General features: G+C 30.4%; 10 protein-coding genes and 1 long non-coding RNA gene across 24 annotated transcripts; 7 read left to right on the forward strand and 4 right to left on the reverse strand.

Moving 5' to 3' along the window:
* Nucleotides 1-228: 228 nt before the first annotated feature.
* On the reverse strand, nt 229-61,936 carry LOC129908204 (arfGAP with SH3 domain, ANK repeat and PH domain-containing protein). Of its 4 annotated transcripts, XM_055984574.1 has the most exons (17): nt 61,879-61,936; nt 60,540-60,787; nt 20,926-20,998; nt 20,677-20,822; nt 20,302-20,556; nt 20,137-20,222; nt 19,622-20,052; nt 19,389-19,548; nt 9,097-9,372; nt 8,550-9,030; nt 8,373-8,492; nt 8,013-8,310; nt 7,467-7,946; nt 7,337-7,413; nt 6,006-6,053; nt 5,527-5,688; nt 229-1,826 (listed from the first exon to the last, which is right to left on the reverse strand). In XM_055984574.1, exons 2-17 carry the CDS (start codon nt 60,663-60,665, stop codon nt 1,629-1,631), a joined length of 3,417 nt encoding a protein of 1,138 aa, XP_055840549.1. In that variant the 5' UTR covers nt 60,666-60,787; nt 61,879-61,936; the 3' UTR covers nt 229-1,628. The 4 variants fall into 4 exon arrangements, with proteins under 4 accessions (XP_055840549.1, XP_055840542.1, XP_055840556.1 ...); XM_055984567.1 differs by lacking the exon at nt 61,879-61,936 and having other exon boundaries at nt 60,540-61,386; XM_055984581.1 differs by lacking the exons at nt 6,006-6,053; nt 61,879-61,936 and having other exon boundaries at nt 60,540-61,385.
* LOC129908229 (uncharacterized) lies at nt 59,861-60,691 on the forward strand. The gene is made up of 2 exons (XR_008771240.1): nt 59,861-60,453; nt 60,527-60,691. It is a non-coding gene; the product is annotated as an uncharacterized LOC129908229 (long non-coding RNA).
* A 2,769-nt stretch (nt 61,937-64,705) lies between the features above and the next one.
* On the forward strand, nt 64,706-75,681 carry LOC129921527 (E3 ubiquitin-protein ligase ZNF598). Its single transcript, XM_056003390.1, has 8 exons — nt 64,706-65,214; nt 70,681-70,826; nt 70,891-71,202; nt 71,262-71,516; nt 71,579-71,811; nt 71,878-72,926; nt 75,165-75,362; nt 75,429-75,681. The coding sequence occupies exons 1-8, from the start codon at nt 65,008-65,010 to the stop codon at nt 75,639-75,641; spliced, it is 2,613 nt and encodes an 870-aa protein (XP_055859365.1). The 5' UTR covers nt 64,706-65,007; the 3' UTR covers nt 75,642-75,681.
* Nucleotides 75,682-78,011: 2,330 nt separating this feature from the next.
* LOC129906332 (transcription factor grauzone-like) lies at nt 78,012-86,701 on the forward strand. The gene is made up of 6 exons (XM_055982059.1): nt 78,012-78,234; nt 78,301-78,565; nt 84,755-85,133; nt 85,197-85,403; nt 85,459-85,834; nt 85,897-86,701. The coding sequence occupies exons 1-6, from the start codon at nt 78,112-78,114 to the stop codon at nt 86,050-86,052; spliced, it is 1,506 nt and encodes a 501-aa protein (XP_055838034.1). The 5' UTR covers nt 78,012-78,111; the 3' UTR covers nt 86,053-86,701.
* A 2,494-nt stretch (nt 86,702-89,195) lies between these two features.
* On the forward strand, nt 89,196-94,910 carry LOC129905696 (probable ATP-dependent RNA helicase DDX43). Its single transcript, XM_055981236.1, has 8 exons — nt 89,196-90,090; nt 92,894-93,142; nt 93,200-93,456; nt 93,512-93,902; nt 93,969-94,109; nt 94,183-94,283; nt 94,342-94,692; nt 94,756-94,910. Exons 1-8 carry the CDS (start codon nt 89,329-89,331, stop codon nt 94,760-94,762), a joined length of 2,259 nt encoding a protein of 752 aa, XP_055837211.1. The 5' UTR covers nt 89,196-89,328; the 3' UTR covers nt 94,763-94,910.
* Nucleotides 94,911-98,860: 3,950 nt separating this feature from the next.
* LOC129920990 (afadin) lies at nt 98,861-105,593 on the reverse strand. The gene is made up of 2 exons (XM_056002583.1): nt 105,386-105,593; nt 98,861-105,082 (listed from the first exon to the last, which is right to left on the reverse strand). Exon 2 carries the CDS (start codon nt 104,876-104,878, stop codon nt 98,978-98,980), a length of 5,901 nt encoding a protein of 1,966 aa, XP_055858558.1. The 5' UTR covers nt 104,879-105,082; nt 105,386-105,593; the 3' UTR covers nt 98,861-98,977.
* A 6,559-nt stretch (nt 105,594-112,152) lies between these two features.
* On the forward strand, nt 112,153-218,701 carry LOC129906170 (kinase D-interacting substrate of 220 kDa). Of its 6 annotated transcripts, none has more exons than XM_055981844.1 (13): nt 112,153-112,501; nt 202,274-202,408; nt 202,473-202,670; nt 204,857-206,815; nt 206,872-207,508; nt 207,574-207,739; nt 207,799-207,977; nt 208,037-208,278; nt 208,418-208,588; nt 208,654-208,857; nt 211,425-211,533; nt 218,200-218,439; nt 218,510-218,701. In XM_055981844.1, the coding sequence occupies exons 2-13, from the start codon at nt 202,298-202,300 to the stop codon at nt 218,674-218,676; spliced, it is 4,383 nt and encodes a 1,460-aa protein (XP_055837819.1). In that variant the 5' UTR covers nt 112,153-112,501; nt 202,274-202,297; the 3' UTR covers nt 218,677-218,701. The 6 variants fall into 6 exon arrangements, with proteins under 6 accessions (XP_055837819.1, XP_055837817.1, XP_055837814.1 ...); XM_055981842.1 differs by lacking the exon at nt 112,153-112,501 and adding an exon at nt 118,988-119,446; XM_055981839.1 differs by lacking the exon at nt 112,153-112,501 and adding an exon at nt 140,578-141,266.
* A 14,815-nt stretch (nt 218,702-233,516) lies between these two features.
* LOC129906169 (glycogen debranching enzyme) lies at nt 233,517-256,515 on the forward strand. Of its 6 annotated transcripts, none has more exons than XM_055981836.1 (11): nt 233,517-233,779; nt 250,173-250,341; nt 250,406-250,580; nt 250,690-251,038; nt 251,097-252,503; nt 252,798-253,653; nt 253,714-253,891; nt 253,960-254,801; nt 254,860-255,331; nt 255,409-255,544; nt 256,017-256,515. In XM_055981836.1, exons 2-11 carry the CDS (start codon nt 250,185-250,187, stop codon nt 256,056-256,058), a joined length of 4,614 nt encoding a protein of 1,537 aa, XP_055837811.1. In that variant the 5' UTR covers nt 233,517-233,779; nt 250,173-250,184; the 3' UTR covers nt 256,059-256,515. The 6 variants fall into 6 exon arrangements, with proteins under 6 accessions (XP_055837811.1, XP_055837808.1, XP_055837810.1 ...); XM_055981833.1 differs by lacking the exon at nt 233,517-233,779 and adding an exon at nt 245,610-245,929; XM_055981835.1 differs by lacking the exon at nt 233,517-233,779 and adding an exon at nt 246,066-246,137.
* Nucleotides 256,516-256,526: 11 nt separating this feature from the next.
* On the reverse strand, nt 256,527-257,073 carry LOC129906174 (uncharacterized). The gene is made up of 3 exons (XM_055981849.1): nt 256,945-257,073; nt 256,838-256,888; nt 256,527-256,767 (listed from the first exon to the last, which is right to left on the reverse strand). Exons 1-3 carry the CDS (start codon nt 256,957-256,959, stop codon nt 256,546-256,548), a joined length of 288 nt encoding a protein of 95 aa, XP_055837824.1. The 5' UTR covers nt 256,960-257,073; the 3' UTR covers nt 256,527-256,545.
* Nucleotides 257,074-258,684: 1,611 nt separating this feature from the next.
* LOC129906171 (putative sodium-coupled neutral amino acid transporter 10) lies at nt 258,685-271,687 on the reverse strand. The gene is made up of 8 exons (XM_055981845.1): nt 271,568-271,687; nt 271,267-271,407; nt 271,089-271,201; nt 270,919-271,036; nt 263,679-264,081; nt 260,663-260,811; nt 260,457-260,593; nt 258,685-260,397 (listed from the first exon to the last, which is right to left on the reverse strand). Exons 3-8 carry the CDS (start codon nt 271,173-271,175, stop codon nt 258,751-258,753), a joined length of 2,541 nt encoding a protein of 846 aa, XP_055837820.1. The 5' UTR covers nt 271,176-271,201; nt 271,267-271,407; nt 271,568-271,687; the 3' UTR covers nt 258,685-258,750.
* Nucleotides 271,688-273,374: 1,687 nt separating this feature from the next.
* Nucleotides 273,375-274,299, forward strand: LOC129906173 (uncharacterized). The gene is made up of 4 exons (XM_055981848.1): nt 273,375-273,494; nt 273,673-273,758; nt 273,831-274,053; nt 274,120-274,299. The coding sequence occupies exons 1-4, from the start codon at nt 273,486-273,488 to the stop codon at nt 274,243-274,245; spliced, it is 444 nt and encodes a 147-aa protein (XP_055837823.1). The 5' UTR covers nt 273,375-273,485; the 3' UTR covers nt 274,246-274,299.
* Nucleotides 274,300-280,686: the final 6,387 nt, after the last annotated feature.

The raw sequence follows: 280,686 nt of genomic DNA on the forward strand, positions 1-280,686 counted from the left end.
TATATAAATGTTTACATGTGTAATATATATATATATATTAATAATAAATAGGAAATAAGTAAAATATAAATTTAGCTCATATAATAGTATTTTTTTTTTTTTTTAATTTAATTTAATTTAATTTTTTGTTCATTGATTTTTGATATTTTGTTTTTCTTTGCCTTTTTTACTTTAATTGCAACATTCTACATTTTTTTTTTGTTTTGTTTATATGTTTGTTTATGTATATATATGTATATATATATATTTTTCGATTCTTTGTGTTTGTTTCCTTGTATATATATTTTTTCTTTCTATATAGATTTTTTTTTTATATAACTCTCGGGGTAACATTGAAACTGTAACATATTTCAACTTTATTTAAAATGTCTCCATAACTTACTTTTCAATAACACAATTAACTTTTCTTTTTTTTTTTTTTGTTTTGTATGGCAGCGTGTATTTTTATTTTTTTTTTATAATTATATTTTTTTTTTATATTTTCTGCTCCACTAAATATTTATTTACATGCATTTACATGTTGTGTGTGACCAAGAATAACTACATACAATTTTTTAAACGTTTAAATGTGATTTTTTTGTTACATACGTATATATATTATGCTTTTTTTTTTTTGTATATATATTTTTTTTTTTAAGTCGAATTTAGTTAAATATAGTTACATATGTTTATATATATGTTCAAAGATTAATATATTTTTTTATATATGTTTATTACAATTCTTATAGTAAAAATGAACAAAAAAAAAATAATAATAAAATTGAAGTTTAAAATAAACAATTGATTTTGGATTACTGATTGGAATAAGACTTTTTCATTTTTATGTTATATAAAATTATTTATTTAAAAAAATATATATAAGTAATATATTATATAGAAGATCTAAAAGTTGAGGAAAATTGTGCATTCTGTATTAATATCGATTTGAAGGTGTATTTAAAACCTTCAATATATAACAAATATAATTTATAAGAATAATAATTTAATATATGATAAGGATATAATATAATAATTTATTTGCGTACACAAAAGATAAATAAAAAAAAAAAACAGAAATTATTAAATATACATACATATATAGAGTTTAGTTTAACACAATGTCTCTATCTTGAAATTCGAGTGTCTTGATATTCTCTCCACAATATTATTGTGATTTTTATTTCACTCTTACAAGTTTTGGTTAAGGTTTGGTTATATTCAAAGAACATTATAAAGTAAAATCGATTCATAAAGTTCGTACCGTCGACATGTATTTATATTTTTAGTATTTTTCTACGAATTAACTAACTAATAGAAAAGTACGGTACGAATTTTACAAAGGAAAATCACTGCGAGTGTATATTTGAGTATAAAAGAGAAACAGTTTTTTAATAATAAAAAAACTTATTTTCCAATGTTATTGATATAAGAAATTTGTATTTTCAAATTTACTCTTAAAGTAAAAAAAAAAATTTAATTCAATATAGTGAAGAGACTATAAGTTCAGTTCGAAATTCACACAATAGAGACTTTACTTATTACGAAAAATAGTTTTTTTTTTTGTTGTTAACCACTATACACATAGGAAATAATTATTTTAATCTTTATTTTTATCAAATATCTGTGCACTCCTCATTGGAGTGTAAATTTCAATCGGGCAACATATGAACAAAACTAACTGGAAACATTCCACGTCTACTGGGATGACCTTCGATAACACCTTCCATCCAATTTTCATCATCTGTTCGTTCATTGAGAACAATGAGTATTTCACCTTCTTTAAATTCTAATTCATCATCGTTGTCAGCAACGCAATCATAGAGAGCGCGACATCTTCGGTGGCCATTCTATAAATATAAATAGGATGAAATTGTTAAATTAATGAAATGAAAGGGATGGGACTTTTCGAAAAAAAATATCGAAGTAGATTTGAACAAAAAACTCAGTAGATTCATTTTTATCGCAGTAGATTTTTATATTTTTACAAGATTTCAAAAAAAAAATAACAAAAACTAAACATTTATTAATTTTTAAGAAAAAATAACAAAAACAGAACAAAACAAAAATGTAGCCATTTATGTATATTCAATATTCAGACATACATACATATTCGAATGAGATTGACTGCATTCAGAAATACTCGTACGATCAAACAAATGTTGATAACACTTTTACATGAGATTCACGTGGAAATTTTCCATCCGCAACATTTTTGTTCGCTTGGAATTTCAATAACTAATGTATCTAAGTTTCCCACGCATGGAATTTACATTTTCGGCAAAACTAGTTCTTTGTTCTCCACTAAAATTTAAGTGAGAAAAGACCTGTCGACAATTGCAGCAAAGTCCCATCCCTGACACTATACGAAACTATTAACCCATTTCCGGCTAACGTTGCTTTTCGCAATGTCATGTTTGAAGACTTCTGGAACATAACTACTAACTATAAATTAAAATAAACTAAAAAGGTATTTTGAGAGATTGTTGAATTATCTAATCGACCTGTTTTTGGATTTTTTTTGTGAAAAAATTTGTTCGTGCTTTTTTAGGACTTTCAAAATTCGAGCTCGAGCAAAATTTGAAGTAGGATTTTTGAACGCGTTTTGTCTTTTTATTTAGTTCATTTTTTCATATTTAGTTCATTTTTTCATAAAAATATTCAAATAAAACTGATTTATACTTTATGTAAAAAATTTGTTTAAAAATATTTTTTATAATGCCCATTTTCGGCGAGCGTTGCGAAAACGCAACGTCAATTTCCCGGAAAACCAAAAGCTTTTCCAAAAAAATTTTTTTCAAATTTCTTCTAATTAGACCGAAAACTGATAGTGTGTAAAATTTCTAAGTCTACTGGAACTGGTAGCCGCCGGAAATGGGTAAAGGGTTTTAGTCCACAACAAGAGAAGTTAAATATATTCCATCGTTACGGGTGGGACTCGTATAGTGAATTTATTTTGTTCATTTTCAAATTCTCTTTATAACTATGAAAAATTTGCACGGACAAAATATGGTGTATTTTTTGACATCGACTTTCTTGCCGAGGATTTTCTGTTATTTCAGACATGAAAACTGAATTATTTTAAATACTAGAGGGTCTTAGTCTGTAATAAAATCAAAATTTACATTTAATCAGGGTTACCGTAGTTGGAAATCTAAATTCTTCACATTATTTAAATATTTTTTTCATTGTCTTAGCTTTCGTTTGGCATTAAATATATTTCCTTATTGGATTATGAGGAATGTAATGATGTATCACTGTTTTTTTTTTCGGCTGGTACAAGATTTTCTTTTTATAAGTGGCAACCCTAACTTATCATTTACAGCATCAAATTATATTTCATTTGACACTTTTTTAACATTTAACTTTATGAGCTAGGAACAGGAAACAGACATCCATTATTTTACCAAAAAAAAATAAAGGCCTTCCCATACAAACGACGACAAAAACCGTATCATTTTGGTATGAAAACAGTTTTAATCTGAAACGTCGACGTGTTTGAGGTTTTAACCAAACAACCGTGGGGAAGTTAAAAAAAAAGTTGTTTAAGTCATACCTTCCGTCACGTCGCTCTGTGTGTCAAACGATTTCGACTGAATTTATTTGTTCGTTATAGGCTTAGTAACTCTGCGTTTTTAAGTTTAACTCAAAAAATTCGTTTTATGGAAATACAGTGTTTCCTTTAGTTTTACGAAGATTGACATATTTTTTTAATTAATCTCGTATGATCGTCAAAGGCTGTACCAATTTTTCTTATCAAAAAATTTCATAGAGTTCATTATTTCGTTATTAAATTATAAGATTTCTTTAATTATTTTTTTTGCGCTTTAACTAAGATGGTCACTATGCGTATGTGGAAGTTGTTGTATTCCTGAGCTTCTTTAATTGCATAATGCGTGTTTTATTGGTAACTCAGTACTTAGCTCAGTAAAATTTTACACGGTAAACAACAACAAATGATTGCTAAGGATAAACAAAAGTTTTTTATTTAATGGTTTACAGAGAAATATTTTGTATAGACTTATACATTTTTGACCCTTAAACAACATAGGATTATAAAGAATTAATAAAAGTAATCCGTTTTTGATGTTTCTAGCATAAAATGTTTACTCAGTAAAATACTGAGTACCAATAAAACACGACTATAGTTGTGTTTTTTTTTAAGCTTTTATAAAAAAACAGTATTCATTATTATTGACCTTAAAATTAAATTATCTTAAAAAAAAAAAAATAATTTTTGTATTTATTTTTGTTTTAGAAATTTACAAGGTGCAAGTATTCCCGAATACCATAAATTGTATGTTTTTTTTTTGCAAACTTGTTTTAATTTTTTTAGATTTAGAATCAATTAATAAAATACTTTGTATATTACGCATTTTTCGAAGAAAATTTACCTCAAATCCAAAAAATATCTCGGCAATAAAAGAAGGAATTACAAAGGACAACATTTCTTCTAAAAATACAGACCTAAGCGAAATATCTACTATTGGTAATAACAGAGAAATTATCGGTATGAGAATTATCGTTATGAGTGATGTTATACCAAAGCAAGAGTTTTCTTAACCAACGAAACTCTTGATCTACAAGCAGCTTCTGCGACCAGTCATTGCCTACAGCTTTCCAGTATGGTACGCCATCTCCAAGACAGCCATGAAGGAACTACAAATGTTCGGGAGAAAATTACTGAGGATGTGCACCGGACTTATCTTCGACCGACAGCGGCAGAAATACTATAGCAACAAGCGACTCTACGAGGAAGCAAAAATCATACCACTGGACAAGTATCTACTGAAATCGGCGAAGATACTTGTAGGAAATATCGAAAATCATCCCAATCAGCTGATGAGAAGAATGGCACCCCAACAACGACATCCGGAACCTAGGTACCTTTGCGCTTTGGATATACTGGATGAGCACATAATTTCAATCAACAACATAGAAGCAGTTAATTTTTACGCCGACACCCAGTCGGCATACTACCGCGGCTAAACGCCAACCAAACCAACCCAACTCAACCAACCCAACAACTGGACACCCGAGGACAACCTAGACAGCAGACTTTTTAAATTAAGTTTATCCATGTATTATATTTGTTTATATTTTATAACTTTGTCATTGTTTAACGTTAGGCCTCTTTTGTGCCAACAAAATTTTGTATCTATCAATGTATCTTAGAAATAAGTTACTTTAAGTCAATTGTAAATAGCAAGTTCAAAGTTCAAGTAAAAAAAAAACAAGAGTTTTCTTAAATTATCGCTAAGTAATATCAAATTTGTGAATAGAAACTTATTTCAAAACAATTTTTTCTCTAAGAATGTATCCAAAAACTACCCCTTAAAATCTCTTCATCTACTTTAGGGACACACTGTGTATTCACTTCATTTAATCCCAGAACCCAGAGTAAACTCACCGAACTTGAATGTTTAACCCCGAGATTAAAATTTACTGAAGTGAAAATTATTTATATCTTAATGAATCGCTATTTTTCTTGTACTCGAAAACATTCATCATTCCAAGGACAATTTTGTATACAACATTCACAATACTTACGTAATTATTATATTGTTTCCCTTTTTGATTACTATCTGGTGATGCATTAAGTCGATCATTATCGATTGATGAGATATTTGAATCTGCAGAATGATCAAGTCCTCCCGACGAATCCATTTCAGACATCCATGGTTCATACTCAGTATAATTTTGATTGAGTAGCTAAAATAAAAATATAAATAGAAAAAAGAAACATTTTGTTTCAATTAGTTTTTTTTTGAATAAAATATTAATATGAAAACACAAAATAAAACCACACATAAAATACGATGTTAAGCTGCTGAATGTTATGTAACTGCTATAGTAATAGTTATGTTTTTTTTTTTTTTTTTTGTATATGATAATATTTAGTATTGCATTATAATTATTATGAAATATATACTACAATATATACAAAAAAAAAGGCACACATTTTGCAAAATTTTGTTAGAAATAGTATACATAATTGCATCATCACAACTCTTTGCTTTTATAAATACCGTTTCTTCACTAGGACTGGATATTTTCTTTAATTTTCCAGCTTTACGCTGCAACAAAAATTTGTACCATTACTTAGAAGAAATAAGTTGATGGTTTTGTTTGATTTAAATTAGAAAAATGCAAATAGTCTAACAGATAATAGGTTATTTGAGTTTTCTTATTTCTGATTTCAGGAATTTGATTCCAGTGGGTTTACTTCCTGAGTTCTACACGTAAAAGTCATACTAGACCTATAGTGAATGTTATGAAAGCAGGTGACTTTATGTAAGCATTCATCAATCATATGTTTGGTATCAGGGTGGGAAGATCTATTTTAGCACTCACAATTTTGTTGGTTCCATAATTATTGAAAGAAAACTGAATACATGCCATCAGACTCACTTAGAATGCAGCAGGGTTGTAATATTGATATCAATTAGTTTGCTATTGTTCTCGCTTTTAACAGCTTTAGCGAAAATATATTTACGTAAAGTAAAAACTTATTTAAAAAAACTAAAAATTAAAATTTTATGTTTAAAATTCAAAAGAGTTATGGTGACACGTATGCTAGCTCACATTCCGAAAATGCTTTTTGTGTTTTTTATTCCCCAGAATATTCCGGATAAACTAATTTGCTGTTTTCTTATCCAATGCGGAGTATTTAAAATCAATTCTTTTTACTCAAAATCAAACATGGAATTTATGGAATATTCTCCCACACCTCCACAAACAGACAGTGTTGAACTCCGCGTTAACATTTCTAATAATCACATTCCGGACAGGTTCAGAATGGGTTGAGACGCGGGTGGCAATGGTACAGTGGATGTAGTGCTTTACTGCCAACCTAGGGGTGTGGGTTCGAGCCCCAGTATTCTTAAATTCATTCCCAAGTTTCAGCTGGACGCCACTCTTGGGAGAAAATAATCATCTTATTTTCAATTCACTGTACCAACAAGAAAAACAAACAAAAAAAATCTTTTCGCGGCTATGGGTTTTCTGTCTATTTCTATACTAATATTAAGCGTTTGAATGAAATTTTACAATTTTTTACCAAACAATGCATATTTGCCAGTATATGAAGACATATAAGCGAAGAATATTCTTAATGTAAGAGGACACACGAGTTTGTGCAAAACTCGATTAAGACAATTTCGACATACCTATTTTAATTAATAAATTATATTCCTTCTTAGTTATATTTGTTCAAGTTATTCAGTCTTTGAGACTGATTATAGTTATTTACATAGTCCATCACTGGCTGTAATATCATTTTAATTCTTGATTACACTCTCTAAACATCCATATATAGATCATGGATGTTATTTTACACTAAATGCAAACGAGTTTTTACCTTTCTGGGTGGTGCAACTGGTCCTTCATCCATTGAACTTATACTCTCATTTGATTGTCCATTTGATATTTCTCTCTCTGAAACAAACAAAGAATAAATCAATGAATTTTTAAATTGCTTATCAATTTACCATGCGGTGGACCTGGTGGAGGAATTTTCGGTCTTGAAAGCGATTTGTCAACATGTTTCAACTGTGGAATTTCTCCAGTCGGTGGTAGAACTAACTTGGCTCCAGCTAAATGTCGATTCAATGATTCTCCACTCGGTGAACGTTTGTGACCAAAAGTTGTCATTTGTATGAGACTTTGACTGCTGCCACCTACCCCACCAGTATCATGTGCTTTAGACTGTTGCACCATAATCGGATCAAATCTTTCGTATACTTTATTATCACAATGAAATATTGTGCCCCGTGCACTATCGACGCTTCTTAAATGTGGCAATGTGCTATAAACCACTTCGGATTGGTTCTTATGGTTAACTGTGCTGCGTGAGTCATTGTTATCGAAGTTCTGTGAATGTCTAGGCGCATGGGGTAAGGTACCGTAGAAGGAGTTGGACACTGGAGGTGGAGCTGGGGCTGTACGTTTTTTCAACGAATTCATATTTGCTGAAGAAAGAACATGTAAACAATTTAATTTAAATTTGATAACAACAGCACAAATAAAATATTTACCAGTTGAAGTGGATTTCCTTGCTCCTTGACCAAGACCGCCACCTCGTTGACTGCTCGTTGTTGAACCAGGACTGGAACCACCGCCCCCACCAGCCAGATATTGTCCGATGGGAATGTGTTGCTTGGGGCTGGTGCCAGCTTGATTAAAGGGTACAGTTGTTGTTGGCAACTGGAACTGCCGATTCGGACAGTTCGATATTGGACTAGAACCACTTTGTATTGAATCACATGTCGAGGAACGCGAACGCAAGATGGGCGAATCACCTCCAGCAAAACTTGGTGGTCGGGAACGTGATTTCTAAAATAAAAAATGTATTCATAGAGTTTGTTGATTTGATTAAAGGGAATGAATATACTTACGCGCTCATCAATAACCGTATCGTCATCTGAGAAATCTGTTGAGCCATCATCATTTGGCAGATTCCAATCTGTGTTAATATGATCAAAAGCACTTTTTTCTCTCCTTATGGCACATTCAATCTAAAAAAAAAGATAACATCAATACCTAATACTTAATTTGAATTGTCTAGAGCCTACCAATTCCTGGCACGCATTGTGACCCATTTCTTTGGCAATTTCTAAAGGAGTTTTATTTTGCGAATTCTTAAGCTCATAATCTGCTCCAGATCGCAACAATAATTTCAAACATTCGCGTCGATCATGCAGAGCACACAAATGTAAAGCAGTATTTTTTCCAGTCATGTCTATGACATCTGGAGGATTTGTCGCCTTATTAAGGCCCTTTGGTGGCATATTCTGTATAAGAAAATCAACTATATGCAAGGTTGAACCCATTTCGCGTAAAATGGCTAAGTGAAGAGCAGTTTCACCATCATCGGATGATGGCAGACAGCATGTCAGATCGGCTCCTTCAGCCCAAACTTGCAGAAGCTGACTCATGTCAGCATTAACTATGGCTTGTTCAAGATCACAGCGAAGGTCATTGTCATCGGCACAAGTTCGCATTACGTATCGTTTTGCGACATACTTGGCGCGTATAAAATCATAACGTTGTTCCCTGTAAAAAATAAATAAAATAAAGTCGTCAGTAGGAATGAATAACTTGATGGAAACTAAATCTTACATGGTACTATCTGGAGATAGTTTTCCTCTTCCCAGTGTTGCTTCCATAATCTCGTTTAGTGTACTATTGCCCATTGCACGAGCAATTAATAAATTCGCTGTTGTAAGGTTGTCTAATGTTAAGCTCTGTATTCTTGAATGATGCACTCCCAAATCTCGATGAACACCCGAACATTGAATACATACGAGGACACCAAAATTTAAACTTATCCACGTGACATCATTACGAGAACCACAATCACAGCATTGGTCATTTCCTGGTAGATTTTGGACGTATCTGTAAAAAAAATAAATCATAAAATATGAATTAAACATAACTGGTTCGAAAAAATTGGAAGAAATACAAATTGAAATATGGTTTGATTGGCGTTTTTGACTGTGACTTCGACTAAGAGGTAGTTCTTGTTCTACTAGTCCAGTCATTATATACATTTGGAAATGCAAATGAAATGAGAAATCTAAATTTTAGATATGTTGTAGGGGGTGCTTAGAAAAGCTTAACTTGGAGTTTTCGACCAAGTTTTCCTATGGGCTTTTTCCGCCATTTTGAAAAAAAGGATAAAATTGTTTTTTTGACAATAACCCGGCTATCCGACGAGATACGAAAATTTTAATATTATGCTTTTTTGTATTTTTTTACCATGCTCTACATCTACATACTACATGGCTAGACATTTTTTGCTACCTATCATGCATCGTTATCGCTATATCGATTGAAAAATTCCAAATTTTAGGACATGGCATTTGCTTTTGACATTATCTATTTTTTGCTGATAAATATTATTGAGACAAACTTGTAGACCCTGTTCAGCCCTATAATTTTTTTTTTTAATTTTATCATTTTTGACAAAAAATATGATCTCCAGTCGGCCGAAAAGTCGTTGAGTAAGCGCCAAGCTAACAAAATCGTTCACGGTTGCCCATTTTCACTCATAAAAAAAATTACTTCTTCTTATTTATGAATGAAGTTATTATTTTTACTCAGTTTTCAACGAAATCACTGTCCTTAATCACCATCCTTAAATTAGCATTTGCAAGTTTTTTGCAAGTCATGAAATAACAATGATGATGCAATTTTCCATTAGAAATTTCATTACCTACAATATTTAACACTCCAAAAGTTTTGGTATCACTCGAATTGATAAACTGCCTGCGAACAAAAATATCACTCACACACAGGCCCTCTGTTCAAATAGATAATCAAGTTGATATGATTAACAAACAAAAAATTACTCGCTCAATCGTGGAGGTGTGTTTCTAACAATTTGTTTAAATAGTCGAAGTTTATGATAAATTTATTCAGTACAGCAAAAGCTTAAAGAGTGTGAACATCTTTAAAGAACAAAATTAGCATTTTGAATACCAAACAAACTTTATACAATGGCACCTAAAGAAAACATTACCAGTGAATCTGGCGGTCAAGAAAACTCGGCACTAAAAGGTCATAGATGTCATGGCTTTTTTTCTCATCGACGTGAACAAGAAAGTGGAGCACCCGAAACAGAAAGATTCCACCGTCACCATGGATTCTTTCCTCATCATCATCATCGACATGAAAATGGAGATATGAACCAAGGAACCGATTTCAATAATAAAAGACACCATCGTTTTCATGAATTCCTTGCTCATCGTCAGCATCCTGATCATGAACATCATCATCATGGATTACCAAATCATCATGAGTTCGGTCGCCATGCTCACTTTGGACAGCATTCAAACATTGGGCAACATTCGCACTTTGGACACCATACTCACTTTGCACCTCATTCTGACTTTGGACACCATCCCCACTTTCATCACCATCGTCAAGGACATCCGTGTTTTTTGAGAGGCTCAAAGAAAGTGCCACAAGATGAAAGTTTCGAACCACCAAAAGGAATTCAAATGCATACAAATTGGTGGTGAACATCAAATAAAAACTATTTTTTTATGTTCCTAATTTTAATTTAAGATTTTCAAGAAATAATAAATATTTATAAACAAAAAAAAAACATAATTTTTTACTGATTTTTTTTAAAAAGGGTGTTTAACACTACAATGAGCTATTATGTTATGTTGAGTTTTATGACATTCGAATTCTGTAAGAAGATGAAAAAGTAAAGTTCAATTTGAGAAAAATGATATAGCAATCGATTATAAATGACTCAAAGAATTTTTATTACGAAAATTTTCATTGGAATATTTTGTTAAGAAGGTCACAATCATTTGTGACCAGGGTTCTTTGGTAGGTTACGTTAATAATGATATATTTGTACAAAAACATTATGAATCAAAGCGGTGTTTTATTGGTAACTCATTTCTTAGCTCAGTAAAATTTTGCACAGGAAAAAACAACAAATGATTGGTAAGAATAAACAAAAGTTTTTTTATTTGTTGGTTTACGGAGGAAATTTATTTCTAAACTTATACATTTTTGACTCTTCAACATTGAAGGATTATTTATTAATAATAAATAAAAGTAATCGTTTGTTGTTGTTAACAGCATAAAATATTTACTCAGTTAAATATAGAGTACCAATAAAACACTGATCAAAAAATAACCTTTTCTAAAAAGTCGTTTTTGAGAAAAATTAAACTTTTTAAAAATTGAATTTGTCTATTAGTGGGGCGGCTTAGCAACAAAATCGTGCACTTTGTGATAAAAGCATGCAATTAACATCCTTGGTAGTACTCAATATAAGAGTTATTTTGAGATATTGGGCCACATTGTATTCTATCCGGAAGGGTAGATACAAGAATTTTTCTGTGTTCCAACCGATTTGTTGGAAATGCAATAAAAAAATTGTATTAATATGATAAATGATTTCGAGGTATTTTCTATCGCCCGATCGAATAAAATAAATAACAAAAAGTGTCGACCATCATGTAAAAAGTTATTGGACTCTTTATGAATTGTTTTTACTTAAAGAGTAAGAGTCAGAATATGACCAAGTACTCCTTGAAAAAAAAGTGTTAGGTTGATAATATTTTGTGAAATAACACTTTTGCAACGGTAACATTGCACAACAGTAAAAATGTTATAGATACATACTATGAGAATCAGAAATAAAAACAATTTTATTTCTGAGTATTTTATTATGGAGTAGGTATTTAACTTTCATGACAAACTTAAAGAGCTTGTCGTGAGGTGCCTAAGAAAAAGTATGGAAAATAATTGTGCAGTTCGTGATAATGGAATCAAATTTATAGCATAGTTAGTTAAAGATATAACCCTCATTTAAAGATATTGGGCCACATAATCCCCGCGTTCAACGCAGGCCACCTGAACTTAAGATCTGAATTTTCAGAGGCTCTGATTGGTCAGATGTCATACAAAGTTAGGTAGCATTTAGTTACGACATTTAGTTACGATTTTCAGGTGGAAATTTTTATCTGAAAATTCAGAAGGGTGTGTTTGTGTTGGTGAAGTTGGTAAACCTACCAAATGTGCTACACACCAAAATTGAACTTTGTGATTTTAATACAAGTTAGGCCTCAGTTATAGCTATCAGTAAAATCCATCAGTAAAAATTGAAACATGAGGAATCTGAAATCTTTTACTGATGAGCGTTTATAGCAATCAGTAATTTTACGTCATTAAATTAAATGTTTATTTGACATTCGCGCCTCAAGCAATTTTTACTTGCGATATAGGTACTATATTACTTGCGATATAGGTACTATAGGGCAAGTTTAGGATTCGTAAAAAAATCGAACTCGAGATAATAGCCGTGTTTTATTGGTAACTCAGTACTTAGCTCAGTAAAATTTTACACGGTAAACAACAACAAATGATTGCTAAGGATAAACAAAAATTTTTTATTTGTTGGTTTACGGAGAAAATTTTTTTCTAAACTTATACTTTTTTGACCCTTCAACAATAAAAGATTATTAATAATAAATAAAAGTAATTGTTTGTTGTTGTTTACAGCATTAAATGTTTACTCAGTAAAATACTGAGTACCAATAAAACACGGCTAATAATTTTACATGACATTACGATGATGGAGATTGCCAAAAAGTGGGTCCGGCAATTCTGTCTGTCTGTCTGTGTGTCTGTCCCTATCTGGAGCTGCAGCCTAAACAAGTGAAGTGATTTTCTTCAAACTTGGTAGTTAGCAGTTTTTGATGATTCCCTAGAGGAGAAATTGAAATTTTTTTTGTATGACCAAAACTAACGGTACCTGCCATATAACGGAAATACAAAAGTTAATTTTTTTCAAAAACGGCTCTAACGATTTTGATTAAAAATTTTGTTTGTAGTATTACACATAAGAGCCAACTTTTAAAATAAAAAAAAATATTTTTTGTACCGTTATTAACGGTACCTGTCATAGAACGGTTTTTTTCGTTTCTGAATATCTCGTACAACATAAACCCGATTTTAATGAAAATTTTTATACAAAAGTGTTTAAATAAAGGTAATATTAAAATTTTAGAAAATTTTCAAAAAACGCATTTTTGGATTTTTAAAAAATATTTCAAATTTTTTTTTTTTTTTTGAAAATCAATTTTTTTAAAACGGATTAATGAAAAATTTTGAAATTTAGTGAAATGTGTAAATTAATTATTTCTTCAAAATGGCATACCAACTATTTTTTTGAAAAATATTAGAAATTTTTTATATAAATTATTTTAAAAAAAACGGCTCCTACGATTTTCGAAAATTTTTTTCTAAAAACACCTTTTTATACAAGTAATAAAATGGCATACTTGGTTTTTTTTTTTAAACATCATTTAAAACGGTGTTTAATTAATTAAAAACAGATTTTATTTTTTTACACTACCTATAAAATTTCTTGAAAATATCAAATTTTTCCTAATTTTCTTGAATAAAAAGCTTTAACATTAGAGTTACTTTAAGCATAATAGCAAGTACGTGCGACCCCAGTCGTGCATTTTATTTAATAATGGTACCGGAACAGTAAAAAATGAAACTCATCAGTAAAACGAAATGGAATTTTTGTTGCCATCTGGCAGTCAGCTGTTCAGTAAAATGAAATTTCATCAGTAAAATTTATAAAATGAATTTGTGTATAAAATTTAACACAAAATGCATTGATTCTTTTTGAAAAAATCGAATGCCATAAAGCTCAACATAACATAATAGCTCATTGTAGTGTTAATCACCCTTTTTAAAAAAATTCAGTAAAAAATTATGTTTTTTTTTTTTGTTTAAAAATATTTATTATTTATTGAAAATCTTAAATTAAAATTAGGAACATAAAAAAATAGTTTTTATTTGATGTTCACCACCAATTTGTATGCATTTGAATTCCTTTTGGTGGTTCGAAACTTTCATCTTGTGGCACTTTCTTTGAGCCTCTCAAAAAACACGGATGTCTTTGATGATGATGGTGATGAAAGTGGGGATGGTGTCCAAAGTCAGAATGAGGTCCAAAGTGAGCATGGTGTCCAAAGTGCGAATGTTGCCCAAAGTTTGAATGTTGTCCTCCAAAGTGAGCATGGCGACCGAACTCATGATGATTTGGCAATCCATGATGACGATGTTCATGATCAGGATGCTGACGTTGAGCAAGGAATTCATGAAAACGATGGTGTCTTTTATTATTGAAATCGGTTCCTTGGTTCATATCTCCATTTTCATGTCGATGATGATGATGAGGAAAGAATCCATGGTGACGGTGGAATCTTTCTGTTTCGGGTGCTCCACTTTCTTGTTCACGTCGATGAGAAAAAAAGCCATGACATCTATGACCTTTTAGTGCAGAGTTTTCTTGGCCACCAGATTCACTGGTAATGTTTTCTTTAGGTGCCATTGTATAGAGTTTGTTTAGTGTTCAAAATGATAATTTTGTTCTCTAAAGATGTTCACACTCTTTAAGCTTTTGCTTTACTGAATAAATTATCATAAACTTCGGCTATTTAAACAAATTGTAAAAACACACCTCCACGATTGAACGAGTAATTTTTTGTTTATCAAATCGATTATCTATTTTGATTGAGTGAGATTTTTGTTTGGAAGCAGTTTAACAAGTCAAGTGATACCAAAACATTTTGAGTGTTAAATTTTGTAGAATGAAATTTCTTATGGAAAATTGCATCATCATTGTTATTTCATGACTTGCAAAAAATTTGCAAATGCTAATTTAATGATAGTGATTGAGAACAGTGATTTTATATAAACTGATGAGGAGCTTTTTTCACTATTACCCTTTAATTTTAGGAGTCAAGATATAACAGTTAAAGTTTTGTTTGTTGCTCGTAAGGTTCGCAGATAATTTTATTCTTTCATTTTCGTAATCCCTATATCTCGAAAACGGAATGTCCCACATTCTGAGCAACAATCCTTTTAGCTTGATTAAGGTAGTTTTCAATCCCAAACAGAACAACTGTGGAAAAACTACACTTTTATTTCAGAGAATATGTTTTGGGAATTTTTCTAAGATCGATTTTTTCCTTTAATGACACTAATTTTGGAAAGCCAAATTTTGCCATAGAAATAGAAACAAATTCGAATCTAATATCAGAACTGTCTAAAATAAAAGGTTTAAATTTAAAACACGGCATTTCAAAGTTTTCAAAAATCAATAATTTTTTGATAACTTTTTTTTTTTGAAAAAGAGGCTATTTTTTCAAGTTAAATTCGTCATAAGTGCAAAAAATAATATGTTGTTCAAAAAAAATTTAAAATAGCTAAAAATACAAAAAAGTAAGTTTTAACCAAGTTTTGTTAAAATCCAACTTGTTTTGTAAAAGATAAAAATAAAAATTATCGTATTTTTTGCATTTTCTCACTATTTTTGAGGTTATATAAAAAAAATATTTTATGTATTTTTATGTATATTTTATATTTTCTAGAACTTTTAACCTTTTCGATAAAAGGTCTACTTTTGACAGAAATTGTAAAAAACAACAATTTTTGAAAACCAACCCACTTTTTTACCCACCCACTTCCTTTCCTCCAATTTTTTTGGGCAATTTATCTTTCCTCTTTCATATCCCATTTATCCTAAATTTTCCTATCACCCATATGTTCCTAATATTTTTTTTTTTTTTTTTTGTTTCAAAAATTATTGGCACTGGTCTAAAAGGGGATACACGAGATAAGAAAAAATATATACCACCGATGAAAGTAACTGATCGAGATTTAATAACTTGATCGTTTGCAAATCGATCCTAGATACCATGAGAAAATTATTTCGAGTTTATGAAATTAATTTCTCTTTCAAAGTTGAGAGAATGATGCAATTTACTATCAAAAGTTAGTAACTCACTCAAAAGTTTATTAATAAAAAATTACGAATCAAAAATAAACAAACAAACGAAACACCAAAAAAAAATATTAATCTGATTAATCCAATGAATGTGATAGAAGATAAAAGTATCTATCGATTTGATTATGAAAAAAAAAAAGAACTCACTCAATACGAAAAATGAAATACTCAATTTAAGTTGAGAAAGAAATTTTCTTTTAAAAGCACAGCAAGTTGACTCAAGTTAATTCAGTTGTCTTGTATACTTCGCAAGGGCAGAGTATGTAAATCAGAAAAAATATTAAAAATGTTCTTTCTAATTCATAATAACAATCATTGGCGGCGCAACGACCATTGGAGCTGTAAATTTTGCTGCGTAGAAAATCAAAGAAACAAATTTCGTGAATTATTTGTAAATCGTAATCGATGTCAAAGTGTGTGCTGCAATAGTTGTTCCTGTCACTGTACTCCAATTCACTGGAAACATCGTCATGGAATCTTACACTATTATTATGGTCCATTCTATCGTGGAATAACATTTTTGCAGAAGATCGGATTTTTCATCTTTTTACTTATTAGTCGTAAATTGATGTTTTGGTGGTGAATTATGTGAAATGATTCATTTAAACAATACAGTTTTGAATAAATAATTGTAATTTTGAATAAATAATTGTAATTTAAATATAAGGAGAGAAAAAACGTATTCAAATACATGCGTTGGAAAGACTGATAAAATTTTGTTTCATTTCGTCATAATTGTTTTTTTTTTTTCATTTAAAAAAAGAAGATTTCTGTACGCATTTTTCTTCAGAAAAAGGAATCGGCCGAAAAACGATGTCGGTTATAAACATTTTTTTTTTTTTTTGCAGATCATCGGTACATTTCAATGGATTCCAGATTTTTGTTTGACCTTAAGGTGTTTTATTTCGACGTTTACAAAGGTACACTCGTGTCATTAGAATAGGTACACAACTTTTGAATTTGAAATACCATTCAACATTCTATGTATTACAGGAATTCTAAAACTCCAATTGCATTAATTTTTTTAATTTCTGTTTTTGGCTCAGTGCGGATGGTGTCTTTTAAAGATAAGGGATTAGAACTATGAACCACTTTATTAACTGTCCTAACATTACACCGGCCAACAGTTTTCACCTTTTTAAAATTTTCCAGAAAGATTTATCAAATTTTATAGATTTGGATCAGTAAGCTCAAAAATAATATTGGTTTCTTTCTAGCAGCTCTAGTTTTTGAAATATTTAATTTTTCATATTTGGGGAAATGTTCAAACTAATTTTTGAGTTTTTTTTATTTTGAGTGTTTATTAAAATTTTCCAGAAAAAATTATATTAAACTCAATGCCTTTGGGGTCAGTAAACCTAAAAATTTTTTGAAATATTTTATTTTCCACATTTTGGGGGTAATTTCGTACTTATTATAAAGTTATGCTTATTATTAACTGTTTGTTAACATTTTCCATAAATGTTCTTATCGAACCTAATGCATTTGGGTTCACTAAGCCGAAAAATCACACTGGTTGCTTTCTAGGAGCTCTATTTTTTTAGATATTTTAATTTTTCACATTTTTGGGGTAGTTTTAAACATTTTTAGATTTTATTATTACAAGCATTTTTAAGGTTTTGTTGGAAAATTTTGTTTCGAACGTAATGTATTTCCGTTCAGTAAGTAAAAAAAAATTGTATGAATTTCTATGCCTTTTCATGAATGAATAATTTTAAAACTAGAGGTGCTAGAAAAAAAATAATTATATTTTTGGAATCAGCACCCTAAATTTAATAAGAAATGATAAACAACGGTCTGGAAAATTTTTGTGTGTTGGGCAGTGTTATCAATGGCAATAATATTTCTAATGGTAAAATAGCTAAATCGTTGGAAATGTTCACAAACCAAAATATTGCAAATTTTTTTTTGTTTTTACTTTTCTCTAAAGAAAGTTGGAAATTTTTTTCTGATAAAATGATTATTATTTTAAGAAAGGCTTCAAACTTTTAGTTTCAAACTTCTACGATTTTTTTAGACTGCAATATCAGTCATGAAACCAAAAACCATACTTTTGACTTTGACTATCAACATCAGAAAAATCAAGGATACATTTAAAAACTTCATTCAATTCTCTATAAAGAAATTAAGTTTGCTTTGTAAAAAAATGATTTCTTATTTTTGAAATCAATTTAGAATAGGCATTTTTTACGGTTTTTAAGAAAATGTACCGCTATTTTATACCTATGGGCGATAACATTAAACTGAGCCTAAGTTATTAAAGCTTAAGATACCTGAAATCCGCATTCCGTAAGGTTACAGATTTATTCATCAAACAGTTTTTCTTTTGTGAGGGTTTAAACTTTTAAGATGAAATAAGAATACCATATTTCTGCAACTCTAAATGACTTCAAAAACTCATTGACAAAATCAAATTCATTTGAGTTTATTTGAACATTGTATTAATAAATATCGTTTAAAAAAAAACTTTTCATCCCATTTGTGGATATTTTTCCGTAAGATGCAAATGAAATTTCAACAACTAGTGCTCCTTCTACTAGAAACAAAAAACTACTATGTTTTTTGTGCTAACTGAAACCAAATCCATTAAATTTTATACATATAAGTGTCTGTATTAATGGACCAAAATTTTGCGTCTTAGTAAGGGTATGACTGCATCTAACTGATGAGCCCACTGTCATACCTGGGCGAAACGCATATGGAGTTTATGTTATTTTAACTTTTTAATTGTTTTATATAAATGTTTTGTGAAAATTTAAAACTATTGACTATTACTTATGACGGATCAGGAATAGTATGTAGATAAAACTCGAGAACTAAAACTTTCAGGGATATTACTTACTTGTCTTTTCAAATTTTAAAATAATCATTAATAATGCAGTGATAGATTTATGAAAAAAGGGCAAGTTCAAAACCTGCAACACAAAACACCTCAAATAAGGTCTTCCAAGAAAAATTAATAAACCCAATTAGGTTATCCAAACAACAAACAATTTAAATAAAAAGCTTTGACCTTTTAAATTGAAAAGTGAAATAATAAAGATCAAAGCGAACACAATAAATCAATTCCACTTACCTTATAACAGTCTTTTGCAGCTCAACTAAACTAGGACTCATTTGTGGGTTCGCATGTTGGAATGCTTTTGTTAATGCCTTTTCTTTACAATTAACTAACACAGCCATCCACGCCTTTTGATCGACTTCATCCTCAGCTTGAAAATGATATGGACGATTATCTACAGAGAAAACAAAAAAAGAAATATTCATTTATTTTATTGTTTCGAGGAAAACCAATTAATCGTCACTCACAGCTTATTAGGTCAAAACCTCGTTTATCATCCGGCACTGGCTTTATTTGGCATGTCAGCAAATTCACTCGAGTGGGTGCTTTAGTTTCGTCCGCATGACATATATCCAAGAAACCATCGGCTGTGACTCGACATCGTCGCTTTTGCCACACCCGACGCACTTTGCCTTCGCTCTTTTTAAGCAAATGCCCAGACCGTGTGATGCCATGATGTTTATCGCCCTGCAACTGGTGCAAGGAATAACCAGTTCCCTTGTCCGTTGTAACATTCTCCACTCGCTCAAAATCAGGCGTACTACGGAGCAATGTTCGCAAATCCAACAAACTGCGTCGATCATCATCTTGTTTCTGTTTAATACATTGCAGCTTGGCACTTAAATCCGCGATGTAGGTGCCAAAGTGATCTATGGTCTGTAGTCCGTCCTTGAAGTAGCTGCACAACAGAACACAACCAAGAACAAACAAAAAACAGGTATTAACTTAAATCCTCGACTCGTCAACCTACGGTCAAACTTACTTATTCAACGCATGGTAGTACTCGATGAAGTGCTGCAGCAGCTCGATGCCAGTCTTTGTTTTGATTTCCTTATACTTAAGCAGATACTATATAGGAGGAGTGAAAGATGTTTTTTTTTTTAGTATTTTCTTTTGTTTGTCAACAATTTGAGAGTATCGCATTTACCTCGCACGTTTGAAGCTGATATATTCGTCGTTCCTTCTCCATTTCTTCGGCAACGGCAGCGGCATCGATTTCGGTTCGCAGCATGCCAGCCTCTTTGGCTTGGGCCTTCTTCTCTTTTTCAATCTTTATAAACTTCGCTTCGTAGTCTTTTGCAGCTTTGTCAAAAGGCCGTTTCATGTCGCCCCTCACACCTCGCAACTCTGACTTGAGCATCGAGTCAACTGGAAACATGATAATGTTGTTTATGTTTTGCATCTGAAAATTCGAAATTGGAAATTTTGTTATGTTTTGATTGAGTGCGCACAGAGAGCTGCTTAGTTGGATATTATAGGCAGCTGGTTTAAAAAAAAAAAAAAAGAAAAAAGGATTATTTACCAAGGTCTTCATGAGGGCACTCAACTCTTTCGTGACGACTGAAAACTTTAAGAATGCAGCTCCAATGTCGGGTTCTTCTTGGTCGATTACTTTGCCACCGAGCCGTTCGAGGGCACGCACCAGGAACATTTCATTATCAACGTGAGCTTTGAATGAAAAATTAATGATCATTAATTAAATGTTTTTTTTTTTTGTTTGCTTGTTTATTTTTGTTGAAAATGCGTATAATAGGTATAATTTGTAACTTACTATTGCCAGAATTGTGAATGGCTTTAACAGCCTTTTTGAGTTTTGTTAATCCTTCCCTATCGATTTCCAGACGCTGAAAATAAAAAAAATATACATATTATTATAGAGGATTTATCTTTTTTTTAAACATATTAATAGAATTCGCTAATGTTTTAGAAAATATTGAGACGATTTACATCATAATTTTTAGAAAACAATATTATTCAGTATTTCTTTAAAGGATGCATTCGAAGATTGTTTTAAACACATAAATATTTGAAAAGAAAAGTGCTACCAACTTTTTTTTTGAAAACTGTTCCCAACAGATTAACTTTACAGAATTTTCTGATCTCAAGGTGTCGTTGGATCGTACTTCTTCAAAATTTGAGATGGTTTACTGTTTTTGAGTGAAAAAGTGTTCTACTTTGAGATGCTTCCTAACTTTAAGGCCAGAATTAGATTAATCAGATACGGAGGATTTTTACTTTTGTCAACTTTACAAAGTTATGAAATTAACGAATTATTAAGGATGAGATTTTTAAATGTTATGATTTCTCAAGAAGGTGACTATGAATGGCCTCTCAAATCGTATTTCAGAAACTAGGTCTACTCCAGTACTTCAGAATATTTGAAACTCTTAAAAAAAAAAACACGTCAAAATTACGGTACCTACCCTTGCCACACTACCAAAATGAAAAAGGTTATTTTTTTCAAAAACGGCTCTAACGATTTTAGTTTCAAAAAAAAAATTACATAATATTTGGCAAACAATATCCTACTTCTGATTTCGAAGAGAAAAAATATTTTTTGGACCGCTATCAATAGTATATGTCACAAGACCGTTTTCTTGATCTCTGACTTTTTCGTAAACAACGAGACCGATTTCATCGATTTTTTTTACAGAAACGTTTTAGTAAACGCAATGTCAAAAATAAGAAAAAAATTAAAAAGAAATATTTAGATTAAAAAAAAAATCAATTTTCTGAATCTCAGTTCCTAAGAATCTAAAAACCATCAGAAGAGATTTTATTTCACCACTTGGTAGGATGCATGTGTACACTGAAGGAAAAATCAACGAAAACCACGTTGATTCAACTATTTTTCGGAATGATTTTGCGTTGAAGACGAAAATTATAAAATCAAAGTAGAACATCGTTGGTTTAAAGTCGTTTGCCGTTATAAAACATCTTTAAATCAAAAATGTTTCAACTTTGAAAAAAAGCATCAATTTATTAAAAAAAAAAAAGAAAAAATGGTCAGCCGCTGGCGATCGAACCTACAACTCTTGGGTCACTAGGCGAATGCTTTACCACTGTGATATCTCACTGTTGGAAATTAGGGTGATAAAATGCTACAAAAGCTGAAGTCCCACAAAAATAAAAAAATGTCTTACGTTGTTTTAATTTTAATTTAAAGATGTTTCATGTTAATTTAAACATTAAATCAACGTTAAACATATTACATTTTACGTTGCGGTTTTTCCCTCAGTGTAGAGACGACGAAATACATAAGAAGGTTTTCTCCATATACCTATACAATATTTACCTACATCGTAAAACAAGGTATTCTATTCTATCACGGCTGTTCTAATATCTGTTCGAATTTGAAAACGGAAAAGATGGAAAAGAAAATTGAATTCGTACGGATTGGAAACAGTTTTTCTAATTTACATATGACTTTTTTTGTTTGAGAAAATTGTTTTCCGGTACCAAATTGCTACCCGCATTGAAAACGGCAAACTTTTGTCGTTTGATCGTTTTTCGAAGCACCAATGAATTCGCAAAATTCGAATACGAAAATCGGAGCAGCTAAAATTTGCAAACCGGAGAAAATAGAATTCGAACGGAAATCAGAACAATCGTGTTAAAAATGAAATTTAAATTGAAAATAAGACATTTTTTTGTTTTTTGAATATTGCAGTTTTCAGTTGTGGTTGGTTTCTTATACATTTGTAAGGTTAAGTAGAGTTGTTTCGGTCCATTCCATCGATTTACTTTTATGTTGACCATTTAAATTTTTAAAGGTTAAAACGGTTCAGCTTATTTCAATCTTTCTGATACATAATAATAATAAAAAAGTTAGTCGAATAAGTTTCTATTTAGTAAAGGTCCATAAAAAGTCATATCTAATTTGAATCTATAGATGGATCACGGTGGTCTTGAAAACGCGGCAGGAGGTTTAATAAAAATGGATCCCAAAAGTAATGATGCAGATTTGTTCGAAATGATCTCATTATTCCAAATTTGTAAATTTCAAAATCGTACCTGATCCCTTTTTTGAGTTACAGGCATTATACATACATATATGTATGTATATAAATTTGACTTAGAATGGGGGAAAAAAATTTAACAAAAAACAAAAGCACATTATAATGTCCTATACTTTTTTGGAAAGCTAAAATATACTCCTTGAATTTGATGTTTATTTGAAGTTGATTGAGTAAATAGTTTTTGAGAAATTTAAGTTCAAAGTTAGTATTTTAGAAAAAAATATTTTTTTTCTTTTAGTTTATTTTATTCATTTGTTTTTAATAAAGGGTAAATTTTTTTTACACAAATCAATGCTCTCATTGATTTTAAGTCAAATACAAAAAACCGCATGTTTAAAAGTATCTTAGTTTTTGAGATTTAAGGAAAAATGTATGTATCTTTTCTCCAAATTTTGTGTTAGCTATTTTTAATTTTGTTTTTCAAATAAAAAAAGAATTAGCCTCAAATCAAATGGAAAAAAGGTCACTGTAACACGCTGCTGATCAGGAGGTCTTCTTTTTTTAATTAAAGCGAAAAGTCACCATGGATTCATGGAAAATGGCTCTCACGATGAAAATCGAGAAACGGTTTTTGTGGTCCCTGAGGACCTTAGCTGTCCTGAAATCTATGTTATGTGGGATATTTTTCTGTTATACGTAATATATAACTCTAACATTTCAAAAATAGTCCTGAAATATTCAGAACGTTATAAAAATAATTTAAAAAAATATAAAAATTAAAAAAAAAAATACAAAACTAAAAAAATGGCAAAAAAACATTAAAAAAAAACACCAAAAATGAACAAAAAAAACCTCAAAAAAGGAGCCAAAATACCACTACGTTCTTGGTGTTGATTCTGAGTCACACTAAGGGCCGGTTCGTTCACACTCGATTATCTTTTAATCAAGGAATTTTGTATGGAATAATCCTTGATTAAAAGATAATCGACTGTGAACAAACTAGGGCTAAAGTGTGATTAGAACTTACAAATCTGTTGATTAAATAACCATTATACAATTTTTTCCTTAGGAACAAATAAAACATTGAAAAACTAGAATAGTTTTTTGCATCTATTTTTAAGGATTTGACTAGGAACTAAATAGAACAGTCAATTTTGAAAAAACTTGCTACTAGGTTCAAATTTAAAAATAATTAACTTAAATACAAAAAATTATTTTCTTTTTTAAATTTTGACTTTGAAATTAAATTTCTCAAAAACTATTTACTCAATCAACTTCAAATAAACATCAAATTCAAGGAGTATATTTTAACTTTTCAAAAATTTATAGGACATTATAATGTGCGTTTGCTTTTTGTTTAATTTGTTTCCTCCATTCTAAGTCAAATGTATATATATGTATAATGCCTGTAACTCAAAAAAGGGATCAGGTATGATTTTGAAACTTACAAATTTGGAATCCTGAGATCATTTCGAACAAATCTGCATCATTACTTTTGGGGTCAATTTTTATAAAACCTGCCGCGTTTTCAAGACCACCGTGGGATATAAGTTGGAATTTGTTCTGAAGCAGACTGCACTTCTGTTAAAACAAAACTGTTGATTTGGTAATCATTTTAAAACCAATTTTTTCTAAATAATTAAATGAAAAAAAGAAACAGCTTCCTCAAATTTTAAAAATAATTTATCGCATTCATTCAAATCAACTTCAAAAACATTTAAAGATGATAACAATTACAACATTTACGATAACATTGAACTCTCCAATGAACTGGTAAAGATATAATTTATCAACAAAAAAAAAAAATGTGCCTACACAATAAAAAAAAAGTTATATCCCCTGCATGAGAATATACGAGTTCATTTAAATAAACGGAAATGCGTAACTTAATCTAAAAATGATTTTTCTTATCAGAGATACATTCTAATTGCATATTAATTGGTTTTTTTTTCTGCTATGTGCTTCTTCTATATGCTTCTAAGGTTCAGATTATCTTCAGTTTCTCTTTGACGATAAAGCAAATTACTTTTGTTTACTTTGTTTGAGCAGCATCAAAATGATATGGCGCAAAGAGTGAAGAGGAAACCTCAATCATGACATTCACATTAACTATCTTACTGACTGACTGAGTGTGTATATTGTTGAGTTGCAAACTGATATCTCTCTCTCAACCAATTAAATTACAAACAAAGAAAATGCAGTTCAACGTCTCTGTCAAGACTCAGAGCCAGGCCAGACCATACCAACCAGATTAAAGTCAAGCCAAACCGTGTGCAAGTACAAAATGCCCTCAAAAACTTGTAATTCCACACATCAAACGGCACACAATCACCGCGAAGTTGAGTCGCAGAGTGTAAGAACCTTTATTTATTTTTATTTTTTTGTCAATTTGGTGTTGATAACACAAAGAGAGAGGTTTCAGAGCACAACAAAACTGAGAAACCAACAAACCACCACCACTACCAACAACAACAACAATAAAAACAAACAAAACAAAACACAACACAAAACAGAAATAACCTATCTCTGAATCATTTGGAGAATCAAGATCCGAAACCGAGAGGCGGTGCCCACCGGCTACTTTGTTTAACCTCATTGATATGCAATTTTTAATCTCTGTCCAGGTCCACCACCCCCTTTTTAGACGAAGCTCGAGCGCACTCAGCAAATATTTGTGCGATTCGCAATTCGTGAAATTTATTTCATGCTATTTACTTTTGTTATTCTCATAGCGAGTCATTGCATTTAGCGCTGCTGCTGCTACTTGCTAACTATTGACTTAAGACTTCTGTACAAAGGTATGGCATACTAAAACTATGTACTGAAACAGTCACATACAAAAGTTGTAATATCATAAGTTTAGTTGCTTTTGAATAGCGCTAAGGAAATAAGTTTGGACAAAAAAGAATTGAAAACTGCGTAAAACACTGTAAAATGGTACAAGACTTGTAGTTTTGTTATCATTCGTATAGTTCGTCTTTGATCACTAACTTGAAGTATTTGAATTCTGTTTTTTTTTTTTTAGTATAACTAAGAACACCATGCCTGAATGATACATGCCAGAAAACACCGTAATGTTCATCTCGCGGAATCGAAAGAAATCTTCGATGAAGCTCTATTTATCAATGAAAAAAAAGTACAAACTTGACTTATGAGCAGAGATTATCACTAAATTTGTAAACATCATTGCGTTTAAAACCTTTCAAATAACTAAAGCCCGTCTTTCCCAACGCAGAGAAAAACCATCAATTAAAAGAAAGGTACCGTAAAACCGGGTGACTTTGGCACGTTTTCAAACTCAAATGTGAATAACTTCTGCAATAATTTTTTTTTTTAAATGAAGATTTCAACCAATTTACCTACTTCGCTCATTCTATAGGTATGATTAATCTTGAAGAAATCTGTCCGACAGTTCTATAGATAAATGCCAAAATATGGGTGGCCAAAGTCACCCTCCATTCCGGGTGACTTTGGCCGGTATGACGTTTGCTATATTTCCAGTTCAACTACAAGTAGCACGTCAGTCTAACCCAGCCCAAATGAAAGAGCAGATTTTTTTTAAACATGTGGGTATTGTTTTTATTTTCGTACACAGAATTGTCGGTTTTTATTTGATTAAGAGCCGATTTTTCAATCTTCTAATAAACAGTCAGTTAGCTGTTCGACGAATAAAGTTATTAAGCTCATAAACAATCAGATAACAACATTGAATTTTTCAATCTAATGTCGTTTTCGATTGGACGTCCAGAAGCGTCCGGAAGCATTCAGAAGCCTTCTGAAAGCGTTTTATTGGCATGAAAATGACATCCAGAACGCTTCTCAGAAGAGAAATTCTCTTCTCGATTTCAAAACAGAATCAAATCAAGAAGCACTAACACATTTACACTTACATGTCAAAGAAACACTCAATCATTGTTTTTTTCTGTTTTCCATTAAATTTTTTTTTTGTTTCTGCAATTAATTGTTAATTTATTTTCAAACAAATAAATTATGCTTTTAAAATATTTTCCACAAATGAATTTCCCATTAATTGGTTAAAAATTAGGTACAATTTTCTTTAAATATTAAATATTTTTCAAGTTTGACATTTTAAATTTCAAAGAAAAACAAACACAAACAAAAAAAAAACAGAATTGAGTGGAAGCGATTCAAACTGTTTTATTGGATTTCAGAATGAGTGAATCCTTGAGTGATTCCAATCGAAAACGACATAAAAGAATTTATTCTACAGAATAACAAAAAAAAATTGTCAAATTCAAAAATATTCAAAATTAAACGTCATTTTTCTTTATAATTTTTTTTGTTTTCTGGTGTTACTCTGTATTTTTTGTCAAAATTCTTTCAAAGCAGCTTTGACAATTGACACAATATTTTTATTGAATTTATTCCATAGAATAATTTTATTCGTCTCTGAAAGAAGCAGATAGTTTTATTCCTAGGAATAAGCTATATCTGCCTGTTGAAAAAATGATTTTTTCTCTATCAGGGGAATAAGTACTAACAGACTGTTTAACTGACTATTGAAAAATTGGCCCTAAAAAAAAAAAAAAAACAAAACCTTAAAATTAGCATAAATTTTGATATCCTTCAAAGGATATGGAAAAAAAAATAGTTTCTCTCTGCAATCAACCATTGGAACAGGAAGTTTTTTCTCCAGATCACTTTTGGTGACTTGTGTAACGTCTTTTTTTTCTGGGTATATGAAGCTGTACCCAGCACCTCTTCGCAGGAATGACACTGTAACCTCATCGTTATCAACATTTAAGATGCAGTCGACGTAAAATGTTATTTTTTTCATCACTGCCTTGGCTTCCAGCTGTGACTTATTTTTGAGGGGCCGGGCTGATCCGTGGACATTTCTTCAGTGGCATCATCGGGTGCATCTACATTGGGAGAATGTGTTAAAACGCTCGATGATAATGTGAAGTCCGCCATAGTGACACTAGCACCTGGTTAAGTGTTAACTTTTTTCTTTCTTGGCTTCCTGGTTGAGGTATCCGGGGTCCGAAGGCTCTTCATATAGTCCAATACTGAATCGCTAAGGTTCATCATGTTGCTGGAAGTATTATCTGTTCTTGATTCAGTTTTTTCGAGGTTACTTAAAACTTGTTGCCTATCGCATGGATAAATTCCGATTGCCCGGAAGCCAGATATCAAATTTTCCCTTGCCTTGTCGTTCTGATGTAAGCTGTCCCAGACTTTTTTTAGAAGCCTAGGAAACACATCTTTCGGCACTGTTTTGTTTTTCCAGTTTACCATATTATACGCTGTTAAGGTTTTCCTCCATAATATTTTAAGAGGTCGAAAGAAGGCTACGTCTACTGGTTGAGCTGCCAAATGTTGATATGTATGATCTGATAACATTTTAATTATATTGCCAAATATCAGTTTTGTCAATATACCTATACCAATATATAAAAACAAAGTCTAGTGCAAAAATTAAGAGGGTGACTTTGGCCACCCGGCCAAAGTCACCCGATATGCCGGCCAAAGTCACCCTAAAATATGGCATTTTTTATAAAAAAATTAAAATTAATTTTTATGAAATAGTTACAATCGTAGAATGAAAGTAATTCAACTTGCAAAACAATACACATAACAGAGTTAAATACATTTTGCAATCCTATTTCTGCAACATGTTCAAACCATCCAACATTTCAGGTAATTTTTTTTTTAGCATTTTTAAGAAAACTTAATTTTAGTATAAATGAATATCTAATTTTAATTAAATAAAGCTAGTATGATCACTTTTTAACTCATCAAATTATACGAATTTACAAAGAAACTTGGAAAAAATCAGACAAGCCCTTCATATATTAACAATTTTTTAAAAAAGTGTCCATGTCAAAGTCAAAGTCACCCGCCAGGCCAAAATCACCCGGTTCTACGGTATCTATTAAGAGCTTTTTAATATACGTTAAATATTTATGCCAAATGTTATCATTGCCACCATTGTTATTGTAAGGTGATCACTGGATCTTGGTACTTTAACATTTATATAATTGAAGGGTCCAGGTGAAAAACGGCATACATATGTCCACTTTTTGTCAAAAATAAACTAATGATGAGGTCTTGTAGTATTAACTGAGCACTATCTGATGGCACCCTTACTTTTATAAAACAAATTTAAGCCTTGCTGAGAAAATAAATAAATTGTGTGCTTTTAGTATACTAAGTTGTATGGAGAACAAAATTTTAAAATGCGTTTTTCTCGAAATGAGTTGGAATGGACTTGTGCTGTTTTTTCCCTGGACCCTTCAATTGTATGTATTAAAGTTTCTTCTGACTTTTTTTTTTTTTTTGTTTCAAAAATAAACTATTCATTATTCAGTTGAATGTTAAAATGCACTATTAATTTGAAACTTATTCCATTTCTATGAAATAAGCTTTGACTTAACGGGGAAACTAAAGGCGAATCAAACTTTGATGCCTAGATCTATACTATCGAGGATCTTTATCCAAAGAAGGACCTCCCAAGGTCAATAGGTCGAAGAAGAGATTAAATTTTCGATAACAATTACTCAATAGAACTTGTTGAACAAATTGTATTGGCTAATACTAAGTATTCAAACACAGTACTATAAAGAACAACTTAGCTGAGATCTTGTCCTTGAAGTTATTAAAAGACCTTGCCCTCCAGGTTGGGAACTCCTGTCACTGTACTGACTGCCTGACTTTGGGGAAACTGCTAGTTGCGAACCAAGTACAAGTCTTGTATAGGATAATTTTGATGTTGACGACCTTACCAATCGCAAGAAACTGAAAGGAGACTCTATTTGAGTCGAGTCTATAAGGGATGCTGGCTGGGGTAGCATTCGAAAATTCTATCAAGAGATGAAACAATCTACGGAATGATACCAGTTCAGAATAGAATTCTGCAGTTTTGAAAACGAGAGGTACACAGACAGTGCTTGGGGATATATGGATATGGAAAGTATATTTTCCCTGCTAAAAGGGTACGACGTTAACAATTCATTTAGATGGTTAAAAGATAAAGGAATAGCTAGCTAGTACAAAGTATAAAGCTGTTGGTGGCGATTAGCCAAATTTTTAAAGCAGATGTAGAAAAGTATGCCTCATTTACAAAAATATAGACGCTATGAATTGTACCTAATAAAGAAGAATAAGTCTAAATATCGCATATTAAATTTTTTTAGTGTGATTGCCTAAAATATTTTACCACTGATCGGCCCCTATGAATGTAGTTTAAAGCGAAGAATGGATTTTGTATCTATATTTTTATTTTTCAAAATTATGCCTTTTGTACTGGAATATGGATTTCGTGTCGATATCTTTTTTTATTTTTGAAATTAGCATACTTGTCCTCTTTTTTGAGATTTTTTAATGTTTTTTAAACAACCATTAAAACAACTGTCTAGGTCTAGGGTTTCCGCTAGTTGTTCGGTGGTTTGTTAAGGGGTCTAAGATTCCATGTGGAGGCTGAAATTCATTGTCATTGCAGGAGTTCCATATTGGCCTTAGTTCTGAATATGTTAAAGTAGCTCATATAATGAGTTGTTCATCCTAACTAGAATTATAGGCACCACAGTTGATTTCTATTAGGAAATTCTTCCGCAGCTCTCTGAATCCAATGACAAATCAATTAGTGAAAACTAACCTATTAAGTAACCAAACAAACTTTAAAACAATTTTTGTTTGTTGATGCGAACACAGCTTTAAATAAAAAATGCACGACTGGGTCGCACGAACTTGCTCTTAGGGTTCAAGTTGTTAAATTTTTAAGACTTTTTGTATACAAATTTGGGAAATGTAGGTACCTATATAAAAACAAACATAAAATTCGTTTTTTAAAAGAATAAAACAAAATCTTAAATCAAATTGCCCTCTAAAACAAGTATGTACTTATATTTGATATCTTAAGGTGCAATTTTAGAAAAAAAAATTCAAAATCGTTAGAGCCGTTTTTTAAAAAAACTAATTTTTTATAAATAATTTTTTGGAAAAAGTTTAAAAAAAAAATTGGTATGCCATTTTGTAGAAATCACTGACCAACATCTAAAAACAAAATTTCAAAAAATCCAATGTCCCGTTTGCGAAAATTTGATTTTTCAAACAAAATTTTCAAATTTTTTTTTAATCCAAAAATTATTCTTTTCAAAATTTTATTTTTGGCTTATATTTAAATTATATAAATGCTTTTTTACAAAAACTTTCGTTGAAATCAAATAAGTAGTTTCAGACTAAGTCGAATAAAAAAAAAATGGTTCTATGTCAGGTACCGTTAATAATTCTTTTCAAAATAAATTTATAAATATTGAAAGAAAGACCTTCTCTTAAAACTTACATTTGAATTTTTTTAACAAAATCGTTGGAGTCGTTTTCGAGATATTTCAATTTTACTAAAATCAGTATATGACAGGTACCGTTATTTTTGGTCCAAAAAAATTAATTCCAAAAACACCTTTGGAGAGTCGCCAAAGGTATACCAAGTTTGACATCAATCGGTCTATCCGTTTAGGCTGTAGCTTAGTTTACAGACAGACAGACTGACAGACAGACAGACAGACGGACTTCTGGGACCCACTTTTTTGGCATTCTCTATCATCGTAATGTAATGGAAAAATGTTTTCTCGACTTTTTTTTTTACGAATGCATAACTTGATATATATGTATGTATGTAAATATAGTACCTATATATCGCAAGTAAAAATATTCATTTAGATAGATAGATAGATAGATAGATAATATTCTTTATTTTTTCATCATAAAATTTTACAATTTTTATAGTTAAGAATAAGGACATGGCAATACTGCCGTCTGCCTGATATGACATTTCATAATATGATTTAAAAAATAAAAGAAATAAAATGCAAAAATAAAATTAGAAAATTTGAATAAAAGATTTTTTTCACTTTTATATATAAAACTGCAAACAAATATTTTTAGTTTGGCAATGATATCAATTTTGCCGTGATTTGAAACACAAAAAATATATTACACAATTTGCTTTAAATAAATAGGTATTTGTACAAAATTTTTAACAATGTTATCAATTTTGCCGTGATTTGAAACACAAAATTTTACACATTTTAGTTTGTTTGATTAGGCATTATTAAAAAATTACTAACAATTTTATCGTGATTTGAAACACAAAAGAAAAAGTATTAAGTTTAATATCAGTTTAATATCAGCAACATATCAATCAAAAGTTAAAAGTAATTTGACAGAGTTTATTTACTTTAGAAACTGCAAGAAGTGGGTATAGGACTTCGTTTTAATATAAGAAACTATTACGGTACGAAAGAGCATGTTGGCAATAATTATAGAGGCTGATCCAGCCCCTTGCTCCATTTAAGATTTCGTAAAGTTTTTGTAAGGATAGAAAACTCTCCTGAAAATGTAGCCGACGGATTTCTTGCAAAATTGGGCAAGCCGCAACGAAATGGTAAATATCTTCGTTTACTCTTCCGTTACATAGATCGCAAAGTTGAGGCAGATCCGGACGGTGAGGTATGAAGTTTAAATTTAAAATTTCAACTCTAGTTCTAAAGATGATACCTATAACAGAGGCTGAATAACCGTTACGAAAGTATGTTACGTCCGAGAGTAGTTGATGATTTAAATTACTGTAAATTGCTCTAGATCTTGTAGAAGATGCTTTGGAAAGATTATCCAGAAACATTTTGTGATCAACCTTAGCAATCACATCAGCAAACTGAGCCTGCCAATCAGCCACGTTACTTTCAGATAAGTTTAAAGATGTTTCGTAATAAACAGCTAGTTCGTTCCAGTCTTTGAACGGGGAAGCATTTACTCTTAGTAATTTCTTTAAAATTATTTTATGGAGACATGATTCACTTCTTTTCATTACTTTAGTGATGAAGTCTGCGCTTGCTTTTAAGCTTTGTATGTATATAGGGGCTATACCAGACTCCACATATATCGCATAGTTAGGTGTTGAGTTTGGCAAACGGAATAATCTCTTAAAAAAGTTTCTTTGTACGGTTTCAAAGGCCTCAAGGTACGTGTATCCGAACACCTGAACTCCGTACGTCATGCAAGCATTAACCGTCGCATTAAAAACTTTGTATTTTGACGATAAATCAACATTTTGGTTAGAGAAAAACTTTGGCCACATAATATTTAATGCTAATTTCGCTTCGTCGCTTTTTTCTTTGGCATGCTTTAAAAAGCTTAAATTGTAGGTCAAAAGGACTCCCAAATATTTGAACTCCTGTACAACGTCAATGCGTACATTGTTTAGCAACCAGTTTTCTTCTGGACGTCTTCTTGACTGTCTCTTTTCAAATATGACGATCTTAGTTTTTTGGGTATTTACTTGTAAGCCCCAAGACTCATTTAAGAGCCCATCTGAATGTTTTGTTACTTATTCTAATTTCTAATATAAAAACTAACTGCTATATTTGATTAGATAAAATGTATGTTTGTTTACTTTCTTAACTTCTGATTGGAAAAAGGGTAACCCTAACAAAACAATCGTCCAAGAATTTCGTGATGAAATTTTATTTCAATTGGAAATTCTACTACAATAGTTTTAAAACAAACATCTTATGTTATGAATAAAACAAAAAAAAAAAAAAAAACAAAAGATATGAATACTTTTGTTTTCTCCTGTTAAGTTGTAGATGCACATCTTTTGTGTGCAACAGAAAAGGATTGTAAAAAGTAAATACCAGCGCAAGCTGTGGCCATTCTAATCGCTTGAAATATATATATTCTCCTACTACAGTAAAGCATAGAGAAAAGAGGAGAATTTTGTATGATGTTTGTGTGCCAAGCCTATACTTGGTTTTATGTGTTCTAACTATGGAAACAAAATTAACATTGCATTCAAACCGACCAAATCGCACAGCTATGACGCAATCAAAGTACTTCACGAAGCCAAACGAACAAGTGGTTGACTGGACATTTTCATTAGAAGCATTCATATCACTTAAAGAAGCAAGTAGTAGTGAAGTGTAGTTAGTTATAGGCTTATAGGTAGAGAATACTGCTGGTGGCCTGTGAATAATTTGTTCTAATCAATTGAATATATCGTTGGGAATTGTTGTTGTACGAGTTTGTACGTACATATGCCTTGGATGGCCTGAGCCGAGCCGGCTTGAAAAATACTTTGAATGACATAATTTTCAAATGCAATTTGTCGTTAGTGCGGCAGTCAAATACAAGGTCAACATGCCTTGGTCGTAATTTTTGTTTGATATAGCATATATACGAACGTGATACAAGATAAAGAGTTGAAGTGAAGTATTTTGTTGTTAAATTGGTCATTCTCTTTGTTTGGTTGATTTTCGATGAATGTTTAAAAAGTACATACATATTTGTATTATTTTTTTTTTTGCTGTCTAATTTATTTAAAGAACTTCAACAAGCGGATGCTTATTAAGGATACACATGATATAATTGTTTGGTTTTTTTTGCTTCTGATGAGGTTAAATGGCTACATTTGAAGAGTATATTGTTTCTAAAATAAAGTAAATGATAGTAAAAAAAAACGCATGCAGTAACTTTTTTTTCTTAAGTTCAGAGCTCAATCAGGAATCGCTCAATGAGCCCGGTATAATATACGAACCAGCTGATCAAAAAAAAAGAGCCAAGCTCGTCAGTTGGAAATAATAGTTTTCCAGAAGATGCGATTGATTTTTAAGTTATTATGCTAATCGATGTGTTTTTGGGTTGACCTGTTTGAAGTATAGTTGCTCTAAATTTTTGATACCAAATGAGGGGGAATAAAGAGCTTATTCCTACTCGATCAAACCTCAAAAATGAAGAAAGGTAGGCCCCAAAACTGTATTCCTGGTATAGTAAAGGTAAAATAGACATTTAAAAAAAAAATTGTTACCCTCATGAAACTTGACAAAAAGTTTGCTTTTATGATAACAACCAAGGATCAAAAAAGTCTATACAAAATTTTGGGTGGAAGGGTGTTTTAGCGGAAGAGGGGGAGGGGGTGAAGGTTAAAAATATAGTGAAAAACATATATAATGATTATGACACAAGTTTGATTCTGAATCTAATGACTTTGAAATAAAGTCTATACGATTGCTCTTAGAAAAGTTATATAAAAGGTTCCATAAAGTTTCTTTGGTGAGAGAGTTTTTTTTTTGGTGAAGTTGAGTTATGTGTGAGAAAGATATAATAACAGCTGACATAAATTTTGTAAACTTTTTAAACTTGGTGAAAAAGTTTCTTTTGTTATAAATAAAAAATAAATAAAAAGTCTATAAAAATATTTTAGGTGAAAGACTGTTTTTTTTTTTTTTTTGGGAAATAAGTAAAATCCGCGATAAGTACGATAAAATCAGTTTTATGAAATAAACCTTTAAGACATTTGTTAAAAATGTTGTCTTTCCCATGGGAATTATGAATTAAATTAGTCTAGGTGTAGTGAAAATGTGGGAATATTGGAAAAACTAAGTAATAGGTACTTTATTGAAATTCAGCAATTATGTTACACGGAGAAAAAAGTGTCACCTTAAAATATGATGATGCGCACATTAAATTTCACCTTCTTAAAATAAGGTGATTCCACTTAATCTCAGTTAAATTTAATGTGAACTTTATCTTATTTTAATGTGAATGTTCAAGTTCATCTTAAAAAAAAAAACGACCAAAAATAAAAATTTTAAAACTACAGTCACACTTTAACTTTACTTACAGTTTATCATACCCATTTCCAACAGTGAGATAGCACAGTGGTAAGGCACTGGTCTAGTAACTCAACAGTTGTAGGTTCGATCCCCGGTGGCTGCCAGTTTTTTTTTTTTTTTAATTTGCGCATTCAAGAAATTAATGTGACTTGTCACCTTAATTTAAAGTGATGTCACCTTAAGGGGGGAAATCCCTCTGGAATTTTTTATTTATTTATCAACCGAAGAAACTATTTTCAGTGGTCTTAGCCTTAAATGAAGCCTCAAAAGTGCCTAGATAGTCCCGAACCCAATGCCCTCCGAACCTACCATAGTACGAAAACGAAAACTTTAAACGCATTTTTTTCGAAACTAGTTTTTTTCCGCGCCGTGCAATGTAACTCAAAAACTAATGAAGCTATCGACTTGAAATTTGAAGCAAATTACTTCTTAACTTATTGGCCACAACATGAACCTAAAAGTTGAATAAAATTTGTACAGTAAATATTTTTTTTAACTACTTTTTTGTAAAAAAAAACATGGTTTTTTTCGTTTTTTTGATTTCTAATTTTTCATTTAAAAAAAATATTTTTTTTTGATTTTAGATGATTTCCTTGACCTCTACATTGCACGGCGCAAACTAGAGGCGTCAACTTTGAAAGGCTCCAGAGCCGCCATTTTGTTATTTTTTCATTTCAAAAAATTTTTTCTTGATAATGTCAGTAATATCTTGTCTTTTTCCAAATTTCAATAAGTGCTTTCAGTTTTTCATGAAAACATAGTGAAAAAGGTGTCGTCTGGAGGGATTTCCCCCCTTAATTTAAGGTGAACAAGAATCTAAAGTGTTTATAAGAGTATCATGGTTAAAAGGGTGTGTTTTTAAGTGAAAACAAAATTGATAGGACACCCTAATGAAATATGGCAAAAACGTTGCATTTGGGATAGAAAGCAAGAGTGAAGAGTTTTCATAAGAAAAATTAAAATTAATAAAAGGTGTTTTTTTTTCTAAGAGACAGTAAAATCTGTAATTGGTCCCAAAAAGCCAATGCCAGTCTTTTTCCTGACAACCATTTCTACCTAACCTACTACTTGGCTAAGTAAAAAAGCCTCGAAATAAAACAACACTCGAAAGTATAATTAAACAACCTAACATGCATAGCAAATCAACAAGAACAAGCAAGCAAGAAAAACTGGAAACAGCATCCTAGCAATCGATGGCGTCGTAAAAAGGAGTATCAATGGAAAAGGAATCTTATAAGTGCCTATGAAAACAAAATCAACACACTTAGGTTTAATAGAACCATTTACACGTTAAATTCTTATATACATATATTGCTCCCCAACTTCTAAATTGCTCTATACGACACAATATTCAATTCTGAATTTAAACTTGAAAATTAATCTGACCTTCCCTTTTATATAATCAAATTGCTTAAGTCTATTACATTCTTGTTATACACAAGTATCATCTCTCATAACCCCACAATAGCCCTTCATTTTAATCAACCAACCACATTGCCTCTCAATCTAAGACAAGAAACATAAAAAAAAAAAAAAAACATCTTGCCATTCCAATTACCCTTAATTAGCTATAAAAAGCCACAATCTTAAGATTTAAATTCTTCTTGGTGTCACTTGGATAATCTCTTGTCGACCCATTGCTGTCATCTCTGGTATCCCTTAGAAAAGTCTATCATAATAATACTCTCCTCCCCCCTAGATGTAGTACGTTAATGAAAAAAAAAAGACAACAACAACAAAACAAACGACACAATTTAGAAAGAAAAAAATTGCTCAATTCACAGCCAAGATAATCGCTTCAAAGCAACAAACACAGTACGGATCTTTTAACAGTATTGTAGTAACGCGTCCTTTTGAAGTTTAAATTTCAAAACAAAAATTGTTAAAGTAAATGCAGTGGAAACGCAATGCATTGTAACGCAGAACCTCCAACGGAATATGTTGGCATTAGTTTCAGAAAGAAGTGAAGAAGGCTGAAGTGGCAAATGTAAACGAATCAAACACCGAGTAAATAAAATTTAACCAGGGTTGTTATAGTAAATTTTTATTTAATAAAATTATTTCGATTTAATACCTAGTTGATAAATTGGAAATTGTGAATCTTTTCGTATGTAGACTTTGAAGAAGTACGATTTTTTTTTAGTTCCGTTTATTGACAGTTCCCAATTTTACGATATATTGTATTGTTAGGTATATTTTATTGTTTTTTGAACACCTAGATACAATTTCTCCAAACTTCAATATTTTTACTTTTGCTTTAAGCTCGCTTCTTGCTACATTTGTTTGTTTACGAACTAATGATTTTCGAAACGTAACTTAAAGCGCAAAGCTTCATTATGAGCATTCTGCACAGTTTCCTTTGACAAAAAGATCTGTAAAAAAAAAGCTCAAAGCCACATCAGCCACTACACATTTCCAGAGTACGTACAGAGTACGGAATTGGGTTAAAAATGTTGAAAATGTTTGGGTTAAAAATGTTGAAATGTTTAGGCAGTGTTTCAGGCGAAGACGTAACGGATGCGACATAGATTAGGTCTGTTTGGGTTCTTTTTTAACAAAAATACGAAATTTGAGGAGAGAAAAAAAAAATCAAAAACTGTACAAAAGTATACAAAAGTATACAAACGCTTTGAAAACAAAGATGGCTACTTTTTCAATGCAAACAAAATAAATTTGATTACTTTCAAAAGGCTTGCATATTAAAAGCGGTATAAAAAAATAAATTTGATTACTTTCGAATGGCTTGCATTCTAAAAGCGATATAAGGTTTTAATTTAATAAACTTGAGAAAACATATGAAAATAAAATGCACACAGTTTTCTTGTTTTCACTGCAGTTTAAATGAAATAATTTCGCAAATGAACTCATTTCGTATAGGAAATTATTTAATTTGAAATGGGATAACTTTCGAAAATATCTCATTAATAGACGGTTTCAAATATCAAATATACGATTTGAAATTTGAAATGAGCAAAATTAGCTCATTGAGGTTGTAGTGAAAACAGGCTATTAACAGCTGCGTTCTTTTGGGGAAATTTATCTACTGCTTTGTACTAAAAGTTGCTTTCCACTACTATTATTCTATTGAACAAGTAGTTTAAAGCTGCTTTAAGTACTTATCAGTAGATAAATTTTCCCAACGCACTGTGGGCTAGAACGCTATTTTAGCAGGAATTAATTATAAAGTCAACTTCTTCCAATATTGCTAATTTAGTTAGTCTTATTTGATAGATAAATAGACTAGCTATAATTGTTCATTCAAAATTGAGGTCAAAACATTCACTGGCTGCATAAAAATCACAATCGAAAAGCAGGTTTTCGAAAAAAATCAAAAAAGGCCACTTTTTTAGTATTCGTCTACTGAGTTTGTTTTAACGGGTCGATTGTCAAAATTTTGCTAGTTTATCAATGAATGAATGTATCCAAATATAGTATTTGCTTATAAATTGTTATTATATTGATCTTTGGTGTATACATTTTAAATTAAAGTATGTTACTAGCACCGAATTCATATAAAACGAATGTTCCTAAGCTTTAAAAAAAAGGCACGAGTAGGCACACTCTAGAAATAATTTTAAAAAGTAGGCTTTATGTTTTATATAAAACAATGTCCTACAAGAGCAAACTTATTTCGCTGTAACTCTGAAAGTTTGTTGAGCAAAATATTCAAAAAAAAAACCACTTACGATGAAAAAAAAAACGAGTTTAATGTTTTCAAATAACGGTTTTTTATTTGCATTAACATTTTACCTTCCATATTTAGTAAAAACAATTTTTGTTCGCGTTTAATGAAATTATTTTCGAATTTGATGCGTTCAACTTCAAAGAACTCATTTTTTTGTTTTTTTTTTATACCAATAATATGTGTTGTAAATTGGAAAACCTTATTTAACATAATATTTCGTTTGTTTTTCTTGCTGTTCTTATCTAATGCCTGTTGTACCATAAAATTATCATTATTACATCATTCGACATCATCTTAATGCCTTTAACTGCAATTTTAGACCATTACTTGAATTTCTATAATTAATTCCAGCTAAAATAGCGTTCTAGCCCACAGTGCAACGAAACGCAACTGATGAACATTTTACATCAAATAATACCATGAAACAAATGGTTTTTCCACTTTTTTTTGTGTAATTTTCTTTTTGACAGAACTTATTTTTCCCCAAAGAAATGTAATAGAACTTCTATAAATAAACTATCAAATGGAAGAAGAAAAATTCGAGTTAGAGAAACTTCGACTTAAAGGAGTGAAAATATAAATTTTTTTATATTCAGAGTTTTCGAAAAAAAAAAAAACTTCGAATTATAGAGACATCGACTTAAGGAAGTTTTACTGTATTTCTATTTAAGGCAGCACCCAAACAGACCTAGAGTTAACCTGTTACCCGTCACTACATAACGTTTAATTCCAATTTTGAGGATCGCGAATTGGGATATTAAACCCAAAAAGCTGATCAAAATTTAAAAATCTTTAAAAATTAGATGAATAAACACGACATCTTGTGGTGCCTATAATAACTCTATCATATCGTCGGTCCAAAGGAAAAACTCACTTACTAAATACGATTACAATAGCAGTTAGTGAGTTGTTCCTTTCAACCGACAATATCAAATCATTGAATTTTCAAGGATCAACTTGTTTCCTCTAATAGTCAGGGGGTCACTGTGGCGTATGTGTATCTTTTTAATATTGAAATATTTTAAATGTTAGTGCAGATGAAACAAACATATGATTTTTGGCTGAAAAGTTAGATAGACAAGATATTTTTTAAGTTCGTTTATTCCATTATTAGCTTCATGATGCTTCTTGGAGGCTTACAACAGATGTAAATAAAACAAAATATTTTTTTTGTATGCATAAAAACGATCTTCTTATAACGGTACTGTGCAACACATATTGCCATACTGTGTTAAAATATTTCATGGTACAGCGAGCATGGCTCTTCAACGTCATAGAAACAAAGCTGTTCGCATTTACAGTGCGTTAATTTTATCCAAGCATTTAAAATGAAAAAGAAGAATGAGTATGCAGTGTGGAGACACACAAACGCGTTAAGTCAACAACAACCACTAAATCGAATGATTCAATTAGAGCACTTGACAAACACCGACCCCCATTAGAGGTCACTCATTGACTTTTAATAGTGTGTTAAAAAAATAAACTTTTCGTAAGCTCATTTGCATTTAATGAGGGTGGGTCAGCGTAATTACCTACCTGAAAAATTAAACCATAAAAACACAAAACAAAAAAAACAAAAAAACAACCAACCAGTTAGATGAGCAAACTGTGAACGTAACTTTGCTGACTTATTTCGTGTGGGAAGTTGTTTTTGTCAAATCGGGTAGGAGATGGCGGTATAATAGGTAACGTTTGAAAATGAAACAACTTAAAAATAAATCCCTTGCTCAGGGTGTATCATCGCAAAAGAAGGTGTATAATAGTAGCAAGGGGTTGAAAAGAAATGGACTGGCAGTGGAGATTATATAGAACTGCACTTTATTTGCATCTTTTAGCTCAACTTGTCACTTCTACCTGAATAGATAGTGTAGAGAGGTTGGTTAGTGTTCTTGAACAAGCACTTGCGTCACAAAATCTCTTATATAAGACAACAAGCACGATGATGTTCGTTATGTTCGTTGGCATAGTATAGTTTAGTTATAGCATATGCACCTTCGGCACAATTTTGATATCTTTGCCTTGTCATCGTCATCATTCTCATCGTGTCGTCAAAAATTAAAAAAAAAAAGAAAAAAGTAAAGTAGAAAATAGAAAAAAAAAAGTATGTCCAAGCATAGAATATTGTAAGTTTCACACAAAAAAACTCGAAAATAGTTTCGTGTTTTGTGTGTCGTGCTTTTGCTGTTAGAACTTTTTCAAGGTAAAATCGATTTTTTTATTTTTGGTTTTCTTTTTTATTTTCTCGTTTTTTTTTTTTTTTGTTATGATTAAAAAAGCCTTTTACTGCTGGGAGGAATATTGCGATAGGGTGGATTCTTGGGAGGAGTTGACGTGAATAAAAATGATTGAAGTTTTTGGGCGTTTTAACATTTTAAGACATGGACTTGACATTTTTTAGAAAGGTATACCTTGTTTTTTTTTTTTTTATTTTTGATTTACTAATAGCTTCGTAATAAAATTTTAATTGTTACGATTAGATAAGGTGTATGTTTAAATGTTTTAATAGCATGCGTAATTTTTTTAAGGAATGTTGATTAAATATTTTTACGATGAAATGTTTATCTTATTCTGAGAATCATGTATGAGATAATGTCTATAATTATTTAATTGATTGATTTCATTTTTACCGTAAAGTTAAAATTTACTTATCGGAATTTTGTTTAAAGATAAATTTGTTTACGAAAAGAAAAACAAAATTCTTGTAGAATTTATGTGACTTACATAGATCTGAGTAACATTTTCAACCTTCGGCATTCCAATTTTGCTTCAAAGGTAGGAAAGATGATTCATTGCTTTTTCAATTTATTTTTTTAAATTTGTTTCAAACGGAGTATATGCCAAGACCTTTATTGTTACTAAAACTAGAAGTAAAAAGCTCAAAGGTCAACCGTCCCCCTTTCAATTACTTTCATGTATTTAATTGCTTGTATGTATTTATTTGCACCATGAAATGAGGAAAATCTTTAAAAATGCATACAAAACTGCACATTAAATATGCTTTTGACATTTTTTGTTTTGTTTTGAGTTTTATAAAAAGTTCTCGTATAAATTCAGATTAAATGGAAATATTTTTGTAAGTAAAATTCTATAGGTAGGTACTATTGCCTTTGCAGAAGTTTATTTTTGTCAATCAACAAACGTAAAGGACAGAAAAGTATGTCATCAACATTAGTTTTGCAATGTTTGATGTAAAATGATAACTTTGATTGGGGAACAATGTTTGCAACATTAAGGTTCGCAGGATTTGATACACTGAAGGAAAAAATAAATTGAAGTTGAAAATTCGTTCAGATGAACAACTTTGATTTATGTGACTTTAAGGCTCCGTGAAGCCAGAACTGCGACCTCAAAATTTTTGAACCAAATGTCTAAAATTTTGAGATAGGCGTATAAAACCAACTGCAATCGTTTGTCCACCTCGAGTTCTATATACATACCAAATATTATCGTTTTTCCACCCCCCGTTTAGGAGCAATTTAAAAAACAAATTTTGCACTGAAAAATTAAAACTCCCCTAAAATCCCCAAAAATCAATTTTCATCAAAAATTCAAACTGCTGTCGTTTGTCCACCTCGAGTTCTTTACGTATACCAAAAATCATCGTTTGTCCACCCTCTGTTTAGGAGATATTCCAAAAAGAATTTTTTTATAGCAACTTAAAAAAAGTACGCATACACCACAGTGTACCTCTACTGAAAATTAAAAAGTCCTCAAAAATTATTATTTTTCAAAAATTCAAACGGCAATCGTTTGTCCACCTCGAGAAATGTATACAAACAAAAAATCATCGTTTGTCCACCCTACGTTTAGGAGATATTCAAAAAACAAAATTTGTACTGAAAAATTCAAAGTCCCAAAAAATCTTCAAAAATTGACTTTTTTCAAAATTTCATATTTCTGTCGTTTGTCCACCTCGAGTTCTACACGTATGCCAAAAATCGTCGTTTGTCCACCCTACGTTTAAAAGATATTCAAAAAACAAATTTTGTACTGAAAATTTCAAAGTCCCATAAAATCTCCAAAATTTGACTTTTTTCAAAATTTCAAATTTCTGTCGTTTGTCCACCTTGAGTTCTATACGTATACCAAAAATCGTCGTTTGTCCACCCTACGTTTAAAAGATATTCAAAAAACAAATTTTGTACTGAAAATTTCAAAGTCCCAAAAAATCTCCAAAAATTGACTTTTTTCAAAATTTCAAATTTCTGTCGTTTGTCCACCTCGAGTTCTACACGTATGCCAAAAATCGTTGTTTGTCCACCCTACGTTTAGAAGATATTCAAAAAACAAATTTTGTACTGAGAAATCGAAAAAAAATATTACGCATACACCAGAGTGAAAATTTCATTTGAATATCTTCTAAGCGTAGGGTGGACAAACGACGATTTTTGGTATACGTGTAGAACTCGAGGTGGACAAACGACAGAAATTTGAAATTTTGAAAAAAGTCAATTTTTGGAGATTTTTTGGGACTTTGAAATTTTCAGTACAAAATTTGTTTTTTGAATATCTTTTAAACGTAGGGTGGACAAACGACGATTTTTGGTATACGTGTAGAACTCGAGGTGGACAAACGACAGAAATTTGAAATTTTGAAAAAAGTCAAATTTTGGAGATTTTATGGGACTTTGAAATTTTCAGTACAAAATTTGTTTTTTGAATATCTTTTAAACGTAGGGTGGGCAAACGACGATTTTTGGTATACGTGTAGAACTCGAGGTGGACAAACGACAGAAATTTGAAATTTTGAAAAAAGTCAAATTTTGGAGATTTTATGGGACTTTGAAATTTTCAGTACAAAATTTGTTTTTTGAATATCTTTTAAACGTAGGGTGGACAAACGACGATTTTTGGCATACGTGTAGAACTCGAGGTGGACAAACGACAGAAATTTGAAATTTTGAAAAAAGTCAATTTTTGGAGATTTTTTGGGACTTTGAAATTTTCAGTACAAAATTTGTTTTTTGAATATCTTTTAAACGTAGGGTGGACAAACGACGATTTTTGGCATACGTGTAGAACTCGAGGTGGACAAACGACAGAAATTTGAAATTTTGAAAAAAGTCAATTTTTGGAGATTTTTTGGGACTTTGAAATTTTCAGTACAAATTTTGTTTTTTGAATATCTCCTAAACGTAGGGTGGACAAACGATGATTTTTTGTTTGTATACATTTCTCGAGGTGGACAAACGATTGCCGTTTGAATTTTTGAAAAATAATAATTTTTGAGGACTTTTTAATTTTCAGTAGAGGTACACTGTGGTGTATGCGTACTTTTTTGAGAGTTGCCATAAAAAAATTCTTTTTGGAATATCTCCTAAACAGAGGGTGGACAAACGATGATTTTTGGTATACGTAAAGAACTCGAGGAGGACAAACGACAGCAGTTTGAATTTTTGATGAAAATTGATTTTTGGGGATTTTAGGGGAGTTTTAATTTTTCAGTGCAAAATTTGTTTTTTAAATTGCTCCTAAACGGGGGGTGGAAAAACGATAATATTTGGTATGTATATAGAACTCGAGGTGGACAAACGATTGCAGTTGGTTTTATACACCTATCTCAAAATTTGACCGTTTTAGACGATTTTTCATTTTTCAGACTTCCTATAAAAAAAAAGAATTTGCTCTAAATTTTTTTTGAAGGGTGGACAAACGAAAATTTTGGGTGGACAAACATGGACAAACGGTGGACAAACGAATTAGACAAATTTGGTTAAAAAATTTTGAGATCGCAGTTCTGGCTTCACGGAGCCTGACTTTAAGATACGAAACCATCAAAAATTAACCTTTAAAATGTACATCTTCAACGCAAAATCATTCCGAATAATAGTTAAATCAATGTGGTTTTCATTGATTTCACGTTGTTTTATGGTGGCTTTTCCCTCACTATATCTACAGTGGATATTTCTTAAGATATTTTTTTATTTTATGGTTTTTATTTACTAAATCAAAAATGTGTACAACAGTTTTATAAACTACATATACAAATATATATATTTTTAGCTAGTTATATTTTGTTAATTTGATTTATATTTTCGTTGATTTCTATGACAGACATTTTTGGTAAGGCTGTCGACCCTTAATCCGTTGTGGAAACGAATCCATTGACGGATGTGACCGGAAACTTGTAAATATTCGGTGTTACAACTTCTGACAAGCATCGCATCTCTAATTGTCTATTCTGCCTTAATTGTAAAATGCATTTATTTCTAACTCTGAAAACTAAACAAAAAATTAGATACGCGTTTGGGAAGCTTAAGCACTATTACCTAGTATTCTTGTGTAAACTAAAAAATATTACAAGTTGTCTTGAAATTGACCACATCTACAATTCTCAATTTGGTACCTTGTCAGCTCCGCGAAGCCAGAACTGCGACTTCAAAATTTTTGAACCAAATTTGTCTAATTCGTTTGTCCACCGTTTGAAAACTAAACAAAAAATTAGATACTCGTTTGGGAAGCTTAAGCACTATTAGTATTCCTGTGTAAACTAAAAAATATTACAAGTTGTCTTAAAATTGAATGTCTCTCAAGTTAGCAGAGCAAGGTCAGCAGAACATATGTTTTGTTATTGGATCTTTTAGTGCTTATTAAGTGCTAATTAAGTGCCCCAAAATTAAATTAAGTTCTCCACTACTTTTGGAGAAAATTAATGTTCTGCTAACTTGATTTAAAGTTAGCAGAGCAATTACCCGAAAATGCCCTAAACTGCTCGTAGAAAAATCGGGTTTGGTATAATATTTAGGTGCTAATTAAGTGCTCTACGAATCCCAAAAAAAATTTCCAAAAAAAAATTTTTTTCCAAAAATAATTTTTTTTCTGTTATTTTCGAAAAAAAATTTTTTTTTTTTTTTCAAACTTTCTCAAATAATTAAGTGCTTAACTAATATAAGTTAAGTACCCCATTTTCCGAAGAATTTTCCGAGATTTTTCATTAAAAAAAAATATTTTAATTTTTCATACAAATTCGTGTTCTGCTAACTTGAATTTTGATTTTCTCAAAAAATAAATTTTTTTTTGACAAAATTCAAATGGAGTAATTAAGTGCTCGACTAATTTGAATTAAGTACCCCATTTTCCGAAGAATTTTCCGAGATTTTCCATTAAAAAAAAAAATATTTTCATTTTCCATACAAATTCATGTTCTGCTAACTTGAATTTTGATTTTTTCAAAAAATTCCACTTTTTTCGACAAAATTCGAATTGAATAATTAAGTGCTCGACTAATTTGAATTAAGTGCTCCATTTTCCGAAGAATTTTCCGAGATTTTTCATTAAAAAAAAATATTTGCATTTTCCATACAAATTCGTGTTCTGCTAACTTGAATTTTGATTTTCTCAAAAAATAAATTTTTTTTTGACAAAATTCAAATGGAGCAATTAAGTGCTCGACTAATTTGAATTAAGTACCCCATTTTCCGAAGAATTTTCCGAGATTTTCCATTAAAAAAAAATATTTTCATTTTCCATACAAATTCATGTTCTGCTAACTTGAATTTTGATTTTTTCAAAAAATTCCACTTTTTTCGACAAAATTCAAATGGAGTAATTAAGTGCTCCACTAATTTGAATTAAGTGCTCCATTTTCCGAAGAATTTTCCGAGATTTTTCATTAAAAAAAAAAAATTGTCATTTTCCATACAAATTCGTGTTCTGCTAAATTAAATTTTGATTTTCTCAAAAAATAAATTTTTTTTTGACAAAATTCAAATGGAGTAATTAAGTGCTCGACTAATTTGAATTAAGTACCCCCATTTTCCGAAGAATTTTCCGAGATTTTCCATTAAAAAAAAAATATTTTAATTTTTCATACAAATTCGTGTTCTGCTAACTTGAATTTTGATTTTCTCAAAAAATAAATTTTTTTTTGACAAAATTCAAATGGAGTAATTAAGTGCTCGACTAATTTGAATTAAGTACCCCATTTTCCGAAGAATTTTCCGAGATTTTTCATTAAAAAAAAAAATTGTCATTTTCCATACAAATTCGTGTTCTGCTAACTTAAATTTTGATTTTCTCAAAAAATAAATTTTTTTTTGACAAAATTCAAATGGAGTAATTAAGTGCTCGACTAATTTGAATTAAGTACCCCATTTTCCGAAGAATTTTCCGAGATTTTTCATTAAAAAAAATATTTGCATTTTCCATACAAATTCGTGTTCTGCTAACTTAAATTTTGATTTTCTCAAAAAATAAATTTTTTTTTGACAAAATTCAAATGGAGTAATTAAGTGCTCGACTAATTTGAATTAAGTACCCCATTTTCCGAAGAATTTTCCGAGATTTTCCATTAAAAAAAAAATATTTTAATTTTTCATACAAATTCGTGTTCTGCTAACTTGAATTTTGATTTTCTCAAAAAATAAATTTTTTTTTGACAAAATTCAAATGGAGTAATTAAGTGCTCGACTAATTTGAATTAAGTACCCCATTTTCCGAAGAATTTTCCGAGATTTTCCATTAAAAAAAAATATTTTCATTTTCCATACAAATTCATGTTCTGCTAACTTGAATTTTGATTTTTTCAAAAAATTCCACTTTTTTCGACAAAATTCAAATGGAGTAATTAAGTGCTCCACTAATTTGAATTAAGTACCCCATTTTCCGAAGAATTTTCCGAGATTTTTCATTAAAAAAAAAAATTGTCATTTTCCATACAAATTCGTGTTCTGCTAACTTGAATTTTGATTTTCTCAAAAAATAAATTTTTTTTTGACAAAATTCAAATGGAGTAATTAAGTGCTCGACTAATTTGAATTAAGTACCCCATTTTCCGAAGAATTTTCCGAGATTTTTCATTAAAAAAAAAAATTGTCATTTTCCATACAAATTCGTGTTCTGCTAACTTAAATTTTGATTTTCTCAAAAAATAAATTTTTTTTTGACAAAATTCAAATGGAGTAATTAAGTGCTCGACTAATTTGAATTAAGTACCCCATTTTCCGAAGAATTTTCCGAGATTTTTCATTAAAAAAAATATTTGCATTTTCCATACAAATTCGTGTTCTGCTAACTTAAATTTTGATTTTCTCAAAAAATAAATTTTTTTTTGACAAAATTCAAATGGAGTAATTAAGTGCTCGACTAATTTGAATTAAGTACCCCATTTTCCGAAGAATTTTCCGAGATTTTCCATTAAAAAAAAAATATTTTAATTTTTCATACAAATTCGTGTTCTGCTAACTTGAATTTTGATTTTCTCAAAAAATAAATTTTTTTTTGACAAAATTCAAATGGAGTAATTAAGTGCTCGACTAATTTGAATTAAGTACCCCATTTTCCGAAGAATTTTCCGAGATTTTCCATTAAAAAAAAATATTTTCATTTTCCATACAAATTCATGTTCTGCTAACTTGAATTTTGATTTTTTCAAAAAATTCCACTTTTTTCGACAAAATTCAAATGGAGTAATTAAGTGCTCCACTAATTTGAATTAAGTGCTCCATTTTCCGAAGAATTTTCCGAGATTAAAAAAAAAAAAAAATTGTCATTTTCCATACAAATTCGTGTTCTGCTAACTTAAATTTTGATTTTCTCAAAAAATAAATTTTTTTTTTTAATCTCGGAAAATTCTTCGGAAAATGGGGTACTTAATTCAAATTAGTCGAGCACTTAATTACTCCATTTGAATTTTGTCAAAAAAAAATTTATTTTTTGAGAAAATCAAAATTCAAGTTAGCAGAACACGAATTTGTATGGAAAATGCAAATATTTTTTTTTAATGAAAAATCTCGGAAAATTCTTCGGAAAATGGGGTACTTAATTCAAATTAGTCGAGCACTTAATTACTCCATTTGAATTTTGTCAAAAAAAAATTTATTTTTTGAGAAAATCAAAATTTAAGTTAGCAGAACACGAATTTGTATGGAAAATGACAATTTTTTTTTTTAATGAAAAATCTCGGAAAATTCTTCGGAAAATGGGGTACTTAATTCAAATTAGTCGAGCACTTAATTACTCCATTTGAATTTTGTCAAAAAAAAATTTATTTTTTGAGAAAATCAAAATTCAAGTTAGCAGAACACGAATTTGTATGAAAAATTAAAATATTTTTTTTTAATGGAAAATCTCGGAAAATTCTTCGGAAAATGGGGTACTTAATTCAAATTAGTCGAGCACTTAATTACTCCATTTGAATTTTTTCAAAAAAAAATTTATTTTTTGAGAAAATCAAAATTCAAGTTAGCAGAACACGAATTTGTATGAAAAATTAAAATATTTTTTTTTTAATGGAAAATCTCGGAAAATTCTTCGGAAAATGGGGTACTTAATTCAAATTAGTCGAGCACTTAATTACTCCATTTGAATTTTGTCAAAAAAAAATTTATTTTTTGAGAAAATCAAAATTCAAGTTAGCAGAACACGAATTTGTATGAAAAATTAAAATATTTTTTTTTTAATGGAAAATCTCGGAAAATTCTTCGGAAAATGGGGTACTTAATTCAAATTAGTCGAGCACTTAATTACTCCATTTGAATTTTGTCAAAAAAAAATTATTTTTTGAGAAAATCAAAATTTAAGTTAGCAGAACACGAATTTGTATGGAAAATGACAATTTTTTTTTTTTAATGAAAAATCTCGGAAAATTCTTCGGAAAATGGGGTACTTAATTCAAATTAGTCGAGCACTTAATTACTCCATTTGAATTTTGTCAAAAAAAATTTATTTTTTGAGAAAATCAAAATTCAAGTTAGCAGAACACGAATTTGTATGAAAAATTAAAATATTTTTTTTTTAATGGAAAATCTCGGAAAATTCTTCGGAAAATGGGGTACTTAATTCAAATTAGTCGAGCACTTAATTACTCCATTTGAATTTTGTCAAAAAAAAATTTATTTTTTGAGAAAATCAAAATTTAAGTTAGCAGAACACGAATTTGTATGGAAAATGCAAATATTTTTTTTAATGAAAAATCTCGGAAAATTCTTCGGAAAATGGGGTACTTAATTCAAATTAGTCGAGCACTTAATTACTCCATTTGAATTTTGTCAAAAAAAAATTTATTTTTTGAGAAAATCAAAATTTAAGTTAGCAGAACACGAATTTGTATGGAAAATGACAATTTTTTTTTTTTTAATCTCGGAAAATTCTTCGGAAAATGGAGCACTTAATTCAAATTTGTGGAGCACTTAATTATTCAATTCGAATTTTGTCGAAAAAAGTGGAATTTTTTGAAAAAATCAAAATTCAAGTTAGCAGAACATGAATTTGTATGGAAAATGAAAATATTTTTTTTTAATGGAAAATCTCGGAAAATTCTTCGGAAAATGGGGTACTTAATTCAAATTAGTCGAGCACTTAATTACTCCATTTGAATTTTGTCAAAAAAAAATTTATTTTTTGAGAAAATCAAAATTTAAGTTAGCAGAACACGAATTTGTATGGAAAATGACAATTTTTTTTTTTTTAATCTCGGAAAATTCTTCGGAAAATGGAGCACTTAATTCAAATTTGTGGAGCACTTAATTATTCAATTCGAATTTTGTCGAAAAAAGTGGAATTTTTTGAAAAAATCAAAATTCAAGTTAGCAGAACATGAATTTGTATGGAAAATGAAAATATTTTTTTTTTAATGGAAAATCTCGGAAAATTCTTCGGAAAATGGGGTACTTAATTCAAATTAGTCGAGCACTTAATTACTCCATTTGAATTTTGTCAAAAAAAAATTTATTTTTTGAGAAAATCAAAATTCAAGTTAGCAGAACACGAATTTGTATGAAAAATTAAAATATTTTTTTTTTAATGGAAAATCTCGGAAAATTCTTCGGAAAATGGGGTACTTAATTCAAATTAGTCGAGCACTTAATTACTCCATTTGAATTTTGTCAAAAAAAAATTTATTTTTTGAGAAAATCAAAATTCAAGTTAGCAGAACACGAATTTGTATGGAAAATGCAAATATTTTTTTTTAATGAAAAATCTCGGAAAATTCTTCGGAAAATGGGGTACTTAATTCAAATTAGTCGAGCACTTAATTACTCCATTTGAATTTTGTCAAAAAAAAATTATTTTTTGAGAAAATCAAAATTTAAGTTAGCAGAACACGAATTTGTATGGAAAATGACAATTTTTTTTTTTTAATGAAAAATCTCGGAAAATTCTTCGGAAAATGGGGTACTTAATTCAAATTAGTCGAGCACTTAATTACTCCATTTGAATTTTGTCGAAAAAAGTGGAATTTTTTGAAAAAATCAAAATTCAAGTTAGCAGAACATGAATTTGTATGGAAAATGAAAATATTTTTTTTTAATGGAAATTCTCGGAAAATTCTTCGGAAAATGGGGTACTTAATTCAAATTAGTCGAGCACTTAATTACTCCATTTGAATTTTGTCAAAAAAAAATTTATTTTTTGAGAAAATCAAAATTTAAGTTAGCAGAACACGAATTTGTATGGAAAATGACAATTTTTTTTTTTTTAATCTCGGAAAATTCTTCGGAAAATGGAGCACTTAATTCAAATTTGTGGAGCACTTAATTATTCAATTCGAATTTTGTCGAAAAAAGTGGAATTTTTTGAAAAAATCAAAATTCAAGTTAGCAGAACATGAATTTGTATGGAAAATGAAAATATTTTTTTTTTAATGGAAAATCTCGGAAAATTCTTCGGAAAATGGGGTACTTAATTCAAATTAGTCGAGCACTTAATTACTCCATTTGAATTTTGTCAAAAAAAAATTTATTTTTTGAGAAAATCAAAATTCAAGTTAGCAGAACACGAATTTGTATGAAAAATTAAAATATTTTTTTTTAATGAAAAATCTTGGAAAATTCTTCGGAAAATGGGGTACTTAACTTATATTAGTTAAGCACTTAATTATTTGAGAGAGTTTGAAAAAAAAAAAAAAAAATTTTTTTCGAAAATAACAGAAAAAAAATTATTTTTGGAAAAAAATTTTTTTTTGGAAATTTTTTTTGGGATTCGTAGAGCACTTAATTAGCACCTAAATATTATACCAAACCCGATTTTTCTACGAGCAGTTTAGGGCATTTTCGGGTAATTGCTCTGCTAACTTTAAATCAAGTTAGCAGAACATTAATTTTCTCCAAAAGTAGTGGAGCACTTAATTTAATTTTGGGGCACTTAATTAGCACTTAATAAGCACTAAAAGATCAAATAACAAAACATATGTTCTGCTGACCTTGCTCTGCTAACTTGAGAGACATTAAAATTGAGCACATCTACAAATCTCAATTTGGTACCTTGTCAGCTCCGTGAAGCCAGAACTGCGACCTCAAAATTTTTGAACCAAATTTGTCTAATTCGTTTGTCCACCGTTTGCCCATGGACAAACGAATTAGAGAAATTTGGTTCAAAAATTTTGAGGTCGCAGTTCTGGCTTCACGGAGCTTACCTTGTCAGTAAAATGTATTTTTCTCGAAAAATTAAAAAAAAAAAATAGATATACGCCCTTTTTGCAGTATTATAGTTGGGTCTTAAATATACCAACAACCTTTATTAGTAACCCAGAAGAACCATTTGGAAGAAAAAAAAGTTTGAATACAGCTTTTCGTTGTTTGTCAGTTCTGTTATTCTCCCGCTAATCATCTATATTTTTATAAAGTACTTAAAATAATTTAGTGGTTATTTTTTAAGCCATAATACACCGGCGTATACATTACGTAGTAGTGAGAGAAACCTATCTGTCATATCTGTGCTCAATACTTGTAGCTTTCTTAACTTTTATACTTCAGTAGCACCTAGACTATTTAATACTTTAAATTTTGAAATAAGATGCATTCGTTTAACTTCTTTATTAAACAAAAATATGAAAAATTGGCTTGAATCACCTGGATTTCAATGCCTCTGAACACACATGCTTCTCGCGATTAAAAATTTGAAAATTGTGTCTACAGTCATTGAAATTCTTGTCATCTAATTTGCGACTGAATAATCGCGCGATCAAAATCGTATGTTTGCGCCTAGCCTAAATTGAATTGAAATTGAATACCTACATAATGAACATCCCTTTAAGCAAATTCGCAGGAGTTGAATGGAATCGCTGTAGATTCGCATTCAGGTTATTTGTAAAGATTGAATTCAACGAATGAACTTTATTATAGATTTCGGAACACCTTTGTTTTTTTAACAAACTACTTCCATGCTGTCATTTTTTATTATTACACTTTTTTGTTTTTCTTCTTTTAATCCACTAAAAATGCTTTTTTTTAATTTTTTTATAATCTATGTAAAACAATATTTGGAGGACTTATTTGCCACATCATCACAAAATATATTGAGACAAAATGACTATCAATATTATGAATTATAAAAAAAAACCTTTTTTGAGGAGTTTAAAACAAAAATTTACAAGTAAAAATTAATTCAGTACCTACCTACAATTTTGTAGCTAAAAATAATGATCGGAAGAAAGATAATAATAGTAAAATTTATCCAGCAATGACGTTTTACCAAAATTAAGCGAGTTCTTAGCTAAGTGTACCAATATTTTGTACCAGATGTTAAAACAGCAATGAAAGAAATGAGTCCTGTCGTTCTAAGCGTTTTACGAAAATAGAAATCTGCTTAATTTGGACCCAGCATTAAATTATATAATCAGTCTTGTTTTAGATCATGGGAGTTCAATATCAAGACTATGTAAAATTGTTCGTATTTAGCCATGCCGAAATTTAAATTATTAATTCGGATTAAATAAATTAATATATGTTTACATTGAGGTTTCGCAAAACAAAAACTATAATACGCCTAAATAATTTGGCCAGGGACAGTATATCTCATTTGACAATATTTTGTTATTGTTTACATCTTGTGCACATAATATACAAATAAATTTAAATTCATTTATTCATAACATCCAAAAAGGCTACCTATAATTACAGATTGACTCATGCATACCTAACATTTAAAGTTAATCAAGCTATATACTATACACTGCTAAAAGTTGCATTCGAATCAAATATTATTTTATTATGTGATGCATGAAATATAAATAAACAATGCCATAGAATTTAATAACATCAAGAACCAACTTGAAAAAAAAAGGAAACAGTTTATAGCAAAAACAATAATTTTTGCTACAAGAAGAAAAAATAAATAAAACAAAACAATAATTCAACCTCTGCCATTATCAGAAAACTTCCGCTTTCAAATATGTGACTAAATAAATAATTTAATTTTCTTTTCATTTTGCAATTCACAAACACACCCATGATGAATTATTATGGTGACCATGTGTCCCGCGTTATGTAGACACTATTTTTAAAGGTGTTTCGGTATTTCAGGACCGTCAATTTTGAATTTCTTTTAGTTTCTTATGTTGTAAACATTGTTCTAGACATCTTTAAATGCTGTTGAAATTTTCGAACGAAAAGCTTTTAGGTAAAGTACAGAGAACGAGTGCTCGTCACACAATCATTCCATTCGATCAAGTTGTAAAAGATTTCATACTACGATTAATTCTTTTGTAGTTAGATATAGAATTCTATAGGTACTGTATTTAGTCATAAGAAATATGGTAACCTTAATGATAATGATCCACAGATATAGATACTTCTCATATAAACAATCTAAAGTTAAAGCTAAAAACAAACCCATAACTGGCTATGAATAGTTAAGCAACAAATTGCAATGACGACGATTCATTCAACTTCGCCATATTCGATGTCGTTATTATTTTATCGATTAAAAATATTGTTTTTTTCTTATTTCTTTTGCTTAATTCTTTCAAATATTCATAATGACATGTCCAGCTGGCACGTAGCTAAAGTTACTTATGATTGTAAAAAAAAACAAGAGAAAAAACAAAACTCATTTAAGCGAAAAAAAAAAAAAATTAAAACGATTGGAAATAAGGTCAATAAAATAATTGTTGACAAACATGAGTTTTTAGGTTTTGTTTATGTTTGTTTATTTTTTTCTATTTGCCTTAATATACCTTAATTATGGGTGTCTGGGACTGGGACACGGTGTATGCTAATGTCGTGTATTTATTTTGCTGGGAATTGTTATTGTTTTTTTTTTTTTTGGTATTTATTCATTTTTTTGTGCTAATTGTTTCAAATTTTCTTGGCATGGTGCTGATTTTAAAATAAATATTTATGAGAACTAAAAATAATGAACCAGGGTGAACTTTTTTTTTTAAATGCCAAGCCTTCGCATTAAGTTGTGAATATATCTTAATGATGCAAATGTAAAAATTTCATTCAGAGCTTTATTTATCAAGTTGCGAAGATAAATTTAGGTAGTTATCCACTTTATTAAGTTAAATATTTAAAATATTTAAGTGCTAGATAGATGTAGCGTAGATATTTTTTGTGTAGTAAATATTTTTATAATAACAAAGTTTAAATTAGATTTGCACATTAAAAAGGTAATTTAATCGAAATTACAATGTGTAGGTACCTAGTTGAATATTTTGATGAATGCGACAAATTTCTGTGCAATGACTCATTAACTCATTTATTTTTTTTTTATTATTTCATGCAAAATCGAAATAAATCGTATCTTCGTTTTCGACACTACCTTCTTCCAGACCCAAATTAACTATGATTGGGTGCAAAAATTAAGATTTTGAGTTGTACGGCATTCAATGTACCGAAGTGCATGTAGAAATTCCCTTTATCTTGATGCAAAGTTTAATAAATCAAATACGTTACGACTCTAATTTCATAATTGGCCTGATTCTTTCTCCTCTCATGTACAATGTTTTTAAAGAATCTCTGTATTACAAATGAGTCAAGAAACGAAAATATTATAATATTCCAAATCATTTTTATAATCTTTTCGACTAAGCCCCGTGTAGCCAAAACTTTTGAACCAAACTAATATAATTATTCGTTTATCCATGCTTATGCAACCAAAATGTTCGTTTGTCCACTTTAAAAAAAAATTATAGAGTAAATAATTTTTGTATACATGGTGTCCCAAAATCATCCCAAATCCTTACGGTTTTTGATTAAATGCAGTTTTTGTGAAATTTCAAAAACTTCTTACTTTGCAACATAATTGATTTTTGTTTTTTTTTTTTTGCTATTCTTTCAGTAGAACATTGCCATTAAGAATTAATTAATTGATCAAAATATTCTTTTATTTCATACGCCACTTTGCTGCAAATTAATTAACAGTTCCAAGTTTTATGAAAACTAAATTTCTTACTTTTATTTGATAAAATTTTGTGCATTTGCTAATATGAAAAGCGGAATTCACACGATGGCTACCGAAATTAATAGGTTCAGTAAAAACAAAAATCAAATTTGTGAGTCGAATCTATGATTCAGGTGATTTGCGAAATAAAACTATTGGTCGATTTCGTAAGGATTAACTTCAGGTCACCTCAAATTCTCAGGCGAACTCAAATCTCACACCTTAATAATGGCAAGATTTTAACTATTAAGATTCTGAGATAAAATAGGATTTGGATAAGAAATTTAGTTATTCCCAGCAAAGAACAGTTACTTTTGATTTTTCTAAGACAAAGATTTCGATATCGACGGTTAAACTTCATAACCTCGTAAGTCGTTTTTGCAAGTTTTTCAGAAATCAAAAAACAATATGTTGTGTTTCTTGTTTTTGTATGGGATCTATCAATATGAGCTTTTGAATTTCGTCATTCCTGAAAAATGTTCAAAACAACATTGTTGAACTGAATATACCAAAAGATAGCTCTGAATTTTCTGAATTGTTTGCATTAATAATATTTTTTCGAATTTTTTGACTTACGAGGTTATGAAGTTTAACCGTCGATATGCATATGTACAGTGGTGGTCATATTTTTAAGGACAGTATAAGTTTTTCAGTATTATCGTATTTTTATGAAAGTGCTGTTTTTACTAGAAATCAGTTTATTTAAATTGGCTCTTAGTTAAGAAGAGTTAAATTAGTTATGGAAAATATGTAATTTATCCTAAAATAAACTACCGTTATCCGTTAATGGAAATCTAGTTACATTGCCTTTAAAATGAGGAACGCAGAGAACACTGGAGAAGGTCCATTCTTTTTATAAAAGATACAATGGCTTCAAAATTTTACGTCGTTGGCATATGACGGAGTTTCTTTTTGCCGTATGCCAAGAATAATATGCCTTTTAGATGGATTTTACAAAAGGATAATGATCCAAAGCATATGGCAAAGATTTTAAACATCTTTATTCAGTCTGAAAAAATTGATATTATATTTTTTTTTGTATTAAAATTTTGCTAATAGCTTGTGGAAGTATGTAAAAGATCGTATTGGGAAAGAAAAAAATAGAAGTCAGGACGAGTTTCAGAAAACAGGGGGAGGAAATATTAGCTGAAATCTGTGGAAAGTTTTAGGGTCTACATAATATGTCTGGTAAGAGTCAAGCTGTTTTGAAAATTGTGCCAATGTGCCTAAATACTAAGCTCATATATGTAAAGTATTTAAAACAGAAACATTCAAAAACTAGTAACAATTTTGATCATTTTCGAGGAAACTAAATCAGTGTCCCTATAAATTTCACCAGGAGAAAAAGATTAAATTTTGATTTCTTGATTTTTTTTTTGCAATTTGTGTGAATGATATTGGAGTTTATTTCTAATATCTGATGACCTCTACAATTTTTTTTAGAAAATAAAGTACCTATAAATTTATTTAATTCGGTACAATTTCTTTTTAGAAATGCTAAGACATTTTAAAACCTATATTGTCCTTAAAAATATAACCACCACTGTATACACTGCGCGTCACTTGAATAGAAACAACAATTTTTCTTTAGAAAATAGCGATTGGCGCTTTGGTGAGATAACTTAGTAGATTTTTGGTTTTGCATTTTCAAAGAGGAACTTTTAACAAACAATGTTGTAAAAACGAAAAACCCAAAACAGAAACCGTATGGCTACTAGTTGCGTTTTTTCACATTACTTCACAAAAAACAGTGTTTTTTTTTTGCGTCACTTGAATAGAAACAAGCTCTTAAATTAGATAAAAATGATGAAAAATCATGGACAACACTAATTTTAGTAAAGCAATATTAAACTTTGGAATTATTTGCACATTATAACCAATTATGGGCTACGAGCTACAATTAGGCCTCACAGAAAATGCATAATTAGAAGCCAACATTGGAAATGCACTTGCACTATGAAAAATCGCGAAAGATATTGAAAAATTTTGCCAAATTTGAATGAGAATATTTTTAAAATATCCTAAACTAGTGATTAAATAAAAATATTAGACAAGTGAGACCCAAATCAAGAGCAGAGAAAAAAAATAATTTAACAACTAGCTGCAATTTCCTTCACTTTGCATGCTAAAATCGGTCAAAAACGTTGTTTTAGTGCGATGTTGATGTGTCCATCACGGAAGTTATAAAATGTGCGCATCATTTAAAAAGCCTCAAAATGCAAAATAACAGCATTTTAAGTTCTTCTAAGATAACAAAAAAGTTAATTATTTTATAGTTGCATTTTAACTGAAAAGAAATGAGGTAAAGAGTGGTTTTTTTAAAAATAAACATACCAACTCAGATGGACCATATTAATATTAGTCCTATATTATTGGTTTATCATTGGTTTTTATCGCATCGCCACCAAATGTTTTATACTAGTAATACGCTTTGATTTTATGATGTGCAAAAGCAAAATTGAAGCTTCCCGCTTCGAAAAAAGATGCAAACTTTTATAAAAAAAAATAATGGTAGAAGCTCTTGGCAAGTTTAGGAACGTGGAAGAACAACCGATTGGCAAGGATAGTTCCAGAAAAAAACAACGCAATAGAAACAAAACAGATGCATTCCGGATGAAAACGAAAGTTTATTTCAATTATTCAATCCTTAAATTGTAGAAAAGTCATTTTCTTAATTTGTAAGAAGTTACCAAACACTATAATCACTTTCTCCAATTAGGTTCACGATTGTGTACAGTGCAAGTGCATTTCCAATGTTACTTCTAATTATGCATTTTCTGTGAGGCCTAATGGTAGCTCGTAGCCCATAATTGGCTATAATGTGCAAATAATGTCAAAGTTTAATATTGCTTTACTAAAATTAGTGTTGTCCATGATTTTTCATCATTTTTATCTAATTTAAGAGCTTGTTTCTATTCAAGTGACGCAAAAAAAAACACTGTTTTTTGTGAAGTAATGTGAAAAAACGCAACTAGTAGCCATACGGTTTCTGTTTTGGGTTTTTCGTTTTTACAACATTGTTTGTTAAAAGTTCCTCTTTGAAAATGCAAAACCAAAAATCTACTAAGTTATCTCACCAAAGCGCCAATCGCTATTTTCTAAAAAAAAATTGTTGTTTCTATTCAAGTGACGCGCAGTGTATGATAAACTTAGGCTCATAATCAGCTTATTTGCAGATTCAAATTGAATTAAAAGTTGGTATGAATTATTGTGGCCATCAGGAGGTTTACATGATATTCAAAAGGAATAAGTCTTGTCAAGTTTCTTACTGCTCAAAGAATTTCCAAGAATCCAAAATTGTTGTTCGATCAATAAGAATAAAGAATTTTGATTAGAAATCTTGTTTCAACATTTGTTTTTGTCAATTTTTATTCTTCATTGAACATCAAAAAGTCGGAAATTTTCGTTGCAAATTGCCCCGAACAACCACGTTATTCACCAGATGCAGAAATTTCTGTTTTCTAAACAGTTTCGGACCAAATTGGAAGGTACCTATAGAAAATATTTTCTAATATGAATCCAATGTTATACCTACCTCTGGTTCAGTTTTGAATTTTCCCTGATGACCTTGTACAACACAGCAATGGTTGATACAAATCTTAATACCTACTCATTCCTATGTATACACATAATAATTTTCTTCTTTAAGATAAAAATTGTTTTCTTTTTGTATAATCTACAATCAGATTAAAAATTAAGGCTTCCAAAAAAGTCAGTATTTCGATTCAAAAAGCGTTTCGTGACAGGTACATACAGAAATCAACATATTTGCACAAAATAAAAATATGTATTAAATAAAATTTAAAAAAAAATTGAAAAAATTTAACACAAATAGGGATTTTCTATCTAGGCACCTAAAAAACTTATTGTAGAGAAAAAAAAAATAAAAGGAGAGAAAAAGAAGAAAAAATCAACATCAGGTATTTGTATATTTGTATTATAGGTACACATCAATGTATTATCTTGGATAAATAATAATATCTCTGGACTTAGCTCAACTACTCACCTCTTCAAGTATTGAGACTGTCTGTCGACAATCGGGCATCCGTGACGCAAAAGTCGACGTTGTCGGTGAATTATAATCATCTCTAGTTTCTTCAACAAAATCAGCAATTCCTATTAGAACAGGCATTTTTGCAAAGTGTTTTTTGTTTTTTTTTTTAATAAATATAAAGTCTCTCTTCTTTTTTTTTTATTTGTTGGTTTTTATTTATATTTTCACTTTGGGGGCAAACTAATTTCTGAGAACTTTCACTGTGTACACACACCGAATCCACAAACCACCCGCAGATGATGATGAAGAAGAAGAAGTTACCACCGACACAATAAAAAGAAGCAAAAAAACAGAAGAAACAAAAAAACAATAACCACACAGAGAATTTATTTAGATTCGTACAAAATCAATGAATGGAATCAAATTGCAAAAACAAAAATGATTCTGGTTTTTTTTCAGATTTTATTTTGTTTAATTAAAATAAAACTAAACTCGCATTGACCACCAAAGCACCATGGAGAACATCATCTTCAAACAGGGACAACGACGGATAACAAAAGCGAGCAAATCAACAACGACGAGAACGACAACGACAACAACCACGACGGATTCAGATTCATGGATTCATGAATTCATCATCATCGTCGACGAACACCACCAAACTACGACGACGACGAAGACCAACAAATAATTTTGGAGTAGAGAAAATTGTTGACACCCATTTTTTCAGCGATCGCGATTTACTGGGAATACTCACTCGGATTCAGATACACAAAAAACATTTTTTTTTTCTTTTTATTCGAATACTAAATACCTAAAAGAAAATAGTTTATTTTTTTAATATTAAAAGAATTGTATTTTAACGAACCATTATAATATTTTTATTGGAAATACACAAAATAGTTGTTTTATTGTTTTTGAAAACCAAATAAATAATAAAAAAAAAAGATCCCTGGGCGCGCGTCAGTGGCCTGGCCAGTTGAGAATAGTGAAAAAATTACTCTGCACTTTGGTGGTGGTTTTTGTATCTTTTTTTTTATATATGATTTTTATTTTTTTTTTTCTAAATGCACAAGGCTGAAGCTGGGTGAAGTGGTGTCAAACTTTCCCGAGTAAACAGCAAATTATTTTACAACGCATTTTGATGGTGGAAATCAATTTTTGGTGGCGTGCCGAAGAATTTTTGTGTTTAGAGAAAATAATAGTTTTCACAAAAATAACACTAAGAAGATTGTATATATTTTTTTTAAATTAAATTGTTTTATATTTTCCAAATGGAGGACAGACAAATATTTTTTATATATTTTTTTTTTTTCGTTTTTATCTGTACAGAGAAAAAAGTCGAACTCACAAACGTCCTTCCGAACGAAAAGGCCATCGACAGAAATTTTATTTTGCTGAATGCAAACGTCAAGGGAAGGAAGAAAAATGCAAAATGGAAGTCAGCGGATAACAACGAGTGACAGATGGTGTGTGATACAGTGATGGGGAGAAAGTGAAATTTTATTCGTTGCTCGTTGGAATGAAATGACGATTAGTCAGCTATTACATGAAGCCTCAAGAGGCGCGCCTCTTTTCAAAACTAATGAGTGCAAAAGAGAAAGAAGATAAAACAAAAAATTATCCGACCGGAGAGTCGTGGGCCAAAATTCTGAGACTCTTTTTTGACGTTTCTTTTTCGACTCTTTCTTTTTTCAGCATTCCCTTTCATTTCTTTTTGCTTCTTGGTGTAATACATCATCAACAATACTTAAATCAAAAGAGAAATGTCAAATTTGAGTCTTTAAAGGCTTAACTACATTGGCTCAAAAAGTGAAAAAGTACAAAAGTGAAAATTTTCAAACGCATTTTTGTATACTTTTTCGGCCTGAAAAATTAAAACAAATATTGCAGAAAGCTTATTTTTTGGTCTAATAAACAATTTGTATACTCTTTTTCACAAAACAATTGCGCTAGCCAGAAAAAAAATATTTTCACTTTTGTACTTTTTCAAAAAGTGGTGTATGTAGTTAAGCCTTAACTCAAGAGGCATCGTGTAATAGTACGCGCCTCACAGAATGATTATCAGAAGAAAATTCGAAAAAAGAGTCAAGCCTCTTGAGGCTTCATGTAATAGCTGACTTAGTATTTCACCGTTTTTATTGAATGTGTTTCCAAAGCCTAGTACGCAGCTGAAGCCTAAAGCCATAACTACATTGGCTCAAAAAGTGAAAAAGTACAAAAGTGAAAATTTTCAAACGCATTTTTGTATGGTTTTTCGGGCTAGAAAATTAAAATAAATGATGCAGAATGCTTATTTTTCCGCCCAAAAATCAATTTTTAAACTCTTTTTTACAAAAAAATCTCGCTAGCGAGAAAAAAAATGTTTTCACTTTTGTACTTTTTCAAAAAGTGGTGAATGTAGTTAAGCCTTAATACGCTGCTGAAGCGAAATGAAAAATTGTGAAGTCTCCAAAGTCAACATGCGGATATGTTAACGAAAAAATACCATCGGGTATTATAGCAAAGTAAAAATAATAAAAGTACAATAAATCAAAAAATTCAAGAAAAAACATCAGAAAATAGGTTTTGAAGCAAAAACAAAACAAATATAATTTCGTTAACGAAATTTTGTATGGAAAATTTCGTTTCGCTTCAGCTGCTTCACTAGTCTTGAAGCGAAAAGAAATTTTTCATACAAAAATTCGTTAACGAAACCTTGAACGACAAATTTCGTTTTGCTTTTCGTTTTTCAGTACGTAGCTCTAGGGAAAAATTGGAGAGTTTTCACTCATTTGTCAATTATTTTTTACTGTCCTCTGTGCATTTTTCTTGACTCCAAGTGCAGTGTTGACTGTTTTTTCACTTTTAATTCATTTATTTCTTGCTTTAAAAATTATTTTTTGTTGATTTTTCTTGATTTTAAATTCATATTGAATATTTTTTATTTTGACTTTGACAGAATTGCAGAAGTCTTACAGTGTATTTCTTCGCACACTTAGTCTGCTTCTACACGAAGACGCAAATTTTAAGATGCTTATAAGGGCAAGGGAGAAAGAAAGTTCGAAAAAAGGGAAGGTAGGTTTTCTACCCTGTGAGTCTCCGGTCGAAAATTTTGAGACTCATTTTGACGTTTCTCTTTGATCTTGTTCTTTTTTTTTGCTGGTATTGCTTTATTTGATTTCGTTGGTTGCAGAGTTCGCTTTCTCGGATGAATATTATTTGGGTGTATGTGCCTGGCTACACGGTGATTTTTCAATCGCCTAAGCAGTGAGTTTGTAGGCAAGAGGGATGAAGAGTGAAGGGGAAAGATGCTCACAAAGGGAACTGAATTTTCTGAGGGCAGTACAGTTCCATTGCTAAATTTTTCATCTTTTTGACATTTGTTCCTAAAAAATGTAAAAGTGGAACGTGATTGCGCCCAACAGTGTGTAGTCGAGTGCAATCGATTGAAAAATCACTGTGTAGTCAGGCACTATAGTAACTTTTTTAATAGAAAAATATTCGAGACAAAATTTGTTTCATAAAAAATATTGTATGAGAAATAAAATTTTTTCCGATGTGCCAACTAGGCAGACGCGCCCAAAATGAGTCCAAGACGTGTCCAAGATGAGTACAAAACGCGCCCAAAACGAGTCCAAAACGAGTCCAAAACGCATCCAAGATGCGTTCAAAACGTGTCCAAAACACGTTCCAGACGCGTCCAAATCGCGTCCGAAACTTGTCCAAAACGCGTTCAAAACGTGTCCAAAACGCGTGCAAAACACGTTCAAGACGAGTCGAAAACGCGTTCAAAAGCTGTCCAAAACGAGTTTTTTTGTCCAGAGACCTAAGTGCCAGTTGTACAAACGTGGGTCAGCCTTTGTTCAGGAATTTAACCCGCCGATTTCGGCGGATTAGCTGCGGGTCAACCTTCGGTTCAAGCATGAATGTGGCTTATTTTACATATATGGACATTGAACCAGTGTTAAAACTCATCTTTACTACAGATTTCACAAGATAAAAGTTGCTGATCCACGGATTAAATATTTGTACAACTGGTGATTTTTTCTTGGTGGGACTTGCCTATGGAGTGTTGGTTTGTAGGGGAGTCCAAGCAATTTTTGTTGTTTTTTTTTTAGCTCTAGTGCAAACATACCCTTAGCCAGCTTACAAAAATCCAGCTGAATTACACATGTCAAAATGCAACTGTCAAAATGCCATATTACTGCCAACTTCATAATAGAAAAAACCACCATCCACACAAGTTAAGCAGTTTTTTTTTCGATCCCTTCCTCACAATTTTGTGTTAAATCGCATCGTGAAATTCACTTTGAAAATCTTATTTGCAATAAAACTTCCTTTTCACAATCATCAGCAAATAAATATTTCACAATAAATTCAAAACACTCAGGCAATAACCCAAATTGAAAAATTCTTATCAGTTTCCATTTGCACCAGGGACAAGGTATTCGTTTCGATAAATTGAAAAAGGCAGCAAAAAAAAAAGAAAGACATCACGATGAGTGCCAACAATCATCGAAAGAAATCGGATTCCGTATCATCAAATAATGATAATCCTGACAACGCTTGTGTTGTTTGTTTCAAGAATGTCGAAATCTATTCGATTGGAGAATGTGATCATCCCGTTTGTTACGAATGCTCAACCAGGATGAGAGTCTTGTGCGGACAAAATGAGTGCCCGATTTGCAGGCAGGGATTGGCAAAGGTAAGTAAATAAAACGTCATTTATAGCCATGACCTTTTTTGTATATAATAAACCTCAAAAAGAGAAAGATTTAAGTAATTTTTCATAATAATTGTGTGATGAATATCTCTTTGATTAGCAACCTGCTGCAGGTAAGTTAAAATTCTAATTAATGCAGTGTTGACGTTGTCAGCCAATCAACTAGTAGGTCACGCATTAAGGAACGTGCCTTTTTGTATTTGCACATGCTACCTACCTACACAATGTTTTAAAAATATCTTCAATTCAAGGATTTGTCGATTCAAAAACAGTTTGTAATAGAAACATGCATGTATTCTGAAAACTGAAGAAGGGACAGAAATACCCAGAAATGTATATACATATAATATTCTTTTATCTCACTACAAAATATTTACATTAATTGGAATTTAATTAGCAAAAGTTTTAGGTGTTTCCAATTTTCAATATTTCTCACTCAGAGAAGAAAGATTTGTTATTAAACTATTAAGAGAGCAAATACGCCATATTTCCATTTGGCCTTGAGAAAAGCAATAAAGGAAAAAGAGAGCCAGTAAGAGAACAACATTTTTCTCTTATCTTTTGTTAGTATCATCTCTCGTTCTCATTGGTCGTTAGAGACAGATCCGAATTTAGAAAAAAAATTCAATTTTAACAAAAAATCTGTTGCGAAAAAACATTCGTCTTACTTCAAAATAAAAAAAAAAACTGAGATACATCTCACCTGTAACTACAGGTCGTTTCAAATCAAAAAAATCTCATTCGCTCACTGGAAGGAAACATTTATGACTGCATTTTAATAAAATAAATAAAGAAGAGTTCTTGATATCACTTGATATTGATCCGTCTATAAGATTCGCTAAGTTAACCTAAGAAACCCGGAGGTAAATCGCCCTTGTTTTAATAATAATTTTAACTATATGCCTGTAAGACCTAAGGTCTTTTAAATGCATACTGCACGGCACTAGTTAAAAAGAATAGAAAAATAGGAAAGAATTTTTTGTTGGTACAGTGAATTGAGAATAAGATTATTATTATCTCATATAATCACACGGGTGACTTCCAATCTGGGGGTAAAGAAAAAAACGCTGCCTGAGGTAGGGCTTAAACCCATAACCTCGAGGTTAGCAGTCAAACACTACATCCACTGCACCATTGCCACCCACTTGAAGATTATAAGAGCTGTATCTATATTTATACATTTTTTAGAGATTTGGTTGATGTCGGGGAAGAGCCGACATGGAGGCCAAATTTTGTTAAATACATTTTTTTTTTTGTTATTTGACTTTTTTGATAAAAACTAAAAATGCAGTTTTATTGCAATTGTTTTGAATATTACGTATGCAAAGTTTAATCAAAATCGTTAGTCGTTTTTTGAGAAAATTGCAATAACTTATTAACGATGTGCGGGAAGAGCCGACATTAGTGATTAAAAAAAGGAAACACCATATTTCCTTTATATTATGTACTTTTTGAGAAAATTATGTTCATCAAGTTTAATCGAAAAAATTGCAATAACTCAAAAATTTTGGGAGGTATGTGAGATATTAAAAATTAAAAAACAAAAAACAAATTTGGAACAAAATAATCTTCTTTACCAAATTTGAAGAAAATCCGTCCAACCTTCTTCATGTACAGATGGACGCACCGACCGACGGACTTCATGACGAAACCAATTTTTTTAATTTGCGAAATTATCTCATTTGGTTTCTAGTAAAAACAGGCTATAAGAGCCCACAGTCAAATTTGGGAGGTGGAGTATAACCAAAATGTAAGTACGAAGTCTTATAGCTTTAGACGTCCTGATAACGAATTCCAAGTCTAGCAACTAAGTCTAATTCTAAGCTCCATATGGTTTTCGGAGAGTTAAATAACGTGAGTTTTCCAATTAATGTGAGCTGAAGAGCTGATGTTCTTACATTTCCGAAACCTAAATACCTAATTCCCTGCGATTCAAATTATAGAATAAAAGTCCCGTTAGTTTTGTCTCGGAAAATTATTTAATAATATTTTGTGGGCCAGATTTGTTGACAGAAATATTCCAAGGCATGTCTTGACAGTCCCAACAAATCTCATTTAGCGTTTGCTCATTATTTGAAAAAAAAGCAAGACTTGCATTTTTATTGGTTTGACTATAGCAACAAAGAAACAAGTTATTTTAGTATCAGAACAAACTTTATGCATAATCTAGTTAGATTTAAACACAAGCACAAGTTAAAAATCTAGTATTTTAAAAACTAATTAATATACAGTGTGTTAAAAAAGTAATCGTCCAAACTAAATATCCTGATAGACCAGCTTAAGGGCTCTCAGATTTCAGTAACTTCAGTTTTAGTGAAAATTTCCAAAAACTCCTTCAAACAAGTATTTTGGTTTCCCTATCCATAATTGATTTTTGTTTTGAACATTTCTTTCACTTAGTTGGGAAAATTGAAGACAACATTTTTTATTGTGTATAACATTTTGTTACAAATTAATTAATAGTTCGAAGAATTTATAAAACTCAATTATAGTTAAAACTTGCTCTATTATTGCAGTTTTCAAAAACGGATACAAGTTTCAAAGGAAAATATATTTTAATTTGAATTTAACAAAACGGGACTTTTCAGAGTAAAATTTTAGGACAAAAAACACAAAACAATAAACCAACAACAAAATATCTCTTATTCGAGGAAATGTGTTTATTTTTAAGTTTATTTTTTCGTTGGCACTCTGGGTCGCTTCTAACACGCCTTGAAGTGTTTTCTGTAGCTCTTTTTTCCTTAGAGGATATAATATATGGAGTGCTTGTGCCGTTAGTTTCGTGAAGCTTTTATAGAGGCTCTAGTTTCTCTAAGTTCTTCGATGAGTGCATGCCTCCATTTTATTTTCATTTGATGGCTGTCATCACCAAGCGTGTTTATTTACAGCTGCGGAACCGGACTCGCACTGAAAAACGAAACGCCATGCATATGGCGTTACAATGTATTAGGTATAGGAACAAGCACTCCATGATATATGATATATTATATCCTCTAAGCTTTTTTCAACCAGAGTTATTTGCTCCCTAGGTATTTTAAAATAAATTCAGCTGTTGTTATTAAAAAAAAAAAAATGGTTCGGATTGCCGAAAAGTGAGTTGTTGTTAAAAAAAAACTGCATGGAACAATTTATTCAACGCTAATATGATTTCTTTGTTATAATTGCTCATTATTATAAACATTTTCACGAAATAAGAAACTAAATAAATAAAAGAAATGTCGAAACAAAAATCAGCTGATAAAACTAAAGCTCTGAGGTGTTCAATATATGTAAAATAAAAATTCGAAAAGAATTAATAGGATTTGACGGCTATTTCTATTTTTAATCAATTTTTGAATCCATTTTTATGTGGAATTAGCAGGTGGCATTATGCAGGTTCTCATACTAAGCTAACCATAAAGAATGAATGAGTAACAATAATTATTTGTCGTTTTATTGAAAACTTAAAATGAAACGATCAAATTAATGAATACTGACACCAAAGGTCTGTAAAGTAAAATATATTTTTAATTACTGTTATTTAATCATAATTCGTTATTAAAACTTGTAATAGTTGGTAGAATGTCAGTACGTATGAAAAGAATTGAAAGTTTCTATCTGCCAATTTTCTGTTTTTGGAGCGTTTTTCGTTCACATACTTTTTGATTTGAGATTTTAAGGCTTTTACAAATTATCTCAAAAAGACGAACTTACTCAAAGTGTAGATGCTTATTTTCTATTAAGATTTGGTTAAAGTAAAAGTTTTTTTTATATGTTAAAAATTTTTTAATGGTTATGTATCGAAAGAATTATTGTAAAATACTATTAAAGAAATTCACCGATGTATGTATAGTGAAAAAACGTTACAGTATTGAAAAAAAAGTAATTACTCAACTATTGTTGAAAATTATATATGTATGTAATGTACATACCTATGCATAAAAAAAAAGAAATTGACAATAACGTAAGATGATGAAATTAAAAATTCACTGAACGAAAAAAAGCTAATACGTAATTTCTAAAATTGTTGAGATAAAGTTTGTTTCCATTTATTTTGTTCATCATTTACCGGACTCCCTGTAATGAAAACTTATTGTAGAAAAATCAACAAACTAAACTTTTGAAAAATTTAAACAAATAAATTATGCCTGATTCACAATATTGAGAGACGAAGAGACGAGAGCGTTGCGACAGTGAAATCGATATCCAGTTTTCGATGTTTGCCCAAATAATTTCCTTCTTTTTTCACAAATTCTTATATTTCCTGTCAAAAATAAACAATTACGCAAAACAAATGGTAACATTACCAAATCTCGTTTCGTCGTCTCGCTATATTGTGAATCAAGTATCGCTTTACCCTTTACTTTTATAAACAAGCAATCATATTCAATTTGTTTAAAAAAAAACTCAAAAAAAATTTAGTATTCTTTTATTTTTCGCCATTAAAGGAGAATGGGCATTTTGGACTTTTAGCGGCCATTAATAAAAATTGGTATCAAATCAATGAACTATAACTTAGAAAACATTTTTACTATGGACATTTTGCTGTATTGCGTTAAGAACTTAAGATATTGTAGCATTAGTATTGTTAATGCATTGTTCAATGTATGAAAGCAAATTGTTATGTTTTTATTTTAAACATAAAATATGATGCTCTGTCATTTTCCCTGAGTCTGAAGACATTATTCTTGGAAACCCGACCAATAGAATTAATAATATAAGATTCTTATAAAGTTTTAAATGCAAAAATGCATTTTATCCGTTTTCGAAGTACATCACAAGGATAAAACTTCTGCACAACATAAGTAAGACTTAATAACATCAAAAAATAGTAAATTCATTCCTGGCTGCGTAACGTCCACAAACTTGCCCTATTCTCCTTTTATGGCATTTCAATTTGGTATTTTCAGAGTTACCATTGTTGTTTTCTCAAATTATGTTTTGAAGTTGATACTTTTAGCAACATCAGTGTCGGCGATGCTACTTTTTTAACACCCTTCATAAGAAAAAAGGATGCAAATTGTAGGTTTTTTTGTTATCTATATCTCTACTTCTACTTTCGACAGCTTATGATTTGCAAATCGCTAAAAAAAATTTAGGTACATTTCGGCAAAAAACGATAAACGAAAAGAAATAAATTATAGACTAAAACCTACTTTATTTTTCAAAATTGGCACTTTTTTTTGCTAAAAAATTTGACCAATTTCGTTTGGCAATTGGAAAATATGCTGACAATCGTATGTACCAGGCTTGAGTTTAGAATTTAAAAATTAAGAATCGGTTGCAAGTGCCAATGGTACAGTCAATGTAGTTCTTGACAGTCAAGCTGGAGGTTTGGGTTCGAGTCTCACTAAGCTGCTTTCCTTAACTTAACCATTGTCCATGCGATTTTATTTTTATACATCAAAATCTTACTCAAACCAGTTCACATTATCTTAAAACTTAACTTCTAAACTTAATTACTTTCAGGTAATCTTCACGTATGAAAAAAAGACATACCGTGAATTGGAAGCCAAAAATCGATCAGAATACTTCAACCAAAAGTATAAGATCTGCTTCTACACAAAACCAATTCAACAGGCATTCTATAATCTCTTAGATCATCCATGTCCAAAGTAAATTGCTACCAACTCAGCTCTATCAAAATTATATTCAATTTTTATTTATTGTTCCAAATAGGTGTGATCATCCAGTGTTTCGTAATTTTGCACCTCTTCGTGAGCACGTTCGAAAAGAGCACAATCACTTCTACTGCGATTTGTGCACTGATAATTTGAAAATATTTTCATTCGAACGTCGATGCTATTCGCAAGCCGAGTTGATGTTGCATCGGCGCAAAGGTGATCCTGATAATAAATCACATCGTGGACATCCGTTGTGTGAGTATTGTGACAAGCGTTATTTAGATCGTGACGAATTGTTTCGGCATTTGCGACGAGATCATTACTTTTGCCACTTTTGTGATGCCGATGGATGTAATGAATTTTATAAGTAAGATTTTTAAATTCTCTTCATGGGTTTTTGAGAAGATACAAATGTCTCAATTGTAGGAATTATGATTCATTGCGTAACCATTTCAAAAAGGATCATTTTCTTTGTGAAGAAGGTAGATGTGCTGAGGAAGAATTTACGGGAGCATTTCGAACAGATATCGATTATAAGGCTCACATTGCCAACGTGCATGGAAAATCCTTCAACAAACAACAAGCAAAACAAGCTCGTACTCTTCAGTTGGAGATAACATTGGGACCAAGGGGACGTTCAGGACAAACAGAACCCCATATTGCTAATCTGCGCTCACGGGGGTGAGTGTTAATTATTTTTCTTTGATGATTTTTTAAATTTTATTAATTTTGTTTGTCAATAGACACAATGAAAACGAGTTTGAACCACAACCTGAAACCTCGCATTCATCATTTTCTCAACGAGCTCCACCAATCGATGCTCGAAATGAACAAGATTTCCCATCTTTGGGTAATGGAACTCCAGCTTTAAATCTTATACCTATACCGATGGGAATGCGAGCAAAACTTGGCTCAGCTGGTCTAGCCAGAACAAAAGAAAACTTTCCTGCTTTGGGTGGTGCTGAAAGTGGTGGCGGTATGTTTTTTTTCAATCGTTTTACTAATTCTCCATAAAAAAAACCGAATTATTTTGAATAAATAGGTGCCGCTGCATCAACTAGCCGTCCCAAGCAAACTTCAATTAGCTCTGTTATAAAGAAAAATCCATCATCAACACCAACTGGAATGTTGATTCATGTTTCAAATCGTCCAAGCACAAGTTCCGGTGCCACCAGTAAAAAACCCAATCATCCAACTAAAAAAGATTTCCCCGCTTTACCGGGTTCATCAAAGGCAGCAGCTCAAGCTGCTTTCCGAGAAGATATGATTCCATCGAATACACATCTCAATTATGACAATGTGTCAGCCAAACATCGTTCTTTAATGGATGACTACGTTTCGGTGGCGAATCCAAATAATTTTCATAAACTTCAAATGGTGCAAAAGGAAGCTGAAGAAGCAAGAGCTAAAAAAGCTGCATTCGAAGCAAGCGCTCCGAAATTAGATTCGACAGCTTTTCCAGCACTTGCAATGGGCAGTAAGCCATCTGCACCAGCAGCACCAAGTTGGACCAAATCACAAAAACAACAACGTGAAGCTGAAAATCGAAGATCTAAAGTCGCACCAGCACCACTTTTGAATATGAATTCCAAACAAAAAAATTCCAAATACAATGTGCAAAATGGGAATAGTGGCAATAATACTAATAATAATAGTAACAACAACACATCCACAGAAAATAGTAACAAAAAAGAAAAGAAGAATAAAAATGCTGCTGGTACAGAAGGAAAAAAATCACCGGCAGCTCCTCCTTCCAGTGGCAATAATAAACAAAAGAAAGAGAATAACAACGAAAATAAGCCAGCTAATGCGAATACGAATGTGGTTAAACCAACACCTGTTATTGTCAATGGGAATATTAAGAATTCAAACGATGACAATAATGGACGAGAGAATTTTCATCGAACAGTGGGTCCACCGCCTGGTTTCAGTGCACCAATAAAACCTCCTCCTGGTTTCCAGAATGTCACATTAAATTCGGTAGCCAAATCGCCCAATAGTCTTACTTTTACTAGTTCATTGGGCGAGAGCTATAATATTGTACCAACACATAGCTATATTCAACCACCAGAGGCTATCACTAGAAATCAGGTAATTTTTTCTTTCAAAACATCATGATTAAAAGACATCTAACTTAAATTTAGTACAAGATCATGTCACTTTAAAGTTTTGTAGTGTGGGTTATCGCTCCATATCCCGACAGGAGTTAGGGTTGCTATGTTACTTACTTACCTACTTCTTCAGCCAATTCTATCTTTAGCCAGTTGCTTCTAGTTTCGGGCGCAAAGTTGATTGAGGTTCATATTGTCCATGTGCTTTTAATGATCTAGCCACTTCAGTCACTGCAACTTTATTCGTTTGGACCATACAGTTCGCTGTCGTTTCCAATCACCATCAATGCACACGGGACTATGTCTACCTTGATCTCATATTGGACAGGTGTTTGGGATTCTAGATTATCACCCATGACATATCATCATCTTTGACATCTTTTGGCTGCTCGTTTGTGTTTGTCATCATCATTTAGCAGCTGGTTGAAATAGTTCCTCCAGAATATTTATCATTCAGCCTTATTTTGAGACTCGAACGAATAGCTAATTCGATAGAATGGATCTATTCATTCGAATGAAATTAGTATATTTGGACATTCGAACGAATAATGTTCATTTTCGAATGTTTCATAAAATGAACCTTAATGAATTTCATTTTCGAAATCAGCTGTTTTTGACATTTATATTAGGGTTAGTGTGACAAAACTAATTTTTTCAAAGAATTTTATTTTTGTTAAAAGGTGGGTTGGAAAATGAATACTTTATTAGAAAAAAAGATAATAATATAAATAATATTGTGTTAAAGTGCTTGTAAATTTAATTATTTGAAGACAAAAATAACTTAAATAATTTAAAAAAAATTTAAATTTGGAAAGCGGATGGACAAGTTTATTGACATGAAAAAGTAACAAAATAAATTCAAAAGTTTTGAATAGATGAGTACTAGTTTTTTTTAACATTCATGTCAAAAGTGATCAAAAAAAAAGAATGCAACTTCAAAGTTTCGCTTTACTTATTACACACCTGGTCACACTTTTCAGTTCTGAACAAAAAAAAAAAAAAAACAATTAAAATCAATTGCCGGTATTTTTCTTTTGTTAGAATTTTAAGTTTAAATTTTCAATAAATGGCAATTGTTTTTTTTTATGGGAAGTGAAGAGTGCGGCGAAGAGCAGATATGAAGGAGAAGGATAATGGATTCATCAAATCAATTCGAGCTGGAAAGTTCAAAGTAAAAACTGATTCCTTCCAAGCGCCTAACCCATATATATATCTTTTTTCTTTGAAGATAAAAGTGTCTTTAAGTACGTGTTGGACGAGCTAACCACTGAAGTTCAAAGACGCACATCATACAAAAAGTAACATCTGTTTTGGAAGCAATCCTTAAATTAATACGCCAACAAATAAAAGTGAATTTATTTTCGTTATTAAGCACGTTCAAAGACCTATCGGATAGGCTATCTGGGATACCCGTATCTGGAATATCTCTTTGAACGAAAAGCTATCCAGATAGCTTGCCAAAGCAGCTACAAAAAAATATGTAAATATTAAAGAGAGAAAATTTTTTCTTTTGAGCAAATTCCTTGTTTTTTATTGTTGCATAGTTCTTGTAAAATCGATTTAACTTTAATTCTTGCAAATTTATTTTATTTTCAAGCTGAATAATCGCGAAAATAGTAATCAAAATAAAAAACAGCCAAATATTTATCAGCTGATCACTCGAATACCTGAGGTATACCAGAAATTCTCGGATACCTTCAGATTATTTTTTGACAGAAAATGGTTCGTTTCTTTGCTAATTTTTAACATTGTTTACAACAACAAAAAGCTATCCGATAGCTTTATGTTAACTGTTTGAACGTGCCCATTTTTCAACAAAAATATCTGAACTTACATGTGTTTTCGTTTTTATTCGACACAAAAATTTTAACGTCAAATAAATGACATTTGATTCGAATGATTAGAAAGTCAAAATTTGCTTGATTTTCAAAAGATTAATGAACTTTCGAATCATTCGAAACTGAAAATGCTAATCTTTCGAAATCGAACAACTTTCGCACGAAAGTGAATGTCAAAATAAGGCTGATTGCTTTCGTTTTCAATATCGTAATACCCTATCTATCTTTGCAGGCTCCAGAATGACTATTGAATTCGTTGTTGATCTTTTCACTTTTCTTTAAAAATTTAAAGACCTCTTCTACAACTCCTAATTCTTATAACAAATACATTTAAAAAATATTTTTGATTAACATTATCTAACATAACTTTATCAATGCAGAAACTAGTTGGTCATTTCAAAGACGCCCTCAAAACGCCCGAGGCTTTGGAAGAATTTCGACAAATATCTCAAAAATTCCGCGAAGGAATATACAAAGCTCAATCCTACTATGAGCACTGCCAAGCTGCGCTAAGAGATAAGTTTGATATAATATTCCCTGAACTCTTATCACTCTTGCCAGATATCAATAAACAACAGGTAAATAATTTCTAATTAAAAAAATACTTATTAATATTTTTATAAATTAAATATGATATGTTGCAGGAACTCTATTTAGTCCATTCACAACGCTTAAAGTCCTTACCCGGTGATCAAAAGAAATCAATTGCTAAATTAGAAGTTTGTTCAACATGCAAACAAGTCTTGCTGGCATCCGATGCCGATAATCACTTTAAATTGCATGCCATGCGTGAAAGTTTTCCAACTCTTGGAAATTCTGATAAAGTCAATAATGCTCTAACTGCAGGTCGGAAGTAATTAAAAAAAAAAAAAAGAACAAAAGAAAAATATTTTATCTTTGGGATTTTGATGTCCCAAAATTTTAAAATAAACGAATCAATTTGTTTGGTGCTTTCAAAATTTTTAACAAAAAAAAATATTTACTAAATTTTATATGAATTTTTTTCCTTAATTTTTACAATTCGTTAATTAATTCCAATTAAAATTCTGGTAAGCATGAAGTTTTTTTGGATTTTTAAAAACAAATATAATATTTTCTCTGTAAAGTTATTTTTTTATAATATATAAATGCCTATATAATAACTTCTTCAGCCCTCTTGTTATGTGTTGATGTCCAGAAACAAAAATGATTAGCAAATAAACAAAAGTATTCACGCAATTGAGTGTTTCCACTTCGTAAATTTATGAATATTTATAAAGTAAATTAATTAAAACATCAAAGTACATATATGTTGTGTAAAGAGTCAGACTGTTAAGAAAAAAAAAAAAAAAAACATTAAATAATTTTATATTTCAAACAAGAGAATACCTTATATATTATATATTTAAATGTATATTCAATAAATGAAATAAAACTCTTTGTACAAACTAGAAAATTTTTTATACTTATCCGTCGGAGCGGAAATTTGTCCGATTTCATACGAATCGGAAAGTTTTCACCTGTCAGAAGGACACCTCGAAGCATGATTCGACGGATACCTCGATAGAGCCGAATGTCTGTAAGAGCTAAGCTATGTGGATATCAACAACATAAGTCCAAAATCGTCGTTTTGAGATAAATGCATTTTAAAGTTAGAAAAATTCCTCAACATCCAGTTTTATTTAATACAAATATATTGGGATGCAATTTTTTTTTTATAAAAATACTTACACAAATAAGGTAAAAAAATTTATATGTTTTTAGTGAGATATGTTGTTATGACCAAACTGTTTTTCGTTCAAGAATAAGATTATTTCGAGTTGTGTCCATAGTGCCAATATTTGAATTAGTTTTTTTTTTAACGGAATTACCGCGATTTACTACAAAAATGAATCCAATTCCATAATAATCACTACTTAAATCCAATCTTATCCAATTTTTTAAATCCAATCTCGTTAAATCCAAACAAATTTAAACTGCTCTCTGGAGGTTTGTTTAACTTTATAAATCCAGATGTAAAATTAGTTTTCAAAGTGTTCAGTTGTTTTTTCACGTATTTTGTGAAGGAAAAATAAAGATAAATGCAAATATACAAAATTTATTGAATAAAGATATAATTTTTTTTTAGTGAATAATATGACCAAAAAATTAAATCCTTGGATTTATGAAATTCAGATTTAATGGATTGGATTTAAAATTAACTTAAATCCAAACTAAATCCAGAGTGAATAATATGGCCGTAAAAGTTTAAACATTTTTGCTTGGTCAAAACAGCACAAGTTGAAGTAGGTAATGCCATTATGATCAAACATAATTTTAGAAAAAGGGGTTAAGTGTGGTTAGGGCCATTGAATATCTTCGGAACTAGTTTGCTTAGAGTTATGTTGTTAAGACCAAACGAAAATATATTTTTTTTAAAAATAGTTCTGCATACTTAACTCATTTTCAAAAAAAAAAAAATGGACTTATGCTGTTAATACCAAACTCCATAGAACTTTTAACTTTTCTTTATACCTCTATAAATTTCTTTTTAATATTTACTTTAAAATTTTAGTTGAAAGGTGTCTGGTTACCAAGTGGGATGATCTTTTCTTCAGCGAATAGATGAGTACGCAGCTGAGCTGGAGCGAAACGAAAAATTTTGAAGCTTCAAAAGTCAACAGCAAACATGTTAACGAACGAGATCTTTAACGAATTTGTTTTTGTTGTTTTAAAACTTATTTTTTGATGTTCTACAAGTTCTAGGTATCCCATTATTTTTCCCAACGTTTTCTAAGTGTTTCTTACTTTTTTTTTATTTGTATTATTTTGACTTTGACTAAATACTCGACTTAATACTCGATGGTATTTTTTCATTAACATGTCCGGTGTTGACTTTGGAGACTGGAAAATTTTTCGTTTCGCTTCAGCATTAGCTGCGTACTAGGCTTAAATCGACGACGACAGACCGATGATAAACGCTACCGAGAGGGTTTTTTTTTCTCACCAATTGTAAAAAAAATCGTTGCTCAAGGCATTTTATATGTTCAAAAAACGCAGTAATCATCGTTTTGTCATCGTTGTTTTGAAAATTAATTATTTTGATTAATTCTTTTTACAAATTTTTAATATTTCAATTTGCTATATAAAGCTACCAAACAGGTCGTTTGAGAGCCTAGAGATTGACGCTTTGTGAGACACGGCTAAAAAAATCTGGGTTAACATTTGAGAGTTTTAAAATGTCAAAAATTGACAAATGCCAAGTGTTTGTATACAAAAAAAAAAAAAAACACCAACATTTTACAACTTTTCATATTTTAACAAAATTTTAATTAAATAAAAGTATTTATTTAATTTTATTATTTATCGATGGCTGCAAGTGAAATATGTCGCTTGTGTTTCGAACATGAAACCGAATGTCTCGATATATTTCTCGATCCAGAAGGACCCTTTAAAATAATTCATATACTCGACTTTTATTCCATTATAGAGGTTCTTCAATTACTTTAATATTCTCAATTATAAGATCTATTTTTAAAAACAGACTATTTTTCTCAGGTCACTCAAGACGATGAAATATCTAATAAAATATGTTCCAAATGCTGGAATCAGATTCACGATTTCCATGAGTTTTGCTTGCGAATACAAAAAATCCAAGAGAGTACAAACTCAATTATTTATGTGGACACAAAAAGTGATGTTTATGAAGTAGTTTTACCAAATGCATGCGAAGATAATGTTGGTGATGATGATGATAATGGTGGTGATAATATTCAAAATAAGACAGATAAAGTAGATGAAGTTATTCCATACAAAAACGATGGTAAGAAACTAGAATGAAACAAAAACGGTTCCAGAAACATTTTAAATAACAAATGTTTCCCGGAAATTCTTTTCTAATGTCTTTTCTTGAGTATGATTACGTGGGTCGTTCTTTTCTCTTTCAGGAGATTGGTAGTGTCTTAGCTTTTTTCATAACATTGTTCTGAGTGCTCCACAGTTTCCAAGCACATGGTTCAGAATGTTTCTTCATGTTCCTTACTAAATATAGGGTAGAGTTGCCTATTTTCGGCCGTCTCCAGTTTCCGGCCCCCTTTCGGAAAATCGTTATAACTAGGGATTTCATAGGGTTTATTCCAAAATTTTGCTTTTATGCTGTTCTTTTATTTCTTGGCACAGCATACGAGCGAAAATTTGGAATAAACCCCTTCGAAATGCCTAGTTATCACGATTTCTGAAAGGTGGCCGGAAACTGGAGTTTGACGAACCTAGCTGCGGAGACTATAGGTTCTATGGTTATGCATTAATTAAATCAACATATTAGTAGAAGCTAACAATTCAGCGATAAGCTCAATATTTGTACATAATAGGGTCTTTTGATACCTCAGAATAGTTTTTATTTTTAAATAACTTTTGTATGATCGGGGTTGTTAAAGAGCAGTTTTCTAAGATGTGTATTAAATCCAGTGTTGTATTGCAGGAGTCAGAAATTGGAGGGTTGCTTTTTGTGAGAAGGTGTTGATGAGAGGCAACAGTATGTCCCAGTCTAAGACGAACGAAGTTAGAAATCTTAGATTTAGGTATAGCTGTGGGGTAGATAGGTTTTATTCTTTCAGGGTTCACTTTTTTTATAATGGTGATGGTAGAGGCTCCAATCATGTTTCATTTTTGTTGTTGTGATTTGATGAATATTTTTTATTAGATCTTGTTTAGTATAGACATCGAATTACTGTACGGGAGCATTATTGGCAAAGTTTGCTGCAATGTCTGCTCTTTCGTTGCCAAGTATTCCGACGTGACCAGGAGTCCACATGGTGATTTTATGAGTTGATATCGAATTTCACATATAAGCTCAGTGTTGTTGTTCAGATTTTGAATAGCCTTTAGTACCGATATACTATCGGAACATATTACATGTTTGCCCCGCTGGTTCATAACAATTCGTATGGCTTGGAGAATTGCAAAGGCTTCTGCAGTTAATATTGATGCGATATCAAAAAGGTTACCAATTGAAGCAATAGTTCCGTTTTCTAAACGAAGTATTTTGGGAAGTTTTTGATCCATCTGTGAATATGAACTTCCACCCTTCCGATTTTAAGTCTGATGAGATACTGGAAAACAGTTGGCGATATATTGTGTAGTTGGTATTTTGTTTGCAATATGTTGCTAGGGTCAGTATAATGACTCAGGGTTGATAAACCATGGAGGGAAACGTGGAGTAGTACTATGAACTCGTTTAAGTGGGAGATTGAATTGTAATGCTTTTTCGAGTACGGTAGCTATTGCGGATGGAATTCGCTTAATAAGTTTGTGGTCTATTGTTCTTTTGATGTCATTGTCTATAATTGAGTTTCTGGAGAACATAAGCTTGGCATATAACTTTAATGTGATTGTTTCTTTTCGCTCCTCGATACTTGGTAGTCCTGCTTCAACTAATATATTCTTGATCGGTGTAGTTGAAAAAACGCTTTTAGCTGCTTGGTGGTACACAGGTTTGATAATATTAAGTATTCATTTCGGGCATTGACCGTATATGTATAGGCCGTAGTCGATTTTACTGAAAACTAACATTTTTGTAATATTTGAAAGGGTGTTAATATGCACATTACTTTGTTTACATGCTAAGTATTTAATAACATTAGTTCTCGCAGCTAGGGAAGCAATGTTTATCAAAAAAAAGGTTGCGGAGATATTTCCCCAACTTATAGTCTATGAGGGATTATTCCTAGGTTTTTTCTAAAGAATGTATCTACGGGGAAATTACACTGCGACTTATAAGGTCTATTGTGCCTCCTATTTTGTTGCAAGTTTCCCTTGACAGCAAAATCTCCAAGTTTATACCTTTGAGGTATTTGATTATTTGGAGTATTCACGTGGTTTAACTCCCCGAAAACCATATAAAGCCTGGATTGAAAGCTGTCCGGACTCTTTAATTCATTATAAGAACGCATGAGGCTATAAAACTGCATACTCACATTTTGGTTATACCTCCACTTCGTAGGTAGCACTGTCGGTCAGGCCAAGGTTATTGAGGTGTTTTCTACGTTTGCAGTGGTATGTGAGATAGCATGATATTGGTTGTAATTCACAAGTAACAATTTCTACTGTTTAGCTTGGGAGTTTTATTCCAATTTTTTGTATTGTCTTGTATTTTGTTATTTACCTTGTAGTTTAGTTCATTCATTTAGATTCCTCACACATTCCCATACGAGTTTGGATTTGATGGTATAGAAGTTTATTGCTTTAAGTGCGGCTTAGCTATCTGATATTATGGCAATGTCTAGGTTTTTGTATATTCTTTCCGCTTGAAATATGCTAGGAATCTGTCCCATTATATAAAGTTTGGTTCTAGGCCCAAATATTCCTAGCACAGTTCCATTTGCCGTTCTCGATGCATCCTTGTCCCACTTCATGGAGTTTGCATCATGAGTATAGTTCGTGTATTCCATTACCCACTCTGCCTTGCTACTATACTTAATTTAAATGTTTTTCTCGAAATTGTATTTCTTGATCTCCCAATCTCTGAAACCTACACTTTTGCCCGCACCAGTTCCCCCTTTGGCGAATCTCATACTCCTTTAGCAGTACTTCCTAAATGTAGGACAGGTTCTCATTGAACCCATAATGCATATGCACAGGCTAATCTTTGAACTTTGTTTAATGCCTTTTTATTCGTAACCAGTTCCGTTCTATTATCATTTCACCATCATGGTTATGTATATCAAAATAAGGAGATTTGATGTATACCTTCATACACGGCATATCATCAAGTCTTTGATGATCTTCCGACTATTTTTTACTCCAGAAGAGTTTAGTGTCTAGTGTTATGCCCAGTGATATTTTAGCCCTCTCTTCAGTTTTATAACCTTACCAGCTAACTGATCAACCATTTAATGAGACAAAAGCAAGAAGATATAGTATAGTTTTTGATTAGAGCTCCCAAGTAATCCTGTCGCTTGTTTTTAAATTTCTTCTAATGTTTGATTTTATTCAGTACAACAAATTTGTTTTCTTAATATTATATTACGGCCATATGTATTTTTAAGAAAAATAATCTCAACAGAATTGAACGAAATTTCAAGCTATTTTGTTTTATACAAATAGTAGAGTAACTAAAGCAAATTATTAGAGAACCCGGCCGAACAGCTCTGATTTTGACGATTTTTTTTTTCAAACGGAGGTAATTAAAAATACTTTAAAGTCTATAGATTAAAAATTGCCGGAGTTGCCGTATTGTTTTTTAAAATTAAAATTATTTTTTTTTAACTAAACCATTTTTTTTGCTTAAATTTCATAAAACAAATGATAGCAAAAGATTCTCTAGTTAATTTAAGGAAAATATATAAAAGGCAGTAAGGGACAATCTTCCATCGTTTAAGCGATAAATGCAATTTTCTAACATTCTGACCTCAAACACAAAAAAAATATTTTGAAAACAACGGCAACACCTACAATATTTTAAAACACATTTTTAAAAAGCCAGAAGCTCATTCATATCTCTTAAATTTAAATCCACTAAATTTAATCAAGACTTTTTGAAAAAATGGTCCTCAAACTCAGAATTAAAAAAAAATGTTATTAGAAAAATTTAAAATGACTTTTTTCCAAACTTTTTCTAATAAAATATGAATTTATTTAAAAAAAATTTTTGGCCATAAATATTATCAGTTGAATTTCGAAGCAAAAAAGGTAAAATATATCACAATTTAAAAAAAAAAAATGAAAAATTACTTCAATTTCAATGGTTTTTTTTTTATTAAAACTGAATGTTTGCATTGAAATAATTAATTTTCTCAAAGACTGTGGTAAATAGGAACTTTAAATTTTTGCTATTTAACTTTCAACAGTAAGGGTTATTAAATGAAAAAAAATAATTTTATGTTTAGATGTTGAACTTTAAAAAAAAAATAAGTTACATTTTTTTTAAAAACTTTTATTAAAAAAAGTTCTTCGAAAATGAAATACTTTTTAATTTTTTTCATAAACCGTAATACTTATTGACATTTCCTTTTATAATTTGAAATCATAATAAATGCGGCCAAAAGAATTTGAAAATAAATGCATTTTATATTACGACCAAGTTTAAAAAACGACATGTTAAAATTTTTTCAATAATTTTTTTTTTTTTTCAAAATCTGAGTTCAATTACCATTCTTTCAAAAGCCGTTCATTCAATTAACTTAATTTTAATTTTACATATATGACTAAGCTTGTAGCTTTTAAAAAATGTTTATTTGAATATTGTAGGTGTTGCCGTTGTGTTCAAATATTTTTTTTTGTGTTTGAAGTCAATTAATAAGAAAATTGCATCTATCGCTTGAACTATGGAAGATTGTCCCTCACTCCCATATATTTTTTTCCTTGAATTTCCTAGACAATCTTTTGGCATCAATTAATTTATGAAATTTAAGAAAAAATTTTGAAAAAAATTTGTTTTTGTTCACAAAAATCTTCAATTAAATTTAAAAAATCAAAACGGCAACACCGGCAATTTTTAATCTATAGACTTTAAAGTATTTTTAATTACCGACGTTTGAAAAAAAAGATCATCAAAATCTAAGCTGTTCGGCCGGGTTCCCTAATATTGCCAATTTTCCACTAAAAGTTAGATTCAAGATTTATTTCGATTTGAAAAAAGCAATAAATACTTAACTGTCTGTAGGCACACCTCTTTTTTGCAACGTAGTAGGCACACGGGTGCGAATTTGGCTTCTACTTTTTCATGTCGCTGCAACTTTTTTATGTTTCATATTTTATAGAGAATATGTATTTATATATGCCATTTATGAAGAATTTTTCGAGGAATTCGAATATTATATTCACAGTTCCAAAAAAATATATTTTCACCATTATAAAGAGACTTTTTTCCACCCACTTTTTTTTAAATTGTTATTTTTTTTTATTTTTGTCGCTCCAAAATTTGCACCTGTGTGCCGACAGAGAGTTAAAATAGGCATACAAAACAAACAAAATTGTCTAAAATAGACAAAAAAGGCACTGATGAGTAAAAAAATGCAAAAAAGGCTCTAACGGTTAAAAAGGGCAAAATTAAAAACATATATACAGTAAAACCCGGATAAGTACCTCACCTTAAATGCCCCATTTAGATAGGCACTAAAGCGGGTAAGGTACTTAAAAGAACCCGCTTAAGTGCTCATAGGCACTTATCTCTATAATTATTTAATAATAAAAAAAAACATGTTTGATTACTAAAAACATAATCTTCACAAAACAAAATTACTTTGAAAGTTTAAAATAGCTAACTAGTTAATTTCTACCTTTAGTAGAATTTTTGAATTTTAAAGCGGTTTAGAAAACGAAGTTTTTCTTGCAGTTCAAACTTGTTTCAAATGTGTACTTAAAAGAATTTTTTGCAAGTAAATTCAATTCTAAGTATTTGAAAAGCCAGGCAATTAAGCGGGGAAGGCAGTTAAGCGAAAGGTACTTAAAAGAATAATTTTATATGAAAAAATCCTTAAAATTTTGGTTCTTAAAAAACAAAGGCACTTATGCGGGTTAGGCACTTAAGCGAGAGGCACTTATCCGGGTTTTACTGTATTTGGAATCAGGGGGACATAAATCGTGTTTGTATAAAGTCTATTCTTTCTTACGATAAAGCAAAAAAAAAAAGGCAAAGTTAGGAAAATCCGTTCCCTGATTATGAGTCTTTATGGAAATTGTTTTCATGGATCATGCAATATTTTAAAATCACAAAGTTTTCTCTTATGAACTTGGTCATCGAATCTTTATTTTTTTTTGTAAATATACATATATCTTTACGTTTGCAAATACCAGTTCCCTAATTGGTGAACATAACTTTGCCTTGTGGTCCATACCAATCTATGTCTCAGATAGTTGTGATTTTACCTAGTTACAAGACTCATTCTTTAGCACATCAGCTTCAACTGTTTTTTTTTTGTTTGTTTTCACTTTAAGACTTGCTTTCACTTTGTTAGAGCGGTTATCATCCAGCTTGTTTCTATAAACGGTTGATTATTTATTTATCCCTCAGATTTATCTGAAGTAGAACGAGTCGAAAACAGCGATGACGTTGAAGAAATAACGGTATACATAAATGAAGACGAAAGTGTTTCTTTGGACAAAAAAGAAACATCACCAGTTTGTAATAAATCTTCAGTGAAACGTAATATAAAAAAAGTTCGGAAAAAACCCACAGATCATGAAGACACACATGAAAATCTAATAAACTCCTTTTTCGAACTTTCTTGCGAACTGTGTAAGGAAAATTTCGACTGCTGCACGCAACTATTTGGCCACTATGAAAGCCAACACAAGATTCGCGGTTACATAACATGCTGCGAAGTTAAGTATTTTAAAATAATAAAGATAGCAGAACATGTCCTTAGACACAAGAATCCAGATATGTTTAAGTAAGTTGGATAAAAGATAATCAAATAAACTACGTTTTAAAACATTTTTTTCTATTGCTTTAGGTGTTCCAAATGTTCTTTAGATACAGTTTTCTCTGATAAAAAACAATTAGAAGCTCATATGTTAACTCACTTGGAGCCCCATTCCACCATTTTTCAATGTGAAGATTGCGAGAAGGCGTTTGTTAAAAAATACCGTTATAATCAACATAGATTATCTCATCTTAGTGCCGATGAAAAAAAGTTTGTCTGTCAGGATTGTGGAAAACCGTAAGTTGATGGATTAGAAGGAATCTTAAAAAAACCTTGCATTTAATATTTACAGATATGCAACCGAATCTCTTCTGCGAGTCCATGTTCGAGTAGTTCATTTGAAATCCTATGCACACGTATGTGAAATTTGTTCGAAAGTCTTCAAGAGTCGAGTATTCTTTGAGAAACATCAACTTGAACATATGGGACAGTCATTGCCGAAGATACAGTGTCAAATATGTAAAACTTGGATGAAGAACGAACACACAATGCGTGCACATCGTCGATTGCATGAAGACGAGGGAACTGTTCATGAATGTGATATATGTGGTAAGACTGGACCTTCTCGAAATTCAATTCTCAAACATAAGAGATACGTGCATTTGAGTGAAAGAACGTTTAAGTGTACCTCTTGTCCGAAAGCTTTTAAGAGAGCGGTTTCACTTAAAGTAAGTAGAAAGAGTTTGAATGTCATGTAAGAATGATCATTTACAATTTAAAACAATTGCAGGAACACATGACACTGCATACTGGTGAAGTCCTCTATAAATGTACGTTTTGTACAAAAACATTTAATTCTGGTGCCAATATGTTTGCTCATAAGAAAAAGATGCATTTTAATGAATGGAAAATGGAGAAAGATAAGAATAATAAGAAGAAAATGTGATAAGAAAGACTGTTTTTTGTAAATTGCACCTCACAGAACTCGAATTTTCAGTTGCAATATAGGTCATTTTACTCGGCCTTGTCACGAATTTCATTCGTTTCTTAAATTTTTTACGATTTCTAAAAAAAAACATCACAAAATCAATTTTTTTGAAACATTCCAAACAAATTTTAATTACGAACGGATTTTGTGATTGTTCGGGATTCGTAGAAAATGATTGAAATGAAATTTATATATGCCTGACTATTTCAAAAATTATGCATTTATACAAAAAAATTCGAATTGTGGAAATCGATAGTAAATTGCTCCGAAAAAAAATTTTGGTCATAAAATGTAATTTTGAATTTCCCTCAAAAACTCATGCCAAAATGCAACCTTAACAGAAATTCATAGTCATAACTTTTTCTTTGTAGATTTATATTTTATGCAGGCTATTTTGCATTAATTTCTCTGACCCCGGCTTATATCTTTTCCTGGATTTTAGGAGGACTCGGCGCATATTGAAGATAACGACCCAGATCGGAAGAAGGTCGAAGGATCTGCCAATTATAAAGGATCTCCCAAACCAATTCGAAAAACAAACATTTTAAAATAAAACAACAACAAATGTTCAGACAAATGTCAAACAGAGGAGTGTGTGTATGAAAGTGCGTGTGCTTGTATGTGTGAATCTTGATAAAAATAGAGATTCAGATTTTTGAATTTCGAATCCATTTTTTTGAATCTCAAGTTACAAATAGATCATGAAATATGAGATTTTTCCACTTTTTCCCCTCTTCACCCCCTCTTTTAGCTGTCAGATTAACAAATCTGACTCTCACCGCCCATGTTCCACAATTCGATCGAAAGTGAATTGAAATCACTTCATTTTCACGTGAAATGATAGAAAAACTTGCAGATTCTTTGTAAAATGCACCAATTTCACGAATATGTAGAAACAAAGTGAATTGAATTCGTATGAAAAAAGTTCCAAAACCGGAACGTACGACAGTGTTTTTGTATGAAAAAAAAAATCGAACAGCCTTTAAGGCCATGAATAACTAAAATGTATGTCACCTGAAAGCGACGTTATCATGAAACGCGTTGGTTTAAAAAGGCCTTAAAAAGGTAAGTCGATTTCATAAAACGCCCGTATATCGTATTAAGCCTAGTACGCAGCTGAAGCGAAACGAAATTTTCAATACAAAAATTCGATAACGAAATCTTGAACAAAAAATTTCGTTTTGTTTTTCGTTTTTCAGTATGCAGCTCTAGCGAAAAATTGGAGAGTTTTCACTCATTTGTCACTTATTTTTTACTGTCCTGTGCATTTTTCTGGACTCCAAGAGCAGTGCGTTGACGGTTTTTTCACTTTTAATTCATTTATTTCTTGCTTTAAAAATTATTTTCTGTTGATCTTTCTTGATTTTAAATTAATTTTAAATTTTTTTATTTTGACTTTGACAGAATAGGTACTCGATGACATTTTTTCGTTATCATTTTCTTTGTCGACTTTGGAGACTTGAACATTTTTCGCTTCGCATCAGCAGCGTACAACCCGACAAATAATTTTGGTTCTATAAAGCTTTACAGATGCAATTGTTGCTTTATAAAAGTAGGGAATAAGGCTTTACGGTTATTCCAAAAAGTAATCATTCCATTGAATTGCTTTATCAAGTAGATCTTCTATTTTTATTTCCATTAGAATTCCAGAAATTCAATTTTGTTTTCACAAACAAAAATCCGAGATTTTATGACATATTTTCTTCCAAAATGGTGGGACATACAAAATTTCGTTAACGAAATCTTGAAATAAATTTATTTGTTTTGTTTTTGCTTTTAAACTTTTTTTTTTGATATTTTTTCTTGAATTTTTTCATTTGTACTTTTATTATTTGTGCCCATGATTATGAAAGTGGACTAAGTCACTTTTTGCATTGTTTGAAGAAAAACTTACATAATAATTTTCTTATAACGATTTAATTATATTTCTTTTATGAAATCACTAGAGGAGCAATAAAGAAGTTTATTTACTGCAATTTAACTTTCAAATAAACTTTACCCCTTAAATAATAATTATTTTTAGGCTAGATTTGATGCCATTTTTAAGAGTGACTTAGTCCACTTTCATAATTAAGGGCACATTTTTACTTTTCTATAATACCTGATGGTATTTTTTTGTCAACATGTCCGCTGTTGACTTTGGAGATGTTTTGGAATGTTAACATCAACAAATTTGTTTTATCTCGCCACCAAATCCAAAAAAATGCACAAAAAAGACCTATAGTTATTTGGTCTGATTGGGTACTGCCTAAAACAGAAATATTTCTACTTTTTTCAACATTTTTAACTCAATTCCTGTTTGGCTACTCTGGAAGTGTGTAGTTTTGTACATTATTTTTGACAAAAATTGAAATATTTCTGTTTTAGGCAGTACCCAAACAGACCTATTATTGCATGCTACTTGAAATTGCTCATCGAAATGCTATTATGAATTGCTCATCTAGACGCTGGATAACACAAAAATTGGGTGCGTTCACGTACGCACAGATACCCTATCCAAGATACCTAAGTATCCTATACGTTTGTGAACACGAATCAGCTGTTCTTCAACTCTCCCATAAAATACACGAGAATCCAAAAATTTTTAGGATACCTTTGGATTTTTTTGGTTGTCAACACATTTTTACGATCAGCTGAGATCATTGACCTACTATATATGGACTGCTAGTCATTTGACTTTTCCATACAAAAATTGAAAAAAAATGATTCCACATCTTTCTAGCTCTACTAGCGGTATAACCTTAGACGGCGAAAAGAGGAAACTTTTAGTGAATGACATCTGTCGTTAAAAGGTAGTGCTTTCTCTGTTTTTCTATATTTGTTCCTTTCGGACTTCGTCAAAAATGTTGCACTTATTCTCCGCTTTTTTTTAGGGCGCTAGTATCGCGAAGAAGGAAGTGGAACCAACCTGAATATGCTTCTAGCAGTCCATATATATTAAGTCAATGGCTGAGATTTTATATGGGATTACAACAACACAAAGGTATCCGGATACCCTTGGATCGGTACGTGAACGCACCCATTAATTTCCTGAACGCCCAAACAATTTTCCCCGTAACGTGACGCAACGTTATAAAAAAGTTTTCTCTTAACGGGACTCCACACAAATAAAAAAACAAAAAAAAAAACACTCGTGGAAAATCTTCCTTTCGCAAAAGAAAGGTTTGCCGATTTTTCAAAGATTTCTATTGAATTACCCCGATTTAAGAAAAACTAACAAAAAAATTCTAAAATATGGGAGACTATGAAGAAGATTGGGACAACGATAATGGACAATCGTCATCTAGAACTTATTCTACACCAGCTTACAATAGCGCTCCTCAACAGCGTTCAAGCCAAAACGGTACTCGGCGTGATGGAGGCGGTGGCGGTGGCTACAGGGACGATTATCGTCCTTCAAATGATTATCAACGTCGTGATCGTGACCGAGACGATGACCGTGGTGGCTATCGTGGTGGAAACAGCGACTACTCGGATCGCAGAAAGGATAGAAACGATAGAGGAGGAGACCGCAATGACAGAGGAGGTGGTCGAGATAGGAATGACCGATATGAAAGGAGCGACAGAAATGATCGCTATGAAAGGAGCGACAGGAATGACCGCGGCGGCGACAGGGACTACAACCAAGGTCGTTCATCGGCACAATGTTCCGAGAACATATCGATTAATTCTGGTGACATTGGAGCTATTATTGGACGCGCTGGAGCCAATATCAAGCGCATTCAATCTGACTTCTCTGTTCGTGTTAATGTGGATAGAAATTCCAACACATGCACTGTTTCTGGAGATAGCCAGTCTTCCGTTGATGACGCTGTAAAGTTCATCAATAAACAGCTTGACGGGCCGTCAGAAAGTTCCGGTGGTGGTGGAGGCGGAGGTGGCGGCGGGGGATATAGACGACCTGAAAAGATTGAATTTGTATCTGGTTATGGTGTTCCAGATGCAGTCGATGACTCTCCAGTCACCATTGATTGGGATCAGTTAAACAAAAATGCGGTAAGTAAAATTTCGAGCACATGTTTGTGTGAATTTTTTTGCTTGGCTTGCTAAAATATTTTCCATCGCATAGAATCAATTTATAAAAAAGAGATGGGGAGTGTTTAGCCTGTTGGTGATGAAAAATTGAGTTTTGGTTTTACTTGTTGCAAAATTGAAAGTTGAGAACTTTATTTTTTGTAGGTAATTGTATTGTCTTTTAAAAATTCTAGGTCATGGGTAATTCAACTGGCATACTCAGTCATACGTACCGGATGTATACCTATTTGTCTTCTTACATTGTTTTTTTTTCTTCTCATTATTTGAAGATATTTGTTGGCATCGCCTTACCTTTCCAGACATTTCTTGTGTTTGATTGGTTGGAATACGAGATTATTCAAGTAAACTTCTTGTTACTATTCACAGGTTTACTTTACCTACTTGCTTACTTACTGGTTGAACAGAATGCAAACTCGCTTGAAGCAAAGAAAAACGCCATGGTACAAGATGTCAAATAAAACCGCTCAAAATGTAGAAAACATGGGGAAGGGTATAGCCTGACTCAGGACAACACGACTTTGTACACCCCAACTCACGACAGCCCGATTCAACTCATAGCCCGACTCAAGATAACCCGACTAAGATCGAGTTCTTACCTGAGTCGAGCTATCTTGAGTCGGGCTATGGGTTGAATCGGGCTGTCATGCGTCGGGGTGTACAAAGTCGTGTTGTCCTGAGTCGGGCTCTGCTTCTACTATTTGGCGCACTAAAATGTCTCGACTTGTACCACAGCGAATTTCCTTGCTACAGCCACAACTACGTATTCTGGCACCAATATACTAATTTCATACTGTTTAACTTTGACAGCGCTACAAGTTACAGCCACAGCTACATCATTCTTTTCCACCAGTTAGGTTACCAGGCGGCGCTACATTTCATTGTGTATTGTAGCCTCAACCAACAAGTTTCCCCAACCATCTGTTTCCAGTTTCGTTGATTGGGAGCCAGTTTGTGGTATCTTCTTCTCCAATTAACATCAATGCATACGGGACCAAAAATCTCGACACAATCCAAAAAGTTTTCATCTGCTTTCATCAAAGTTCATGGTTCTGCACCATATAGCAGGACTTGGTTAACACCCTTGTATAAGGATACCTTAGTTGCTCGGGAGAGGCCTTTGCTAGTCAATTGCCTTCTGAAACGAAAGCATCAGCATTTGGTAAGAATCCTCCGTTTGATTCAAGCGCAGATGTTGTCTGTATTTATAGCGGAGCTTAGGAAAAGGAAGACAAAGTTCTTTAATATTAATGTCGAAGTTAGGGCGTTTTGTCTGATACGTTGGTGTTAAGTGGCCTTTATTTTTCCGATTATGTCAATATCGGCATATGCAAGTAGCTGGAAGGACTTTTGAAAAATGGTGCAAGAAGAAAGAAGACGAAGAGCCTGAGGGCTAGAGAATTGTAAGATAGATTCATTCTTACAAATAAAAGACACTTTTTTTTATTAATAAATATTTATTTAACCAGTTGAAAGATTTCAGGACACTTAATCTTATATAAATAACTTATTTTACGTGCAAATGAAGGTATGTATTAACACAATCCGTCATTTGATTACCAATTCACATTTTACAATTATTTCGTAAATATTCAAGAGAAGAATTTTTCTTAGCATTTCATATATGACGACTGTAACTATTTTTATCGCGTGTAACAGTTTGTACGTACGTGGGCGTTTTATTTGCATTTTATAGAAATGTCATTCATTAAAGGGAAAATCCTTCCACCTTGAAAAAAAATTTTGTGCAATTCCTTTACTATTTGAGAATATTGATTTTATAAGGATTTCTGTTTTTTAAACAAACGATCTCAAATAGTTGACCGTAATTTGAGTTCATGGAAGAAAATTCGAATTCTTCAGAGTCCTAGCGCTTAAACCGGCCCTAGAACTAGAACTACTTCGGACTTGCCTATAAGTCATGATAAAATATTGCGAGTCGCAGTGTAGTAAAAGAAAAGAACAGGACTGCGTTTTTTACAGATTATTCTTTAGTAGGTAAAAACGTCTGTTTGAAACTATCGCTAACTTAATATGGCTCTACTGCATTTAATTGCCTTTTGCGGTTCTGAGTTGACCTAAACCCTATCTCTATGAAGGGGATAAATTTACAATATTTATTAGGTGAAGTTTGATTCGCATATAATATATTAAGCTCCACATTGTAATACATGATTACATATATTTTTTGTTCGCATGTGAGTTTAAAATGAAGAAGGGGTCGATATCCAAATACCATGTTCAAATAACTTAACAAAAACGAACTTTTATAACAGTGTAGAAAAAAAAAAACTTTATTTTAAAAGAAATGTTAATCGGCAGATTTCCGCAGTCGTTACTTATTCTCTTTCAAAAATCTTAACTGTATATTAGCTCGCACTAAATATGCGTATAATTTTTTTACTACCCGTCTTATTGACGAAAATACCAGAATAATTACGCTTGTGTCATTTACTGAAAAACAAAAACTTCAAGTTAGCTGTGTGAAAGTGCAGTATGTAGGAAAACAGGAAGTTGGTACCATTTAATATTTTCGTAAACATTAGAACAATTGATATATTGGCCTAAGCACAAATTCAACAGGAAAGTTGTTACTCTCATTGGTGACTTTCTTCTTACGGTTTAAGTAAGTTTAGTAGGGTTATTTTATATTGCATTCTTTGATTTTGAAAAGTCTAGGTCGTTTTAGGGCCACTTATATCAATATTTTTTTATTTTTATTAAGGAAAAATGCGCAATTTTTAACAATATTCTTTGTGTTTCGTAGGAAGTAGAACGTGCCAAACGTTGGGCTAAATGTCCAGAACTTATCAAACAGTTCTATGAAGAAGCCCCTGAAGTTGCTAATTGCTCTCCTGAAGATGTTGCTCGTATCAGGTCCGAAAATAACAACATAGCAGTTGACAGATTATTCAAGGAGAATGCCGATTCATCCGATCCCATTCCGAATCCGGTGTGGAAGTTCGAACAATGTTTTGGCAAGTATCCTGATTTACTTGAAGAAATTCGCAAGCAGGTAAGTTAACTCAAAGCTTACGGTTTTTCTCTTTATTTAAAGTTTTGTATTTGTTAGGGTTTCGAAAAACCCTCACCTATTCAATCGCAAGCTTGGCCGGTTTTGCTTCGAGGTGAAGATATGATTGGTATTGCCCAAACCGGAACAGGCAAAACTTTGGCTTTTCTATTGCCTGCTATGATACATACAGAATATCAGCCGATACCAAGGTCGGAACGTGGAGGACCAAATGTCCTTGTTTTGGCTCCAACTCGAGAATTGGCTCTTCAAATTGAAAAGGAAGTTGGAAAGTATTCTTTCCGTGGCATGAAAGCGTAAGTTTTTAATTGTTTCAACTTTCTTGTAATGCCTTATTGATTATTCCTTTAGGGTATGTGTATATGGCGGCGGAGATCGTCGTGCACAAATCGGAAATATTGAATCAGGTGTTGAAATTATTATTGCAACCCCTGGTCGTTTGAATGACTTGGTTACAGCCAATGTGATCAATATAAACAGTATTACATTCCTGATTTTGGACGAAGCCGATCGCATGCTGGACATGGGCTTCGAACCCCAAATTCGTAAAGTTCTCCTAGATATCCGTCCGGATAGGCAGACTGTGATGACAAGTGCTACTTGGCCACCCGGTGTTCGCCGTCTGGCACAAAGTTACATGAAAAATCCAATTCAAGTTTGCGTTGGCACTTTGGACTTGGCAGCCGTGCATTCGGTGAGCCAAGTGATTGAGATCATGGACGAAGATGACAAGAGTTATAGGGTAAGTTTTTATGATGAGCATTTCATCTAGATTTTAATGTAAAATATTTTTGTTTTTTTTTTTTAGATTCGCGAATTTATTAGATCAATGCAACCCCATGACAAGGCAATTATATTTTGCGGCAAAAAAGTTCGTGCAGATGATTTGTCCAGCGATCTATCGTTGGAAGGTGTTATGTGTCAATGCATTCATGGATCTCGAGATCAAGTAATTTTAATCTGAATTTAAGTAAAAAAAAAAAACATTTTTTAACTTTTGCTTTGTTTCGTTTATTTGATAGGCTGACAGAGAGCAAGCTATCAAAGATATTTCTTCGGGAGAAGTTAAGATACTAATTGCAACAGATGTGGCATCCCGAGGATTAGATATCGAAGATATATCGTAAGTTGCATTGTACATATTTTGGTTTGTATTTACAATTAATCTTTTTTTTTTTTAGATATGTGGTAAACTTTGATTTCCCGCGTAATATTGAAGAATATGTCCATCGCGTAGGACGTACAGGTCGAGCTGGTCGATCTGGTACTTCTCTTAGTTTCCTTACGCGATCAGATTGGGGATCAGCAAAGGAACTGATCGACATACTTGAAGAAGCCGAACAGGAGGTGCCTGATGAGCTGAGAGAAATGGCTAAACGGTTCCAAGTTATGAAGGAGAAACGTGCAAATGAAATGGAATCATTTGGTGGCCGTAGTGGTGGTGGCAGAGGCGGCGGTGGTGGTCGATATGGAGGTGGTGGCGGTGGATATGGTGGCGGAGGTGGTGGCCGTGGAGGAGGCGGAAGAAATAGGTAAAGATTCTCGTTTATTAGTGTAAATTATATAAATCTAACAATAATTTCTTTTGTTTACAGGTATTAAGAACTTTTCGAATCTGGATTTTTTTTTGTTAGAGAGACACAAGCGATGAATTCATATAATTTGCCCTTATTTTTCTATTACTTACTATACCTAATATTATTAAATAGGTTTTATCCATGAAGTTATTAAAAGTTACATATTGATTGTAGTAAACAATTTTTTTTTTTATTTAAGGTTTAGATGATTGCGATCAGTTTTAAGTTGGAATTTCTTACGAACAAAATTGGTTTCTTTTTGATATGAAATTTAAAATTTTTTTATTGGGGGCTAATTACCAAATAACCTACGAAGTGACATAATTTCAAATACAAATTTCAAGTGATAATTTACAGAAAATTAACTAGAAAGTGAAGTTATATTTTTGTAGTAACTACTCCTTGCTAAAATGGATGTTTTTAGCTCTTATGAATCAAGAGTCGTTTGATCAAGTTAAACTTAAGAATTTGCACACTGAGGAAAAACTAGAGAATAAACGTTTTAGGGATGGTGAACTCCACTCCGAAGTCAGTAATATTCGATTAGCCTCCGTTTTTGAAATATTACCGTTATAAAAATAAACGTTTTTTTTTTTGCATTTTAAAACGGTAATAGAATAACCTTTACAAATTACCGTTACCGTTACAAATTATGTTGGAATATATTACTAGAGCTCTTGATTACGACCGGGTAGTACCCGTTCTAACAAATACCCGGGTACCCGAGTTTTCGGGTATTACTCGAGTACCCGGGTATTCGGGTACCAGGGTAGTGCGGGTATCCGGGTACCCGGTAGTTTCATGAATTATAATACCTGAGTACCCGGGTACAATAAAGTCATTTGTTTCTAAGAATATTAGGGCCATGGGATCTATGATGGGTGGAAAATTTTTTTTTTTACCAAAAACAAAAATGATTGGTATATTCTAAGCTACAATTTAAGACCATAAACACTAATATCGGTTGCGGCGGTCTTATGTTATAGGCGTTTGAAGGTAGCCATATTGATTTTTTTCGATTTTTTTTTAATCAAATGTCAAAACTCTTGTAACTTTTTCTAATTTCTCGCCAAAATGTTTGGTAATGTTATGCTTATATTCGCTCAATAATATTATCAGAATTAATTTAAGACTTTAATCTGAAAAGTGCATAGCATATATCTGGAAATATTTACATTTTAATGCAGCCACTTAAAACAAATTTTCGCTTATTTTTCAAGGAGAGCTTTTTTCAAATCTCATTTTCTCTGCTTTTTTTTTGACTTAATATTTTAGAAAATTTAAATGGAAATCTATAAAAATCAAAATAAACAAAATGAAAGGTATCTTTGCACACGGTAAGGACCCTTCTCCGGTGGACATACTTCGGCCACCCAGAGGACTGGAGACGATACAGATTTTGCATCTTCGCACGATTCTTCGCTTTGACTGGAGAACTGCTTTGAATTTAATTTTTGCCTTCATTCTTATACCTATGGTGTATTAATTACCGTTTAAAATGCACAATAATCAACAATTTTCCTAACAAATCCTTTTTTTTTCTTTTGATACCCGAGTATTCAGGGAACTAAACAACCGGGTACCCGTATTCATCGGGTACCCGAATACCCGGCTACTCGGGCGAGTACTCGGGTATCCGGGTATCAAGAGCTCTATATATTACCAACTCAACCTCAAAAATTAAAAACAGTAAAAATAACGTTTTCTTGCATTTTATAACGGTAATATTTCAAAAACGGGGGCCAATCAAATTTTTCTGATTTCGAATTCGAGTTCAGCACCTAAAACCTTCAGAAAATTATATTTGTTCTTGTGGCAAAAAAAAGTTTATTTTTGCTGACCATTATTTTTGTCTCATTTACTCAAACGGGTGCCGTTCAATTCAAGCTGGGGGACAAATAAAAGAATGCTGCCTAAAACGGGGCTTGAAACCACACCTCTTGGCTAGCAGTCAAGCAGTCCACCCACTGTACCATAGTAAATTACATTATTCTGAACATACTATATCTACCCCTTCCCCCCTAATTATCGTAAGCGACATGGCGCTTACGATGTTTTAGTTAACTGAAAAATCTTTATTATCTTTTGTTTTTAGACTTATTGGAAATAATTTTTCTTGAGCAATTCAGGAGCGTTTTTTCGAAACTCAACAAATATTTTTTTCAAGTTTTTTTCAGGAGAAAGTTTTTTGTTTCCTATTTGAATACAAAAATAAATTTTCAAAAAGCAGAAATGAGGAGTTGTTCTTTCTTGTAAAGCCAATCGATAAGCTCAAATACCGCGTTTTTTTTCAAAATGGAACAATTACAAAAGTACACTTTTTTTACCTAACGTTATAACCTTTTATGCATAATATGTACCAATGAATAACTGAAATCAATCAACCTATGTTAAAACTACAATAATAATATTTGATATTTAAAAAAAGATAAGTTTTCCAACAACAGGCAAACTTTATTGAGTTTGTCAAAAACCTGCAATTTTGTTTAGTTTTGCAAAACCTCGTAGTATTTTGTTGAGTTTTGCAAAACTTTCATACATTTGGTTTTGTTGAGTTTTGAAAAAAAAAAAAAACGATTTTCTTAAATATTTTTTTAAACAAAAACTATTAGCTTTTATAATGACGAAATATCATCTTGTACGCCTGGGAATGCCAAAAAATTTTGACACCAATATCTCATTATTGGCGTTAGTTGAGTTTTGAAAAAAAAAACGCTCCTCAATTGTAGATTAGATTATCACAAAAAAATTATGTTATACGTTCTTAGTATTAGAAAAATAAAATTTTATGCTGTCCATAATTTAATGTGGTGCTTACGATAATTTGGCGGGAAGAAGGGCTCGATATGGTCCTGTTTTTTGGTAAAACCTTGCATACTTACTTATTACAAATACTGATAATCGAATAATTTCCAGCTGAAAAGTATTTTTTCCAGTATCGAAGACTTTGTTCCTAAAATTGTTTGTTATCTTTTGTTATTTATTGTGTATAGTTTTATTGTATAAAGTTTTGCAAAACCTCGTAGTACTTTGTTGAGTTTTGCAAAACTTTCATACATTTGGTATTGGTTTTGTTGAGTTTAAAAAAAAAGAAAAAACGATTTTCTTAAATATTTTTTTAAACAAAAACTATTAGCTTTTATAATGACGAAATATTATTTTGTCCGCCTGGGATGCCAAAAAATTTTGAAACCAATATCTCATTTTTGGCGTTTGTTGAATTTTGAAAAAACGCTCCTCAATTTATTGTAGATAAGATTATCACAAAAAAATTATTTTATACGTTCTTAGTATTAGAAAAATACAATTTTATGCTGTCCATAACTTAATGTGGCGCTTACGATAATTTGGCGGGAAGAAGGTCTCGATATGGTCCTGTTTTTTGGTAAAACCTTGCATACTTACTTATTACAATTACTGATAATCGAATAGTTTCCAGCTGAAAAGTATTTTTTCCAGTATCGAAGACTTTGTTCCTAAAATTGTTTGTTATCTTTTGTTATTTATTGTGTATAGTGCCTAATGTATAACTGCTACAGGATAACGCACCATTGAACCTGTACCGCATACTTATTACACCTCTCCGGTGTGCCAGTACTTTAAATCATAATAGAGGTAGGTACTGAGTCCCCTTTCGACAAAATTAGAAAACTGTAAAATCGTATACAAATTACAAAATTCCTTTTATATATGGCGACTCTAAATTTAATGGAGTGTGGCGCTTAATTCCATTTTTCCATTTAAATATTTTTTTGGAAAAAGTGTTCCTTAACAAACATTTTAAATATATTCGGGAGTATTCCGTTTTCGGTTTTCCGTTATTTTCACCGAAAAGTGAATAGTGAATGAAAAGGGAACGAAATTTTGAAAACTTGAATGGAGGCCATTTTCCAAAAAAGAGAAATCAGAATGGATTAATAACCACTCAAAAAAAAAAAAAAAAAAAACAATTAAAATTTAAATTTATAAAAAAATTAAGTTTATCAGAAAAAAAAAATCAAAAAAACAAACAAAAGATAACAAACAAAGTTAAATCAATGAAAATAATCTGTTTTTTTTCTTTTTTAATTTTTTTAAAAGTAAAGTTTAATAATTGTATATAATATATAATTTTTTTTATTTATAACTTGTATTTATAACTTGTTTAATTAATAAAAAAAAAATAATGATTATGTGTAAAGTTGAATGCTGTATGTGTGTATGTCAAAAAAAAAAAAACAATAACTTTATTTTTTAAAAATTAATGAGCAGCATCAATAACCCTTTGGGCACTTGATATCTTCAATTTATCCTTAGGTGTTTGATCTTCGCCAGATTCGAGAGCAAACATTTTCATTTTCTCTTTAAAAGATAATTTCTCAGGGACGGAATCACTTGAACGTTGCTGCTCCTTTTCATGTTGTTGTTCTGCCAGACGTCTTTGACGTGGATCTCTGTACACTTCTTGAGCCCCTATCACGCCCGGTGTCGATTTAATTGTCAAATTCCATGAATCAGCTGCTTCAGGTGTCTGGGGTGATTGTAAAATTTCATTATTGGACATGGACATGGACACATCAGACAAGTCACCAACACCACTTGGAATTTGGAAGACTGAATGCATATCAATTTTATCATTGCTACTAGAACTCGGTTCATTTGCAAATACTTGTGGTGTTTGTTGGAATGGGAGATAATTATTTTCTTCATCATGGAATGATACTCGTTTAATATCACGTCCAAGAATTAAAAGACTATTATTGGAATTCGATGAAAGTGTGTTGTGGTGTGATGATGGTGGTGTGTCGATTAAGCTCTCCGATGGCATATTTTTTAAGAAAGCTTTATTAATATATTGATTATGTTGTTGTGGATGTTCTGATAATTGTTGTTGTTGTTGAGATGGAAAAACATTTTTCGAAGAAATTGTATTATTATTCGATTGTTGTTGTTGCTGTTGTTGTTTTTGCGACATAACAATATATGAAATATTACGTTCAGGTGGTGACGGAGGCGACATTGTACGAATGGGAAGTTGTTGTTTATTTGGGGAATGTGAGAGATGGTCACCAGTAATTAAATGATCCATACTAGTTGGATTCATATCTGAGTCCAAAGTAAGATTTGACATATTTTTGGATATGCCTTTCATTGAAGTTTCTACATTATTCTGACTTTCATCCAAAATCATCTTATTCGGTTTTGAAGGCAATGTAGATGAAGATGTTATCGATAAATTCGAACTATCATAACGATTGTTTTTCAGTATACCTTTTGGCTGGACAATGGTGGGAGGCCGGCTTTGTAAAAGTGGTGGAGCCTGGGTATCATTTTTTAGAATTTTAACTTTATTACCAGGATCTTTGTTCTCCATGAAACCTGTATCCTGTTCAATTTCAGAGTGTTGTTGTGTCCGACGGAAGTCGGTATTCGATAATTGTATTGAACTTGGTTGTATTCGAAACTTTTCTTCTTCGTCATTTTCTTTATCAAAAGATGGTTCACTATCATCTTCTTGTTCTTCGGCTTCGTGGGCTCTTCGTTCAAATTCTCTTTCAAGAACTAACGTTTTAAGCTGTTCCTCTTGTTGAGGATATCGATGAGTTAGATTTGACAAATTTGTAATTTGTTTATCTCTCCACATTCTGATCTGTTCTCGACGTATCTCTTGTTCTTTTTCTCTTTCTTCACGCTCCCATGGATTGGATGCTGCAGCAGCAAAATGTCCCTGATAACTTTGGGAAGCTGCATTTGTTGGATAGTAGCTGCCTCTTTGTGGTGGTTCTGTAGAATTTACAACAGATTTCAAGCCTTGAGAAGTTTGAGAATTGTCTTTGAAGAGAGGATGTGTAGTTGTGGGAGGGAGTGGAGGTTTCTCATCTACAACTGGTTGTTGTTGCTGCTGCTGTTGTTGGTAATTTTGATGTGGGGCATGCATATTTTGCTGTTGAGAATTTGGAATATTCGACTGAAGTTGCTGCTGCCTAGACGATGCTATCGAAAAGGCACTCAAATTGTATTTACTTCCACTCGGTTTGGGAAGTGTTAAAGGTGCATTGGGAGAATACTGTTGCTCTTGTTGTTGTGGAATATTTTTTTGGTTACTATTGGAAAGTGTTTGATTTGATGACATTTCATGCATCGCATCTGTTCGATGGTTAGATCTTATTGGCTTGTCACCAGTTGAAGGCGGCTGGAAACGGTTTGGATTTTTTTGCTGCAATTGTTGTTGGCTCTGAGGAAATCGTTGTTGTTGCTGTTGTGAATGTTGTGTATCTGCTAAATTCGATGCTTGATTTATCATTGCAACATTTTGCATACTTTGACTGGATAACATTCCGGTATTGTAAATATGTGGCGATATCGATGTTGTACGAGCATCGGAAATATTGGGCATTGATGGTGCTAGCATTTGATTCATTCGCAAACTGTTTTGGGAGTGAACTTCTCGGCTAAAGTTTTGTGGAGGACTCTTTATGCTCTGGCCAAGATTATCATTTGACATCATAATTGGATTGGTCACTAGTTTAGGTGGATTATTGGTATTTTCCATATAATTTGCATAAGTGCTGCCTTGATAATAAGCCGATGCTGGACGATTCATCATGTTATTTGGATTTGACAAAAGTTGTTGTTGTTGTTGTTGTTGCTGCTGGCTTGAGTTGGGTAAAGTAAGCTGTTGCATTGGGGGTTTTGAAAAGTTCGAAGTCAACGAATTTCTAGAATCTGTCGGTGGTCTTTCCGCAATACCAGGTTGGCTTTGATTTTGAACACGATAAGCGCTTAAATTCTGGTAAAAACCTTGTTCATTATTGGAATAACTCTGAGCCAATCGGGAATTTGAATTAAAATTAAAGTTGGGTTTGTTGGGGTGATGTAAAATCGGCACTGATTTGCTTAGAGGATGTTTTGAACCCAACTGGTCATTACTTCCATCCATCATGTAATTTTCTTTTTGTGATCTATTGCCTCTTTCAACAACTGGGCTCGATTGTTGAAGTAAAGTAGCCAAACCATGATAAATAGCCCCTTGTTTAGCCACCTCCAATGTGACAATAGGACCAGTACGTACTAAATAATCTGCTGCTTTTTCTTGTGTAATTCCCACCAAACTCTGTCCATCAACTCTCAACAACTGATCACCAGCTTGTAATCTATTATCTGCATCAGCTGCACCACCTGGCACAACACTTTTTATATAAATACCCAATTGCTCTTGACCAGCTCCTTTAGCTGCAACAATTGACAAACCCATGCCATTTGAATTCTTTTGCAATTTTATAACCTGAACTTCAGGTTGTGGTAATTTACTTGACATTTCACTCGGCGAACGTGCATTAAATTGATGCATATAAACAGTCCAAAGTCCTATACTTGTGGGTTGAGCAGCTAGACGACATATGCCGGCTGATTGTAGTGGATTTAAAAAATCAAGCAGACCTGAAGGTATACCCCTAACTACGTCACAACTAAAACCATCATCTGGCAACAAAAGTACCAAATGTAGTTCGGGAGATTCCTCCAATCTAACTTCTCTACTATCAGCACGTGTTAGTTCATCAGCTACTGATTCGGCCATTCTTATTACCGAATCAACTAAATTACGTGGTATTTTCTCTTGTTGTAAGAGTGCAGCAATTTGAAGAGAATTCAAACGAAAACATGAACATGTTAATTTTTGAATTTCTTCTATAGATGACTTTGGAGATTGCAAAAATTGAGCACATTGATTGATTTTAGCCAAATGACAATCGGCTGCCAATTCAAGTCCTTGACGTTCTGCCCACATTTCTAACAATTGTAAACGTTCAGTTAGAAGTTTTCCCCATTCAGCTGTACACATATGAGAATTGGATACAATTGTATTAAAGCATATAGCATTGATATAATGAAATAACTGGGAGAATAATTGTATAGTCAAGGCAGCATTTACACGATAACGACGTAGTAGAGCCATTGCTGACCCCAAAACAGTCAAAACTAATCCTGCCGCTGAATCATGATCAATTGTTTCGGATAGAAATTGATTCAAAGTTTGTGAGAGTTCCATTCGAAAGCAATCAACTAAATTATGAAATGCAGTTTGTACACTTTCAGCTAGAATTTCCTGTGCTTGTATACTAAATGCACTTATATGACGATCGGATTTTAAAAAATGAAGAAATTCAGAACTGTTAGCCATCCAGAAAGCTAAAATTCGAGCATTTGTATTTTGTCCTTGAATTATAGAATATATTAAATTTGCAACATGATGAAGAAAAATTGTCAATTTATGAGCCCGTTCAGTTGGTTGAAGCTCTGGTCTATAATGTGTCGATGCACGATATCTGGCACACAAATAAAGTGAATATACTGGAGCAAGTTTAAAATGTGGTAAGTTAACATCTAAATCGGTTAGAATTTGTTTCAAAAACTGCTCTTGATGTTTTTCTGGAAATTCCAATACAGCTGGAAGAATCAATTCCTGACCTTGATTCTCCATCATTGTTACTTTATTTTGTGATCTTAAATCATGATTTTGTGATTCAGCTGATTTAAGACTTGATATAGATTTTGTCTCACAATCTAAACTTTGTTCGCCACCAGTTTCATGATGAAGATCAGATTCTTTTGGATGTTTCTGTATCGATCTAATGGTCATTTGTTTTTTATACTCATCAATCATTCCGTTGTTATTGAAATTACTATTGCTAGCTCTTTCTACTTCTGTAGTTTGGCTAGCATTGGAATTGCCATCTTCTTTATTCCACATTGGTGATAATGTTTGTAAACGACTTTCGTAAAGACATGCTGAATCTAATTGAGATTGGGACAGAGCTAAATTGAATCGTCCATCTGATGGAGAATCAAGAAATCGATAAGATGCCACACGACCAATCATAACAACTGATCCGTTGTGTAAAATTGTCGGCTGAGTGACATGGTGACCATTTACAAATGTCAAGGCATCAGCATGTAAGGGAGTAACAGTGCAAACTCCATCTAACAACGAAATCAAGCAATGTCTAGCTTGTATAGAAGGGCCAAAGAGTTGTAGGGAATTGGTATTTGCAGATCCCACTTCAATAGGTTCAGATCCCAATTTAATTCGTCTCCCGCTATCACCACTGTGTGTGACTTCTACCAAAACCGGTCCCTCCCGATCGCTAGAAGTACTATTATTGCCATTTGGTTTCTTTTTTCGTCTTCTCGGCTGAGAATCTGCTGGACGACGTCTCACATGAAACATAATCGAGCCTCTCGATGTTGGATGATTCATCAAAATCGACAATGGACACTCGTCATCATCGAGAATATACTCGGTGCCATCGCAGTTAACCTGTACCAGGCAATAATGCAATGGATCGGTTTTGTCTAAACCATATTTGGAAAGCATTTCTCTAACTACAGCTTGGGCACAATCTCGAATCGATAGTAACAATGTTTTATATGGAACATCCTGGCATAAGCTTTCTCCATATATTTTTAGTGTCCCACCCGTGTCAGGACCACCATCTTTTGACCTAAATTGTTGTAGTTTCTTTTCAAGCTTCTGCTGACGCCTTCTTCTCATTACCGCTTCAGGATTTGATATGGAACGTGTAAATGATGTCTCTGGCAATTCAGTGTACAATTTACCTGCAACATGAGTTTCGTTTTCAGTATTTCTTACCGATTCCCAGTTTTGTCTTTGAAGTTTTTCCTTTTTCTTTTGTTCTTTCTTTTCACGCTTCGACAATTTCCGTTTGAATTGAGTGTCGTTACTTTCAATGGGAGCTGTCTTTTGATCAATGTTTTTAAGTAAAAACCGCCCCTCTCGATCATCGATATGCCAATTCAACTGTACTAAAAGTGGCTTTTCATCACGATTAAGCTTTCGTTCATCGCCATTCGAATGAACTTCATAGAGGGCGTAATTTGGGACAGATAACATTCGCATATCGGGACGGAATTTCTCAATAAGATTGTCAATTACATCGGCAACAGTTGCATCGGAGGCAACTCGAATGCATTTGGTGGCAACTTTTTGACCAGCGTCTTGAAAGTAAAAACGCATAACGCCATGGAATAGAAGATTCTCATCGGGTTCGGATAGAGCAAATAAGTCAAGGCGATTTGCGTTCCATTGTTGAATGACTGAACGCACTGCCTCGCGATCAAGCATATTTTTGTGACTTGCCATTTCGGGGTTTATTTGTATTTTTTTTGTAAATTGGTTAAAGAATTATGTCGAATTCCATGCATTCATTAAAAAGAATTCGTTACTTTTTGTAAAAAAAAGGAATTTGAAAACGAATCGATTTTTTTTTTTTTGTGTTTCTTTGCGATTTGGGGTGTGTTTCTGTTTGACAGAATTTTTTTTTTTTTCAACACGAAGAACGTCAAACTGAAAAATAATACAAAAAAATTAATTAAATTAAAAGAAAAAAAAAAGAAAACAAAAAAACTATATTAAATTTACAAATTAAAATAAGAAAATTAAAAAAAAGTGCAAACTAAAAAAAATTATTTTTTTGGAATTTTAATGCGGAAAATTTTTGTTGGAATGAAAGTGGAATTATTCAAGCGGCCGTTTCTACGAGTGTTTCTATTTTTTTTTTTTACAGAGAGAACAATTTTCACAAAGATTCAGTTAAGTGGTGGTGAAGAGACGAGCTGTAGTAAGCATAGCAAAATGAAAATATATTACTTTTTTCTACAAGAATTTCCATCCAGAAAAACAAACTGTTTTATTTTCAATCAAACACACAATTACAATTTGTATTTATATTTTAAATTATTTTAACAAAAATATATTTAATATTTTATAATAAAATTCACTATTTTTATTCGTTTTTAATTGGTTTTTCTGTCTGTTTCTTAAGAGAAAATGAAAAAACGCGACGGAAAACTTTCAGTTTTTTTTTTTTTTTCTTGTTTTACGTTTGTGGAATTTGTAAAATCTTCTTAGGTGTGTTCAATGAAAAAATAGAACAGAGAAAATGATAAGTAACGAGTTGTTTTGTGAGAAATGTCAGAATTAAATAGAATCACACATCTCTAGTAGCAGTGTTTATTTGAAAGGTTGCGGCGAATTTATCATAACATTTTTTTTTAGGTATTTTCAAATGAATTGCGCTTCAAGGAATACAAATGCTCATATTTATGGGGTTAAAAAAAAAAATCAATTAATTTTTATCTAAATCTTTCAAATCACAAATTTCCCCTGTTTTTGCACCATGGAATGCAACCTTCCATGGTGCAAAAACAATTGATTTATTTTTGATTTAGGCCTGCCCAAGTAACAATTTTACTTGCATAAGGTCCATTTTTTTCGATTCGACAAGCTATAGTTTGTATACGTTTAGTTTAAGGCTTACTTACGCAAGACATCCATTTTGGAAAGAAAGGAGGTCTCCTTAAGGCTATCTAGAAGTGTTCAGAAGAAGCCTTGTAAATATCAGTTAAAGAAGACCTTAATAAGACCTGTTTGAACCGTTCTAAAGAAGCTTTGTATTTTCAAGTGACAGAAGGCCTCTATAAGACCTGTTCCAAGAGGTTCTTGTAAGTATGCAATGTTTTCACCTGTAAGTATGCAAAGCTTTTATCCTGCAGATATGCAATGTTTGATTAGAAAAAACATTGCATTTCAATGTGAGGTTTCAATTAGCTCCCAATTTTCCACTCATCTTTAATATTCGAGCATGGTCTACTGGTAAGGTGCTGGCTTTACCCCACAGTACACATAATAAGGTAATATCTTCCGAACGTTGTCAAAAATGGGCACCAATCTGTCAGGTCGGTCTTTAATTTTTATATTTTAATCGCAGTAAACAGGAAATTTGGTTTTGTTTTAATTTATAAAATGTCATTTGAAAAAATTATAAATTGAAAAGTAACAAATTTTCTTCGTTCTATTAATTCTTCGTAGTTGCTGGTTCTTCGTATATTCTTAGATGCTATATTATATACAATGGTGCAAAATTGGTTTGTTGTAGTTGTACTGATTGGTTAATAAAATTTAGCAATTTTACACCTTTTCGTTGCACCGGATCGTGAATACAACACCCCTTCAGCCATATTTATAAAAGAATCTTAAAGGTTGTTTAGTGTTAAACAACCTCTAAATAGCTTTTAAGTACAAAATGTGTATTTATAAAAAATTTACACATTTGAGCAACGTTGCTTAACGATTGCTTAATTTAAACGCCATTCACCGCGTTTATAGCTTGCTTAGAGCCATTTTAAGATTGATTTGACCACATATGAATTTTACTAAGATCGTGTGCTCAGTATCATGGTAATAATTTATCTAGGGTGTGGGGTGAAGACGTCATTTTGGTTTGAAATGAAATTATTCCCTAAAAAGAGCTTGAATTTTAAATTAAAATTAAAGAATGTTAAAAAAAATTAAAATGGTTAATATAAATAAAAAAAAAATGCTCTTTGACTTTGCTCTGTGCATTTTATTAAGGAAAAATTTTTGTTTACAAAAATACATATCAATCTGTCAAAAACCACGTGATGTTTCTTAAATGTAATAGTATTTTGGACTAGATTAGTCCCCTTCATTTTTTGACACAACTATCGAATAGTTAATCATCTGTGGAGATTCGTATATAAATACAAATCTAAGCAACGTTGCTTAAAGGCGAATTAAATATTTAAGCCAGCTTAACTAAACAAACCTTTGAGAACCAATTTAAACAAATCTAATAAATACGGCTGCTTAGTATTACAGTACTTAATATTTTGCTTACAATACATGGTAAAATTTCCCCTTATCATTTCGCGGAAAATGGTAAATAATTCGTCGGCGTAAAGTAAAATTGTTCTAAGTCCGTGTTTTTTTTTGGTTTTTGTGCATTTTTCGTCGGTAGGTAATTTAAATCAATTAAGAATAACGGTAGCTGACATTTGGTGACCAAATTGTCATGTTTTGACAATTTGACGACCAATATGTCAGTTTGGCAGATATTACCTTTTTATGTGTACTGTGAATTTACCCCTCTTTGCACTAATAATAGTGTCGTTTACAATTGGTGGTCCGGATAGCTTTCAGATGCTTCTGAAAGTGTTTTACTGGCGTCGGATGACAGTTCTTCTTCTGAAAAAAAAGAGAATTTCTCTTCTGATTTTTAAATCAGAATCCAGAATCAGAAGCACTCACACATTCAAACCTTTATGCCGACTTTTCACGAGTCGATTTTAGCCGGATAGAGTTTCTTTCTATTTATGCTATATAAAAAATAAATTTTAAAAACATGTAAGCAATTTAAAACGAATTAAGGTTGGCCACACTGGAGGGTATGCGGTAGCGGTACGGGTAGCGGTGAGGGTACTTGTATGAAAAAAATTCCAAACTGACACATCAACGTTCAGGTGTGGGATTTTTTTAGTACAAATATCGTTACCGCTATACCGCATACCCTCCGGTGTGGCCAAGCCTTTAGCAGTAACTTGCCTTGCTATTGTTTTTAAGTTTAGCTTTTATAAACTTTTTTGCCAGTATTTTTGTTAGATTTTTGCCATTTATTGTAATTAAACAGGATTGTGACAATAAATGGCCATATTCTGCTAAGAATCTGTGTGTTAAGGTATAAATGCAACGGCCACTTTTAGCAAAAAGTCAAAAAGTGAAAATTTTCAAACTCATTTTGTGATAGTTTTTCCGACCAAAACATTTGAAATAATGATTCAGAAAGCTTAGTTTTTGCTTTCAAAAACCATTTTTGTAGTTTTTTTCCAAAAACGAATTGCGCTAGAAAGAAATAAAATTTTTTTACTTTTGTAAATTTCCCACTTTTTCACTTTTTAGGTCATTGTAGTTATGGCTTTACCATTAGCTGCGTTCCTTTGGAAATATTTATCTACTGCTTAGTACTTAAAACTACTTTGAACTACTTTTGCTATACTGAAATAGTAGTTCAAAGCAGCTTAAAGTACTAAACAGTAGATAAATATTTAAAAAGGAACGCAGCTATTATAAATGAGGTATTAAAATACTATCATCAGCAGTAAGAGCCGTATAACTTCATGGAACAGCAACAAGTGGTATTTTAATGTTCTGAAAATGTTCAGAACAGATCACTGAACAGACTTCTTTTTTTTCCTCATTTAAATATACCGAGTAACGAATGAAAAGAACGAATAGGACCCAAGCTAGTTCAATACGCCGTTTATATGGAAGATTGAACTATAAGCTCCAACACCATTTCGCCGTATGTAGGATCGAGTTGAAATGAACTTTTGCTAGATTTGTGAAAAGTCGATTTGAGTTTTGTACTGAAAACAATAGGGTGTAAATTAATTATATGGATATTTGCCACTGGATCCCTCTGTACGGACATGATCATTGATTTATTTTTATCTTGTCTTCCTGACGGGGTTTTAGGAAAACAAGAAAAAAGGATTTGTAGTATTTTATTTGATTTTAAAAGTCCAGAGGCCAAAATTTCACAAGAGTGAACTTTTTGTACACATACTCATAAACAAAAAATACCAAGACTGGAAATTCGGCAGTCAACTGACGTTTGCCTACAAGCTGCGAGGTGTGGTGAATGTCATGAACTTATCGTTGTGTTCGTGTCCGATGTGTGGTGAATGTTGTGAATCTATAAATGTGTGCGTGTTAACGTCATATACCAACGTGGTGGCTTTCACATATATTCTAGGACAACACTGTACACAGCAGGGTTTTGGGGGGGAAAGACGTACGAAAGTTTCCAGTCTTGGTATTTTTTGTTTATGCACATACTATATAAATTTATTTATACTAACTTTCACGGTCCGTGTATACAGATGTTCCTTGCCGCGAGTTTGTAAGTACTGAATGTATTTATTTACGAAATTAATTTTGACATTTGGGCCGTGTGTGAATTGCGTTAAATAGTTAACCCCGTGTAAAATTTTTGACACTATTGAGGTGAATAAAAATTGAAAAAATTTTAAAAATTTAATGGGCTCCCAAGTAACAATTTAGCTTTCATAAGGGTCAATGCAAGCTATTTTTTGACTTGTTTAAGAAGAAGGACAAGTCTTATGCAAATCATTTTGGCGCACATTACCGAATTTCCCCAAGCTCTTCCTCCTCAGGCAATCCACAAGCTAATAGCTTGTGACGAACAGCGTAAAACGACCTTATGCAGGCCTTTTTACAAAACAATGAAACATTTTAGGGAAACTATAGCTTTTCTAAGGAAACTATCATTTGCATTGGATGTTATAATAAGGCCTTGTGGAGGTTGTTATAAGATGTTGAATTTATGAATAATAAAAAAAGATTTTATTGATTTTTTTTTCTTTTAATTTTTTTCTATTTTTTTTTCTTCTTTTTTGGCCATGTCAATGCTTTTCCTGTCGTTGTGAAATGGGAAGAATTTTATTTTAATTGAAAAAGAACACATTTTTTTTATTTCACAAATGGCCCCGCCAGGAATCGATCCCACGTACCTCTGCATACCAAGCCAGCACCTTACCAGTAGACCATACTCGAATATTAAAGATGAGTGGCAAAAAGGGAGCTAATTGAAACCTCACATAAAAATGCAATGTTTTTTTATAAAGTGTTACAAACATTGCATATCTGCAGGATAAAAGCTTTGCATACTTATTGGTGAAAAACATTGCATACTTACAAGAACCTCTTGGAACAGGTCTTATGAAAGCCTTCTGTCACTTGAAAATAGAAGGCTTCTTTAAAACGGTTCAAACAGGTCTTATAAAGGTCTTCTTTAACTTCTATTTACAAGGCTTCTTCTAAACACTTCCAGATAACCTTAAGGAGACCTCCTTTTTTTCCAAAATGGATGATTTGCGTAAGTAAGCCTTAAATTAAACTTATACAAACTATAGCTTGCCGAATCGAAGAAAATAGACCTTATGCAAGTAAAATTGTTACTTGGGCTGGGACCTGTGCCTACGTTCTGTAACTCTCGCATCGAGAAATTTCTCGCATGAAACACGCAAATCGGAACAAAAATAATGTGAATCGACACAAAAATCATTTTCTCACATTCGTTTGTTTCTATAAACAAAATTTTTCTCGCCTTGAAACATTTCTGAATGAAAATGCTTGACAGACTGGAAAAATGTGAATAAAACTGTGTCTGTAAGAAAATAATCGAGAAAATTTCTCGATTGAACTGCCAAAATTTCTCACAAGCAAAAAGGATGCGAGAAAGTAAGATATTTGAAAAAAAATTGATAATCTTGCATTAAATGTGAGATGTTACTACTGAAAATGTGTTCACGTTAATTTATTTTTGTGTCACTTAAATTTTCAAAATAAAAAAAAGAATATTAAAGAAAAAAAATGAAAAATTTTCATGTCCTAAACGTGACTTGAACTCGGTACCCTCCACTCGCCGACCGAATGCTCTTCCTTCGGACTACCGAGCCTTGGGATATTTAATGTAAAACTATGTCCATATGACCTTTTATGGCCAAAGGTAAAAATATTTTCCCTTTTTTTTACAGTTTCCAATATATTCCAATGGAATAAAAAACTTACAGGGCTGCTTCTCACATCGAGATACAGACACAGGTTATTTTTCCAAATAGAGAAACGTTTGGAATTTTTGTTTCAAAATTTTTCGATGCGAGAAGTTCTCGACTGAGTTATAGAACGTAGGCACTGGTTAAATTTTGTTTGCAGATGGTTTTGTTTTTTTAATTAAAAAGGAGTATCATGACAGAAAAGAGGTAGATACAAATATTAAACATTAAGCCATACAGCTGAAAATTTTTGTATACACCTCAGTAGCGTCAAAAATTTTACACGGGGTTAACTATTCACACACGGCCTTGGGTTTGTTTTAAAAAGGATTTGGTTTAAAATGACTTAAACCAACTCCAAAATGAACACGCCTTAATTTGTTATCCCACATAATGTCCAAATCTATATTTTATCTCATTCAAAAACCAAAATCCATCAAATCCCACAACCATTTCATAAAAACTCACCCCATTCCATGTTATTTTCACCTCTCTCCTGTCATTCCATTTGACATTTCCACCTGAAAAAAAAACATCGCCCATCAGCTGAAATGTTGTCTTCCTTCTCCGCTGTCACTTTTTGCTCTTTTGTACAAATCTTCTTTTGCGAACACAAAAAAAAAAGTATAATATTCTCAAACTCACATTCGCATTTTCGCTATGAGCACTCAGAATAAAACGCGAAAATATAGCTTTTATTTTGAATAAATATATTATATTTTTTATTTATTTTATTCTACATATGATAAACAATTTAATTTATATCAAATTCATCAAAAAAAACCAGAAGTTTTATCTTTGAAAATCCAATCAAAAATACAATAGAAAATTACTACCTATACAGCCTAGAAGAAGAAGAAAAAAAAAAAGTGTCTGGCTGAATAAAAAGTCGAAAAAAGAAAAATCTACTCAAAACATTTTTTTTTCTGTTTTATTTATTTTTTTTTTTTATTATTTATTTTATTTTTTTTTAAACATTTTTTGTTTGTTTTTTAATTAAAAAAAACGACGCGAAGTGAATTCCTTCAAAGTCATAAAAAGTTCTATGTGAACCAGTTTTCTTATTTCTCACGAAAACGAAAAAAAAACCTATTCTTAACCATTTCATCACAAGACCAAACCAAACGACGACAACGACAACGTGCTTAGAGAATATTTTTGGCCAATCCCATAATCATAATATTCTCTGATTTATTTTCCATTCCACGAATTCAAAATCAACCAGACGACGAGGCAATAAAGGAATCCACTCGGAAACGAAAACAACAAAAAAAAAAAAATCTACAAAAATAGAGAAGAAATTCCAATTGAATGTCAATCGTTTGTTGCGGTAAGTTTTGTATTAAAAATGATTTTCTTTATTAATTTCATAATAATTTTTCATTCAATGCATCTTTCATTATTCCCAGAACAGAATTTTCATCCTCCTTCGAGACCAAACCAAACCACGACAGGTTCCTATTATAAATCTATCTACTCTTTGCCTTTTTTACATTCTTATTTCCCCTTGACCCTTGTTTCCACTTGCTGCAGATTTCTTAATGTTGTTGTTGTTGTTTTTTCCTACTTCCATTTGCCCTTTTTCCTATATTCAGCAGCATTTTTATAATTAGACTGGATTATGCTGTTTTTTTGTACATTTTTGTTTTATTTATAAATTCAAAAAATGAAATATTTGTCAAACGTTTTGCGTCAATAAATTCAATGTTTTGAAAAGACGCAACATTGAATATATGATTGCCAAAAATGTTTTTTTTTTATTTGATTTGATTTGATTTGGCGCTCTGGCAATCGATCAAGAATTATAAATCATAATTCCAACCACTTAGTTGGCTTTAAATCGAATTGTCTTTTTCTAATATTTTGATTCCTCTTTTTAATTTAAATTGACAGTTAGTGGTTGATTTTTCAATCAAATCTGTTAAAGATAACATTGAAGAGAGAAATTGATTGATTTCCCTACAGTCCACTCATTTACTATCTTTTTTTTCTTTTTTTTTTTGTTTATTTTTAGTCAAGAGCTTGACTTTCAAATATATAGAATGCAATCGATAGTATGATGATGAATCGATGCTTCTTTCATTTCTAACTAGCTACCTACTTGCGTAGCCTTCGTATTGAAATATATCTACCCTTTTTGGCAGGTTTCCTTTTTCATTTTTTTTTTTTTTGTTTTTCTTTTTAAGGGCAAGGGTAATTTTTATCTTTGGAGATTGTGGTGTCTTTTATTCTATAAGATACACACGTGTATGGAAAAAATATTGGGTTTATGTATCTACAGACTTTTTTGAAACTTCTTACTTTTTTTTCTGTATTATATTTTTTTTGTTGTTGTTGTCGATTCTAGTTGGAATGAGACTTTATTTTTTTTGTTTAGCATAAAATAAATGCTGGGCGCCAAAATGTCTAGCATTGGACCTTGAATACAACAATCATGAACATGATTATTTTGTTTTTGTTTGTTTTTAGTTTTTTTTTTTTTTGTATTTTTTTTTCTTTGCGAGTAATACTCGTCTTCAATGCCAAAGGCAATTTTTTACTTTTCTTTTTTGTTAGAAAGAGAAGTGTGTCCCTGAAATAATAAAGTTAGGATATAATTTATAATTGTATTGAAAACATATAGGTAGTAATGAGAAGAGAGAAATGCCATTTCCGGTGTTGAAGAGATCCAACCCGCCCCCCCATTTAATATGACAAAAAATTATTTAATAGAGATGATTTCATGTGTTTTGTTTTTAATTATATATACAAAAAAAAATTGTATCTATTGTAAAAAAATGGTTGCCAACTTAGTTGAAATTGAAATGTTATCAAAACTATAAATGTTTGATATGTTAAATATTAAAATCGTTTGGGGTGGTGGGGTCGGTTTTTATATTTAAGTGTTTCTTTAAAACTGAACAAAAAAAAAATTATTTTTTAAGGGTTTGAAACCACACTGCCAGATAGTTGACTAATTTGGCGTTTCACTGTTGCCAACTATGTTTGAAAAAAAAAATCAGATAAAAAAGAATGAAAATGTTTAACAAAATTGAATATACAGTTGAAACTCGATTATCCGGGATTCGATTAACCGGGACGCTCTATTATCCGTGATGAAAATATTTGAAATTCTTTCTCGACAATAAACAAAATTTATTTATTTAAACTCTATTATCCGTTATAAACTCTACTATCCGTAATATGAGAACAGAAAAGAAGAAAATTTAACTTAAAAAATACAAAATCAGCACTCAAAAATAAAGAAAATAGGTATTTTAAATTTTTTTTGTAGAGAGTCTTATTTTCTTTTATTTTTTTTTTTTGAAAAGTAGAATTATTCTGGAACAACGTATCAGGATTTACTACTAGTTGACCGCATTCACATTAATTCTATCGAAGAAAAGCAACGGCTAAAATCCCCTGTCACACAATAGGTGTGTTTTTTATTACCACCGGGCTTGGCTGGACAAAAAAAAACGCCTCGGGGCTTGCTTAACCGGAAATCTTGGCAGCGCTGCTTATTGAATGTTCCGAAATCAGCACACACAAAGAAAATTTAGAGTTTTCATATTTATCGCTTTCGGGTTTTCTTGTATTTTTCTTGTATGTTTTACAAAGAGATACAAAAATGTATGCTAGTTAAATAAATTTTGTCATTTCAAACGTCAGTTTTCCCGTTTGTAAACCAATTCTAAACAATTTATGAAAAAATTAGTTTAGTACCACAGATTTAAAACTGTTCAAACAGTTAACCCAGAATTATAATTAGAGGAAGGAGGAAGCTTATGTCAAATCCTACGTTTTTGTTGTTGTTTTCTTTGAGTTTTTGATGAGTTTTCATCCGTCGGGTGCGGTTGGAAGGGCTGTTCCCCTCCGTTGAATCGGACGCTTCAGTCAATTATAGTTCTACCTTTAAGCCCAGGGATATCATCGGGGTTAACAACTAAGCCCAAGGGGCTAAGGTGTTGCTGCATTTAACATGTAAATTGCTTAGCCCTGACTGCGCTTTTTTTTGTCCAGGTGGTAATAAAAAAAAACCTGGACATGAAACAATTTTTTAATTATCCTTAAAGTTCATAATACTCGTAATTAATCTCGTGATATTGTAATGTATGTTCAAACAAAAATATGAATTGTTACGTTTATGGAATAATTCTTTAATTGTTTTCTTTTTTTTTTTAATAAAAACTTAAAGACATGTAAATTTTTTCTTGAAAAAAAAAGTTCTATTATCCGGGATTTTCGATGATCCGTAATGGGATCGGTCCCGACCATCTCGGTTAATCGAGTTTCAACTGTATTTGAATTTTTTTTAAACAAATTTTAAAAGATTTTCCTGTAAAATAGACTGCTATAAAGAAGGCCATTCATTGCTTAAAATTTGACATAGACAAAGCTGGAAACATTTCTAGTTATAAATACTGATTTAAAATGACCGACATTTGCTTTAACGCAAGTCTTGACCAATCATTATTTTTTAAAAAATAACGAATTCGGAATAGGCTCGCGGCTAGAAGCTTTAATATTTATGCAAGACGGTTTTCTTACCAAAAAGGTAAAAATGCCACGGTACTCCTCGATGCAAAAATTTAAGCATTAGACCGGTCTGCTAATTTTTCGGGCATGAATTGTAAAGAAAGCGTCTTTTAGACCTTATCCCCTTCCGTACGTTATTTTTTTTTTATAAAAATGAATGAATTTGACTTAGTTTTGTTTACATATGTAAATAAAATCGTTTTAATTTTATTATTTTTCTATATTATGCCACTATTAGTTTTCCTGATTAAAATTTAAAAAAATGCTTCCTTGAACAAAATGGGGAGTGTCAAATTGGTTTGACAATAAGGCTCGTTTTGGAATAAGGCTTTCGTTTCAATATATTTAGTGTCCTAGAATTTAAAACAATGCCTCGAGATACGATCTATCAATCTGTGAAGAAATAATTTGAAAATTCGGTCGTATTTCAGCTTAATGGAAAGATAAAAGCTCAGCACAGTCACCACTGTTAGACTTGTGTTTTTTTTACTACCCTTACAATTTCTTTAAAATTATTCATAGATTTTCAGCCAGATTGGGTCAGGGCCTTGTGCTGACTATGACATTGTTTAAAGTTTCTGATTTCCGAAGCAATATTTGACAAGGTTCTTGTGGGGTCTTCATCTAGTTGAAACATCATGTCAGACAACACTTAGTCTTCTGTTGCCAAAAAAATTGGTAAATTGTATTGTATAGACAAAAAAAAAAATTAAGATACTTCGACAAAAACTTTAAAAAATTGAGCAGTATGAACCAAAAAGATGTGTTTTTTCGCTTGGGCCTAACAATATGGCGCTCCGGAGCTTAAAAATCCATAAAATAAAAAAAAATCAGCACAATTTGAATATCAAATAAATATCTTTTATTTTGAGTTTTTTTTAGGAACTTATGCTGTTCTGTTCAACAGAAACGTTTTACATCTACATATTGTTTTTTTTTTAAGTGTTCTGAAAATTTCACTTCAAATTGAATTACCAATTACCATTATTTTTTTAAATATTAATTCAAAATTATAGAAAAAGGCAACTTAAAATTTTGAAAACTTGGTGAAAAATAGGTACTCAAAGAATTTTGTTTAAAAATAGGTAATTGTTGCCGACTTTCTTAGTTTATGACTCAATCGAACTTGATTGAGGTTACAGACATTTGAAAATATAAATATCAATAAACAAAAGCGCACAAAAATCTTAAAACCTAGATGAACAATATTATGTGTTTATATTTTTAATAATACGGATTCTGGTCTGATCTTCTTTGATAGTTTAACTAAAAAAATTAAAACATAAACAAACCTTGTACCTTTTTCCTAATAAAGATTTATGATTATTTATTATTACATACCTTCAAATAAAATTCACTTACTTGAAATTTTTTTAGTTTTGGTTTCCATTGAAACTCTTTAAAACCAAACAGAAATAATAATTATAAGATTACATAGTAGTTTGAAGATATTTATTGAAACTACTGATTGTTTGAAGTCATAAATTAAAAAAAATCATAGAACAATAAACATTGTTTCATATTTTTAAAACAGTTTTTACAACTGAAATTAAAAAAAAATGTGTAAGTGCTTTAGATTTTGTATTTCTTTCATAAGTTGAAACAATTCCAGTTAACTCAAAATAATTGCGCTATAAATTCTGAAAATTTTCCATCCAAATTAAAAATATACACAAACTAATATACATACTTGTTGCATATACATATACTATAGATTCATGATAGATTGTAAATTCCACTTAAATAACATTCAATCCCATTCGTGAATGTAACACGTTCTTTAATGTAAACAATCAATCATTTGAACATTTTCTCTCCAAATACTGGAATTTCTAATATGTTTATATATAAATGTTATACTTAGTAAAAGGGGATGCCTGTAAAAGTAAAGTTATTTATTTTTAACCATCTTAAACTTAAAAAAAATTACCAAAAATCACAGTGTTTCCCAAAAAAAAAATTGTTAGTTTAAAAAAAATTAAATTATTTAGAATAATAATAAAATTGAATATACATACACCCTCTTGATTTCTTGATGTTTGCCAGGTATTAAGCACAGGTCACACCTATATGGTTGCCAGAAGTGAAGCCAAGTCTGACCACAAACAAAATATGTATTTTAATATTTATCAGCCAGCGGTCGTTGAAATTTAGCATGTTTAAGTTCTGGCAGACTGACAACGGTGGCGAGTAATCAGTGGCCGGCGCCATCTAGGTGTTATCCATCCTTAACAATATTTAAATATTTTGGTTCGACAAATGAAAATATTTAATAAAATTACACTTTGCTATAAGAATTATTACACAGGGTACACGGAATAAGGGAAAGAAAATTTAAGGGGTAATTCTTGGTTATATTCTAAAAAAAAAAAATGTTCTACAGTAAATCTCTATAAAACTTTCATTTTTAGGGATTCGCTAAATAGTGTACTTTGTATCAACAGATTTTTTGAATATTTAAAATCCGTTAGTTTAAATAAGGGTTGTAAAAAATCATTTTTTTAATGCATTTGTTTCCATTACAAATTAAATAAATTTTGCATTAAGGAAAAAATAATTATTAAAACAAAATTGCATTAAAAAAAATTTGTATTGCATTAAAAAAAATGTTATTGCAACTCAAAAATATTTGCATTGAAAATAAAATCTTTATAATTCAAAAATTTTCTGAATTGCAAAAAAAAAAAAAATTAATGCCAAATTTGTGCATTAAATATTTTTTTTTAAATATTCGTCGAATTTTTTACAATTTTGTCTATTTAACCCTACAAAGAAATTTCAACAATAATATCGAACCTAATTGTAAGGAATTCGATGAATATTAAAAAAGAAATATTTAATGCACACATTTTGCATTGAATTTTTTTTCAATGCAGAAAATTTTTTATTTGCAATAATTTTTTTTAATGCAAATATTTTTCAGGTGCATACAAATTTTTTTTTAATGCAATTTTTTTTTCAGTGGCAAAAAATATATATTTTTTAATGCAAATTTTTTTTTTGTTGCAATAAATATTTTGTTTTAAATTTCAAATGCATTTTTTCAATTTATATTTTTACAACTCTCGTCTAAAATTCTATTGAGATCATTGTTGATGTCGCTAGGTTTTCTGTCATAAGAATAACTTCATACAACCTCTTTACCTCATTTATTTTTTTATTTTTAATTGTTTACTCTCTGCATCAGCAAAGTAATAAAAAATGTATATAGTGCAAAGAACCTATCAGATAATAAAGAAGCTATAAACTTAGAAATCTAAGAACCCTAAAAAACTCGTCATCATTTTTAAAAAAGATAAATGAATAAACAAAAAATGAAATATCTTTCTAAACAAATGCTAAAGAGAAACCTTATCGAATTTTTAAAACAAAAAAAGCAACAATAACAACGAAACAATTAAAATACAAAGCTAATCTTGATAACAACACGTAGTATAAACACATTTAACCAATTGATTATTATGGGTCGCTGGTCTTAATTTTACATTATCGTTGAAATAATTTGGATTCTGGTCGCATTAGTATCCAAATTGCTGTGCGTCGGTCGGTCGGTTGGTCTGGCACGTGAAATTCTAACCCATATATAGAATACATCAAAAAATAAATAAATTCTCGAAAATACTTTTTATTCTGAGAAAACTGATTCATCTAAAGAATATTGTTATCATCATCTCACAAGATGGATGGTGAGCCTTCTATTTATTCGGTATCTTATATTGTCGAGGCAGTATCAAGATTATCAACAGCATCACGGGGTGTAAGTAAACAAAAAAAAAAAATTAGTTCAGTGAAATGTTACGCATACGCCGCAGTGTACCACAAAAATTATTTATTTTGTTTTGTTTAAAAAAAAAAATTATGAGAATGGTATCATTCATATCTTGAAAAAGATCACACGTTTTTAAAGAAATGGGATATTGAAATGTGTAAACAAATTTTGGAATATTATTTTGTTAGGAGTATTTTTCTTAAGTTTTTATTATTTACTCGTTTGTTTTTTTTTTAATAAAAACCAATTTCTAAAACTAAGAGAAAGTGTTTGAATCAACGATAGTCAAACAGATATGATTTTAAATTATTGTCGTTTGCAATCGTGTGTTAGTGTGATAATAAATTTCACGTGAAGATATAAGTATTTCATTAATCTATCTAGGTAATCTGCAGTGATATACATTTTTGCCATTCTAAATTTATAGATTTTTGAAATTTTCCTCTTGTATCTACCTGATTTATGACCGAAACCCAGTATCATCTCTCAGTAAATTCCTGATAAAGTCTATAAATATATGGCTAGAACTTGGTACGACTTATTGGAAGTGCATATGTTATATTCTCAATTTTTTATTCTTTTATTTTATCTGTTCCGTAAATGTGTTTATTGAAGTATTGAAAATACGATCAAATCGATCAGTCTGTCTGCATCTATTTTGAGCTTCAGTCTTAATTACTAAAGCGATATTCTTCAAACCTTGTAGCTATGAGTTTTGAGATTTTCCTGGAGGGGAAACCGAACTTTATTTTTGAGGACCAAAATCCACGGTACCTGTCATATAATTTCTTAAAAACGGGTGGTTACTAATTTTTGAAATTCGATTTTTAGGTGTTGATTAGTAGATTCTTGATAATGACATACAAATTTTTTTGGAAACTTTTTTTTATAAAACAGTATTATTTTTTTAAAACCACTCTAACGATTTTCAAAAAAAAAATTAATAGTGTTTTGATGGCTCATATGCAAAAAGAATGAGTTAAAGCTCTATCTCATTTTTCAGTACATTTTCTAGAGATCTATCTCAAAAAAAATCTACTGAAAAGTGAGATAAGAGCTTAAGCTCATTTTTATCGCATACGAACCAATGAATTAAAAAAAATAACAAGTTTTAGGTTTTTATTCTATTTTCGCTTATAAAGTTAAATAATTTTTTTAGGTTTAAAATTAAAAAAAAAACCTTTTACGTTCAGAAAAAAAAAAAAAATATTCCTCATTAAAGCAAGTACGTGCAACCCAGTTGGGTATTTTATTTAATGAATAAATATAAACAAGCGTCAGGTACTTCATATAAAGTAGATAATCTAATATATGTAAGTGTTCAATTTTGGGTATAAGATCAATAAATTCGTGATAAGATTTTACTGTCTAGAAGTGCTTTTGGTATTTTATAATGATCATAACTAATTAATAGAAAGAGTGCCGATTGATTTCTCAAGAATTCATTATGTCAACATCAAATTAAGTATAGGGCAAGGATAGAAGTTTATTGTACTCTGTATAGTGTACACAGCCCTTATATGCTATTCGATTCGGTCGGATATTTTGATTGAAGTAATAAATTGATTCAATTTATATTCTTCTATCCGAAGTTGCAAGAGTTGCCATCGTTTAATGTTTTTGAAATGTTTAAATAAAAAGCTACTTTAACTTAACAATATGTATTCAATATGTGAATTAGAAATGAATATAATAATGATATCCTACACAAGAAAAGTGTATTTATCATAACCGAGTCTCGTTAGGTCAAATTTAAGAGGTTAGAGGTTGTTATTATAGTAGTTTATCTGTTTTAAACATATCTAACAGGAACCGAGTAAAGTAAAAAAGAGATTCTAGCTCTTCTTCAAATTGTTAGATTTAAGATTTCGCCCCCTTGATTGTCTCTTGCGACACAAGTATTTAGGGTCTCCGAAATCTTGGCATCTTTATATGAAAAATTTCCAGTAAATAATTGTATACATTTAACATTCAATAAATGTTTAATGGTGTCAACTGAACTTTTTGTTAGAGATTAATTTTTTTTTATTGTACAACTTAAGGGGTCACTGTGGCGTATGTGGAACGTTTTTCAATGAAAAATCTTAATGGTTAATACAAATATTTTATTCTTTAGTATTGATTGATTTTGGTTGATGCGTTTCATTAAAAGCTTTATTAAAAAATAAAACTGTACGAAAATAAGAAGAAATTGTTGAGAAAAAGATCAAGATAGATCAAGAATATAAAATAATTTTTTTTTGGTATACATATGTATGTACCAGCGGCGTCGCGTGAGATATTTAGAAAGGTGTGCAATTCTTGAGAATTATATACTTACATATCGATACCTTTCCATGAGAATTTACATACCTAAATAGTAGGTGATATTTGTTTCGAAAATAACTTTTTGATGTGGAAATATACTATGAGTTTAACACCACGTTTTGGTTCAACTTTGGTTGTAATATCCTGTATGCAAATAAAACTAGAGAGAAAATAAAATTTTGCAAGCCATTTGCTTCCTGAACAATTTTAGAAATGTCCCTTATACATTCTTACAGGTATCGATAAATATAAAAATATCAATGAATTAATTAATTTATTAAATAGACCCTTCCCCTTTATTGGTTTTTTCGATACAATTAAATAAAAAAAACAACAACAAATGCCCTTAATGTACCTACAAGCTACAACAGAAAACAAAACTACATTTCAGACTTTCGTACATTACTTTTTTTCGCACGAGATTCGATCTTATGCATTTTTTTTCCATCTATGAAGCTTTACAGAAAATGAACAGGACAGATACACAAGAAAAGAAAAAAGAAAAAAAGCCCGTGCACAGAAAACCGTCGCACGAGTAGTTTACTACAAATTCATCCTACACATTCATACTACAAATTCATCTAAGACGATGGGGATGGATAATGCGAAAATCTTTTAGCGTTTTAGCTTAGAACTATACAGTTTGGATTCGGATGGAGTTAAGTTGGATGAATTTATTTGACATCAACAAAAAATGTGCACAGCAAAATTTCGTACGTGTTTATTTTTTTATTTTTGCTTCAAAATGATCGATGAAGGAATTTTGAAAGAACAATTAGGAATTAAGAATATGAATGTAGACTGTGTGATGTAGGTTTTATGGGTTGTGTAATTGTGCATATTTGTGCATATTAGACATTGTTCGTTTAAAGACTCTTCGTTAGATCAGGGTGTGCAATGCACACCTTGCACACCCTGACGAGACGCCACTGGTATGTACATATTTACAAAATAAAAAATAATTATGTTGCCACATAATTGTAAAAAAAAAAATACTTTCAAAATATGCAAAAAGTTGAAGTTATAATGCAAAACAAGCCTTTCGCTAAATAACACAAAAAGCTTGGTGCTATTGAGTTCAACTTACATTTAAATTTTCTTTTCTATTGGTATATTTTTTTTAAAGGAGAATAATATTGAATATTTGGTATGATTTTAAATATTTGGGATTTGTTTGTTATGTTGTACTTTTGAGTTTGCGATTTTTGGAAGTGTATGAAGACGTTCGGACTCGGCATGAACATTGCGACATTGCACACATAATGTATGTGTGTTAGGGTGGGTCAAAAAAATCGAAATTTTTTTTTTTGATTTGGTACTCCGAAAAATCGATTGCTAGACCCCTCTAGAATATACACACCAAATATGAGCTCTTTATATTAATGGGAAGGTCCTCCGCTTTGCAATTTTCCATTTTTACATCAAGCTTCTACTAAAAAAAAATATTTTTTTTATTAATTGACTTTTTAGCAAATTTCTTTTCAGATTCTTGTAGGAAATTGAACGCTCTACAAAAAAGGCCTTATACACTTTTTTCGTTTATCTAACCGTTGAATAGATATTTGAGGTAAAAAAATCGAGAAAATCTTTAAAAATTCGTTTTTTGGTCTTAATTTTGTAACAAACTGAAAAATTATAATCATCAAACGCGCAAGACATATTCTTGTTGGAAATTGATTGCTCCACAAAAAAGGTCTTGTTAACTTTTTTCATTTATCTAACCATTCTAAAGATATTCGAGGTCAAAGTTAAAAAAAATTATGAAAACATTTTATATTTTAAAAAATTTTCCAGTTCACTGAAAATTCATTATTTTCAATTTAGCAAGACGTATTCTTGTAGGGGCTTAAACGTTCTACAAAAAATTCCTTGGCATCAAATTGATTGCTTTAACCGTTTAGAAGATATTCGTATCCAAATCGCAATGCATACGGGCCATAAGAAAACTATTGAAATCAGTGGGCATTGGTTTGGATACGAATATCTTCTAAACGGTTAAAGCAATCAATTTGATGCCAAGGAATTTTTTTTAGAACGTTTAAGCCCCTACAAGAATACGTCTTGCTAAATTGAAAATAATGAATTTTCAGTGAACTGGAAAATTTTTTAAAATATAAAATGTTTTCATAATTTTTTTTAACTTTGACCTCGAATATCTTTAGAATGGTTAGATAAATGAAAAAAGTTAACAAGACCTTTTTTGTGGAGCAATCAATTTCCAACAAGAATATGTCTTGCGCGTTTGATGATTATAATTTTTCAGTTTGTTACAAAATTAAGACCAAAAAACGAATTTTTAAAGATTTTCTCGATTTTTTTACCTCAAATATCTATTCAACAGTTAGATAAACGAAAAAAGTGTATAAGGCCTTTTTTGTAGAGCGTTCAATTTCCTACAAGAATCTGAAAAGAAATTTGCTAAAAAGTCAATTAATAAAAAAAATATTTTTTTTTAGTAGAAGCTTGATGTAAAAATGGAAAATTGCAAAGCGGAGGACCTTCCCATTAATATAAAGAGCTCATATTTGGTGTGTATATTCTAGAGGGGTCTAGCAATCGATTTTTCGGAGTACCGAATCAAAAAAAAGAATTTCGATTTTTTTGACCCACCCTAATGTGTGTGTAATGTCGCAATAAGATCTTAGTAAAAAATATTTTTTGAACCGTTATAAACCGATAGTAAACGACCTAATCGATTTTACGAACGATAATTTTTTGTATAGAAAAGTTTAAAAACCGTTTTATTGAAAGTTGGTATAAAACCACAACTTTTTAGATCGAACAAAATTAATTCATTCTTTTTTTTTTTAGTCAAATTTTTGATAAATATTTTTTTCTAGTAAGGTTACAGACAATTATTTACAATAAAAAAAACGATTTCTTTTAATAATATAAATAAATTATTCTTTTATAGATTTTTACGACGGCAATGATAGTGATTTTAAGTTAGAAAATAGTTTTATTTCCCCTCTTTACATTTCTTCATTGTTTGGGGAAAGAAGAAAGTTTGATGGTGCTAAATAACGGGAATATATATGTAAATGAGCGAGCACATAATACCCTAAATTCCGAAGTTTTTTTTTTATAGTTAACGAACTTTTGTGAACTGTTTTCAAGATAATTGGCCAGCCGAATCGCATCCCAAAAATCTCTGGCCCTACATTTTCTGGCAGCGAAGATCGACTTTGCATTTTTTGGAGCAGAACCAAAGACTTTTATCCACTTTGACATTTGTTTTGTTTTGGCGTATAATGGTGGACCGATGTCTCGTCCTGATCTGGAATTCGTTTGCGAGCTTGCTTTTGATCACCATTCATTTTCATGGCTAATTCTTTGTGCAAGATGCTTCGAACTTTCACACGGCAATAGTCCAATATCATCTAACGAACTTTTTCGATCGTTTTCGAAAAAAAACAAAATTTCTAAGACATACTCCAGCTCCAAAAAATAAAATAAAATGTAATTCAGATAAAACCTTCACAAAATCAAAAAAAAAACTGACTCAAACAAACTGCAATTATGGATTTCAACGATTATTTCATAGAGATTTTGAGACTTACCCGTTTGACTAATATCCTCCCATTCAATGCGCTCTGAAGAATCTCAGAACTCATAAGTGCTGAATATTATGACGTCACAATGTCGTTTTATAATACATTTGACTTGATTTATAGTAGCTTGTAACTCTGTGAAAGAGTTGAATGTTTTATCTTAACATGATCTTGACAATAAAAACGATTCTTTACAAGTTTTCTAGTACCTACAAGTATCTTAAATACCTACATCAAATACATGTTTCCATAAACATAATAAATTATTCCCATTATTCAATGTGATAACTTAAAGAACAAATCCGATTCTATAAATAAATTATTTATTTGACATTAAATTTTTGACTGACAGTTTATTATAATGGTCATTTTAAAATAAAAACATTTTAAGTTGAACTTGTCAATCAAATTGCAAAATTTGATTGATGTGTCAACGATCCATCTGTCAGCCAACAAATTTGCCGAAAAACAAAAATCAATCTTTTTAAACTCAAATCTACTCGAACCATAAGACAAACTGAAATATTAAATGTATTCCTTTTTTTGTACTTGTAAGTGAAAACCATTATCCATCACATGATTATGTGTATGTTTGCTTTACAAGTTAACAGTTGAATGAGGCCAAACAATGCATGAGACATGCTAAATTTTTAGGTGTCATTTGCTGCTGAGGCCGATGAAATTTGCATTCAAGGTGTTTTTTTTTAAATTCTTTTTTGCCAAAGCTATTAAATCGCTAATAAAACAATAAAAATTCTTATTAAAAATTTATTAAAATAAAATAATTTGTTGAATTATCATTAAAGATATAATAAGTAAACAAAATACGGGCACATTATCTGCAATAAAGCGCGTGCAGTTGGATGGCAAATATTTATTTTAAAAAAGAGATTTATCTCTACTCTGATTAGATTTTCATAGTGGGAAAGCAAACACAAAAATGAAGACTGACAATAATTATTTGAAAAACAAACTTATATTCTCATATGTAAGTACGTTCATAATAATTCATTCAAAGCTTTTTTTAGCTGAATGTAAACGAAAGTGACAAAGATGTGGCGGCGTAATTAGCGTAGGTGAAGGCAGCGTTACCGCTAAGCGACTTTAGTCGCTATTAGCGACCTTTTTGAAGCCTTAGCGACCAAGCGACGACTTTTTATTCCAAGCGACCTTTTCACCAATTTCTTTATAGCGACTTTTTTTCTAAAAATTGTATTTCTTTTTTACCTCTCAACATTTAGAGCTTCAATTTCTTTTTTAGTTCTGAACGTATCTGAGCTTGTTCAGAGCGCGATCGATGGACTCAGAATAAGTTATCGCTCTCTGAGCAGACCGAGTTGAATGCTGAACAAGCATTTAACAAATACAAAAAAAATTTCAAACAAATAAAATAATAGTACAAGAGTGCAGTAGTCGGTCTCGTTTTTTTATTTTAATTTTAAAAAAATTATTTAAGGGCTTGAGAAGATAAAAAAGATTGATATTTTTGCTTTTTTTTTTTGATGAAAACTGATTGGGTTCAAAAAATTCTAGCTCTTTTCGTACATGTCGTGCAGACATGGTTGATATGAATATTTACAGCGGAAACAATAGGCTTTCAGATGGTATAAAATGTATATAACAAAAATGAATTTTTTACCTTTTATTTAGAAAAAATATTAAACTTCTTAATGGCGTCATTTTTTTGTAAGTTTTTCATATACAAAAATTGATATTATGAGAAAAGAAAAAAAAAGGTATTTGATTTAACTTTTTCTTGTAAATTATGATAGGATTCAAAAAGTTATTCCGTTTTTCCGCAAATCATACAGTTATACACATATATGTTAGGTCTTAATCTTTAGTTTAAGTAGGTACTTTACTATAAGATTTATTATATCTTATAATTTTTCTTACAAGAAAGTTGGCAAATAAATAATTTTTAGATCATTTTTTTAACAAAAGCACACGACCTGTTTTCTTATGACGTTATCACGCAAAATCATCGTCCGTAAACCAACTTTACAGACAACCACTTTTTAGTTTCTAATTTTGTTATTTTTTTGTTGTTGTTAATAAAAACTTTGTTTCAAGACAACTTGTGTTTATTTTTCTATTTAAAAACATATGAAAACGGTTTAGCGACCTTTTTTTCTCATATAGCGACTTTTTCGACAAAAAAGCGACTTTTTTTCAATTTTTTAGATTAGCGACCTTTTTTTTCTGAAAGCGACTTTTTTAGCGACCTTTCAAAAATTTTCAACGGTAACGCTGGGTGAAGGATATTGAACTTGTTCTATAGTCTCAAGTGTAATTTTGAGTGAGCCAAAAAGTATGCAATATGGTTTGAAATTGAACACTTTATCATCATCCTTTGCATATGCATTGATTTTTGGGTTTTTTGTTTAAAGGTAAAGTATTGGTTTCGTTGAAAAATAACGGATGAATTTATATACGGGTTCATTATATTATAACTTACATATATTATAATATTATTAATTCAATTGTATTTTCTAGTTTGAGTTTCTCTGAAAGGATTTAATAAGAAAATAAAATAACAATAAGAAAATGTAATTATATTATTTACAGTTTTTTTTCTAATTTTTTTATTATTTTGAATTGAATTTAATTTTAAATTCCTCCGCCATAATGAAGACCCTTGCGTGTTAAAAACCTGTCTGTATTTTTGTTAATGTTTTAGAAGAAAATAAACATACATAATGTATTTGGAAACAAATTACTCGATTAATTAAACAAATAATTATTCACGTAATGTTGGGAAATCGAAAATAACTTAATGAATAGTTATTAAAAAAAAAAAAACTATTAAGTGATTTTCAAGTTTTATTTTCAGATTTTTTTTTTTAAATTAATTATACGTAAAAAATTACGCGCAAGTAATATAATAATATTTTAGTAATTTTTTTTTACACTCTAAACCTTTTTTTTATGTATAATGATGCTGATCAATATTGCAATATGCCTTCGTTATAGCGACCAACACGAAAAAAAAAAATAAAAAATGTGCTACTGCGACAAAAAAAAGTTTGTATTAGTTTGACTTTAAACGGACACTGTGGCGTATGTGTAACTTTTTTTTTTATTATATGTAAATTATTCTTTCTGGAAAATTTCTTAAACATTTTAGTCAGTAAAAATTTCATATGTACTTTGAATCCTTCGGTTTGATATATGTAGATTGTAATGAATTTACAATAAATTCATGCAACAATCAGACATAAAAAATCTGCATTAAAGAAAAAATATTTTTTGCAACTGAAAAATATTTGCATTAAAAAAATTAAATATTTTTGTTTAAAAATTCGGCGAAATTAAAAATTAAAACATATACATTAGGGTGGTCCTTATTTGGGACATGCAGTTGGATAGCCGCCAAACGTTTGGAAATACTGAGAAAAATTTTCCCTAATTTTTTTAGATTTTTATTTGACTCCCTTCCTCTCCCTTATTCAAATTGAAATTTTCATTTAAAACGTCATTTCCCTTGATTTTGTTAGGTTATAACATCCATTATAAAAAACTCGTCTGTTTTAATTTACGCTGATGACATTAAAATTTTCAAAATTATAAACTCAATTAATGACTGCTCACAGCTTCAAGAAGATCTACATAGATTTAGGGAATGGTGCAATATTAACCGACTTTATTTGAATATAGACAAATGTAAAACTATGTGTTTTTCACGCAAAAAAACAATTATAACTTATAATTATATTTTAGATTCTTCTTCTCTCTGTAAACTTTCCGAGTTCTCTGATTTAGGAGTTATTCTTGACACTAAGTTGACGTTTACTGACCATTATAACTTTATAGTAAAAAAAGCTAATAAGATTCTTGGTTTTATCAAACGATTTTCTCGTGATTTCTGTGATCCCTATGTCCTCAAGCTTCTTTATATTTCTTTTGTTAGACCTGTACTTGAATACGGCTGCGTAATATGGGCTCCTTACTATTCTGTTCATATAAATAGACTTGAAGGTATACAGAGGAGGTTTTTGCGTTTTTGCCTTCGTTTTCTTCCATGGTCCCAAAGATCCATACACCCACCCTATTCTCACAGACTCTTACTTATAAATCTCCCTTCACTTTTACAACATAGAAAATATATTCAGCTTTGTTTTATTGTCAAATTAATCAATGGTTTAATAACACGGTGTAACACTCAAAATATACGCGGGCGGAGACCTATCAGGTTTTGTAGAGCTAGTCGCACTGAATACGAAACGGTATTTGAAAATCCCCTAACACCCCCAAAATCTGGAGTTACGGGCAAAACACGGTTTTTTGGACCTTCACCCATTGAAAAAATTCTAGCTTCGACAATTTTTAACCCATTTTCGATTTTTTTACAGTTTCTAATAGAAGATAAATATACCTTTTTAACAATGTATAAAACATGTAACTCGGATAAACCACTTAGAATTTATAAGATGTCAAAGTTCAAAAATTCAATTGTTTTTGTCATTTGCCCAACTTCGGCATCAATTTAAAGTATATGTTTTCAAAACAACATGCTATTTAAAAAATATATTCTAAAACTATATCTATTTCCCAATTGATCGAGGTATTTTTTATGAAAATCACTTCAAAATTGGCTTAGAAAAAAAAAATTTTCGATTTCAACCCAGATACAGAAATTCGAACTTTTAGGTATAGAACAAAAATGTTGTTTCGGCACGTAGTAAGATAAGTTGGGCGCCAAGATTTGATTAAAGGTTTTTGTAGAGGAGCTCAATACAAACATTTTTTTTCTTTGGGAGGGGGGTCTATCTCCCCCCGTTTAGGTGGGAGGGGCATTTTTCTAAAAAAAATTATCAAAATAAAAAAAAATTATTAAAAAACAACGGCACCACTTACAGTAATAAATGATACCATTTCCAAAAGGCAAAATTGTGCATTTGGTTCTAATTTCTAAATCAATATAATATTACCAATAGTTTTTGAAATAATCGATTTCAAAGTTAAAAATAGGCGAAAAATTTTGTTTTAAAACTCATTTTATACTATTTTTGTCCAGACTGTAAATTTTAGTAAATAAATTACTTAAACAGAAAACTGCCTCAATTAATTCCTTATCGAACAGTGTAAACTATATATTTCTATGTCTCCTAGTTTTTGAGAAAATTGAAAAATAAAAACAAATAAAAACAAAAAATATTTTGAAAAAAGAAAAATCTGATAAAATAATTTTTCAATTTTCCCAAAAACTAGAAGACATAGAAACATATAGTTTTCACTGTTCGATATAGAATTAATTGAGGCAGTTTTCTGTTTAAGTAATTTATTTACTAAAATTTACAGTCTGGACAAAAATAGTATAAAATGAGTTTTAAAACAAAATTTTTCGCCTATTTTTAACTTTGAAATCGATTATTTCAAAAACTATTGGTAATATTATATTGATTTAGAAATTAGAACCAAATGCACAATTTTGCCTTTTGGAAATGGTATCATTTATTACTGTAAGTGGTGCCGTTGTTTTTTAATAATTTTTTTTTATTTTGATAATTTTTTTTAGAAAAATGCCCCTCCCACCTAAACGGGGGGAGATAGACCCCCCTCCCAAAGAAAAAAAATGTTTGTATTGAGCTCCTCTACAAAAACCTTTAATCAAATCTTGGCGCCCAACTTATCTTACTACGTGCCGAAACAACATTTTTGTTCTATACCTAAAAGTTCGAATTTCTGTATCTGGGTTGAAATCGAAAATTTTTTTTTTCTAAGCCAATTTTGAAGTGATTTTCATAAAAAATACCTCGATCAATTGGGAAATAGATATAGTTTTAGAATATATTTTTTAAATAGCATGTTGTTTTGAAAACATATACTTTAAATTGATGCCGAAGTTGGGCAAATGACAAAAATAATTGAATTTTTGAACTTTGACATCTTATAAATTCTAAGTGGTTTAACCGAGTTACATGTTTTATACCTTGTTAAAAAGGTATATTTATCTTCTATCAGAAACTGTAAAAAAATCGAAAATGGGTAAAAAATTGTAGAAGCTACAATTTTTTCAATGGGTGAAGGTACAAAAAACCGTTTTTTGCCCGTAACTCCAGATTTTGGGGGTGTTAGGGGATTTTCAAATACTGTTTCGTATTCAGCTCGACTAGCTCTACAAAACCTGATAGGTCTCCGCTCGCGTATATTTTAAAACCTCATTTTTGTAACACCGTGTAATATGTCCATCAACTCTGCGTCGTCTAAATTTCAGCTATAGTCAAACTAGCATAAGAAGACAATTGCCTTTATGTCCGATTTTCAGCAGAACAAATTATGGTGTGAATAGCCCATTAAATCAATTGATTTCAGTCTTCAATAAATATTACTTTTTGATCTCATCTGTAAACGACAATGTCAAAAGCAAAACATTTAAAGAAAACTTTTTTAACATATGGGGCATTTCACGTGAAACCAGCAGCTAAAAATGTGGTGGGTCGTCAAATTTGTTCATATTTGGTATATGTATTCCTTAATCGAATTAAAAAATACATCTGGACGGATTTTGAATTTTAAGCCTTGATAGCGGAGTTATGGGCTTCTAAAGTTTTGGAAAACTCTGGGAAGAGTTTATTTGAAAAATTTATATAAATTAAACGAAGGGGTAACAAAATTATTTTAATGATGGATTATACGCAAAATTAGACGTGCTTTTCAAATATGAAATCTAAACCGGAAATAGATTTATTTTTTCGACAGAAAACCGGAAGTTGGCACTTCAAATCCAAATTTAAGAAACTTCGACCATTTTGATATTTTTTTAAATAGTCTTAAAATAAAGCTTATACAATTTAGAAACTACATGCCAAGTTTCAGAGTGGGATATCAAGCCGTTTAGAAGATACATAGGTTTTAGTGAGGGGTCTTCGTGCATGTAAGACCGGAAGTACCCAGTTTTCTCTGCTCTGACCCAGCAGTTTGTACCACCCCCAAATTTTTTTTGCCCATTCGATAGAGCATTGGCTGAATATCATTATCCTGATTTTTCGCACTCGCGAAATTCACCTTTCAGCCGCCATCTTGGATTTTAGTTTTTGTTGAATATCTCGATTTCTATTTATCCTACATAAAAGTTGTGTATGCAAGAAACGTAGGAAATTCAATTTCGCGTCTTTATGTTAAGAGAACTTTTTCGATATTCCTAATATTAAAAAAGTTGCAAGCCAAAAAAGAAAAAAAAAACGAAAAAAATGACAATTTTAAAGTTTTGAGCACTTTTTATCAAAATTATGAAAAAACCTTCCGAGGAAAGATTATTCCTTAAAATTCTCTACAACTCTCCTATACAACTTTTTTTGTAACGCTATAAACACAAACGTTATTAAACTTTTTTTGTTAAAAAATGCTCTTTTTTGTTTGTGTTTTTATCTTTACTTTTTTCTTAATTTTTTTTTTAACAAATATTGAATTTTAAATGATTAGTAAGTATTTTAGAGATTTATGTTACAAGAGAAAATTCAGGACCTTTTTTCATAATTTTGATAAAAAGTGCTCAAAACTTTAAAATTGTCATTTTTTTCGTTTTTTTTTTCTTTTTTGGCTTGCAACTTTTTTAATATTAGGAATATCGAAAAAGTTCTCTTAACATAAAGACGCGAAATTGAATTTCCTACGTTTCTTGCATACACAACTTTTATGTAGGATAAATAGAAATCGAGATATTCAACAAAAACTAAAATCCAAGATGGCGGCTGAAAGGTGAATTTCGCGAGTGCGAAAAATCAGGATAATGATATTCAGCCAATGCTCTATCGAATGGGCAAAAAAAATTTGGGGGTGGTACAAACTGCTGGGTCAGAGCAGAGAAAACTGGGTACTTCCGGTCTTACATGCACGAAGACCCCTCACTAAAACCTATGTATCTTCTAAACGGCTTGATATCCCACTCTGAAACTTGGCATGTAGTTTCTAAATTGTATAAGCTTTATTTTAAGACTATTTAAAAAAATATCAAAATGGTCGAAGTTTCTTAAATTTGGATTTGAAGTGCCAACTTCCGGTTTTCTGTCGAAAAAATAAATCTATTTCCGGTTTAGATTTCATATTTGAAAAGCACGTCTAATTTTGCGTATAATCCATCATTAAAATAATTTTGTTACCCCTTCGTTTAATTTATATAAATTTTTCAAATAAACTCTTCCCAGAGTTTTCCAAAACTTTAGAAGCCCATAACTCCGCTATCAAGGCTTAAAATTCAAAATCCGTCCAGATGTATTTTTTAATTCGATTAAGGAATACATATACCAAATATGAACAAATTTGACGACCCACCACATTTTTCGCTGCTGGTTTCACGTGAAATGCCCCATATTATAGTTATTATTTATTTTTTAGGTAAAATTTTATTATTAAAATTGTATGTACATAAATAGTTTTAAATTCTAACGTTAGGCTATTAACGGATTAAATAAATAAATATTTTTTGTAGCATTTAATTCTAATTAATTCTCAATGAACTTAATGCTCCAATACAAATAAGTGCTATATATTTACATACATATCGGGTATACATTTTTGCTAGCCGAATCACGAGATTTATCTCCATATTTTAAATGTAGATAAATTTCAATTCAATTTCAATATTAGGTATGTAGTATAAGTTAAGTATACTCTTATTGCTTTCTATGTATAGGTATAGCTTTGGTATGTCAACTTCATGTTATGTGTATATAGTACCTAATCTACCTATTAAATTGTAAAAAACTCTGAATCTGCCATCTATCAATCAATCAAAATCCTATTCAGCAATTGAACAATCAGCTTGTTGCTTAATTACATCCAATATTGCACATCACTAGGCCGAATAATAAAAGCAAATGAGTTACAATGCGGTTCAGTTGATTAGATATACGATTTTCTATTGAAAAGTTTAACTATAAACCTTGAATATATCCTTTTTTTTTAAATATTTTGTAAGTTGAAATGGGAAATTCGTATTTTTTTTTTTTTTTTTGTATTATCTTAACTTTTCTAGCCTTAAGATAGTATAAAACCAAATCATAAAACATAAAGAAGCATAATATGTCCAGTAAAATATAAAACCATTTTTTTACTTACATAAATATCGAATGACGTTAAATCAATAATTTTAAAACATGAAAAATAAGTAAGAATACAATGAAAAAATACAAAGAGAAATTGAAATTCGAAACTATCGCGGGTGAAACACGTTTACAATGGCTACCAAAAATAAGTAACGGTAAGGAAAACACCAACAAAATATTATATTCTTTAGTCGAAAAGTCGAAAAAGTGGGGTGGGTGTCAAAAATCGTGTTTTTTTTACGATTTCTGTGAAAAGTAGACCTTCTATCGAAAAAAGTTAAAAGCAAAAGTTGTAGATAGTAAAAATGTCTACAACTTTTATACAAACCATCAAAAATTACATATTTTTATTTTTTAATTTTATCTTTTACAAAAATGTTTGGATTTAAACAAAACTTGGTCAAAAATTACTTTGTTATATTTTCTATCTACCTACTTAAATTTTTTTTTGAGCAAAAAATTAATTTTTGGGTTTTTGACGAATTTAATTTGAAAAAATAGCCTATTTTTCAAACAAAAAAGTTACCGAAAAAAATTTTTGATTTTTGAAAAGTTTGGAATGCAAATATTGAGATTAAAACCTATTATTTACGATTGTCTAGAAAAACTAGACTTTTGTTTTAGAAAATATTGAGAAAAATTGAAAAGCACAAAAAAACAATTTTTAAGATCGATTTTTCCGTAAATGGCAGTAATATTGGCGAGAAATAATTTTTCATAGAAATTAAATTATACTTTTCTAATGGCCTTTGACCTTCTTAATTTGAATCTAGAATTAGAATAGCTCTAACGTCGTCGTTGTTAAGGGGGGAAATCCCTCTGGAATTTTTTATTTTTGCATTATTTTTTTTTTGCGTAATAAATTTATTTATCAACCGAAGAAACTATTTTCAGTGGTCTTAGCCTTAAATGAAGCCTCAAAAGTGCCTAGATAGTCCCGAAACCAATGCGCTCCGAACCTAACATAGTACGAAAACGAAAACTTTAAACGCATTTTTTTCGAAACTAGTTTTTTTCCGCGCCGTGCAATGTAACTCAAAAACTAATGAAGCTATCGACTTGAAATTTGAAGGAAATTACTCCTTAACTTATTAGCCACAACATGAACCTAAAAGTTGAATTAAATTTGTGCAGTAAATATTTTTTTTAACTACTTCTTTGTAAAAAAAACATGTTTATTTTTTCGTTTTTTTTTATTTCTAATTTTTATTTTTCATTTAAAAAAAAAAATTTAGGTTCATGCAATGCGTACTAATATCATCTAACGGAAAAAAATTTCCTTTTTGATTTAAGATGATTTCCTGGACCTGGACCAATGCACGGCGTAAACTAGAGGCGTCAACTTTGAAAGGCTCCAGAGCCGCCATTTTGTTATTTTTTCATTTCAAACAAAATTTTTTCAATACTTAATAATGTCAGTAATATCTTGTCTTTTTCCAAATTTCAATAAGTGCTTTCAGTTTTTCATAAAAAAATATTGAAAAATATTACACACGTTCTAGGGGTCGCTACCACAATTCAAAGTTTTGAAAAATACACCAAATTTTGTTTTTTTTTTTCCCAAAATTTTAAAATTTGTTATCAGAATTAAGTACTTTATATTAAATCTTTAGCTGTTTTGAAAGAAATTTTGATAAAAAATACAGCGGAATAAAAATTTTTGAATATTTTTGAATTCGACATTTTTTTTTTGTGTTATTCTGTAGAATAGCTAACTAAGTGCCAATTTATTGAGCCTCCATTAAATTTTGAAATTTATCGTTTTAGTTAACAGCGTTGTTAACTATTGACGCCTTTAAGTATACATCATTAAAAAATTCATTTAATTCACTCTACTTTAGTTAAAGTCTTTACTTTTAATGGAAACTTTAAATTTAAAACTCCATTAAAAATATCCGAGGGATTTTTTAGTTTTTGAAAAATAAAACTGTCAAAAGCAGAAATTTGTGAAATCAATTTTTTTTTAATTTGAATATTTGAAGGAAGGAAAAACAATACAAAAAACATAAAAGCTATGGCCCGTAAGTATTTTGGAGCCGTAAAACGCCAGGCGAAAGCACACTGACAAGAATAACGATATATGTACCATCAGTGGTAACCAAAGACTGTTACAATTGCAATGTTTTGGGATGATTACATTATGTAGCATCTCATTAGTTTTACCTCGTGATTCTTTTAAAGTGAAGAAGATCTAGTTTCTGGTAGATCTATTACTATATATGCTTCTCCTGCGCTCGGCGAAGTAGATGAGAAAAATCTTAAATGAAGTGTTGTCTATTTAACCCTCATATGTACGTCATACACATAGAAAAAAAATTTCTGGCGAGCCGTAGTCATTTTAAATTGTAACTTATTTATGGAATAAATACCTACATATGAATAAATACCTACATAATGCCCCTACAAAAATATTCTATGCTGGACTGTTAATGTACATACATAATTTTTGTTTTGTTCACGAACAAATTTTTTTCAAATAAAATAATAATGAAATAATAGGTGTGTTTTTTTGTTTATCTATATAGATTTTGTGCAAAAAAACGACATCGAGATTTTTGAAATCAAAACAATTTACGTGTTAAAAACAACAAAAAATTTATCTGTATAGATTTTTGAAAAATCCAGATAATTATCCAGATTTTACTTTCTCTCGATAAAAACAGTAGTGCCAAGGTACTTTATTTGTTGTGTTCATACAAAAATATCTGAAAATATTAAAAAAAAAAAGCGGAGAAAAAGAGGTTTGAAAAAAACTCTCATAGAAAAAAATAATCAAAAATTTGTTTGACATGGTTGCATTGAAATGTTAATATCTCGAGATATACTCAATGCACTTTTCAGATAAAAGTCTTAAATGGATCCTGATAAGATTGTTGAACAGATGTGTATATAAAATTACCAAAGTTTTTTCGAAAAATTAGAAATAAAAATAAAAAAGTTTTCACATTTAATTTTTAAAAAATCGAAAAAAAATTCAATATGGCTACCTTCAAACGCTTATAACACAAGAACGACGCAACTAATGTTAATGGTCATGGTCTTAAAATGTAGCTAAGAATATACAGATAATTTTTGGTTTTTTGTGAAAAAACAATTTTTTTGAATCCAACATGGATGCCATGGCCATATGAAAATTTTTGTTTGCATCCAACATGGATGTAATGGCCTTCCCACTTCGGAGTTAAAATAAAAAAAAAAACAAAAGCAACACTTTTGACAGACAGCTGCCAAAGTATATGTACAGTGGTGCCAAATGTTTGCATGGATTTCAAAAATCCCGATGTCGTTTTTTTGCACAAAATCTATATAGATAAAAAACACACCTAATAACTGAAATGACATTTGACGCTAACGGAGAGTGAATAAATAGAAATCCTTTTTTAAACCTCCATTTGCTCTAAAAATCCCTCTTAAAAGGTCGAATTTGGCTTTTTAACTAAAAGGACTTTTAAATTTAATGCTCAATTAGTTAATGATTTCAAACTTCAAAAAAATCCTTAACAGAGACTGAATTAAACGAATTTTGTTTTTAATTTTAAAATTCCCTTTTTTAATGGAGATTTAAGTTTAATGGAGAGTCAATAAATTGGGCCTAAGTGATCTTTCTTAATTGAAAAATTCAATGTTTTTATCTGATTGTTTATGAGCCTAATATCTTTATTCGTCAGACAGGTAACTGACTGTTTATTAAAAGATTGAAAAAAAAAGATAGAACATAATGCAGGGGTGTCCCATTAAAAAATCGAAAAAAAAAAAATTTTCAACCATATAAGAAGCGCCCTAATATCTAATAAGAATTTTATTAAAAGATAATATAAAAATATAAAATAAAAACAATAAATATCACCATTATTACTGTTTCACATTTTTATCAATTTTAATCAAACGACAGCCGCAGCCATTTTAAAATAGAACAAATTCGATGTTTGAGGTACCTTTAAAAAAAAAAAAAAAAAATTAAATTAAAAATTGTAAATTTGTACTAATTTGAAGGCGCTTTGTGTTTTTTCGAAGCATAATGCATACATTGCAAATGAATTTTGATCGGCAATAAGATTTTACATGCCACAGTTTGTGCCATGTAAAATCTTAATAAAAATATAAAAACAAAAAGTGAACAGTGTTTCAAAAATGTGTGTTGTAAATTTTACCACCGGTAAATGGTTAATGTTAATGAATGTGAGTAAATATATATTAAATTGAAAATATATTTCGTTTTTTACCACATGCATCAATTTTTGAAGCCGCGTTCTTTCTGTTTTGGTCAATAAAATACTTTAAATAGAACATAAAACCCTTAAGTTCTACTATTTCTTCCCCCTAAGTTATGTCAAACTTAGAGCAATTTATGACCCAATTTTGAGTTTGTGCAAACCACTATGTTTAATTTAAGGGTTTATGTTTCACATAATTATTTAAGACTCGTTTCAGCAAATGGGCCTTAATACTTTTTATATTAGTTTTTAATAAATTTGTTTTATTTATATTTTATTATATTTTATTATACTTTAATACAATTGTTATATTAAAATGCAATACAATTATATTAAAATGTAATACAAAAATATTAAAATCTAATACAGCGGTGTTAAAATTCATAAAAGATTAGAATTTTACCCAAGGAGGTTATTTTCTAATAATTTTTGTAATTAAAAGTAGTAAACTAAATACTTAAATATTGACATTTTATACAAAATAGATTAATAATAATTTTAATATTTTGGAAGTATGTATTAAAATGTAATATTTTTTTTTATTGAAAATTGCTTTAAAATTTTGTTTTCTATCATTCTACTAAGTTTAAAGATTCTACGATAGTAAAAAGTGCAGTGTTACAAAAATTATAATTAACGCCCCTGAGTAAGAAATCTTAAAACCTATCACTGTTCGAAATTTCAAGTCTCTACTATAACGAAAAATGTCTCATAATTTTGATGAGCTGTCATTGAGTGAAAGTTGTATCTAAAAAAATACTCGTGCTAAGTGCCCGAATTTTTTTAAAACCTTTAAATTTTACAAGCTCAACAAAGAATGCGAGTATAAAATTTCTGACTTATGTATTTGTTATAAAAATTCAAAGGGATTAGAAAGGATCTGAGTTGGTTCCTCTAAATAAGCGTGTAGTGCCAAAGTTTCTACGGAATTTGGTTGTGCACTACTGTGTCCCACATTACTATCTAGTAGGGTGTGTCACTTTTGAATGGCCGAAAAAAAGTACTCTAATTTTGCAATGTAATAGTGGTCAAAAGTATTATTAGGGTCTAAGGTTTAATAATATGTAAACAAAAATTATATCGTCTTTGGCTCTCTCAAATCGGTTGAAGTTGTTAAGAAAAAAAAAAAAAAACGATTTTAAATAAAAAAAATGATTTTTTTTCCTTCGCTTATCATTTTGCAAGTTCTTTAGCAAGTGTTCAATTCCAAGCTTAATAAGCTTAAAAGTTATTTCTTGTAATAATATTTTACGTGAAAGCCTAAAAATATTTAACATATTTGTTTTTGTATCCAAACGGCGCGCAGTTAAAAAAAAACATATATTTCAAAAATCTCTAAAAATTCAAATTTCTTCGATTTCTTCTTATATTTTGAGCGAGCCAAAGATATTACCTAATTAAAATGAAAATTTTAAACGCAGGATTTATTTTTGATAAGTAATGTAACTTTTAAAAGCTATTACATTTGAAAATTCCATACATTAGCATTTTAACACACCTAACTATCTACCCTTTTATTCTACAGAATATCGCGCCATTCGTTTTGTTGCAATCAGCAAATGCAAAAAAAAAAAATTTCTTCGAATAAAAATTAAGTTCTTCCCCGGATTTAAAGAAAGTGATGGCAAGACATGAATTTGTCGTTTTTACTGTCAATAAATAGACAAGTATTCAGCCTTGGCATTTAGAGATTACATCTTACTTGGTGCAGAATCAATAATTTGTTTAAAATACTTATACTGTTATTTTTTTCTTTAATAAGTAGAATGTACCTAAGCAAACGAACTGTAGTGTAGAAGCTTCTAGCTTCAGCCGCTAATCAATGAAGAAGTCTTTTCCCTTTTAACCCCTATGTTATATTGTTGCGGTGATAAATCAACATTGCGATTTACACTATCGCGCATCCATGTTTTTTTTGTTTTTGTTTTTTTTTTGTTTTAATTATTTTTGTTTTTTTACAGAAAAGGTATATCTCTCCAATTTGAGTTGAGCTTATGTGTGGTATGATTAACGGTGGTATCAGTGCGCGAGATCAGTAAACAAAGTTCAGCCGGCTGACAATATAGTCGTCAGCTTCATAACGAACGACGACGAAGTGTTTTCTGTTAGTGTAATAAAAATTCACGGCATAAGCACATGTCAAAACTCTGCAATAAACTTTGAAAAAAAAAAAAAAAAACACCAATAAAGTGCAACGACAAGTAATTAATTCAAAACACATCACCTTCACCATGCAACCGCAGTTGGGGATGCAAATGTTATAAATAGATTTAGAATTGAATACCTAATCAAATATAAGAAAGAACAAATTATGCTTGTCGACAAGTTGAGATGTTTTCGAATCACTGTCGATTAGTGTTTGAAATTATACTATTCGATTAAAATAGTATCGCGAAATAAATTTTTTTTAAAAATTTTGTTCGATTTTTTTTTTTTGTGTTCCATGAGAATTGTTTATTGGCTCATAATGAAGCAGCGTGTTCCAATTGGAGATATCGGGCGGGCCTATTCGGAGATGTCACCCCTTAATCCGAGTAACAATAATAATCAGATTGATAACAATCGTAATCGGAGGCCTTATAACAATTCGAGTGGTAGCGGTGGTAGTGGTGGTGGAGGAGGTTACGGTAGCATTTTACCGTATTTTGGAATTTTTCGAAATTCATTTGCAAGAAGCAATTCAATGCAGGTAGGATTTAATTTTTTTTTGTAATACCTGAAATGTCACTGTACATATGAGTACGCAAGTAAGTGTTATCTAGTTGCCAAGGCTGCTGTTGCTGTTACAAAAAAATGTAGGTTAACTTGAAAAATTATCAAGCATATGGTTTATGAGTTGAGTGGTTGTTTTGTTTGCAACTTTTTTTTTTTTTTTGATTTAACAAACATGCAGTTTGCAGGTAGACTCATTTTCAATTAAAATTAAAAGCTTGTCTATTCCTGAAAAAATTCTAATGAAGACATGGAAATGTGGGAGTAGTTTTTTGTTTCAAAGCTCGCGTTGTTTTTTTTTTATTTTGTATGTGCAAGCAAGCGGAGCTCTTCTTACATGTTTTCATTTTGTTTTTTATGGAGGTTTATGTAGCTATAATAAAGTAGCTATATATTAGGGTGTCCGTTATTTCCCAAAGTGATGTTTTCGTGGGAGACAACCCCTTAATCGAAAGATTAGGACCTAAATAAGGTCATACTTTCCCCATACAAATTAGTATGGGAAATTTTTAACTTTTACTTCAATTTTTTTTTCTCTCGATGTAAAGCATATTGTGGTAGGAAAATGAGTCCTTTAAAAAATCACATTCAAAATTTCCCGTTGTAAATTTTTTTAATATTTTATTTCGAATTTTGAAATTTTTAGCTGTTTTTGTAGTTTCTGCTTTTACGTTTTATTTTTTTTTCTTCTCAAAGTATTTAATATTTTATTTCGAATTTTGAAATTTTTAGCTGTTTTTGTAGTTTCAGCTTTTACGTTTTATTTTTTTCTTCTCAAAGTACACAAACTATAACAAAAATTTTTTTATGCAGTTTTATTAGTTTTAAGTTGTTTTACAATATTGCATTCAAAAATGTGTGTATAAGTCAAAAAATTTTAATCTTTAACGATTTTTTAAGTTTTTATTTGAATTTTTTGCCGTTTTTATACGTTTCAATTAATTTTTTTCGAAGTACAAAAGATTTATTTACAATCTTTTTGTTGGGTTTTGTTTAGCAATTATTCACCTTAGAAATGACATCATATATATATTTATTAGGGTGGGTCAAAAAAATCGAAATTCTTTTTTTTGATTTGGTACTCCGAAAAATCGATTGCTAGACCCCTCTAGAATATACACACCAAATATGAGCTCTTTATATTAATGGGAAGGTCCTCCGCTTTGCAATTTTCCATTTTTACATCAATCTTCTACTAAAAAAAAATAATTTTTTTTATTAATTGACTTTTTAACAAATTTCTTTTCATATTCTTGTAGGAAATTGAACGCTCTACAAAAAAGGCCTTATACACTTTTTTCGTTTATCTAACCGTTGAATAGATAATAGAGGTGCAAAAATCGAGAAAATCTGTAAAAATTCGTTTTTTGTTCTTAATTTTGTAACAAATTGAAAAATTATAATAGAGAAACGCGCATGACATATTCTTGTTGGAAATTGATTGCTCCACAAAAAAGAATGTGTTAACTTTTTTCATTAATCTAACCATTCTAAAGATATTCGAGGTCAAAGTCAAAAAAAAGTATAAAAACATTTTATATTTTAAAAAATTTTCCAGTTCATAAATAAAAGCTTTTAAAGCCGTTATAAAGTTATAAAGTCTCCCCCGAAAACATCACTTTGGGAAATAACAGACACCCTACTATATATGTACAATGCTTCGATGTTTTGTTTTCAAAACTAGAATTTTTTTTTTCATTAGGATATATTTCGCGAAAAGGCAAGCAAAAAATATTTCCTAGGTATTCTTGAATGTTTAAGGTAGCTTTCAATGCAACTAATTATTTCTCCCTTTTGATGGTTTTTGTAAATATGTATAACTTTCAACATTCAAAGAATATGGTTATCTAAAAATGCGGTTTCGAACATTTCTTGCCTTACAATCATCGTGAATCGTTATCCTTGAAATGGAAACATTTGAAAAACAGTCAGTGTAACTACGATATAACAATGAGATATTGCGAATAATGTGAGTTTCTGTCTATGTGTCAGTCTGTCTGTCCCTACAATTGAAGAGATTTGCTTCAAACTTAGTAGTTTTGGTAGATTCTCTAGAGAGGAAACGTAATTTTTTAAGAATCAAAATTAACGGTAATCGCCATATGACCAAAATGGAAAAGTTTGTTTTTCTTGAAAACGGCTCTATTGATTTTAAGTATACCGTTGCTAGTAAAGTTCAACTTAAGAAATAAAAATAATATTTTTAAATCGTTATAAACGGTATACCTTTCATAGAAACGTTATCTTGATTTAATATTTTGTAGCAGGGTTGTAAAAATATCAATAAAAAAAAGCATTTGAAATTAAAAAAAATATTTATTGCAACTGAAAAAAAATTGCATTAAAAAAAAAATTGCATTTATTGTAACTAAAAATATTTTGCATTAAAAAAAATGTTATTGCATTTGAAAAATATTAACATTGCAAATAAAATTTTTATTGCAAATAAAAATATTTAACATTAAAAAAAATATATTGCAAATAAAAAAATTGTCTGCATTGAAAAAAAATTCAATGTAAAATATGTGGATTAAGTATTTATTTTAAATATTCGTCTAATTCCTTGCAATTTTGACTATTTGACCATACTTCAGCTATGTCAATTATAACATTCAACCTAATATATGGTCAAATAGTCAAAATTGTAAGAAATTCGACGAATGTTAAAAAAAAAAAAAAATAATCTTAAAAAAAAATAAATGCACACATTTTGCATTGATTTTTTTTTTTCAATGCAGAAAATTTTTATTTGCAATGAATTTTTCTTTTCAATGCATTTTGCATTAAATATTTTTTAGTTGGAATAATTTTTTTTTAATGCAAAATATTTTTCGGTGCAATACCTACAAAAAAATTTAATGCAATTTTTTTTAATTTGCAATATTTTTTTTCAATTTGTAATGGAAAACAAATGCATTAAAAAAAAAATTGATTTTTTACAACCCTGTTTTATAGTAAAAAATTTAACCGATTTCATCGAAAAAGTTAAAAAACATCAATTTTGGATTTCTTTTATAAACATTTCATTTTTACTTGCTGCAATTCTGTCTGTCTGTCTGTAAGAACCTCGAGCTACAGCCTAAACTACTGAAACGATTTTCTTTAAACTTGGTAGTTAACAGTTTTTCGGTGATTCCCTAGAGGAGAAATTGAACTTTTTTTGTAGGACCAAAACTAACGGTACCTGTCATATAAAGGAAACAGAAAAGTTGATTTATTTCAAAAACGGCTCTAACGATTTTGATTAAAATTTTTCTGCTTACTGTTACAGATAAGAGCCTCCTTTGATAATAAAAAAAATATTTTTTGTACTGTTATTAACGGTACCTGCCATAGAACGCTTTTTTGGATTTATGAATTTCTCAAAAACGACAAAACAGATTTCGACCAAATTTTTAATACAGAAACGTTTAAACAATCATTATTTAAAAATTTTTAATTTTTCAAAAAACACATTTTTGGATTTTTAAAAAATATTTCAAAATTTTTTTTTTTGAAAAATCAATTTTTTCGAAACGAGTTTGTGAAAAATTTTGAAATTTTGTTTTTATGTGTAAATTAATTATTTATTCAAAATTGCATATCAACTTTTTTTTTGAAAAATGTAAGAAAATTTTTATACATATGTATATACAAAATTATTTTTTTAAAAAACGGCTCTAACGATTTTCGAAAATTTTTTTCTAAAAATTCCTTTTATACTAGAAATAAAATGGCATAGGTACTTAGTTTTTTGTAAAAGATCATTTAAAACGGCATTTAATTATTTATAAAAACAGATTTTATTTTTTTTGCACCACTAACGAAATTCCGTGAAAATATCAAATTTTAAATTATTTTGTTCAATGAAAAACTTAAGCATTAGAGTAACTTTTACCATAATAGCAAGTACGTGCGCCCCCAGTCGTGCAATTTATTTTTTTCGACGTTCGGAGTTGAACGGCATGAAGTCCAATAAATTGTATTTATATAATTTAGTTACACCTTATTATGACTTCATTTGAGTCGATACACATTTGTTTAAATTACATTTTACAAAAAAACACTACATTTAACGCAAAACGATATAAACAAACACGTAACTAACCTGAATGCATTTCAGAGCACTCCATCATCAGCAATCGCGACTAAGCTCAGTTAAGCAGCAACAACATTGAAAGCGGTACTTTTCTCTTGTCTTTGGCACATTAGATTAAGTAGGCAAGACTCAATATTGCCGTTGACTAAATTTAGTGGTAACTTAAACAGAAAAAAACTTAATATTTTTGAAGTGAAAACTTCTTTAGTATCGTAGTGATTTGAAACAAGATGAAACGAAAACGCGACACGACTTCAACTTGTTATAACTTTTTAATACTGTTTTAATAGATAGATGAATGAAATTTGTACTGTAGATAGGTAATAAAATAAATTATAATTGTACAAAATTTCTATTAATTTTATATTCAAAATTCGGAGATAACGATAAAAAGATATTTTTTTCCAACACACTTTATATCTTTTGATCTAGTGCACATACAAATTTGATTTAACTTTAATACGCATGCTGATAACATAACCTTTTATTTGATATATCACACATAACGGTACGTGCTCTACAAGTTACACAATCTTAAATTGAAAAAATTGAAACATACCTCAAAACACCTGTGGAGGAAGTACCGTAATCTCAGTCTGGAAATTCGACATGGTTGACTTTAAAAAATTCTAACTTCTCTTGTAGACATCTTTGAAATAAGATTTATGCATCATTATACAATGTGAAACAATAAGCTTTCACATGGTAAAAAATTTTGTATAGGTTGTCCAACAAAAAAATTGAATTAATAGCATGAGAACATAAAAATAAATGTTTTTTTTTGCTTTTTTTTTGATGAAAGGAGAATGGTAATTTTGGCCCTGAGACCAATAACGATGAGTCATATGTCATTGGGAAGGTATTTTTGACAAAAAGACGATCAAGTACTCGGGAACCTTACGGAAATCCTAAGAAATACTTTACAGCCAAAATGTTTGATATCATATGTTATCTTCTTACCTTCAACTCTTTCAAATTCCATACTTTTTGTAATAGTTTTTCTGTGTTTCTTAACATTTGGGTAAGGTTGCTCGTCTTTTTGTCAGCTAAAGATTGGTATAGAGTTGAGCCTTTCAGTGGATACAAAATTGTAATCTGTTGTTCAAAAAATATTTTTTGATTTGTTTTTTTTTTTTTTTTTTTTTTTTTTTTTAACGTTAATAGGGTTGCCATATTTGAAGGCCAACATTTCTTATATTATTTTGTTAATTTTTTCACCACCTAAGTTTTCGTTTGGCATTTAAAAAATGTTCTTATTTGATCATACTACAAAGATATGTAATATACCATTATTTCTTTTAAAATGGGGTTGCCACATAGAAGTTACCATTTTAAAAGCGGTAACCCTATTTTTTTCATTTTCTCTATCAACTTATCTTTCATTTGACACCAATTTTATCCCTTATCCGTATGATCTCAGTAATTCGGCGGTCGTCTCTCCGTCTATTACCTATTTTTACTATGTTCTACATTTATGGCTATAACTTTTTCCCCACAGCGAATTGAGTCTTGGCGCCATATAAACAATTGATCTACGCAAAAATACCTTTCCAATGACATATGACTCATCGTTATTGGTCTCAGGGCCAGCTCCCATACAAAAATTACCATTGTCCTTTCATCGAGTTTAAAAAATTCTAGCTCTTTTTGTAGATGTCTCATAGACTTAATCGATATATATATTTTGAGCTAAGACAATAAGCTTTCAGATGGTGTAGGTTGTTATAGGTTGTTAGGATGGTGTAGGTTGTTATAGGTTGTTAGAAAATGGATTTAATAGCGTGAGAAGATAATAATACGTGTTTTTTCGCTTTTCTTGATGGAAATTGATCGAGTTCAAAAAATTCTAGCTCTTTTTGTAGATGTGTCATAGACCTGATCGATATACATATATATTTTGAGCTTAGACAATAAGCTTTCAGATGATATAAAATTTATATAGGTTGTCATATAAAAAACATGGATTTGAAGGTGAAAGAATAAAAATAGGTAGATTTTTTCTATTTTTTTTGTTTGCAAAAAAAATGATTTTTGAAGGTTTCACTTCTACCACGTGTGAATTGCACACATGGTTTTTTTTTTTTTTCATTTCTTCCAACATTAATGATAAAAACCGTGAATTTTATTTCAAAGACAAACTATGTGCACTTGGTGTATTCAGTGTAGTTTTTATTTTTATTAGGTAACTTTGAAAAAAAAAATTATATAAAAAAAAGATAACAACCCTGGTCGTGAAAAAAATATGCAGATATGTCATTTAATCGTGTGTCATTGACAGAGAACAATCTTGATTACCAGCTAGACCTTCAGCAATAATCATTATTTTTATAAGTATGAACTGCTTATCTGCGTGTCGGGCTTAACTTACCCTATCATTATTATTTAAAAATGTTTTCATTTATTCTTCTTTTTTGCCTTTTTTTTTAAATTTTGTTTGATAAGAACTAAGATTTATTTACGAAACTTCAATAAAGCTAGATTGCCATTTTCATCACAAACAAGAGTGCGCACTTAAATGTGTTTAATTTCATCAAGGAAAAATAGACTCATTATAACTTACAAAAATATACATTTTAAATATTTTGATGATGCGCTATAGTTAAAATTCAATTTGAATTTGAATTATTTTACATATATGTAAAAATTTCCTAATAAACCATAAATATTTTTCCTGCTTCGCAAATAGTCAGTTAAATTACATTATTTGAAATGAATCGTATCATATCTTACAATTCCCTCTGATTCTTTTAATTAACCGTAACTTAATTTGGATATTTTAGGATTAACTATAAAGATCGATGTACCAAATAGCATATCGAAATTGCACTCAATCGTATCGTAATTTAAAGAATTTATCTTATGAATACAAGCAGAGTTGGGTAATCGAATCGTTAATTACATTACATGTAATTACAGGGTAATTGCATTGTAATCGAATTACTTTCCCATTACAATGGAAATGTAATTCGAAATGCAATTACAATTAAATTACCGTGTAATTTTATTGTAATTACATTATGAAATTACAAAAGTAATTGCATTGTAATTAAATATTTTGGAATTTTTAAGTAATTATATTGTAATTGAAACTCTGAAATTAATTTCTAAATTAAATTAAACATTTTATTTTAGTCAAATGAAACAAAATCATTCAATAAATTAATTAATATTAGCTGTGTTTTATTATTCCCGTGATCTAGATCAGATCATTTTATTTGTTAGCTATACAATAACAAAGCAAGATCCTGCTTTTTTTTGTAAGAGAAATGAAAACAATATGATTTGATCTGGATCACGAGAATAATAAGACACAGCAATTATCATATTACGCGAAAAGTTACAGTAAAATTACTGGTAATTTATTATTGCTTTAAGCAAAACAAACTTTTCAAAGTTTGTGTCCGATAACTTATTTCACCGCAGCGCATTTATTATGCCCGCAATTGAAGAAAATCTTTCAATGGGAGCGACGACGGTTGAAGTATTGTGTTGTACATCAGGAACAATGGCTTTGCAACTTGCTACATGCAATTTCCCACATGCAACTTGGCACATGCAACACATGGAACTTGCAACATGCAACTTGCCACATGCAACTTGCCACATGCAACTTGCCACATGCAACTTGCCACATGCAACTTGCCACATGCAACTTGCCACATGCAACTTGCCACATGAAACTTGCCACATGCAACTTGCTACATGGAACTTGCAACTACATGGAACTTGCAACTTGCCACATACTATATCTCGGAATTTTGAAAAAAATGAAAAATTTTTTTTTGATGCCCAAAGGTAGCGGGGACTCCAACCTACATTTGGGTACAACTCCTATCCCTGTAGGTGCACGCGTTTTCAAACCGGGAGAACTTAAAGGTCAAACAAAAGTGAAGCCCTATTCTGAAAAAATAGGCATGATGCGGTGGTTTAAAATGGAAGATGATTTTTTAAAAATCTGACAATGTGCAAAGCGTAGGCCCATGACACAAGCTATCATTTGGCATCACTCCCAAAAATTGCTCTCAAGCGGTTAAGCTTCGCGGAGCGTTGAAAGGTTCGGGGATTTTTCGAAAAAAAATTTTACCCCAACTTTCAAACGCAGTTATCTCGGAATTTTGAACAAAAACCAAAAACCGGATTATACCACTATTGGGTAGCTGAGAATATAACCTTTCATATGGCACCACCCCCATGTCTCTAGGTCAAAGCGTTCAGCTCCCAGAAGCTTTTTCGCGCCCCCAACTTCCAACGGCTATATATCGGAATTTTGAAGAAAAAAAATGAATACAAAATTTTTGATGCCCAAAGGTAGCGGGGACTCTAACCTACATTTGGTTACAACTCCCATCCCTGTAGGTCCACCCTTTACATGTGGCATGTGGCATAGTTTTTCTTTGAAATGTTGAAGGTTTAGATTTTGGTTTTATTTTGTTTTTAAAATATAATTACTTTAAAATTACAATTTTAATTACAATGCAATTACTTTTGTAATTTCATCGTTTTAATTACAATAAAATTACACGGTAATTTAATTGTAATTGCATTTCGAATTACATTTCCATTGTAATGGGAAAGTAATTCGATTACAATGCAATTACTCCACTAGTAATTGCATTGTAATTAATTAGTAATTAATTACAAATGTAATGATTACTCCCCAACTCTGAATACAAGAAAGAAATACGAGTATTCGACATTTTTCTGATGGATTCCTATTAATAAAAAATTTTAATCGGCGTATTTTTTTAAATACATATAATAAATTTGAATTCATTTTTATACTCATTCTTTACGTAATGAAGGAATGCAATAAAAAAAACTCTTTAAATAGAATAAAGAGAATGTCGTGTCATTAAAATGTTCAACTAAATATTTGCGCTTCTCTTCTTAAAAAAACTAACAAAGGAGATAGAAGCCAAAAAAATTTACAGAAATTAGTTCTTTGATAACATTGATTAGTTTCGACTTTGTTGGCTTTAGCCGTGTTTAATTGGTACTCAGTATTTGACTGAGTAAACATTTTGTGTATAAGTTTGAAAGCTATACAAAACTATAAAAACAAGGTTTTTGATCACATTTTACAAATTTAAACAGTTGTATAAAGTTATACAACGTTTATGAATAAGGAGAGGAAAATGTTTAAAATTTTAAGCTTAATATTTGTTGCCTGCACAGCACACCTTCACTTTCCTACCAAACAAACATCGATTACAATTATTTATTATTTTAATCTTTACAAGATTACATTTAAAGTTTCATTTTTTGACAAAATCTTTGATTGATAAACTTAAACAAAACTGAATTACATTACAGGTGAACTTTGACGCCCCCTACCTTCTCAAGCATTAATTACTGAGCTTCAAACTATTTGACATAAATTGTTAACAATGGAGTTTATCCCATTGGATAAACATTGTTCTAAGTTAAAATGAAAGTAAAAATACCCCCCCTTGTTCTTATCATATCACCAAAGTTAGAATTTGAACATACAGGGTGTCCCAAAAGTAATGGATCAAACGAAATATGCTGATAGGCCTACTTAAGGGCTCTCAGAATTTGGTAACTTTTTCATCCCAAATCCTTACGGGTTTCGATTAAATGCAATTCTTGTAAAATTTCGAAAAATCCCTACTTTGCAACAGTATTTTGCTTCCTGGCACCCATTATTGATTTTTTTTTTTTTAAATTCTTTTACAAAAACATTGCCAAATAACTAGGAACAATTAAATAATCAAAATATTTTTTATTCCATACGCCATTTCGCTGCAAATTAACTAACAGTTTCAAGTTTTATAAAAAAATCAATTTCTAACTTTTATTTGAGAGCAACACCACAAAAAAAATGTGTATGGTGTGAGAATGGTGTATTATTTTAAAAAGTTGCCCTGTTATTGTAGTTTTCAAAAAAGTATAAAAGTTTCCAAAGTTGCAGTTAGATCGCAAAATATTACAATTTGAATTCAACAAAACAGGGTTTTTCAGTTTTGGTACTCCGAAAAATCGATTGCTAGACACCTCTAGAATATACACACCAAATATGAACTCTTTATATTAATGGGAAGGTCCTCCGCTTCGCAATTTTCCATTTTTACATCAAGCTTCTAGTAAAAAAAAATCATTTTTTTTTTAAATCGACTTTATAGCAAATTTCTTTACATATTCTTGTGGGAAATTTAACGCTCTACAAAAAAGGCCTTGTACACTTTTTTCGTTTAACTAACCGTTTAATAGATATTTGAGGTCCAAAAATCGAGAAAATCTTTAAAAATTCGTTTTTTGTTCTTAATTTTGTAACAAATTGAAAAATTATAATAGTCAAAAGCGCATGACATATTCTTATAGGAAATAGATTGCTCCACAAAAAATGTCATATTAACTTTTTTCATTAATCTAACCATTCTAAAGATATTCGAGGTCAAAATTAAAAAAAATTATAAAAACATTTTTTTCTTTTCAAAATTTTCTAATTCACTGAAAAAGACTTTTCAGTGAAGTAGAAAATTTTGAAAAGTAAAAAAAGTTTTTATATTTTTGTTTAACTTTGACCTCGAATATCTTTCAAATGGTTAGATTAATAAAAAAAGTTAATAAGACCTTTTTTGTGGAGCAATCTGTTTCCTACAAGAATATGTCATGCGCGTTTGATTATTATAATTTTTCAATTTCTTACAAAATTAAGAACAAAAAACGAATTTTTAAAGATTTTCTCGATTTTTGGACCTCAAATATCAACTAAACGGTTAGATAATTCAAAAAAGTGTGTTTAACCTTTTTTGTAGAGCGTTCAATGTTCTACAAGAATATGTAAAAAGATTGGCTAAAAAGTCAATTAATACAAAAATTATTTTTTTTTTGGTAGAAGCTTGATGTAAAAATGGAAAATTGAAAAGCGGAGGACCTTCCCATTAAGATAAAGAACTCATATTTGTTGAGTATATTCTAGAGGTTTCTAGCAAATAAAAAAAAAACGAATTTCCATTTTTTTGACCCACCCTAATATACATACACTTCGCGTCAACTGAATAAGCACACATTATTTTAAAATCTTATTATTCTTTTTTTTTAAACAATGTTTATAAAATAATATTATTTTTGCCTTGTGTTTAAAGAAGCATCGAAAAAGTTAAATTCAAAAAGTGCGGTTAGTTTTTTACTGACTCCCTTTCAAAACATTTCTTATTGAAAAATAGAGTTTTATTTTGCGCCAACTGAATAAGCACAAATACAAAAGCTGGCATTTTCAAAATGAAATTAAAAAACGTCTTTTTCAAGACATTTATATCGAGGTTTTAAAATATTTAAGCCAAAAAAAAAACCATTTCAAGAAGTTGATTGAGAATCATAAGAAATCTCTTAAGATTGAAAAAGTTAAAAAAAAAACTACATATCTAATATTTATTTTAAGGCACTTTCCTATAATCCTAAAATCCAAAAATAAAACCCCCGTTGGTTTATCTAGGAAAACTATTTTTTCTGAATTTTGTAGTTTTTACACAAATTCAACATTAACTGCCAATTAAAAACTATTGGTGCCATTTATTAGAAATATGGCGTACTATTTGATCACAACAAAAACATTACTGTTAAAAAAAGAGCCAAGTTCTCCTATGTTGAAATTATGCTGGCACAAAAAGTACTGAGATGTAAAAGTGTACCAAGTTCTAAAGTTTGGGTTCAAATTCGTATCAATAAAATTTTGATTGTTCTCTTGACAATTTTTCTTAATTATCGATTTTTAAAGTTATTTCAAAAATTGCCAAGTAAACAATCAAAATTTTATTGATACGAATTTGAACCCAAACTTTAGAACTTGGTACACTTTTACATCTCAGTACTTTTTGTGCCAGCATAATTTCAACATAGGAGAACTTGGCTCTTTTTTTAACAGTAATGTTTTTGTTGTGATTTCACTACTTTTTGCAAGGTATGGCTGTAGAATATAAAATCTCTATATTTGATGAAAATTCAGTGAAAATGGGTGGTTGCCACGCCCCCTGCCTGAAATTCTCAAACTTTAAATTTTTTCCTTTGTGTAAACTACCAGCTCCAACATTCTACCAAATTTCAAGATTCTACGACAATCAGAAGTGCTTTATAATATTTGATGAAAATTCAGCGGGAATGCCGGTTGCCACGCCCCCTGGCTGAAATTCTCAAATTTAAAATTTTTTCCTTTGTATAAACTACCAGCTCTACCATTCTACCAAATTTCAAGATTCTACGACAATCAGAAGTGCTCTATAATAATTTATGAAAATTCAGTTGAAATGGGCGGTTGCCACGCCCCCTGGCTGAAATTCTCAAATTTTAAATTTATTCCTTTGTATAAACTACCAGCTCTACTATTCTACCAAATTTCAAGATTCTACGACAATCAGAAGTGCTCTATAATAATTTATGAAAATTCAGCGGAAATGGGCGGTTGCCACGCCCCCTGGCTGAATTTCTCAAATTTTAAATTTTTTCCTTTGTATAAACTACCAGCTCTACCATTCTACCAAGTTTCAAGATTCTACGACTATCAGAAGTGCTCTATAATATTTGGTGAAAATTCAGCGGAAATGGGCGGATGCCACGCCCCCTGGCTGAAATTCTCAAATTTTAAATTTTTTCCTTTGTATAAACTACCAGCTCTATTATTCTACCAAATTTCAAGATTCTACGACAATCAGAAGTGCTCTATAATAATTTATGAAAATTCAGCGGAAATGGGCGGTTGCCACGCCCCCTGGCTGAAATTCTCAAATTTTAAATTTTTTCCTTTGTATAAACTACCAGCTCTACCATTCTACCAAGTTTCAAGATTCTACGACTATCAGAAGTGCTCTATAATATTTGGTGAAAATTCAGCGGAAATGGGCGGATGCCACGCCCCCTGGCTGAAATTCTCAAGTTTTAAATTTTTTCCTTTGTATGAACTACCAGCTCTACTATTCTACCAAATTTCAAGATTCTACGACAATCAGAAGTGCTCTATAATAATTTATGAAAATTCAGCGGAAATGGGCGGTTGCCACGCCCCCTGGCTGAAATTCTCAAATTTTAAATTTATTCCTTTGTATAAACTACCAGCTCTACTATTCTACAAAATTTCAAGATTCTACGACAATCAGAAGTGCTCTATAATAACTTATAAAAATTCAGCGGAAATGGGCGGTTGCCACGCCCCCTGGCTGAAATTCTCAAATTTTAAATTTTTTCCTTTGTATAAACTACCAGCTCTACCATTCTACCAAGTTTCAAGATTCTACGACTATCAGAAGTGCTCTATAATATTTGGTGAAAATTCAGCGGAAATGGGTGGATGCCACGCCCCCTGAATTGAAAATCTCAAATTTTCGATTTTTTCCTTTGTATACACCACAAGTCCTATCACCGTGTAAAATTTCAAGTTTCTACGACATCGGGAAGTACTCCATAATTTTGATGATCTGTCAGTGAGTCAGTGAATCAGTGAGTCAGTGAGTCAGTTACGGTTTTTGCGATTTTTGAAGCCCTATATCTCAGTAACTACTCATCGTAGGAGGCTGAAATTTTGTGAGGTGTTTGGTTTCGACCAGCTCAACAAATGTAGTGAGTTTGAAATTTCTAGCATCTTTGGTGTAGAAGTTAGAGGGGGGTCGAAAATGGCCTGAGTTGTTTCCTGTAAATAAGGGTGTAGTGCCAAAGTTGCTAGAGAACTTGGCTGGGCACTACCGTGCCCCTTGATAAAGCAATACTTAAAGCTTAGGTATGTTAGAAGCTTCAAAAGGAAAAAAATATAGTTTCTACAGATTTTGTGCGATCTTTTTCGGTTTGTTAAAGAAATGTCACATGGGGCTACAAGAGGTTAAAATAGTTAAGTATTTGAATTCAAAAAATATAAAAGAAAATTTTAAAACCGCTAAAAACCGTTAAATATTATTATTCAAAAATTTAACTTTTTCTGAGTTTAACTAATTTTGTTGTTTTTCTGTTAAAAATAATAAAATATAAATTGATCTTTCAGAATCAGAATACTCAACAACCCATTTTTTAAATAAAATGGTATCAAAGTAAAAAAAAGAACTCAAAGATTTTTAAAATAAATAAAAATAAATAAATACATTTTTTAAAACAAGATAAAATCTTTATTAATTTTTGTTCGAATAGCACTAAAATCTTTAAAATTAGTTGAAGCTTCGCAAAAAAAAAAAAACAAAACAACTCCGAAAAACATAACCTTTAAAACTCGAAAACGAAGCGAAAAGGAGAAATTAGTTTTTTGACCGCGAATGATTTGAACTATCGATTGTTAGTAATTGAATAATTTGAACTATCGAATAGTTCATTCATTTATTCATTCGAATAAAAACTATGGAATAATACTATTGAATAAAAACTATCGAATGAAAACTATCGAATGAAAACTATCGAATGAAAACTATCGAATAAACTATCGAATAAAAACTATCGAATAAACTATCGAATAAAAACTATCGTATAAGAAAACTATTTGAATAAAAAAACTATTCGAATGAAAAAACTATCGTATCAAAAAATCTATTTGAATGAAAAAACTATTGTTTAAGAAAACTATTCGATTGACAAAACTATCGTATCAAAAAAACAATTTGAATGAAAAAACTATCGTTTAAAAAAAACTATCGTATAAAAAAAGTATTCTAATGAAAAAACTATCGAATAAAAAAAATATTCGAATGAACAAACTATCGAATAAAAAACTATTGGATGAAAAAACGAATGAAAATAGTAACTAAATGAATGAATGATTTAAAACTATCGAATGAATGAATATTTTTACAACTATCGATAGCTTGATAGTTTTTATTCGATAGTTCCCATCACTACCTAGAACTACCATAAGTGTCGTCTTTGGTGGTAACTATGGAACACCCTGTATATTTGCATTTTTTTTCATGTCAATCTTACAAAATTTTCATAAACAAAAGAACTTGATAATAAAAACTGATTAAAGATCAATAAAATATACAAATATCAAAGTCATTCCATTAACCTAATTCGCCAAATCAAAATGAAACTAGTTGTAGCTAAACTGCGGCGATTCCGCTCATGACTGATTGTGTCGGGTATCAATAAAAAATGTTTATCAACAAACCAAATCCACTTATCGCATAGCAATCATTTTGTATGTTAACTTATATACACAAAGTACAAAAGTATCTCAATTGTTTTATACACTCATCATTTTGTGTAGATATAAACAACAAAAAAAATTCTCATCTCGGTGCGGCGCTGCACAGTGGTGCCATTTGACGTTTTTGGCGACAAAATTCATTTGCACGGCCATTTCTGGACGAAAAGTCATGAAATTTGGTACACTGAATGATTATAGTATGGAGAATACGAAAAGGCTGCCAACTTTTTTTTATTCAAAATGGCGGCTCCAAAATGGCGGAAAGAATGAGGGTTAAAATAGAATTTTAATTTTCAAAACAGTATATAAGCTAGAAATTGGGCTAAATTCATGTCAAAAAGGAGTTAGATTTAAGATTTAGAACTCATAGATTCATATTCGTTACAAAAAAATCAAAAAAATTGAGAACAAAGTCCAAAAAATGCCAATTTAGTAAAACACACTTTAAGACCTCTAATTACGCTATTTCATGCATTTTTTTTTTAATTTATCACAATTTTGGGATCTCTTCTATTTATGTTTCATAAGAAAATTGAAAATATTGGGGTTATATGGTTGCCAACTATGTTTTTAAGTAAATATAAGAAAACATGATATAATGAAAAGTTTCAATGTTCAATAAAACTGAGAATTTATTTTTTCCGTAAACCAAAATATACTTTTCTAATAGATTTTAGCGTTTTAAATTCAAATCCGGAGTCAAAAAAAATCTATAACGTCACGTTTTCGAGATATAAGTAGATCAAAATTAATTTTTATCTTTGAAACGTGACGTCATAGATTTTTTTTAACTCCGGATTTGAATTTAAAACGCTAAAATCTATTAGAAAAGTATATTTTGGTTTACGGAAAAAATAAATTCTCAGTTTTATGGAACATTGAAACTTTTCATTATATCATGTTTTCTTATATTTACTTAAAAACATAGTTGGCAACCATATAACCCCAATATTTTCAATTTTCTTATGAAACATAAATAGAAGAGATCCCAAAATTGTGATAAATTTAAAAAAAATGCATGAAATAGCGTAATTAGAGGTCTTAAAGTGTGTTTTACTAAATTGGCATTTTTTGGACTTTGTTCTCAATTTTTTTGATTTTTTTGTAACGCATATGAATCTATGAGTTCTAAATCTTAAATCTAACTCCTTTTTGACATGAATTTAGCCCAATTTCTAGCTTATATACTGTTTTGAAAATTAAAATTCTATTTTAACCCTCATTCTTTCCGCCATTTTGGAGCCGCCATTTTGAATAAAAAAAAGTTGGCAGCCTTTTCGTATTCTCCATACTATAATCATTCAGTGTACCAAATTTCATGACTTTTCGTCCAGAAATGGCCGTGCAAATGAATTTTGTCGCCAAAAACGTCAAATGGCACCACTGTGCGCTGTGTTGGCGTGGTGTTGCTTGGCGGGCGGCGGCGAGAAAAATATCATAAAACTAAAACAATTGCTTTTTTTAAATTCGCCCCTATCGAGTTATTATGACGAGCAATAAACTTCAAATGAAGACAAGACGTCTTTGCTTCGCGACTATTGCCTTGCCTGTTTGGTTTCTCGTGACTATTAGATTCTTGTGACAATGACAGCTCGCTCTAAACTGAATGACATTTGTTGAACCTATAAAGACCTTTATTTTTTTTTAATTTGTTGCTCTCGATGACAATTTATTCAATCTTATCGTTTTAGTTGAACAAAGTGACTGTGGCTTGTTATAGCATCGCGCCCATCTGTCCTCAGATTCCTTTGCATAAAAAAATTGGTATCTCTCTAGTGCAACTATGTAATCACATAGAAAACCCAGAAGTGTAAACAATTTTTTTGTTGTTGGTTGTGGTTTGTTTACACTACGCGATTGGCTTGCAGATTATATCATCGGTTTTTTATCTACCGGAAATAAGTGCGTCCCAATGCAAGCGGAGCTTAAAAGTTCTCTCTGCATTGTTAGCTTTTAGTACACAACAGCGCGGAAGGAAATTTACAAAACTAATTAAAAATTTGTTTATAAATAAAAAATGTAATAATAAACATAAACAATAGAATCCAAATAATATTCTAACAATAAAAACTGTTTGGTTGATCAGGCTTTTGGGGGACTCTTTCTGTTATCTCAATATGTTTTTTTCAGATTCAGTGCGCCCAACCCTTTTGTTATATTAGAAAAATTGCTGAAGTTGTGTTTGCTTCTGTAAACTAATTAAGCAGCGACAGAGGCAGCCATGGCCGCCTCTCTGTTCTGACAACAACAACAACGACGACAGTCGAGAAATAAAAACACAATGATGCTTGCCAGGGATCGCTTTTAAATTAATTTGCATCCACGATCGCACCCTCAGTAAATTAGTTTCTATCGAAATTGTCACACGCGATTATTTATTATTTTTTCCCCACAGTTATTTTTTTTTTTGTTTAGAACATTTTTAGTTCTGTTTCCTTTTATTGTTTCAAAGTGACAGTTGTGTGTATCGGTTAAGAATTATTTTGTGTGAAGCAAAAAATTGCAATTAACCGAGAGAGAGTGCGTTCGAAAAGTGCGTAAATAGTTTCATTAGTGTCAAAACTGTCATTTTTAAAATTTTTTGTCAAAACGGATCCAAATAACGGAAAAATACTTAAGAAAATGTTTATAGCACGTTTGCGGCCACATAATGTGGAAAATGAGGTATTTTCATAATTTTTTTTTCTGAATAATTATAATTTTTCAAAAACATCTGTTTTTGAAAAGTTGTGTAAGTTTTTATATGTGCCGTGCACATCATCAAGCTGTCATGTCAGTTATTCAATATGTGTGAACAGGTATTTGTTTGTCATTTTATGGTTTCTAGTTCATTTAATTTTAATTGCTTTTGTTTCGTGAGATGAATATTTTAATAATAAATGAATAAAAAAAAAAAATAATTATAAAATTAAGATTAGACAGATTAATGAGATATGAGTGTTTTTTGTCAAACTATTAGACAGTTGACAATGTTTATATTAAACGTTATTTAGGTTTTTTTTTTTTTGTTACCAGAAATTGTCGACAAGTAACGTTGTCGAAATGCTTTTTATTACTGGTTTCATTATCAAAATGTTTAACCAAACAATGTTTGAATAGTATTTATTTGCATTTTTTTAACCAGAAAAAATATGACAGTTATGTAGAAAACCTAAAACCGAATTTTCCATTACGTCAGTGAAACAAATCGGAATTAGAGCTAAAATAACTTTTGCTACACAATATGACTCGATGTTATAACGATTGTATGCGAAACTTTGTAAAATTATTTAAGTTAATGGTCGGTATAATTTAGTGAGGAGATTTTTTCTGAAACTTGGTGCGTCTTAAAGGCTTATGATAAAGCTGATGTTACAGAAGTTTCACGAAAAACTAATTAAAAGTAGCTTAGTTACCTATTCATAGACGAGTACGCGTCTTCTCTGTTAAAACTGGAAACAAGCGTCAATATGTCCTCTCCGTTAATTTGGAATGGCCGACTACTGATCGTTTTGGTCATAAGAGAATGATGGTCTGAACCTAATTTGGTCAGATACCGAGCATGAGCTTGGTTGTATAATGTTGTTGCAGAAAGGATGCTGAATGTTTGCCATTGCACAGTACAAAACCCGTTCACGTACAACTAACGACCGCTATACTTTGTTTTGACTCCCATAAAGTAACTTAAAGCTCAAACCAAAAACGTTGATCAGAAAACCCAGTGATGAGCAAGACTTTTGCTCTAAATGCTGTGAATGTCGCTCATCTTTGGCCTTATTGCTTATGTAGGGGTTTTGCATTATCAGACAATCTACTGAAGCGTGTTCGTCCAGCAGAATACAAATTACAAATATAATTTTGGATAGATAAATAGACGTGTCCCTGTCTTGTAAAAAGCCATTTAAAGCGAAATTTATTTAAAGATTGTTCAAAACTTTAAGCTTTTTTTGCACAAAATAATTATTTTTCATAAAAAAAAGATTAGAAAACAAAACTCACTTTTCATGACTCTCAGAGATAAATTTTTTTTTTTTTTTTTAAACATAGAAACCCCTGTTTTGTATACATACATATTGTTTAAAACATGACGTAGGGGCATAAATCCACTAAGATATTTAACTAAACCAATTGCCTAAAGGTATCGAACATGCAGATACGTCAATTTGAGTTAAAACTACAGAAATGCTTTTGTACACTCACGTCAATCGTGTACTAATCCTTAAACCATTTATTACTAGACTTAAAACAAAACACGACTAAGTAAGCAGTAGAACCTTATTTTATTTTAAGCCAAACTTTAAATAGGTATTTAAGTTCCCGAAAAAATATTCTTGAAGAGTTTAAAAAAAAAAAAAAACAATTACCGAAAAAAAAAAGAATAAGAAGTGGGTGAACCTTGACTTTTTTTGTAGAACGTTTAAGCCCCTACAAGCATACATGTTACTAATTTGATAATAGTGACTCTTCAGTGAATTAGAAAATTTTGAAAAAGTAAAAAATGCTTTTGTAAATTTATTTTAGCTTTGAACTCGAATATCTTTCCAATAGTTAGATAAATGAAAAAAGTATACAAAACCTTTTTTTTTTTTTGAAAAATATGTTTCCTATTAGAATATACCATGTTCTTTGATTATTATAATTGTTCAATTTGTAACAAAATTAAGGAAAAAAAACGAATTTTTAATAATTTTAGATAAACGAAAAAAGGGAAGTCATTTTGTTTTTGATAAGGAGATTGATGAAAAAATTGAAAACTGCGAAAAGGAGGAGTACGTTCTAGAGGTGTGTAGCAATCTATTTTTCGCAGTATAAAATAAAAAAAGATATTCGATTTTTTTGGCCCACCCTAATAATCATGTTTATTAAGTTTTATTGACTGATATACATATAAAAAATTACCTTCAATCATACAATTTGAACCTACTCATGTGTATGTGTGTGTGTTGGGATACTCTTCAAAAAATTAAAATTGATGAGATGTGATGTTATCATTTCAAAATTCAATTCAAGTCCTAGGAAATACATATGTACATACATATAAATATTTTGAAAAGTTATCATTATTTAAAGCAAATGAAATTGATAAAATCTAGTGTCTTCAAATAATTATCTTACCATAATCAATAATGGTCATGACGCTGATATTTTTTAATATAATTTTAATTTCACAGGCATATACATATGTATATCGTCGGTGAAACCAGAAAACTGTGCAACTCCATTTTAGCAAATTTTATAGGAGAGCAAAAAAACAAAACCGTTTTGAAGGCATTTGTATGAGTTTCCATTTTCTAATTTGCTAATAAAATAAAAACTATGAACTTTAAGGGGATTCTGAGTTTAAGGAACTGTAGATATTAGGTTTGTCTAACAGATGGCATTCTAATATAATTTTCAGAAAATTTGGAGTTACACACTTTTCTGGTTTCACCGACGATATGCAAAATAAATAGTAATAGATTGGATATTATACTTTCTTCAACTATCGATAAAAGAATTCGATCAATCACAATTAATGTGTATTAAACTTATAAATTATGAATATCTAAATTCTAGATCTTTCAATCACTTGAAATTTTAAACGACAGCCGAATGAAATATACTTTTTTGTTTGATTAGGTACTCAAAATAAAAAAAATATTTAATGGGAGTATCTTGAAAACGTGTAACTACTCATAGAACTTTGCTTAAAAAAAATAGATGAAAGAATTAAAACTTATCTTGATAAATGATCAATTTAATGTGAAATTCAGACGTTAACTTACTAGCCCGTAGATTTTTTAGTCCCAATTTTAATTGTTTGTAAACAAGCCTATTTGTAAGGAAAAATGTTATAAAAATAATTATTAAACTCTACTTTTATGAATATAACCTATAAGCAGGTAACTACTACTTATGTCATGTAATATTTTTTTTTTTTTTGAACAGGAACTGGCTGCTTTTTGATCTTTTTGGAAATCGACGAAAATTCCTAAAACTATACAAATATGTTTTTTTTTAAGGAATACCATTGAAACTTCCGTCGATAAAATAATAGTATACTTTTAGGTTACTGGAAAAATTATAATCATATTCAAAAATTATTACAGTTATTTTTTTTAAATGACTGCACAGATTGAATGGAAATATTGTCTTGTTTAACCGCTCAAAAGACGATTTATGGTACCAATTTACAAATATTTGTATTATAAATTATTTGTTTTGTTGCTTTAAAAACACACTTCCTGGAATTATAAAAGCTTTAAAAGCATAAAATAAATCTTTCGTAACTTTCGGGATCAAAATCACGTTCCAAATAATGGCACAGTGTTCGATTCTAGATTTTCGAAACAAAGAAATCTGATAAAAAGTAGTTCTTGTTTTTAACCAAAATTAACTTAAGGGGAGAAATCCCTCTGAAAGACAGCTTTTTTAATAATTTTGTTTGGAAAACCGAAAGCATTTATTGAAATTTGGAAAAGTAGATGATATTATTGACATTATGAAGTATTGATACAATTTTTTTGAAGTAAAATAAAAACAAAATGGCGGCTCTACAGCTCTTTACAGTTGGCGTCTACAATTTGCGCCGTGCAATGCCCAAGTCCAGAAAATTATTAATAATCAAAAATATTTTTCCAATAAAATATATTTATACGTTTTGCATGAACCTAAATTTAGTAAAAACAAGTTTAAAATAAGAATTAGAGACCTAAAAAACGAAAAAACACAATGTTTTTTATAAAAAAAAATGGTAAAAAAATATTTATTGTAAAAATTATATTGAACTTTTAGGTTCATGCAATGGCCAATAAGTTAACGAGTAATTTGTATTTCAAGTCGATAGCTTCATTAGTTTTTGAGTTACGTTGCACGGCGCGAAAAAACGCGTTTCGAGAAAAATGCGTTTAAAGTTTTCGTTTTCGTTCTGTGGTAGGTTCGGAGCGCGTAGGTTTCGGGTCTATCTAGGGACTTTTGAGACTTCATTTAAGGCTAAGACCACTGAAAATAGTTTCTTCGGTTGATAAATGAATTTATTACGCAAAAAAAATAATGAAAAAATAAAAAATTCCAGATGGTTTCCTCCCTTAAATGAAAAAAAAAAACTAACTTTTCTCAAATTTTTGTGTGTACGAATACTTTCGCAAATTAAGTCGGAATTTAAAAGTAAAAAGTATAACTTTTGGACCGTTATTAAAATTTTTAGAACATTTTGTATTAATAGATACATACCTACATTTTCATTTTTAGAAAATGGGTCCATAAATTTATTTAATTTTTTTTTGTCTATTAATTATTTCTTTTGAATAGCATACCAAATTTTTGTTTGAAACAAAACACATTTCAAAATTTGTATAGATATTCTTTAAAGCAGCTTCAACGATTTCGAAGTTTTAGTCAAAAAATTAGATTTGTCGTTGGCTTATTAGAAAAATTGTTATGATTTTATAGGGCGCTATGGAATTTTTGTTTTTTGTTTTTTATGATTTTGGACGATGATATATCTATAAAGCCAGATTTCAAAAGGAATATTACAAAGATAGACTACGAAAAATTTTCAAATAGGTAGCATTATCTTGGCTAAAATTGGTCATATCAGTTTTGCAGTTTGAAGATTAAAAGCTTTAGTTTTTTTTGTAATTGTTTTTTCTACTTTCTTATATTTAACAGAAATAAACTTTTACTTGAATAAAATCTCTATAAGGTTTGGTTGCCGTTTTTTTTTTCGATTTTTCACATGAATTTGAAAAATCTTTAAAATATAGCCGTTTAACAACTTAAACGTTAATAAAATAAAAATAAATAAAATAAAAAACGTTAAAAACTTATTTTACTATTGTATTAATATATTATATGAAACACACAAAATAAAGCGAATAATGGTACTCATATCTTGACTATATTTAAAAAAAAATCATTTTTTTAGTAATCAGCTTTTTAGCAAATTTCTTTAAAAAAAAAAACGGTTACATAAACGAAAAAAGTGCGTAAGGGCTCTTTTGTAGAACGTTCAATTTCCTACAAGAAAATGTAAAAAAATAAGCTAGAAAGTCGATTGATAAAAAAATGATTTTTTTAAAATAAGATTGATGTAAAAATAAATGGAAAACTGGGAAGCGGAGGACCTTCTCATTAATATTAAGAGCTCATATTTGGTGAGTACATATCGCTCATTTAATTGAACACTGTCATAACAAGTGTTGTCATGAAAATGTTCTGAAAAATCTGCAGAAACGACGAAAAAAAATCTGCAATGCAGATTTTTTTTTTAAATTTGGGAGACTAATTTAAAAGATTGCGAACAGGTGTCAGCAAAATTAATTACGAGAATATTTTTCCCCGCTCAAATTGTTAAATTTTCTTAATAGTTGTATTGTTATATGCTTTTTCTTCTATAAGATCAAAATCGTACTGAATTTTTGTTACAATTTGCATTTGAGAAAATGAAATCTAGAAATCAAGAAGGAAAATTATAGAACGTTATGAACAAACTCCAGCTGATTTGAAAACTAAAGAAAAGTTGATAGTTTTGGCTAAATAAATGATGTCTTAATACTTCCTTGGCCTTACTTTAATTACCATTTTACTGGATTTTTTTTAATGCAATCCATTTCCGTTTTGGAAACGTTAAGTTTCAGTAGCAGATAAAATCTGGACTGCAGATTTATGGTTCTTAAAAGTCTGGGAATAGGTTGAAAATCTGCACTATTGGCAACACTGGTCATAACTTAAAAAACTGTTTTTTCAGGAAACGAGTTTTAAATTTAGTATCGATCTATTTTCTAATGTAAAAAGTAGTTTACTAAAACAAAACTAGTTCTCCTTCTCCATCAGTTTTTAAAGCTAAAAAATGATTTTCTGCAGGATTAAAGATTACTTTATTCCAATAACTTCTGCATTAATAATAATTTTTTGAGTTATGACAGTATTCAAGTAAATGAGCGATATGTTCTAGAGGTGTCTAGCAATTGAGTTTTTGCATAAAATAAAAAAAAAAAAGATATTCGATTTTTTGACCCACCCTAATACCTAAAAATATACTTTAAGAATTTGCTTTCAAATCTGAGATAATTATGGGAATTTAATGATCTTTCAAATACGACTCAAAAAGGTAACCTTAGTTGTACTCAGTGCTGGATCTCTGTACCAATAATGGCATTTCTCTTCAACAATCTTCTCAAAAGACTAAACTCTGATTCTAAACCCTTATAATTAAGTTTGCAGGTTCTCTTGCTGAATATTTTTATTTAAAAACAAAATAATCATTGCCTCTCTTCACGTTCTCATTTCTTCTAATTTTGATTTGTATAAATTCCACTTTATCTACTTGCTATATCACTGCTTCTAATCTTAAACTTTATCTGTCGTATTCTGTTGTGACTGTGTTTCTATTCTAAGATAAGCTACAAGTAGTCCATATATTCATCCCACTCTAGTTGATCTATATATCTCTCAACCAAACTCCAACCGCCAATCAACGGCTTATTATTATCTTCAATCCAAAACATCTTCTCCATAATATCGTATAAATCTTTCAACTTATCATCTCAATTATATTTATTACTAAAAAAAAAAATATAATAAATTAAATTTCAAACAAAAATGAAATACAACCAAATTTTCCAGAAATAAAACGAACAAATATTATTATTTATTTTAATAATTATTATGAAAACTAACAAAATTCAAACATTTTGAAATCATGCATTTTTAACACACCAAAAATCAGAAAATACATCACAACAACAATAACAACAACAACAACGAAGACTACGAGGGCTTGAGTATCATTTTATGCAACCAACAACGACGACATTGTTAGTTGCATCAAATTGGATGTACAATTCGAGAATAGAATCAAAAACAACAGCAAAATCATCAACTAACTACAAACGAAGCCATGAAAGATGTCCACCTTAGCTCCTCAACCAATAACCAACCCACCAGCAATAATGACTATCAAGGCTCATACAGCCATATACGGGCATTGGTACGCAGCATCCACGATGTTGGGATTACAAATGCAGCAACCCTCAATATGCCTCTCATAGAATCGCTCCCATCTTCAGGAGTTGATAGAGATGATGGTAATGATGATGATGATGATGGTCAAGTCATTGAACCTGATACCACGGTCTTGAGTGTGGAAGTTGTGTCGTTGCAAAAAATTGTGCCAACATTCTTAATAAGCGATCCCGGCAACAATGGAGTATCCACAAGTCCCACAGATGCCCATAGTCCCACGAGACGTTTTAGCCAGTTTACACTTGGACTTCGACGATTCTCTGCGGTATAAGAATACAAAAAATATAAATACAAATCTTCGCTTTCGGGTTTGGCTTGCACTTTAGTCTTAGAGGCTGAATTGAATTTACAATAAAAAAAAAAATAATCATCCTTACCCGCAGGCTATACAAAAAATTAATACACACGCACAACATATATATAACTTCATGTGGTCATGTACATGTCACCTGAAAGCATGGTCTGTTGAGTTTTATCTTTTTTTTTTTGTTTCTCTGGATTCATCAGCACTAAAGCCTTCTTCTTGTTCTTCTCTGTATTTCTGCAACGAATCGATTTGATGCACTCTTCCTTTTGTTTCATCATCTTCTCTGCAAAATGACCATAAAACAAGAGCCTTTAAACTTTTTTCTATCATGCGATTAAATTTCATTGGAATGGTGTTGTGTTTTTTTTTTAAATATTAAAATATAAATTGTTTTCTATGATAATATAGTACTATAGCAGTAGATAGTTTGGTAGTGGTTTTATACTTAAAAAAAAAAAACGATTTTTGTGTGAAATTTTTTTTTTATACTAAAAGAGTTTACGCTTTTTTATATTTACTTACTAATTAAAAATTTTTTAATAAATTATATTGAGTTTTCTTTGAATACTAATTTATTAAAAAAATTGATTTTTCATAAAAATAAGCTTCTATAGTTGTTAAAAATGAAATGGTAACGGAGTTACGAATAACAGAGTTACGCGCGACAGAGTTACGAAAAACTAGAGTTACGAATTCTAAAGTTCTGTTAAGCTATGACATGTGATTTTTGGGTTGGCAACAATTGCAACAACAGTTCACCACACCAAAATAACGTCTGTAAAAAAAATTAGTGGTTTGGTTATTATTTTAATATAAATAATAACAAAGTTTGTATTACAAAATACGCTATGAATAATTATTAGGGTGGGTTAAAATACAATTTTTTGGATTTTCAAAAAGGCTCAGCGATCAAAAGGAGCTAAATGATTCGGCTAGCTTATAAGTAAAATTTCATTTCATTATTTTAAGCCTAAGTGCCTCCGGATTGTGGTTTCATTTTTGAAAAAGCCGATTTTTGCCTAAAAACCACACATGCTTTGCTTAATTTATTATTATCTCATTTCTTATACAAGCAAATTCAGGAGGATGTGCCAAAAAGGTTAAGCGTGTAGGTTGGGTCGGGACAAGAAAAAAATCGTATTGGAGGGGGTTAATATTCGCCCCCGTTTAGTCAGGAGGGGCAATTTTCTAAAAAAATGATTTAATTAGGAAAAAATATTATTAAAAATCAACGGTTATACCTACAACAACATGTTATACCTTTTTGTCAAGCCCAAAATCTCTTTTTTATTTTGCTTTCAAATAAAGCTGTTTTATAAAATAGTTTTTGAAAAATTAATTTTCAAAATCAAAATTTTGAATTTTTTTTTTTTTAATTTGCGAACTAATTTTTTTTTCAAAATTTTATGTGATTAAGTACTATTAAAGTTTTCAAAAATTCAATGCTCTTATTTGTTTGTAAGCAAAAACAGAAAACCGGATGCAAAAATGTTTTGTCAATTTTGAGAAATTAAAAAAAAAACCAAAACTACATTTTTCTAAGACTTGTCAATTAATTTATGAAACATTATATCTTTCTTTTATTATTTTTAAGGGGATACCATGCCTCCAAGGTAGAAAATCGTTAGTTTGAATATGTTTCCTTTGCATTAACTACAATTCTACCAAGTTTCAAGATTCTAGGGTATTCAGAAGTATACTTTTTAATAATAATTGATATTAAATCTAACAAAATGGGCGGTTACCACGCCCCCTGAATGTAAAATCTCAATTTTTCGATTTTTTTCTTTGTATGTACTTCAAGATCCATGACCATAACAAGTTTCTATGAAAACTAGTAGTTTGCCATAATTTTAATCATATGTTAGTAAGTGTGTTAGTGAGTAAATCAGCTACTCTTTTTGCGATTTTTGAAGGCCTTTTTCTCAGAAACTACTAATCCTTCGTAGCTAAAAGTTTTTGTGGAGCTTGATTTGGACTATGTTAACAAATAAAACGAGTTTGAAATGTTTGACATTATTGAAACAAAAGTTAGAATGGTTCGAAAAAGGCCTGAGTTTTTTCTTAAGGGTTTAGGACCAAAGTTCATAGAGAACTTGGCTGGGCAACCGGAGGCAGAAGATAAAGTCTGATTATAACCAAACTTTATATTATTGTTCTATTCACAGTTTGGCACATTTTCATCACTGTGCCCGTAAAAAAATCAGCAAAAAAAATTTTCTCCATACATTTGTGACCCAGCCTAATAATTATATTAATTAATAGAAAAAAAAAATACGTATTTGCAATATTAGTTGGACAAATAAGAAGTTAAATTCAATTATGTCCCCCAAACTTACATAAGTATACTTATGTTTTTTTCTATTTCAACGTTTTTGCGATCTTCTCACAAAAACAAAACCATATACATATGTACATTATATCTATACCTATCCAATCAAAATTTTACAAGATTAAATAACACCCATTTTTGCTTTACTCATTTAGTTCTGACCAATGAGAAAAATGTTAATCTCTTGTTTGTATTTCCATAATTCCATGTCGTTCCTCGCAATTGTTGCCAACCCAAAAATCACATGTCATAGCTAAACATAACTTTAGAATTCGTAACTCTAGTTTGTCGTAACTTCGGTTTCGCGTAACTTTGACGCTCGTAACTCTGTCGCCCGTAACTCTGGTATTCGTAACTTCGTCGGTTTCCCGTTAAAAATTGATACGAGTGTTATATAATTAAATAAGTTGTACAAATGATAAACATTCGGAAAGCAGAATGTTAAAGCAGAAAAAGTTAAGGTGGTAAAAAATGTAATGGTTTATTATTAAAAAAAAAAATATTTAGGTATTCATTGATTTTGTGATAAATAGCTGCATAGTATTGGAAAAAATGGAAGAAAAATAAATATTTGAGTTTTAAGGTTTGATAAAATTAGAGCTGTTGCAAATTGTATGTATTCGTTACAAAAATGCGGGTATTCACTTCTGTAACGAGTAACGAAACGTTACTTTCTAAACGGTATCGTTACTCGTATGTTTTGTTACTGGGTACTGAAGTAACGAAACAACAGAACATACGAGCTACGAAACATACAAATAACGACGAGATTCTAGTTTCAATACTAAATCCGATGTATGAGATACGAAACGAAGTGATACACTCAATCTGTCGAATCTCGTATCGGTATAGTTACCGTATTCAGAATGCTAACACCAGATAATTATCTGGAACTTACTTTTGTCTCGATAAAAACAATAGTGCCAAGGTTCAATAAATCGTTGTGTTATCGACAATTGATACAGAAATATCAAAAGAGACGTTTTGGTATTTTCTCTATGTGGCTAAATATACTCACAGCCGCAACCAAGGTAAATAGTAATATCATACTAAATAAATGAATACATACATATGTACAATGTTTATGGCCTTGGTTATAATGGTCTTGAAATGTAGCTTAAGAATGTACAAATGATTTTTGGTTTTTCAAAAAATTTGTTTATTTTCGGTGCAAAATTTTCAACACAAAAAAAGCAGAGAAAACGAGGTTTGAAAATCACTTCCAATAAAAAAAAAATAAATGAAAAATTTTTCGACATGGTTGTATTGAAAAGTTAATATTTCAAGATCTGCGCGATTTACTTTCCAGATAAAGGTCTTTAAAGAATTGTGATGAATATAAATATAAAATTACCAAAGTTTTGTCGAAAAATTAGGAAAAAAATTCGAAAAAATTTCCACATTTGATTAAAAAAAAATCGAAAAAAATTCAATAAAGCTACATTCAAACTCCTATTAAATGAGAACGCCGAAACTAATTTTAATATTAATGGCCTTCAAATGTAGCTTAGGTTGTACAATAGGTTTTTGGTTTAAAAAAAAAAAACGTATCAAATACATACGAATCATGCAAAAGTAACGAAACATGCGAAACAGTCGAAACACATACACGAAAAATACGAAACGAAAGTAACGAGTTACGATAATATTGATGCGGGTATACTAGTATCAAAAGTAACGTATACATGCGGGTACTCATTTTGTCGTTACTTATACAGCCCTAGATAAAATACAAAATGTTTGTTTGGACCATTCAAAATGCAGCTGAATTTTGTATTGAGATTTTGAAAAAATGATAACCCCTTAACAATATTTAAGGTACTTATTACTAGAAAACTATACTGACTTCAAAACTGACCTCAAAAACAAGTAAAATATGATTTTCAAAGCATTTGAACAAAAATTGATTGATTTCAAATAAATTATTATAAAACTCTTTAAAATACACTTCATATTGAAATAGATACAAAATAACAAATGTCAAGCCTGTAACTTTTTCTTTTAACAATCGAATATTTTTGTTAATAGATTTTTTGTTTCATAGAAAATCATTTTATTATTAATGCATTTGCTCTCCATTACAAATTTTTTAAAAAATCTTTATTGCAAATAAAAAATTCAATTCAAATTTCCATTGAAAAAAAAAAATATTTAAAAATATTTGCATTAAAAAAATTTTTTTATTGCAACTGAAAAATATTTGCATTGAAAAAAAAAAATATTTATTGCAACTAAAAATATTTTATAATATTTTGAAAAAAAATTTGCATTGAATTTTTATTGCAAATAAAAATATTTTGCATTGGAAAAAAATTTGTATTGCAAATAAAAAATTTTCTGCATTGAAAAAAAAAAAAAACCATTCCAAATTTTTGTATTTAATATTTTTCTTACAATTTTAACTATTTGACCATCATTAGCTATTTCAACTATAACATTGAACTTAATGTATGGTCAAATATTCAAAATTGTAGGAAATTCGACGAATATTAAAGAAAAAAAATATTTAATGCACACAGAAAATTTTTTTATTTGCAATAAAATTTTCTTGTCAATGCAAAATATTTTTATTTGCAATAAAAATTTTATTTTCAGTGCAAAATATTTTTGATTTTCAATACAATTTTTTTTTAATAAATATTTTTATTTGGAATAAATATTTTTTTTTAATGCAAATTTTTTTTATTTGCAATAAATATTTTTTTTTAATTTCAAATGCATTTTTTTAAATTGATATGTTTACAACCCTGATCACAGTTGTAAAAGAATGCAATCTTTTGTGAGTATAGTTTTTAAAATTTAATTACACAACTGATTTATTTGAGACATATATTTCAAACTTTGCAACTTTGCAAACTTTAATTTTAATTTGATTGTATTCAACTGAATGTTGTCTTTGCATTCTTTTTGCAATCTTTGCATTCCTTGGCAGTCTTTCCACTCCTTGGCAGTCGTTGCATTCTTTTGAAATCTTTTGCATACTTTTGCATACTTTTGAATTAATTTGAATTCGTTTGCATTCTTTTGAATTCATTTGAATTCTTTTGCATTCTTTTTAATCTTTTCACAAAATTTGGAACATTTATTTTAGTTCAAGAATGAATTTGAGAGTTTTAGATCTCTCTCTCAAATTTATTTTTGAGCTTAAAAAAATGTTCCAAATTTTGTGAAATCCATACCTACGTTTCATGTAGGTGCTGGTCCGTAAAGAGTACCTAAAAGAATGCAAAAGAATTCAAAATTCAAGAAATTCAAAAGAATTCAAAAGAATGCAAAGACTGCCAAGGAATGCAAATTAATGGGAAAATTGTCAAGCAAAGACTGCATGCATTCTCAAAATACTGCATTTATTTGAATGCAGTCAAATTAATGGTACAAAAAATGTTTTGCAATCATTTTACGAAAAAATTGATTGGTGATTGCTAAATTTGAAGTCTAAGTCTCAAAGATAAGTCAATGAATGTAATCTTATAATTGAAGTCATTATGAAAGATTGCATTAAAAAAAGATTGCATTCATATATCATCATAAGACAACTCATCATGAGAAAAGTCATCACAAGTTTCGATTGGAACAAATTTATGTTTACTTTACAATTTATTTGAATGCTCTTCTTTTGGGAAAGGACACTCTCTGATGGTTTTTATTTTTCTCAAAATTTCTTTCTCTTGATGAAATATTTCATATGATGAACTGTCTTTGAATGGGCTGCCCATGATGACTTGTCTTATGATTAGCTGTGCAGTGATAAGTTGAATTCAAACCGTACTATTCGTCAAGATCAGCCTTCAGATATATATTTGGAAAGAAATAAAATAGTTCCACATTCAAAATTTTGTTCCTTATAGAAAATTCTGCATTAGAAATTGAGATGTAATTTATGTCACACCCGTAACACAGCAACAAAATACTCACACTAGGAACTGCATATCTACGAAAATACAGATAATTTTTTGCAAATAACATACACCCAAAATCTTCTGCGGGTTACCGGTCTTTTAAAATCGTTTGAAAAAATTATAAAGTGAAACTTAATGAGCTTCAAAAATTTTAATAGTAAATTACTGATTGACTCTCTTTGTATCATTGAAAAGTGTTTAGATTTTAAAAAGTATTGATAAAGCAAAACCCGCAAATGTAAAAAAAAAAAATGTTTATATTTGTGGTATCGCAAAAAATGAATGCGTTATGAAAGCGCACTTATTCTTTAGATTAAGTAGGCTTATTGTTAAGAATATCCTTAAGTTGAATAATTATGAAAAAAACACTTTGTTATGAATTAAATTTGTTATTTAATGTTTATCGATAAAATTTTTTGTTTGTTTTACTTGATAATTTTTCCATTAGCCTTTCGCAGCCCAAGCAATAAAAAAAAGATCACGCTGTGGAAAATTACAAGTGAAGATTTATCGAACTAATGATAAAAATCAGACTTGACATTACGATAATGAGGAATGCAAAAATAGTGGGACTCTGTCCGCCCGCCTCCGTCCGTCTTTCTTTCTGCCTGCCTGTCTGATTGTCTTTCTGTCTCTATTTCAGGCAGCAGCCCAAATCATTGAATGGATTTGCTTCAAACATGGTACTTAAGGATTTTGGGTGATTCAGTGGGAAAATTAGAATTATTTTTTTTTAACAAAAAACAACAGAACTTGCCATATGCCCAAAATGGAAATGCTTGTTTGTCATAAAAACGGCTCTAACAATTTTGATAAAACAAATACTGCATATCTATACTGCAGCAAAAAATGTCCTACTTTTGAGATAAAAACAAATTTTAACCGTTAACGGTACAACAATTTTCTTGATTTTTGACTAATTTTCAACAAAAAATTTTTTTGTACAGAAATGTTTAAGTAAAGTTAATGTTAAAGCCAAAAAAAAAACAAATCAAGAATATTATCAAACTCAAAATTTTTGAACCAAACTAGTCTAATTCGTTTGTCCATGTTTGTCCAGTGTGGTGTATGCGTAATTTTTGTTGGGAATATTGAAAATTTGTATTTTGATTGTATCCTAACCATAAGGTGGACAAACGATGATATTTGGTTCGTATCCATTTATCGAGGTGGACAAACTATGGCTGTTTGTATTATTGTGAAAAAAAAGGAATTATTAAATACATACATTTTATCGGATTTGGAATTTTTTTATTGCGTTTTTTTTTTTTTTCATGAGATGAAACCAGTTGACGGGTTGGGAGAGAGAATGTAATTTCAAAAGTTTCAAAATAAGGCGCACCCTAATGTATTTAGGGATTTAAGAAAAAAAAATGATATTTTGTATGTATTTAAACAAGTTTGGTTTAAAAATTTTGAGATCGCATTTTTGGCTTCACGAAGGTTTTCGGTAAAGTGTTTTGTGCGTAACAGAAAATTATTTTACCTTAAGTTAAAAGTTAAATTTAAAAGACATAAATCACAAACTAAAAAAATCAAAAGTCAAAAAAAGCGGGTTTTTGCTTTAAGCTCTTTTATACATTAGTGATTATAGTTTACCTAACGATTAACTAGAGAATAAGTAGTGATATAAATATTTAATACAAAATAGTTTTAATATCACTACTTGTGCTCGCTTTGAAAATTTTTATATGATCTTCGAAAAATATCTTGTAACATTTATCCATAGTGACGATCAGTTACGAGATACCGTTTTAAAAAAAATGTACAGAGTTGAAAATAGTCCTTTTTTTGCATAAAATTACGTGAAAAAAGTGTCTTTTTGTGTCTACTCGAAACAAATTTTACACTCATTTAATAGTACACCGAAAAAAAAAAATTGATAATAACAGCTATCAAATTAACATTTTTGAGTGACAAAAGTCGTCCAACAATTAAAATATCAATTTTGATATGATTATCCACCTAAAATTTAAAAAAAAATGTCAAAATTATATGATTTTGACATTTTTTTAAATTTTAGGTGGATAGTGAAAATTTCACTTTGACAATTAAAATATCATTTTGACATTTTTTAATTTTAGGTGGATAGTGAAAATTTCTTTTGACAATTAAAATATCAATGTTGACTAGAGTTTACGTTTCAGTTTATTATAATGATATTTCTTCTTTTTTATTTTTTATTATTTTTATTATTTTAAGTATTTTCTTTCTTTTTTCTTTAAAATCAAGCAAAACATTACTGAAAGTGAATATTCTTTATAAAATAGTGGTGATATTATTTTTTCTATTATAGGTGATATAATTGTTTAGTTATTTTCTCCCAAACTATATTAAGTAAAATCTTATTGCCGATCAAATTTTATCAGTAAATCATACATTTTACTTCGAAAAAAACACAAAGCGCCTTTAAATTAGTACACATTAAGAGTTTTTTATTAAATATTTTTTAATAATTTGGAATGAGAAATTGATATGAAAAATTGATAATAAAATATCAAAAAAAATTTCAAAAATGTGATATTTAAATATCATCCCGATAATAAAAATATTGTTTTGATATTTTAAATAACATAACACACATATTATAGAGCATTTTTTGGTGATATTTAATTATTAGTTAATTATTATTATTAGTTAAATTGATATTGTTTTTTTTTTTCGGTGTATTCTTCATAAAAAATTTCTTGACAAATTTTCTCATGCGAGTATCATTTCATGTTTTTTTGAAATGACGATATCTTCAAAACAATTGGTCAGAATAGTTGAGTGTTAAAACACTTTTCTCTAAAGTTAAGAAAATACATGTAAAGTCTTCGAATCGACTTTTACTTATTTATTTTTAGTACAAAAACTGTACAAAAACTGTATTTTATTGTTATTTTCTTCAACTGAAAATCTGCTCATTTTATTTGTAAATTGCATTTGACTTAAATTCGGATAAAAAAAAATCCTTCCAGTAAAGAACTATTCATTGAAAACAACAAAATAATGGAAAAGGTATATTTTGTACATGAATCTTTCATTTGCCCTATACAAGTGGTAAACAAACATTTATGTGAGCACAGATTTTATTCTTGCAGCAATTCTTTTCGATTGCAATTACTTTTGATTGGAAAAAAAAATTTCACCTCGAAAAGATACTATTAAATTGATTGGGTATTATGACTCGCCGCTTTGGCGCCAATTGTACGTATAGTCGTATGTACATTTGTTTTAATTTGTGCTGTGTGCTGATACTTTTAATGGGTAAATATTGATTTTGTTTGAAAACATTCATCTTCAAGTTCCATGCTGTTTTGACATTGAACATCGGAATTCTAAATTGAATTCACTAAATAAGAAAGAGAAAAAATGTGTGTAATTTTAGTGGCAGCGGCTTTGATGTACTTACATGATTTTTACCATTAATTGGGCTCCTGATTCACTTTTTTAAAAGCCCTTTATTTAACATACTTTGGTCACACTAAAACCAAAAAATCAAAAGGGCACTTTAACTCCCTGTTATCCTCCGAATGGTATTCACATTAATTCAGCTCGAAAGTGGCATCCTCAGAATTTGCTAACACACGATCGATCGCTGCGCATTTATCACCCAGTATGATACGACACGACCCACTTTTGTGCTTTCCAGTCGCACCAGTTTGATATACTTTTGTGCTCATCTTTGTATGGTGACTACAGTAATTTGTATCTTTGCTTGCCGAGACAGAAGATATTCTTCATTTTTCAGTCTAAAAATAGCTTTTCCAATGCACTTTGTCCATCGAAGAAGTGCATGCGTTAGGTTGAATTTTGTTGTTGTTGTTGTTATAAGTACAAATCAAAAAAACTTGAATCCCAATGACCGTTATTGGGGCATCCCCGAGGCCTGATTGCAGATTTCACCTGAAATTAAAATTAAAAAAAAAAGATAAAACATGCTAGCATTTTGGGATTCATTTGATATTTCCTGCTGATGGAATCCAAACTTTTCCATTATCTTTTTAGTCAATTATGGGATTTTTTAAAATGTTTTTTTGTTTTATTATCATATATTTTCTCTGTGTTTAAATTGAAGCACTCACATAATAATGACGCATTAGCTGCTGTGAAGTGAGTGATGGAAAATATTGATAACTTCTCCTCATAAGGTCTAATTATTGGAAATCACCCGTGAGGCGTAGTGCCACTGCCACCAGTTGTTGCATTAGACAAGACACTCATCTAGTTTTTTTTTTGTTTGTTTTTATTTGCTTTTTGATGGTTAAGTTGTTTTTTGTTATTTTTTTTTTTTAGATCAATGGACTTTATCTAGGCAAAATGCAAACATAACCGGATGAATGCATATTAATCGTCATTTAATCAAAGTATCTATCAATATACAGGGTGTTTCTTTGAGAGTTATTTAGAGGCTTATTTATTTTATTTTTAACTTTAAAGATATTTTAAGTAGGTAGGTGAAGTCCGGTCAAGTGGATTAGATATAGATTGTAGTAAATTACGTTTCCGTTTTATGTACCCTACAAGTTGGCTTTGACTTGACGATAAAAACAGATTTCCTTTGTTTACTGTTCATTTTGTGATCTGATCAAAAATTAAATTTTTGGGTTATCTAAAAGTCAAGTATGTTAAAAAGATACGAAAGTCATTACTTTTGATTTTTGTTATTATTATTGATCAAAATAATTAAGGTTGGAAAAAATGTAGAATCATCATAATGAGTTCATATCATAGTATAAATAAATCAAATAATTCAAAATAATATCGGTTTCTTAAGCATTTTATTTCCGTTTCTCTCTCTTTTAAATAGAAACCGGGCGACAGCATTTTTTTAATTGTTTTTTAATTTCTACACATTTTTTTAAAGCGAAACCACTCTTTAAAGTAGTAAAACTAACGACTGTATTGAAATTACATATTAAAAATAGAAGATTATTTTCTTGTTAAAAAAAAAAACGTCGGTGTATGTGTGTACCTATGCCAAAGGATTTTTCCTATAAATCTGGATTTTTAACTTTCTTTCTTTTTAATTAACTAAGTAATTTTCTTAAAAATTTTTAAATACAAATACTTTTAGGCCCATTTGCTAAAACGGTACTTAAATATTTAAGTAAAACATAAAGGACTATGTTTCACATATCGGTTTGCACGAAATTAAAAGTAGCCCCTAAATCTGACTAAGTTTAACATAATTTAGGAGGAGGAAATAGTAGATCATAAGAGATTTATGCTCTACTTAAGCAATTTTAATTGATAAATTACAACCCTTAAAAAATGATTTTAGGTGTATAATGAACAAAAATTATCAGATTAAGAATGGTTAACTTACTCTCACACGTGTTAACCATTAGCAGATGGTAAAATTTGCCGCTCAAAATTCGTATTACAGATTTGACAATTTTTTTGTTAAAAGTCCCACACACACACAATGACACACAAATACATGCACAAAAATAATCCTTCAAATGAATAATTTGTTTTTATGAAATTAAACACTATTTTACTGCCGCTTTCACCATTTTTCACTTTTTCTGCAATAAAAATAGATAAAATAGCAAATTTTTTAAATTATTTCCGATAAATTGCTCCCTCTGGAAGACAGCTTTTTCAATATTTTTTTTGGAAAACAATTATTGAAATTTGGAAAAGTATGTACCTATATGATATTATTGACATAATGAAGTATTGATACAATTTTTTGAACTAAAAAATAAAAACAAAATTGCGGTTCTACAGCTTTTTTTTTCGTACTGTGGTAGGTTCGGAGCGCGTAGGTTTCGGGACTATCTAGGGACTTTTGAGGCTTCATTTAAGGCTAAGACCACTGAAAATAGTTTCTTCGGTTGACAAAATGAATTTATTACGCAAAAAAAAAAATAATGCAAAAATAAAAAATTCCAGAGGGATTTCCCCCCTTAACTGACGTTTGAGTCGATTTTACATTTTAATTTGAAACTCTCAGCGATTTCTCGCATGAAAGTAAATAATTGCTAGGTTGAACATAAATATTTTTTAGCAACTTAGAATAAACTAAGTAAAACATAAGTGCTATGTTCGACCTACCTTAGATTCAAATTTATGATCCGTATGAGCAAATGGGCCTTAGAGACAAATATACTCGCAAGTTCAATTTAAAAACTAAAAGTCTTTGTTTTTTATATAAAAAATATATTTATTGAGCTATGCTATAAGTGATAAAGTGGAATTACCCCGTTACTTAATGCGATAGACTATGACGTCAGAGGGTTGGGTTCGATTGCCAGCATCTACCATCTAATAATAAAAAGATTTTTTTTTCAAGGATACTGCCTTTTGCGAGGAATTAACAAAGCTCCTACAAGAGTATTATTTTTATGAAAAAAGTTCATCTCTGCCTAGTCCTTCGGACTCGACTGTAAATTGCAGGACCCTTTCATTCTTACAAATTAGTTACAGACACACACTAGGACTTGCTCCTTCCTGGGGTTTCGCATGTATTGTATAACATGTATAGTCGATATTTGGGCTTTTCCAAACTAAGGCTAACAAAAAAAGGTTTAAGACCCAAAAGGATATATCGCAATGGTGTCTTTTTTAACAGAGGCCCAACTAAAAAATTTTCGACTTTTAGTATGATAGGGTATTAACTCATTTGTTTTGACTAGACTTCAATATTAGATTCAATTCTATGAACTGCCTTACTTACTGATGAACGAAAAGTCACTTGCCACTAGAACAAACAGATTAAAGAAACTTAAAGGATATTTCAATTTTGCTTAATTTTTATTTGCTTTTTACTTGTTTCAACTTGAAGTAACTACTGTCACTGAAAGACGCATAATAAAAATCATCAATGCTGTTATGAATTTCACAAGACACAATTCAGAAAATAATCAAAAAATTAAATAACCATTATTTATGGTTAAGATTAAATTGATTTCAAATTTTGAGTTTTTTTTTTACAATTCATTGTTGAAGTTAGATTCCGACAAAAAGATGAATGTCGGCAGAGTGAAAAAAAAAACAATTAAATAACCAATTTAAATTAATGTTTTTTAATTTTTAGTTAATGGGTGTTGTGTATACTTGAATCTTTTAGTTTCTGCTAAACTTGTAATGGGGTATGTTGTTACAGAATTTCTGCGAATTTATTAATTTTTTTTAATAAAATCCTTTCATTTCATAAAAGAAATAAAAAATGAAATGAATTGAAAGACAACTTAAATATTTTTAGTTTTTTAAGATCAGGGGTAGGAAATTTTTTTGTCAGCAAAAGAAGAAGGCACTACATATTTCATACATATGCATTTCAAGCATGTATCAAACTGTTAAACTTGTTTAGTATCAGATTAAAATAAAAAGGGTCAAAACACACAACTAGACATTAAGCTGCAACTTAAGTTGTAAGTTATAATTTTGTTGTGTCTGTTAAACAAGTCACTGAATTTATGGCGGAAAACTATAAACTACCAAATACCATACTTATACGCTACGGTGACCATATTTGTGGAAGCGAAACCCGGGACAAATAAAAAATTCGTGGGATCGTTTTGAAAATATTGATTTAAAAACAAAAAAAATTAAATTTTTTTAAATGAGTTCTTTATTTCTATATTGAAATTTCCTTAACGATTTTATGGGAGCATTTTTGTTGAAATCATTCCAGTCTGGTACTGTTACTTAAAACAAAAATATCTAAATCGGTACATCTATTTTTTAACATTTTAATTTTATTTTAAATGGATTTTGAAATTGTATAATCTTTAAATCAACTTTTAACATGTCCTTAAAAGTTGGAACTTAATAATCGACGAAAAATTTTGAAAACTAAAGAGTAAAAAAACGTAAACGAAAATTTTGCTTTTCGTTGCACATTACTCAGCTTAGGTATTGAAATTCTTACCTGTGCTAGAATATTTGGCGAGTTTTCAAACGTTTGTCACTCCCATTTATTTGTCCAGGCAATTTTTCTTCCTCCAAAAGAGTTTTCTGACTTTGGAGACTGAGAAAAAATTTGTTTTGCTTCAGCTGCGTACCAGGCTTAATGCTTTATCCGAAAAATTAGAAAAAAAATTAAATTCCAACCATTGCTTTCTTGTTTTTTCCGTACAAAGTATTCAAAATTTTGAATACAAAAATCAGAGAATGTGCAAATACGAGACAATCACGGGACAAATTACAAAATACGGGACGCTAATACGTCCCGGGTTTGTTAAATAAAAACCCGGGACAAGCTGTAGAAATACGGGACATTCCCGGGTAAACCGGGACGGATGGTCACCATACGTTATACCATGCAAAACATATTTAGCACTAATGAAAAAAAAAAAAAATATTGCACTTAAAGAAATAGCTACATTCCAAGATATTATTAAATGCATATTCTTGAATTACAAAGAAAATCAAAAAGGATCTCATTTTTTTTAGTAGGTACCTATTCCTATTACGTTTAGGTATTACACTTTTTTCTAGATTTCTCAAAAACGGCTGAACCAATTTTTTTGCAAATTAAGTCAAAAGTCATCACTTTTATATGCAACCTTTAAATAATGTTGCATATCTACTACAAATTTTCATAAATGTTTTAATTTGTTTATAAATTTAAATAGATTCCTGATTTGTTTTACAAGGAAAAAGAAACATGTTGGATGTTGGTATTGGTTTGCCTCTTTATAAAAAATTATTTATTTTAAATTGTTTTATTTTAATGCGTTTTATTCTTTTTTTTTTCTTAAAAATACATCAATTAAAAAAATTGATGATGAAAATCTGGGAAAAGCGTAGTTAAAGTGAGGGAGAGGAGGATGAATTAATGAATGAACCTGAGTAGGTAACCTAAGAGGTTACTAAGCAACATTTTTTTTTTTCAAAAAGAAATGTTTGAATATTTATTTTTATAATTTACAACTTGACATAAAAGTTGTCACTTGTGAAATTTCAAAAGTGAGCCTTGGAATTTTTCTGCTAAATAGCAAAAAGCAAACAATTGAAAAAAAAAATCTTAGAAGAATGATAATAACGATTTAAATAATTTAACGCCTTTCACTTTCATACATTTGATTATAGTGACAATTATTGCGCCAAGTTGTGAAATGTTTGATCAGTTATAAACTAAAGAATTAAGAATTTAAAGTTTCTTTAAAAATGTTAAATTCGGACCTAAGCCATTCTTTAAAGATTTTTCTATATAAAAAATTGTATATTTAAATAATAAATTGTTCATGACCTTTCTTTATTAGAGTAATTTGTTTTTCTTGGTAGACTAAAAGTCTTATTTTAAATCTTTTCTAATCTTATAGTCTGTTTATTTTAATAAAAAAAAATTACATTAGCAACATTCAGCCAGAGTGAAATGAATGTCTTTCATCACTTCTTCTGTCTTCTACATGATAAAATTTCGTGTTAAAGTAGTATAAAAAAGATACATTTTTTTAGAGTTTCAATCTAATACATTATATCAAATAATTTTTATATAGGTGGTAAAAATACAAAATATCAAAAAAAAAAAAAAAACAGGAAACAAATTTATTGATTGATGTTAATCTGATTGCGTTAAACTTGTTGATTTTTCTAACACCATCCATCTTAATCCTAAAAATATCTTATTGACAACTATACTATCACAAATTTATCAATATTTTCAACTGCAAAAGCAAATACCTAATGCAAAAGTAAATAATCACATTTTAACAATTTGAAAAAAATTTATCCTTGAATCTAAAAAACACCCTTTAAAATACACATAAACTTAAGGTAATGGTATCATTTCAACTTAGTTTTTCCTCTGCTTCGGTGTTAAGAGTATCTATCGGTGACGAACGACGTCCAACTACAGTTTGCTTGCATATATTTGTCTGTGCTCTAGCTCAAGTCAAGGAGACTCTATACCACACTTCGACTTCCTATACAACCTGCACTATAAGTACTCAAAAACTATCGCCAATCGATAGATCCACACACTCAATTTTTTTAAGTGCCTCACATTAAATGTAATTGCATTTGTTTTGATTTTTTTTTTTCTATTTCTTCTTCTCTCTCTCAATTAGTTGCATGCGAGTTTTGTTATAAGTTTACATTGCAAATTGACAAACAGCTTTCAATTATTTTATATTCCACAGTAGTAAAGTGGACACTTGAAAGTTTATTATACACTTTGTTTATTTTTTTTTTCTTCGTTATCATTTCTTTCAATAAATATTATTGAAATGAGGCTCCTGCGTCGGAAGTTTGTGATAACAAGCACCTACCTACTTTTTTTTTATATTCAGGGCGTCTCATCTATCTTTGAAGTGCAGAAGTGCAAAAAAAGATTACAACTTCTATTCAAGTTTACCTCTAGAATAAAATATCTTCTAAGCCAAGTGGATTAGTACCTCCGTTTTTTTTCACTATAAGAGGCGCCTTGTTATTCCTTGACGCGACGTTTTGTCGACAACTTTTTCAAGTGTTCCACTGTCTCTCTATTTAATAAAAATGTTTTCAAGGCGGTTATAATAATAAAAAAAACAAAAAAACAAAAATGGCCACAATTGCAGCTTTAGATGGCTCTAAAATAAAAAGTAACTCAATGCACACACTTAATATAAACAACGCCGCACCGCTGATAAATATCTATAAAAAAATGTATCTATTTATCTATCTTTTCTAACCAAAGAGCTAAGAGAAAAATAAAAGTATCTTAAGACCGCGAAAAAAACATTCTCTGTGTGCCCATCTGAAGCCCGTTTGTATATTTTATCAGCTCCAGCCCCAGCCAGCACGAGAATACAAGTTTCTTTCGTTTATTCTTGACTTTGCGCTCTGCGCGCAACATTTTCTTTATATGCGAGAAATAGCCTTTGGCAATGGCCTATACAAGATAGTATCGTCATTCGCGTAACCACCTTTGTAGCGTTAAGATATCTCAAGCGCTCTATATTAGGTGAGATACAATTGGCAAGATATTTTATTTTTCAAAAAAAAAACTGCCGCACAATGACCAAATATAAAAACGCCTCAAAAACTACTCAAAGATTGTTGTCAGTGAAAAAATTATAACAAAAAAATTAAAAAAAAAGTATCTTTGTATCTTTTGGAAAACAAAAAATAAAAGTTACAAGAAAGTGCGTGCAACGCAGTCTACTATACAACTGCCCGGCTGCTGTGTGTGTTAACAAAAGTGCATTGTGCCCCACTGTCCATTGATATCTACTTGTTGTGCCTTAATTCCACACTTTTTTTTTGATTTTGTTTTGTTTATAAAGTTCATGGTTTCTTCTTTTGTTTTGTATCTGTTTTTTTTTCTGAGTGAAAGAAAGAAATTCTTTTGTGACCATTGAACGATTAAAAAGTATTATAGAGACCATCTAAAAGCTGCCTGAAGAATATTGTGATTGTCAATTTTGTTATTATATTGTAATGATAACGATGATTATAGAATAGAACCTATCATTAAATAGTCTTGTGAAGACGTATTCAAATTGAAAATATTTTCAGTGTGTCAATTAGAATTGGCGCCTGTCTCATGCCGCCAGTACAAAATTATTAGCAAATATAATTTAAAGTTTTCTATTTATTAATTAATTTTTAATAATATTTATTTAAAAAAACTCTTATTAAAGTGCAATTAACTTATTTATTTATTTTATTTATATTGAAATAAATATATTTATTGAAATTAAAAGTGAGCTTCTTCGTGTCGAGTGGATTTGTTGGTTATTTTTTTGTGTGATATTAGTTTGTAATTTTTTGTAATAATTTATTTATTTATTAAATTTTTTTTTTAAATAACAATAAAAACATAAGAATGAAACTGTCAAAAAGTTTTGACGAGTTAATATTAAGTGCATCGAGATTAAGTTTGAACAGCTTGCGATCACCTAGCAAAGGAAAAACGAAAAAAGTTAGTAAAATTTAAAAAACTTTTTTAAAAATTATATTTATGTTTTTTAAAGTAATTTTCTTATAAGATATAAATTATTAATGTTTATCTAAAAAAATTTAAAGTGGATTTGGACCAAAAGGTGATTGAAATTTGTTTTAATTGTTTTAATTTTTAAGAGTTTCCTTTTCGTACTTGATGAAGTTTAAAAGAATATATGAATTTTTGAATTTACCTTTGAGTGTCTAAACCACAAAGTTTTACTACCTATTCAGATTTGTAAACAAATTTATTGAAGAGTACCTCTTATCCTAGTTTTTTTTTTCGAGTTTATTCATTGAGGGATATTATTTTTGCGAAATGATTTTGCATTGAAGACGCTAATTTTAAAATCAAAGTGGTACATCGTTAGTTTAAGTATGGTTTGCCGGTATAAAACATCCTTGAATCATAGTTGTTTCAACTTTGAAAAAAAACATCAATTTAAATTTAAAAAAAAGTATAAATTGGCAGTCACTGGGGATCAATTTTACAACTCCTGGGTTACTAGGCGAATGCTTTACCAACGTGCTATCTCACTGTGGGAAATTAGAGTGATAAAATGCAACAAAAGCTGAAGTCCGACAAAAATAAAAAAAATTTCATACGTTGTTTCAATGTTAATTAAAGATGTTTCATGGTTAGTTTTTGAAGTGAAAACTTCTTTAGTACCTACGAGTATCGTAGTGATTTGAAACACGATGAAACGAAAAATCGAAAAATTCTGCCAGGATCAAAATTCTTTTTTCAAAATTCTGCTTTCAAAATTCTGCTTTACAAAATTCTGCTTTCAAAACTCTGCTTTTCAAAATTCTGTTTTTCAAAATTCTGCTTTTCATAATTCTGTTTTACAAAATTCTGCAAAAACTTCAAAAAGGGTTTGGAAAATGGTTAAAAGCGCGCGCTTCAAACCATTTTTGAACTTTTTGCAGCATTTCGTAAAATCATCTCCTCGCTGCTTATTTGATTTCTTACTCACTTTGTCAGTTTTTATGTTCATTGTTTGTTTGATAAATCAATAAATTAAAAATTATTAAGAAAAGATTTTTAATGTTAAATAATTTCGAAAAATAATTAGAAATTTATTAATTTATCAAATAAAAGTGAATGTTTCTTATAGTTTTTAACGGTTTATAGATGTATCTTTATTATATATAATATATAATGTTTAGTAAAGTTGAATTACTATAATGAGATGTAAGCGTATATGCTATGAAAAAAAAAACAGAATTAGCAGATTTTTTTTGTTCAAAAAATATGCTGGCAGAATTTTGAAAAGCAGAATTTTAAAAGGCAGAATTTTGAAAGAAAGAATAGAAAAAAAGCAGAATTTTGAAAAACAGAATTTTCATAAAAAAGCAGAAATTTGAAAAACAAAATTTTGAAGCCAGAATTTTGACCCGATCCCTATACTAAAACTAAATTTGTATAAAATTTCAATTAATTTTATATTCACAATCCTGAGATAACGGTGAATAGATGCCCTCTTTTTTAACACTTTATATCTTTTGATCTAGAGCACATACACATACAATTTAACTTTATTTCGCATAAAGACAATATAACCTTTCCTTTGATATATTACACATAACGGTACATGTACTACAAGATACAAAATCTTATATTTACAGTTAAAATTCAAATTTTTTTTGAATAAATCTATAAAAATGTTGAAATCCTGCATTCCACCTGCACTTGATTGCGCATAGTTTCTTTGGTAAATGCTTAACTTTAATGTTTGATGTACTAATCAATCAAAATTTATGAAGGTTTCACTTCTACCACGTGTGAATTGCATACATACTTTTTTTCAACATTAAATCAACGTTGAAGATTTAACATTTTACGTTGCGTTTTTTCCCTCATTGTTAGCTTAAAAGCCGTGAGTAAAAATATTTAACAAATACTTTTTTCTAACGAAATATTAAGAAACATTTCCACTTTAAAACGTTCGATCGAAAAAGATGTGTCATTTAAGGTTTTCTTTCAAACTTTTTGAGGATGTTGTTACTTAACTTTTAGTTGTGACAACTTCATTTTTATTTTTTAATACTTTTGGATCTAGAAACTCAAAATACACTAATTTTAGATTTTCTGTGTGTCAATAGTTAGTTTTACAGTTAAGAATTTTTATCCGTTTGTCTACTCTGGTATACATTATTATATGCTTGACATTGACATTTATGTCAGTATTTTGAAAAGTTGAAATTTGAAACTTAAAGTAGATAAGTCCCAATCCTTAACAACTATAAATTCTTAAAACTTTGTTTAGACTTTTAGAATCAATTAATTTTAAAATTGTTTTTCGGAAAATGATGAGTTTTGATAAAACTTTTCTGATTTGACTTTGGGATCCAAAAGCAGAAAATATTTCTTATTTTGTCAATTCTATCAAACATTAGAGTATACTTTTTTTTAAATAAAACGGTTAAAGGTCTTGTATACCTATTAACTTTTTTTTTTTTAATGGGTGTCGTCGGATAACCATTGTTCTTAAGAATTTTAAATAAAAAACAATCCAACAATTCCAATCTCAGAAAATTCATAACTATTACTTCAGTAGTTTAAGTTTGATTTTTGACTTGTCTAATAAAACGAACTTCTTATTCATATAATGTAATGACTTCATGTTTGAGCCTGACCCTGAAAGTCTATTCTTCTTATGTTTCTATAACAATTCCGTATAGGAAGAATTGTTTTATGATTTATTTAAATTTTTTTTATAAATCAAAGCATACATGCTTAATATTTCTTTTAATCAATTTATTCGTAAACAAAGTGAACATATCATATTACCGGGTGGGTATTAAATTCAATTAGAAATAATAGTTACATGCTTTGGATTTTAATAGTTTTATTTTCTAAGGGTTGCATGTAATTGGATAATATGTATTATTCTATTTGTTTTGTAAAAATATTGTTTATTTTAAGTTAAATGCTAGAAACCATGCAATTCTATATTTCTTATAAATTTTTATGTGTAGAACGTTTAACGATTCAATATGGTCTATCGTGTCTTTTCCCGGCAAATGTATGATATACTAAACTAAATACGGTTTGTTTTTTGTTCAATTAAACATGCTGCCCTTTTATCTAGGATGTTTTACCAATTTTTCTAGTACAAACAAAAGCACATTTTTCAAAACTTTAGTTTTAGAAAATGTTGGGAAGACTAAAATTATAACAATTTTTTTTATTGTTTTTCTCAACTCAAGTACAGTTTTTTCTGACCCTTTTTGAAAGTTTGTAAAAGTTTTTATCAATAACCTGAAGTACATGCAATATTTGTATCTTACGTGTTTGTGTTGTGATAAATCACATTATTATATTATAATCTTCCATTATCATTTTTGTTAGATTTATAAATGCTCTAAAATACTATTATTATGAAAATATGCATGTGTTTTTATAATGTATCAAAAATAAAAACACAAAGTTTACTTCCTCTCGATTAAGTAAGTTAGTAAGTTAGGGTTATGTTATGAATGGGCTCGTGTTATAAACACGAGTATTTTTTTAACTATCATTATTTAAATATTTTATTTTTAAATAATCATTTTATATTCAACCACAATGTGTATACCCATAACTTTCAAACAAATTTACAAACAAATTAGTACATAATTTCTATTTTAGGTTAGGTTTTAATATAGTTTTGAATAAAAAATAAAATAAATTCTCTTTTATTGTCTTTTATAAAAAGTTTAAGGAGCTGGTGGCAAATTATATGCGAAAGATATTGTTGATTTTTTAATTCAAAAAATTCTTCGAGGGCGAAGCGTTTAAATAATTACCATAGGTTTTGAAAACAAATCCTTTATATTTTGATCTTTTTTTGAGTTCTTAGGTTCAATTTGCGTAAGTTCCTTTCGTAAAAAAGTTGTTTCATAGTCACTTAAAATAAAATTCAGTGATGTTTATTCTATATTTATTTAAAAGTATTTAAAAAGCTGATTCTAGAAATTTAGTTTTGATGTTAATCTGACTTTAGTTCAGTATTTTTGAACCAAAATTCGTTTCTTCCGACAGTTGTCACAAATAACGCTATTTAAATTGGATAAAGTTCCTCTTTACATTGGCAGCTTTTTTCTATAACGTCGGTTGTGTCCCGCTTTAATTAAGTTAAAAGTTTTCTAGGTCTGAATAATGTTCTTGTGTTCCAAAAGACCGAGCAAAATAATTATCTTTTACGGCCATATTATTCACTTGTTTAAAAAATACATCTGGATGTAAAATTGTCAAATGTCAAAAATAAATCCAAATCCAAAATAGTTATCCCGATTTTAAATATGAAAATAGTTAAAAAATAGTTTTAAATGACTTTTTTTTCTCTGTGTGATAGTGAATATCATAGATTTGGATTTATTTTTGACATTTCAATTTCCTTACATCCTGATGTATTTTTTAAACTAGTGAATAATATGGCCATTAAATTTGCTCGTTTTGTTGAATTAGTTTGCCAAGGTGAAATTCAAAATAGCCAAAATTGATATCTTAATATTTTTAGATCAAAAAGTTTTTGGTACAAAGTAATAGCTCAGAAACCTTGTTACTTCTGCAGACGAAGAAGTTGAGTCTAACCTGGTAGTTAGGATTTTAAGAACAGTTTTTATGTTTTTAGGACTTAAAACCTAATTTTTGATAAAAAACATGTATGTGCCTCAAAATTAAATCTTAAAAAAAATCCAATATTTGAAGTCTCAAATCATATCTTTGGACTTGACGATTTAATCATATTGCTTTTCAAAGGTTGTCAATTTTGTCCAAGTGGAATAGTTTTTTTTTTTAAAACTGTTTAATTGTACTTGTATTAAAGGAGTAGGGCAGTCAGTGGAACATTACATTAACGATTTAAAAAAAAAAATCGGACTCGAGATAACATTCAGACATGATGCCATTACGATGATAGAGAATTCAAAAAAAGTGTGGCCCGCAATTCTGTCTGTCTTTCCGTCTGTAAGTACCTCGAGCTAGAGCCTAAACTACTGAAGCAATTTATACAAACTTAGTAGTAAAAAGTTTTGTGTGATTCCCCAGAGGACAAACTGAAATTTTGTTTTTAGGAATAAAACTAACGGTACCTGTCATAGAACGGAAATATAAAAGTTAATATTTTTAAAAAACTGCTCCAACGATTTTGATTAAAACTTTTGTGTTAAAATTTTGTATTAAACATAAGAAAACCAACTTTGAAATTAAAAAAAATATTTTTTTTTTGATTTATTAATTTCTCGTGCAGTTTTTATACAGAAACGTTTAAATAAACGTTACTATAAAATATTTTTGAAAACGGATTGATGAATTTTATCGTAGTTAAGTTTTTATGTATTGCATAATATTTTCTTAAAACTGGCATACCAACTTTTTTTTTTTTTAAATGTTAGAAAATTTTCATAAACATATAAAAAATTATTTTTAAAAAATGGCTCTAAAGATTTTCGAATTTTTTTTTTTGTAAAAAAAGGGAGCGGGTCATAATTCTGCTTGTCAGGGTCAAAATACTGTAAGACCATAATTCTGTACGTCATTATACTGTAAATACAAAATTCTGTACGTCAAAATACTGTTTGAACAAAATACTGTTTTGTAAAATTCTGTACGGCAAAATACTGTATTTTCAATACAGTATTTTTAAAGAAATTTCCTTTGATAAAAAAAACACTAAATAGTAGCTTTAAATATAATTATTGACAGTAAAGTTGTAATTTTATACAAACATAATTATTAAAGTAAAAAAGTAAATCAATTCTAGGAACACAAATCAAACTTTTCTTAAACATACAAAATACATTTTACAAAAAAATATCAAAATCAATATAAATTTAATTTTTTTTCAATCCGTTTTAGGTATGCAACGTGGTTTAATTCAGATTGTTTTTTTTTTTTAAATAAGTGTAGTTTTGTTTTCTCTCTCTTTTTTCCGTAGCTCCTAATAAAGAACCTAAATTAATCAGCATTAGAAGCTTGCCTCTTTATTAAGGTGATCTCTTAGAAATTCATAGTAAACCCTCTTTTAAATTATCTGTATTTCAAAATTCTGTAAAAATGCTGTAAAAAATATCGTTTTGATAATGTAAAAAAGTGCGCGCGCACTTTTTTACATTATCAAAACGATATTTTTTACAGCATTTTTACAGAATTTTGATATACAGAATTTTGATGTACAGAATTTTGAAATACAGTATTTTGACCAACCAGAATTTTGCTATACAGAATTTTGACTTTCAGAATTTTGTTCGTACAGCATTTTGCACATACAGAATTTTGGCATACAGTATTTTGGCATACAGTATTTTGAATACAGAATTTCGACCCCAACGCAATCAAATGGCATACTTAATTTTGTGTAAAAGATCATTTAAAACGTTGTTTAATTAATTATAAAAACAGATTTTATTTTTTTGTACATTGCTTATGAAATTCCTTAAAAATAACAAATTCTAAATTTTTTCTTACTTTGTTCAGTAAAAAGTTTTAACATTAGGTATAGTTAATTTTACTATATAAAAGCAAGTAGGTATGTGCGACCCCAGTCATGTATTTTATTTACACTTTGTTTGGAAATGCGTTGATACCTTTGAACCCTTTGTTATATTTTTCTGCGAGTATGTAAACCCCAATAATATTTCTGAAAAAAACCAAAATTTATCCTCGAATTAAATTAATGCGACAAATCTGAAAGAAATGACCAAAGAATTAATTTTATGTCTCGAAGCAAAAAAAAAAAACCCCACGCACTTCCAGACAAAATGCCTGCATATAAAAAAGTGAATCATTTACAAAAGTATCTCTATCTCTATTTAACAATCTATGGAAAAACACTGTTTCTGATCTTTTGTTCATTACCATCAAAATCAAAACCCTTCTGTATATTAATTATTCACCAAACTGCCACCAGTACCCTAATTTAATGAATTCGTCTCTTGGACAAAATTTATGTTAACTGACTTTAATTGATTAGAAAATCCCATCTTAGACATTTTACCTTGGATGATCTGTTTGAACTAGATCTTTTTTTATAAACAAAAACTCCGGTGGGTGAGTCATTTGTGGTTACTTTTCAAAACTATATGAATTTATGGTAATAAACTGTCGCATTTTATATTTGTTTGTCATAGATAAGTCAGATTTTAAATCTCTTGCTTAAATTTTAAAGAGAAATAAAAATTAAGCAGATGATGCTTACTTTGTTTTAATAAAACATTGCTTTAGTAAAGTTCTTCCTCGACGACAGTAGATTGTAATTTTAAATAAAAAAATGTGGCATAATTAAACTCAACTCTTAATCCATCGTTTATTTTGAAGTAAGTTCCTAATATTATTTGTTTACAGTAGTTTAATACCTAATTAACATAGTTCATCGCATAAAAAAGACATTTAAGCTGTTTCCGATGCTAATCGAAGCAGACACATGCTGCTAGAATGGAATATCCATAATTTACTGGAAGATTCATATTTTTTGTGTTTATCATCGATAACAAAAAGTTTAACTTCTACAAATTAAAAGACAAATCCTAGATTTAATGTTTAATTCAATTAAGAAAAAATAAAATTTAATTATGCGAAATTCCATTGTTTATAGCAGACAGCGCCATTCTTTGTCGCTTTATAGAATATTAAAGAACATTTTTATTAATATGGTGGTGTACCTTTTATAAAAAAAAAAAATCGGTAAATATTGATAAGCATAATTAAACAATTAGTACCGTATTTGATTTGTTGTTTCTTGTAAACAACATTGGAAGCATGTGTTAATTTGACCGGGTGCTCAAAAGGTATTTAATTTAATTTTATTTGCAACGTGACAACAAATTGAATGTGTAAACATTAATATCACACACACAGAAAAAACGTTAACGTCTATGTTTACACTAATTTTTCTAAGCTAACGTGCGCGTGATGTGCCAATTTTAGGATTTTATTCTATTTCGGAAAGAATGTTGTCCAAAATAAAAATATGTTTGTGCATTGCTTTTGTGCTAAGTTAAGATTTATTTGAATGAAGGTTCTTAGAGATTGCATTAGAAAAAAATCTTAATACAGGGTGTTTTTTTTTGAACACGTAAACACACTTATCTTGTAAGGTTCGTACACATGCCTGCTAAAGTTTATACATATGCGTGCCTGGTGCCAAGCAGACAAACTAATATTTACTTTCGATAAAGGTTCAGATTTAACAAGTGACTTGAATTCTGACGTCACGAATTGAAGATAGAGACTACACAGAAAGTGTGTGTTTTTTATTGTTCTGCTTTACCTATTATCTGACTGTCTGTATGACTTTCAATTTTATAGCTTACTGTTTTGTACACAGTTTTTTTTTGTTTTAAGTAAATTTTGAAATTTTAAAAATAATATTTAAAACTTATGCGTTTTCTTAATGTAAAAAGGACGTATTTTTTTTAATATTTCAATAAATGAACACCCTGTATTTATTGAATATTAAAAATTGACAGATGGTATCTAATGTTAAAAATATTTTTAGAATTAGGAAGTTTTTATTAATTTTGTTAAATATTTCACGCAATTGGAAATGTAGACATGTTTACGATAAGAATTTATTATTGATTGAAATTATTTGAATAGATATTTTTTTTTTTGTGGAGTTGTCACGTGAACGTAGTTTTTAATAAAAATACAAAATTTGACTATCTCGGGCTACAGTCCAAACCACTTAAGCGGTTTGCTTCAAACTTAGTTAAGGGAAAATGTAGAAGGAAAATGTATTTTTAGGATCAGAATTAAGTTACTTGTCATATGACCAAAATGAAAAATGTTTTTTTTTTTTTTTAACGATTTTGACTAAAAATAATTGTGTATTTTGGTACATAAAACGAAATATTTTTTTTTTAAATCGTTATTAACTGTACCTGCAATAGAACGATTTTTAAATTAGTTAAAAATCAAGAAAAATTTCTAAAAATATATTGGATTTTTTTTTTGAAAATGGAGAACTTTCTTGAAATTTTGTCAATTTTTTTTTTTGAGAAATTTTTGAATATTTGTATATTAACCCTTTCGAATTCAAGCTATGAAAACCAATATTAAAAAATGTTTTTTTTTCAGTATCATCGTGTCAAAAACATCACAACTAAGAAATATGAATAGCAAAAAGCTATTTTCTAAAATAATAAAAAGCAAAAATAATGTGTTATTCTCTTACTGCCTACGACCACCAAAAAAAAGTCGGACAACTGCTACTTCTTCTTAGCCAAAAAAAAAAACACTTTCTGGATTAACATTTTTTACATTTTTTTTTTCAAAATTATGACCATATATAAAAAAAAAATTTTTGGCGAAAAAAAAGAAAAAAATGTGAATTTCATCCCTTTTTCGATAAACAAAAATTAAAGGTATGATATTTGACTAACTTTTTGTAATAATCCAGTAACTAGGCATTATTATCATTCAATTTACGACTTTTTAAAAATATGTTACATGAGAGTAACGCTGGGTCCGAAAGGGTTAGCAGAAGTATTTTTTGAAGGTTTGAATGAACATTAACAACTTGTGTGTGTTATTTTTTTTACCAAGTTCATAGCCTGGCGTTATATAAAGCTATTTCACGGGGACCAACCCGATCATCAGACTCCTTGAGTGCGTGCTAAGTCGCTTTTGTTCAATTAATTTTGAAAATTGCCCAATCGAGGTATTTTTTACTGCTTCAACAATTTTGAAAAGAAAAATTTGAAAAAAAATTTTGATCCATTTTCAAACAATTGATTTTTCAAAAAAAAAAAAAATGAAATATTTAAAAAAATCCAAAAATCACTTGTTTACAAACTTTTATAAATATTAACATAAATGTTACTAAAACGTTTTTGTATAATTTGTATAAAAATCTCTGTTGAAATTGGTTTCGTCGCATAGGTATCTACTATAAAGTCGGACATGTCGGTTCTAGATTATATTTAAATTCGATTTATTTATTTATTATAATTATTGCAAAATCATTTGAGCGTGGCACTGCTGTCTGCCTGATTAAAAAAGAATCCCAAACTTTTAATTTTGTCACAAGCAAATATGTTCTTAACCAACAACTAAAAAAAGGTGCGCATACGCCACAGTGACCGCTGAAGTTTAAAATGTTGGTTCTGTTAAAAAAGTAACCAAGTTTTACCCAATTATTTGTTCGAATTTAGGTTCATCTCAAAAGAGTATTTGAAAAATACTCAATTGCATCTAAGTTCTTAAAAAAATACTTCTTTTGTGAAAATTTTTAAATAGAAAAGGATGCTTTTGTCGAACTTATTGCAAAAAAGTGGTAAAATAATACGTTGTCAGAAAAATTAAACCATATTCAACTGTGAAATGGTAAAATGGGGTTTCTGTTTTTTTTTTCTCAAAGACATTGGAAATATTCATTCTTCCTTTATCTGAAATGAAGCCACCTGCTTAAAAAGTATTTGAACTTGAAATATTTCAAAACAAACAAAAAAATATTAAAATCTTATCAGAATTACCTATCAGTTTTAAAATGTTTTCTTGACATTTCTTTCGGCGACTTGTCATTTTAATTGCAATAAGACTATAGGTAATAAATAAGTTATAATTAAAAAAGAAAAAAAGATGAAGATTGACATAAAATGTCAAATACTGTCATATATCTCACATTAAGTGGCTTATTTTTTCCTTCTAATTATACGTGTCAATAATAAGCTAGCTTAAAAAGTACGATAAACAATGATAAGATATATTAATAAAAAATAGGATAACAAACATTAAGAATGGTTAAGTAAAACTTTGACCTGTTGTTTTATCTGAAAAACAATATTTTCACAAATAGTCCAGCGCATTTATGATGATCATAAATGGGCGACCCAGCAGTTTGTACCACCCCCAAATTTTTTTTTGCTCTTTCGATAGAGCATTGGCTGAATATCATTACCCTGATTTTTCGCACTCGCGAAATTCACCTTTCGGTCGCCATCTTGGATTTTAGTTTTTGTCGAATATCTCGATTTCTATTAACCCTACATAAAAGTTGTGTTTACAAGTAACGTAGGCAATTGAATTTCGCGTCTTTTATCTTAAGAACATTTTTTCGATATTCTGAATATTAAAAAAGTTACAATCCAAAAAAAGTAAAAAAAAACCGAAAAAATGACAATTTTAAAGTTTTATCAAAATCATGAAAAAACGTTCCGAGAAAAGATTATTAACCTTAAAATTCTCTACAACTCCGCTATACGACTTTTTTTGTATCGCTATAATTAATAAGGTTGTTAATACTTTTTTGTTAAAAAAATACCCCTTTTTTACGAAATGAAGTGACTTAAATATAAAAAAAATTGCAGGTTCTGAATTTTCTCTTGTAACATAATGCTATAAAATACTAACTAATCATTTAAAATTCAAGATTTGGTAAAAAAAAATTTAAGAAAAAAGTAAAGATAAAAAACACAAACAAAAAAGACCATTTTTAACACAAAAAAAAAGTATTGATAACTTTTGTATTTACAGCGATAGAAAAAAAGTTGTATAGCAGAGTTGTAGGGAATTTTATGTTGTATAATCTTTTCTCGGAACGTTTTTTCATAATTTTGATAAAAAGTGCTCAAAACTTGAAAATATTCATTTTTGTCGGTTTTTTTTTTACTTTTTTGTGTACACAACTTTTATGTAGGATAAATAGAAATCGAGATATTCAACAAAAACTAAAATCCAAGATCGCGGCCGAAAGGTGAATTTCGCGAGTGCGAAAAATCAGGGCAATGATATTCAGCCAATGGATAAATCCATGACCCTTTAAATATTGCTTAGCAAGTTTTCTTTGATTAAAAGATTTAGGAAATTCAGTTATTATGATCAACAAAATCGTATAGTTTAAAATCTAAAATATTCATCACTAGTTTCAATAAAAAAAATCTGCAATTCTTTGTAGCTTAAACTCTAAAACTCCGCATAATCCCTTCAAATGTCTTGTTATCGCATTTAATTTAGGTTGGTTTATTTATTATTTACCCACTAGAGTGCGCCAACGGTAATGATTAATGAATGCATAAACATTATAAAAACAAAATGTAAACAAACACAAACTGTCAAGAAAAAGCTATATCATAAATTCAATATGTGACATATATTGCATCACCATCATTTTCAATACCTCCTTCGAGTTAGTATATCAAATTGTGGATAATGGATTAATCAAGATATAACTTGACATCAATTTACATTAAACGAAAAAATTAATTTTTATCGTTCAATTAGTAATTAAATGAGCTCGCAAACGAGGGAGTAGTTAGTTTCTGTTTTTTTTTTTTATGAAAATCAATCAAAATTGCATGACATAAACTAATCTTCAGTTGACAATTTCTGTCGTCTCTGCATGATTGTTGATGGTTTATCAACAAATAGAAGTCAATGTCAATTTAGAATTTGATAATCATAATTTTTATTTTAAATGATGATTTAATGGATGGGAGGAACTTAAAGTATTTGGGGAATGTGTGAAATGTGATTGACTGTAAATCCACAAATAAGTTTAAGACTTTATCTATTTTCTTATTTTAAGAAGTACACAAAAAAAAAAAAAAAAAAAAATAGAGAACAAAAATTTCCTGAAAAATTTGTCTTCCTTCAAATATTGGCAACTAGAATGGCTTTCTAAACTCCTCTTTGAATTTGTTCCTGTTGAGGACAATTTTTCTAATGATTTTATCAAGAACTGTATTGTTTTTGTTTGTTAAAGGATAACTTGATGCGACGCACAAAAATAAAATAAATTTCTAGGAAAAGGATTCTTTTGAGATACCCACTCGATAAACTTTCCTCATTATTTTGAATCTTTAAATCTTTATATCTTGTTAAAGATGACTTCAATAACAAATGTAGGAAAATCTTTTTTGTATAGAATGAAAAAACAAAATTTTTAATACAGTTGTTGTAATTGAAAATGATAAAATAAAATGTAAAACCCCGATTTTTGACCAATTTATTATAATTATCACTTTTTTTTTTTTTTTTTTTCCAACCAAACTAATAGCATCATCAAAAGGTTGTTATTAGATGTGTAATAGGCGAAGGGAGGTACTAAAGGGAAGAAAGTATACCCGCAAAAGTTGTTTTATTAATTTTAGGTTTTGTTTGCTTTTTTAATACAGTTGACGTCTAACGAAAATTTGATTGGAAAAAAAAATTATAATTATAAAATAAACAAAAAAAAATATGAACATTTTAATTTTTAATTTAATGTATGGGTACATCGGTACATAGTTCAGTTCGTGGGTAAGAAACCACAAGCATTTGAGGTTTTGTCAACTGACTCATTTGAATCTGCACCAATCTTTTCGATTTCAAAAAAGAAGGTTCAATGTTGAACTCATCGGACAATTTTACAAAATTTTTTAACATACCTATGTACATTTTGTTGCAGTTTTTGTTTTAGATATTTTGAATCTTTCTTTCACCTTTCGTTAAGTACAGGAAAGTTACAGTATCTTACAGATCTGTACAGATCTTATAAAAGGTTTTATTAAAAAAGCTTTGACAGCACAAAAAAAGTGTTTCTTTTACTATTCACAGAATTTTGAAATATAAAAGTTTGAAGTACAGAATTTTACAAAAGGGATTCTGAATTTGGTAAAGTTTTTTTTGGTACCTACAGAAAAAAGCTACAACGCTTAATTCCTTATAAAATAAAAGTTTCGTTACAACAAGAAAATTTTGTAAAACGCGAACAAAACCACAGAACATAAACTAAAATAAATTTTTACAATCTTTTAATCTTTCTTTTTAAATCCAAAAAGTTTTTTTTTTTTATTTTTATTTTTGTACGTTTACATATCGTCGGCGTAAAGCAAAATTGTTCTAAATCCACTTTTTTACCGAAAATGAGTTAATGATGCAGTTTTACTAATTTGAGAATGCTCTTTCAGAATTTGAAAACCGCTTTTGTCAAAAAAATTTCATTCCGCAGATAATATAATTTAATGAGACATAGAACAATAAAAACAGGGAAAAGTAGCCTTTTGAAAATGAGCCCGAGTATTCTTGATTGTTCTAAGTCCCATCATATTTTGTTCAAAGTCCACTTTTAATTTAAGGAAAAAACGTACTTGTATAGGAATTGTTCTATGTCCAATTTTGGGTTTTAGTTTTAAAATATATTTAAAAATAGTATGCACCCACTAATGAGGTAAACTTGTATATTTCATTCAAGAGAAAAGAACAAACTTTATAAAAAAATATAACTTGAATGGCAAACGAGCAGAAAATTGTCGCTTTAAACCAATTTGAAACTTAAAAATCGTCCCCTGTAAAATTTGCTTTTTGTGAATTAGAACAATTTTGCTTTACGGCGACGATATGTACAAAAAAAATTAATTGAAATCAGTAATGGCACTTACAAGAAAGTCACAAATCAAAATACCATTAATAACGGTCCAAAAAAATATATTTTTAAATTTTAAATAAAGGATCTTATTTGCCTCATTAGATGTAATTTTGAATTAAAAATCGTTAAAGCGGTTTTTAAGAAAAAACAATCTTTTCATTTTGATCATTTGGCGAGTACCGTTAATTTTGGTCCTTAAAATATTCCAATTTTCCATCAACCAAAACCCTTTTCTGACAAGTTTGAAGCAAATCGCCTCAGCGTTTTGGGCTGAAGCTTGAGATAGAGATACCGACTGAATTGCGGCATCTCTTTTTTTTTGCCGAATTCTTATCATTTATAAATTTATAGAATTTATACTTGCTAATAACTATGGAGTTTGGTATAGCACAATTATTTTGATCTTTCCAAAATTGGAGCTAAAAGGAATCAAACTCAGTCCGTAAGGAATCAAACTCAAACATTTGGCGATTCCTTAAATTTTTTACTTATGTCGTTTTCGATTGGAATCACTCAAGGATTCACTCATTCTGAAATCCAATAAAATAGTTTGAATTGCTTCCACTCAATTCAATTTTTTTTCTGTTTGTGTTTGTTTTTCTGTGAAATTTAAAATGTCAAATATGGCATAAGACTTGAAAAATAATTAATATGTGAAGAAAATAGTAACTAATATTCAACAAATTAATCGGGAATTCGTTTTGCAAAATATTTTAAAAGCTTAATTTATTAGTTTGAAAATAAATAAACAAATTAATTTCAGAAAACGAAAAAAATTTGAATGAAAAATAATAATAAACAATGATTGAGTGTATCTTTGACATGTGAGTATTCATGTATTAGTGCTTCTTGATTTGATTCTGATTTGAAATCAAGAAGAGAATTTCTCTTCTGAGAAGCGTTCTGGCTGTCATTTTCATGCCAATAAAACGGTTTCAGAAGTCTTCTGAATGATTCCGGACGCTTCCGGAGAGCCAATCGAAAACGACATTACTTATTAGAAAATCGAACTTATCTAGCCACTTGAGTGCTTATTAGAGTGACCGCAAGAAATCGATTTTCGAAATTTGGTCGGGGGAACCCCATAAAATGTTCCGCCTTTGCAGATTTTTAGATAGCCAAAATTTCAGCTCGATTGGATAACTCTAAATGGTGCCGACACTCGCTCAAAGTATCAAAAATCTCTGTTTTTTCACTGTTTTTCGAAGAAAATTAGCTCTAGCTCCCAAACAGATCGGGTTATTTTCACTTTTTATATATTTAATTAAAGGTAGTGTTGCTACACATAATTCAGATGCTAAATTTGTTTAGTTTTACCAAAAAAAAAAATTTTGTCATCAATTTAAATTTTCAGTACTTACCTCAAAAAGAGCTTAAGTGCAAACTCGATTTAAAATGAAACTTTTTTTTAAACTGTTTTATTTAAAAAAACGAAACATTTAACAGAATTCTAAGGCTGTGTGTGAATTGCGTTAAATAGTTAACACTGTGTAAAATTTTTGACACTATTGAGGTGAACAAAAAAATTTCAGCTGTATGGCTTATTGTTTAATATTTTTCTCTGCCTCTTTTCTGCTATGAAACTCCTTTTTAATAAAAAAAAAAAAAAAAACAAAACAAAACCATCTGCAAAAAAAATTTAACTCAAATTTAACCAGGTCCCAGAGCCCAATAAATTTTTAACAGCTGAAAATTTTTTATTCACCTCAACAGTGTCAAATATTTTACACTATGTGAACTATTTTACGCAATTCACACACGGCCTAAAAAACAAAAAAAAAATAACATCGTGTTACATTTCTTATACATAATTAATGAAGTAAATACTAAAAAAATTTAATCAACAGATTTACAAAGTAGTTTTGGAAGCATCAGGATACAATTTTCGGCACTCACTGACTACTTGAAGTACATATTGTTTTTGTTCCTCATCTTTAGTTAAAAGGTTATTAAAATCCGTTATTAATTTGACTCCTCTTTCTGTGATGTCATTTACGACTTTAAGTGATTGCACTTTTTTAAAGCCTTCTTTAAAATGCGGGTTTTCGGGCCAAAGATTTGGAGGTTCTTTGAGAAAACTTGTGTCTATTTTCAATCGGCTGAAAAAGTTCAATGTTCAAATTCGACAAAAAATTTTTTCTATGGGAGTTGCGGTCACTCTAGTGCTTATAATTCAAATTATCAAACTTTTAATTTTCTACATCTAACTTTCAATAAATTTACTTTACAAAGTCCCTTTAAAATCTAGACTTAGGACACAAATTCATTAAATATTGGTGTTAGTATTAGTTTTTGTCGTTTCATATTTCCGAAAACACATTCGATACAGACTGAGAATTTGTAGTTTTTATTTTATTTATATCTTCAAGTTGTATAATATTCATAAGCACCATCTATCAATGTTGGTGTATATATAATTACCGTCTAAAAGCTTACGCCCCAGTAGACGTCATAAGAATCACAAGTTAAACAATTACAAACTATTTGGAGAATGCCAGACGTAGACAAGACGTATGCATATAATGTCAATGACTCAACCATTTTCTGTACCAGGTTTGATATTCAGCAAACGTCTTTGATGAATGTTTATTTTTTTTTTATTGTTGTTTGTTCTTTGCCTACCCTACCTATAATTACCTACTTTTGTTTTTGATTATTCAACATTCTGTTTTATCAGCATTTTCCGCAATATAGTATTAGTAAGTATATGATATACGCAGTTTTTTTACCCTACCCATCATGCACAAACCCCCTCTACCAACTTCAAACTGATAGTTCCTAAACATTTCTTGACTAAACTTTGAATGGTTTTCGCTAATTTTTTGATGATATTCTTTTTGTTTGAATTTTTGAACTAACCAGAATCTCATTGTGTGCCCTTTTTATATCCAATTTGAATGTAACACAAAAATAACAGAGTGTCGAAGTTAAAATTAACCTTTTTTTAACCTTTTTTCCAAAACGTAAAGAACTTAAATAAAAATAACTTACTTTTTGAAATGAAACTATAAATTATAATAATTCAATTTCAATTTATGTATCTTTTTTATAGAACCTTAATCGATACGGTGATTCTATGGGTTCATTAGGACACAGAGCACTACTGCAGTATATTGACTCAAATGATCTGTCAGGACTTAAATCGGTTTTAGATAACCGTCATCTGGCCATTGATGATCGAGACGAGGTATGTACATAATTTGGTTTATAAATCAGATTTTGATATAAAATTATTTTGGATTTATTTTTAGAATGGAACCACAGTACTTATGGTTGTAGCTGGACGTGGTCTTGCTCCGTTTGTTCGAGAGTTCATTGCTCGTGGAGCTGATGTACAAGCGGAGGATGCTGATAATTGGACGGCATTATTGTGTGCAGCCAAGAGTGGTCATTTAGATATTGTACAAATATTATTGGATAATGGAGCTGACATTGAACACAGGGATATGGTGAGTTTAAACAATATGTTATTGTGACTTTTTCTAATTTTGAGAGTTTTAACATAATTTATGAAAATATCTAATTCAAGTCCACAAAAAAATTATGTTTTTTACCTTTGACAAGAACCAACTAATTTGTGTATTTTTATTTTCTGAATCCAATTCTGGATTTCTTTTTACCCATACACTCAAAAATGTTTGAGTTAATTCCAAAAATTCAACGCAGATAGTAAGACGTGAAATCAATTTTGTATGTAATGGTCATAAACCTCTAAAGGCACCGCATTTGGACATTTTTTCAAATGGCCTTTGCCTTTTGTAATTTTAAAATATTCGCCCATCCATATACTTCTTTAGGGAAATGAAATTTGAAGGTGCCAAATGAACCAAATATATTTCGGTCTAGACTCTACCTAGATCAAACAACTTCTTACTTCAGCAATTGTTTTTTTTCTGACATTTTCACGCAGAAGGCAGATTTACTTGCGCATCGCTCCCGATCCCTTTATTGGTTTGAATCATCTTTTTCTTCTTAATTTATTGATTTGAATACTCTATCTTATTTTCAACTTGCCCGCGAGATCCAACGGGATGCCAAATCTAGCCAAAACGTTATTCTTTGCATACTTTCAACACGAAAATGCAAGAGCTTTTAAAGTTATTTATTAACTTTGTTCCTCCTGCTAGAATTTACTTGAACTGTGTTTCCTGGAACTCTATTTGTTGCCAAACAAATATCAGCTGAACGGAAAATTTTACGTTTGAAATAGTTCTGGGTGTCAATCCTGCGTCTTATAAATTATAAAATGTTAATTAAGTCCAATAACCACCCTCTGGATGTTTAGAAAATATGAGACCGCAAACTTTGCCTCACCGCTCAGCCCTTTACCTACCTTGCTGCTTTGTTTTCCAAATTTATTTACTCTTACGTTATCGATCCGAATAAAACACAGATTTATCGGGCAAGTTTGTCGAGGTTTATACTATCCGTCTTCTTCTGTAGCTGTAAAGCTCGTCATTAAGCCTTCTCCTTCATTTTCCATTGCTACACATTGAACAAAACAGTTCTCGAAAAAAAACTGAGCATAATTTTGTTCATACTTCCTCATAAAGAAGAACTGGAATGATTTTAAATCATATAATTACAGGCCCTTTTTTATTCTTTGACAGGGCGATTAACTGTAAAGACCTTTTCTTTTCTTTCTTTATCGACCCAAATTTGACACCTATAAATTTGGGATTTAGGAAAAAAATAACTTTAACTCATTTAGAACCTTACCCGTTTTCCCTACTTCTTTTTCTATATTAACTTATGTCATTTGATAATATATTATCCGCTTTTAATAAACCAATAATATTTTTTTTTAAATCAACAAAGAGCTTGTTTTGATCCTGCAGACAAGAAATCCACACTGTCATCAATTGTTCAATTTGTAACTAGGTAACACAAAAGAGTCGAACAAATGCAGAGGGCGCTGTTCTGAACTTTTTCTTTCGTTCTAAAAGAATAGTTACCTAATCCCTATTATCGGGCAAACTCTTCTCTTGTCCGATCAAATACAACGAAAGCCTTTTATTTTCCAAATAGAATTTTGTGCTCTACCTCTTACTGTCTAATAATATTATAAAATTCATATGTATTTTTTCTTTATTTATTATATCAGAACCTTCCCACTATTATGGCATAATATATTTCAAAATAACAAGATGATGTAGTATCATGCAAATTCTGTCAACACCAGAGCATAATTATTGTGCTCTTTCAGGAGTTGTACTTTTTGTGTCTCCAGCATAAAATTTTATCATCAATCCAGTGCCATAGCTATGCACCTTCATTTGAACTTATCTGCTTTGAGTCCTTTCAACTTGTTGTTGATCCCGAAAGCCGTTTCGTATTATGAAAGGATAAGCATGAGTCGGAATTTTTAGCTTGCTGCTGTATCTAGCGACTATAAAATCAAATCCACCCTCTTTTCCATACTTATCTTCAAATTCTCCATTGTAAACCTTATCTTTGGACTTAAGGTAGAAATGATCGTCTTATCGAGAAAGATTGACAATGTATTTTTGAGAAGGATATTCAAAATTTATTCCAACAGCTGCATGCTCTGTGTTTTTCAAAACTCTCAGTAGGATATGAAAACATTAAAAAACAGTACTCATTCAATAACAAACAATTTGTTTTTTTTTTCCAGGGTGGCTGGACAGCCCTTATGTGGGCGTCTTACCGCGGCCACACGGACATTGTACAACTTCTGCTTGAGAAAAATGCCGATGTCAATGCCCACGGCAACTATCACCTTGGCCCATTACTATGGGCAGCTGGACGAGGACACAAGGAAATTGTCGAAATGCTTGTCCAACGCGGAGCAAAAGTCAATGTCGGTGATAAATATGGAACAACGGCCTTAGTATGGGCCTGTCGCAAGGGTAACGCTGAAGTAGTAGAAATTCTACTGAAAGCTGGCGCCAATGTTGATACAGCTGGCATGTACTCATGGACGCCACTTTTAGTTGCCACTTCGGCTGGTCACACTGATTGTGTGTCAGCACTGCTTGAAAAGAAACCCAATGTAAATGCTCTGGATAAAGATGGTATGACAGCGCTTGCAATAGCGAGCAGAGAAGGCCTGCAGGACATTGTGAGTTCTCTAATTGGAACAGGAGCATATATAAATATTCAAGATCGTGTTGGCGATACACCACTTATTCATGCAGTGAAAGGAGGTCATCGAGGAGTTGTTGAGGCTCTGCTTAAAAAGCATGCCGATGTAGATATACAGGGTAAAGACCGAAAGACTGCTTTATACACAGCTGTTGAGAAGGGGCACACGCAAATCGTGAAAATGCTTCTCTCTTCGAATGGTGATCTGGAATTGGCTACAAAAGATGGTGATACAGCTCTACTCAGAGCTGTTCGTAATCGGAACCTAGATATGGTACAAATGTTACTCGATCGAAAGGCTAAAGTAACGGCAAGTGATAAGAGGGGAGATACCTGCCTTCATATAGCAATGCGGGCTCGTTCTAAGGCAATTGTTGAAGCTCTCCTGCGTAATCCAAAGAACAGCCAACTTTTGTATAGGGCTAATAAAGCTGGCGAAACCCCCTATGCCATTGATACACTTCATCAAAAAACCATTCTTGGTCAAGTATTCGGTGCTCGTCGTTTAAACACAAACGAAGACTCCGAAGGAATGCTCGGCTATGAATTATACTCATCGGCGTTAGCTGATGTCCTCAGTGAACCTACCCTAACCACTCCTATTACAGTTGGTCTCTATGCCAAATGGGGAAGTGGCAAGAGTTTCTTGCTGAATAAACTCCGAGAGGAAATGAATAACTTTGCCCATCAATGGGCAGAACCCCCGGTTAGTGCAAGTGGTCTGCTGTTCCTAGTTTGCCTGCATCTTGCTTTAGTTTTAGGCACTATTGTTGGCTTGTCCACTTGGTCTGGTGTGTGGGGAGCAGGAGCAGGGTTAACATTTATGGTTGTGGTATATCTAATTGCTGCCGGCATTAGATATGCAAATCACAGAATGGACATGTATTGGGCATTCTCCATACATCATGGAATAGTCAAACGAATCGGGAGACTTAGATTGATACTTCAAGTTGCATTTTGTCATCCACCTGGAGCGCAAAGTGATGCACAAGCGAAACCTGTAAGATTTCATTTTGCCGAAGCAAGTAGTGCATCGCCAACGGGAGAGGGCGCTGTAGCCCAAATGCTATCGAATCTATTCGATGCCATTGAAATACACTATGGATGGCTAGCAACTCGTTTATATCGTGCCTTCCAGCCTAGAGCAATAAAAGTTTCGGCCGGCTGGCGGTGGCGCCGTATGTGTTGTGTGCCAATTGTCCTGGTTTTTGAACTGGGTCTTTTGACCTTCATCGCTGGGGTATGTCTGGTGATTTCATACTTTTCGTATTATGCCGAGGTAGACCGTGAAAGCGTCCGAATGTCAATTTTTGTGATAGCCGCCATCTTGATTACCGTTGTTTGTACAAATTTGCATGTCCTAGCAAAAGCATTTGGTTCGTTATTTGTCTCTCAAGGAAGACACTTGAGAAAATCTGTGCGACACAATGAAGGAGCACCTCTATCGGCTCTTGGAACAGAAGTCGCCCTAATGACTGATATGGTGAAGGTAAGCTTATGTCAGTTTTAGTCTTGTTCAATAATAATAATTTTTTTTACTTTTAGTGCCTTGATGCCTTTACAAACCAACAAAGCCGACTTGTAGGCGTTATAGACGCTCTAGATTCATGTGATACCGAACGCATTCTATCTGTATTGAATGCCGTTCAAACCCTACTTTCTGCCCCAAATCGTCCATTTGTATTGTTAATTGCCGTCGATCCACATGTTATTGCCAAAGCTGCTGAGGCTAATAGTCGTCGATTATTTACCGAGGGTGGAATTGGTGGTCATGATTTCCTTCGAAATCTTGTCCATCTTCCTGTTTATTTACAAAATTCCGGATTACGTAAGGTTCAACGAGCACAAATGACTGCTTTGCTCTTCAAACGGAACTATGCTGATTTCCAATCAGATGAACCAACTTTGGGACATTCGGTGTCGGCTCGACGTTTGTCAAATGCATCGGAAATAATGTCCAGTCAGGAGAAACTTCGAGCTCCGTTGAATCCTAATCGTGGTGGCAATAAGAAATTACGCCTATCGGAGTCTGTAGCCAGTTCGATTGGTTCGAATCTGCATCGTATGGGACAGAATCCACAGGGTGTTCTGGATATGTCGAAAATTATGTTAACTGACGATTACTTTAGTGATGTAAATCCGAGAAGTATGCGAAGATTAATGAATGTGATCTATATAACAGGTAAAATGGAACAAAACAATAAATTTGAAGAAAGTTTGACGGTTTTCTCTTTGTTTTAATTTAAGTTCGACTTTTGAAAGCATTCCAAATAGATTTTAGTTGGTATCGTTTAAGTTCATGGATTAACCTAACTGAACAATGGCCTTTGCGTGCAAGTATGATTGTCCTGCAACATGATTATGCTATGGATTCGCTAGACGATTCTGTTTCATTGCAAAGTGTCTATGAAAAGTAAGTTAACCTTCCATAAAAAATAATAAGTAATTTAACATTCATTGTTTCAATTTTAGGGTTCGTCCAAAATTAGGATGCCTTCGTGAAGCAGCACCACTGCTTGAGCTTGATCGTGATGAGCGTAAGCTCGATGCCTTTTTGCAACTACACAAATCTGATTTGTTAGTTGCTGACCTTAGAATATTTCTTCCATTTACAATTAATCTAGATCCGTATTTGAGAAAAGTATTAAAAGGTTAGTTTTAAATCCTTTTTCTCAAATCAAGATATTTCTTAATATTATTTATCCAACAGAGGATCAACAAGCTATTGAAGATGAAGGAGCTATTGTTATTCAATCAAAACCAAATATACCACCGCCAATTCGCATCCCACAGTCACAACAACATTATATGGCACCGCCTTATGCACCCTATCAAGTATTCCAAAATGAAGCGATGTACAATCCAAATGTGATACATCCCCAAAGTGGAACAATGTCTGAGGTCCGAACTCCAGTTAGTCCTGCAGCATATTCTCCAATCGATTCGTTCCCAGTAAGTTGATAGAAAATAATATTAAACTAGTTCAGGTTTTTAAGACCTGAGTACGATTGTCATGATTCTTTTTTAAAACCTCAGAATTTTGAAGCGTACCACCTTTTCTTAATGTTTTCATTCTCTTTTCAAATCTTAGGAAGATATTTTACAAATCAATCTCTCAGAACTGTCTGTGGATGGTGTTGTGGGTCTGTTGGAACGTATTGAAGATTTAAAACCAGCCTTGCCAAAGTTAGCTCCAGTTTTAAAAGAGAATTCTATCTCAGGCAGAGTTCTTAAACACTGTGATATAAATGATTTAAAATCGGTAAAATTAATTAACATAATCTCAAACTTTAAAAACCCTATAATGTATTAAATTTTCTTTAACAGGTATTAGGTCTTTCATTTGGTCATTGGGAATTGTTTCGATTATTAATCACAACATTACGTGATTGTGAAAAAATGCAAAGAAAAATTAAGATTACACCAGCCATAACCACCGATAATATTAAGGAAACACCTGAAATGCACACTCTTGCCCCAACTGCACCGCATTCCCGAAAGAATTCCAGTACAAGCCACATGGAAAAACAGGTAGACTTAAATTTTTATTACAACATCATTGAAAGCTCTTCCAATTCGTTATGAATTTTAGAGGGGCTCCTATATTTGAATAAAAAGAACACACATATTCGAATAGAAAAAACATTCATTGATTCAAATTTTCAATGCCTTGCAATGTTACTTTATGTTATCACTTCATAATTAAAGACAATTTTGTTTGTTTTTGTTTTTCTCAAAAAAAAAAAAAAAAAAAAACAATTGATCACAAAAACGCAGCTTAAAGTTCATGATTACGAATATATCCAGGTAAAACCAAAGAACTTATTTAGTTTTCAATAATATATTTAATATTCTTCTTAAACTATATTGTTGAAAAATTTAATTTTTATCTCTGGTGATGAATTGATGTAAATTATTGTTTTTTTTCGCTATTTTCTAATTGATGTTGTAAATTTTATTTTTACCTTTTAATGACTTTATTGTTGGAATAGGTGTTTTGTTTAACAATTTAGGAGGAATAAACAAGAAAAGTGTTTCGATAATATTGTGAATACTATATTAATGTTCAAACAAACATAAATAATTTGGATATTTTGGTTTGAAAAACTTTGCTCAGGTTTTCGAGGTACATATTATGAAAATAAGATCTTAATACGGGACCTTCAAAAACGCCGCACATTTTTTTCAATTTTTTGACGTTTTAAAGAATACATTAGAAAAATGTCATTCCAACAAAGTTAATTATGATTAAATCGCTTACGCTATAGTTTTGTAGTATTTTTTGTCCAAAAATGACAACTTTTTAAGAATTTTTATTCTATTTTTCAATTTTTCTCTTAATATGGATGCATTTTAGGTTGGAGATATACTTTGTAATATTAACGATACATTTACATTTCTGAAAATGAACAAAATATGTACTTTATATTTCAATATTAGCCGTGTTTTATTGGTACTCAGTATTTTACTAAGTAAACATTTTATGCTGCAAACAACAAAAAACGATAACTTTTATTTATTTTTTATAATCCTATATTGTTGAAGGGTCAAAAATGTATAAGTCTATAAAAACAGTTTCTCTGTAAACCAACAAATACAAAACATTTGTTTATCCTCAGCAATCATTTGTTGTTGTTTCCCGTGTAAAATTTTACTGAGCTAAGTACTGAGTTACCAATAAAACACGGCTATTGTCAATAGTAAACATCAAACTAATAAGCTATAGAAATGAATCAACATTAGTCAACAAGGTGTTTGTAATACAGATCAATTTATACTTTTCTAAAAGTTTTGGGTTTACTGCAGTCAGCTCTGAGACATCAAATATTTATAAGGTTTTGGAACCATCTTCTTTCTTGCCAATCGTCGTTTAGCATGTTATAATATTTATTTGACCATATAATCTTGTCTATTGATGGTATGGCTTCTTTCTTTAGCATGTGTTTGCATAAAGCGTTTTGTATTCGTGAGGTACAAAGTTTCAACAAGGGAACTTTCAGCTCCTTTCCCTGAAATTCTATTTATTTGTTTACCTGATGCAAATTCATTTTCCTTGTTACTTCCAAATACTTGTTGTGGGCTCTACTTTTATTATGTCGTAAGGGTACCCCTTGAACTAAATGTTGGGGGGTATTTTTGTATATTTAAACTTCTTTAAATGTATTTACTTCACTTGTGCAATGTACTTATTTTGTTTTCAAAATATATTAATACATATATTGTAATAATAGAAGAAGTATATTGTCATTGTAAAATAATATATTCAATATTGTTTGTTGGTAATGAATGACCAATTGCTGCTAAGTCGTTATATGTATGTAGCAAAAAGTAGTAGAAAACTCGTTTATGAAACATTGGACACATTTTGTTTATTTTGTTTGTTGCATAAGACAATTTGACATGAGTAAGAATAAGGATTAGTATTTGTGTAAAAATATTTGTTATACGATTCTTTGCGGTAATAATAGTGCAACGGGTATCTTGAATTAAGTTAACCTAGAGTAAAATAGTAGTACAGTTTTCTACTTTTCGAAGTTAGAGAACTCCTTTAGTAAGAAATATTTTGTATTTCATTTATACATGCAATTTTGAAATAAGCATTTGCAAAAGTTATAGTTAGTTTAAGATTTAAAAAGTTAAGGGTTTAATATAGCTGAGTTCCTAATTAAAGAAATTCTTGCCATTTCGACTTTTTAGTTTTCAATTATATGTATGTTCAAATTTTGTCACATTTTTCTTAAAAATTATTCCTATATCGATTTTTACATTCATGAACTCGATAGAAATTTGTAGTTTTTGATAAAACTAGAATATAGTTTGATTTGACACTATGTTGTAGTTCTCATACAGCTCATTGTTCACATCAAACGACGTTCTCATTTTACTTCAACCAATAAGCCCGCTTCATTCAAATATTTTATTATTTTATCATTTTCTGCATTTAAATGTATTTTCCATTTATATGTATTTTTTATTTAAAAAAAAAACTCTTGTAGCTTATACAATCAAATTATTTTGAAAACAGTTTCCATTTCATTTTCCTAGATCGTTTCTTTTTGCAAATTCAAAAAATCTAATAAATATTAAATATATTTCAGGTTACTCTTGAAGAGCAAATGATTTGTGGTGCCTTGCAAACTTTAAACGAAGAAGCCTTCGAAGATGTTGCCAGCAGTGAAAGACCAAGTCCCACCGGCCTACCAACAGGTGAGATGTTAGCTCAACTGCAATTAGCACCAATTCGAGAGTCATCTGAATTCGGTTCACCCTGTGATGATGGCCAATTTCTAAATCACAATAATATGAATCATCATCCCCATCATCACATCCATCCGCACTCGCCTCTAATTAATGATTTTAATAATTATTCTTTGCATTTTAATAATAATCATGGTGGTAGTACAGTGTCCCTAGCTAATGTGGGTGGTCACATTAATAATGGGCAATTTAAAGAAATCGACATGTATCAAGTGCGTCATAGTTTGGTTGGTGATTCAAGTACGACTGCATCTGTGCAGCTTTTAGCAGCCGCACAGAGGGCCGCCAACTATGACGAAGAGCAAAGAAGAAATATTACTACCACAGTTCCAACTGTGGTTGTTATACCAAATATTGATGCTAATGGAGTTGATGACACAAAATTGTAGGATAAAAAATTAAATAATTTTTTTTTTTTTAGATAAATATTCAACTAATTGTAAATATACAACAATATAATGTAGTAGTGTGTAGAGACTAATTATGGTGGAAGAACAATATGTATGGGTTATTTTCTTATTTGGTGTTTCAATGTGTTTTGTAGAAAGTATTATTCTTGGTTTGTCATAAGTCTGTTACCTATTTAAGAAATAAAAATGTATATTTGTCACTCTTCCTTGAAAGTATGTATAGCAGAAAATTAAGTTAAATCCTTAGACACAATTTGAAAATTCGGAAACGTAATTTTGTTTTAAACTTTAAAATAATCTCAAATCCAGTTTTATTAGCAATTTTGTTTAAAAGACTGAGATTTTCAATTTGAATTCAGACTTTTTTTGAAGATGGCGGCCATACCCTATTTTAAAAATTTTTTGACTTATCAACTAAACCTAAATAAGAAAAATATTACGAACAACTCCACTAAGTTTCAGCTTAAAAAAAATATTTCTGAAATTGAAAAATTATTACGTAAAATTTTTCATATTTCAAATCATAAACAATTGCAATTGCATTCTAATGTAAATATACATCTAAGTGTAAAATATACATTTTACTAATAACACTGTGTGACAATGGCGTTATCGTTTGGTCGTACGAACCTTCCTGCAATAGTGCCGAATTAAATCGTAAGTTTGGTTCTAAATGAAGACAATCGATTCGGGCTTCAAAGACTGAATCGATATCTGACGTACATAATTCAAATTTTAATTCTGAACGTTAATTTTTTGAATAATTTTTGTTTGATTTATGGAGTAAATTTGTTTTGGCTTGTTAAAGTAAATTAAAAAAATAAATAAAATGGTTAGACAAACATAAATAAGCAAGCAACTCCATTTGCAAGCTCCCCAAAATAAGCAAAATTAAGAAACGAACAGGTGTGTTCGAAAGTAATTCAAGAGTTATCTTGAATTACTTAGCTTGTAAGATTATATAAATATAAAGTTAAACGAAGAATAAAGACACTTAGAAAATTACAGTCCACTAGAGTAATTGAGTTATTTACACTTAAAGAAAGTGTAATTAAATATTACTTTTGCATTCATCATAATGACCGGTGTCTATTGAGGATTTTCTATAACAAATACGATACAGCTCTTTGAGGCTACTATTTGTGAATCCTTGTTTTTATGTAAAATCAGCTATTGCCCCAAATCAACATAATATGGTTTTACTAAAGGCCGTTGTCCTGGACTTTTCAAAGGAATCAACCGAAATTTGCATTGGCTCGAAAATAAGTAAGAAACAGTTTGCTTGCGCATAGAATTTTTCCAAGTAAACCAAGAGTACCTACTGGAATTGAGTGAAAGCTCTATTACGTGGCTTCAATCTTATTTATTAAATAATGAATCCTACTCGGTGCTTTTAAATGGTTGTCCATTCTGGAATACCACAAGGCAGACATTAAAGGTCCGTCTTGAAATATTCAAACTGTCTCATTGGTGTAGGTGATGTTAGAATCTTCAAAACAATTTCAAACATTACCACTTCTTGGTTGGATTGAGAGAGAGTCACTACAGTTTCAGATTCTTTATTTTTGCACTTTGTCTTAAAGGGCCTAGGCTGGGAACTGCGAACGATTTTCTCCTTTAAATGCCAAGTTCAATTTATTTAATCTTTTTAATAATAAATCTTTTAGAAGGGGTTTGTGTATGGCTTTTTCACACTTGCAGGGAAGCTGCCTGTGTAATCAATTATTTATATTGAAGGTTTTTGAATGAAAAACAACTTGTGTGTGTTTCCACCAAGTTCATAGACTGGAGTAATAGCTATTTCACGGTGACCAAGTTGTCTGGCCGAAGACTTAATTTCTCAATGAAATTTGTTAATTTCTCATACCGAATCGGGTAGTTCTGAACAGTTCTAAAAATTACATTGCAAAAATGCTATGAATAAAATAGATACCTAAAATTTATATAAATTCAAGAATTTCAAAAATAAAAGGATTTAACCTCGGAATTAATGCTACTAGGCTGAAAAGTTTTGTGAGGAGTGTTTTGTGCACAGATTGCGTGGGATAAATAAACAAAATCTTCATAATGATTTTGAATCCTTGAATTCCCTTCAATTTTCTAAGTATTTTTCTTTTAGTCGCCATTTTTTCGTGTGCTTAGTCTAATTACAAAAAAATGGAAACCTAGCTTGGCGTGAAATCTTCAAAAACTTAGACTTGTTTAGATACTTTGAATATGGCATAAAAAGAAGTTGTGATTTTTCCTTTGATATAGTATTTATTTTGCTTAAAATACCTTTATAAAGCAAATAAGAGTCCAGTTAAAACTTATTGAAACACCAAATTCCAAATAAATATCGTTTTATTCAAATAAATCAAAAAGAGACAAAATAAAAATGGTTTAAAACAGATATCAAATCTACATAATCATTAGGTTAAGAATTATTTGTTAACATAAAACAGTATTGATGAAGTTGTTCTTTTACTTAAAAGAAAAACACAAAACATACATATTTTATAAAAAGTTAGGTAAAAAAGAAAGAAAATTGATCTTAGAGGCTTTGTTTAAACACATTCCTATCATTGGTGGTATCAATATATTGTCTCGCAAAAAAATAAAATTATTTGGTTTTGATACATGTACCTACTTAGTTTATTATACATATTTATATAAATTTGTAAATAACGTACTTATTTATGTGGTGGCTTTCTAGTTAAAATAAAAAAACCTACAAAATAACGATGTAAATCACACACACACTGGTACCTTAACAATTTTTTTTAAAGCCAAAGTTTAATTGGAAAAGAAAAAAAATGATAAAGGTCACGATATAACTTCGCAATGGTTTTGTTTTCCTTTCAGTATTATTTGCTTATATATGCATTTATTTTTAATGTTATTAAAAAATTAAAAAAAAAAAAATTGTAAAAAAAAAAACAAACTAACAGGGAGATAAAAAAAACTAACAATTACTTATGTTAAAATTATATAATTTCCTATTGGCTAAAGTATTGATAAAATGCAATTCTTAGCGTTTGACGTTTAGATTTGTATGCATAATATCTGTTTTCCTACTTATTGTTTTTAAAATTTAAAATAAAAAAAAAGTTATCTGTATAAAAAAATATATTGAAAAATAATAAAAGCATGAGCTTGTTAACAAATATACCAAAATTATTATTGAATAACATTAAAAAAAAAACAAACAAAATTTTATTAAAAAAATAAACATTAATAATAAAAATATATTTGCAATTTCGCAGCGAAACAAGAGTGGCGTTTTATTTTTAGCAATTACATATATTCTTATAATTTTCAAAAAAAAAAAAAAAATAAATAAATAAATATTGTGACTGCTATAGTGCTAAGGTTTTGGTGTGCGATCTAAGCTACATATATGAACAATATTGCATGTGCCTTGGGTATTGATTGTGTCTTTTGTTTTTGGGAATTTATGTGTGGTGTTTTATTTTCATGGTGTAATTTTATATAATTATGTAGTTAACATAATATTGTTTTTAAGTTGTATAAAATGTATGTATTTATAAAATAGTATAAAACGTTAGCCGAGTTTTTTTTCTCATACCCAGTAGCTAGAGATATGCATTTGTAAAAGAAGACGACAAAAGATTTTATAACTAAAGATTTTGAAAGTTATTCTACCCGAATCTGAATGAAAACTTTTGGGGAATAGTGTTCGGAGAAGGGTTTCCAATCAAAAAGCTTCCAAAAAATTTGCTCCTTCCCATTTTTTCATCATTGTTACATAAAAGGAAACAAAATTAAAGCGACAAAAATAAAAATTATATTCTGGGAATTTTTCGATTGAGAGTCCTTTTCACGAATACAATTCCCCGGAAGTTTTCATTCAGAATAGGGCTGAATTGTTAGTTTATATCAAATAAATCCCTGGAGTTCAATTTACTTTAAAAGTACAAAAATTACCGATTAGTACCTGTATGCAGTTTTATTTGATATATTAAGGTGTATTTTTAGAAAAAAAATTTTCAAAATCGTTAGAGCCGTTTTTTAAAAAAACTAATTTTTTATAAATGATTTTTTGGAAAAAAAAGTTTTAGAATAAAATTTGTATGCCATTTTGTAGAAATCACAAATCAACATTTAAAAACAAAATTTCAAACAAATACAATGTACCGTTTACGAAAATTTGATTTTTCAAAAAAAAAATTTCAAAATTTTTTTAAAAATCCAAAAATTATTATTTTCAAAACTTTATTTTTGGCTTATATTAAATATATATAAATGCTTTTTAACAAAAAGTTTCGTTGAAATCGAATTAGTAGTGTACTTTAAAAGTACAAAAAATACCGATTATTACCTGTTTATTGCATTCAAAAATAAAAAAAAAATGATTCGAAGGATTAAATTTCTGTAATTTTTTATCAAATAAAGTGAAGCGTAATGTCAAAAAATTAAACCTCTAATTTATTTTATTAGTACAAAGTTTGAAGTAAAAAAAAGAATGCCTCAATATCTTAATTTTTTTTTTTCATTATAGATTAGAATTTAGCCCAAACTAATTGTTAAAAATTTGTAACTTATTTTGTTTAATTACACTATGCAAGTCAAAATCTTTGACAAGTGCGCTGTTGATTGTTTCCCCCTATTTCGGACCTGAGAAATCGATTGGCAACATTAGTTTTTGGATTTATCGGTACGACTTCGAACAAAATTTTTTTCGGAAGTTTTTTTTTAATATATTTAAGCATTTTGCCTGGTTTAAATTCATTTTTCTTGTTTATATTGCTATTTTTTCTGCTCAAACATTATTTACTACCTTCATAAACTACTGGCTTTCTGAAAATGTATATTTTAGTGACGAATGTGTTGCCGTTGTGTTTTAATACATTTTTTTTTACATTTGAAGCCGATTTGTGAGAAAATTGCTTCTACCGCCTAAACGATTTATTCTTATCTTTCACTCCAATAAAATTTTTTTCTGTAAATAATCTAAATAACCCTCATACATACATCATTTTATTTATGAAATAAAAAAAAAATTTTTGAAAAAAAAAATGTATTTTTAGTTTAAAAAGTAAAACGGCAACACCGGCAATTTTTAACGCCTAGATTTTAAAGTATTTTTCATTACCGACTTTTAAGAACAGAAATTATCAAAATTGCATCTGTAATTAGCTTTAGTTACTCCACTGAAACATAATAAAACAGTAACAATGCAAAAAAATCAAAATTTTTTGAATTTTTTCAACAAAAACTTGCTAAATTGTTATATAAATTGCATAAAATTGTTTATTTGTCTTTATGCTGGTAGTAAATAACGATTAAGCTGAATAAATATCAATCTAAACAAGAAAAATGACTTTAAACCGGACAAAACTTCCGAAAAAAATTTTGTTCGAAGTCGTACCGATAAATCGAAAAACTAATAGTGCCAATCAATTTCTCAGATCCGAAATAGGTTGAAACAGCCAACAGCGCACTTGTCTCAAATTTTTTTCTAAAATAAGGCTTAGTTTCCGAGTTAAATAAAAAAAAAAAAAAATCCAACCAGTGACAAGGAATCATATTCAGCAACAAATGAACAAATTTTGTTCCATTCAATAGACTTACGAGTATAATGCTCTCTTAAAACTAAAAAAAAAAAACTAAATTAGAGATTTTATTTAAACCGCACTGCACGAATGTGGTATTTAAAAGCCAGTTTAAAAGATAAAACTTAATGCACCGAATTTAAAGAAATCAATCAGAATTGGAGAGTAAAAACGTTGGGAGTTGGCATCAAGCTTCCTGAGAACTGATTTGTTTTACAAAGGCATTCATCCTTGAGAGAGTTCGACAACAATTTTACTCTCAAATGAGCACCACCTTAATGTAAAAAAAACGTATTCAAAATTTTTGGAAAATTTTAGTTTAAAAAATCGGATCAAAAAAGCTTGCTAGTTTTGTTTTTCTTAAATTTATTAATATTTTAAATTGCAATTCAAAATTAAGCAATTTGTTATCTTTTTCAAGGATTAATATTTTTTAGCTTAAGAATATTTTTAAGTTTCATTTGGTGATGGACTTTATCTTAAAATTTTGGAATTTTGCCTGCCTTACTTCTTGCTTAATTTCAACATTTAAAAAAGCAACAGTTTAAAAGCTTGAACCGAGCACAGGAGACTTTTAATTGGTTATTTGCAAAAGAAACAAAAAGAACTTTATCCTTGGTTGCATAAACTTAAATCAATCTCTCCCACAGATGTAGACCTACAAACAGGATTTTTCCAAACATCTTCTGCATTCTCTACTCCACCATCGCCGCTAATTCAACGTCGTGATTCGATATTGAAGCAATCAACATCATTTACTGGTGGAGCTCCAACAAAGACTGACAAGCGTGTCTCAATCAAACAGGGAAACAATAATCTGCCACACATCGAATATGTTTCGGAAAAACAAACATTACCCTTGGAACGAAAAAGTAGTAAACTTCCCTCAGGTACTATTAATTTAAATCTTTCTTATAATTTAAAACCTTATAACGTTTTTTTTTTTTTATTTTGTTTAAGGTCGACCTGCATCATTGGTTATAACAAAGAATGAAAAAGTAGCTCAGTTTAAACTGGTTCGTTCATCGTCGATCGATTATGAAGATATCGAAGGACAGACTGTGAATAAAGCTGATCAGCCTGAAGATGAATCAGCGCCTTTAGTATTTACCGTGAATAAGAAATAGTTAAATTTTAAGTTTAAAAAGAAAAGAAATATATATTTTAGTAAGATTTATTAAAGTATAGCACAAAAATACAGTCATTTGTCCAATTTAAGATGTTCATTAAAAAAGGTTGTTATAAAACTTAAAAACACAAATAAAAAGAAACAAATATTTAATTTATTAAAAATCGGAATTGTTAAATTTTTTACTTTTTAAAAATATTTTGAATAAGCAAATGCTTTACAGAAAACACCCACAATATTGGGTAGATACTATAAATTTATTGAAGATGATTGCCTTTCTTTCCAGGAACGATTTTGAAAGTCAGAACAATAAGTTCATGAATTGTTATGACTTGTATCGACACAAAACTCCTCCGAAAGGATTCGGGGATAAATGAAAAACAAAACATGAATCCGTTTACAACGCAATCCATGAGATACAACAAACACAAAACACTGATAAAAATGATTCAAAAACTTTGCTCAAAATCAGCGCAAAAATTGAAATTACTATCAGTAATCACCTTTTTAAATCGATTGTCATCATGTCCTAAAGCTTGATGCATTTGAAAATTTTAGGATAGGTGGGCTATGAAAATGAGTTTTGCAAAACTATTTGGACCTTAAACTTGGACATGGACCAAAGCCAAACAGGCATGATCCTGGTACCTTTTAAATGCTGGATGTTTGCAAGACATTTTTTTCGTAAAAAGTGTAAGATTTATACCCTTTACCATACATATTAGCAAATTAGAGATAATTTTATTCACGAAAAAACGACATACATAGAAACTCGCTCTGAATTCCAAAAATATCAAAATTATCATGTCATATGGAAGAAGTGCGAAAATAACAAAGAGCAGAGGGAACTCCGAAGTTACGTTTCTAATTTAACATAAATTGGCGCTCCTAGAACAAGTGTTTTTTGTTTATCCTTTTACTAAAAATGACTTATTTACTTAATAAAGGTGATTATCTTCTAAACAGGGTTGCAAAAAGCTCACATTTCAGCTCAGCTCAAATTTGAGCTAGCTCACTTTTGAGCTGGGTACCATAGAAAGTGAGCTGAGCTGAAAGTGAGCTGAGCTGAAAGTGAGCTGAGCTGATGGTTGAGCTGAGCTGTCGGTGAGCTGAGCTGTTGGGTGAGCTGAGCTGTCGGTGAGCTGAGCTGAGCTGAGCTGTTAGGTGAGCTAAGGTAGAGTGAGCCGAGCTGAGCTGTGATGGGTGAGAGGTTACATTGATTTTTATTTGGAAAGTATAATGAAATATGAAGATATTTTAATCTTTTATTTAACACCATGGCTTAAGATGTTTGGTTCTAGTTATTTATGGAATTATTTTAACACATGCATATTTTTAGAAATAAAACAGATAATTTTTCTTGATCTTCTCTCTTGGTTTTTTATTTGGTAAAAATATTTCTTTTTTTATCATAAAATGAATCGGAATGGATATTAAAACAAATATATTTTTGGTATTGGGCCATTTGTTTAATTAGGGTTGAAATATTAACACAATTATTATGGTGCATCTTACATAAAAAAAAACCCGATCCATTGAAAGATAAATTAAATAACATTTCTAATCCATTGCACAAAACACTAGCCTGCAGTTTGCATAACTTCCTCATCATTAATAAGTCCCCAGAACAAATATATATCACACACCGTTTCACCAAAACCCATTCATAGATGTAAGATGCACCATAATAATTGTGTTAATATTTCAACCCTAATTAAACAAATGACCCAATACCAAAAATATATTTGTTTTAATATCCATTCCGATTCATTTTATGATAAAAAAAGAAATATTTTTACCAAATAAAAAACCAAGAGAGAAGATCAAGAAAAATTATCTGTTTTATTTCTAAAAATATGCATGTGTTAAAATAATTCCATAAATAACTAGAACCAAACATCTTAGCCTTAGCTCACCCAACAGCTCAGCTCAGCTCACCGACAGCTCAGCTCAACCATCAGCTCAGCTCACTTTAAAGCTCAGCTCACTTTCAGCTCAGCTCACTTTCAGCTCAGCTCACTTTCAGCTCAGCTCATTTTCAGCTCAGCTCACTTTCAGCTCTTTTTCAGCTCAGCTCACTTTCAGGTCAGCTCAAATGAGCTGAGCTATGGTACCCAGCTCAAAAGTGAGCTAGCTCAAAATTTGAGCTGAGCTGTGAGATAAGCTGAGCTCACTTTTGAGCTTTGTAGCCACCCTGCTTCTAAATAACGAACAAAATTATATTTTGTGACACAAACAATTAATGAACAAGCTTGTTTATTTACAAATTTTTCATAAGATAAAATAAAAATAATGGATTTTGCAAATCCGCCATATCCTCTGGGAAAATGGCTTAATGATTTTGATTTCTAATCTAGAGTTTAGACTCATAGTAATAATATATTTTTCAAAATCACTGAGCCATCTACTTAAGGGATGTACCTACGTCTGCCGAGTCAGCTAGTTGTGTATAAATCAAAAAGTTCTGCGGTGACATTTCGTATCGCAAAAGTGAATTAACTTTTTCGCGTATTGTGGTTGAGTTACATATTTAAACTATTTTTTTTATTTTCTGTATGTACATTGGAAACAAATATGTTCGGATACAAGTCTCGAAACAAGTCTTAAAATATAAAAAATGAGATCAATTGAAAAGGTCTATACAATTACGTACAAAAATTACAAATCAAATTTTTGGATTTTCGAAAAAAATCCAAGGTCACCACTGACGAAAAAATTCATTTTCAAAAATTTCCTCTAAACCTATGAAATGACACATCAAAAGAAAGGTCTCTTTAAGCTTTACTAATAAATGAAATACCAAAGTTTCTTTGAGGTCTGGTTGCTGAGTTATTTTCAATCGAAATTATTTTCATTTTTAACTTAATTTTTACAATCTTTCTGCCCAGTCCATACTTACAATTTAAATAATAGGTACTGCTTTGTTATCAAATTAGCAAATAAGAAATGCGATAATGAATGCCAATTGTGATTATGGCACACAATTTTTTGTTTTTTAAGAAACAAAAGATCGCTTTCGTTTCGTTTTTTACAGTCACCGTTGGTTGGTGTAATTGTTTTTGGTGGCTTACTTTATGTTTTTTGGGGTGTTGAATACGAATCTTTTTCACAAAAACTATTAGTTAAATTTTTTTTTTTTTTATACGAATGATGCTTTGTGCCATCAAAAGTCCTTTGAAAAACCAAAACTTTATGCATAATACAAATCAGCATTTTTTGAATAACAAACAAATTTCTTTTTTCAGAGTTTTTATTTTTAATTCAAAAAGTACCTACTTGGTTGTTTAAATATTTCAATGGTCTTTTGAGGGGAAATCATAAATCTTAAAAAAGAAATGTGTAAGACATAATTTTTTGTCGTTAGAAATTTGGGCACCAAAAACAGTTACATACATCAAAACTTTTCACCTTTATATGAATCTGAATACAATTTGACTGGGCTATTAGACTTAACATCAAAGGATTTATTTTGTTCTGTAAAAAAACTTTCTAAAATCTTTATTTTCTTCAAAAAATAGATAGTTTTATAAATTTCAAATATTATCCCTTTCGATGGTAGTTAAATTTTTCAGGGAAAAAAATTAATTTCATCAAATTTACAAGCCAAAAACGTATCTTTTGAAGACCATTTTCATCAAAGATTTACGCTTTTAATAAATGCGACTATGAAGGAAACATTGAAAATATTTGTCGATTGCAAAAATGGACTATTTTGTACTTCTCCAAACCCAACTGCCATTAAAAACACATCTTAGCTTTGCCTCTCAATACACGCTACACTTGAAGCATTACAATTTTGCATTTAACAACTAATTCACTTTAAATCAGGAAAACTTTTTGCTTCTTTGTAATTAGATATCATTTAAATGTGTACACTATGGCGTATGAGTACTTTTTTTTGAAAAAAAAAACGAAAATTAATAATTACTTGATTTTCGCAATATGACTCTACACACTACAGATTTCATCAGAATATCAAAGATGAATATTTCAAAATGCAAAGGGAAGAGATCTTCGTGAAATACAATCATGAAGGAAAAGTTTACGCAATTTTCCATTTGGAATGTGATGTGACTAAGTTTTTCATTATAATGAACTAGCTAACCCCCACCCGCTTCGCTGAGTGTACTTTTTAAAAAAATAGAACCTGTTTCAAAATACATTTAAACCGAAAAAAACTGGTTTATTGTAATGAACATTAACCAATTTATTGTAATTTATGCAGTTATTGGACATTGTTAATGGAATAGCGGCACTTGATTCGGAAGGCCGAATTACACTTCAAAACAATTTTTTCAATGTAAATTCAAAAAATGAATTGATTCAGTGTTTTTCCAAGTATAAAGACAAATTACAAAAATCATACTTGGCTGAGTGAACGTGCAATAATGGCTGTTACAAATAAAAATGTTTCTGAAATCAATGCAACAATTTTAAACTATATAAATGCACAATGTTTTGCCTACAAATCGGTTGACCCTATCACAAATGAAAGCAATGTATCAAATTACCAAACGGAGTTTTTGAATTCATTGGATATACCAGGACTATAATGTATCAAAAAGCCTTGCCATATTATTAGGTCCAAGCGAAAAAATATAATTTTTTGGTTCATGCTGCTGAATTTTTAAAGTTTTTGTCGAAATGTCTTTAATTTTTTTTATCCCATTTACCTGCGCTTATCATGTAGATACGGATTGCCTTAAAAAAAGTCAAAGAATTCATACTTTTTGATACAAAAAAACGTACATAAGGGGATAAGCTCTAAAAGAAGTTTCCTATGGAATTCATGCCGGGAGAATTATCAGACCGGTCCAATACTTGAATTTGTATATCGAGGAATAACGTGACATTCTTAACTTTATGGCAAGGACCCAGTCTTGCATAGATATAGATGCTTCGAGTCTCGAGCCTATTCTGAAATCGTAAAATCAAAACGTTCCCAAGCTCCTTTTGTTTTGGTCTGGAGCTATGGCGTTTTCCTTTCGCTGAAATAGCAGCACAGCCAATAATGATCAGAGGATGTTTTTTTATTTGATTAACGTACTTGTCTGGTCTTATACGAAAAAAAACTACTCCAAATCTAAGAAAATTACGTACTATCCAGACGATCAGAGCTTCTATGTTTATGCGAAATCCGATCCTTGCCATTAAAGTTAAGCATGTCACGTTATTCCTCGGTACAAAAAAATTAAGTATTGGACCGGTCTGGTAATTATCCGGGCGTGAATTCCAATTCCATAGGAAACGTCTTTTAGAGCGTATCTCCTATTGTACGTTATTTTGTATCAAAAAGTATGAATTCTTTGACTTTTTTTAAGTCAATCCGTATCTACATGATAAGTTCAAGTAAATGGGACAAATAAAATTCAAGATATTTCGACAAAAACTTTAAAAATTCAGCAACATGAACCAAAAAATTGTATTTTTTCGCTTGGCCCTAATAATATGGCAAGGTACTGTAGGTGTTTCATTAACCTGCATATTTAAAGGCAATTTAAGAACCGAGTGTGCTGTACGGCCACCATCTAATAACATGGCTGCAATTTCCAGAGCCAATGCTATTTTATTTTCAGATCGTAGTTATGCTTAAAGTAATGATATCAAAAATGTTTTTCCAGTACCATCGGGTGCATCTAAGAAATACAAACCACAACTCTGATTGATGAAACCTTGCATAATAGTGTCATACTTCGGGAATTGGTTTGCACAAATATTCTTAATTCAACGCAATTGTATTGCCTTCCGCGTAGTATTTCTTGATCAAGAACATCTTGCTCTTCACGATTTGGAGCAACCAATCCTAATTGTGCTAATGCTTTATTCGCAATCATCAAACAAAACACGTGTCCTAAATAAAGATAACAACTTGATTATACATTTTTTCATTTGTGTAATCCAAATGTGGATTTATTCGGTGTATCTAATCCTAATCACATCTAATCCTAATCTAAAGTTCAAATGGATTTGAAGGATAAGATGTGATTATATTTACTGAGAACAATATGATGTGGGGAAGACAAAACAGATGCACCAGGAAGCGTTGAGTCCCAATGAGTGTCTGCTTCAAGCAAATTCAAACGTTGACAGGCATCACAGACTATAAACGATAATTACACGGTGTAACACTCAAAATATACGCGGGCGGAGACCTATCAGGTTTTGTAGAGCTAGTCGCACTGAATACGAAACGGTATTTGAAAATCCCCTAACACCCCCAAAATCTGGAGTTACGGGCAAAAAACGGTTTTTTGGACCTTCACCCATTGAAAAAATTCTAGCTTCGACATATTTTTACCCATTTTCGATTTTTTTACAGTTTCTGATAGAAGATAAATATACCTTTTTAACAATGTATAAAACATGTAACTCGGTTAAACCACTTAGAATTTATAAGATGTCAAAGTTCAAAAATTCAATTTTTTTTGTCATTTGCCGAACTTCGGCATCAATTTAAAGTATATGTTTTCAAAACAACATGCTATTTAAAAAATATATTCTAAAACTATATCTATTTCCCAATTGATCGAGGTATTTTTTATGAAAATCACTTCAAAATTGGCTTAGAAAAAAAAATTTTTCGATTTCAACCCAGATACAGAAATTCGAACTTTTAGGTATAGAACAAAAACCTTGTTTCGGCACGTAGTAGGATAAGTTGGGCGCCAGGATTTGGTGAAGGGTTTTTGTAGAGGAGCTCAATACAAACATTTTTTTCTTTTGGAGGGGGGTCTATCTCCCCCCGTTTAGGTGGGAGGGGCATTTTTCTAAAAAAAAATTATCAAAATAAAAAAAAAAATATTAAAAAACAACGGCAACACTTACAGTAATAAATGATACCATTTCCAAAAGGCAAAATTGTGCATTTGATTCTAATTTTTAAATCAATATAATATTACCAATAGTTTTTGAAATAATCGATTTCAAAGTTAAAAATAGGGGAACAAAATTTTTTAAAACTCATTTTATACTATTTTTGTCCAGACTGTGAATTTTAGTAAATAAATTACTTAGACAGAAAACTGCCTTAATTAATTCCTTATCGAACAGTGAAAACTATATGTTTCTATGTCTTCTAGTTTTTGATAAAATTGAAAAATAAAAACAAATAAAAACAAAAAATATTTTGAAAAAAGAAAAATCTGATAAAATAATTTTTCAATTTTTCCAAAAACTAGAAGACATAGAAACATATAGTTTTCACGGTTCGATAAGGAATCAATTGGGGCAGTTTTCTGTGTGAGAAATTTTTTTTACTAAAATTCACAGTCTGGACAAAAGTAGTATAAAATGAGTTTTAAAAAATTTTTTTCCCCTATTTTTAACTTTGAAATCGATTATTTCAAAAACTATTAGTTATATTATATTGATTTAAAAATTAGAATCAAATACACAATTTTGCCTTTTGAAAATGGTATCATTTATTACTGTAAGTGTTGCCATTGTTTTTTATTTTGATAATTTTTTTTTAGAAAAATGCCCCTCCCACCTAAACGGGGGGAGATAGACCCCCCTCCCAAAGAAAAAAATGTTTGTATTGAGCTCCTCTACAAAAACCCTTCACCAAATCCTGGCGCCCAACTTATCCTACTACGTGCCAAAACAACATTTTTGTTCTATACCTAAAAGTTCGAATTTCTGTATCTGGGTTGAAATCGAAAAAATTTTTTTTCTAAGCCAATTTTGAAGTGATTTTCATAAAAAATACCTCTATCAATTGGGAAATAGATATAGTTTTAGAATATATTTTTTAAATAGCATGTTGTTTTGAAAACATATACTTTAAATTGATGCCGAAGTTCGGCAAATGACAAAAAAAATTGAATTTTTGAACTTTGACATCTTAAAAATTCTAAGTGGTTTAACCGAGTTACATGTTTTATACATTGTTAAAAAGGTATATTTATCTTCTATCAGAAACTGTAAAAAAATCGAAAATGGGTAAAAAATTGTCGAAGCTAGAATTTTTTCAATGGGTGAAGGTCCAAAAAACCGTTTTTTGCCCGTAACTCCAGATTTTGGGGGTGTTAGGGGATTTTCAAATACCGTTTCGTATTCAGTGCGACTAGCTCTACAAAACCTGATAGGTCTCCGCCCGCGTATATTTTAAAACCTCATTTTTGTAACACCGTGTTATTATTTTGAAAGCCTGTCTTAATATATTTTTTTACAAATAAAGCTTAGTTAAACTTTTTAAAAAGCAAGAGTGTTTTTTCACTCGTACAAATTGACAGCTATGTGAAAGTGGGAGAAAAGGTATTATTTTTTTTATACAAACCATCTACATATTAATACCTTTCAAACAAACAAAAAATTACCAAAATCGGACCAGCCAAACGCGAGTTTATCGGCCACACACACTTAACGAACTCATTTTTATATATAAGATTTCGCAAAAGAAGTTTATTCTAATAATAAAAAGTATATAAACAAAAGGAGTTTTATTTTGAGAAAAAAAAAAACAAAAAAGTCATCATTACAAAATACCATACAAAAAAATATTTAATAGTTTTTCCAATACAACATTCATTTGACCTTGAAGAAGTGCTTGGACAAATAAAACGAAAAGACTCATGGTGTGGCATTTTTATAGCTATGTTATTGTTTATTTCTTTGATTCAATATAATATTGTGTGTATATTGTATATGTACATACGTACTATTTGAATGATGATTCAAGAATGAATAATAAAGGAAGAGTTGAGGTACGACGAAAGTTTCGAAAAATTTATACAAAATAAGCTTTTGAAAATGATATGACGAAAAAACATTGATTCTATGCGAAAATGCAATGACGTTTTTTAATTTTTGTACAAACATCTCGTGATATAATTTGAATACGTGATGAAAATAATGTTTCATATCATTGTTTTAAAAACAAATGCTATTTCTGAGAGTGATGAAACTAAGCTGTGTCATACAGAACTATTTTTTGCAAAAACGATTCAATTCGATAGTAAAAATTAAATCATAAAAAAAGTAAATATTAATCAATTACAAATGATAACACTTTTTGAAAACCGCTTTTAATTTTAATTGAAACTCACTTTAATAAACCAACAACATTATTGTTTGTTCGCCAAAAAAAAAAAAAAACTGAAACATTTAAATTCAATAAAGATACTTATGTGACAGATTATGCAGAGAGAAAACTGGACTGCCGCATAACCGTTTAAACGTAAATATTTATATATTTTTTGTGTCAACAAAAAGGCCTAAAAGGTTTCATTTCAACTAGTTTGATCTCAATGAAATCAAACTGTTCAAATAAACTATTTGCAATCTGGAGTAATTTTATTAACTTTTTATTTCTGTTTTTTTTTTTTTTTTAAGTATTAGCAGCTGGATAAAAGAAAAAAACAGTTTTATGTGACCTTAAAATCTAGTATACAGGGTTTTGAGTTCAATAAGGTGCCATATAGGAAGAGTGTAAGCCTAAATTAAAATACTAAATATAAATATGAAAGGGTCTTGCATCTAAATTATAATTTTTTATTTTTATAATTTTATTTATTTTTAAAACCAAACTGACAAATATTTTGTTTATGATATCAATATGTAGTCGTCTTAGATTTAATTTAGCTTTCTGTATGCAGCCTTTAACAATCTAACAAACACTGTGGACCATTTGAAATAAATAAGTTGTTATCAATTTCATGATTTTTTTTTTCTAAAGTCCGGCTTATCAGCCAAAGTGACTGTTTTAAATGTTAATGTTATTTTGATTACTTACCTTTGGCAACATATTTATCTGTATTTATAGTACAGCTTTGCAAAACTTAAGCTTATATTATGTGGCAGATACATTTATAAAAACTTGTTTACTGCATGTGCGTATAAAAAGGGGGTATTATTGGATTTATGTAGATATAGATATATTTAACCTAAAGGAAGCTTCAATAAAGTTTAATATTATAGTACATATTCAATCAGAAGTAAAAGAAAACTTAAAATTAATGGAAATTATAATAGCAAAATAATTTATTGCAATATAAAAGTATGCTAAAAAAAATAAATTGCACGACTGGGGTCGCACGTACTTGCTCTTATGCTTAATGTAACTATAATGTTAAAGCTTTTTATTCAAAAAATTTAAAATTTGATATTTTGAAGAAATTTCATAAGTATGTAGTATAAAAAAATTAAATCTGTTTTTATAATTAATTAAACTCCGTTTTAAATTATCTTAAAAAAAAAAAAAAAACAAATATGCCATTTTATTTCTCGTATAAAAAGGTATTTTTAGAAAAAAATTTTCGAAAATTGTAGGAGCCGTTTTTTTAAAAAATAGTTTTTTATATATAAAAATTTTTTAACATTTTTCAAAAAAAAAGTTGGTATGCCATATTGAAGAAATAATTAATTTACACATAAAAACTAAATTTCAAAATTTTTCATTGATCCGTTTTCAAAAAATTGATTTTTCAAAAAAAAATTTTGAAATATTTTTTAAAAAACCAAAAATGCGTTTTTTGAAAATTTTCTAAAATTTTAATATTATCTTTACTTACACACTTTTGTGTAAAAATTTTCATTTAAATCGGGTTAATGTTGTACGAGATATTCAGAAACGAAAAAAACCGTTCTATGACAGATACCGTTAATAACGGTACAAAAAATATTTTTTTTATTTCAAAAGTTGGCTCTTATGTGTAGTACTACACACAAAAATTTTAATCAAAATCGTTAGAGCCGTTTTTGAAAAAAATTAACTTTTCTATTTCCGTTATATGGCAGGTACCGTTAGTTTTGGTCATAAAAAAAAAATTTCAATTTCCCCTCTAGGGAATCACCAAAAACTGCTAACTACCAAGTTTGAAGAAAATCACTTCACTCGTTTAGGCTGCAGCTCCAGATAGAGACAGACACACAGACAGACACACAGACAGACAGACAGACAGACAGACAGACAGACAGACAGACAGACAGACAGACAGACAGACAGACAGACAGACAGACAGACAGACAGACAGACAGACAGACAGACAGACAGACAGACAGACAGACAGAATTGCCGGACCCACTTTTTTGGCATTCTCCATCATCGTAATGTCATGTAAAATTGTTATCTCGAGTTCGATTTTTTTTACGAATCCTAAACTTGCCCTATAGTACCTATATCGCAAGTAAAAATACACATTAAATAGTCCAAAGTATTTTGAACTACCCGGAATAGGTAAACATTATATTTTGCAGTCTTTTTACCGACTTCCAAAAAGGAGGAGGTATTTAATTCATCTGTATCTTTTTTTTATGTTTGTTAACTCATTAACATTGCTACTGCCTGCAGTGTGGTCCCATTTCAATTTCGTTCAGTTCTGGCTTCTGGGTGTAGAAACTATGAGAAAAACCAAAAATCCCAGTTTTGATCGATGGAAGTCGGTTTTGTTTTTTTTGATAAAAATGATGTTTAAAAAGTAAAATAGTGCCGAAAACACTTTTAAAATAATGGCACAAAACTAAAATGATTATTTTAATTTCAAACAACAATTGCCATGGTTGTGCTATTTCTGCTTGAATTTTCTTGATCTCATTTTATGGCTTAGACTTAAACTTCAAATTGAGGGCAAAAACATAAAAAAATCAATTGCATATTTTTTTTGCTAGGATACATACAGACAAATAATTCCTAACCGAGAGCTTTTTTCGGTGGATTAATAAAAAAATGTGTTAATAATAACGTAGCCTTGGTTAAAAACTACGTAAATTAAATTGTTTAAAATTAGCAGTTTAGAAGATTATTTTAACCGATCAACTTATTTATATTGATCGAGAATCTCGGTTAAAATTTGAGATTTCAGTACAATTTAACCGAGAAAGTAAGTAAAATTAAACAATTTTGAATCCAGTCCCCTCGTGTAATTTTAAGCGGGTGTAGTTTGCAGGTGCTATATTACCAAACTCCCTCTGTTAATTTTACTCGAGTTTTACGTTGTTTTTAAACGATCATTTTTCTGCGTGTATTACCTACTTATTAAAATTTCCACTAGTAGGATGCATTTTAACACAGTATAAGCTTGGTGTGTGCTTATTTATTTAGTTTTAAAAGTGTTCAGATAGATTTTGGTTTATTAAATATCCTAGTTTTGAAGAAAAAAAAAATTGCATAGGGAAACGAACCAATCTTACGTGTAGGTACCAAAACTGTACAGCCACTTCAGGGATACTGAAGAGTTTGTGCGAAAGCCAAGAACTGAAAGTTCGTGATGTAACCTATGGAGGATATATTTGTTGTTATAACTTCTCTCCTAATCCATCATCATCAATTCAACTTCTTGTCATAATTTCGAATCTAAGAATTTATTGTTCAAAATGTTTTCGTTGAAACAGATTTATTACAAACTTAAAGAATTTTGTTATGATTTTTAAAATTTTCTGCTTGTTTCAGCCTAACCTACACGCTCTAGCATCCCTGTGTAAGTTTGTATCTAAAATGTTTGTATTTTTTTTGCCCATTAGATTAATAAATCAAAAGTTGAATTTTTTTTACACAAGGGTTGTTTGGTACAAATTACACAACACATCTTCGCTATATGTAAATAAGTTTGGAGCATAGCATTTAATTAGTAAACCTTAAAATTAACAACTATTATAATGTAAGCCAAAAATAAATTATATGTGTTTTTTTCGGCATAGGCATCTGCAGCGTAAGTATTTCAAAACATTAAGCAACTGCCGATAAGTATTGAAAATTAATCCAACAGAGGATTGAATTTTGTCAAAGTATATTAGTTTCTGTTTTCCTTTGTCTTTCCACCTAGTTATTAAATTTTGCTCAATGTTCATATTTAGAAAATCCTGCTGCGGTTTTCCTTAACGGGTCACTGTGGCGTATGTGTAACTTTTTTTTTTAGAAAAATCGATTAAATGAATTGAACTTTGTTGACCATTTCGTTGTAATTGAACGCAGCAAAAAGGGTCAGTTTAAAATTTGTAACAAAATAAATTCAGCTAAAGATAAACGATATAACTGCTTGGATTTATGCCTCATATACTGGCCAGTATTTTTGTCTGAATATTGCTATATATTGTCATTAACTGGCAAGTTATAAATCGTGTAAATGTGATTTTCAGAGTTTCTCGTTGTTCCAGAATCGCAAAATTAATTTTTTTTATTTAATTTGAATTTGAACATTTTTATTATTTTTGTATCATTTGAGCAACTACATTTTACTAATTTCACTGGTCTGCAAAATTTATCTTTTTTTTCTCCTCCAAATAATTTTTTGAAATTATGAAATATTTGACTTTCCTGAATCTTAATCTGGTTTTAGAAAAATTCAAGCATGTACCATTTTTTTAAAAATGATTTTTGAAAAATATGAGTAGTTTGTTGAAAATAACCCTTTTAGATTCGGTTGACCTAGTACAAAAATAAAACTAATATTCGTATTGAGCTCAAATTTGGAGGACTTATTTTTCATAACATGATCCATCATATGACACAAAATTTGTATTTAATAAAATTAAAGTTTACATACATTTTAAGATACTATAATTGACAAAAACAGCAATAATATTGAAATCCTGCAGTTTTTAGTAAATCCCACATGAACAAACACACCTTAATTTAGGAAAATGTAAAATCTCAAACGCCCTTTATATATAAGAAGTAAAATATGTAAAGAAAACTATAGTAAAATACATTAAAACAATTAATACCTGTTTTGTAATTTTATATAATATTTTTCTATTTAGAAATATCTTATTTGTGATAAACCATTCGATACACTACCTTCTAAATCTTAAAATTTGTCTCTTCTAGGAACAAAAGTATACTTTGCTTATGGTTTTTGATGTGCTGAGTTCGAATCCAAAGTCAAAAAGATTCTAGGACGTCAGGATTTTGAGATATACACGTTAGAGAATCACAAAAGACAAAATCAAGTTTTTGGTTAATAAATCTAAAAAAAAAACTACTAGGTATACATATCTCAAAAACAGGAGCTGATCAAAATTTTTTGAATTCGGATTCAAAATCTATTAGAAAAGTATACTTTTGTTCTTGGGAGAAAGAAATATGAATTTTTAATGATCAGTTTATGGTTAGATATGCCAAACCTACTTAACTTACTTAAATTTAGATATCTCGAATAAGCAAAGAGATATTGAGGAGATTGAAACTGAATTTGAAAGAAAATAATAAGTTCTTTTTTAAACCTTGACTAGTTTAGTTGAAAAGGTTAACGTTACGCCAAAATATTGCAAAAATTACGCCAAAATCAGCACACAAAAATTCTTTAGAAAAGTATAGTTTCATTAAAAGGAGGATTTCCTTGCAGACCAGTGTTGTGGATTTATTTCTGTTTTACAAATACAACCTTATGCTTTTCTTTACTCATAAAAAAGGGTTACATGAATTTGTTCATAATAAATAAAATCCTACCTCTCTGTCCAACGGATCAATTTTAAAATTAAAAAAAAAAAATAACCTAAAATAATGCGTATACGCCCCCTCTCACTTTTTTTTTAAATTTTTTTTGGTACGCGCTTGTGTGCAAATATATAGGTACATTGCAATCTCAGAATGACCAAGTAGTAACAACAACAATACTGTGGTGCTAGTACTGATAAAACCGGCTTTATAAACAAACATTTTTCAAAAAAAAAGCACATTTCCATCACTCCACGTGCTTATAATATTCCCTCTCTCTGAATTCATGAGATATCTACTCTACTCTCTTTCTCTGCCAATATATGGTGGCATAATTTATAAAATGAACTTTGCTTTGAGATTATTATTATTTTGGGCGCACTTTCGACGGCTTTTGGGGGTGTGTTGTAACAGTACACAGCAAGCAAGCACAATCACACAATGAACGCCAGCGCAAGCATACTGTCGTCGTAGTTTGCTGTTGTGTTGTCGAAGTTTTTATACTACAGAAAAAAGCTCCACTTTTAACAGCTGACAGTTTAGAGGTCACCTTGAAGTATATTTTTCTCATTCAATTTTCAATCCGGCGGTGAAGTGAACGTTTGAATAAAATTTTGTTACTCCAATTTGAATTTTATTTCTTCTTTTTTAACTCTTATTTGCGACTTTAAATCGACAAAAAAAAACGACGAAAAAAAATCTCAAATAAAAAAAACACCAACTTTGGGTGAGAATATTAAATTAATTTCATTATGATCAAAAAAACAAGTTAAAAATTGCGTATATTATTTCAAACGAAAAAAAAAAAATACAATTATCAATCTGAAATGGTTTTTTTTTTTTCTGTTTGTTGTATCTGAAAGATAGTGTGCGATATGAGAACAAATTTATTTTTTATTTGGTTATAATTTTTTTCTTATGAATTTTGCTCTGTGAAGGTCAAAAGTGAATTAACAAAATATATTTTATTTTATCAGATAAATGTATATGATTAACTCGATAAAAATGTATATTTCATCATCATATCCATCCGATACACTTCAGTTACATGTACACACCCGAAGTGCAATAAAACAAAGGACTTTTTTTTATATTGGAAAATGCTTGGTTATAGAAAAATTCAGTTAAAATTCAAGAGGATAGTGCAAACTTGAAGATGTTAATTATTTTTTTTTTTTGTTTTTTTCATTTTTTTAATTCAAAAATAGCCAACGAAGCTTTTGCTTCCACCTTCGTGTGGTTAATGTGTTTGTGGGTTTATGTTTAGACTCAATAAAAATCAACAAGTGCAAGTGCATCATATGCTATAGAAGTGCAACGATAAAACGGTGTCAATGCAGAGTTGGGACATTGAAATGCTTAAATGTGTGTTACGAGATTTACGGATGCAAAAATTTGTATCTCGTTTTTATGTTGTTTTTGTTTTCATTTTGTTTTTTGTGAGATTTATTTTTTACTGTTTCCTAAAAATGTGTTTCTCTTGAGTCTAGTCTCCTCTAGTGTGTCAATAAACTTTCAATTTCATTCTACGCATTGATAGTAGAGAGGATATCAAGAAATGGGTGTGTTTTTGTTTCGTGGGGTTGTAAATGGGGTGTGGGGGTTGTATATTGTATATGCATTTCGTGGTAAATGACCTGATTACGTAAGCTTAAGCTCAATGGTTATAGATAGACAGTCTTATTTAGTTAAACCAAATGTTGCCGGTTAATGAGTGAAGGACGTTGAATATGAGTGGTTTCTTTGTATTGGAAGAAGCAGTAACAATAGCTTTTTTTTTTTAATATTTAATAGTCACGGTAGCCGGTTGATGAAAAAATATAAGATAGCGAATCATATCTACATTTATTTTTGTTTTAATTTTAAATAACCAAGTTAATTTGCCAGATTTGTATCTTTCCTAAACGTGTTATGATTAAATCAGTTTTGTTATAAAAATAAGATTTTTCAATGATTTTATGTGTTTGTTTAGAGATTTAAACAGTTAAGAATTCCTATTGCTAACTTCTAGATATTCGCGGTTAATGAAGTTTATAATCAAATCACAAACAAGATATGATATCGTTGGACATAAACGTAAATGTATTAAACACACAACATGGTCGCACAAGCATGCTCCTAAAAATATTTTTGTGTTTTTACTGACATTAATAAAATGCTTAGAATGGTGACAAATTTTGATACAGGAACTTTTTTAACGACTTATGCACTCTTAAATGATTCATTGTCATAAATACATAGCGCCCATTTCCAACGAAAGGAGCTCAATCCTTGTATTTTTTTATTTCAAAAGCAAAAAATTAAAAGTTATAGAATTGTACTTCTACTAGATTCAATGTTGGTATTTCTTTTGCCAGTGAAACCGTGAAACAAAATTCAATTCGATTCGGGTTGCACACACTTTTCCTTTTAGTGTGAATTTACACTTAAAGTTATTAATGTGGTGTATGAAACGTATTTAAATAAATTTTAACGTCTTGAGTAAAATACTCTAATTAAGAGCCGTTTGCTTAAATGAAACTTAAGAATTTAAGTTCTACATAAATCCTTATTTGACAGTTTAAGCAGAGGAAAAAGTAGGGAATGAGAGTTTACGTTCTACTTAAATATTTTAGTTTCGTTTCAGCAAATCGCACTAAGTAACTTTTTTATTTCGAATCATAATAAATTAACTTTAATTTACAACTCAAAATTCTAAAAAAAAAACTGTTGTACACAGTCTTCTGCAGACAAGCCGAAAAGGCTTTGTAGATATTAAATATTGTAAATAAATTTGAAATGCAATTAAAATTGAATTGAATTGAAAAAAAAAAATTATTTTTAACTTCATTTTTGAAGTCCTTCCAAACTGGGTCAATTGATGTGTAGGCTAAGATATGGCCTATATCCATCAATCAGAATAATTACGAATTGTTAAACTATTCAGTATGTCGATCTGGAACGTATGTTGAACGTGTTGATCAACCTAGCTTTAAGACCACCTTGTTTCTTTCATTCAGCTCACAATTCAAAATGTTTATTTAAAAATATAAATTTGCATTTAATGACATAATATTTTAAAAGAAATCAGTTTAATTTAATTTTTTGTGTACTTAAGTGTGTAGGTACTTAAAAAATATAATAAATTTGTGGCACAACACACAGTGGGGAACCTTGTATGGGAAAGTGGAAAAAACTCCGTAAAATCTAAACTACTGGACCGTTTTTGATAAAATTTTCATTAATAATAGGAAATAATAAAAGGAATAAGAAAGTCAACACCAGTAATTTCCACCCACTGCTCCGCCCACTTAAGTCAAAAATGGCTATTTAAGTTGAAAAAACTCGAAAACTTGTACTTTTGCATGAAATTTAACGAAGACAACGTTACTTGCCGTAACCGAAATATACTTTTCTGAAGGATTTCGGTGTGTTGAACTCGAATCCGAAGTCAGAAATAATTTATAAGCTCCTGTTTTTTTTTTTTAACTATTTCGGACCTTTTTCTTTTATATAAGGAAAATTGTCTTAACATATTTAATAACGGTTTATATAATAACTGATTTCCTTCTTTCAAGACCTGTTTAAATCTTTTCGATATCTTTTTCAGTGCCTGAGATATCTTGAGTTGTTTGGCATGTTATATCTACCATAGAAATTATACCGTCATTTTCTCCTTTATGATATATGAAGCCAAAACCCACTTACTACGTTTTAAGATATCTCGGGGAATAAAAAAGATATCGAAAAGATTTAAACAGTTCTTGAAAGAAGGAAATTAGTTCTAATAGAAACCGTTTTTAAATATGTTCAAACAATATTCCTTATATAAAAGAATAGGGTCCGAAATAGTAAAAAAAAAAAAACGTTTTTTCGCATATTAGCGGTAATATTTCAAAAACGGGAGCTGATTAATTTTTTCTGACTTCGGATTCGAGTTCAGCACATCAAAAACCTTCAGAAAAGTATATTTTGGAATTTTTATCGTTTTTTACTAATTTAATTTTTTAATTCGACGTTTAAATATATTTTATTTGACAAACGGTTATTATTTCTTGGTCTAACAACTATTTAACTATAAGAAACCAATATTGAATCCTTAAAATTGTCACTTTCGCATAATAGGGTTTTTTTCATAAACGAGCAAGATCTACTGACTAACAACTCTCAACCATTCTTATGTGCGTGTTGTTTGCTAGAATGGAAGGCACCTAAAACTTACAACCGAGTCCGAATGACTAAGCAGAGATGCAATTTTTCATAACAATAGCTGTGTTTTATTTTCCTCGTGATCCAATTCAGATCATTGTATTTATTTGCGAAACAATAACAAAACAAAATTCTGCTTTTGTTGTAAAGCTAATAAAAACAATAATCTGATCAAGATCACGAGGAACATAAAACACAGCTAATGACACTCTTGGAGGCTTTGTCATTTCCTCCAAGAGACAGTACCCTGAGTGCCCAGTTGTACAAACGTGGGTCAGCCTTGGTTCAAGAATTTAACCCACCGATTTCGGCGGATTAGCAGCGGGACAACTTCGGTTCAAGCATGAATGTGGCTATTTTTACATATATGGACCTTAAACCAGTGCTAAAACTCAGATTTAATACCAATTTCAGAAGATAAAAGTTGCTGATCCATGGATTAAATATTTGTACAACTGGCCCTGAGTGGGGATTCTTACCGCATCAAATTACTTCCTCCTCTTATATTTTACTATATTCTAACTATTATCTGGCCATTTATCTTTCGGAAAGTTAACTATCCTGTTAATTGATTTTGATTTTGGTGGGGCAGCAACAATAACTTCATATTTATTTTGGGTCCACATTCTTAAGCTATATAGAGACCAAGAGCTCGCAATAAAAATTCGTTGGCTAAGTTTTATCCATGTTCGTTTCACCATTTTTAAAGTTAAAAATTAATTTTTGGATGCGAAAGCTTAAAAAATTCCTAATTAAAATGACATGAATTTTTTTTATTTATCTCTTCATCAAATTGTTTAAAAGCTCAAATATATCATATTTATAAGCTGTGATTTTTTAACTAACTTAAAGTGTTGCCAGAACGAGGTTCCTTGAACATTTCACTCGCATCTTAAAATTTGAACATACGATTTATCAAAATAAGTCTTCTAAAGCTATGATTTTGGTGATTTAAGGTCCCTTTAAAATTAAAGCATTTATAACAAATCCATCAATTTGCTAACATTTTTAGTTTTTATGTTTTACCTACCTATTATGTATTATTTTTCACATCCTTTAACGAGCATTAAAGTCTTAATGGATCAATACTTGAATACTTGAAGTCTTAATTTCCACTTAATAAAGACAAGACTTGTATGCCTTCACTTATATCTAGTCTATTTGATTAACCTTGAACACTTTGTAATTTAAAAATTAAGTCACAGCATATAAGATAATATAAAGGTGTTTTCGACCTCCAAGTCTTTTTGACTGATTAAAATCTCAAGATCAATTTTAGTTTATAAAACCGTTAACCGTAACCTTATTGATTACCCATATCACAAATAAAAAATAATTGTCATGCAAAAAATGAAAAGATACGATGCCAATTTATCAAAAATCTCTTAATACACAATAAATAATAACTGATACCAGTTAAGGTAACTATGTGATAGCGTGTTTATTACGACAGCGTATGTAATGGATTCGAAGAAAAATATTGAATTTCAAAAAAATTAACCAGATGATGTATTTGACTTAAGGGTTTAATGTCTTATTTGATTCCTTAATTTTTCATTTTTTGAATACCAGTGTTTGAACATAATATAAACTCAAAACGTTTATATTCTGAAAAGTAGTAGAATTCTTATAACGAATTTATTCAATATTTAGATTATTTTTTTAATGAATAACATAAAAAAACATTTTTATCTGTTAAAACAAAAATTTAATGAATTCAATTATATTCTCAAAAATTTGTCTTTAAAATATCATATCCATAAAAAAGAGTAAGAACGTGTGACAAATTCGTGCACTTCTTTTTTATTATTTTTTTTTCTCCTTGCAAAAATGGTGACAAGAAAATAATTAATTCCATTGAAAACGATAAAATAGATTGATAGTATTGTTTAAGGGGCACTATGAATAGTGTTTTTTTTGTTTTTTTTTTGTTTTATGTTCGAAAGCAGATACAACATTCGTCTTCTAGTCAATATTGGTTGAAGCTATACACATTCATTGGATATAATTGCGTGTTGTATTCAATTAGGTAAATTGGGTTTGTTCAGTATTATATTCTTTTTTGCAAAGTGAAATATGAAATGTGTTAATAAAATGACTTATTAAATTTTATATTGAAGCGCCAGCATTGACTTTGAAAAAGGTTAAGAGCACAATATGTTTTCATTTGAGATAAACAAAAATTTTAAAAAGTTTTGTATGTAGGGGAGAGTGGGGCTAAATGTAACAGGGGTAAGAATTAACAGCTAAAAAAAGCGATGTTCCTTTCAATATTAAGAAACGCGTAAATTAGAAAAATGCTCAATTTTTGCATATCTACCGGCACATTTTCTTCAGATGAAGATTAGACGACAGGGTGAGAGGTTACACTAGTGGTGCCCAAAAAATGCATGTTTGTAACTTTTTTTTTAAATTTTATTTTTGGTCTACCTCTTTACCCGAAAAAGATAGAGTGCTAAGTGTTTTTTTGTTATATGCAACTGTGTTTTGGCTCAAATTGCGTGTATATGTTATGTCTACATCAGTTTCGCTTTTTTTTAAAATTGATTTTATGTGCCAAATTTCATGCTGGGGCTAGTTGTAACATTTTTCCGGGGCAAGTTGTACCATGTAAAAACCTACCTATACTGAAAAATTGTTTACCTAATATAATTATCAACCCTGAATATGAATGCTTGTAATTGAATTTGTATTTATTTTGAAATTGGAAACACATTTTTGAACCACCACTTGAATTCATAAAGTTTATAAAACAATTTATGAATTCGAATAATTTTTATTTAAGACTACTGTCAAATTTTCTCTGGAAATCTTGGATTTGCTCCACTTTTTACAAATTTGCACCAAAATTTCATGACTGAGGTTTGTTTTTATTGTTATTAATTAAAAATAAATAAATATAAACAAATAAAGGTATTTTTCTCTTATTTTTAGTTCTTGGTACAACCTACCCCGGTATGTGTTACACTTTGCCCCGTATGTGGGGTAAGTTGAAACAACACGATTTTTTTTTTGGAAGCTTTATTTTTCAACATTACCGTTATGTTTTGCTAAATTTTTATGATGGATCTTGGAGCTAAAACATGGGTCTTTAATTTAAAAAAGGTCTGGTTGACCCACTTTCAAATTTGTAGGAGAACCATCGATTTTAGAAAAAAGTGTTACATTTGGCCCCACTCTCCCCTAGGTATTAGAATCAAAATAAGAAAATTTCATAGAATAAGTTAGGAAAGTGAAGTTTGTATACGGATAAATGTACATGTGTACCATGGGACCCGAAAGGGTTAAAAAGATTACTTGGAAGCAACTTTTAAAGCTACTTCATATAACCATGGTCAAATTGTTTAAGGGGGGAAATACCTCTGGAATTTTTTATTTTTGCATTATTTTTTTTTTGCGTAGTAAATTTATTTATCAACCGAAGAAACTATTTTCAGTGGTCTTAGCCTTGAATGAAGCCTCAAAAGTGCCTAGATAGTCCCGAAAGCAATGCGCTCCGAACCTACCATAGTACGACAACAAAAACTTTAAACGCATTTTTTTCGAAACTAGTTTTTTTCCGCGCCGTGCAATGTAACTCAAAAACTAATGAAGCTATCGACTTAAAATTTAAAAATTACTCCTTAACTTATTGGCCACAACATGAACCTAAAAGTTGAATAAAATTTGTACAGAAAATATTTTTTTTAACTACTTCTTTGTAAAAAAAACATGTTTTTTTTCGTTTTTTTTATTTCTAATTTTTATTTTTCATTAAAAAAAATAAATTTAGGTTCATGCAATGCGTACTAATATCATCTATCGGAAAAAAATTTCCTTTTTGATTTAAGATGATTTCCTGGACCTGTGCATTGCATGGCGTAAACTAGAGGTGTCAACTTTGAAAGGCTCCAGAGCCACCATTTTGTTCTTTTTTCATTTCATTTTTCAATACTTAATAATGTCAGTAATATCTTGTCTTTTTCCAAATTTCAATAAGTGCTTTCAGTTTTTCATAAAAAAATATTGAAAAAGGTGTCGTCCAGAGGGATTTCCCCCCCTTAAGGCGCAGAATGTCTTGTTTTAATTCCTATTTAAAAAAAAATTTAAAGTTGTTTAATTTACACGAAGAGTTTTTGTGTTCTTTTAGATTTTTGAAAATAGACATACATATGATAGTAATATTATTTGCAGTACTAAAATTCTTCAACAAGACGCAAAAAGCAATGAAGCAGTTTGAACCCTTATTTCTTGAAAATACTTTGATTTTCCAAAAAAAAAAGGTTTTCTAAAAATTTCACATTATCAAAAAACTAATAAATTGCATTATACATACGTAAATTTAACAATGTACTACAAGCTATGTCCGACTGGCTTTCTTCATTTATGAACATTTTTAAGTATTAGGGTTGCCAGATATATTTTGACGAAACTAGAAATTGAGATGTAAAATCCCGGACTTTCCCGGACAAATAAGGACACAAAAAAGAGTACAAAACTAGGACAAAAGGAATGCATAGGTTCATAAAAACAAAAAAAAAGCGGAACAATCTTTTAAAAATTTAACTAAAAATCACATTTTTAACCCTTGTTCCCGTATTATTTTTTTCTTATTTTTTTTCACAAAAAAAATAAAAGTAAAAATTTTAGCTAATATTACAAAAGTTGGAATGTAGTTACAGTAAAAAAAAATTTAAAATTCCATTAAAATCCAATTGCTCAAAATTTTAAACGATTTAGAGCCAATTTTTCAATCTTCTAATAAAAGGTCAGTTAACTGTTCGACGAATAAAGTTATTAGGCTCATAAACAATCAGATAAAAACATTGAATTTTTCAATCAAGAATAATTTATTCTACAGAATAACAAAAAAAAATTGTCAAATTCAAAAATATTTAAAATTAAACGGCATTTTTATTCATGATTGTTTTTGTTTTCTTGTGTTCCACTGTATTTTTTTCAAAATTCTTCCAAAACAGCTTTGACAAAATATTTTTGCTGAGTTTTTTTCCTTAGAGCCGATTTTTCCATCTTCTAATAAACAGTCAGTTAACTGTTCGACGAATAAATTTATTAGGCTCATAAACAATCGGATAAAAACATTGAATTTTTCAATCAAAAATAATTTATTCTACAGAATAACAAAAAAAAATTGTCAAATTCAATAATATTCAAAACTAAACGTCTTTTTTATTTATAATTGTTTTTGTTTTCTTGTGTTCCTCTGTATTCTTTGTCAAAATTATTTCAAAGCAGCTTTGACAATTCACACAGTATTTTTATTGATATTATTCCTTAGAATAATTTTTATTCTTCTCTGAAAGAAGCAGATAGTTTTATTCATAGGAATAAGCTATATCTGCCTGTTGAAAAAATATTTTTTTCTCTATCAGGAGAATAAGTACTAACTGACTGTTTAACTGACTGTTGAAAAATTGGCCCTTAGAATAATTTTTATTCGTCTCTGAAAGAAGCAGATAGTTTTATTCTAGGAATAAGCTATATCTGCTTGTTGAAAAATTGATTTTTTCTCTATCCTTAGGAATAAGTACTAAATGACTGTTTAACTGACTATTGAAAAATTGGAATAAGTACTAAATGACTGTTTAACTGACTATTGAAAAATTGGCCCTAAGTTTAATGATAATATTATTTTTGAATTATAATTGAATAAGGAATGAATTAGAGTAGCATACAAAAAGTGAGATTTTTAAAGGCTTCAAAAGAGTACAATCCCGGACAATTGATAGAAACTATCCCGGACGCCCCCCACACAGCCAAAAGAGAGTACATGTCCGGGAAAACGCGGACGCATGGCAACCCTAATAAGGATGCAAGATGATGTTATCATGAAGGCAATTCAAGTAAACTCAAGTGAATCCAAACTGCATATAGCGTTTAAGATCCTTGAATTATCAACAAATGTCAACTGGTTTAAATATTCAGTCACATAAATATAGAAACATTTTGATTTTTCTATATAAAATAAGGTTACACATACGCCATGGTGAGCGCTTAAGTCTAAGATTTTAAACATTATTTCGAGTAATCTGATTAAATTAATAACAGTCTTCATGATGACTCTAATGCTTAAGTACGATTAAAAAATAATCAATTTCGGTTAAACATTTTATAAATAAGAAAAATCCAAATTGAAAATATTCGTTCAGTTTATATGTATTTAATTTTAGTTCATAGTTACAGTGCAATGGGTTTTATTCCTCAAATTTAGTTTCATGTCGCTAGAACTTTTTTCGGTCACAATATTTTATAGAGAATCAAGTATGAAATTGATGTAGAATATTCCGAGGAACTCAAATATTGTATTCACAATTCCGAAAAACCACTTTTTTGAAAAATCGTAATTTTTTTATTTTTGTCCTGCCAAATTCGCACCCGTGTGCCGACAGAGGGTTAAAAGTTGAGCTCTTTCCAATTTTTGTACATGTTCCTTGGTATCGACTCATATGATAAGTGCCATTTTCCAAGATCAAGAATGAGTTCAGTTCAACCTTTTAAATGAAAGACGTGTGCATTTCATCAAATAATTCGCTACCAGGTCCTTTAACGAATAAAAAAGTTTGATTCTAATGCCTACCATATGATTCTTGACGTACATCAGGCATGTCAAACTTGCGGCCCGCGGGCCGCATGCGGCCCACAACGAATAACTTTGCGGCCCTCGACATTTTTAATAATTTTGAGCTTAAGGTTATGATTTATATTTTCTGTTGAACGCACATTCACATATTTTTTTAATGAACAAATAAATATAAATATGAAAATAATAAATATAAAATATAAAATCTTATGGCTTAAATCATGGAAGGAAGTTCTGTGATTTATTAAAGTGATTTAGGAAGTGAATGTTCTGATTTAACCCAACGATAAGTTGAATCAACTTAGATTTTTGGGATACCAGAAAGGTATCATTTTCTTTGATTTTTTCCATTAAAATAGAATAATGGCGAATGATATGGAAATGGAGGAATGCCATTTCTAGTGCGACTCTGAAGTAATTTCAAAATTTCTGTGAAGTGGATATGACCGAATTTTATAAGTATTTTTCAGTCAGATTTGGGACAATTTAAAACTGCCATATAAAATCGTTTGCAAATTTCGCAGAACCTGTCGATGCGAGCACATGTTTTCCAAAAACAAAAAATGTAGCTTAAAACGGTCTCCGAACTCTAAAAAGACTGTGAAAAAATGTTGTACTTTTAAATTCAGCCCATAAAATCTACACCCAATTAGGTGCTTGAGCATTATTATTCTGTTTAGAACTGTAAAAGAATCTGAAATTGACAGAAAAATGGCTCAGTAAAAAATCGTTGAAATCTGAAAACATTGAAAAACGGTTTTTTGACGATAACTTGAAATTTTGAGGGTCTACGAAAAATTTCAAGAGCCGAAATAAGATGTCCTGTCCTGCGAGCACATGTTTTGGTTAGGTATGTATAAAGAGGAATAAGTCACTTAGATCCAGCCTAACTTACACTTTGGTTTTAAGAAAAAACGGTAGTAGAGTAGAGATTCCAGGTATTCAGGAAGAAAACATTAATGTTGCCATTCTTCTTATTTTTATAAATCTTTTTTATAAAAAATTTTGTTTAACTTTTTTTTGCGGCCCATAAAAATTTACATCTCACTGTTTTGGCCCCTAGTAACCATTGAGTTTGACATGCCTAACGTGCATGATTAATTTCCCGAAAAGTCAACGTCCAAAAAGTCGTTGGATGGGTGTAACTATAAAAAGTCTAATTTTGTAAAGAACTTAAGGTAAAATTTAAAACCATATTTTGTTTTTTCTTAAAAAAGGTTGGATGCCATATATGATAAGAGCAATTTTTACTCGGCAACGCTGTTCAAATGCAAACAAAAAAAATACACATAAAGTGATCGTTTTTTTTTTTAGCCAAAATCTGTTTCTTTAACATTTAAAGAGGGTTACCGAGTACTTTTTTCTCTCCTTTAAGTAAAAAATACAAATGTTTACCCCGAAACGATGGAATTCCCCGTATATATCTGTTAATAATCAAATTTATTTTCAATACATGTAAAATTGCATTCACTTCCTCTTCGTGAACCTATACCCAATGACGATCATTTCCAATCGCATGTCATCTGTTCAATCACCGATCGGCTCAGTAGATTGCTTTTCTATTTTTCTACTACAAAATCTATTTATAACAAAAATAAAAAATTTTTATTTTTTATTTTTATTCACCGATGAAACAATTCAATTACCTACCCTTAAGATTGCACTGCGCGTTGGTCTTTCTGGCGCCATATGTGCATCTCTTAACTCAATTAAATACTCAGAACCATCTGATCATTTAGTCAGTCAGTAAGTTTCTCTCTCCTTATCAATTAATAAAAACGATAGAGAAGCATCAATTGAAACGAATTAACGAATTGATTTTGGCAAAAATCACATCTCCCAGTGCATCATTATTTTAGAAAACCAGACTGTAATCGAATTTACGGCGAATTGTTAGCAAACAGTCTTCCACATACGTTAGCCATGATCGAACGGCTGAATCGGTTCTACACTCAATTCAAGTCGTCACTTATTTCTGCATGGCTCATAGTCCTACAAATATTGCTAGGCCTTTATGTATTGTTAAGAGGTTTCCTAACAATGGGAAACAAATCAAGTCATCAATCATTGGAAGTGGATTCGGACAACGAAACCGAATCCGAATCATCGGTATGTCCTATATGTCACACATGAAAAAATTATCACGTTATAAATTGTTATGGAAACGGTGCGACACAGTACCTATAATAGTTGACCCAAGCGCATCAATTCTAATCGGTATTTTTGTTTTGCCGTTTGTTGACTCTAATTGATCTTGTTGATGAACTATTGCATTTTAATCGATCTCGCTCTAGAGGGAATATTCACAGCGAATAGTGTAAATTGGAATGTTATAGAGTGTGGTGAATGTGAAGCGGTGCATTTCAGTTCCTTGTTCTAAGTTTAATTTATCGCTTTTTTTTCGTTCGTTTTTTTTTTTCTATTTTTTATTGTTTTGACTGTTGTGATTATTTTAAAGCGACTAACGGGCGCCTATAAACTTTTGGTTGAACGATCAATTTAAATTTGCAGGGTAAGAGAGTTTTGTTGGGGGGGGGGGGGGGGGGGGGGCCCAAAATAGCCAAGTGTGATGCAGTTGATTTGGCGGCAAGGCGTCGTCGTTTGTCTGCAATTTATTGTACATGAACGAGTACTCTATTGGTGACATTGACTCGTGATCACCGATTTCTGTTTGTTAGCTATAATTGATTTAGGTATTTCGGGCAGATGTTTACTTCGATGTTTATTTTTTTTTTTTTTTTTGATTTTTATAAATATTCTTTTTAGTTTGACCAGGTTGTTTGTTAAAGAGACAAACAAAATAAATTGTTTGCTTGTGAATAATTTTATTAGAAGAAATATTTGAGTTGTGATCAATTTTGTTGGAAGAAAGAGGTAATATTCTATAAATCGATGGCTAACTGTATAGAAATAATGAAATAAATTATTTTGTTGAGAGCTCTGCCAGGTGCTTCCGTTGAACTTTGGTTTAGTATTTAAGTGCCAAAATCGTATAAATATGTGGATACGATGTTTGTTAAATAAAATAAGTTTCAGTTCACTGAACTGATTGTTTTTCGACATTTGAATACAAAGTTTTTGAAGAAATAATAAATCCATTTTCGGATTTCCGCAGCAGAAAACTCTTAAGACCAGTTGTTACAACGTACATTGATAGCGTGATTTTCGAGTTATGTACGGTAACAATAAATTGGTTTTGTAACGTCATATTTGTTATCCTTCTTTCAAAGAAAGTGTTATATCAGTTCAGTTTTCAAACTGTTATAACACTTTTCCAATAATCTTTGTTATATTTAATAATTTTGTTCTTAAAATAGAATAAAACACTGTTCGATAACAGTAGGTACCGTTCAGACGGGAAAAAAGTGTGCCATTGTTAAGCATCTGACTCTGTATTTTTTTTTTTTTGAGACAATTATGATAAGACCTTAATAAACAAAATATCACGTATTCAATGAATGAGTAGCTGTTGTCATTTTTTGATTTAACAAAATACGGGTCAATAGGTTTGATAATAAATGAAAACAACAATTAATTAATAATAATAATCAAATCATGTTAAGTGAACATGCTCAACTCTTGTCACATTATTATAAAATTAGTAAAATAAAAAACAAGCAAACAAAGGTAAGTGTTGGGGGGTACTCGTACCCTCGCAGGTTCACAGAGAAAAAGACCACATAAAGGCTTGGCCACACCGAAGGGTACATGTGGTAGCGGTACGGGTAATTGTATAAAAAAAATTTCCACAGCTGAATTTTGTTGTTCCAATTTGGAATTTTTTTCATACAATTACCCGTACCGCTACCGCATGTACCCTTCGGTGTGGGCAAGCCTTAAAACTAAGCAGGTTTCTGCATGGTTTTTTTCCAAGATGACTTCCATCTTAAATTAAGCGGGAATTCACTTAATTTAATCTTATTTTATTGATAATAATAAGATTTTCATCTTAAATTAGGTGGATTTCCGCTTAATTTAAGGTGGAAGTCATCTTGAAATCCGCTTAATTTTTGGTAACCTTTTTTTCCGTGTACGTAGTATATGTTTGTGATATTTGCTCCTCATTTTGAAATATGTATGTAGTTTAAAAACATTTTGTGGGTTAAAACTTATCTGACATTGTTTTTAGATATGGCTAAATGAACAAGAACATGGACACGAGTTACCACAGCAATATTATTAAAATTTCAAAAAAACTAAACATTTCAGCTTTTGGTAATTTTAAAGTTATTTTGTAATAATGGCGATTTTCTACTGCTCAGATTTCCATTACCGTCGCTTTAAACTTACTGGTTTCCAAAATATCAAGAATTTTGTCGAATACGAAGAATTTTTTAAAATTATATTATATTTTGTACCTACTATTAACGATAAATTTGTTTCAATTTTGTTTGCATGATTTTTGTATATTGAGTCCAATGAAAATTGAAATTTGTATTTAGGTGCATTTCGTCAAACATCCTGGTTTGCTATGAATTCGAGTCAAGCATCATTTGCTGCACCATATGTAGGTTTTAAAAATGCATTCATTTTGAATTTCAAAATTACAAGATGCTTTTTACTATCAAGCTTTCGAGCTTTCCAATCCGCATTAGAACAACGCAAGCATGTCTCCTTTTCAAAAATATGATGTTTTATACAGTTTTCCTGTCGAATTTAAACTCAGGGCATCGGTAACAGGTTACCTTAATTATTTTAAACTTTGCAAAGACTCATCCATTTTTTTAAATAAAATATTTTTAATAACGAAGAAAAAAATAACAAAAATAATAAAAAATTATTAAAATTATTTTTATTTTAAGTGGAGTGATTGAATATAATTCAATATAAGTTCAAGTGACCTCAACTCCAAAAATGTATAAAGCGTTTCGCCCAGGTGAGTTTTATATAGTGTCGGTAAACATCGACCAAAATAAGGCGTCTTAGTAAGGGTACGACAGATCTAACTGATGAGCCCACTGTCGTACCTGGGCGAAACGCTTTATAAATTTTTGGAGTTGAGGTCACTTGAACTTATATTGAATAAAATATTTTTAAGCATTTGCAGCGTCAAACCCAGATCATTCCAACATTTCAGAAAATTTTAGCTTGGATTCTTTAAAAATAATGTTGTTGACTCAATTCTTTATGTGAGAGAAGTAGTGCAAAAAAATGATCTCCTTAATCTATGTGAAAAAAAAATCACCAAATAGCTCTGACTGCTTGTTTGGAAATTTTAAGTCACTCAGTTTTATGTTCATGCAATATTAAATAGGCCACGGAAACACAGTCTTTTATACCTTAAAAGTTGCAGAATACTCAACAAATTACAATTTGTTTCGTTTATATTACAGTGGAAACAAATTTTGTAACAAATTTCAAAGTTATAATCTAAACGATCACTGTGGCGTATGTGTAACATTTTTCTTAGCAAATTTTTGTTTGTTACTTTATGTTGGTTAATGGTCTTCATGGATGCTTGTTTTTTTTTTTATTTTTGATAACAAAAGGTTAAATATAACCAATATCCATTTGAACATGATACACTGAGGAAATTCGGGATGAAGGTTTTAGATGAAGCAGGGACAAAGAATACAAAAAGTTCTTAGAAATATTTATAAATTTTATTTTTTTTTTAATTTGGTAAAAAAGTTTGGTTTGTTATAAGAAATAAGAGTCAAAAGAGCCTTTAGCATTATCTTCAGTCAAAAAATAATACCCAAATGAAAAAAAAATGTTCCATTTACAACAGAAACCAAGAATCTAAAAAGTCTATATAAATAATTTAGGTGAAGAGCTATTTTTTTCTGAAAACAAGGAAAATCCGCCATAATTCCAATAAAATCATAAGTATAAATTCTTTGCCGCCGGGTACAAAGGGGTTAAGTCACAAAATTGCACTTTCCGGGTTTCGATGAAATAAGAATAACCTATTTTTTCTCTTTTATTTGGTATCAAAAACATAAATTTAGAACAATTCTTTTCTATAACAATATAAGGATCAATGCTCAAAAGTTCATCGATTAGCTCAACTTCACATTTTCAGGCAAACTATCAATTATGACTTAACCCCTTTGTACCCGGCGGCAAAGAATTGTACCCTTAAATATGTTGTCTATTTCATTTTTCATGTGAAAGGGTGTTTTTTTTTATGGTGTAGACAAAATGTAGGTTTATATAAAAACGTACATTTTTTCCAATAGATCTAAAATTAATGGGTTGTGTTCCACTATGAAAAAAAAAACAATACACTTCTGTCGCACTTGATTGGGAAACAAGTCCATTATGAAATTATGGAATTATATTCTAAAAAAATGTGGGATCAACCGTTAACTAACTTTAATTCATTTTTCTTTTTTTTTTATTAATTTAGGACTTTGTTGAAATGGGCACTGACCATGAAATAGTAACTATAGCCCTACAAAAGGGTAATTTGGATAGCAGCTTGTTCCGTTTAAAACGTGGTTCAGTTCTAAGATTAAATCCTGATGCATCTCTACTGGGAAAGGAAATAATTCTTTATACAAACTATCCTGGAGATGGTAAATAAAAATATAAACCAAAATAATTTTCTTTTATTAAACATTTCAAAATTTTTTTCTGCAGGTAAAAAAGAATTCATTCGCACCGATAATCGAGTTGTCGATTGGCATTCGAAATATGGAAAGCAAATCACTTCACCAAAAAATCAACATGTTCATGTTGTTGATATTGATGCTTATGCTGAGGTGAAAGTTAATATTTCTGGAACCTTCCGATTTTTCTTTACAGAAAAAGATAGGTTAGTTAAAAGCTTTTAAATATCTTATAAATTTAAAGAAGGATCCTAAAAATCTAAAAACTTGTAAACATTTTCAAGAAGTCACATTAAACTTTTTGCTATTTTTCAGCGATACCAAGGAACCATGTGGTTCTCTCTACGTTCAAGTTGAGCCAACTCTACACGTTGGACCACCTGGAGCTCAGAAAATCATTCCTTTGGATTCAATTCGTTGTCAAACTGTTCTCTCCAAGTGCTTGGGTCAAATACACACTTGGGAGTCAAAATTGAGAGTTGCAAAGGAATCCGGTTACAATGTTATCCATTTTACACCAATACAAGAACTTGGTTTGTCTCATTCGGCTTATTCTCTACGTGATCAGCTGAAAGTTGACTCTCATTTTGGTGTTGGTCCTAAGGGGAAAGTATCCTTTGAAGATGTTGACAGAGTTATCAAGAAGTGTCGTCAAGAGTGGGGAGTAAGTTGTTAATTTGATAAATCCAAGAAAAGCATATTTATTACTATTATCTATTTAGATTGCTTCAATTTGTGATATCGTCCTGAATCACACTGCTAACGAATCCGATTGGCTAGTAGATCATCCTGAAGGCACCTATTCCTGTCAAACTTGTCCCTATTTGAGACCAGCATTTTTGTTGGACGCTCTTCTAGTAAAGGCTGGTACTGAAATTGAAGAAGGTCTCCTCGAAAGTGTTGGTGTCCCGAAAATAATCGATCAGGAATGCCATTTGGAAGCATTGCGTCATCAACTAAAGACCAACTACCTTCCTAAAGCCAACATTCATGAACTCTATCAATGTAATCTACCAAAAATTGTTAACGAATTCGATCAATTGGTTCGAAGCAAACCACCACCTGGTAAAAAAATCCATTCTCCAGACCGTCATAAGGAAATCGATTTGATTCAGGATCCAGAATATCGTCGTTTCCAATCAACCATCGATATGAAATTAGCTTTGGATATTTTCAATTGCTTCCATGCTGATTGTTTTGATGAAGAAACACGCATTAGGAAGTGTACTGATTCATTCCGTCAGCACTTGCAATCTTTAAATGATAATGTTGCCACAGAAATTTGGGAATATTTACACTATGCTGTTGAGAATTGTTTGGCTGGTGTTCGTTATGAACGCGTTCAACCAGATGGTCCAAAAGTGAGGGAAATTACGGAGAAACATCCTGTGTTTATGCAATATTTTACTCACCTCGTGGTGGAAAGACGTACTCCGGAAGAAATTGAAGAACGTATGTATGGTGATGATGGTAAATTCTTTATGGCTCACAATGGTTGGGTAATGGGATCAACTGATCCATTGAAGGATTTTGCTGAAAAGCAACCTACCCGGGCTAATGTCTATCTCAAGAGAGAGCTTATTGCTTGGGGTGATAGTGTTAAATTGCGCTATGGTGAAAAACCTGAAGATAGCCCATATTTATGGGAACATATGCGCAAGTATGTTGAGATCACAGCAAGAGTCTTTGATGGTGTTCGTTTGGATAACTGCCATTCAACACCCTTACATGTGGCTGAATATCTTTTGGACGCTGCTAGGAAAATCAATCCTGATTTGTATGTGGTCGCTGAATTATTCACCAACTCTGATGCTACTGACAATGTCTTCGTCAATCGTTTGGGTATCACTTCATTGATTCGGGAAGCTCAATCGGCATGGGATTCACATGAAGAAGGCCGACTTGTCTATCGATATGGAGGAGAACCTGTTGGAGCTTTCCAAGTCTCTCCCAAACGCCATTTGGCACCAAATATCGCTCATGCTTTGTTCATGGATCTGACCCATGATAACCCTTCACCTGTTGAGAAACGGTCAGCTTATGACTTGCTGCCTTCGGCTGCTTTAGTCTCGATGGCGTGTTGTGCAACTGGAAGCAATCGTGGTTACGATGAATTGGTACCACATCACGTAAGTTTTTTTTTCATACAAATTCGGAAACAAATAATAAAAATGGCTGAAATTCGGAAGAAATGTTCAAAACATAATGGACTTCCGGTACTTCTGTTGGAGTTAGTCATTTCGAAAATCGTTAGAACTTGAAAAAATTAGCATAATCAGTTCCCAACCTTATTTCTTTAGCACTTTCCGGAGGCAACTGTTCCGAATCTTTCTACCGAATTTCTACCATTTTTTCAGGGTTAATTTCTATTTCCAGTTGTTACGAAAATTCTTTAACCTTCTACTATTTCTAATGCCTTTCAGATCCATGTTGTTGACGAACAACGTGAATACCAAGAATGGGGAAAAGCTGTTTCGGCCAACAGCGGAATTATCGCAGCCAAACGAGCTTTGAATCTTCTCCATGGCCAATTGGCAGAAGAAGGCTTTAGCCAAGTTTATGTAGATCAAATGGATCCAAATGTCGTTGCCGTTACCCGACACTCTCCAAAAACTCATGAAAGTATTATCCTTGTGGCTCATACAGCTTTTAGTTATCCAGATGCTTATGCTGGACCAACTCATCTTCGTCCACTCCGTTTCGAAGGCTGCTTGGATGAAATTATTCTTGAAGCTGAACTACTAAATAAAGGACCAAAACCATTTGATCGTCCAACACCATTTAAAAAATCTGACAAATCTATCAATGGCTTGGAACAATTCCAATTGCATATTCGTGAGCATATTTCATTGTCAGAGTCGAAAATCTTCTCAAAAGATCCCACAATTGATGGCAATATGACTCAGCTTTACTTTGCAAATCTTAGACCTGGATCGATTATTGCCATAAGGGTATCCTTAAATCCAGCAACACGTCCGAACTTTGAGAAGTTACAAGGTATTGTAAGTGCTTTGCATAGGCAAGTTGGTCCTATACATGCCGAATTGGCAACCATTGCTTCCGAGCTTGATTTTGTTGATTTAAATCGAGCTTTGTTCACTTGTGATCAAGAGGAACGAGATTTGGGTATGGGAGGAGCCGCTTATGATCTACCCGGTTATGGACCAGTTGTGTATTGTGGTCTTCAGGGATTCATTTCGATATTGACTGATATCGCTCCAAAGAATGATTTGGGTCATCCTTTGTGTGATAATTTAAGAAATGGCGATTGGATGATGGGTTAGTGATGGTTTTATTGGAAGATTTTTGAACTTAATTGACCTTGGCTATAATTTTTAGATTACATCACTCAAAGATTGAGACGTTTCCCCGATTGCAAGAAACTGGCCAAATGGTTGCGACTTGCTTTTGAGCCAATGAGGACAATTCCTAGATATTTGATTCCATGCTATTTTGATGCAATTGTTAATGGAGTTTACAACGTCCTGGTTGAACATGCTTACTCCTTGATGCCTGAGTAAGTATCATCAGCTATTGACTCGATTACCAGGAGAAGTCTAATGCAGTTTTCTCCCTTTTTCACAGGTTTATTAGCAAAGGAAGCAATTTCGCTCAATCTTTAGGTCTAGCTACCATTCAATTCCTATCTAAATGCAAATCGGCCAACTTGCCAAAGTTCAGTGCAAGCATTCTTCCACCACCACCACCAGAACAGTGTGTCACTCTGTCAGCTGGTCTTCCACACTTTGCTACTGGTTACCTACGTTGCTGGGGACGTGATACATTTATCGCATTGCGTGGAAATCTCTTCCTCACAGGCAGATACAATGAAGCTCGTTACATTATTATCGGATTCGGTGAATGTTTGCGTCACGGTTTGATTCCAAATCTCCTTGATGGTGGAGCTAATCCACGATTTAATTGTCGTGATGCTGTCTGGTGGTGGTTGCACTGCATCAGGCAATACGTTAGTGAAGCACCCAAAGGCAAAGAAATCCTCCGTGACAAAGTGGCCAGAATCTTCCCAACAGATGATTCTCCACATTGTCCTCCTGGAGAACATGATCAATTCTTGTACGATACCATCCAAGAAGCATTGAATGTCCACTTCCAAGGATTGCAATATCGTGAACGCAATGCTGGTTACGAAATCGATGCTCACATGAAGGATAAGGGCTTCAACAATCAGATTGGAGTTAATCCTGATACTGGTTTTGTGTATGGAGGAAATGCTGCAAATTGTGGCACATGGATGGATAAAATGGGTTCATCGGAAAAAGCCAATAACAGAGGCCGTCCAATAACACCACGTGACGGATCAGCTGTAGAACTGATTGGTCTACAAGTTTCGGCTTTAAGATTCATGGAACAGCTTAGCAAGGAAGCATTGATTCCTCACAGATCAGTTGAACGATATGGAAAGAATGGTAAGTTAGATAAGGATTCCATTTCTAGCATTTATTTATTAACTTCTTTCTAATTTAGGGGAAAAAACAACATGGACTTATGGCGAATGGGCTGATAGAATTCATGAAAACTTTGAGAAATACTTCTTTGTTACCAAAGAAGAAAGAGGTCCATTGGCTAATAAGAAACTTATCTACAAGGATTCTCTTGGAGCAAGTCAAAAATGGACTGACTATCAATTGCGTTGCAATTTCCCCATTGCTATGGTTGTTGCTCCTGAACTTTTTAATCCATTCAATGCATGGCAAGCACTTGAGGTTGCGAAAGAAAAACTTTTAGGACCCCTCGGCATGAAGACTCTTGATCCAGATGATTGGAATTACCGTGGAAATTATGATAATAGTAATGATTCAACAGATTCAACTATAGCACATGGAGCAAATTATCACCAAGGTCCTGAATGGGTATGGCCAATTGGTTATTATTTGAGAGCGAGATTGATTTTCGCCAAGAAATGCGGATTTTTACCTGAGACTATAGCCGAAACATGGTAAATTTTGGGGAATTTGGAATTTCACTTTTGTACATATTTGATTCTATGGAAATGTTTTTCTTTTATTGATATAGGCAAATCCTTCAAGCTCATTTGAAGGAAATTCAAACTTCCCACTGGCGGGGATTACCCGAATTGACTAACGAGAATGGAGCCTTCTGTCATGACTCATGTCGAACGCAAGCTTGGAGCGTTGCCTCAATCCTAGAGGTAATTCAATTAAAGTTGAAGCTTTGAAGAAGGGTTAAGGTGAATTATGGAAATATGATCTCGAGGCCTAGTGACCTAGACTCTTAATCATTTTTGTCTACCGGGTCCGAACGGCTATTAACTATCTCATTATGGAGATATTTTTTAGAGGCTTTGTACACCCCCACGCTCAATACAAAGGATCTCAACTTTGGTTCAGAGTTTTTTAAGGGCTCTGATTGGTCAGCTGAAGCTAGAAGCCATCTTAATTTTTATGATAACACATCAGAGTCCTTAAAATTCTGATCTTAACCTCAGATTCTTTGTTTGAATAAGAGGATTTTCTTCCAAGAGGCAGAATTCTTACTTCCTCCTACTTGACATTCCATCATACTTACTTAAGAGGATTGTCACTTAAACCCTTCTTCCTCACAAAGACCTATTTTATAAAAGAAAAAATACTCAAATCTACTATTTTTTATATTATTCACAGGTCCTTCATGATCTCCATCATATAGGAGCCGATTTATTGTAAATCTCTCGAACCGTTTCATCAAACTTTTTTGGAAGATTTGATTACAATTATTAAACTGCCACATGAGACATGATATGGCTATAACAATTTGAAATACTCCACTTTTTTTATATTTAAACCGAGAAGACACCTTTGAAAGAAATTTTAACTGAAAATTAAGAAGAAAAACCTTCAGTGTTTTTATATAGTTGTAGTCAATAATGTTTGTTAATAGTTATAGTGTTATTAGTTGTTTGTCTTAACCACAAAAAAAAATTATACGAGTTTGGAGATTTATAGTTCTAAAAACGACAAACTTTATATATCTCCATTCAAGTGTTTAGTAAATAAGAGTTGTTTTATGTAATACCACACACACATCACTTCTTGCTTTATTTATCGTGTTGATTGAAAAATTTTTCCTTTTTTTTATAATATTAAGTAACTACATTTACAATAAATATTTTATCAAACCACATTTGGAAGATGTTTTCTTTTATTTTTTTTCTTAAGAAAAATAACTATCTCGAGCGATACGCATAGAAGAATCCTTGGGTGGTAATATTTTTTCCTTTTTATCATCTTCTTCATTACAAAGAGGATCGGAAACGTTAAGATTGGAAGGATGTTCAAAGCTTCGACTTTGGAATTCTTCTGGAATAGATGCTTGATAGTAAAATTGTGTATGACGTCTTCGTGGATAAAGTTCAGCAGAAGTAAATTCAAAATTCTAAAAAATTAAATAAAACATTTATAAAATTAAAACACATACATACATTATATAGTTTTAAATTACTTACTGGAAATGTTGGTTGATGATTGCCTTGGCTATTGTTTTGAATTTTGAAAAACTGAAATAAAACCATGCAAATGTTGAATTTGTTTCAATTAAACAAAGAAAACTTACATTTGAACCCCACATTTTTTATCCAAAAGGCGGCCGAAAAGTTTGGGAAAATGAATTGTTTTTATTTAAAGAAAATAAGAAACTAATCCACATGTCTGCTCTTATCAAAAATTTTAATTTTCTTGAAAGTCAAGTAGTTTTTCATACAATATATACAAATTTCTGAAGATCCGATAAAAGTTACACAAATGAGCCAAACACTTTTTTTTTAGTAATCCCTATTAATTTGTTACTAAACTGTTTTCAGTTTTTTTTTTTGTTCATAGATTTACTAAATGAACACTCAATTTTCATTTATACTATAAGATAACCTCTAAAAGACATGAAATTTTCAAAATTTTCGAATGAGCCGCGTTAAATATCAATTACATAATTCGTTTATAATGTTATTGAACAAAGTCGACGGGACTAAAAATTCAAGCATATTGAACAGGGCTTTGTATTGAGGAAAGAAAATTAAAAATCAATTTTTTTATTATAAAAAAAAAAATCCAACTCCTTGCTCATATTTGGATTTCGAAAGCAGATATCTTCAACTAACTCTAAAAAGTTTTAACATAAGAGTTAAATTTACTATAAGAACAAGTACGTGTGAATTTACATTTTATTTAACATGATGAAAGCTCGATTCATCATTTTGAATCATAGATGCAAAAAAGTGCATTTCATCAAAAAACTGGCCACCAGTACTTTTTACGAAACAAATTTGGTGGCAAAGCTTTAAGAGCACAAAATAAATCTTTTGAGATCAAAACCAGAATGGCGAACAATGTTACAATAAAAGAATTTGGAACTTAAGTTTTCTTAAGAGCTTATTTCAAAAAAGCATGTGCGAAAATCGGAACGAATTCACCTTTAAAAAGACAAAAGTAAGTAAAAGTATTGAAAAAATGAAAATGATAAAAGAAAGTTCCCGTCGGAATTTATTTTTATCGGCAGTATCCTCATTTTATAGGATTTTTGGTTACCTTGGAATAAATTCCGAGATCGATTCACTATTGTATGAAAAATTCTGGGCAAAATTCTCTTGAAGCTTCACTTTTTTTTTTAACTGATAAAAACAAAATTGGAGGCTTAAATCCTCATACATCAAATCGAAATTGAACAACCAATTCCTCAAAGTTTCATGGTTTTTGAACAGAGCAATAAAATTAAAACCCATTAAAATAGGCGTCAAAACATGTTTACTCTCAAACATTTCCTACGCCTTTAAGACATTAACTATAAGATGTGCCCTGAAAGTTTAAAGATGGTCTTGATCTATTGCATTTAATTACGTTAAGTTTAAATTTTCCATTTCGGCTACGACTTTTTATATAATTATTTAAAAAAGTTCCAGGTCCATCTACAATTTTTTGTGTATTCACAAGTACATTCTTTGTGAAACAAACAGAACCATTTCTTCGTCTTTTCTTTCTAATTCTTCCAGTAAATACAAACAAATTTTGAGAAAATATAATTTTATTTGAAATGTATCATAACAATATACGTTATTGAGCATAATTATCAATATAATCGCTTGTTAATTTCGTATTTCGTTTTAAAATACTAAATGCGAACTATAGTGGAACTCTCGTGTTAATCAAAGTGCTTAAAAATTAAAAAGTCAGTCTCTAGGGTTTATGTGATGAAAGAGAAAGTTTAAGAGAGAAAGAAAAATAAGAAATGAAAAATAAAGTATAACTGACAAAATATTCTGACATAAAAAATGACCAGATGAAAAAAAATAAAACAAAAACATAAAAAAGAGAAAAAAAATCTTTTGGTTAGCTTCTTAAAAAAGGAAAAACAAAATCAACATTACAACTAATCATCATCTTTGGCTGACTTTAAATCACGTCCTATTCCTTGTATTTTCATTTCCAATCCACTGTGAGCGAGAAGTGTTTCTTCTTTAACTTCACTCAGACAATTCTCTTGTTGTAGCTTGGCTTCTATGTCAGCAATATTAATTTCAGACGCCGCACTTCTCTTTTCACGAGAAGCCTTTACAGTTGTAATTGATTCCGATTGATCTTTTTGAACTTCAAGAATATCTCGACGAATAGCTTCAATGTTTTCCTTTTCTTCCTCTTTAACTGGTGATGGAGGCTTCAAAACTGCAGAATTATTTGCTTCTTTCACAATGGATTCAACTTCATCTACGGGAAGTTTGCTCTTAAGGACGTTCACGATGTTACCTTCTAATGTTTTTACAGATTCTGAATTCTTAGAAAATTCTTCGACTTTTTTGTCTGAATCAACTGGTACAACATTATCGGGATGCTTTTTATCTGCAACAACATTCTTAACATCGCTTTGTGATGCATTAATCAGCAATGGTAGAGGTAATGGGACTCGTGCATCCTGTACAACAACGTCAGGAGGCTTAACCGCAACTTCATCAACTACCTGAGGCATGGGTTCCACGATAGGCTTTTTCACCACTTCTTTGGTGGCATTTCCTTTATAATAATTGTTCTCGGTAAGAATTCCAAGAACTGAAGCCTTAGGAAGCGGAATTTGTGGAACTTCTACTGGCTTTTGATCTTCTTCCTTTTTACTCTCCTCATGCACTTGTCTTTCGATTTCTTCAACTTTTTCAACAACTTCACCCAGTTTTTCCACTACCAAGTCTTGGGTCATTTTATTTTGCTTGGCGAGTTCTTCTTTAAGCTCATCGACCTTGCGTTCAAGGAGTTCTTTTGTCTTAATCAACTCATTTTGAGCTTTTACAAGATTTTCCTTGTTTTCGCCTTCTTTTTGCTGTTGTTCCTCGGCAGCAATCTTTTCTTCATTTTTGATTGCTTCGTTAGCAATTCCATTGGAATTCGATGGAATTTCAGATACAACTGGAGGAGGCTTTGCAACCAACGGCGTTGGTTCAGGCAATATCTTCTTTTCGAGAAGAATCTTTTCCGTTGGTTTAATTTCTATTGGTGGTTCTACTTCATCCACCGGCAAGGGTGGACTTTTTTTTGCCTTCGGCTCAACTGGCTCTGGAGGCTTCTCTTGAGGCTTAGAATCAACTGGAAGTAAATTGATATCCAAAGATACATTTTGCAAAGGAATATCTTTAACAACTTCTTTGACTGGCTTTTCGAATTTATTTTCAAATAATATCAGCGGTGTCACAGCTTTGGTGGGAGTCTCGGTAATTATATGAATTGCACCAGAACGCTGCTCATCGATAGCACTTAAGTTAGCATATGTCCCCAAAATCATTAAACAACAGCCTCCAACAATTAACGCTTGACCGAGAGTTCTTTCGGTGGAATCTTTTTTGGAGATTTTTCGAAAGCAAGCCGCAGGGAATATAATGCAAATTGCAACGCCTATTGTGGACCCAACGAGTCCTATTACCAGTTCTATTGATGGAATCAACAATGCAATACAAAGCGATCCTACAACAATGAATGCTGTAATTGTTTTGAATCGTGTTTCAGGTATATATCCGGTTGTGTCGGCATGACCCTATAACATCAATCAATTGTAATTTCAAATTCTTATATAAATAGATATTTTGAACTTACTCTTCTGTATAGGAGGGAGTAAATACTAGCTCGGCAGGGAAATATCACGAGAGGGAAGCTAAACGCCACGGATAGAACGAACCCTATCTTTATCACATCACTGCCAAATGATGGTGTGAAGTTTATCAGGATGTTACCTGAAGACATTGTTGTTTTTTTTTTTATTTAGAAAACAAAAATAGTTTAAAGAAATGATAAAAACTTACCCGAAAATGTTTGAGTACAAAAAGCAATGTATCCAAAAAATCCAACTGCAATGTAAACCAAAGTACACATCCAAGTTGCCTCTTTGATGATTTCATTTAGTTTCTCTAAGCTTTGGTTGTTGACACTTTCAAGCACTTCAAACAATTGCCTATAAATGATAAAAGTCAGTAATTTATCTTGAAAAATAACTAAAAAAAAATATTTAATTGTCTGTCTGTCTATTAAAGGCTCTCTCTATCTCGAGGTACAACCAAAACCCATAAATCGATTTGCTTCAAACTTGGTAGTTTAGGGTCTTGGTAATTCCATACAGAAGAGAATTATAGAAATATTTTTTTAGAACCAAAACTAACGGTACTATAATGGCTCAAAAATTATTCTGAGTATTTTGATTAAAGAAAAACGTACATTTACTGCCAAAAAGCAGGTCCTACTTTAGAAATGAAAAAAAAAAAAAATAATAATTTTCTAGATCGTTATTAACGGCACCTGCCTAAGAACCGTTTTCTTGATTTCTGACTTATTTGTAAACAATTTAACCGATTTTACCTCAAATTTTTGTTAAATTACACTGGTAAGCAAAATTAGACTTTTTTATTACAGAAACCAAATAATACATTTTTTAGAGGTTTTTGGTGTCCTAAGCTCGAATCCGAATGTAAGAAAAATTCTAACAAATCCTTTGAAATAATTTCTACTTTTTTTTTCTTCCGAGAAATTTTAAGTTGAAATCAACGTGTTTAGTATATCTGATGTTTATTTGCGTTTGTTAGCAAATCTCAAAAAGTTCTTTTCCGAACGCTTTCAAATTTTGATTTAAGTTCCATTTGCATTCCCGTTGTAGGCTATTTATTATGTCTTAGAAAAGGAACCAAGACTTTCACGGGTTTTTATTGCAGGAATCGTTCAATGGGTTATGAGAGAAGATAAAACCGCGGAGTACTATAAAATGAGAAAGTGGAAATTGAAGATAGGGGTGCAAAAGCCCCCTTTTTGGTTTTTTTCAATATAACTCGTAAACCAAGCAAAATTTTGATATTTTACATTTGCAACTTTTTGTAGAGAATTAAATTTCCTATTAGAAAAATGTTTTTTAAAAAAAAATCTATACCAAAACAGTCGAAACGATCATAAAAAAATATAGCAAACATATTTAAAAAAGTTCCTCTTACTCGAACTAATTTCGAATGTATTTTTACAAATACTTTGAAGTGATTAATTTCAATCGATTAATTCTTATTCGGGTTTTGAATCCACACAAAACCGAATTGCCATCTAAAATTTATTTTTATTTTTCTTACAATTTTATTTTATTTGCTTTATATTTTTACTTAAGGTGCTCTTGAAACCTAAGCCGAAATGTAGGAAATTTTGGGCATTGGGTTAAGTTAAGAAATTTGAATGTCTGGTTAGTAAAAAAATTATCTTTGGCTTAATTTACCTGTGTGAATTTGAATAAATTTTTAACGTAGATATATTTTTTTTTCTGCAAAGCAAAAGAATTTATGATGTTAAATTAATTTATAAATATTAACATGAGCTTCCAACACAGTGTTGCCATTCACTAACAATTTTTTTCATCATCAATAAAATAAAATAAATGTATATTAATTGAAAAATATTAATTTTCCCTAATACACACTCATAATGTTTCTTTCTTTATTTTCAGTTCTTGATTAGATATTGAAAAAAATACACAAAATATTCTGCAAAATATTTAACCTCTGAAGATAAAAATTAAAATTTAAGCAAGATAAATTTTTGACAACTGAAATTATCTTTTCACCTCAAAAGTGTCAAAAATGTATTCTCGTCTAAATATTTTACCCGATTCACACACGGCCTAAATATCAAAATAAAGTCTTGTGCCAAAATTTTAAGTTGAAAAAGCTAATTATTGAATCCGGCCTTTGAGGGCCAGTTGTACAAATATTTAATCCACGGTTCAGCAACTTTTATCTTCTGAATTCGGTGGTAAATTTGACTTTTAGCACTGGTTCTAGGTCCATATAGGTTGAAATAGCTAGATACATTCTTTAAATAAAGTTGATCCACTGCTAATCCGCCGAAATCGGAGAGTTAAATTCCTGATCCGAAGCTGAACCACGCTTGTACAACTGGCCCTGAGTCTGCTCATATAAACGAGGTATGTACTTATACTATAGCAAACAACCTTATAATTCTCAGCCAGCGATATTATGAAAAAAAAAATAACTGTCAGTGGGAGCTTATACGAGCCAGAACTATAATTGTCGGATGAACATGAAACAGACGGCAACAGCGCTCGCAACCGCACTCGACGGATGAAAACTTATCAAAAAGACAAAGAAAACAACAACAAAAACGTGAATTCGACATAAGCTTCCGACTGCTTCCTCCAATTATAGTTCTGGCTTAAAAGTTCCATAGTACTGTCAATTTTTCTAGAGTGGGCCATGGATTTTCTAGGGTGGGCCTGGCCCACCCAGGACCCCCCCTTCCTACGCGCATGCGTTCAGGAAACACGAGGAACAAAATATTAACGTCATTTTCTGAACAAAGTAAGACGTAAGACGGTTATTAGAATGATTTTTCGTTTTTTTTTATACATAGTTTTTATTTCCTCCTCAGTAATATTTGTCCTTCGATTTATTAGCTGCGTTCCTGTGGAAATATTTATCTACTGCTTAGTACTTAAAGCAGCTTTGAACTACTTTTTCAGTATTACAAAAGTAGTTCAAAGTAGTTTTAAGTACTAAGAAGTAGATAAATATTTCAAAAGGAACGCAGCTTTTCTCAGTTATTTCAATTATGTCAAAACAAACTATAGATTTTAAAACGTAAGAAAATAACTATGACGTCAAAATGCTATGAGACATGCAAATATTAGCGACTTTGGCATATTGCGGGCTAATTGATTGCCTAACAAACAATACGAAATTTTCCATATGAAGTGCTTCAATCTAGATCCAAACAAAACATTGTTTTTTATTTGTTATAAACTATTGTTTTACAAAATTAGATGAACATACTCACATTTGACAAGATAATGCCATACTGAAGATCGGCAGACACTGCAACACACCAGCCGGTTCCCAATAAACAATCTTATTTTCCCAATCATTGGCTAGAATATGCCTCTCTGACTCTAAAATAATCTTTACCATCAAACAAAAGTAAAAACCAATTGAAGCTGTGCAAACAGCCGATAAACTGTCAATATTCTTCAGCATTCCCAAAGGAAGAATACAAAAGAGTGTCACCAAAACCATAACCCATGTTCGCAGGCCATCAGTTTGATTCAAATTGAATATTTTGCCAACAATTTGTGGACCAACATCGCCAACAACAACAAAATAAGTTATACATGATCCAATAAGATAACCAATTATACAGAGCTCAACTAAAAGTTTCCCGGATGAACCGAAAGCATGGAAACCTGGAAAAATAAAAATTAAATTAAATTGTAAACTGTTTATATTGGAGTAACTAAAGCTCAAAAAATGCCAATATTAGGGAACCCGGCCGAACAGCTCCGATTTTGAAGATCTTTTTTTACAAACGTCAGTAATTAAAAATACTTATTGATTTTTGAAATTTGATTGAAGATTTTTGTGAACAAAAAAAATTTGTTTTCAAAAATGTTGCTTAAATTTCATAAATTAATTGATACCAAAAGATTGTCTAGGAAATAAAAGGAAAACAAATAAATGGGAGTGATGGACAATCTTCCATCGTTTAAGCGATGGATGCAATTTTCTCACAAATTGACAAAAAAAATTTTTGAACAGAATGGCAACACCTACAATATTTAAATATACATTATTTTTAAAAAGCTTATTCGCATTTGTAAAATTCAAGTTAAGTAAATTGAATTAAGTGTTTTTGAAAAACTAGTCCTTAAACTACAAATTTTGAAGAAAAATTGTAACATGTCGTTTTTAAAAATTTTTCGTAATAAAATATGCATTTACCTATTTTTCAAATTTTTCTGGTCAACAAAATTGAACTTTTTTTTGCCACAAGAACCAAGATATACTTTTCTAGATGTTTTTCATGTGCTGAATTCGAATCTGAAGAAAAATTTGACTGGCCTCCGCTTTTGAGATATTTTGAAATTTCAAAAACGGAGGCCAATACAAATTTTCTGACTTTAGATTCAGCAGCATCAAAAACATATAGAAAAGTATCTTTTGGTTCTTGTGGTAAAAACCTTGTTGACCAGTGTTATTATTTGAAATTATAAAAGAAAATGTCAATATGTATTACAGTTTATGAAAAAAATTAAAAAGTATTTTATTTTCGAAGACTTCTTTTTAGGCGTTTCCGTTGTGTTCAAAATATTTTTTTTTTGTGTTTGAGGTCAGTTTGTCAGAAAATTGCATTTATCGCCTAAACGATGGAAGATTCTGTCTCACTTTTTTTTTATATATATTTTTCCCTTAAATTACGTAGAGAATCTTTATATTTCATTTTAAATATGAAATTTAAGCAAAAAAATTGATTTTGTTCCAACAAAAAAATAATTTTAATTTTAAAAATTTAGGCCTGGCACGCATATCGAGCTAAATTTTAGCCGAGCTAAAACTCCCATACAAGTAAACGATAATTTGTATGGGATTCATTTTAGCTCGGCTAAAATTTTTCGATAATTTCTATGGGAGCTAAAATTTTAGCGGAATTTGCATACTAGGTTATAAAGGTTAAAGTATTTTTAATTACCGACGCACATACATAGGTCGATTTGAAGCATTTAGATGGTCAAAATTAAATTTTTCAAAGTTATGGTAAAAAAAATTTAAATAGTCAAAGTAAGAGAATAATGTCAGCAATGGTAATGTATCTTCCAAACTTCAACACTTGCCAAATTAAAAGTACGGGAGGGGTTGAAAACTGATGTTCCAAAAAGTTCATTTTTAATAATTAGAAAAGAGTAAAACATCAAATTTTACATTTTGAAATTTCACATTTTTAATGTTTTTTTTTCAACAAACCAGTATTGGATTTTAATAAAACTATTAATAAATGATGGTTTTTGGTATGTTTTTAAAATATGTAACGGTTTTTTAATACTATTAGCGGACCTTTAAGTTCAAGGTCATTTTTGAATAGATCAGTTTGAAGTTTTCATTTGATAAGAATTTTGTTATATTATCGCCCCCGATACGGCAATATTTTTATTTTAACAATAAACTTTATGTATTTGGTAAGGTAATGACGTATAGACTTGCTGCGGAAACCTTGAGTTTTGAAAAGTTTGAAACATTTTTTTGAAGTGAAAACTTCTTTAGTATGGTAGTGATTTGAAACAAGATGAAACGAAAAAGCGACACGAAGAATCAATTGATTATAACTTTTTTGATTTAATAGATAGATAAATGAAATTTATACTGTAGATAGGTAATACAATAAACTATAATTGGACAAAATTTCAATCAACTTCATATTCAAAATCCTGAGAAAACGGTGAAAATATAATCTTTTTCTAAACACGTTATATCTTTTGATCAAGAGCACATAAAAATTTTACGTTAATGCGCATGCAGATAATATTACCTTTCATTTGATATATCACACATAACGGTACGTGGTCTACAAGTTGCATAATCTTAAATTGAAAAACTTGAAAACTTCATCAAAACACCTGTGGAGATCTGTTGCCGATGACCAGTCACCAGTGTAGGAAGTACCGTAATCTCAGTTTGAAATTTCGACATGGTTGACTTTAAAAAATTCTTACTTCTTTTGTAGGAATCATAGAAATATGATTGAAGAGTCATTTAAAAGATGAAATAATAAAATTGATGATATAAAATTTATTATAAGTTGTCAATTAAAAAAATTTAATGGTGTTAGAAGAGAAAAAAGAATGATTTTTTCCTTTTTTTGAGAAAACTAATTGGGTTCAAACAATTCTAGTTCTTTTTTGTAGATCTTGTATAGACATGGTCGATATAAATATTTCGAGCTGAAACAATAAGCTTTCGGATGTTATAAAATTTATTTTAAGATGTCATAAAAATGGATTTAAAGGTGATAAAACAAAAAAAAGTTAGATATTTTCGGTTTTTTTTTTCAAGAAAAAATATTTTTTAAGGTTTCACTTCTACCGCGTGTAAATTGCACACAAGATTTTTTTTTTAACTGAGGGATATTACTGGAAAAGTGAGACGTTTTCAAAAAAAGGCTTATGTGGAATGAAAGAGGAGAACATTACCAACATTTCATGTCTCAACTACTTGCATGTAAAATTTATGGTTTTCACTAAAAAGGGCAAAAAAGTTCAGAGAGTCTATAAAATCAGTGCTTGAAAATAGTATTTTGTGTGTTCTTCTCAAAAAGTGCCGATTTTTAAACGAAATTTAATTCTATAATTTTTCATATTTTCTTGACAAATACTTCTGATTCGTTATTAACCAGAACTTTCCACTTTTATCTGAGTCTGAATACAATTTGACTGGAACAAATAAAGTTTTTCGTTTAAAATAAAGCCTGAACTACATCAAAACACAAAGTCAGAAAAGTACGAAAAAGTAAACAAAGCTCAAAATATAAAAATCACATGTAGGTACATTTGCCTCACAGTACACATAAAAAGGTAATATATTCCGAAATGACATTGGTCGCCAGATTGTCAAAACATGACACTTTGGCGACCAATGTCAGCTACCGAATTCTTAATTGTTTAAAATACCGACGAAAAACGCACAAAAACCGAAAAACCACGCACACCACTAATTTTTAAACAATTGTTTACCATTTTCCGCGATGAAGCACGAAGAAAATTTGTTATTTTTCAATTTATAATATTTTTAAATGACATTTTATAAATTAAAACAAAAACAAATTTCCTGTTTACTGCGATTGAAATATAAAAATTAAAGGCCGACCTGACAGATTGGTGCCCATTTTTGACAAACAAATTTTGACAACGTTCGGAATATATTACCTTATTATGTGTACTGTGCATTTACCTGGTATCTATTGGAAAAAATTAACTGAAAAAGCTCTTTTGTTTTTGAAGTTTTGAAATTTCAAATAAAAAAAAAATTGAAAAAATAAACAAATTACAGTCAACTCCATCTAAGTCGAATTGTTACAGGACACAAAAATTGGTTCGAGTTAGAGGGAAATTTGGATAAGAGGAATCTATTTAATCTTTTTGCTGCAGGCGGTTACATTAAAAACGGTAAAAAATTTGAGTTAGAGGAAAATTTTACCTAAAGGAAGTACGACTTATAGGGAATCGACTGTATTTGAAATTTCAATTGTTTGTCAAAAGAGATTTTTTTTCGCAAAATGACAGGAACTATGTGATCGAAGAGCTACCTTACGGAAAGGATATAAAATATTGTTTGAGTGTATTTGTTTTTAAAACTTTGTGAAAATTGAAAGCTTGGTCTTGTTCAAGCTTTTTGATTCGAATACTTTTTTTAAAACAAAAGAGAGATATACAAACAAGCTACTAGGGGGAAGAAGAAAAAACATCGTGTTTACTTTTTTGTACTTTTTTGACTCTGTGTTTTGATGTAGTTCAGGCTTTATTTTAAACGAAAAACTTTATTTGTTTATTTGAAACAGTAAAAGGAAAAAATTTGGAAAAATATATATAATCAGAATCAATTCTTAAGCCTGGGGTCGAATTACGGCACACGATTACGATCATACGTTAACGTTTTGACTATTTATGTCTCTATTTAATTATTAGAAAACGATAGGGACACATAGCAACCATTCGTTAACGAACGTATGCCGTAATTCGACCCCAGGCTTAAGAATTGATTCTGATTATATATATTTTTCCAATTTTTTTCCTTTTACTGTTTCACGTTTTTGGTTAATAATACAGTCAAATGCGTTTAAGTGAAACGACAAAAAAACTTTGGTTTTATTATAATAAATAATAAATTTAATTCAAGGGTTTTTCTGTTAAACGAGTTAAGTCAAGCGGGTTCTACTGTACATGTTTATTTTAAGAAGTGTACTATTTTCCAATAACGTATATACATAAATATATGGACAAAATACAACATAAAATAATTTTGGCAGCCTAAATCGTGCAAATCGACCTATGTGCGACGCACATAGGAGTATTCTGGTCGAAAAGCTGGACAAAAGTCGATTTTCTAAAAATCAAAATTACAAAGCGGATGGTAAATATACATGGGCTAATATGATGAACTTCTTTTTTGTGTGGCAAAGTGTGTGGCAAAACAAGTTCAAAGTCAGCTGTTTATTTTCTGGATTTTTTTTTGTAATTTATGGTGATTTGGTGAGTATTGTTAGGAGATCGATTGTGAGCGAGTGTGCTTTTAAACATAAAATTTTCAAATGAAAAATACAATTGCAGGTATTGAATAATAATTAAAGAGTAGTTATGGAAATATTAAATGTTTTTTGTTCAATTAAATGACAGTGGGAAAAGAGTCTGCTACATATAGATATTTTTATTGCTTTTTTTTTTTAAGTCTAATTGCTTTGTTATAGTATACCCTACTATTCTGCTTCGATACATAGATTTATGATAACTTTGACTATTCTTTAAATTTAATATCAAAAATTTGGGTGCAACTTTTTGCGATTAACAAAATAATTTGCGAATGAAATTTTCACTTTAAAAAAATCACTCATACGCCCTACGTGTTTTTCTTCCTGGTTGGTAACATTTTCCAGAAATTTTTTTATTGAAATTAATCCATTTGGATTCACTAAGCCTAAAAATCACAATGGTTCGTTTCTAGAAGCTCTATTATTTTAGATATTATAATTTTTCACATTTAGGGTGTATGAAATTTCATACTATTTTATTTAGTTTTTCTTATCACAAGCGTTTTTAAAGGTTTTCAACTAATTTACATAAAACCGCCTTCCATTGCATAAATAACAGTTTCTAGCAATAATAAATTGTTTTACTTTAGGGCTGTAAAAGTAACGACAAAATGAGTACCCGCATGTATACGTTACTTTTGATACTAGTACCCGCATCAATAATATCGTTACTCGTTACTTTCGTATGTTTCGCGTTTTTCGCATATTTCGTATGTTTTGTGTGTTTCGCATGTTTCGTTACTTTCGCATGCTTCGTGTGTTTCGTACATTTCGTATATTTCATGTATTCGATACGTTTCGTATGTTTGGTATTTTAAGTATGTTTCGTACATTGGTATAAGGGTGTAAAAATTTTTTTTTTTGAAAAAAAAACAAAAACAATTTCTATAATCTAAGCTACATTTTAAGGTCATAAACATTAAAATTAGTTGTGGCATTCTCATGTAATAAGTGTTTAAAGGTAGCTATATTGATTTTTTTTCGTTTTTTTTTTTTAATCAAACGTGGAAACTTTTTTGATTTTTTTCCAAATTTTTAGGCAAAACTTTGGTAATTTTTTGTTTATATTGTTTCAGTAATCTTATCACAATTCTTTAGAGACCTTTATTTCAAAAGTGCAATGCGCAGATCTCGAAATATTAACACTTCAATACAACCATGTCGAACATTTTTTCATTTATTTTTTCTATTGAGAGTGATTTTCAAACATCGTTTTCTCTGCTTTTTTTGTGTTGAAAATTTTGCACCGAAAATAAACTAATTTTTTGAAAAACCAAAAAACTTTTGTACATTCTTAAGCTAAATATCAATACCATTTACACCAAGGCCATAAACAGATTGGTTGCGTCGTGGGTATACATATTTCGGTCAAATAGAGAAAATACAAAAACGTCTCTTTTGATATTTCTGTATAAATTATCGATAACACAATGATTTTATTGAACCTTGGCACTACTGTTTTAATCGAGACAAAAGTAAACTCCAGATAATTATCTGCAGTTAGCATTCTGACTATGGTTACGATACCGACACGAGATGCGAAATGCGACAAATTGAGTGTATCACTTCATTTCGTATCTCTTACATCGGATTTAGTATTGAAACTGGAATCGCGTCGTTACTCGTATGTTTCGTATCTCGTACGTTTCGTATGTTTCGTTACTTCAGTACCCAGTAACGAAACATACGAGTAACGATACTGTTTAGAAAGTAACGTTTCGTTACTCGTTACTGAAGTGAATACCCGCATTTTAGTAACGAATACATACGAATACATTTGCTACAGCTCTATTTTACTTCAAAAAATAATTTTGTCCAGGTTTTTGATCGAAATACTCCTATGTGCGATGTTGAAAAAAAAAGATCATCTAAATCGGAGCTGTTCGATTGGGTTCCCTAATAATTTGCTTTAGTTACTCTTCTATTAGGGGGAGAATTGAAATATTACCCAAAAACTCGAAACTTTTTCGTCGTGTTAATAACGACGATTTGATAAGATAGTGGCAAGAAATTCTTGTAATTAGGTTATTTAGGATGAGTAAGACTATGGAAAGTATTATACCGCACTGAAAGTGAAATTTTATTACAATCTTTTATTGAATTTCATAGAAAACTTACTTTTTGAAAACAAAAAGGCATAGCAAGAATTCCGACACCAATAATACTATTGGCCAGTGTCATGACATGGCCCGAACTGGACATCATCTTTACAAGTTGATTTATTATATTTTCTAAAATAATCAATTTTATTTTATACAAAATTGAGTAACTTTTTAATGCAAAATGGTTAACTTACCTCTCGTTAATACTAATTATTAAAAAACTAAAAAAAAAAACAAATTTCAAACAAAACCTTTTAATTTAACCAAATTCTGGAAGGATGAAACTGTTCATTGGATTTCATTTCTATTTCTCTTCTCTGAATTAGAATATTTTTCTGCAAATAAAAATCACAAAACAACGTTAAACCTTTTTTTAGCAAGTTCAACGTCAGCATTGAATTCATATGCAAAATCCCGGAAAAGTAAAGTAAACAAAAATGTTGTGCAACTCTGACCAAACTACATGATAAATTATGCCACATCTTCAAAACTTACCTTTTTTTATTTGGAAATATTAATGCAATGAATTTTTATAATACTCAAGGTAGTTTAAAAGATAACAAAAGATTTATCAAATCACCATACAAACGCAGTTGCAGTAGAAAAAAAAACATTAAAAATATTTTATTTTTGTTTTGATCATTTTTTGACGTTTTACTTTTTTGAATGACACTTTTGTCATTGAGGTGCGAAGAATGTAGTCATTATATGGATAACATAACTGGTATTTTGAACCGATTCAGTTGTTTCCGGTGTAAAAGGCACTGCCAGAATAAAATTATAAATAATGGTTCGTTTTCACTACATTCGAAATGAGATGACAATGCAATCGTGCCCTTAAACCTGTTTCAAGACTTGGCCACACCGAAGGGTAGGTACATGCGGTAGCGGTACGGGTAATTGTATGAAAAAAATTCCAAACTGGAACATCAAAATTCAGCTGTGGCAACTTTTTCATACCCGTACCGCTACCGCATGTAATCTTCGGTGTGGCCAAGCCTTCAATTCACTTAAAGGCTTAGCCACACTAGAGGGTATGCGGTAGCGGTGAGGGTACTTGTATGAAAAAAATTCCAAACTGACACATCAACGTTCAGGTGTGGAATTTTTTTAGTACAAATATCGTTACCGCTATACCGCATACCCTCCGGTGTGGCCAAGCCTTAACAATTTCGATTTTATAACGATGGTGAGAAGATTCTCGTCATGACTTATTTCACACCTAAAAGACTCATATAACCCTCGTTTTATCACTCCTTTTAAACCTATGAGAAGTACAATGTAAGACTCCTGTAAAGGGTTGGCCACACCGGAGGGTATGCGGTATAGCACACCAGATCCGTTTAGAGAAGCACTGCATGTATGTGAGGAACCAATTTTATATCACCTGAAATAAATAAAATATATTTTTTTTCAAAGGGATCTTGTATTGTATTTTATTTGCACTTTTTAACAAAATAATCAACAAAAAATAACGCACTTGCCTGAATATAAATTTTACTAAATTATGCAGTTTATTAAACACTACATATATTTTGGCGTCCTTAAGAACAATCAAGAAGCTGAGAATCATGCCTTCTAGTAACCTTCCAAGATGTTACTTTTTGTACACCTGTAAAGCTTTAGAAGAATAAAATTGTTATCATGATAAGAAGCTTCTAAGGACCTTTGTCATGGATTCCTATATGGTTAAACGCTTTTCAACATCGTTATAGTGTGCTTATAGATAATTTTCTCATCACACCTATAATCCAACTATAAGATACTCCTAAGAAGTTTCTTAGAAGTATAAATATCAGCGTTTACTGATAATTTTTTTACCGTGGCTCGAAACTCGGAAGCAAAAATGTTAGTTGGGCTAACTATACAAACACTACCAAAAGAATGATTTCAATTTTAAACTTGAAAAAAGATTGAATTCTTCAATCGCCAAAGTTATTAAGGAGTGACGGAGTGATTACCATTCTACACTTCTTCATGGAATTGTCAAATTCTTGGACGGTTGTTTTAATTTTTTCTTGTGCAGAAAATTTTATTTATTTTATAAAAAATTTAATAAAGGTACTGACAAAATCAATAAAAGTAAATATAAAAAATTGTTTTATTATTTAATTAATTATTGAGTTTCGCCAACACATGCAAAGCAAACGTCAAAACATACCACCTGTCAAATTCGTCGTGAACAAATTCGAAAATTACATGAAAGAGGGTGGAATTCACTCCTATAATTTTGGAAAATGACATTAGTGTACAGATTACTATTTTTGCTTTAACTGTACCAGTGAACACAATTTTACATGTTAGCCAACCGTATTTACCGCAAAACTTAAATCAAACCGATTTCAATATTTTCAGTTTGGCATCACTACAACAAATTGTTTTTCTTTCCGTTCTGCAATTTTCAAACGTCAAGATGGCTGAGGTAAATTTTCTTAAAAAAATCTTAAAAAATATCTGCAATCCTCTGTAGTTTTTTAATTATTTAAATTCTAAACGATTGTAAATTGTACTATTCAATGTATTAAAGTGAAATTTTACATCATTGTGAAAATCTTGCCAAAATTGAAACTCAACAAAAAAAAAATGTTTCCAATTTCCAGGTCGATGAAACTCTCAAGAAGAAGCGTGCGTTCAAGAAGTTCACCTATCGTGGTGTTGACTTGGATCAACTCTTGGACATGCCAAAGTAAGTATCTAAAAATAAAATTCTTCGTTGAATATATCAGAAATTAATCTCTGTCCATTTTCTTGTCCACAGCAACCAACTTGTCGAACTGATGCACAGCCGTGCCCGCAGGAGGTTCTCCCGTGGCCTTAAACGCAAGCCAATGGCCCTTATCAAGAAATTGAGGAAGGCCAAGAAAGAGGCACCACCAAATGAGAAACCCGACATCGTCAAGACTCACTTGAGGAACATGATTATTGTTCCAGAGATGACCGGATCCATCATTGGTGTTTACAATGGCAAAGATTTCAGCCAGGTTTGTTTTTATAAATTTTTAACTAACCACTGTTTCTAGAGACTAATGGAATTCTTCTGTTTACAGGTTGAAATTAAGCCAGAAATGATTGGTCATTATTTGGGAGAATTCTCATTCACCTACAAACCTGTCAAGCACGGTAGGCCCGGTATTGGTGCCACCCACAGCTCTAGGTTTATCCCACTTAAGTAAAACAATTCATGGAGAAATTTTAATAAAAATAACTTTTTTATAAAAAGAAAGTGATTGCCAAGTGTGTTTTAGTGGTTTCTTGAGAAACTGTTCAGAAAGAAATTCATCTTTTAAGAAGTGTTTTTTCAAAGTTGGTGTTATAAAATGTCAAGATTCAGCATCAAGTCAAGATTTATGTTTTGTTTCGGTGCAAAGATGTTTTGATCGGGTAAGCTTTTTCTTCTTAGATTCTTATGAAAAGCCAACTTTAATGGATAACAAATTGGACTCTTGTTGCATGCATTATCGGAATTTAGATGAAATTTTTCTATAAACTTGCGGTTTTACATACAGCCGGCAACCGGGTAAACGACACTTACTACCCAGCTGTTACTTTCGGGAAGTCGATGCCGGCAAAATTATTGCCAATTACACTGGTTAACAAAATTAAACTTTTTTTTTGTTGCCGGAACAAAAATATACTTTTGTGTGCTGAACTCGAATCCGATGTCAAAAAAAAAATTCATCAGCTCCCGTTTTTGAAATATTACCATTAGGAAATGCAGTACTTCGGACCTTATTCATTTATATAAGTAAAATTGTTTGAGCATATTTAGTAACGGTTTTTATAAGAACTATTTTCCACCTTTTTAAATCTGTTTAAATCTTTCCGATATCTTTTTTACTGCCCGAGATATCCTCAGTTGTTTGGTATTTTTATAAATTTAAAAACGTCATTATCTCCTTTATGATATATGAAGCCAAACCCACTAACTTCATTATAAGATATCTAGGGCAATACAAAAGATATTGAAAAGATTTAGACAGGTATCCAAAGATGGAAAACAGTTCTTATAGAAACCGTAACTAAATATGCTCAAACAATTTTCCTTATACAAAAGAATAAGGTCCGAAGAACTTAAAAAAAACGTTTTATTGCATTTTCTAACGGTAATATCAAAAACGGGAGCTGATTAGTTGTTTCTGACTTCGGATTCGAGTTCAGCACACCGAAAACCTTCAGAAAAGTATATTTTTGTTTCGGCAACAAAACCCTTGTAAACCAGTGTTATAGTTCGTATGTTAGATAATTCACAAAAATCAAACATTTTTGTAGAAAGAGATATACAATTATAATACCGAAACAGATATTTATGGATTCTATCGAATTTTATTTAATCGAAAGTTGAAAGTTAAGCTTCTAATTCACATTAGCCCTGTTCCATTTGTTCCATTTACTCATGAGTAGATCTAGTAGGTTAGAGTTGCTAGTAGCCGACCCCTTAAGGATTTTGTTCTCATAAAATAACACTGATCTACAAAATTTAACTTTTTTTTTTTGGTGCGGACACTAAAATATACTTTTCCATAGGTTTTTGATGTGCTGAACTTGAATCCGAAGTCAAAAATATTCTACCAGCTCCCGTTTTTGAGATATTACCGTAAGAAAATTAAAAAAAAAACGTTTTTTTTACCACTTTTGAAGATTTCTTTTTTTTAATAAATCATAACGGTTTCTATAAGACATATTTTCCTTCTTTCAAGACCTGTTTAAGCAGGGTGTGTCAAAATGCTAAAGTATTTAATTTCCAAATGTAATAGCTTTTAAAAGTTACATTACTTATCAAAAATAAATGCTGCGTTTACAATTTTCATTTTAATTAATATCTTTGGCTCGCTCAAAATATAGAAAGACTCGAAGAAATTTGAATTTTTAGAGATTTTTGAAATAAATGTTTTTTTTTTTTTTTTTTAACTGCACCGTTTGAATACAAAAACAAATATATTAAGGCCGATTTTCTTCACTATTACTCAACTTGAAGCAAACTCGAGAGTTGGCGAACTTGAGAGTTGACATCAACTCGAAAGTTGAGACACAAGTTGAGAATTTGTTTTCTTCACTATTTTTTTCTCAACTCTCGAGTTTTAAAAACAGAAGTTGGCCAACATCAAGTTTGAAAAATATCCCTGGGATATTTGTGACAGTTAATAGAAATCTGTCAGTTTTAATTATGAAAAGCAATCGTGTATGTCATTTAAAATGAAGTTGTGCATTTTTTGTTCAAAAATTCAAATTCGTTTTTAAATTAGAAATAAAATTATATCGTTGTTTAGAATGCATTTTTCTTTGTTTTTTTTTTGCTATAAATTAATTTTAAACATATCTCTCTTCTTGTGCTTTGTGTGTGTGCCTCTCAATAATTTTGAAATGATAGTTTTTTATCTTATCATAACTGTCTGCCTTGGAAAAATATGTTTTCATAAATTTGATTTAAAGTGCATCAATGAGCGATTTAAATAAACGTGAAAGTAAACCCTCTGATATGATATTTTTCAGGCAAACAAAATATTTTTTTTTGTTTTTATCGCGATATTCAGCACAAAAAAAACGTTTGAAACAAAAAATTGAAAGAAAAAACATGACATTTCATAAAAAATCTCAATTTTGCTCTCTCAACTTCTATTATTTTGGAAGTTGAGAAAACCAGAAGTTGATCAACTCGAGAGTTGAAAAATGAAAGTTGAAACTGTCAACTTTTAGTGAAGAAAAACAAAATCACAAGTTGAGAATAAAAATCCTCAAGTTGAGTTCAACTTGTAGTGAAGAAAATGGCTCTAAATGAATCGGTGATTGTTAAAACAACATAAGTAACATTTTTATTTTTTTTTTCAGGAGAGACAAAAAACTCTGTATTTTTGAAGACGCGGCCGCATTGGCAATTTTAGTTTTAATTTCGGGTTAGAGGCCTTGTTGAGAGTTGAAACTAACTAAAAGTTTTAAAAAAATATCTTTATCAAAGAAGATTTAACAAAAAATAAATTTTTGTATATGTTGTTTTAACACCCAACGTTTTGTTGGGAATCAAAACCACTTAATTACTTGAAAATAATGTTGTTTTGACACTCATTTTACATCCAAAGTATTAGCAAATTTAATGGAAATGAATAAAAGACAATTATAATTCAGCAATTTTATTAATACATATTAAAAAACAAGAACATTAAACAAAAAGGCAAAAGTGGACGTTCCACGGCCAGAAATGAATTTGTTATTTTTTGACATAGTTAAGTCTTACTAATATTGTGCAAAAGTTTTATCCTTGTGACGTAGGTACTTCAAAATAGTATAAAATGCATTTTTGCATTTAACACTTTTCATTGATTGTCTCATTGATGTAATTTTAATGTTTATTTGAAGTGAAAAATATGATGGTTTGTAATTTTCCCTGAGTTTGAAGACCTTGATCTTGAATATCAAACCAATAGAACCCAAATTAGAAGCCTTTTAAGAAAACAGTTAGGTACGTGTTTTTTTTATAGTTCGGATTTTCAATTCTTTGTTGGTTTTAATCGCTTGAAAACTCTCGAACAAAATCTCGAAGTTGATTGCTTAAAAGAGATATTAGGAGTTCTATTGGCATGATATTCAAGATTTTACTTTCATGCTCAGGCAAAATAACAGAGCATGATACTTTATATTCAAAATAAAAATTAAATTCAATATGTCCTTCACATATGGCAAGATGCATTAACAATACTAATATTGCAATATCTTACATTCTTAATGCAATGCAGTGAAAAGTTCATAGTAAAACTTTTTCTTAGTTATAGTTTTTTCATTTGTAACTGCCGTACGTTCAACTCAGAATTTTCTGTATTTATATCCATATTTTAAAAATCTAGAACATTTTGAAAGATGCAATTCCACTAAAATGACCACGAACAACTGACTGACAGTAAATCATCGAAAAAACTGTAAGAAATAACAATTTACTTACTTTGTTTTTCCAGCGTTGAGTGTAAAAACAAATTAATATCAAGTACCTACTTAGGTGTTTTAACACTCAGTTTCAAAATTGGCAGAAGAGATATGTTGTTTTAGCACTCATAGCGTATTTTAAACTCGGAATTTTATATGATCCAAATATCAAATCATGTTGGTTTTGCTCTCAATGCTAGTTCTACCCATAAGCAATACAAAACAGTTATAAAAGTGGTTTCAAAAAATTTGTCACTTATGTTGTTTTAACAATCACCGATTCATATATCTCTTAATAATAAAAAAACTTTTAAGCTTATATACATACGTTGGAATTGAACACTTAGTACAGAAGCTGCGAAATAATATGCAAAGGAAAAAATACATTTTTTCATATAAAATCGTTTTTTTTCCTAACAACTTCAACCGATTAGAGCGAGCCAAAGACGAACGATATTATGAATTTTTTTTACATATTATTAAACCTTAGACCCTAATAAAACTTTTGACCACTATTACATTGCAAAATTCGAGTACTTTTTTTCGGCCATACAAAAGTGACACACCCTACTGTTTAGTGTTTAAATCTTTGCAATATCTTTTTTATTGCCCGAGATATCGTAAAATGAATTAAGTGTGTTTGGCTCAATTTATCAAAAAGTTTGATACATTACAATAAGCCAAAAAACTGACGATATCTCGAACAATAAAAAAGATATCCAAAAGATTTAAAAAGATATTGAGAGAAGGAAATAGTTCTTAAAGAAACCGTTATAATTTATATTTACAAAAAAAATGTCTTTACATAAAAGCATATCAAAAGTAGTTTTTTTGCGTCTTCTGATGGTAATATTTCAAAAAAGGGAGCTGATAGGATATTTCTGACTTCAGATTCGGATTCAAAAACCTGTGTAATTCAGTAAGAATAGACGAAAAATTGTCAAAGAAAGGAAAAAATTTGTAACAAAAATTTGTAAAAAAGCTGTTTTTCTTTTTAAAATGGCAACCGCATCGGTTCTTGTATTGGATGTTTCAATAACAATGGTCAATAAAATTAACCTTATTTTGTCACATTTCGGATTGGAATTGATTACCTAAAGCATGGAAAATGGAATGTACAAAATTTGGACAGTTATTATTGTATCCCAGGGTACACTAAAATTATGTTTGTAGCCTTCCGATTCTCTGGCGTGAGCAAAATTTTGAACGAGAGATACTGTCATTTTTCTTCATAGACGTCGTTTATTTTCGACTTACGGAATGCAAAATGAAAAAAGAAATGATGTTTGTTCACGACAGAAAACGAGTAAAAAAAGTTGAAAACGACAAATGGAATGCAGATTGAGTCGTGTCGTATATTTTGATGTCGTTTACGACATCGGTAATAGGGGTGATTAATTTCATTTATGTTTCCATTTTGATTCCACTATAGTTAGAAACGGAGATATTTTATATAGAGCAAAATTTCAAAAGGACGATTTCACCTCTGGGGTCCCTTAAAGCACATCATAATCTATTAAGGGGTCTGGCGATCCTGAATTTTTTTTTGTTAATTTTTTTTTAAATTTTATTTTTAAGTATCCTCTCAATTGTAATAAACATTTTAAGACCTTTTTCGTTTTGAAACATTCAAAATTGGGCAATTTGCAGGCATTTTTAGAAAGGAAGATTGACCCAATACGGTCGCTTGACTTACTTTCTTTTGCGATTATCTCGAAACTACATTTTTTGACCTGGTACCTTCGAGATCTCGAAAACTACTCATCCGATTGCTTTAAAATTTGTACTGAATATTCTTGAATATAATATCAACAATGGAGCGATTATTTTGATAGCTGGATTAGTTTTGTTTTTACACTTAGGTGCAAAACTGTCCCAAGCAATAGGTATTTTGCTTTGACACTTGATATTATTTTTGTTTTAGAACTTTGGGAACTAAGACCGTTATTATCTTAAAGGTCACCAATAAGACAATTACAAATGACAAACAGATAACCGTTATCGGCAAAGTTCGAGGAAAAAAAAAAGGATTTCATTGGGACAGTTTTGCAACGACCCAGGAAAGAAGAATGTTTTGTTTTATAACTGTTTACTACTTCACTAAGACTGGTTGCTTACCATCAAATTTAGTTTATATTTACTCTGTGTAAACTAAAATTCGATTTTCAGCTGATTTATTCAATTAAACTCAAATAATTGTGTAAATTAAACCATTTACAAAATCTTTAAAGAAAACGATACTAACGGCCAATTTCTTCACATCAGTCCTAAGTCAGCCTAGTACCCGGTCTAACTAGACCAGGTTCTAGCACTAGTACTCGGTCCTAACGAAAAGTTAGTACCTGAGCATTTCTTCACATTTATAGGACCTCATCTAAGTTCACAACGCGGTCCTAAGAATTTAATCGTATAAAACTGGTCTAACTGTCATTTTAGCAATATTTTGATGTTTGAAATTATTTTATTTTGAAATTTCAACAAATTAAACAAAACAAAACTTCATAAAACGTTAAATTAATGGTATCATTGAGAAAATAATAAAAAAATTATAATAAATTTTAAGAAAACCCAACAAAAAAAAAAAGAAATCTAAGTTCAATCAAGAAGTGTCACAATCAAAAATAGAATGTTATGATCTAAATAAAATTGGCAAATCTCATAACCAGATCACGAACAATGACGAGGGATTTCTTCAATAATCT

Source organism: Episyrphus balteatus, chromosome 1 (assembly GCF_945859705.1).
Source record: "Episyrphus balteatus chromosome 1, idEpiBalt1.1, whole genome shotgun sequence".
NCBI lineage: Eukaryota > Metazoa > Arthropoda > Insecta > Diptera > Syrphidae > Episyrphus > Episyrphus balteatus.

Bases quoted from the DNA above. Each gene is read 5' to 3' on its own strand.
- LOC129908204 (XM_055984574.1), bottom strand. From the start codon at position 60,665: ATGCCTGTTCTAATAGGAATTGCTGATTTTGTTGAAGAAACTAGAGAT. The intron at 20,823-20,925 runs GTAAGTTACAAA...TTTCATTCAAAG, and splicing joins CATTCACAATTCTGGCAATA to CTCACGTTGATAATGAAATG. The intron at 20,053-20,136 runs GTAAGTTTGACC...TCTGTTGTGCAG, and splicing joins TACTACCATGCGTTGAATAA to CTACTTCAAGGACGGACTAC.
- LOC129921527 (XM_056003390.1), top strand. From the start codon at position 65,008: ATGAGTGCCAACAATCATCGAAAGAAATCGGATTCCGTATCATCAAAT. The intron at 70,827-70,890 runs GTAAATTGCTAC...TGTTCCAAATAG, and splicing joins TTAGATCATCCATGTCCAAA to GTGTGATCATCCAGTGTTTC. The intron at 71,203-71,261 runs GTAAGATTTTTA...TCTCAATTGTAG, and splicing joins GGATGTAATGAATTTTATAA to GAATTATGATTCATTGCGTA.
- LOC129906332 (XM_055982059.1), top strand. From the start codon at position 78,112: ATGGCTGCAAGTGAAATATGTCGCTTGTGTTTCGAACATGAAACCGAA. The intron at 78,235-78,300 runs GTTCTTCAATTA...TATTTTTCTCAG, and splicing joins ACTTTTATTCCATTATAGAG to GTCACTCAAGACGATGAAAT. The intron at 78,566-84,754 runs GTAAGAAACTAG...TTTATCCCTCAG, and splicing joins TATTCCATACAAAAACGATG to ATTTATCTGAAGTAGAACGA.
- LOC129905696 (XM_055981236.1), top strand. From the start codon at position 89,329: ATGGGAGACTATGAAGAAGATTGGGACAACGATAATGGACAATCGTCA. The intron at 90,091-92,893 runs GTAAGTAAAATT...TGTGTTTCGTAG, and splicing joins ATCAGTTAAACAAAAATGCG to GAAGTAGAACGTGCCAAACG. The intron at 94,284-94,341 runs GTAAGTTGCATT...TTTTTTTTTTAG, and splicing joins TTAGATATCGAAGATATATC to ATATGTGGTAAACTTTGATT.
- LOC129920990 (XM_056002583.1), bottom strand. From the start codon at position 104,878: ATGGCAAGTCACAAAAATATGCTTGATCGCGAGGCAGTGCGTTCAGTC.
- LOC129906170 (XM_055981839.1), top strand. From the start codon at position 141,021: ATGAGAATTGTTTATTGGCTCATAATGAAGCAGCGTGTTCCAATTGGA. The intron at 206,816-206,871 runs GTAAGCTTATGT...TTTTACTTTTAG, and splicing joins TAATGACTGATATGGTGAAG to TGCCTTGATGCCTTTACAAA. The intron at 207,978-208,036 runs GTTAGTTTTAAA...TTTATCCAACAG, and splicing joins TTTGAGAAAAGTATTAAAAG to AGGATCAACAAGCTATTGAA.
- LOC129906169 (XM_055981833.1), top strand. From the start codon at position 245,744: ATGATCGAACGGCTGAATCGGTTCTACACTCAATTCAAGTCGTCACTT. The intron at 251,039-251,096 runs GTAAGTTGTTAA...TTATCTATTTAG, and splicing joins AGTGTCGTCAAGAGTGGGGA to ATTGCTTCAATTTGTGATAT. The intron at 255,545-256,016 runs GTAATTCAATTA...TATTATTCACAG, and splicing joins GCGTTGCCTCAATCCTAGAG to GTCCTTCATGATCTCCATCA.
- LOC129906174 (XM_055981849.1), bottom strand. The intron at 256,768-256,837 runs GTAAGTAATTTA...TTAATTTTTTAG, and splicing joins ATCATCAACCAACATTTCCA to AATTTTGAATTTACTTCTGC.
- LOC129906171 (XM_055981845.1), bottom strand. From the start codon at position 271,175: ATGATGTCCAGTTCGGGCCATGTCATGACACTGGCCAATAGTATTATT. The intron at 264,082-270,918 runs GTAATATTTCAA...TTATTTTTCCAG, and splicing joins AAAAAGTTTCGAGTTTTTGG to GTTTCCATGCTTTCGGTTCA. The intron at 260,594-260,662 runs GTAAGTTTTTAT...CAATGTCTTCAG, and splicing joins TTGTACTCAAACATTTTCGG to GTAACATCCTGATAAACTTC.
- LOC129906173 (XM_055981848.1), top strand. The intron at 273,759-273,830 runs GTAAGTATCTAA...TCTTGTCCACAG, and splicing joins CAACTCTTGGACATGCCAAA to CAACCAACTTGTCGAACTGA. The intron at 274,054-274,119 runs GTTTGTTTTTAT...TTCTGTTTACAG, and splicing joins ATGGCAAAGATTTCAGCCAG to GTTGAAATTAAGCCAGAAAT.